Source organism: Tachypleus tridentatus, unplaced genomic scaffold (assembly GCF_004210375.1).
Source record: "Tachypleus tridentatus isolate NWPU-2018 unplaced genomic scaffold, ASM421037v1 Hic_cluster_2, whole genome shotgun sequence".
Taxonomy (NCBI): Eukaryota; Metazoa; Arthropoda; class Merostomata; order Xiphosura; family Limulidae; genus Tachypleus; species Tachypleus tridentatus.
The window spans coordinates 35,700,154-35,957,727 of NW_027467782.1; the positions used below are offsets into that span (position 1 = coordinate 35,700,154).

The following is a 257,574-nucleotide window of genomic DNA, read 5'->3' on the forward strand; positions in this document are numbered from 1 at the left end:
ACTGTATCATTGAAATTGTAAATGACACAATTGCTCTTCTTTTATTTAGCCACTGTGTGAAGCCAGATTTGGAAACTGTACAAGACAAATGTAGCATAAACTGTTTAGGTGGTTTTTGGACTTTACTTGAAGTGAAAGTGATTATATCACAGGTATGATGTGAGGAAGATGGACTTTGTTTTGAGTGCGGGCAGAGCCAGACAAAGTAACCAACTGAGTGAGTGAGTGAAAAGCAGTTGAGAGAGAGGTGTATCACTCTGCCCATTTTAAGCTCAGTTGAGGGACTCCTCAAATATTCCTGTGCAGAAAAGGTGAACATGGGAATGAAGCAAAATTGGTGCAAGTCATTATAATTTTATCAAGAACAAGTAGCACATATAAACAATATATATGGAGTTTTACACCAATACAATACAGTTACTGTTTGAAGTTATCAAAAATTTATTCCTTTTGTTCATTAAACTTCCTATGTAAACTTAATTTCACAGTATAAACCTATTGAACTGAGCTGATTGTATGGTATTCCACATATTGTTGATAAAGTAGTGAGATACTACAGTATCTTAAAATCTAGAGGTGATGGACAAATTTTGATTACGTATCTGAAACCAAAACTAGTTAACTACCAAGAATCACTTGAGTTTTCTCTAGTAGCAAATGATTTGTTATGCAGTGTTACCTAAAACATTGTTTTGGGCAAATTTGTGTGTGTGCAGACTTGTAAAAGAGTTGATTGATTGATGAATTTGTGTTATAAAGATAAAAAGTTTGTTTGTTTTTTTTACTTTACAATGGTGTGTTTACACTTTATATTTTATAATGCATGTTTTTGAACCAAAGTTTATTTATTTATGAAAAGTGTATAACTACCTTTCAAGTTGTTTTAGAAATAAAATTATTGATAAAAAATACAAGTTTCAAATAATGCAACATTTTTTAAAGGGTCTTATTTTTTTTTAGGTAGGTCTTGTTCAGTCTTGTGAATGAAAAGGATTTGTACAATTTTAATAATATAATTTACTAATTTTTTAAAATATTAATTTGACCTATCCATACTTTTAGTGTGAATTAATGTTCTTTACTCCCTTAAGGGTGAGAGAAGCAGACAAGAAGATGTTGGTAGAAACTGCTCTAAAACTGCTCGGACAGTTAACATCAAACAGTGATTAGTATAATTGTACTTAATTTGTTACATATTTTGGTTTCCTATAATTACTGGCTTGATGGAAAGTATCCATTCAGTTTTTTGTGTGTTTAATGAATTACTAAAATGTGACTGTTCAATGTCAATAACATTGATATCAATTATTCTGAGAAGTGACTGAACCAGGCTTTCAGTTAACATTAATAAAATATAAAGATTCTTATCATGACCACAGTTTTGTTAAAAATGGATAGTTCTAGCAGCAGAGCTTACCATATTAATATTTGCCTTACAAGGAAATTAGGCAGAGAAGTGCACTTTCTACTTATTTCTAACAAAATATATTGACCAGTTTTTAATTGTTTGGCTATATAGTTTTAAAATTTTGTGAGAGACAAAAACGTTTATAACACTAAATTATTAAAATTATTTGACCCATGTGTTGCTTTATTTCTCAGTTTTAAATCACTTTTTGTTTAGCCCATTTATTGTGTTATAGAATAGGGAAAGTGTGATTCTGAGGGAAGTTTGATATTATAATTAAATTGTAATCATAACACAAATAATAAAAAAAGACATTAAACACGGGTCAGTGTTGTCTGGCAGATTTTAGTGTATTAGTCTATTAATAATTATACCTTGAGTGAAATTATAAGTAAAATATTACAATATAAGACAAACACTGAAATATTTTCTAACATAAAAAAAATAAAATTCATAAGGTTTCTAACTGATTTAGAAATTTAGGGAAAAAAAACTTCATTATAGTATGAATGTAGACATTTCAAGAAATCACTAGGTAAATTAACATGTTGCTATTGTGGTACATGTAATAGTTCTGTTCTAATTTTCCATTTGATTTAATAGCTAGCTCATAACTGTTTGGTCTCAAGGTAATATATAGATAGTAGAAAATTAACTTGAATCATCTTATAAACTGTTGTTGTGACACAACTGAATTCCTCGTGTTTTCTGAACATAACTTAACAACTAATTGTAAAGTTACATACAGATATTAGAATATAAACAAACCTTGTAGTATAATAAATAGCAGCTATGATAGATCTAAACTGTCTTCTTTATGATTCAACACACTGATATAGTTGTGTTAAGAGAGTCATCTGTATAAACAATATCTGTAAAGATATGTCTTCAAAACAAACACCAAGGGCCTTTATGAGATTTTTAGAATGGTACTTAATACAGTTTCTCAAGTGTGGTCCCAGTTATTACTGGAAGAAACATTTTCATGTGGATGCAAAGTAAAATTGCCAACCTGGTATGTGGTGAAGTAAAATGGTAAGCAGACAATACAGGAAAGAACAGTTAGTATTATGTACAATAATTTAGGTATAGTTGACTGGTATGCTGTAACATCATGAAGGGTGCTAAGAATACATTGTGTTATAATAATCCATAAATGGTAAAATGATTGTTACTATACCACAACTGCTGCAACCTAATGGCAGACACTAGAAAATCACAGTATTATGACAAGGGAATAAAAAATGGTTATGTGCTAATATGGTAATACTCTAATGTAGTGGGAGATGCTAAAAACAAACAAACAGTACTACAACCATGAACAAGTGGCTAAATGATTGTCACTGTGCTGTACCTTGATGTTGCTATAAGGTGACTGTTTTGTGGTGCTAAATAATTTGACAAAGTTGTTTACCAAACTAATGCAGAAGAGCATATGATGTTACTACTATAGAATAATTCAGTTTATTTGTTACATATACAAAACAAATATGTCTGTAGTAATATTACACAGTAGTATAATTTGTTTGTCATTGTATAAACAGACTTTTCATCCTCTACTTACATCAGACACTTAGAGCTGGCAGCTGGTTTTTACTCAATATTAAACATATTTACGAGCTGCGTATCTGAAAGCCAGTGTTCAGTTTATTTTGAAATAAATCTCACATCTCATGCTTGTAAGAAATGTTTGGTAGGATAGTCTACAAATGGGAAAAGAACTTTTAAAGATTCTTAAAAAATGGGAATAATGTTTGACATGTTTCTCTAATAATTTGACACTGAAAGAAGTTAGTTGTGCTTAACTTTTATGAAACATTTAAAGTTGTGCATTTTACTTGTCATATAAGTATGCTACTGGTTGAATTGTAATTGACTAATTAGATAAAATAATTATTAGCTATGTTGTAAAGTGCATTTTCAGCTCATAATGAATGATACATCATCAGGTTATTATGGTGGTATAGTTTTCAACAGTTTTTGTACTTTACATTAAATAAACCCCACTATTTGGTAGATGGTGTAGTTAAATACTTTTCCTTTGCAAAGAGGTTTTAGTGGAATAGTCCATTACAGTTAATAATAAGGTAATATAATTTACATTGTTTGTATGAATAATACATACTTCATGAAAAATATGTTAAGATCCATTTTTTTTCATAATTACAATCATTAAGTGTTGCTTTTTTTTAATATCATTCATGCTTTTTCATTTATAAATTTGACTGCTCATGGGAGAGATGTAATTAAACATTAAGGGTTTTTTTTTGTCTCTAGCACTATACTGTTTCTGCTTCTGTTTGTTTAATTTGTTTGTTATATGAAATACCAATTTTGAAGATCCCAAACTTGTAGATGTTTACAGCATTGGAACTACTAGTAAACATTTGTTAATGAAGAAGAATTTTTGTAACATTACTCCTGTTACTGATTGTAAACAGAAGACTTAGTACTCCTGATTTACATATTAATTTATGTTAGTACAAGTATAGTACTATATCATGTTGTTGTTTTTTTAATTCATGGAATACCTATTGTGAATCATATTAGATACTCAAGAGATTCAGACAAATGAAAAAGGTACAGAGCAATATAAAATTCTCACAAAAGATAGCCATGTTTAGATAGTGAGTAAAAACTTTTCATGTTTTGTTTTTGTTATTTGTTGGGAAAAAAAGTCAGAGTGGCCTTTTTAACTAATATAAAACAATTTGTTAATGATAGTGCAAGTTCCCTTGCACAGGCCTTCAACAGTTACAGAGATTAGTGATAAGGGTTAACATTTTCTGTGACCATTAGTTGTCTTAAGGGTTCAAAATATTTGTAAGCTAATAACCATCATGAAGGGTGGAAACTTCTGTAAGGTATCAGCCTCTGTGTTTCTTAAATGTTTTCACAAAAACTCTCAGTTGTTTACAATCCATTTTGTCAGGTTGGACTTCAATGGTCACATCATGATTCAAACTGCTTACTCTTGAATGTTCAACATTTAGTTGTTTCTTGTCCCAGCCTTTTGTATTACTTTGTTTTGACCATAGGCAATTTTTTTTTCAGAATAGTATGTTACTGTGGACATGAATAATTAGTGTAAATATGTGTATATTGCTTTGATGTTTTGAACTATGAAGTGCTTCTTTATGCTTAGTTTTACACTTCTGGAAACAGCTAAAACCATTTAACTCAATTGGGATTTTAACACTAGTTAAAAGGTTATAAAATTTGATAATATTGTCATGCTTTTGCTTTTGTGTAAATGATAAAAAATTGATCAGAGAAACTAACTTTAAGACATAATATTTATAAGTAGACTTCAAATAAAACAAGTCAGAACTATTTTTGTGTGTGTGTGTGTTTGGAAAATATTTTATTAATCATTATAAACTTATAACTGCTACAAAGAAACTGTATAACATATTTATTTTTCTGGTTGTGTTAGATGTTGATATTTTTCAGTTTGAAGAAATCAAGTTTTGTGGAATGTTTTTTTGTTCAGTAACTGAGAAAGATATTTATCTGTGTTGTACATTGTATGTTTTTTTTGTTTGTGGGTTACATTTGTTTTCCACAAAATAGTTTATTGTAACTTATCTGTTTATACCTTTGTTGCTGAGTTTTTGGGAGATAGTTTTCAAGTGCCTTTTGTGTGCAAACCAAACAATTTCCATAAAATCAGTTTATAAGTTTTTGGTAAATTTATCCTATTTAATAACACCATTTTTTTGCTTGAGTTGTATATAGAGCAATATTTACATGTTTATGTACACAGTATATTTATTACTTGTTTTGGTTTCTGAAAATATTGGATGGATGAATGGATAGAATACATTAAAAGTTAATTGTATACTTAGTGTCGTTTTGTTAGCTGGTGTTAATTTTTAATGTTTTAAACAGTAATTTGTATGTATTTACGAGTAATATATTATATGAAACTATGTTGTTTTATCCAATAACAAACAAGCATACTTTAATGAGATGTTGGTTGTTTTTTTTTTGAAGTTAAGAAATAATAATACAGTTGTTAACAGAATGACTAGTACATAGTTTCCAAAAAATGTTTTGTAGATTGTTTTTTATTATAGGCTGTGTGTGACTTACAGATATTGCTGTATAGTCACAGTTCTTTGTAGTAACATTTACTCTGCAACTCTAGATACATATACTTCTCCCTCAAGTACTTTTGTCAGACATCATTTCATTTGTAGGTCATAAAAACGTGAATATAATCTACAGCCTTTATTACTGTTTGTTTTTAACAACTAAAATAAGAAGACAATTTTTATGATACACTATCAAGATGTTCCTCTCATTTGATACTTCTGCTTATAATGACGTAAAATTATTTTTATGGAAGTAAACATCACAACTTTATTCAACATACATTATTATTGTGGCATTATATTTTATTTCATAACATTCAGTTTGAGTTGTTTTAAGGATAGTTTGGTACAGCTGCAGCAATGTATCCTTGTCTGATAAATTTTTTAGTGTTCCTCTTTCTTTTGTTCATGCAATCATATGTCCTAATGTGATATTAAGTACAGTGATTGTGAAGGAAAAAGAAAATTTATTTATTTTGAGTAAAGCATAAGGAGATATTGCCTTAAGGGGACTTTGCCTTTCCCTTCTGATCATTGGATTGCATAAATTTGGGTCGGTTTACATTTAGGGAACTTGGTCACGAATTGCACTGTTCCTCAGGACTTCTCTTTATACCCCAGATTCTGTAAGTGGAGCCAGTGAGTTCTTACCACACCCAGTTTTTATCCAAGTCCCTGAATGTTTTTGTTAGATTTTAGTAGGTGTAGCACTAACCTACTTGAAATACTGGCTCATATTTGATGTACCTTTATCTGGTTGAGGTATGTATGGCTTTTCTGTTTGATCTATGTAAATTCGGTTTATTGTTCATGGAAGAGAGTCCACTGTCTCCTCATAATTTCAAATGCAGAGTTTTTCCATTCTGAGTTTTTGGTTGAGCACAGTTATTCCACTTCCTCCCCATAATTCCAGGTGCAAGTAGAATGTACCTTTCCCACACAGTTGGGGTAAGAAGATGAATGTTCATAATTACATTAGTAATGTCCAGGTGGGTTTGGGTGATCAATTTGGAGTTTGAAGGTTGTGTGATTGAATCACTGTCACACACCAAACTTGTCTATCCTTTCAACCATGGGGATGTTAGAATATTACAGTCAATCCCACTATTTGTTCACAAAAGAATAGTCTAAGGGTTAGCAGTGGATAATGCTGACTAGCTACCTTCCCTCTAGTCTTGTGCTGCTAAATTAGGATGGCTAGCACAGATAGCCTTCATGTAGCTTTGTGCAAAATTCAAAAACAAAAAATCGTTTTGGGTGTATTTGTCATATTCATACAAAGTAAAAGTTCAACATTGAATAAAAAAGGGTAATCAAGTTAGTTTATAATATTTAATTACATTAAATATTATTAAAATACTTTAATTGTGAAATGGGCTTTCTGTGGTATAGTGGTTTGTGTGCTAGGCTGAGGATCAGAAAGTTTAAGGTTTTAGTCATGATGATATCAAATATGCTTCAGACTTTCAGCTGTGGAGATGCTATAGCATTGATAATCAGCATGGTTACTTGTTCAGTAGGCTAGACAGTGGGTGTTGCTGACTGGTTGCACTCTGAAAATAGGTTAAAATTACATATACCTTAGGAATTTCTGGCTTTTAGGCATCATTGATTAAAATACCAATTCAGATATTCTACAATACTGTAATGACTTGTATTTCTGTTATTGTTTTTACAAACTTAACACTACAAATACAGCTGTGTGATATTTTATTACATTTAAACAAAATTTATTTTTATTCTGTTATTTGACAATGTGCATGTAGTTCTGATTGGCTATATTTAATGTTATAAAGCACATGTTTTTCATTTTTAATTACATTTAATATTGCCAAGTGGATGCATGTAGTTTTGATACAGTACCTAATTTGTTTTGCATTGTAGTTTTTTTTGTTTACTGTTATCCTTTATATGCAAACCTATGGGTCACCACAAGCATCGAAACTACCCTCCACCTCACGAATAATGTTGTTTGCTGCATATTTACATGTAATTTGTCATGAAACAGTCCTCCACCAATAGAAGTATGAAGTGCTCTCTTGCATGATGCAGTTTTCTCCCTCTATTTGATTTCACCTAGAAATAATTTCTCATGGGCAGTTTTCTAGCTCAAAAATTCTGTTTTTCTTGCAATACTTTCTTGTTTAAATTATTATTTTCATTTGCAATTATTGTTAACTGCAGTATATTATTAACTTGTTTCTTTTCTTTTGGTTTGACATTTTTTTTCAAACCTTTTTTTAAATTCCTAACTTATTCACAGTCAAATATGTATTCAGAAATCATAACATTGTATTCAGATACAGGAGTCTTAGCTGAGGCTGTCTTAGTTTTTGTTTGTTGGGAGGTTGAACTTCATGTGGATTGCCTCTCTTCTATCTATCCTTATCAGATGCTTCTGATGCCAATAGATTCCATTCAGATAATGAAGAGTTTTACAGCTTGTTTCTCTCACTTTATTTGCTGTGCAAGTGTGTGTCTTGTCTCTCCTGAGGAACTGGCCAAGCCCATCCTATCAGCTATCTTGGATATGATCACTGATTTCTCAGGTATGTTACCTTTTATCTATATCCTGAGTTTCATGTGAACCTACCCCTTCCCTGCTACATCCCACCCCATCATGTGAGTACCAAGTGTTTCTTTTCTTGAGATATCAAAGTCCATGATAATCACTTCCTATTTTAATTGAAGACAAATCAACCTGACTTGACACCCATAGGTTACCATCATGCTGGCTATTATTTTCCTGGACTCTTAACAGCTGAAGTCTCTTTGCCAATGTGAGTTTATTTCAGGCCCAGTTTTCCCACCTTTATCTTACGTTTACTTCTTTTCATCAGAATCTTTTATCTTTCCACATCCTTTCTGAGGCTATACACCTTTTTTCTGAAGGATATTTGGGGGGATACCCATACCCTAATTTCCTCCATGTTGATACAATTGGCCTCCTATCCCATATCCCCTCACATGTGACTTCTTTGTTGCTATGATTCATGGATAGCAACATTCTTTTGTTTCAAGTGCTTCTGTCATCCACTTATCTATAACACGTACTGATGGTTCCTTTACTATGTAGATCTATTTTTGAAGATATACCTGAATCTTTGGAGGCATCTGGGGTATCTGCAAGACAACATTCAGCCTTTTATTCTTTGTTGCATGTTTGTCTCAACTTGCTCCAATTTCAGCTTCTATTTAGATTTTCTTTCCTTTGCCCTCCCAACCCTTACATGTTTCCTCCTTCAGAGGTTCTTTCAGTGAGGCATTTTTCTCACCTTTGTACTATCACCATTAACAATTCTTGTGACTATCCTGTAGGTACTGGCCAAGTGGAATCTCATTTGTCCATATTTGTCCACCTGTAGATGGAATTTACTCCTGCTCTATGGTATACTGGATAATCTCAGATTTTTTTCTCCAGTTCCTATACCCCACTTTCTCTGTCTCCTCAACCTTTCCCTTCTCTGTTTCTCAGGATCATGTTATGTGACAACTTATTTCTGAGGTGATTCAGACTCTACTCTTGCAGTGTGCTGTAGTGCTTTTCAGTTTTTCTTTTCCAGGATTTTACTTCAGGCTTTATCTTGTTTCCATGAAAACTGAGGAATAGCACTGTATGAACTTTTGTCACTCTTAGGGTTTTTTTTCTCCAGGTATATAGACATATTTGTTTTTTACTTTCCTATTTCAATCTTCCAGTCCAGACACTATCTTTGATTTATGCACAAAGATGTTTATCATTTTTATGCATTACCTTTCATGCTTGTCCTGACACATTATACCTTTTGTTAGATAATCAGGGCTTTTGCATGACTTGTGAACTATCAGTGTGTGCACTTCCCTCGGTATAAATGGATAATAGGTTTCTTTTAGATCTTTACAGACCTTTAACTTCTCACTACACATGTCTGCTTTTAATAGAAGCAGATCATACAGGTTGGATGTTCTTTCCTTATACTTTCCCCAATTCAGAGCTTATACGTAGGGTCTTGCAAATCTTTGCACCTCTGCTGTTTGCAATTGTCTTTACTATATGCTATGAAACTTCATTCTTAACCACAGCATCCCACCTGGTGTTATTTTCCTTCCTAGTGGGCCATACTTTTTCAGAACAGATGATCTGCCATTGCTTCTTTTGGCCTTTCATATCCAGGCACAGTTGGATGAATTGGGTCTCAGCACAAGAAACAAAACAAAAACTCAACATACTAGAAACCAAATAAACACAGCTATAAAACTATGCTCACCACACGTTTTCGAACACTGCAAGTCAAATAAACACAATATAACCATAGAAAACACTCAAATACTAAATAAAGAAACAAACATAAACAAATGCAAAATTAAAGAAGCCTTACTTATACAACAACTTAAGCCCAAAATAAACCAATACAAAGGAACACCTTTATACCTATATTAATAAATATAATCCAACATCTAAGCATGCCCTCTACATTCTTACACTCAATTACACAACTTCTTTCAAACATGTAATCAGCTATTGGTCAGTTACCTCTTTCTTTGTTTGTGAACCTGACAATGACCGAAGAAGGTCGAAATGTTGTTCGCTCCTCTACATTGTGCATTCTCTACCCATACCAGCCATTTTTGCATATATAATTTTCTCTACAAGTGGGTTTTCTCATCACCATGGATTATCTGTCCTAACAATCTTGAAATTGTGAATGACGTGTTCAGTTCCTGATATGTACAGTGGTGAGCATTCACTCTTATCCCAGTCATGATAGATTTGGCCTTTAGTGTTTAAATTTATCTGTCCATTAATTTCTTTACTGCTTCATTTATTACTCTTATCATCAGTGCTGCCCAGTCTGTCTTAATTATATAATGTTTTTCATATTCCAGCTCATTGTTTTCTGTGTAGTCTTCTATTTTTTTTGTCTGTGATGGTGTCAGTATTTAGAATATTAACCTGCTCATATAGTTTACTGTTTCCAAATTCTTGATTGGTTATGCCCATAACAACATCAACATCTGCATCAACCTTAGGTTCAACATGATTGTTAGCATCTTTGTTATTATTTCCTTGATTTCCTAACTCATCACAATTTACAAACGCTTTGGATAAAGCATCCAATATTTTCAGGAATCTTACACAAGTATCACTGTCTTTTATGATGAATCTTGCAAGAATAACCATTTATTCAATAACAGATTAGTCAGTTGATTAACCATAAACATTAGCACAAAGTTGTCACTTAATTTTAGTTCATTTAATATTTTTGTTTCAGCAATTTCACTCAAACATTCTAGAAGTTTGTAATGGTGGTGTTTGACACATATGTTGCATTGTTTCCTTTGCAAGTGTCCTCTTTGATGCAAGCATTCAACACTTCTCCTAGATCAAGCAACATTTCAAAATTTATGGTGTGAGCAAGCTTATTATTGCATAAAATACAGACATTAGAAAATTTGAACCATTGCTTCTTTGCTTATTTCTTGTTGTTTCATAATTAAATAATCAATTTTCCAAAGTACTTCAGGTATGATAGCTTCGACTCAGTGAAATCCTGTGTTCTTTTGTTGTCTCATTACTTTCAATACCCTCCAATCAGATCCTCTAACATCATGTTTTATTCCAAACATCTTGGCCAAATGGAGTTTTGGCAAAAAGTACAAACATTCTTTCATTGTATACATACTTTAATCACAGTTTATTTTTCCTCCATCTTTGTTCAAAAGCTAATGCATATTTTTGGTTGTTAGTGTTTGTTTTAGGCTTATCTGAGGTTCTTCCCTGGTCTGATATCCAGCAGCTGCGCTTCATTTGTGTTCACAGTGGTGTACAAAGTTGATTCTACAAAGAATGGGTTGCATATGTTTCTTCCATTTCACTGGTGTCATGCTTTTTTTTTTCTTTCAAAGAATCAAATATGATTTGTTTACTTATTAGCCATTATTATGACATCCTCATATAAATTGTCTTGGAAAAGTTTCAAATTCCTTCAGAAAGCCAGATAAAACACTTCACATGGGCAGGCATTAAGCAAGCTTATTGTATAAAGGCAGAGACAAATTTTACTCCAGGCTAAGTTTTATTTTTCTGATTGATCTATCATTAACAGTAGGTAATAGATACAAATTAATCAAAATGACATTAAAGAAGATTTTATGCAAAAATTTCATTGGTATACTTTTATATTTTATATATCCCTAAAATTTTGATAATATTTGCATACATTATACAAACTTTTAGTGGAAAAAAATAGGCTCTGTATGGTATCCACTGTGAATGATGATGTCTGATGAACCATTTAAGTACAAGTGAATTAGCATGGGGTGAGCCATTTGTTCAGTTTCGTGTATAGGTTTTTCCTTTGTACTTTTCTTAAAAATAATTTTTGTGCAAAGGTATTTATTTCTAACAGGCTTATTGTAAAGTGTACTACAGAATTGACAAAGAATGTCTTCATGCTTATGGTGAACTTTATTTCAGTGATAATTAATGCCAGGCAACTGTAGTCACATTATATTGGAGTGCTAGGTGAAAATAGTAATTCCTGGGCATCTTTTCCCACTATAGCTACAACCCTTATTGACTTATGGACCCATGAGTAAAACAGAAAGAGATACCTGCTTTTTTCTGCTGTCCCTTTGATTTAATAAATTGGGCCCAGTCTTCATATCAAAATAGGGACTTTGTGGTTACTCAGTGTACTGTCTCCAGTATTCGCATTCCTCCTGATTTCCTAATCCATCCCCACCCTCGTTTTGTGGGAAAAGGGAGTCTTTTAACACTTGCCAGTTCGTAGTTGCTGGGGTAGTGGACCATGGAGGCTGCCTCCTGAATGTGCTCAATTCCATTCTGTTGAGTGTAGGGCAGTGGTTTCCTGAAGGTGTATAGGGCATATGTTCTTCACCAGTCATACACTATATCATGAGTAAATCCATTGCAATGCTGCTCACCTCCCTGGTTGAGATCTCTCATTTTACCATCAACTGGATGCCAATTCAAAGAGACTGATTTTGGATTAGAGATGGACCAACTAACATAAGTTTATATACATTTGTTGGTAAGGATTCATTGTTCTACAATTGTCAAGTGCTCCAACTCTGTGTGAGTGAGTCTTGTATGGGGTAGATGTAGTCTCTCCAGTGCTCCACTTCTGATAAATTCAAACTTGGAGGAGGATGGTGTGCAGACTGGAACCTATCTGATTGGTATTTGAGTGAACCTCCACACTGACGCATCTCTTCCTACTGTTATTCAGGTGTTAGGTTCCTGAGTGGCTGGTGTTGGTTCTGGATTTGCACATGCACAACATTTTGACTGATGGCATGAAATTTATTCTTTCTTTCTTCTGAAGTTGAGGTTTAGATGGTGTGGACTCTCTCTCTGCCATTGGTTGGATGATACATACCAGATGCTGCTTGGCTTTGGAATGAAGATGACCAGGCAGGTGTTGTCTGGTGGTGAATGAAAAGTTTTTCATATAAAAAGCAGCATTCAATGCTTAGATCTGTTAGTTAAGAGTGCATGCTTGTTGCAAAAATATTCTTTGTGCAGGAAAATAACAAATTCTGATATTTGCCTGCACATAATGTTATGTATATAGTTTGTATGTAAGTATATTTAATTTTAAGAAATGTATATAATTCTGATATTTTACTACATTTAATGTTATAAAGGCAGAAGAAAAACTAGTCTTCTCTGTGATTCCAATTGTTTTGAAAAGTGTTGAAGGATGTGAAAGTTTACAAGTTCAAGTAATGTAAGTATGAAAGTTTAGAACTGATACAAAATTTTATTATAACTGTAAAATGTACACAATACCTTCTCTATGTTCTTGATTTTTGTTGAAATGTTTGAATAAGACATATTACACAAAAAAAGCAAAAGGATAGTTAGAAATTGTAATATTTTAACTATAATAAGATATATCCACTTCTAAAATCATACATAGTTTATTTTAATCACTTTATGCACATGTAGATGGCACGTCACCACTAAAATTGAGTTACTGGAGTGGGACTATTTATTGTTTTTCTTGCATATGATATGTTTTACTTCTAAATTTTAACTGCTAGAGTAAGCCTTCCAATCTCTTTTGTGCTGGAAAGTTGAGTTTTAGTCTGTTTAAATTTCATAATTTTAGGTGCAAATACAGCTCAGTTACTAAGCTTAATGAATTATAGTGGAATTCAGTGGTTATCAGTATTGTAGTTTTTGAATATTTTGGTTATTCAATATATATTTAAAACCTTTACAAAAATTTTGTTTCATGTTTTCTATGTTTGAAATATCCTAAAGATTAATAAGCTATAACAAGCATCATCCAGGTGGAAAGGTTGTAGCTGGAAAAGACAATTGCTTTCTTTACTTCTTCATTTCCTGTTTTATGTTTTAAGAAAAATAAGTTTAATAACATGTTTGAAAATGTTAATAAACTATGTAGATATATAATGTACAATAATTGCAATGTGGCTGTATTTTACAAAATATTAGGCCGCTAAAACACACAAAAATAGGTCACTTTGTAAAGATTTAAAATCAGTTTTATATTATTGGTTTGGGAAACATGAGTGCATGTGCACCACATCATTGTAATTTGTGTTAGCTTGGCATGGCTGAAAGGCAGTATAGTAAAAATAATAAAACTGTATAATTGTATAATATAATGAGATTTAATCTATATAATCTGAACATTTATGTTGTGGTGTTATAATCTGTAGTCATTCTTGAGTGAAAAAAGGCATAATTTATGCTATATTTATTTCCTAATTTTATGTGGTGGTTATGAGATCATCAAACTGACTTGACCCATAGAGAGATTTGGTGAGGAAATAATATAAAATATAAAGTTTATTTTTCTTAAGAAATGTGTCATAAAACTATTTGGATGATATAAATATTTTGCATGTGAAATTTGAAAATTTTCTGATGCATAAAAATATATTTTTTATCTTAAAATGAAAATTACTTTGCACATTAAATAGGCAATGTGCTAAAATAACAAAGGGTATGATAAAACATTGCATAACAAACCTTAAAACTTAATAGAAATAAAACTAATATTTTGCGTATGATAGCATTGTAATATTTACAAATTTTGTGAACATGCACTTACTAATTTAGAATTAACAGCATGAAATCTATAGCAACCACAAAATGGTAACAAAGTTGGTCCAGGGACCTAGGCCCTTCCTGAAAGTGTTTGTACATCTGTCATTGCTCATATATACAGAGGTTGTATGCATTTCAGTGATGGGTTGTACTTGATAAGTTCATGCATGGTAATGGCTTGATCTGGTTTAAAATTATTATATGCCTGCTATTTAAGTACAGAGTGAACCATGATTCATCTTTAAAAAAGGATATGACTCCACATGCTGTGCATTCATTGGATATGTTCTTTACAGAATTGCAGAAAGGCTGCTTTGTACCTTGTTTTGCATTTTACATGGAATCTAACCTTGTGAAAATGTTACAAGGCTTAGCACTGGTTCACAAACACCTTAATCACTGTAGTTCACTTGAAAAAGTAAGAATTCAAACAGTTGTTTCATTAAATATTGTAACATAGACCATGTTCTTCAGTAAGATCTTATAGTAGTGATTTTGTCTTTTTCTGGTTATAATATTTCAACTTTTGTTTATTCTTAACTGTTCGGTACAGAGTAACTAATGTTTGTGAGATTCAAGCAAAAATTGAAACAGCTTTTCAGTCTAAGAGCTCCATATATTGCTTTCAATGTATGGACTAATTTTGAAATATATTAAAACTTAAAATGTGATTAGCAACTCAATAAGATAAGGTATTACAATGAAATGTTTCATTTTAAAAGCATCGTCCAACTGTATAATTTGTACGTGGTTATTCTTTCTTTGCATCTTTAGGTTTGTAATGGAGTTACTGGTATTTGACTTACTTCAGTTTACACCAGGAAGTAAAGAGAAATTGTGGAATATACTATGCAAGCAACTAGAATTAGGAGGAATTGATCTTAAATTGGTATGTATTTAGTTATAAATTGCTTTAATGTACTTAATTATAAGTTTATAATGAAATTAAGTACTGATATTTAAAAATTAGTTGTTGATTGTATGACCAGTCACTACACCACTGTGCCAGTAGATTGTGACAACCTTAACTGTGAATAATGAAAGTAATCAGGTACTTTGTTGCATTCTTATAATTAGTATGTGTATGTTTTTTTTATAAAAAAGCCACATTGGGCTATCTGTCGAGTTTACCCATGGGAATCGAACCTCTGATTTTAGCATTGTAAGTCTGTAGATTTATTACTGTACCAGAGTGGAACTATAATTAGTACTGATGAGACTAAAGGTATCCATAATTACTTAATTAACCTCTTTGAGTTTGTCACACAAGATGAGGTACCTGTTCTTTGTTTGGGTTTATAAGCTTAAAACAAAGTTTGTGGGTGGATACTGTAATAAATAATACAAAAATACTAACTTTTACACAATTTATTTATAATATAACACATTATTACAGCATTAATTATTACCTCAACGAAAGTTTTGTATAAACTTTAAAAACTCAATATGTGTATACTTTAGATATGGTATACACTGTGTGATGGTCAGGGTGACCTTGTAGGAAGAAGTAGTGGCATTAGAGATGCTTACTGTTACCTACTTTCAACACCCCCCTCTGAATGTCCTATTACAATGTTTCATATGATTAATTAATTGACAACCATTGGGCACAGAAGTGGCTTGGAGGTCAAAATTCAAAGATCATGGTTTGAAGTAGGAAATGGGTATAACTGAAGAAAGGACATTTCACACCAGCATTATGTTGGCTATTGGAGCAGAAGCTTCAGGCAAGTTTATGTTGTATTGCAATTTTGGCAACCATATTATTTCTTTGAATTCTTCCATAGATAAAGCTAGTGCACTCTCTGAGATATATACACACTGTGTATGTGTTGTTCTATTGAAAGTTTAAGTGTTTTTTTTTGTGTATGGATGTGGCACCATATGTGAATGTAGATAATGTTAATTTACATCAAAGATGATAAATACTCAGTAATAGTAATAATGAAGGGGAAGGAATTGTGAACATTCATTAAGTGTCCCTTATTCCAAATTATCATCCCACAAAGTTTGGTTGAGGTTAGCCCCCCTGCGAGCTAGGAGGTGTAAGATAAGACAAACATAGATTTTTGTCCTTATACAGAGAGAAAATTTTATATTAGATCTGAGTCAATTTTGAATTCAGTTAATAGCATCTGACTGGCATATCTAGAATATGTAAGTGGCTTATTTAATATTGAGCAAAATATATCCTGCACATGTTTTGAAGATGGGAATTAAAATGATCTTATTTTTAACCCTTTGGACTGGCTAGTTGATGTTGTGCTGTTGTTGTTTGTTGCCCTCTCCCACTAAAATGTGCAACCTAATTGGATAATATCTATGCTTGTACTTGAAAAATTATGTAAGTTTGTTTAGTATTTGTGTACTATTTTAGATTATGAATTTTTTTGAAATATAATTGTGAAATGATTTTTAATAGTTTTGTCACATCTGGTTTTCTTTTTCCCCTGTGTCTTAAATCATGTAAATGTATCCATTAGAGAGATTTTTTTTTGTTAAAGTTTTATTTTGTCTGCATTGTTCCATTTATGACATAATCATTTTCTCATCTTCTCATACAGTTTTTCACACATGATTAAATTAGCCATTAAAAATGTGAAAGAAAATAAGACAAATTAATTTGATATTATCATTGGTCATAATATTGTGTTTTATATATCAAATGAGCTATACCTAGTTTTAATTTTATCAGTTATTTGTACTTGTCCTTATTTATTGAAGCAGTTGTATAGTTTCTGAAATAGCATGAAATTGAAGAAAGTAAGAGCACTGACCACAAGATACACAACTTGTATTCTAAACCTGCACTGATACAAGCATTATATTACCAGCTTTACAGTACTGTGCAAAAAATGTTAGTCAAACATTAGGTGTCAGGTTACTTTCACAGAACAATAGAAAGTTGGTCACACGTGAAACATCAGAAGTGTATTAATCTTCATATTCAGTACAAAAGAAACTTGGTGGAAGTGCTAGTTGTCCCATCTTTCATGCATGGTTGTAAAATATTTAATTAAAGTTTCTTTTAGGATATTGTTCTAAGTGTCTCTAATACACTCCCATAAAGTTTCTTTATATGTAACTTTTGATTTATCTTATTTTGGATCTATCAAATCCCAGCTCTGCATAGCTGGATTGAGATCAGGGCTCTAGAGGGGGCCATTGCATCATTTGAATGATGCAGCTTCTTTCTTAGCTAAATAATTTTTGCACAGGTTGATGAGTGTTTTGGTAATAGAATACTTTACTACTAATACGAAAACTGCTAGGTATTGATAACCATGTATGTCCATCCTGAAGAACTGCCATTCTCCACCCAGAGGGTCAATGAATATATTATGTTTATGTTAATAATAAGTTTCATGTTATGTGCACCTCACATTGTAAAATGCTCTGTTGTTACTGATGGATTCCTCTATAATTTTCTAAGTAAGATAATGTAGTACGTTTGTGTGTTGTTAACAATTACTTGGATTACCTACATAGAACTAAATGTTACTGTGCTATTATTACACTGTTCATGACTTAGTACAGTCAAAAACATTTCTTTAGTACCAATGTTCTGGTACATTAGTCTTGTTTTTGTTCTTTAGCTACAGTGGTGTTTATTGATGTTCTGGTACATTAGTCTTGTTTCTGTTCCTTACATTAGTCTTGTACAGTGGCATTATTGATGTTCTGGTACATTAGTCTTGTTTCTGTTCCTTAGGTACAGTGGCATTATTGATGTTTTGGTACATTAGTCCTGTTTCTGTTCCTTAGGTACAGTGGCATTATTAATGTTCTGGTACATTAGTACTGTTTCTGTTTAGTTAGTATAGTGGTGTTATTGAGTTTCTGGTATAGTAGTCTTGTTTCTGTTCCTTTATTACAGTGGTGTTATTGATGTTCTGGTACGGTCATCTTGTTTCTGTTCACTTAGTGCAGTGGTGTTCTGGTATAGTAATCTTGTTTCTGTCCTTTAGGTACAGTGATGTTATTGATATTCTGATATACTATTGTTTCTGTTCCTCTAGAGCAGGGGTGTTATTAATGTTCTAGTACAATAGTCTTGTTTCTGTTCCTTTAGTATAGTGGTGTTACTGATGTTCTGGTACAGTAGTCATGTTTTTGTTCCATTATTACAGTAGTGTTATTGATATTCTGGTATAGTAGACTTGAATTTATTCCTTTATTATAGTGGTGTTTTTGTTTTGTTGGTGTAATGCTCTGGTTTGTATTCCTTTAGCACAGTAGTTTTGTTGATGTTATAGTACAATTGTCTTATCTTTTCCTTTAACCCCATCGCACTGGGTGCTGAACATGACACAATGTTTTAGTGTCTTACCTTGAATATTTTATTAAACAACTTCATGGTTATGGTATGCCAATTAGAATAGCATAAAACCTTTGTTAATAAACCATATTTTAATAACATATAAATAATCAGCTCTTAATTTTGCAACGCACTATCTTAAAAAATCCTGAATATTTCCTAGTGTGACACACATGACACATGCTCTCATGGCAGATTTTATCCACCACCCATGGAAGAAGTATGAAATTGAATGAAAACTACTTTCTCTAAAATCATCATTGCTCAGATAAACCACATTAAATATAGTCTTCAACATTTTTTTCTACTGAATAGAAAGTCAGACTCCTGCTGTCACATCCTCTCTTTCAAGTTGTGTTCATAGTTCTCTTTATGCTTAACTGTATGTTACCTATAACTAATAGACAGTTAAGGTTTTCATTCTATCAAATGATGTATTTCACAATATTTTGTTCTGTATAACCAACGTTCCATTGAGAAATGACTAGCTTGGATTAATTTGTAATGACTCTTGTCACAGATCTAGAAAGCTAGTAAATTTTTGAGTGATAAGGAAATTTGTGTAAATTTTGCATGTTATAGTCTATGTTGTTTGTAGCATTATTTAATAAAATAAAAATTATAAATTGCGATAATATAAGTAGCATTAAAAGTTATGGTTAACTCTCTTCAACAATCAAGAGAAACAGTGTAGATTGTTCAAGTGTTTCATTTATTTATTTGTTTATGTTTATTTTTTGTGTATAATTATAAAAGCAACTAAAATGTAAAAAATAAGTAAGGATATTTTTTAAGTTAAGATAAAGTAAAATCAACAATAAGTATAATTTTTTCACGAGACACTTGAGCTTGTTGTACTAGTTGTAGTAGCTCATGGGTAATGTAATTCGATAGCGTAATGTGAGCTGGATGTTTCTTGACTTGATTTTACATCTTATAATGGCTTGACAGTAGTTTGTTGCAGTTTAAATGGTGATAAACCTTAATTATAAATATCAAGTGTTACAAACTAAGAGCTACTTAGGATAAATGAATGTAGTTTCTTCTTGCAATATGAAGTCATTCTAGAAAGAAGAAAGTGTAATTCAGGGTTTTTTTAAATTTATTTTATTGTTTTTGGTGGTTTCAAGGTCAGTCAAGTTAATCAATCCTGTTTTGAGTTGGGTTAGAAAAATAACATATAAACTATCAAGATTTACTGAAAAAAATGTTTGAAATGTATTTATGGAGGTCTTAGGGTTATATACAAAGGAGGTATTTTTAATTTTAACATTAAAATAACTTTTCACACAGATTATTCAAAACAAATTATCATAGGGACAAATCTTTATTTTATTTAATTAAATATGATTTTTTGTATGTTAGAGACTTGTAATATTAACTGAAACATTGCCAGATTTTTGAAAATATACCACTTTGAAAGTTAGAAGTATTAAATCTAAACAGACTGTAAACAAGCACAAGGTGGTCACATGGTCAGTCATACAGTTCAAGGCTGTGTTGAGAGAGTTAATACAGTGTTGTTATATATGTTTTTGTACAATGGATTTTTATCTGTTCCTTTATTGCAGTGATCTTTTAGTTATTTTATGTTATCATAACGTTTTGTTATTCTGGTGTTGTGTTGGGCTTGATGGTTCCCTGAATATATATATATATATACAGTTGTGTTGTCAGTGTGGTAATATTTTTCTCTCTCTCTCTCTTTTTTTTTTTTGTCATTATCCTGTATACTATTGCATCATGAACAGACAGTATACTAGCTTTATGATGTGCTCTTATTATAATGACTTTGTAGGCATTCTGTTACCTTAGATATCTTTTGGCTGTTGTTTCAGCATATTGATCTTGTTAATGCATATTAGTACAGTGAACATATTAACCTGTACACTACAGTTATTCTAGTATATTGTTAATTATTGTATCCTTGTTTATGCATTGTCAGTACAATGATCTTTATGTTGCTATATTAGTACAGTGTTCATGTTGATGTTGTGTTACCACAGTTTTCTTCTGGGAATACTGATACTTCAGGGTACTTGTTGATGATTATTGAGGATGCTTGTTTTTTTACACTGAGGATGGTTTGGTATCTTCTTAACACTATGGTATGTCCTCTTAGTATGATGTCACATCTATTTAGTACAGTTAAAGTTTTAATAGTACAATAATCTTTTTTGACATTCAGTTATTACAGTGGTTTTGTTGATGTAGTAGTTTGTTTCATGGCTGACTGTATATGTAAAAATTAAAACTCCATATTTTTTACAAACACCAGTTTTAATAATCAAAGTATGCTATATTTTCTGCATAGGTTTTTTTTTTTCCATATAGGATCCACTTCTTGTCATAGGTAATGCTTTGCTTTAAGAATGACTCCCTCTTGTTCCTAACCAGTTTTCTGCTCTTCTATCAGTTCATGTGGTACCTCTTTGCCCAAATTTTTAACTTTCTGATTGCAGCCAGGTGATGAGAAACAGTTGCACTGGAAACTTCTCAGTCCACTGAAAGTGCCTGAACTGTCATGTGTGGGCTAGCTCATGCAGTAGCACTTAATATGAACTGTCATGTGTGGGCTAGCTTATGCAGTAGCACTTAATATGAACTGTCATGTGTGGGCTGGCTTATGCAGTAGCACTTAATATGAACTGTCATGTGTGGGCTAGCTTATGCAGTAGCACTTAATATGAACTGTCATGCGTGGGCTAGCTTATGCAGTAGCACTAAATATGTATGAACTGTCATGTGTGGGCTAGCTTATGCAGTAGCACTTAATATGAACTGTCATGTGTGGGCTAGCTTATGCAGTAGCATTTAATATGAACTGTCATGCATGGGCTAGCTTATGCAGTAGCACTTAATATGAACTGTCATGTGTGGGCAAGCTTATGCAGTAGCACTTAATATGAACTGTCGTGTGGGCAAGCTTATGCAGTAGCACTTAATATGAACTGTCATGTGTGGGCTAGCTTATGCAGTAGCACTTAATATGAACTGTCATGTGTGGGCTAGCTTATGCAGTAGCACTTAATATGAACTGTCATGTGTGGACTAGCTTATGCAGTAGCACTTAATATGAACTGTCATGAGTGGGCTAGCTTATGCAGTAGCATTTAATATGAACTGTCATGCGTGGGCTAGCTTATGCAGTAGCACTTAATATGAACTGTCATGTGTGGGCTAGCTTATGCAGTAGCACTTAATATGAACTGTCATGTGTGGGCTAGCTTATGCAGTAGCACTTACTGTTTCTTCATTCACAACAGATTGAAACCTTCCTCAGTGTTTATTCTCGAGGTTCCTATTACCAGAACGAATAGTAGTTTGAGAAGTATTCCCTTGTCCAGTGCCAAATTGATGTTTTTAGCAACCTTGCCTGCATTTTTTTGCCAATTTGAGCTCATATCAAAAAAGTAGTTTCAGTTCTTTTGAAGAAATCATCTTGTGTAGGGTTCCAAAGAAATACAAAAACAATTATAATACAACTTGACATGACAGGCAAATGTAAAACACAGCACTCTCATCAGTATCAAATAGCATACAGTCAAGTTACTGTATTCGGCTTATTCTAATCACAGTCGCTGTTCTACTAAGTGAAAATAAGCCATTTCATATAAAATGACCTAATAAATGCTCTTCTTAACAATACTTAAATTAGCCAGCTTTGAAAAAATAAAAAGCTTCATTTTCTCTAGTGTAAGTTATAGGAATATAGGTTTTTTCATGTGCATTCATTTGATGTTTGTGCTTCAAATTATTTCTACTTAAAACACAAACTTCATTGCCTGTAACTTTAATTGTATTCTTGATAAACAACTTTTCGGTAGTTTATATATTCCAGATCAAAAGGTTAATGAAAATATCATAGAAGTCTGTGTTATCAGTAACACATTCAAACAAGAAAAATTCATCTTTTTAGATAAATAATTAAAATGAATTAAAGAAATGTCTTAGTGTTTTAATTTTTTTTGTAAGTTTTTTTATGTGTATATCTATACTTCAGTTAGAAAAATATATCTTTAGCATGCTGAAGCTGGAGGCATATTTTTGTTTTATTTGAATTTGTTTAGAAAGTTTAGTTTCTGTAATGTTTTTTAGGTCTAAAGACTTGTTATTTTTGTGAGAATGATAACGTAATATGCATTTTGTTTTTTACCAGGCCACATTAAGTGTGATGCAAAATGTCCTTAGTGCAAGTGGCTAACCAGACATTCAAACTACTTTTTGTCAGTTCTTCAGTTGCTTACTTGGATAAGTAAAATTTTGCTGCTCAGAAAAACAATCTAAACACAGGTATAAACACATATCTTTATATTATAGTATCTAACGTTTTTATTTCATTTGTAATCCAGTTTTATCTGTTAGATAATTCACAATCTTAGTTCTAGGTATTTGTTGCATTTTAAGTTTATTTTATTAAAGGTTGGAGTTAGATATAAATCATTTTAAAGTTTATTTTATTGCTGATTTCCTTGTTCTTCTTTCTGTTAATTCAAGTAAAAATAATAAATGTTGTAAAAAATAAATAACTAAATATTATGTTATTAATTCCAACTGTAATCTGACTTATGAATGACTTACATAATTTAGTTCACATCATTGTAGTTTCTGCTCATGCAACTGCTGATATAAATAAAGCAAGACAACTACCATGTCAGCCACATCTCACCCAGAATGATGAGCCCTGTTATTGGTGAAAAGCCTCACCAGCACTGGATATGAGACATTTTGTGTGGTTGACATATTCTTCTTTACTTTCACTCATAACTTCTTAGAATTGTTTATATTAAATTTTTATAATCAAATTGGAATAACAATAAAATAACATTTACATATTTGATAATACATAAGTCTGACTGATCTCTTTACCAAATAAATTTCAGGTGTAACAAAAATATTTTAGGGTAGTTTTGGCTAAAGAGATTGTGACAGATTTAAATTTTTTTTATGGGCTGCATTTGGCTGCATTTAGAGTGGTTGCTACTTTGGTCTCTGTATTGGGGACTTACTAAAGAAACCAAAGTAGCCAATTCTTATGTTCTAGATGTATGCAACCCATAAAAGCTTATAAGAATAAGAACAAAAATATTCTGGGAACTTTAAAAAAAAAAAAAAGTTTCTAGTGTTAAAGCAATTTAATAGTCTTAAAATTTGGATAATAATTGTTTATTTTTTTTCCCTTATTTCTTGAAAGCAACATACAGGAATTAGAAACCCGTCTTAGTTCAGTGTTGGAGAAGACAGTCTGTGTTCTAGGTTATACACCATTGGTATATTCAGTGGATGGAACAATATTGTATTGTTCTACCATTCATCTGGTTGAGGTGAGAGCTTCTGGTTAATTTTATCATTGAGCTTTCAATTTATAAATTTTGTGGTGAAAATTGGATCAAGCTTATAGATTGGTATCATTTTATTTTTCTGTACATAATTATGATTATTTTAAAGCTTTTAACTAAGATATACAAAAATCTCCACATAGAATATGCTTCATCAAAATCTGGATATCTTGTAAATATTTTCATATATGATATCTAGTCACTCAGTATATAGTAAGTGCATAATGCTACATGGTTACTGTGTGACCACAGCTGCAATCACTGTGTTGCTCCCTTTTGCATAATGTAATGGTAATTCCTTAGAACTAACAACTCATAGTCTTGAGGAAAAGTACTCCTTTATCAAAATAAAAAAGGATAGGGAAATTATATTGGCTTCTTTGAGGTCATATGATGGAGGCTTGGCATCTAGATTAATTGGATCAATTTTTACACTTCTGATGAAGAAGGCAATGGCCACCACATAAGGAAAATAGCTGAAGAGAAATAAGTGTATAAGATAATTCAAATAAAGCTTCTTTATTTTGGCTAGCTTATCATGGTTTTTTTACTATTTTAGCTTTCTAGTATAAATTTGTCCAATTACTATGTCAGCACTACCTCATAACGACCTCAGAAGTAATATTTTCACATTAGACATAAACAGTTACATATTTGGCTGTACTTAATCCTTTCTCAAAGAAACCAAATTCTCTTTCACAGTGGATTGATTGACTAAGAAAGGAATGTTCAAGTAGTCACCTAAAGAACCCCAAGATTCAAGACAAACTTTTCCACTGCTCCAGAGTTTGTGCATTAGGCACTATTTTCCAAATTTTCAACAATTTTCTTTTTTTCGTGTTCTTGTTTCATAATTATGGCTTCTCAGCTTCCTTCATAACTGGTTACAGAGCTACCTTATCTGCCACAAACCTCCTTCCTTCCTTTGTTCAAGGACCTCTTCAGCTAATTTTGTCTTCAGTTGTAATATCTTTACCCTTGATGCTCCATATACTTTTTTCAGAAGGCCTTATACACATAGCAGGTTTGCTTTTTCCCATCTAATCTGGGGCTGTTCTAATTGCATTGGTAAATTGGCTTGTGCAGTTGGTCTGAATCTTTACTGTAATGTTCCTGAATAGCTTAACCATATCAGAATAATACTTGTTGTAAACTGCTTTCTGTGCACATTACTGAGTTACATTTCAATATTTAATTAAATTGTTTTACTCTCAGTGCATTATAATCACATTATTATTATAAGGTATGCTGCAATTCAAAGTTTTGTATTATTTGAGTTTGAATTTCTTTACTTCAAAATAAACCTCTAAAACAATAATTAACAATAGCTTTTGTTGTTATGTGATGCTTCTGTGGTTGTGAATCTCAACTTTAACAACTGGTATAGAATGTCTACATTAACATGTTGATTTTCAAAGTACACTTACACAGGTTGCTTATGAGTAATTTGATTACATTCCAAAAACTTGTCCTGGAGGAAAGTATTATAAAAATGTTCTTAGTTCAAGATAAGCCATGCTCACTTACAAATTAGAAGCTCTATTGCTAAGTGACAGTTTTAACTTGTATGGTATCCTTATAACCAATAGGAAGAGCAGGTTTGCAGAATCTTTAATGTAAATTATCTTCTATTTAGAACAATGTAAATATTGACTGTATATCAAACATGCTATTGGTGTCAACATTCTTTATATTCACTATGACAAAAACCTATACACAGATAGTATGGGACTTTTTCTTCATCTGTTCTGTGCATAGGTTTTTTTCACAGTGAATACAAAGCATGTTGGCACCAACAGTATGTTTGATACTTTCACAATCATATACAGTACTGTGCAAAACTTTAAGGACAAAGTAAAAAATTAGGCATCCAATTACTTTCACAGGACAATAGAAAATTAATCACACGTGAAACATCAGAAGTGTATTAATCTTCATATTCAGTACAACAGAAACTTGGTGGAAGTGCTAGTTGTCCCATCTTTCATGCATGGCTGTAAAATATTTAATTAAAGTTTCTTGTAGGATATTCTTCTAAGTGTCTCTAATACACTCCCATAAAATTTCTTTGGAAGAAACTTTTGTTCTGTGAAGTTTTGATTTATCAAATCCCAGATCTACTCAATTGAGTTGAGACTGGGACTCTGTAGGGACCATTGCATCATTTGAATGGTTCCAGCAGCTTCTTTCTTAGCTAACTAATTTCTGCATAAGTTGGATGAGTGTTTGAAGTCTTTATCTTCTTGTTAGTAGAATCCATTATCAATAATACATAAACCACTGGGTATACCATGATGGATCAGTATCTGATGATACTTGTACTTAAGTTGGATGAGTGTTTGAAGTCATTATTTTCTTGGTAGTAGAATCCATTACCAATAATACATAAACCACTGGGTATATCATGATGGATCAGTATCTGATGATACTTGTACTTAAGTTGGATGAGTGTTTGAAGTCATTATCTTCTTGGTAGTAGAATCCATTACCAATAATACATAAACCACTGGGTATACCATGATGGATCAGTATCTGATGATACTTGTACTGAAGTTGGATGAGTGTTTGAAGTCATTATCTTCTTGGTAGTAGAATCCATTACCAATAATACATAAACCACTGGGTATATCATGATGGATCAGTATCTTATGATACTTGTACTGGTCCATTATTTTCCATCTATTTTGTAAATATCTCTTGTCGCCTCAGCGAGCCACCCCAACCCTAACATATGTATATGATACATACCTTTGCATTTGCCCTCAAAGTAGTTCAATCTTCTATGCTGGAGCTCTTAGAGATAGTGATGCTTTCTTGAACTTGACAGAGGATGTTATTTGGTGGCTAATGGCACCTCTGCAGGTACCTTTCCTATCTTATGTAGCCTTCAAAACATTGAAGACAAAACACCGGTCTTATAATTCTATTCAAGATGGGGATCACCATATATCTGTCTTTTATTTATTTTCCTAACTTTTATTTACACTTCCCATATTACTGTGAAAGAATGGTCAAGCCTATACTTGGCTCTGTTTTATTTTTGTGATGTTCCTTGGGTGCCAACTAACTTGGCCATTCTTTTCAAATTAAAATAAAAGATCCTTTATTCCCAGGAACATTCCCAGTTTTAGCTACTACTGAGAAATTTCCATTACAAAATTAAGATAGTAGTTTGCACTCTGACCCCGTTCACATGTGATTGCCACTACTTTTGACCAGACCTGAAAATTTCTGTGGTTCTACAAGTTTTTTTTTCTTAACTCCCATTTATACATTTGTATTTATTGTTAATGAGTGCACATGAAGAGGAAGGCACCCTCCAGAAAAGAATATCTTCCAGGTTAGTCTGCTTCACTAAATTCTCTCATGATCTTTTACTGTAGTTCAGAATCGTACTTAAACTCTGTTTTATCACTTACTTCATTTGTTAATGCCCAGCTTCTTACCTTCCTAGGAGCTTAAGAGCTCTACTTCTCTGGAACCGGTGTTCTGTATGACACACACTGTTCCTCTTCAATGGGATATTTACTCTTAGTGTTTTGGAGGAAAGTTAATTGATTTGAGTTTTATATTGTTAGAATCAAAGTGAATTGCAGATAGTTACATACCTCTATAATATATTCTTATACACAACTGGGAGAAATTCATCATAAATAGCATCTCATTCACTGTTGTGTCTGTCATATCCCAGATGGACCTATAAGTCCTGGCATTAAACAAGGTCTTACTAGCATGGATGTAGCAGTTGTAATGTGGTTGACATTTGTTACATATTATTTTTACTTTCATTCTTAGAACCACAACAGCAAACAGTTAAGTCTTCTTTATGTTGGGAAAGCAGGGCTTTTTTATGTTTTCTTAGTGTCTGCACAATAAGTCATGGAAGGTAAGAACATTGGAGAACTTTTAATAAGTTGATGCATGCTTTTCATTAAGGATATTTGTAACTCAACTGTCACATGGTTGTTGACAGCTTGAGATCAACTCTTTGAAACTGATTTGAGTTTTAGAAATGTGCTTAGTGGGTAAGATGCCAAAGCCAAAGGGAATCTTGAATTAAGTTCATGACTAGCATATCTTCTACCACCAGTTCTAAAGTCATATATGACAAGGTTCAGAAGGTCAATGGGCAGTATAATTCCATCCCCCTCTCGATCTTGCTCCCTGATGGTCAGGAAGTAGCTGATACCTGGAGCATTGCTGATACTCTAGGTGAAAACTTTTGTTGGGAATCTAGCACTTCTGCTTCTTCCTCCACCTTTTAGCCATCAAGACTCAGGAAGAGCAAACACTTCTGTCCTTTTGAGCTGAATATCTCTATGATTCTAATCATCCCTTTACACTGGTGAAGCTCAAACTGGCCCTTCATCAGTTGGATCTGATGATGTACACTATGAAATGCTGCACCATCTATCTCCTGCTTCTCTTACTATTCTTCTGATTGTTTTTGACCAGGTCTGGCAGGAGAATGTTTTTCCTGATGCCTGGTACCAGGCAACTGTCCTACCTTTTTCTTAGCCTGGGAATGATCCCAAGATTCCTTCAAACTACTATCTAGTGAGCTGTCTCTATAAAACCTCAGAAAGGATGGTTAATGCTTGTCTTGTTTGGTTCTTGAATGACACAACCTCCTCTCTCCCACCCATTGTGGGTTTCGATGACAGCACTCCACCATGGACCACCTGATTCGACTTGAAACGTCAGTCAGAAAAGCCTTTCTCAAACATCTTGTATCAATATTCTTTGACATTGAGAAGGCTTATAATACAACATGGAGATATGGCATTTTGTGAGACAGCATAGATATGGGTTACGTGGCCATTTGCCAACATTTATTAAAAATTTGTTAATGGTCACGCAATTCCAAGTTCATGTGGGTTCAACACTTTACCATTTTTTTCTGTAGAAACTTGGAGTCTCTTGGGGCTGTGTTCTGAATGTCACACTTTTCAGTATAAAAATTAATGCCATCACTGAACAACACGCTCTATATCGACGACTTTCACATCTCATGCCAGTCATTGAACATGAGGTATGTTGAGCGGCAGCTACAAACTGCTCTCAATTATTTACTGAAGTGGATCACAGCAAAGGGCTTTACCTTCTCTCTCACTAAAACAGTTTGCATGCAATTCTGTCACCAATGGGGTATTCGTCCTGATCCTGAACTTCATAGCGGTGAAGTTGTGCTGCCTGAGGTCTTTGAGACTAAGTTCTTGGAGCTTATCTTTGACCGTAAGCTGACCTTTATACCACAAATCAAGCAGCTACAGGTCAAATGTACAAGAGCACTGAACATCCTCCTTGTCCTCTCTTCCATCACTTGTGGAGTGGATCGATGTTCTATGCTAAAGATATATCGTGCTCTTATTTGACCGACACTGGACTATGGTTTGCTTGTTTTTGAATTTCGTGCAAAGCTACTCGAGGGCTACCTGTGCTAGCTGTCCCTAATTTAGCAGTGTAAGACTAGAGGGAAGGCAGCTAGTCATCACCATCCACTGCCAACTCATGGGCTCCTCTTTTACCCACAAATAGTGTGATTGAATGTAACATTATAATGCCCCCATGGCTGAAAGGGTGAGCATGTTTGATGTGATGGGAATTCGAATCTTAACACACTTGGATTATGCTCGGCCACCTCGACTATGAATCACTGGTCTATGGCTCTGCCAGACCATTGGCCTTAAAGATGCTGGACACTATTCATCATTAAGGACTTCAGCTCTGCACTGGGGGTTTCTGTACTTCCCCAGTTCAGAGCTTATACATAGTCTCATGAACCTTTTTTGCACCTCTGCCATTTACAACTGTCTTTACTATATGCTTTGAAACTTTGTTCCTAACTAAAGCATCCCATCTAGGGTTGTGTTTTCTTTCCTCGTTGGCTCATGCTTTTCAGACCAGACGGAATGCCATTGCTCCTTTTAGCCTTCATATCCAGTCATAGTTGGATGAATTGGGTATGTCCTTGGATAACATTGCTGTATCCACTGGTCAGCCCATCCCACCATGGTTTATTACCATCCCCAATTGTGAATTATCTTAAAGCTATCTGAGAAAAGTAGACACTCCTGATTGGAAATACTGCTTGTTATTTGCTGATCATCTTTTGAACCATCTTTCCATTCCTGTTTATACAGATGGTTCAAAATCAGGTGACTGTGTGGACTCTACCATGGTTGCACGTAGAATCCCCTCTACAGCTTCTGTGTTTACTACTGAACTGTATGCCATCTCTCTTGCCCTGGATCACATAGAAGCTAAGCAGTACTCAAACTGCATGATTTATACTGACTCGCTTAGTTCTGTGCTGGCCCTAGAATCGCTTCACATTGGTTCACACCCTGTTGTCACCAATATTCACAACTGACTGGCCCATTTCTCTTTATCATCTACTTCTATTCAGTTTTCTGGATACTGGGCCATATTGGTATTCATGGAAGCTAGCTTGCCGACACTGCAGCTAAGTCTATCTGCTCTGGCACTATCACCGCTGTGCCTGTCTGATACATGGACTATGGTCCTGTATTCAAGGCTTGGCTCTGTGCCATCTCGCAGTCAATTTGGAGTGAGCAATGCAAAACATGCTTTTCAAATACAACCCTGTATTAGACTTTGGCTGTCCTTGTTACCGTAAGGATCGGAAGGAGGAAGTTGTTCTAACTAGACTATGCATTGGTCACAGTTTTTAACTCATTGTTTTCATTTATCTGGAACTGATACACCATTATGTTGTCTGTGTGATACTCAGGTCACTGTATACCACATTTTACTTTCTTGCCATCGTTATGACTATCAACGATGGTGCCATTTTCACCATATTCTGTCCTAAGGTTTGTCCATAATGACATTGTCCACCTTGGAAATGTTTTTAGTTTTTTTAAAGGCCATCAGTCTTTCTAATGCCATTTAAGTTTCTTTAGACCTTTTTTGATGAGAATCCTTTTGGAGAATCACAGTCTATCTAGTTTGATTTGAAATTAGAAAATGACTGTAAAGTCAAGTAACTCAAATAGGACTGGAAAGGTCTACTTAGGTGACTAACGCTGCTGTTTGAACTACCTGTTAGTCAACCTGGCAAGTTACTATTAAAATTTTGCTACACTTCCTTTAAAACTTTAATTACTTTACTTTTTGAAAATAGCTATAACATCAAATAACTTGGAACCAAGACTGGAAAGGCCAGCTACAGGTGACTGATGATGGTTTTCGTACTTATCTCTTTTAATCTTCCTAGCGAGTTATGATAGTTACAGTTATGCTGCAGAAAGTCCTCTACAACTTGTATTACTGTAGTTTTGTTTTAATGCTTTAGACTAGATGTAAACATTGGTTTATGGTTTTTTTACTTTGTTTTTTTTTTTACCTTAATTTTCTTTTATTTTACTTTAATTTTATCTTTTTACTGGATGTTTAGCACAGATAGCCCAGCTGCTTTGTGCCATAAAACACCAAATCAACCAACCAACCAACTAAGGAAGATAATTACTACCTTCAGTGTAACCTAGAAAAATAATTTTTTTTTCTTTACCTCCCACATTTGAGATTGTTTATAAGTAGAACTGGTTTATTTTTCTTTATTCAGAATAGTATGTAGTTATTCATTCAAACAAGTCAGAAACCTTCCAAGAACTTCTGTTATAATTTGTTTCCAATGTGTTCATGAAGAAAACATTTGTTTTTAAAGTAGCTATATGTCTTAAGCTAGTTGCATAATTGTTAAACTGATCAAACGTAGGAACAAAACAAAGTAAAATTAGTTCTAAGTATTCTAAAAGTGTTTGATACCAAACCATAAAGAAATTCAGAATTAAATTTGAATTTTGAAAGTGTGTTTCAGGGCTAACACACAGGTTTTATTTTGGTCTTTTTTCAGGCAATAAAATGTTTACATTTACAAAAAGTAAACTAAAATAATTTTTTATTTTATAACTTTTTTTTGCTTGTCTACTAGCTAGTTGTAGGTTTCAAATAAATTAACTATTGCAAACTTTAGATCTGAGAGTTTATATATAAAGGAAAAGAGTATGACAAAAAAGAAAAATAAACTTTACAGATTCTTTATTTTGAATTATTTTTATAAGATATTGGCACAATGGCTTATGAAAAGAAAATACTTTATCACTAGTACAGTTTTTAAAGTTAAGGTTTATCATTTACATTTCATTTCACTTAACCATTTCTGTGAGTCTTTAAATGTATGTGAACTAGTTGATTCTTTCAGATTTTAGATAGGTATGGTTTGTATCAACTTACAACTGAAAAACTTGGAGTTGCAATTGTTGACACATTTACTTACCTGATGAGCTACCTTAAAAGTAGAAACTTTTCTGTTTTCAAGAAGTTGATTGAATCTCTGAGTGAAGTTCTATTAAATCATTGTGGAAAAATGGTGAACTCACAGGTAAGATAAACTGTAGAGTTGAAAGGGTTTTTAAAATATGAAACTTGTATGTATGTATTGGATAAAGGTGTTTTGTAGAACTGTAGTGTATTTTTGCATTATAAATTAGACTAGCTAACAAAGTTTTATATGTCTATTACACTTTGAGAAAATGAACAGATAAGTTTGTGTATACTCATATCATGTTTTTGTTATTTACATTCATATTTTATACTGCTGCACATTATTCTTTTATCTGGAGCTTTTGTAAAATCTTTCATAATGGACCATTAGTTTGGTGCAGCCAAGTGAGTAATGTGCTCAAACTGTGAATCTAAGATTTTATTATCTGTGTTTCATTACTGCAAATGTGTGTTCTGTGGGGCTTGTGGGTGCAATAAGTGTAACTATCAAATCTCACTGGCTGTTCCTTAGCTACCTTCCTTTTAGTCTTATACTTCAGAATTGGAGACAGCTATGCATGTAAAGCCCTTGGATAGTTTTCCACAAAATTCATAAACAAATCAAAAATGAAAGACCAGCATTTTTAAAAGTCTTTGGTTAACTAATCTTCTCACCCAAGGTATCGTTTAGTGTCTTACATTTAAACTTTTATTAAACTATTTTTTCTTTTATGTTATATTATTTAGAAAAGCTTAAAATTTTAGCTAATGATTCGTATCTTTATAAGTTTTTTAATTCTACGAGGTCATATTTTAAAAAAACTTCCTGAATTTCTCTTAGTATAACACATGACATATTTACTTTAGGTATCTTGTCTTCCCTATTTAATTCACCACCCTTTCAAAAAAGTACAAAATTAAACTTAAATTACTCAGAATAAAATTGTCATTGCTTAGACAAACCATAATTTTTATAGCCTTCAATTTTGTTTGGCTACAAAGCTATAAATAAAAAATCAGACCCCATTCCTGCCACATCAAGCTGTCATATCCTTTCTTTCAGGTTTTGGTGATTATTCTCTCTTAGATTTATTTATATATTATTTATAACCAACAGAAAGTCAAGGTTTTGATCTATCAAATGATGTATTGTATAATGTTGTATTCTGAAAAAATAAACATTAGTTTTACTCAGAGAACAACCTTCTTTCTCATGGGAAATTTAATGGCTAGCTTGGACAGATTTGCAACAGCTTTTGTTGCATAGGTAGAAAGGTAGAAAAATTGAGTGTTAGGAAAAATTATCTGCTTTTTACATATTATCAGTATATGTTCTTTGGTCCGTTATTTAATTAAATGAAAATTATTTAATGCATTACTACCATTAGTGTAAAAACAGTAGTATATAGTGTTCTCAACAATCTACAAGTACAATATTTCATATTTGTCTTGTTTCTTCTTTATTTATTATTATTAAAACTAATCAAAATGTAAAATGTGGATCTCTTTTAGATTAGTTAAGAATAGATTATGTAAAGAAAATAATAATAATATAATAAAATGTTTCACAAGCCACACGTGCAAGTATCTTGTAGTTAATGTGATTCATTACTGTAACGTGAGCTGTATGTGCCTTGAGTGACACAGATAATAGTTAGACAGGATTCAAAGAGCATATAAAAAAATAAATTTTTGATTACAAATAGATGTACACTGTTAGGACCTTAAAACTACTTAGGGTAAATGAATGTAGTTTTGTGTTACAATTTAGAGTCATTCCGAAAATCAGAAAAGGGTAGTTTAGATTGATTTTGTTTTGGTGGTTATGAGGTTGGTTAATATAAACATGGACAAATCTTTATTTTATTTTACTAAAACTACTTCACAAAAAAATATTATTCATGATGTTAACTGAAAGTGTGCAAAATTTTGTAAATATGTACACTATTGAAAATTGGAAGTATTTAAAACTATAAAGACCTTGAATGGGTACAAAGAGGTCATGTGGTTGTTCCAATTGACTGAGCTTAATTGTGTGCATATGTACTGTGGTTTAAAGATAAGGTTACATTAATATCAAATTTTTTTTTGTTACTTGGGTTTCTTCATTTCAAATATTGCACAGTGTTCTTTCTAAAAAATATAATTTAAGTTTCTGTGATTTATTTTTCTTTCAATTTACATATTCTTAATTATTATTGTAATTAAATATGTGTGTGTTTATATATAGTGTGTCAAGACTGCATTATTATATATACAAAGAGAAGAGCTCAAGCAGTTGTCTGCCCATAATCCCACAATTCAAGAAAAACCTGTTCAACATCAAGCATGTACAAGTAGGTTATCCACCAAAAGAAAGAGAGCTAGCGATGACATTAAAGGAGAAGAACCTTTGAAGTGAGTTGTGATTTTCTATATTTGTTATACACACTACATGGCCAAAAGTATGCGGACATCCTTCTAATTAGTGGGTTTGGCTATTTCAGCCACACCCGTTGCTAACAGATGCATAAAGTCAAGCATGCAGCCATGCAATCTCCATAGACAAACATTGGCAGTAGAATGGGTTGTATTGAAGAGCTCAGTGTCTTTCAACATGGCACTGTCATAGGATATTACTTTTTGAACAAGTGAGTTTGTGCATATCCCGCCTATTCTCGAAATTTGTAGAAGGTGCCTGAGCATAAGAATCAACAATGTACTAGTTATGTATGTCATACTAGTAACTGACTCTATTGTTGCCAAGTGAACTTTGGTGAATATTCTAGGAGTCTTGAGTGAATGGTATATCAAAGTAGACATGCTGAGAGACAAATATTATTATTATTGGACAGCTACAGCCCATATGACATAGCACTCGAAAGATATAACTGTGATTAACACCTATTAATCAGAAAACTGCACAACCAGTAATGTTTATAGATTTCAACCATTATAAACCATTGAACTTCAGTGAATTAATTTCAGGTGTTAGTATTTTGTAATTCATATAAGACCAATCAAGCTAGCTAGCTTAAGTGATATGTGACACTATCAACTCAGAATTAATATGCTTGTCATGGACCTAGATTATCAATAAAATATTCAGTTCTAGACCAATTATAAGAATTAGTATTATCTGTAAGTTCTAAAACTTTTGTAGATAAACAATCCTTTGTAATAAACTATTAATAATACCCATTATTATAAACTGTACTTTTCTTGTTATTGGAAGAATAATCATGAAACAACTCTGGTACATCAAAACTAAGGCAATTTTCAGTTTGTTTTTATTCTTACCCAAATCCAAGTCTGAATACTAAGCAAACATTTGATAGTATCTGTGTTAAAAATTTCATAATTTTCATTTTTCTCCACTAATTTTAAAATGATAGAATGTGTAAAAAAGAATTTTTGGCATAAACACTGTTATCATAGGTAAAATCATGTTATAAATTTTAATAATTCACAATAAACATTCAATAAAACTTACAAAATTTGATATATTTCTGTATTTATATTAATATTCATTATTTCAATGCCAGAAATAAATAAAGAGCAAACATCACAACAGAAATTTCTTTCATATATTTTGTGTATTTTTTTCATTTTTATACTTAAAAGTAAGACAATAAAGCATTGTAATAGAAATGTTTAAATTTACATAGGGAAATACACTATCAAGATTTTAACAATCACAATTGAATAATAATGTCCATTATTGACACTCACCAATGAATTATCAGTAGGACAGTTATTTGGAAGATCCCTGTCAGGCCAAAAAAACATCTGAGATGAATCTATAAAATCGTCCTCTAAACATTAATTCACTGAAGTTGAATCATTTGTAATGGTCTAAATCTATAAACATTACTGGTTCAATGCTGTAGTTTTCCAATTAATAGGCAAGTATCACAGTTATAGCTCCTGAGGCCTATAGCACACTGACTGTAGTTGTCCAATAATAATAATATTTGTTTCTCTGCACATTGGGTTTTATACACCAATTACAGGAGACTCTAGAAAATACACCAAAGTTCATTTGGCAACAATGCTGTCAGTAGAGAAAATGAAAGGTGAAATATGAAGTTTTCTGGGAAAAACATTTGAAATGTATTTAAGTGGTTTTATAAATTGCACAAACGAATACTGAAACTTTTTTGGAGGAGAAAAAATATTTTTAATCTTTACACACTGCATCCTCAAAACAAATACATAATATATTTACAGACAAACCTTTATTGTAGTTTGTTAAAATACTTAAAAAAATATGATTTTGTTGTGTGTGAAAGACTTGTAATGTTAACTGAAAGACTGCCAAGTTTTGTTAAGACTTGAAATGAGTACAAAGAGGTCATGTGTTTGGTAATTTTAACTGAATTCATGATGAGAGGGTTAAATCCAAAAGCACTTTAATGAAATCATAACATTACAAGTCCCATTACAACTTTCTGAGCCAAGGAAAGTTCCATGAAGATATAATAATGAAGAGCCTGCTGCTTCTTTCAAGGGCAATGACCTTTTCATGACTATCTGATATTACAGGTCTTGTTACATCATTTTAGAACCAAAAATAATTTCATGACTATTTGACATTATAGGTCTTGTTACATCATTTAGAACCAAGAACACTTTCATGACTATTACAGGTCTTTTGCATCGTTTAGAACCAAAACACTTTTATGACTACCTAATATTACAGGTCTTGTAACATTTAGAGCTGAGAAAACTTTCATGGTGATGCAATGTTACAGGTCTACCAAAGGTGTTCAAAATCAAAATGATTTTCATAAAGATGTAACATTGTGTCCTTTTGAATTTACCACTTTCATAGTAATTTGATGTTGTAGGTTCTTTCATTTTAAGAACACTCTTGATATGTTGCACCTGTAAAGGCCTATTTACATCCTTCCAAGCCCAGAACACTTTCTGGTTGATCCTTTTGCATTTTTTGAAGTGAAGAATATTTATGCTTTTATTTATACAGTGAAGAACAGATACTACTAAAGTCGTATTCAATGAATAATATTTGTAAAAATTATTAATTTAAAAGAGTGGAATAGAGATCATCAAAATAGTACAGCCTTGATATTGATGAATCTTCTGTCCAGCTGAAGGAAGTGATAAAAGACACCAATAAGAACTACGTATAATCACATTCTTTTCTCATTTATAAAATCACACATTTCTCTTCACTAATTCACCAACTTGTGACAACTGCTGAAGCCCTTCCAGGTAGCACCTCTGAAGTGGAGTGTGTCTCCTCCAATGTGCACAGCACAGTCACAGACACAAAACACTACACCCACCTTAAATGAAGTTGATATGAGGAATAAGAATGACTAGGGCTATTTTTTATAACATTAATCCACAACTGTTTGCAGGACCATGAGCAGTGATTTCCTGGTTAATAAAAACATGATCAGAAACAAAAAGTTGGATGTGTTTATTGTTATTACTTAGTAAAATCTACATATACATCTATACTAATAATGAAATTAACTTTGACATGTGATTCAAAAGCATGCATGTAAAGTCAGATGCATGCCCTAAATCTAATAAGCTACATGTGTGTCACTCTGTCCTTTTTTTGACAGTTGGCTGGATTTTGTTCCTCTTGCACAAAATAGTAAAAGTGTTTTCTTTTTGCATCCCTCACATTGTTATCTTAAATCAACAAGTAAAGTATAGTGTCCCCTCCCTAGTGCAAAGAAAATGGCTTCACAGAACAGAAGAACCAAATCTTGTATTGTACTCTTAGACTTTGAGAGAAGGATGAACCCACCATAAATGTTTTCCTAACTCATGGATTGTGTATTAAATAATAGATATTATTGTATAAGAAAATTTAAAGGCTGAACACTATGTGCTTGGTGTGATTCTTTTGTGTGGTAAGGGGTCTTACCAGGAAAGGTTCCATATTTTTAGTTTACTTTCTGTAGATGGGTGGCCTTGTGGTGACCCCTTCCAGGATTAACCTGAGAACCAGTTTTGGACGTTTTCAACAGGTGTTGTGGACATTGTGTCAGATGTTGGTGTTCGGGTATGATGTTCATGAAACCCTGGTGTAGCTGCAATGCCCTTGTTTAGCATTGTAACGTGTAGCCTCATAGGACTCCATGGTAGGCAGGGTCAATGGGTAGTAAATCTTCCTCTCACTCTTATGAATTCCGTAATCCTTGAAAATCACCACAACCATCAGATCTTGTAACTCAATTTTTAATCCTTCATTCTTTATCTGATTAATCCTTGGGGCATATGTCTCCCTTTTCATTTAAAAGGGATTAGAGTGGAATATTGGCTTTCCCAAGTCCATCAAGAAGCTATGTTTTGGGGACATCTTTGTGGAAATATCAACCCCAAAACACACTGAACACCTCCTGAATTTTAAGGCAATTTGGGATATACCCACTGATGTTACTCCCCCTTGCTATTGTGAATTCTTTACAAGGAGTAATTGTTGAGAGTAATTTGAAGAACATTCCTGAGTTGGAGATTCTTGCTTGTTTCCCCAACCAAGGAGTTTCTGTTGTGCAGCCATTTCTTCACTTGCAAGGACAGAATTATGCTGCCAACCAGTGTCGTAATTTTGACATTTAAATTGTTACATCTGTCTGCCTTGACATCGACCTGAATTGTAAGGTGTGGGTATATTCCTAACCCTCTCTGATTTTTTCAGTGCCAGCAGTTTTGATTTCAAAGACATCACATCGTAGTTCTTTGACGTGCACTTTTTGTGGTGGCAAAGACCACAATGCATATGAGTACAAACTGGAACCACATTGCATTAAAAGTAGTGGAGGAGAAAGAAGTACAGTGTTTTAAAACAGTTGACAACATTTAGCTTGAAACTCAGAAATTATTTTTCCCCAACTCCATTTCAGACATATGCTTCTGCACTATGTACCACTGCTGCAGTGCGAGTGCAGAAAGATTTATTTTCCAACAATGTGAAGAGTATTTTGCCCTCTTTGGATAAGTGAATTGGCAAGTCAGTGTCTACTCCTCACTCTGTTCCCACCATTCTTTCCAGTGATTGCCCAGGTCCAGGTTTTTCAGCCCTGCTTCTGGCAATATGCTATTAAACTTTAATCCTTACCACAGCATTCCCTTGAGGTTCTATCTTCCTCAGTGAGCTGTGCTCTTTTAGAATAGACAGTCTGCCACTCTTCTTTTTAGCCTTCATATTCAGGTGCACTGGTAGAATTGGGTGTGCCATTGGATGTCATTGCTGTTTCCACTGATCAGCCCATACTGCAATAGCTTATCATTCCCACTTGTTTATCTTTCTTTGAGTCATCTGAGGAAGGCAGATATTTCCAATTGAATGTACTATCTCTTTACTAAATATCTTTCAAACCATTCTTCTATTCCTATTTATGCATATGGTTTAAAGTACGGTGTCTCTGTACAACCTGCCAAGGTTTTTCTCCAAATGATTGAGAGGGGGAAGTTGTCCTTACTAGGTTATGCATTGGTCACAGCTTTTTAACTCATTATTTTCTTTCATCTGCGACTGAGCCACCAATTTGTGGCCTTTGTAACACTCAAGTCACAATAAACCATGTTTTACTGTTATGCCATCATTACAATCATAAGTGATGGCACTAAAACTAACTAAACTAACGTGGCAGGGGTTCAGTTTAGAGAAAGAGAAATCAGAAGAGTTCTCTCTCCAACTGGGGTGTTCAGGAACTTTGTAGTTCCTCTTCATCCCCTTTCGTGGATTATTATTAGGATTAAGTGGTGTTTTGTTTTTTTTATTATTATTTTAATAAATTAATTATCGTTATAGTCATTTCGTGAACTATATTTAGAAAACAAGAAACACTCGTTAGAGTATATTGTATAGAACATTTTCGCGCTATCATGCTGGGTGATACAATAATAGTGCTGTGCCAAAATAAGTGATGGCACTATTTTCTATATGCCTTAAGTATGGGTTTACCCTTGACATTGGAAATGGTAACACTGTCCGACTTCCTCATGTCTTTAACTTTTTATGAGCCATTTGCCTTTTTAATTCTATTTAGATCTTTTATACAAATTTTGGACATTGTTTTGTTTTAATTTAATTTATTTTTTTGCATTTTATAAGACATTCCTTTTCCCTATTTTACTGCTTGTTTGGTGTAGATAGTCTAGTTGGTTTGTGTCAGTAAACACCAACCAACTGAACACAATGTAGAAATATCAAAGTTGTTTTGATTAACAAAGTTTCCATTTCTTTGTTAGGTGGAATTGCCATAATAAAATGAGAAAGTGCTTAACAGTTATGAAATACAATTATATAGAAACATCACAAAGTCTAAAATAGTGGTTATGTACATAATAATGTGAAGGAAGTTTTCATGACAATATGACTGAATCTACTTTACTGAATTATTTTGGATGGTGATGTATTTTATGTTTAAGCAGTCAGTCAGGTTTAAAAGCAATCCTTTGGCAAGTTGAAGTAATGTGTTCAATAAATACAAGTTGATTTTTGTTGCAAACTGCAGGTAAAGAACAGTATTTAGGGAAAAGATACAAGGCTCATATCACTTGTTATTGCACTGAAATTGAAAAAGTATAATTAAGGGAACATGAAGACTGAAGAATTCAGTAGTACTTATTCAGTAACCTGTTTCTATTGTGTTTTAGCTGTATTGGACTCACTGCAGTTTATTTATTGTATTCAGTGCAATTATTTTGTTACAAAATATAATAAGCTTAGTTTATTGGAGTTCGTGTATCTGTTAAAATCAGTAAAATAGATCCTAGTAAATGACAAGTTTTAGAAAAGATGTTGGAAAGCCCTTCATTTTTTTATTTTTTTTTTTACATTAACTTGCATGAATAATTTATGTGCATCTCTAAACAACAGTTCATAAGTTATTTGTAATATATAGGAATACATTTGTGAAGATGAGAAACACACTTCAAGTAAAAATGTATTCTGAAGACAGCTGGTATGGATATTAGAACTTTAACATAAAGCAGAGTCAGTTGCAAACTCTCTCTTGTTAACCTGAAGATTACATGAGAAGATCAAAATATTCTTCTGTGCTTTATGTTAATTAAAGTTCTAATATCCATATTAGCTGTCTCAAGAATACATATAGGAATAGAGATTATTTTGAAGTAGAGAAGTTTGAGTTGAAACTTAAATAAATGTTTATCTTCTTTTGTTTTGTTTTTAGATTAGAAATGAGGAGATTGAGTGAGAACCAAAAGTCTTCATTTTTTTATTTAAGTGTAGAAGATGAAAACTTTGCTTATGATTTGGTTCAAGAGCTAGTTAGGTCTTTCCTAGCAGCTGAAGACACCAGAATACAAGTGAGTGGTTATTTTATACTGAAGTGTGTCTTTTGACTCTGTGTTATTGGTTTTATTTCACATTGACATACTTATGAGAAATGGTTAGAATAATTAGACTACCTATACAAAAGTTGCACAGATTTGAAAAATACTTTATTTTCACTTTACTTAAATTTAAGTTTTTCATTTGTTAAAACTTAATCATTTATTTTTAAAAAAATTAGTTTAAAATATAATCTTAATTATCTATGAACCTTGCCATTTCTTTCTTTCACTATACATGAGATATTAAATTTTTCAGAAATCTCAAAACAAATTGTTGATCACAGTAATCACTAGATATTCAGTGAGATATAACATTTAATTTACATTACCCAGTTGCTTTCTTACCCAACAAATGGTTTGTAACATGATGTTCTGAAATATGGACAAACATGTTTTGAATCTCCTGTGGTCTTCAAAATATGGATACAAATGGGTGAAGAAGTTCAGTGCAACAAAACATAAGCCACATTTTAAGGTGTGTTACCAAATCCTGGACTTACGAATGACAGCAGAATGTGCTTTTATATATTTCAAATACTGCATACCATTTTGGATTGTATATATGCTTTGAACAAAATACAGATTGTGACAATCATAACTCGCCACTGAAACACACTGTAAATGGAGAAAGTTTTAAATCGTCATCAGGTAAATAGAATAAATAAACTATCAAAAGATCATTTGTACAGGGTGTTCAGAAAGTCACTGTGCACTTGTATATTTATTAACAGACATGTTTCAATATAGAATACAGGAGGTAAATATGAATAACAATTATAAACAATATTAAAAGTGACCCCTGTTGGCTTGGATCCTTCTTATTTCGTTTCTAAACACTGCTGTCAGTTGCTGGCTTGAAATAGACTGAATAGACATATAATTACAAAACTGCACAGTGACTTTCTGAACACCCTGTATAACATTTTGTAACTCCGTTAACAACATCACTACAGTTGATAAACTTCTGCCAACCTGCATGGAGCCTAAGACAAGACCTTCCAGCTATATGAAGTAGTAAAGGTGTGCCAGGCACCAACAGAAATATTTTTTTTTTTTTGTTAAAAAAGAGCATGAAGTGAAAACATAAACTAACCATCTTTAGTGGCATAAAATTGAGTGAAACCAGGGAGAAGATACCTCAGTGTTGTCTTTACAAATCCACTACTATCACTAGTCAGTAGGAACATTAAGATTGTTCAGGACATAGAATTTTGTGTGGAATCAGCAGATCAGTTTTCTGGAGGGCAAAAAATATAGAAATGTCACTTCTAAGTGAAATATATTTAGAGAAGAGAAAATACTTCTAAAAGTGAAGGAATTTCTTCACTGAAACAGTGTTAAGCTACATCTGCATAATTTTAGGACTAACAGGTTTCACTTTTATAAGCTCATTCATTACTTACAAATAGACTTAATGTGTTGAAATAAAATTATTTGTAGACTGAGAATGTTTGTATCCTGTGTTTTGAAGCACCCATTGATAAAGTTGCAATATTGCTTTGGACTTTTCATTATTGTGAGTGAAAGACCTGTTGAGCTTCATGTATTTGTAGATAGTGAAAAATATTAGACACACTCGAGATTATAGGGTTGTTAATAAAGTGCCAATATCTAAAGTTTGTAACAAGAAGTAATTATTCTTGAGGAGACCTTTTGGTGTACACATAATTCAAGAACTGTACTGTATAACGAATCTTATGTTGATTGTATATGTGACTTTTTTTTAACACAGGCTTAGTCTCTGGGACTGGCTTTATAATCATTTTGTGTTTGATACAATTTTCAAGCTATTACTTTTAAATTAATAAATATATCTTAATGGAACTTGGTATATTATCAATAAATATTACAAGATTTGTTATGCAAAATATTGTGTTTTTTTTTATGAAGTCGTAAGCTTTTCTTTTGCCTTTTTTTCTTTTTTGCATGTTTCTTATCCAACATTTTGAGATGAAAAATACTTTCATGCATCAGAAAATTTTCAAATTTCACATACCAAATATAACATTCAAAAACTTATCAAATGTTTATTAAGGAAAAACATTATGTTTTGCCCTTTATTTTTACTAATGAATCTCTGTGTAGGTTTGGTTGATTTTACTGATTTTGTAACCAAAAAACAAAATATGTGTGTGTGTGTGTGTATATGTATAAATTTTGCCCTTTTCATTCTGGGATGACAACAGAGTATAACATGAAAACACAAATGTTTAGACTAAATAGCTTAAATCTTATAACATTATACATTCATATATATTTATTATTTTTATTATAACAACCTTTCATCCATGCATGCCTAACAATACAGAAGCTACAGTGAAGCAGTGCACATGTGTCATATTACTGTATTAAGTTATATGGAACTAATTTTACTATCCACAGAGTGACCTGTTTTGACTGTGTTGTAGTGGAAAAGGATTGTGCAAAATACAGTCACATTTCAATTATTATACATTATATACGTATTTACAATACTGTTATTTACAGGTAACAAATATACAGTTTAAATAAACAAAATAGTCATAAGTTACAATATCAGTACTGTAGAATTCCACTATAATTTATCAAGCTTAGTAAGTAAGCTGTATTTAGGTCTAAAAAATATGAAATTCCAACATAATGATTATCTTTTCTCACATATGTGAACTTTACACATGCTACAAACCTTCTGCTCCCCACTTTTGGAATTGTAAGATTTCAATGCGTTTCTCATCCGAATCGTCATGTGACATACTCATTTGACATATGTGGTTCCTTCTACACTCCTCTACTGAACTATCACTTCTCATTTGACAGTGCTTAGGTTTGGAAGAGCTTTTTCTTTTTTAAGGTTGTATTTACTGCTCACAAGGTTCTATCACTTTTGGGGATATGGCATTATTGTTAGCAGCTCGAGATGGTGATTCCTCCTTTTCTTCCATTTTCCATCTTTCCCCTTGACTATCCGTGTAGGCTTCTGTGCTCAGTGAGAGCTCTTTGTTGACATACTGCTTCCTACCAGGATACGTTTTCTTTATCCTCTGGCAATCCTCCTCTGTTCATGATCTTTTACCTACTTTTTTTGCCAGTTAGGTCCATCTTTTGTTTCAGTTGGTCTATTTCTCTTGGAATTTGTTCTAGGTATACTCCTATCAGATCTGACAATTTCACTTTTCCCTTGCTTGCCTTTGTCATCCATTCTAAGTCTTCCATTATATTGCAGTTTCCTCTTTGTTTGGGGTTTTATCTTCCACCTGTAGCCATTCTTCATAATTCTGTGTGACTGACTGTTAAGTTTCTATTTATACTTTTTTTTTTCTTTTCACAGGTCTTCTTTTCATTCATCATTATTTTGATCCTGTTCTGTGGTCAGACACCAGGATTTTTTTAAACTTTAAATCCACACTGTACTTCCATGATGTGTTCAATTTATCTTCCATGGCTTCACACATTCACCATTGAGATGGGGTGTTCCACAAAATCACATATAGGTTCATGATTTTCATGATATTTTGTGTTTCATAACCAAGCCCATCCCAGACTGTATCACCCTTGGACTGAATGGGAAAACAGAAGGGGTTTGTTGTTCATCCCAATCATTCCTAGAATTAATAACTCAGTATGGTCTGATTTTTCAAAATAAGATTTTGTGGTTATGTGGTGATACTGCTTTGGATTTCACCACCACATTGTCACCTTCCTTGCTTCAAGTGGAGTATGGGCATCCTTACAACTCCAGTTCCAAATTGCTGAGGTGGTTGACCCTGAAGGCACCCAGCTGAATGAGTTACTCACAATAACCAATAAATTACAGAATAGGGTGGTGGTATTTTATGGGTGTAGATGATGTGATATTCTTCTCTTTATGATAACCATTGACAACAGAATGAGACATCAAGATGTAATTCATCCCTTTTATTGGAAACTGTCATCCTACTCTGAACTAAATGTTGTTACACTATAAGAAGGTTTTGAATTTAGAGTGAACTCATTTACTTAAGTTCTCACACATATTTCAAGTTAACTATCTTCCTAACTCAATTTCCTCCATCTTGGCTGTGGGTCACAGCAATGATTTGTGAAATTGTTCTGGTTCTGTCATTGGCTATCTCTTGTTTCTTGTTTTCTCATCTTAATATTAGGGGTATGATATTGTCTATGGATGGTCCTGGCCCATTTCACAGTTATGGGAGTTGATTACATGCAACAGACATTCTGTTGATACCAATTCAATAGCTCAGATCTAATCCTAGTGTCATACCCAGGAATTAGAGTGGGTTTCAATTCCCCATTTCATGGGATTGAGGTAAAGAGTGTATGCTCTTTATTCTACACTCACATGGATGTTGGTATCTCATGGGCATGTTTTGAAAGTAGTTGATTTACTATGTGTAGTCCATTGCATCCAAGCTGCTGTACACCTAGGGGTGTTTCTTTTGTTTACCTGCCTTTCCTATTTTGAGATTGAGTTACAGTATTGGTTATGACCACTTTCTTGCCACATTCTCTCTCACTCTGATGTACTCCTCTCATTTTTTTCCCTTATATTTCACACGTTTCATAATCGGATGAAGAGTATCCCTGGCTCAGAAATGGTCCACTTCCCCTTTCTATGATCTTCAGATCTGATTCTTTCATTTCCAAGATATCCTTCAGATAATTTTAAAATATTCTTTTGTCATATCCTCACACTGGTCCCTCCTTGTTATCAATGTAAGATTCTAGCTAATATTGTGAGAGTAGATAATTACCATATCAGAAGTCTTAATTTTCCCTATACTGAAAATGTATTTTCAATGTACTTGCCATCTCTCACAAGATTAACTGTTCTTATTTAGTGTTGCCCTTTGTATGTGAACTTTTTCTTTATGCATACTACAAGTCTTCCACTCCCCTTGAATTGGGATTTGTTTATCAAGGAAATCATCATCCGTTATCCTCTCATATTCCTGTTAATACTTTAGGTCTTTTACAGTAAACACAGTCACATGATACCTTATATCTTTCACATTAAACACAGTCACACATAATACCTTATATCTTTCACAGTGAACACAGTCACAACATACTTTATATCTTTCTTCTATATCTTTCACACTAAACACAGTCTTGCATAATACCTTATATCTTTCACAGTAAACACAGTCACACACGATACCTTATATCTTTCACAGTAAACACAGTCACACACGATACCTTATATCTTTCACAGTAAGCACAGTCACACGTGATACCTTATATCTTTCACATTAAACACAGTCACACATAATACCTTATATCTTTCACAGTAAACACAGTTGCACATGATACCTTATATCTTTCACAGTGAACACAGTCACAACATACTTTATATCTTTCTTCTATATCTTTCACACTAAACACAGTCTTGCATAATACCTTATATCTTTCACACTAAACACAGTCACACGTGATACCTTATATCTTTCACATTAAACACAGTCACACGTTATACCTTATATCTTTCACATTAAATACAGTCACACATGATACCTTATATCTTTCACATTAAACACAGTCACACATAATACCTTATATCTTTCACAGTAAACACAGTCACACACGATACCTTATATCTTTCACAGTAAGCACAGTCACACGTGATACCTTATATCTTTCACATTAAACACAGTCACACGTGATACCTTATATCTTTCACATTAAACACAGTCACACATAATACCTTATATCTTTCACAGTAAACACAGTTGCACATGATACCTTATATCTTTCACAGTGAACACAGTCACAACATGATACTTTATATCTGTCTTCTATATCTTTCACACTAAACACAGTCTTGCATAATACCTTATATCTTTCACACTAAACACAGTCACACGTGATACCTTATATCTTTCACATTAAACACAGTCACACATAATACCTTATATCTTTCACATTAAACACAGTCACACATAATACCTTATATCTTTCACATTAAACACAGTCACACATAATACCTTATATCTTTCACAGTAAGCACAGTCACATGTGATACCTTATATCTTTCACATTAAACACAGTCTTGCATAATACATTATATCTTTCACATTAAACACAGTCACACATAATACCTTGTATCTTTCACAGTAAACACAGTTGCACATGATACCTTATATCTTTCACAGTAAACACAGTGACACGTTATACCTTATATCTTTCACAGTAAACACAGTCACGTATGATACTGTAGGCCTTTCACAGTAAACATATGGTATTGTGTGTATTTATTGTTATTTTTATTTCTCCACTTCCTAACGTTTTTCTTTCTTTCTGGAACTGAAGTTTTTCATGCTGTGTTTATGACTGTTTTCTTATGTAAAGTACACATTTTTCTTTTTTGTAGGACTGTGCATCTTATGCACTGCAGGAAACCTTACAGATATATACTTGTCAAAGTGGAGAGTTGTCACAAATTGTGAGACCAAGTAATAGTCTTTGGAACAGGTTTTCAGAAGAGATTCAAGAAATTTTGGTACCTTTGCAGCACTCAGGTATGTATTTTATTTTTTATTATAATGAAATTTAGACAGTAATTTTCAGTTATTTTCTTTCTTATCAATTTTTTTTCTAACATTGTTCATTGTGTTATGTTTTTCTTTTATCTTTACTGTGTTATAAAACATTACAATTCAACAGTATTTTAGCCTAGTTTAAACATTAAAAACTCAATTTTTTTTAAATATTTCACATAAACTGAAAAGTTATTTGAATATTGAAGTTGTTCTGCTTTTTTTAATAAAAGTTAAAAAAAAAAGTTCATCAGGTTTTGTGTTATTATTTGATAGGTACATTATGTCTAGTAACAAGAGGACTTCCTTTCCATGCCCAATATATGGGAGCAAACTAGGAAGCACTTTTAAAGATTGGGCCTGTAATTGGGCATCTTGTCTTCTCCAGAAGGTAAGAAGCACTTTTCTGTGATAAAAAGAAATGAGATAATTAGGTTGCTAATCAATATTATTGTTATAGGTGATTATTATATTAATTAAAACCATGACAAAATTTGAACTAGAGATCAGACTGTGTAGATAAAAGTATTACTGAAACAGAGGCACCTCACAGTTCAGCTAAACATATCTGTTCACACAGTTCTTGTAAGTCTGAGTTTCATTTCCTTTTCTAATTCAGGAGAATGTTAATTTCAACTATTAAGTAACGTGCACACAGTTCTGTAACATTTGTCACAGTTTTAGCCCATTAGGAGCACATTATTGAAACTTACTCTACAAATATGTTTAGAACATAAAGGTGGTATACACTTTTAGAATTTCTTTTGGGGGGGTAGACTACTGTAGTATCAAAGACAAGTACTAGATTATAATCACCACATTACACTTAAAATTCTCTCATTTTGTCTTTGTATATGTTAATTTTCTGTTTTTAATGGAAAGAAAAGAAATAGTGCAGAATAGTTTTTATAAAACTGCTTTTGAGAACAGATTATGCCATAGAGAAAAACAACCAAAATCATTTCAATTTAAAACTAACTTTTCCATGCTCATTAGCATGTTTTTAAATGCCCTTAATTTTATAAAATTTATATGGTTTTGTGTATTTAATTTCTCAGATAAAGCGAGAGAATACAGCTAGAGTTTTTCAGTCATGCTTCATGATTGTCAAAAACGATGTGAAGACAGCAGTTTTTCTTCTTCCTCACATCATGGTTAATGTTTTACAAGATGCAAGCAATGAAGAAAAGGAAGATGTTTGTTTTAAGAAATAATATAAAGTATAGAAGTAAATGTACATAATTCTTTATATGACATTTTCTTTTTTCAGAAGTAAAGAATATAATACAACTGATAGGCTGTGAGATTTTAAAGACAGAGCTTAGCATTGATAGCCATTTGACAGACTTCTGCATCTTCTCTTATCAGATTGGCCAATCATTAATTTTGTTTAGATCTGGTAATAAAATGTTTTAAGGGGTAAGAAAGCAGGGAACAGAAAGAAAATACCAGTACCAGTACATCTGCTTTGATGTTTACAGTAAATAGAAAAGATTCTGAATTGGTTAATTATCTATCAGTCAGCCAAAGGTATTCTGACTTTTGGGACATTTTACTTAACTTTAGTCTTTCAGTCGTTTTTCAGGATGTGAATTCTATTGTGAGAAACTATTTTCAAAATAATATTAAAAGTACTTCCTTTTATCAAAAAATTTTCTTTCTTTCTTATTGTTGATTACAAATCCTAGTTCCATCTTACATATCTAGTCAATTTCAACTTGATTGAAAGTAACATTATTTCTTTTGACAGTTTATTTTGCCAGTTACAACTGTCACTGCCAGAAACAAAGATAAAACTGTCAAAAATGTATGAGTGACCTATGGTCAGATCTTTGAAATTGAGATCAACGTTACTTTTGTCAGTCTAATTAACAATATTTTTGCTAAGAGTATTCTTGGACAGCATGAATTTATATCTAATAATGTTTTTTTTTTAATAGATATTAAATTATTTATGTGTATCTTATGAGTGCTATAAACTTAACAGTAACATTCAAGAAGAAATAGTTTGAATTATTAGAATAATTTGTTTTATTTACCGTACATGTTTACTTAGCTTATGTGCACTGAAGTCTTGTCATAACTTTCAACAAATATAATGTAATATGAAAAACATGAATGTTAAAATAAACTATAATCCACTTTTGCATGTTACACCAAATGTTATAGCATTAAAAATACCAGTTGAACAGTGATTTTGATTTATATAATTATATAAGACAACATTGTTTGTTTTTTGAATGCTGTGCAGTGTAAGACTACAGTGTTACTGCAATAGTAAATGATGCACAGGCAGATAGGTTTAAAAAACTGCATCTAGGTTGAGTCAGGTGTCTAAAGCTCTGTTTGGTTGGTTAAACTTGCTCTTAGACTGTGTCAAATGTCTGTAGTTTTTACTTTGGCACTGTAAGTATACAGACTGCTAAAATAGAGACTATACGAGGATAGCTTGTATTTCACACACCTACTAAGGTGCATTATGCTCACATATAGCAGGAAATGACTTGCTTCTTATTGTGCCAAGAACATACCAAGTGGACCAACAATATAAGAATAGTAATTTTACAAGTGAGCTATGTCTCACCCTGCTACCACATAACAGCTATGTGCTTATTTGATGAGTATCTGAGAGTCAGGTTAAATACCATATTCATATGGAGACATTGTACATATGATGGTGATTCAAGTTGGTGTTGACAGCAATGAACATTGGAAGACTTTGTTTTACGATCTTCTGATTGGACTACTAATGCCTTAAATTCTATTATCCTGTGTTCTGTCACATAATGAATTATGATTTTCATTCTAACTGTGTAGAAGTAATCAGTACATCGTCTTCAAAAAAGAGGGGATTGAGTGAAGTGTGTCACCAGTCTTCATATCCATTGTTCATGCATGAGATACTCTTGTGAGCTTCATCACATCCTATGAAATAATTCAGAATACTGAAAATGCCCTGAAGGTATTTGTTTTTAATGGAGTGATTACTGATGCCTTAGAACTTAATGAACATTCTGATTTCGAGTATACAGCATCAGTGCTGTACTGCCTTTGTTGTTCATGGTGGTTGTCCTACATATTAAGATGAAATCCCCAGAATTGTGGAGGTGTAAAGATGACTGATTTATACCAAAATGAACTGAAAATGTGAGCTGAATAATGTGTTCACAGCAGTTTTTGCGTTATCATAGATGTTATAAATTACAAGAATCTATGAAATATTTTGCTGCATATTTTAGTAGTAGAATTTTAAAAGCAAAATGGAATGTGAAATAATTTTTTTAACGTTGATAATCAAGGTAGATTTTAATCTCACTAAAATTTAGAATTAATATGTGTTATTATAAAAAGAAAAGCAAAACTTTTTATGTATTTGGGTCTATAGATCTACAGAGAGATTATGGCTGTTCTAAGCCATGTTGACCAAGCTGAACAGAGCAAATTGAAGTTTCATGAGAAGACTGACCTTTGCCACTTGAGTGCCCAGACTGTGTTTTCAATATTGGATTGTTTAACGGTTTGGTGTCATCAGTATTTTGTGATGTTGAGATCTAGTAACCAGAATAACCCAAGCCTGCAAATAAAGGGAAAGGTAGTTGGAATACTCATTAATTAATCATGAGCTTAAGTTACTGGTATTTTATGTTCTTTTCTTTGAGAAATTAAAGACTGTAAATATTATAAAACAATTAAAATGCCTGTTCTAGTCATTGATTAACAGCCTTATTTATGTTTTACAACATAAAATGTCACTTTGCTAGGAAATAAGTAATGATTTATTAGGGTAATAATTTCAAAATTTGAAGCAGAGTTACCAGAATATTTTCTCATGTAAAATAATTGAATTTACTACAAGACTTTCATCTGTAGAAGCTAGTGGTGGTAATAACTTTTGGGTAACAAATTTTCTACAGTGTTCTTTAAGAAAAAATTAATTTCATTATTAGTCTAGCCTGTATTTCTAAAACTGTTGTGTTGCCTTTTAGATTCCTTTAGGTAGAGGAGAAGGTTTGTCCACTTAGTTGTTGTTACTTTCTCATTGTGTAAAGCATCATTCTTTGGCTACAGGTTGAGATCCAGTCATATATATTTATATACACACACAAAACATTGTGGTCCAATAACCCTAACCACTAACATGAGATACAGGTTTCATGACTGCCTAAATCCAACCTTGGCTACCTGGTTGAGGCTAACCTATACGAATGATTACTTGTATTCTGTTCCACCTTGGATATAAAAATTAAGTTTCAGGTGAAGAGCATATCTGTTCTGGAGGTAGTTCAGTTCTCCCACTCTTGTACTATTCTTTTCTTGGTATACCCTGTTCTATGAAGACACTTTCTGTATGGATCATGCCTGCACCAGCCCCTCCACCTTCTTAACATGGGATTCTAGTGTCAGTAGATGGTATATTTCTTAACTGAACATGTATTTTCGATAATACTTACCTTCACTGACACCTCCTGTTCTACCTTCCCACTAAAACCAAATGTATTTCTCAGAAAAAGTGACTGTGTTGTCAGGATGAGATGGTTATATACAGTACCTAGTTAGAAGGCACATTAAAGTTTGTGGAGCAGTTTGCTAGTTAGAACTTGTCTAAGGTATTTAAGTTGGGTATAAAAGACTGAAGTTAGTATTTTCAGTGCTTAGATGGGCAAAATATGGAATCCTTAGAAATCATGAAATAGCTGTAATGTCTGCATAGGTAAGTATTATTGGAAGTGCATTTTAGTTTAAGAAAGCATTAGTTTCCATTTTTGATACATTACCATCTAAACCCTGAGTTTGACTTATAGTTTAATGAAGAGCAATTGAATATTTTAAATGGTAGTGTGTACACAAACCTATGTATGTCACTTAGGTCTTTAACATTCAAGAGATGTACAAACAAGTCATCATGTTCTTTCAAGAGCTGTAGTTTGTGACAGGACCTTTTCATCCATGTAGCAAGTGTATAGTTATACTGTGACCTAATCTGGTGCATTATATTCAGTACTGTGTGGTCTAACTTTCATGCAGTATTAAGGACTTAACAATGTTTAATCCTTTTATAATGGGTCATGGATCAAAGGCCATCTTGTTGTGTTTGTTGACTTGCATTCAAGATTGTATTGAACAAATATTTTATGAATTTATGTCAGTAAGTTTGGAATCAAATTGTAGATTATAATTTTACTATTTAATGTTATGTATGAGTTAATTTCTTAGTTTAAAAATAAGTATTAAAAGAACATAAATATTGATTTTAGTGAGTCACATGTTATGTTTAATGCTGCACAGTTTAAAATTAGATGTTTGTGGTGTCAAAATACTAAGTTCACAGTTTCATACAAATTAGGAACTCAGATTACTAACTTTGACAAGCTAGAATATAAAATAAAAAGGTATGAGGTCTTTAACACAGTGGGCTCTATTCAACTCTTTCCAATTTTTTGAAACAGTCCATTATATACTCTTACTACAGTATATGACATGTGAATAACCAATCAGTAGCTTAAGATGTTCCTAAAGTGGTTTTTTAGCTATTTTAATCTTTGAAAAAGCTAGTGTTCTTTCAATCTAAGTTTTCAAGGAGTTTGGTTGTGTCTTTAGTCTGCTCATAGTTTCATATATTTTAAAATTGATATAAATCTAGTTACTAAGTGGAATTCTATGGTATCAGTGTAGTTACTTATGATTTTTTGGTTATTCAACTGTATGTATAAAACCTAAAAAAAAATTGTTTGATATCCTCCACTTGTGAAATTTCAAAAGGCTTAGCAACTTATGTCCAGCAACAACCAAGTACAGAGATCGTAGAGAGAAGAGATAATTGTTTGCTTTTCCCATTTTTTTTTCTATATTTTAAGAAAAGTTTAATAATTTATTTCTAAATAGTCATAATGTATATACATATATATAATGTATAATAATTTAAATGTGTCTGTATATTACAAAATACTAGTCCACTAAAACACAGCCAAGACAGAAAAGACTAAAGGTCAGTTTTATGTTACTGGATATGTAATATGAGAGCACCAGATCAATGCAAGTTGCACAATGCTAGCTAGGCATGACTGGAAGGTCAGTAACATAATAAATATATATGTAACATGTAGCATTATGAGACTTAGTCTACTTAAACTAAACATTTGTATTTTCATATTACAATATGTCATCATCATAGCACTAAAAAAAAAAATTATTTATTTCCTAATTTTTTAATGATAGTTACAAAGCTAGTTAAGTGACAGACCCCACAGCTGGAGTGTAGAAAATAACATAATGTATAAAGTTTTACTGAAATCAAACATCTGAAATATATTTGGGAAGTTTTAGAGATTATGCAAATAATATTTGAGATTTTTGGGATGAAGAACAGTTTTTAACTCGTAACATGAAATCACTTTGCACTCATACTAGTAATGAAACAGACTCAATTTTCACAAACAGATCTTTTATAAAAATAGTTCACGAAACATCTGATTTTTGTAAAAAAAAATACTTGTATCTGTACTAATGTCTACCAGATTTTGTGAAGGTACATGTGCTGTGTCAAAAGTTATAGTACAAATACTTAATGTGTGCAAATGTGTAGATGAACTTGTATATTATACTGAGTCTGTAGCAAAAGGGCAAATTACTGCTAGTTATCATAATTTTTTCCTGATCTGTCTCTAGCAAAAGCTATCCTTCATATATAAAATGAAGTAGCATGTATAAACTATCTGTTACACCTTATTCATTGATATTTGTATGTAACTTCTAAAAATATGTAACCTGTAAACTTTAGAACTACATTGATAATGAAGAGAAATTCATCTTTGTATGTGGCTTATGTACTTGTATTGTATATTGTGTCTTCAACTTGGTTCACTGATGAAAACTTTGACTGCATTTAACAGAAACAAGATATGTCAGCAGTCTCATTTGAAAAATCTGATAAGCTGACAATTTTACAGATTTTGGTTTAAAGTGGAGAAACTATAGAATGATGTGTTGGAGCTTTCATCCTGGAAGGAAGCAAATGTGATGATTGTTATGGTATAAATAAAACCAGAATTTACAAAATATTCGATTTCTCAAAACAAGCAAAGTAAGTTGCAGTTTAATAATAAAATGATCTTGTGGAAACCACCAAAATGTGTTGCCAACTTGCCCTTGAAAGTAGAAATTCAGCTAAGAAATGATGGCAGAGTTTCAATGTTGAATTCATTTGCAATTTTTCAGTTTCTGTGCCACATCTCCTTTAGCTCTATATATATATATCAACATACTCCATGAAATGCTTCAGTTCATTGTAGAGTCAAATTATTGCAACATCAGTATTTTGGGATTCATCTTTAGTGGTTTTTATTGTTTTTCTGATAAGCTTCAAAGATCTGAAGTTGTTTACATGTACAATCTGTACTATTATAGTTCATTCAAACTTTGCTGCTTTCAACATCTGTTTTGTAACTGATATCAACTTCTGTTTAGAACTTTATCGTTAAAATAATAGATAAAATTCCAAATTATTGTGCTGTGACCAATTTTCTTTTGACTTGATGGAGGTTGTTAAGATTTTGTTATTGACAAATAAAAAACCCATAATTACACATTTTTGCAAGGTGACCTGTTTTTCTTGGACCTGACAGAAATTTTTGTGATTCTATTCTTTACATAATAAGACATGGTTTGTAATTATTGGTGACCTAATGGAGGTCCTATGGGTTTTGTTCTTGACAGAATAAAAACGATTCTTAGTTGTTGAGATGTAATCTGCTACTAGGACCTCAAGATGGCTGTTTTGGTTCTGTTGTTAACAGAATAGAATTATTCTCAGTTATTGAGATGTGACCCATTACTAAGACCTCATGATGACTGTTGTGGTTCTGTATATTCATAAGCTCATGCATAGAATGAATACACCAACTTTCCTTAATCTATAATAAATGTTTTACATGTAAAGACAATGTATTTTTCGTTTTTTGTGATTTGCTTTTGCTAATGCATGAATTGACAAAGTTGTTATTTCTCTTGTGGACCCACATAATGATCCCAACTATAAGTCTGTTTATGACTTCCTGAAGAGTGTTCCAGAAGACCTTTTAGCTCCTTTGTTTGTCAAGCTTATGCTCGGGCTTTAATGTATTTAGAATTATCAATCAAGAATAACCAAGAATCATCACGGCTACAGTTGGCTTTCTTGCAGGTAAATAATTTTGAAATGATATCTCTTGTAATTTTGTATAATGAAATATTAATACTACTAAGATTACATCACATGCCAGAATATTCTGTTTGATTTCAAATGACAAAATAATAGTTTAAGGAAAACAATAGATATTGGTAATTTTGCATTGAAACAGATTTTAAGTGTGAATCTGCAGTGTGTGTTATGTGAAGTTGCAATATTCATGAGATGAATAGAAACCAAACTGTGTAAAGTTTAATACTTACAATCTTTCAATGAGCTAATTGTATAATAAAATTCTGGGCTTGTACCTCAAACTCAGATTTGTGCTATAACTTTTACTACTGTCAGACTTACATCTTCTGTAGTACAACTTTACATGCACATATACATAAAATTATAGCTCTCAAAGAATATTTTCAGAGTACTCATGTTAAAATGTTTTTATTTTTTTATTGTTTACACCTTTTCTCCTGATAATTTGGTTCATATCAACAAAATTTCCCATTATTTCAATGGTACTGTCACAGGGCAGACTCAGTGTACCTTATTTCTGATCCTGTGCCTCTCCTTACCTGTTAATGAACTTCAGAATCACTCTTTATAAGAATAAGGAATCTAAGAATATTCAGTATTCAAATGCAAAAATGTTTTTATATATATATAGGATGAATGCATTGTTTTTTATTACTACTTTTTTTCAGTTGTGATCAGTATGCATCTATTTTTTGTCTTAGAAACTGTACATCCTCCTTGATGAACCAGATGGAGTGGCAGGAGTAGCAGCATCTCGTCAAGAAGACCCCACACTTCATGATTTGATTCTAGGTCATGAAGCAACTGGTATGTAAAGTAAATATTTCTTTATGTATGTAACTGTTAACCCTTTCCAGATGGGTCATGGGTCAAAGGCCACATCATTGCACTTGTCAACTTACATTCAAAATTTTATTGAACTACTATTTTATAACTTCTTAAGTTTGGTATCAAACTGTATGTTAATATTTAAATTTTCATATTATATGTTATTTAAAAGACACCTAAACATCGATTTTTGTGTGTGATGTGTTCATGATGTGTTTTTATCTGATTTTGAGTTATCTGTGAACTTTTAAATTTGGTTGTTTGTTAGTAATTCAAATTAGCATATACTAAGGTAATTAGAGAACTGATTTTGTGGTCTTTATTTACTGAGTACTAACTTAAACATAATTAAATTTTATCCTGTGTATAGTATTATCTACTAATTGATTTGTTCCCAGTTGGTACAGCAGTAAGTTTATAGATTTACAATGCTAAAATCAGGGTTCAATTCCCCTCGGTAGACTCAGCAGATAGCCAGATGTTTGCTATAAGAAAACACACACACACATTGATTTTGTTGTTTTTTATAAACTGGTAAGTCTATAACCTAGTTATTTTTGGTGAATTTCTGTTTTCTCAATCACTATGATTTTCTTTTACACAGATATACTATCCATTTATTTTATTAATTCAAGCTATGCTATTTTTATTAATTATTCTATTACATTGTATCCAACATAAAATTTATACAATTATACACTTGTGCTTTTAATGTTTTAAAAAGTTGTCCAAAGATGATGATAAGTCTTCATGACAACACTGGTATTACTGATGATGATGTTTTTTGCTTCCAGCATCTCTCTCTTCATCCTCAGATAACTTAACTCTGGGTGTACAAGCTAAAGAGGCATATTGAAAACTTCTTAAACAGCTTACCTGTTTGCTGTGGATGGACATACTTTGTCAGCATTCAAAACTCTAGTAAAGTGTAAAAGCAAAATGGGGTACAGTTGATTTCAGATCTTGATAATGCCAATAGAAAGAAATAATTAATTAACATTATTGTTGAAGCCATTCAAGTTGCAGTACTTTTATGCAATGCTTAGTTGTGGTAGTTACACATGAAAACTGGCTCTAAAATAAACAAACTGATTTTTTGCTAAAGCAGTGAAGCAATGTTTACAGTTTATTTCTGTTGTTGCCTTACAGAACATTGGGAGCTTTGGCGATGTAGGTACAAGTAATCTAAAGAGGATTATTGGTGATGGACTTAAAGATGATGGAAATGTTTTAATTCCATCAAAGAAATATGCTTACATGCTAATTTTAGCTACAGCTTATGAAGTCTCTTCTGACAAATCCTGTTTTTTTTAAATATTGCCTTTAGAATTAAGAACTTAAAACTTGTATACTGTTATAATATGCATTATTAGCTGAGATGTTTATGCTATTCTAATTGTTATAACAAATTAATTAAATTTTGATTGTGAGACACTAAGATCTTGTGTCATGCCAAGTAAGTAATACTTTGGCGATCGGTTTATCTTTTTCAGAACAAGCATCATAGTGTGAGAATTGACATTTGCTCAGTAGGTAATACCCTCTTCTCTAACTCATTTTCCATTGCATCAAGAGCTATGAAAGTTAACATAATTTCTTATAATGTTGTAATCACTCACACAAAAGCATAACTTTTATAGTCTTCGATCTCATTTGGTTACACATCCAGAAATTGTAAATTTGTAAATCAGACCCAATGTGACATGCCCACATATCACATCCTCTTGTTTCAGAAATTGCCAGTAGTTATCTGTGATGTTTAATACCACATTATGTGTAAATAATAGAAAGCCAACATTCTAAGGCTGGTGTAGAATCTCTAGCATCAGGGAAACATTTGCTGAGGCTTTGTTATCTTAACATCTTTTATATTTTGGTATTTCTGATTTACTTGCTCCTGATTATGATATAGTGACCTAATTTTAATTCACTAACTTGACAGGTTCTCTTCTGCCAAAGAAAATCCACAGTCAATTTAATGGACTCCGACAAGGGGATCATTGTGATTATCAAATGGTACTTCTGTACGTGAAATCAGAAAACATCGTGTTTAAGTGTGTATCTTTATTAATAACTGTTTATACATACCCCTGTTATTCCATCCTTCATTGTGTGCACTAAAGAGGGAAAATTTTAACTTTATACAGTACTGCCTGGAAATTGTTATCAGATATTATGTCATGGAACTTTCTATTTGCAGTTCATTGTTTTCCATAAACTATAAAACAGCTTGTTGTGTGGCTTCCATCTCTGTTCTTGAACTTCTTGTATAAGACTTTAAGTTTCACAAGAAGAATGTGTTGTTTTGCAAGACAGTAAGTACCCAGTCGTCTCTCTGTTTAATATAGGGACCATTTGTGAGTGCGATGACAGATCACTGCTTACATTTTAAATAACTGCTGACAAAATTTTTCTGATTCCCTCTTTGTCTTCTCTCTCTATTTTCTGTTCAGGTTAATTACCACAGATTCCAGTGGTACCAGATGTTTATTTAACATGAGGAACTATGAAACAAGTTGGTGATCAGTTATCTTAATAGTGACTCTTTAACAAAGGTCCAACCATAACTGTATCTTTAGGTGCCATTTAGGTAGTCTCTTTCTTGATTGGTATCTGTAAATCATTGTGGAGCTGTAATTTCCCAACTAAAAAGGACAGTGGTTCAATGATGAACTTTCTAGAAAAGTTTATTTTTTATTATTTTACATTTAACTTTGAAAAAGTGAAAATTGCTTGATTCTGCAGAACACTTTAAGGCATTATAAACAAGGGAGAAAATACAAAAGATTAATAATTGGTGCAGCTATGTGTATTTTAATAGTCAATATAGTTTCAGTTAAAAGGTAATAAATGAAGTTCATTCTAAGAATGTGTATATTTTTGCCTGCTAATTGTTCCATGTTACCTGTACCTTAGTACAGTTTTGTAACTCCATTTTTTATTTATCAAATTTGTAGCAGATTTCTTCTGATAACTGGGAAGTTGCAGTTGGAAAAATTCTTCTTTCTGTTAAAGAAAAGGTATGAGAAACTTTTAATAACTAATATATAGTCATTTATATAACAAGTTTAATATGTAGTAACTTATGGATGACACTTTTTTGCCAAGTGCCCTTGTTTCTTAATTAGTAATTGTAAAAATTACTAATTAAGAAAGTAAATTTTAAAGTTAGCTTATTTACAACAAACAAACATACTTATCTCAAATAATAGGAACGTTTATGTTGATCTTTCCAGTGGTGGATTAAAGGTTGTATGTGCTTAGTGGCTAATAATCTTTGAGGGTCCTACAATGGGCCTCCATTAAGACCATAAGCCCTAGGGCTGAGCCCCTTCTAGCCCCAACCTAAATGACCCATTGGATCTTTCAATTTAAATTATATTGTAGACTTTAAGAAAATGTTTATTGTGTTGCACTCTTGGTTTCACTTAGTGTCAAGCCTCTGACATATTTGTACCACACACTGCAAAAGTAATTGTTGAGCATTTTAGTCATCCTAAGTGGTGCTCAGCAATAACATATGGTAAATGTACATTTTTATTCTTTAAGTTATGTTACATTTTGAAATTTGAATGACAGTATGATTACTTTCTAACATTTAATGTAGAATATCCTGTTTGTGAAATAAAATTTGGCATCAACATTATCCATGTCTGTTCTTCTGTAATTTCAAAAGTAAATGTTGAGTTTTGTTTCTTTGTGCAACTTTTCAAACTGGAGACAGGCAAATGATTGAACAGAGACCACTATTTGCAATATATGATGTATGGTCAAAAAGTTCTAAGACTTCACTTTTATTGCACAGAACAATGTACATACATCAGTATTATATTATATCCCGTTCAAAGTAATCCCCTCCAGCTAATACACACTTGTCCTGATGTTCCTGCCATTTTCGAAAGCCTTCAACTTTTGTGTGACTAAGTTCTGCTTTCACACAATTGTGGATGGTTGGAATGTCATCAAATCACCTTCCTTTCAACTTAATTTTGATTTTGGGAACAGAACAAAATCACATGTGGCAAGATTGGGAGATTACAGGGGGTGTGGTATCACAGGAATGTTTCTTTCTGCCAAACGTTCTTGAACAGATACAGCACTATGTGAAGGTGCATTGTCGTGACAGAGAAACCAATAATCATTTTCCACAGCTCGCAGCAGTTTCTTCTAATTTCTTCCTTCAAGCAAATTAGGACCTTTTTATAAAATGCTTGGTTAACTGTCTGGCCATTAGGCACGCATTCATGATGAACAATACCTTGAACATCAAAAAACACGATCAACATTGTCTTTACATTTGATCAAGACTGTCATGTTTTTTTGGAAGTGGTGATGATGGAGATTTCCACTGGGGTGACTGAAATTTCGTTTCAGGGTCATAACTGTGTACCCATGACTCAATCACCAGTAATAATGATGTTGATGAAATTTGGATCAATTTCTAGCCTTCTTTTCAGATCCTCACACACTTGTTGATGGTGAAACTTTTGGTCATCCATCAACAGCCTTGGAAAAAATTTTGCAGACACTTGACACATGCAGAGTTTTTCAGCTAAAATCACATGACATAATGCAAAGGAAATGTTCAGTTTGTCAGCAATTTCATGAATAGTTAATCTTTGATGACTTTGACTATTTTCTTTCATCTTAGCAACCATTTCATCAGTGGATGATGTCGGTGATTGCCCAGAATGGTCGTCATCTTTGACTGATTTCTGGACATCTTGGAAGTGTTTTATCCACTGATAAACAACAGTTTTACTTAAGCAATCATAATTAAAAGCAGTTCTTAACATTTCAATGATTTCTGTTCCTACTGTACCATTTTTCATAAAAAATTTGATGCAAACATGTTGCTTTTATTTTCTGTCCATTTATATTTCAACAGAAGCAAGAGATGCTTCTGTCTTTGAACACGGGTATAAGGTCTGGATAAGTGGTTTATCCGTGAGGTAGATCACTATTTGTACTTTGTACACACCTCAGTAAAGCTTACTGCCTCTGTACTGGCACCTGTAACAGAAGAAATCTTTTTGATCAGAACTCATATATAAGATATATCAAGTTGTTTATGAGTTATGTTTGGAATATTATTGTGTGAGTAAACATTCAAATAATAAATAATATATATTAAAACAAGAACACTTGAGTTCATGTCCTTTTTAAGTCACACAGTTTGAAAAATTATGAGTTCTCTTACATAGTAAAAGTTGAGCTAAGATTGTCCATTTCATTGATTCCATAAACTGTAGTGGAAAACTATTTTGTAATTTTAAAACAAATCGTCTTTTTTTTACTAGTACTTATTAGTCAAGAAAATATAATATCAACAAAAGTATCATATTTTGTAATTGTTATTGTATGTATGTATATATATTATCTACACTGTATGAATATTCAAACTAAATCTACATCATGGGAAAAGAAAATGGCTCCCTTTAAAGAACTATGTACATCTACTTATTGTAGTTGTTGTATATAGTTGAAATCTAGTCATTTATTTGAAAGGGATGAAAATAAGTATGTGTATCTGTATCATAGTAATAGTTCTTAGTTTAAATTTAGCTATTTATTTGAAACAGATTAAAATAAGTATGTGCATTTGTTTATCCTAGTTATGGCTTTTATTTTAAATCTAGCTATTTATTTGGAACAGGTGACATAGAGATTTGCATCTGTTTACCTTGTTTGTTGTCAGGGTGTTTTAGTTTATTGTATATATAAATATATATATGTATATATATATGGCTGGATTCTTTGTAGTTGGTGTCTGGGACTTGGCAACAAATTTCAATAACAAACAAACAGCATACAGTTCTCTTGTTTCAGGTAATAATGTATTAAAACAATTAAAATGTATAAACAAATGTTTTTTTCATTATTTGCTAGCACAGTTGTATCTAGAGCATTAAATACTTGTCTTCTTTTCATCAAAATCCACATAGCCTGGTCCAGTTACTTTAGAATCCAATTTACAAAACAAATTAATTCTTGTCTTCTATGTTGTTACAATATAGTTTGTGATAATTTCAAGTTAGAAATCACCAATATATGCTTTTTATGGCTAAACTCACAATCACACAGGCTAGATCTATCTGTTCAATCAAACTAACCCAAACTACATTTTTGACACACATTTATAACCTCACAGAGGTCTTAAACATTCTTCACATTATGAGTTATTGTGATAAAATAATATTCAATCAAAACAATGAGAAAAATTTAGAAGTTTCTAATAAAATAATGCAATAGTACAGCAAGTATAAATCACAGTCTGTGATTCATACACAGAAAAGTAATTATAAACTACTGCTACTAAAATAACTAAATTGAACACTCTCTCTTATACTACTTAAGTAATAACACTTACATTAAACTTAAACACTTGTGTGGATATAACAATAAGCTTCTCTTTAAGAAACGTGTTTACAATTATTTTTTGTACTATATACAAAGACTGTTTCCAGTTCATCCAAAAAATCTACTCATACAGTCTTGCACCAACATTTGCAGTCCTCTTGTTGGATTCAATGTGGGACCAGAAGTTCTTGGGGTACAATACCTAACTCATGATTATTGCACAGTCAGTTTTATACCTCTGGATCTTTGCAAGTGGTTGATGATTCATTTGGATGATGAACTCCTTCCATACAGACTGTTGAAGAAGTTCCAAATGTCAGTATGGTGGCCAAACACTTCTTGAGTCACAGATCTCACTGCTCAGTGTCTTTCTGAACAGATCCCTGAGTTTCTTCAGATGGTTACATCGTACACAATGTTGGTGGTTTTTTTTGCAACATTTTTCTCATCAAGAAGTTGAATGCTGCTGCTGAATTGATTAATCCAGATGGCATCTTTCTTGAATTGGTACCATTCATCAGGTGTCAAAAAGGCTGTCTTCTCTTTAAACTTTGCCAATACACTTTTCTGAGATTGACCTTAGTGAAGAACTTGGGCCCATTTATTTTCACTGCAATAGCATCTGGGTTGCCCATAGGTTTGGAGCCAAATTCTGTCATAAAGTTTATTTTCTGGAAATCTGTACAGATGGTTGTGAGACATTCATGGTCTTCATGATTACCACCAGTGAACAGTAAACTTAATTCAAAGGCCCAGTTATTCCAGCTTCTAACATTACTTTAACTTTTAGCTTAATCAGGCTTTTATTATGTAGAACATTTGGTAGGGCTTCACTTTGACTGAGTTCTTGGTCATGGTCACAGTCTGTCTGGCTTTATCTGTCTGTGGAGACAGATGCACACTGCTACTTCTTTCTTCAATTTGTCATTAATTTCTTCATTGATGTTGACACTTTTGTACATGTCATCTACACCCAGTGGTCTCAGATTTTCATTTTTTTTGTGTGTGTGAAAATTACTAACCTTCAGATGAGTTTGTTGTGTCTTTAAGGAACAGAAACCTTCTTTCTGAAATGTTAATCCTTGGACTTCTTATCATAGAAGCATTTCTGTCTGACATCGGCTGCATACAAACTTGTTTGAGTGAGTTGACAAGTCTTCTACAGTTGGTTTCTTAGGTCTAACACATATTGGTATATGTGCATCACTTCTGACTCTTCTTCTTCTGTGAACAGTTTTCACAGTATCTGCATTGGACCTCATACTGCTCTTCCATGCAGTAACATGAATACTGAAAATCTTATATTTACATACGAGAATTATTAATAAGCAAATACTACTGCCTTGAGGTACTTGTCCTGGTCACGTGGTCTTTTCTCGAACATTTTCATCATGCTCTTTAGGACGTCATCAACTGTCTTGCAAAGAACTGCTTAGTGCTGATGAGTCTGCACACCTCTTGAATCAATTTTGAGGTAAACTAGGTCCCTCTGTCACTTGAGACTTCTTTTTAAAACCCTTCTCTGCAGAACACTTATAAGGAAGGTTTCTGCGAGTTTCTCTGTCTTTGGTAGTGCTATGGCTTCTGGGTAACGTGTTACATAGCTACTATCATCACATACATATTGCTCATGTCAGGTGTTAGTTGTCCAATCAAGTCCATGGCAACTGTGTTGGATAGCACTCCTATAAGAGACATTTCATCTCATGGCTCTATGGCTACATTCATTCTAGGTAGAGTCCCTTTATTTTGTATGCCATCTTCTTTATTCCTTGGTGTCATTTCACAAGTTACTTGTTGGCCAACTTCTTCATTACTTGAGTCTAGTGCTTTGTTGGTACAATGATCTGTTTAACTTCTGGTAGAAGTGCTTTGATAGATCTGATACAGCACTTTCTTCTGATTCTCTGTTCTGTATATCCTTTTAATTCCTCATTTTTGTGCTCAATTGTCTCTTAGACATTGTTTCAAAGTTTCATCATTGAAGGGTCTTTCTTCTGTGCTTCCTTCAATTCCCATAGACATACATACACAATGTCACTTTTTTGAGATTTGCAGAGGGTTGATGTTTTGCTTGCTTTTATTTTTTTGAATTCTTGTGGTGACTGCAGATACTTCATCAGTCTCCTTTCTGTCTGGTTCCTTCAAATTTCTGTTGTCAGGTATATTGCTGATTACCATGTCATAGATGGGTGCTTTCTTATGTGTTGTCTCAAGGTCTCCCACATAGTATGGAGTTTCCCTTTATTGTTACTATAGGAAACTTTCTCACTGTCCCATCAGTCAGCACACATATATGTACTTTTGCCATTATCTGGTCATTTGATACTAGAGTAATTCTCACTTCTGCTCCCAGTGTTTCATTTCACTGTCATGTTCTTGTTGCCAAACATAGTGTTCACCTACTGATAAGTTGTGATTGATCCGTTTGTTAATTTGAACTGACTGTCATTCAAGTACTGTTTAATCATGAATTATTTTATGTGATTTCTGGCAACAGTGACAATCATTCTTCTCTAGTATCTTACTAGCACCATCTTTGTAGGTAACTCTAACTGCTTGATTTGAGATTCTTGTTGGTTGCAAACTTGCAATCATATCACAATATGTCTCATTTTCTAACAAGTGTAGTATCTCCCATTTGTCTGACGACTTCTTGTCACCTGTGGTGGCATCCTGCTTGTAATCCCTCTTCTTGGCTTTGAATGGTTATGATTGGATTTGCCTGTTATGTTCTCCCCATGGGCTTCCACATACTATTTTGCCAGCTTGATCATCTTTATCATGTCATTTGGTGCTCTTTCTGGTACAAAAAATGACATGTAAGTGGAGTACATGATAATGAATTATTCATCTGTTAGTAGGTTTACCAGTCCTTCAAAACTATCTTCACACTTGGCCATGTAAATTCACCTTGTGAAATATTGCTGTAGACATGCCACAAACTGAAATATAGTTTCTCTAGTGTCAACTTTGCCTTTTCTAAATTCTAACAAAAACCATCCTATGTAATTTCATTGCATTTCAGCAAGGCAATTTTTAACATATTCTAGTCCATGGCATCTTCTGATATTACACCTACATACACTTGTAGTCCTTTTACTGTGAAAAGGAAACTAAGCCAAAATGTCAAATTGTTTTGTCCCAGTTTTGACCTTGAGGGGTGAATCTTTCACTTCTCATTAGATCATTCATGTTGTCTTTCTATTCATCAAGTTTTGTCAGCCCATTGTTAATGATCCTTCAATTTGCTTGTTAAACTTAGTGACTTCAAGTTGTACTGTTATATTCTCTTTGTTTTTTAGTCTCTCCTCTCTCTCAGTTTCCAGTTTTTCATTTCTTTTTTCAGCCTTTCTTTTTTTCTTCTCTTTTTTGTTGTTTGTTTCTCTCTTTATGTCTTGTTGTTGTGTAACAAACTCTCATATATCACCATCTTTAAGGCTAAGTTATTTGCCCTTCACCATCCACTTATCAAAGCCAGTTAAAATGGTGTATATGTGGCCTCTACAATATTTATTCTATTGCTTCAGCTGTGAATTTATAGGCCTATGCTTTACAGTAAGTGTCTGACTTGTTGGCATTTCAACAGTGAAGAAACAGCATAGAGTTCACTTTTTTTTAAATAATAGTAAATTAAAGCAAGTCAAACATATATTCAAATGTTCATTACACTGTTGGCTATTACAGTTGTATCCAAATCTTTAAATTGTTGTCTCCTTTTCTTAAAGCTCACACAATCTTGTTCATATTATATAATTTTTACTTTGTTGTTACAATACAGTCTGTGATAATTTCACTTCAGAAATAGCCAGAATACACTCTTTATGGCTAAACTCCCACTCAGACTGTCTAGATATATCTAAGTGACCAACTCAAAGTGCATTTTGGATGCATATTTGTTGTCTGAAAGAGGCCTCAGTTGCTTTACACAATGGTCTTCATGGGATATTATGATGCAATAATTTGTGATAGTGTGAAAATCTTGGAAGGTTCTACTGACATGATTCAGCAATATACAACAAGTGCCAATTCACAACAATTTAATCAAAGTATGATACATGCACAGCTATGTAACAAACCTGTGGTAAACCATCTCCACAAAAAATAAGTGAATTTAACACCAAAGATGTATTCAAACTGTTTAAATCTACCTGTTCATTGAGAGCATATGAAAATAAGTTCATACCATGAATGTGATGTTATGTAGAAGATCTTGTAACATAAATTTTCAATTAATTTTGATTTTTGCCATTGGTTATAATCATACACAACATTATAGCAAAGTTCTTGAGAAAAACTTAGTTTCCTTCCTGAGTTTTAAAGTATAATCATAGTATAAATAAACTTTTGTATCTCAATAAGAAAATAAATGCTTTAATTAGCAAAGATGTATTTCCAACATTCAAGTGCAATATATATTTTTTTTATATGTTAGTAATGTAAATGTATTTGGAAGAAGTGAAGAGGCATGTCACTTAAAGATTATTCATGTCTCTAGGAAATATTCAAAATACTTTTTGGATTGATGTGGTAAATTTTGTTCCACCCTTGACTATCTCACATAGTGTAAAATTGTAAGAACTCAGCAGATGGGACCTTTATCAGCAGCCTCCATGGAAAATGGTGCATACCAGCGTGGATACAGTCACGTTCTCAGGTAATTATATTAAATCTCCATTTATATAAAAGTATAAATCACCATACATGTTATCATGTTCTTCAGTAATTTTTTATATCTACTTACAAGGGAATAGTTAATACCAGTGTGGATTCCACCATGGTCTCAAGTGATTGCAATTGATTTTATTTCTATTTACAAGATAAATTGTATGTACCAGGGTAGATATAATGTTCTCACGTAACTGTTTTTATCACATTATAAGAAAAGTGATGCATTTCATGCTTACAGAATTAAGAAATAAGAGTTTAAATGAAAGTAACTAACAAAGGATTAACAATCATATTGACAAAAGTCTTAAAGTAATGGGGACAAAATAAACTGAAGAAGCAAAAATATAAAAGTTCTGAGGTTACATGGAGAATGGTACATATCATTGTGGATATCTTTGAAGTAATTGTTTTAATGTCTAATTACATGGAGAATGGTACATATCATTGTGGATATCTTTGAAGTAATTGTTTTAATGTCTAATTACATGGAGAATGGTACATATCATTGTGGATATCTTTGAAGTAATTGTTTTAATGTCTAATTACATGGAGAATGGTACATATCATTGTGGATATCTTTGAAGTAATTGTTTTAATGTCTAATTACATGGAGAATGGTACATATCATTGTGGATATCTTTGAAGTAATTGTTTTAATGTCTAATTACATGGAGAATGGTACATATCATTGTGGATATCATTTGAAGTAATTTTTAATGTCTAATTACATGGAGAATGGTACATATCATTGTTTTTTTGAAGTGTCTACATGGAGAATGGTACATATCATTGTGGATATCTTTGAAGTAATTGTTTTAATGTCTAATTACATGGAGAATGGTACATATCATTGTGGATAATTACATGGAGAATGGTACATATCATTGTGGATATCTTTGAAGTAATTGTTTTAATGTCTAATTACATGGAGAATGGTACATATCATTGTGGATATCTTTGAAGTAATTGTTTTAATGTCTAATTACATGGAGAATGGTACATATCATTGTGGATATCTTTACATGAAGTAATTGTTTTAATGTCTAATTACATGGAGAATGGTACATATCATTGTGGATATCTTTGAAGTAATTGTTTTAATGTCTAATTACATGGAGAATGGTACATATCATTGTGGATATCTTTGAAGTAATTGTTTTAATGTCTAATTACATGGAGAATGGTACATATCATTGTGGATATCTTTGAAGTAATTGTTTTAATGTCTAATTACATGGAGAATGGTACATATCATTGTGGATATCTTTGAAGTAATTGTTTTAATGTCTAATTACATGGAGAATGGTACATATCATTGTGGATATCTTTGAAGTAATTGTTTTAATGTCTAATTACATGGAGAATGGTACATATCATTGTGGATATCTTTGAAGTAATTGTTTTAATGTCTAATTACATGGAGAATGGTACATATCATTGTGGATATCTTTGAAGTAATTGTTTTAATGTCTAATTACATGGAGAATGGTACATATCATTGTGGATATCTTTGAAGTAATTGTTTTAATGTCTAATTACATGGAGAATGGTACATATCATTGTGGATATCTTTGAAGTAATTGTTTTAATGTCTAATTACATGGAGAATGGTACATATCATTGTGGATATCTTTGAAGTAATTGTTTTAATGTCTAATTACATGGAGAATGGTACATATCATTGTGGATATCTTTGAAGTAATTGTTTTAATGTCTAATTACATGGAGAATGGTACATATCATTGTGGATATCTTTGAAGTAATTGTTTTAATGTCTAATTACAAGGAGAAAGGTACATATCATTGTGGATATCTTTGAAGTAATTGTTTTAATGTCTAATTACAAGGAGAAAGGCACATATCATTGTGGATATCTTGAAGTAATTGTTTTCATGTGTAGTTACATGATGAATAATATTTACCATTGTGGATTTCTTCAGGTAGTTGTTCCCCTCATTCTGGATTCCTGTGATTGGTGAGGGACCTCCCAGGGAGGTTCTGTTCTTTTAGTTTACCTCTTTTGGGATCTAAAGATCCACCAACATGTGTGTTGTGCATGGTGACCCATGAAGAGGAGGAGAAGATCCTGATGGTTGAGGGGTCCAACCCTAACATACCACTGTGGCCTTGAATTCCTGTAGATGGGCAGCCTTGGGGTGGCTCCCCTTGGGTCAGTTGGCTGGTTCACTTGGCCTAGGGTTAACCAAGTACCAGTGTTGGATGTTCTCAGCAGGTGTTGTGGACATTGTACCTGATGCTGGTGTTTGGGTATAGTGCTCATGAAACCCTGGTGTTGCTGCAGTGTTCTTGTTTGGCATTGTAATGCATCCACTCATAGGGCTTTATGGTGGGTGGGGACAGTGGACACCGAAAAATTCATTTTTATTATGGACCATCCAAATAAAAAGTTAACCAAAATAGTGAAAAACAGTTTATGAGTAAACAATCACATCTTGAAGATTCTGAGCAGCAATCTTTAACATTTGTAACTTCTGTACCTTATTTTATTATACTACATTTTCTTTCAGACAAACCTTTAGGGCAAATGTCTCCCTTTTTCATTCAGAAGGGACCAGAAGGTCTCACTGGCTCTCCAAAGTTGGTCAGAAGGATTCGCTCTTGTGACATATTGGTAGAAATATCCACATCTCGAGCACAGTGAATTCCTCTTACATTCCAAGGCAATATACCTATTGAGGTTATGCCTCATTCAACTTTGAATTCGTAACAAGAAGTTATTGTTGATAGGGATTTGAAGAACATCCTGAGTCAGAGATTCCCACTGGTTTCTCCCACCACAAGGAGTTTCTTCAGTAAGGTGTATCTCCACTCCCAAAGATGGAATTTTGATGCCGATCAATGTCCTCATTTTAACATTTACATCACAGCATCCACCTGCTACCAACAAGGCAGGTTATTTTAACTGCAAGGTACGGCCATACATTCCAAACCCTCTCGGATAGTTCCAGTGTCAGCCATTTGATCACTGGAGACATCATGTCTTGGTTCCTTGACATGTGCTCGTTGCAGTGGCAAGGATTATGGTGTCTATGAGTATGAAACAGACCCTTGTTGCATCACTTGCAATGGCTCTCACCCATCTTACTTTTATTCTTGCCCTAAATGGTTGGAAGGAATAAAAGGTACAGTGTTTAAAGACGATTCAAAACATTACTTGCCCTGAGGCTTGAAAATTGCTATCTACCACTTTATGTTGGACTTATGCTGATGCACTTCATTCCACTACTACAGTGGGAGTGCAGACAGATCTCTCTGTACCTCCAAAAGAATCATTCTCAAAACAAACAGAAAGTCTTCTGACATCCATGGTTAAAAAAGTTAATGAATCAATGTCAACACCCATCTTTGTCTCTAACATTAATTTCAGCAAACCCCAATATCTGCTTCCTTTGGTTTTGGTTACACTTTCTTCTCCTTTCCCAAGGTGCAAAATGATCATTTGTTTGCACCCTAAGTCACTGGAATCCTCTTCTAACAACAAAGACTTGCCCAATCAACCCAGGGTAGGATCCATTGAGGTTGGTAAACCTCCCTCGAATAAAGACAATAAAGAAATAAAACATGGTCTGCACCCAATTTGCCTACACATAAATAAAAGTAGCCACCTTGATACAATGGAACTGTTGAAGTTTACATTCTAATCTGGGTGACATCAAAACACTTATTTCTTCCTACCATCCTGTATGTCTTTCCTTGCAGGAAATCTTTCTGAAACTTGCTGATACAATCACCTTTCAGCAGTTTTCTTTGTACAGAAATGACAGGCTGTGTGATGGACAAGTGCATGGAGGGGTAGCACTGTTGGTTGATCAGCATGTGCTTACCCTGTCTTTGTTACTCAACACACCCTTGGAGGCTGTAGCCATTTGTGTTTCTTTGTGTCGTACCATCACTGTTTGTTCTCTCTACCTGTTGCCTAGAGAGACCTATGATCAATCAGACCTTGATGCTCTCATTAAACAGTTGCCATCTCCATTTTTAATGCTGGGGAGCTTTAATGGAAATCGTCCCCTCTGAGGAAGTGCTGATATTGATGGGAGGGTCACTCCATAGAGTGTATGCTCTCTGATCACAACTTTTCTCTCTTCAATAGTGGTTCTTATACTTATTTTCATGCATCTAGTCAGTTCTTTACTGCTTTTGATCTCTCCATTTACTCCCCTTCACTATTCTCCCACTTTTCGTGGAGGGTTGACAATAACCCATGCAGCAGTGATAATTTTTCTACAATTTTGAGAGAGACTGGCTGTGGTCAATGCCACCCAACCCATGTGCACCAATGGAAAAAGGATCAAGCAAACTTGCTCTCTTTTACTGTTCTTACAGAACTTGATCCTGCCATCATCTGTATGCCATCAATAGACGACTGTGTGACAGCAATAACTGACTGTATTGTACAGAAAGCTGCTCAAAGTATTCCTAAAGCCTTGACATGTTTTCCACAATATCATCATCTGTGGTGGAATCTTGCCTGCCACATGGCACAGAAGACTCAAAAATGGACGTGGGATACTTTTCATAGGTATCCCACATTCTCGAATCGCATCGCTTTCCAACAGGCCCGTGCACATGCTTGGTGGGTAATATGTCAAAGCCAGAAGGACTCTTGGATTAAGTTCACAACCAACATATCTTTTATCACCAGTTGGGCAGAGTAATCACTTCTTTCCTTTGAGCTGATTGTCTCTGTGACTATAATCGTCCCCTTACACTGGCTCTTCATCAGTCTGTCAGTACATTCGGTTGGATCTGATGATGTGCACAATGAAATGCTGTGCTATCTCTCTCCTGCTTCTCTTGCTGTTTTTCTGATTGTTTTCAACCAGATCTGGCAGGAGAATGTTTTCCTGATTCCTGGCACTGAGCTATATTCCTATCTTTCTCTAAGCCTGGGAAGGATCCGAAGATTCCTTCAAACTACCATCCAATTGCTTTGATGAAATGTCTCTGTAAGACCTTAGAGAGGATGGTTAAAGCTCGTCTTGTTTGGTTCCTTGAAGAAAATAACCTCCTCTCGCCCACCCAGTGTGTGTCCTAACGACAGTGCTCCACCATGGACCACTTGATTCGACCTGAAACATTAATCAGAGAAGCTTTTCTCAAATGACAAAATCTTGTATCAATATTCTTTGATATTGAGAAGGCTTGTGACACAACATGGAGGTATCGCATTTCGCGAGACCTCCATATATATGGGTTACTTGGCCATTTACCCATGTTTATTAAAAAATTTTTAATGGACAGGTGATTCCAAGTTCATGTGGGTTCAACACATTCCCGTCTTTATCTACAGGAACTTGGAGTTCTTCAGGGCTGTGTTTTGAGTGACACATTTTTCAGTATAAAGATTAATGCCATCACTGAACTACTCCCTCTTACTGTTGCATACGGTCTCTATGTCAATGACTTTCACATTTCATGTCAATCATCAAACATGCAGTATATTGAGCGACAGCTACAAACTGCCTTCAATTGTTTTCTGAAGTGGATCACTGCAAACAGTTTTAATTCTCTCTCTAAAACTGTTTGTATGCACTTTTGCCACCAATTGGGTATTCACCCTGATCCTGAACTCAATATTGGTGAAGTTGTGCTAACTGTGGTCCCTGAAACAAAGTTCTTTGGGCTTATCTTTGACTGTAAGCTGAGCTTCATAACACACATCAAGCAGCTACAGGTCAAATGTACAAGAGCACTGAACATCCTCCATGTCCACTCTTTCACATCTTGGGAAGTGGATCAATGTTCTTTGCTAAAGATATATCAGGCTATTACTTGATCAAAACTTGAGTATGGATCACTGGTCTATGGCTCTGCCAGCACCTTGGCCTTCAAGATCATCATCAGGGACTTCAGCTCTGCACCAGGGCTTTCAGCACTTCCCCTGTTCATAGCTTATACGTAGAATCTCATGAACCTTCTTTGCACCTCTGCCGTTTGCAACTGTCTTTACTGTATGCTTCAAAACTTCAGTCCTTACCATAACATTCCACCTGGGATTATGTTTTCCTTCCTCAGTGGGCCATGCTTTTGCAAAATAGACAATCAGCCATTGCTCCTTTTGGCCTTTGTATCCAAGTACAGTTGGATGAATTGGGTCTATCCTTGGATAACATTTGCTGTATCCACTGGTCAGCTCATCCTACCATGGCTTATTACAGTCCCAAGATGTAACCTTTCTTTAAGTCATCTGAGAAAAGCAGACACTCCTGATTGGAAATACTGTATGTTATTTGCAGAACATCTTTCAAACCACCCTTCCATTCCTATTTATACAGATGGTTCAAAATCAGGTGACTCTGTGGGCTCAGCCATGGTTTGGTGGTTGTGCAGAGAATCCTCTCTACAGTTTCTGTGTTCACTGCTGAACTGTATGTCATTTCTCTTGTCCTGTATCACACAGAAGCTAAGCAGTACTCAAATTGTACTATTTATACTGACTCGCTTAGTTCTCTACTGGTCCTTGAATTGTTTCATCTTAGTTCTTACTGATATTCAAAATCGACTGGCCCATTTCTCTTTAACATCTACTTCTGTCCAGTGTTTCTAGATACTGGGCCACATTGGTATTTGCAGGAACGAGCTTGGTGACACTGCAGATAAATCTGTCTGCTCTGGCTCTATCACTGCTGTTTCTGTTCCATACGTGGACTATGGTCCTGTATTCAAGGCTCAGCTTCATGCCAGTTAGCAGTCGACTTGGGTGAGCAACGTGAAAACAAGCTTTTCTAAATAAAACGTGCTATTGGACTTTGGCTATCTTGCTTTCTTAAGGACCAGAAATGGAAAGAGGAAATTGTCCTAACTAGACTACACATTGGTCACAGTTTTTAATTCATCGTTTTCTTTTATCTGGGACTGATGCACCAATGTATTGTCTGTTACATTAAGCCACATTTTACTGTTTTGGTGTCATTACGACTTAATTATGGCACCATTTTAAACATGTTTTGTCCCAAGGTTTATTTGTTAGATATTGTTATTGGCGATGGTGACATTGTCCACCTTTGAAATGTTTTTAGTTGTTTAAAGTCTATTAATCTTTTAATGCTATTTAAGTTTGTTTTTTTTTTTTTACTTTATATATTAGACATTTTTTTGATGTGATTCACTTTTAAGAATCAAAGTACATCTAGTTCGATCTAAAATTAGAAAATGGCCATAACATCCAATAACTTGAAACCAGGAATGGAAAGACCAACTTCAGGTGACTAATGCTACTTTTAACTACCTGTTGGTCATTCTGGCAAGTTATGATAATTATAATTATGCTATAAAAGTCCTTCACAACTTGTATTACTGTAGTTTTCTTCTTACTGCTGTAGACTAGATGTAAAAGTTGGATTTAATGCTATTTGTGTTTTTAATTCAAAATGTAACTTTGTTTTGTTTTATTTTAATTTCCTTTAATGAATTTTAATAATTTTACTTTACTTTTAACTTTTAACCAGATGTTTGGTGCACATAGCCTGGTTGCTAGAACACCAAATCAACCAGCCATCCATGTAATTGTTTCCATGTCTAGTTGCATGGAAATGTTACATTATATTTGGGGTATCATCATATCATCAGATATTATTCTTTTATCTTAGTAACAGTGAATTAGAAGTATGTTTTTTTATTATGCTGCTTTCAGCTGTGTTTTCTTTTCATGCTAAAAAATGTTTAAATGGTTTAGAAAGATATTTAACATGATTCTCTATCTCAGTTGTGTTTTTCTTTTGTTAGTTTACTTTTTTATATATATATATACTAGTTTTTCTGTATTCGTCAGACACTGAAATGTAGTTTGTTAAGATTTTAGGGAGTATGTGTTTGTTTTTCTTCCAGACTACACATGTTGACAGATATGGAGAAAGCAGTCTAAGTTTTACAGGTCTCTGCCCTTCATTTCAAGGAAGCTACTCCTCAGTCAGTAGATTGAACTCCACTCTTAGAAGAGTGGAGAGGAAGAAGAAAATTGGTTCAAGTATGTGTTTCAGGTTTTACTTTTATTGCAAATAGAATATATAAAACTGCAGTCTCAAAAGCTAGGAATGATTTTTTTATCTAATGATATTGATAATTTAACTTATAGTTTGTATACATTACTGATTATTTCTTTAAAGCTTTAAAGATACCAAATGAGATGTGAAGAGAAAAATAGAAAGCACTTATCATTCTTGTTTTAAAAAAAAGTGTCTCATTATATATCGGGAGCAACTACTCTAATGATAAGAACTTCAACATTTATATCTTTGATATTGTACATTTTTTAGGTACGAGAACACATTTCTGAGTTTAAAAACATAAATTGTTTAAAGCAGATTATACAATATAAATAATAAAGAATCATTTAATGATCATATACACAAACGTTTTAAAATAATTAGTATACTAATAATCAAAGTCTACATTAAAACAAAGATTAAAATTTTATTAATCTAACCTTGAACAGGCACTTATAGTTCTGTTTGTCTCTCTAGAAATAATTAAAAGTAATATAGAAATGAAATTTACTGAAATACCATGACCCAAACTTAAAGATATACCATTTTAATTATAACAACTGTTTCATTGGTTTTCATATAATATTTGTCTATTTTTACTTAATTCTTTATTTTAAAGGCTAAAATTTAGATGAATTATATTTTATGATTATAAATGTTTGTTAATTGTATTTAACTTCCCTTTAAACAGTACTTAGTAGAGGAGATCTTGAATTAGAAATAATATTTTGTATTCATGAGTGTTTTTTTTTTTTTCTTTTTGTTTTACAGTCCTCACTTCATTATCAGGAACCTCTTCTTAATCTGTACCGGGTTCTCCTTACAATAGCCAAGAACCACATTCCTGAGCAGACCAAAAAGATTGATTACGAAATCGTAACTTGCTGGTTACAAAGTGCAAAACTTGCCAGAAAGTAGGTTTTATTACACTGCAAATAAATTCTTGTAATCACCTCATCTGTACTGTTCCTTTAACTTTTCAGTCAATTATTAATCTGATCTATTCTTTCATTAATATCATATAGTAACATACATTTCTCTGAAATGTGTATGGAGTATTTCAGAGGCATCAGACCTGGAGGTGTTGTAACATCCCCACTTTTACATATTTTACATGCATAGCAACTGTAAATTATTATATCAATTTTCTGGTGAGGACATGCCCTAAATCTTTACAGACTTAGCTGACTTTGACAGCAGGGGGAAACACTTTTAGCAGCTTCTTATACTTTAAATTCCTCGTTGTACATTTTGCGTGTCTAGTCAAGCACTCCACCTATTTCTCTCCTTCCTGCACCACTAATACTGAAGATATCACATTGAAAAGTTCCTAAACCTGTCAGTGCATGCATGTAGAAGTTATTACTCATTTCTAATTCTTTGTAAGACATTATTGAGCTTTTATGTACATTCTCACAGAGAGAATATTATATAATGTGTTTATGGGGTATCATTTTCTTCTAACACTTTGTTCACATTAACAGAATCATTAATGTTTATTAAAATATTTTAATTTATAATCACAGTAAAGTTATATATTAGTCTCACAATTTATACAAGTAGCACACCTTGGTTGTAAGCTTCTGATGAAAATTTAAACTAAATGCAGTTTTAAAAAAAACAAATTCGTAATCCAGTTTACTGAGTTAAGTTGGGGGAGTATTTCTCATCAAAATCTGACTTTTTGATTCTGTTGTTAGTGTCACATAGTAAAATGTTAAAGAAATAATTTATGATCCATGATGGTGAGAAAACCTGCTACATAGAGTTTTTCTCTGCCCATACCAGCCGTTTTTACATATATATTTTAATTATGCATTGTCACTTTAGCCTAAAATTATGTCAAGTTAAAAGACATGTATTATTTGTAACCCAGTTATAAGTTTTGAAAGAAAACTTCATATTTAAAATGATTCTATCTTCATAGATAAGGTCCATAAGTTTTATACAGGAATGATCAAACAAAAGAGGACATTACAAACCAAATCATACTGTTTCAAAAATAATTTTGTTTACCATCTGGCATTGCTTTTATTTCTCTTTTTGTCAACAGTATGATAATGGAGATTTAAATGTGTGCCATTACTCAGAATATTGTAAGAACCATTGAACTTTGTCTAGAATAGATTATTTTTGAAGTAGCTTAATTTTTAGGGATTAGCTTGATACCAGAGTAGCAAAATGTCCAAAATCGTGAGGGTACAGACCTCAAACTTTACAGAAATATGGAGGCCTACTGATGGATGTAATGAAACTAAAGCTTGTTTCAGTTGATCTGATAGATATTTGATTATGTTCTTCTATCTCACATTTTCTGTACATAAGTGAATAAATACAACATACATGTTTCAGGGGACTGTAAGTCTGGCATAAGAGGTGATGAGGATAACATTTTGTGTGTGTGGATTGATATGGTTCTTGTGCAGAACTGGGTTTGAATATGAAAATGATATTGTATTGATAATTTGACAATTACCCCACTAGCAGTTTTCTGAACTTTAAGGTGGAATTATTCTGTGGCATGGTGGGCTTTTATAATAGATTACTTTTACCAGTTACTGTGTATCTCTTATATTTCTGAATTCTAGTGTTTTTTAGTCTTGATGTTTCTACAGCATATTGGAATCCACAGAAGATGCTGTATATGATCTCTCTCTGTTAGGTGATTTGATGCAAATTAATTACAGTTGTTTTGGCTTCTAAATGCTTTTCTGACTTAATATTGTGTACATATCCTGTATATGTGTTTTTAGAGAAATCTCTGACATATAGTTTTCTTCTTAGAGTAATGCTAAAATAATAGGACTTGAACCCCATATAACAAAAGGTAATACAAATAAATGTATACATCTGGTTACTACTGATATCATACATAATCTACCTAGGATATCAATCAATCTAAACTTGTATACCCCTATTGAAAATATTCAAACACAGAGAATGAGTCAATGATTTTGTTGGAGTGCTGCAGCTCATGTTGCCACATAGTTGTGCTCTGTCTAACGATTGTACATCTTGACAATATTCTGACAGCACAGTCTCCATTACAGAAGGCTCTTTCATGCAACTGTCATGTAGAAATTACATCTGAAACTTGATAATTAGGCTTTTCAGCTCGTAATCTACAGATTACAGGATTGAACCTCATTACTGAACATGTTTGCCCTCTCAGCTGTGGGAACATTATATATTGTGACAGTCTGTCCCACTATTCAGTCTGACAAAGGTTAGTGGTGGATGGTATTGGCTAATTGCTTTCTATATAATTCATCACTCAAAATTAGAGAAGGCTAGTGCAGATGGCTCTTGTGTAGCTTTGCATAAACATTCAACAACGAGTCTCAGGACACCATGCTTTCTATAATTGATTTAATTTATGGGGACATTAGTTTCTCAGTGCTTGTTTTGGAAGTTTGTTAGCACAGGAATCTGTAAGTGCTGTATCTAGGTTTGTTTTTTTTATGATAATAAATGCTCTTTGTTTTAACTCGTGTATTTTTATAGCCACTTCAAGTTCTTGACATGCTTGAAGCTTTCATGTGTTCATCAACTAATCTTGTGCATATTAATAGCTTGTATTCAAGTTCACTGCTAAAGTCCAGAACTGGTACTAGATTTGAATCATTAGAATAAATATTATATTTGATAGTAATTCATCTGATAACTGTAGAATTAGTACCATACACTAAGTGAAGAATTTATTTAAGAATGAGTTGTAATTAAATTATATCATTAGATTTAACTGTTATTAAAAACTAAGAAGTATCTGTGTAATAATTAATTGCATAATTATATTAATTATGTAATAATTAATTGCACTATTATATTGCATACATTATGATTAGAATCCATTAACTGTACAATGAATCATGTCCATTAATTTTCAGAATAGTATTTTCAACCTGTGTTTTTTAGAAGTGGTCATCAACAGAGGGCTTATAGTTGTCTGCTAGAAGCTTCAGTATTAAACATACCTGAGACATTTGTGGAAAAGTCTAAGTGGCACTGGAATAAAGTAAATATAAATCTCAGTGGTAATATTTTTTGTAATTATTAAAGCAGATACTGTTCTTAGTTTGTAAAACTTTTGATGAAATTATTTAAAGTACCTCTTTTAATATTTTGAAATGCCAAAATTGTGAAATTGGAAGCTCCAGGATTTTGCTGTGATTTAAAATTTTGAACTATTATGTTATAATGTAGTAAATTTGAAAATTATTAATTTATAAATGTCACTTTTTTTAAACTTTGAAACTGTTAAATTATGAACATTGTATGTTCTAAATGTATACATTTGGAAGTACAAGATTCTGGAACTTAAAAGCATTAAGAATTTAACCTTGGAAGTGAAAAATTTTTATATTTGAGGCAGTAAAAAATGTTTTCTCATCAAACACCATAACATTTGGTATTTCTAAACTGTAATATTTACTTTGAATCTGAGTTTTTGTGAAGATTATAATGATGAATTTGTAATTAACAAAAATGTTACAGCAGTCTATTTATTTTGGCACTTTACTGGCAAATTTTAGTGTTTAGTTATAACAGTTTTCTGTCAACTTGCATTTTTTGAACTAATAGTAAATAAATAAATTTTATTTATGCATATGATTGTTATCTCAAATTAGAACCACATCAGTGCAGTATTAGTATCTTATACCTCTTAAAAAAGAAACAATTAGTTCAAATGTGAGTTGCATTACATCAAAAATAAAATTTCCAAAATATATTTATATCTTCTTACCTTACAGTTATTATTCAGCTGCTATGGTTTCTTTTCCTTTGTCCATCTAAGTATAGGTCTGATTTTTTTCTCCCTTGCTCCAGTGTTTTATTTCACCTTTAAATCTATCTCATTACACTTTTCACCTACATCAATGTGACCTCTGTTTTAAAACTGTATATAAGCATTTCTTAACAGGTGCATGTAGTACAGTTGTTGAAGATATTTTATGCATTTTTTCAGGTTATATATTTGACTTTCGTGAAGTAAAAAAAAAAAATTGTTTGGTATGTACGTTTACAGCTTGAATTCATGAATTAATGTATCCAGCATGGAAACAAATTAGGCCTCTCCTATCTCACCTCTGATATATAACATTGCTCCCAAATTGGGAAAGGAGTCGCTCTTAGTTGAGGCTGTCCATGACCTTATCTGTAGTAAGGTGGAAACATAGGTTTGATGTGGTGGTCTCCAGGGGACTGTGATGCTGAACTTTTAGGTGATCCTGGACATTCTGGAGAGAATTTAGATTTGCTTTTTCTTGTGCCTTCCTTTCATCTGTTTGCTTCTAATGAGGCTAATTTTGATCACCTTTTACCAACTTCTTTTCTTTACTTAGTTCATTCAGTGTGTCATGTTTTTTGTCATTACTTGGTGGGTTTTCCTTGGGGGTGGAAAGGTCTGAAGGTGAGTACTTAGTCCTCCCTCCATTCCCTAATACTGAGGCTCATATAGAGATGTTTACTGCTCAGTTTGGTGAGTACTTAGTCCTCCCTCCATTCCCTGATACTGAGGCTCATATAAGAGATGTTTATTGCTCAGTTTTGTGAAGGGACAGCTATGTCTTGTCTGCCATGTTTGTCAGAACAGCATGTTTAACTCATTATCATGAGGTAGATACACGTTTAGACTCTCAGAGAATAGATCAGCTCCTGAAAATGTTAAGTTCCATAAAGAAGTTTATGCTTAATCTGAATATATCACAGTTTTGTAGGATTTGTTTGACCTTAACTAACACTGTAATATTTACTGTATGGACACTTTTTTTTCTCCTCATTTCAGTTGTCGACTTCAACACTTTCCTGAATTTCGTGGCTGGTATTTCATTGAAACATATTAGAGGGCATTTGTCTACTTACTGACAACCTCCATGTGTTATATGAGTCCTTTTCTCAAACTCTTGATTTTTGCAGGCATTCCAGACCCTTCATATTCAAGGGCTTATGTCACCCATCTGCATTCGTCTTAGTTGTTGGTTGCTTGACTTTCCTCAGCTCTTACAGGAGGTCTAGTTCCAATGTTGTCCTGACCCTAACAACAACCCCTTGTTTCATCATTACTTACAATATTTTATGCCCTTATCTACAGGGTTCCATGTTCAATTGATTGGAGTATTGCCAGCAGTGTAAATGACTACTGTATTCCTTTGTGTCCTGTGGGGACTCATCTACATTAATTTTTGTACATGTAGAAAACCTTTACCACAGATCCATGGGTACTACAGGCCCTTGCATCAGAATTGATCATTCATTTCTCATATCCACTACCATTTTTCATCATCTTATAGTATTTCACTTCCTGCAAGTCCTCAAATGTTTTAACTTCATTCCATCCATGGTTATCAGAGATGTGTTGGTCATTGGAGTGATTGAGAGAGTTGTTTCAGTTCTTACTAAGGTTTATTTCTGTATATTTGTTGTGCCCATATTGTCATCAGTCTTTTCATTTAAATCAATTCCTAAATCTTCCACAGTTCACGGTGGAGTCATTCCTCATTCTATATTGGTGTTTTTTTGTTGGGAATGTTGTTGACCATGTTTAATGTTGCTAATGCCTATCTACACATTTCCATGGTGAAGTCATCCTGCTACTATCTATGTTTTGTGCACAAGGGTTTGGTGCTGCAGGTCATCTCTCTGCCCTTTAAACTCACACTGGTTCCATATGTTTACAGTTTATAGTTCATGTTATTTTCTTTACCCTATCTCAAAATGGAATCAGTCAATATTAGCTATCTCGTAAGCACCAGAAAAAACAACCAAAAAAGCACCCATCTTTTCTTTCCAGAATGACTTCAAATTGTAACATAAACCTACATTCTTTTATCCCAAGAAGTTTTAAGCTCATAGCAGAATAAATCTACTTATAATTAAACCATTATCCCACCATTATAAGATGTTAATCACCTGGGAAACATGCAGCTCACGTTACATTAATAAATTAAATTTACTCGTGAGTTGCTTGCTCATGAAAAAATATTATTATTACTTATTTTGCCTAAACTAAACTAAAGGATACTTATTTTTACACTTTAGTTACTTTTATAAATATACATAAAAATAAAATGATTAACCATTTTCATTTATTTCTTGCTATTGACTATTAAAGTTTACAAATTAACAAATTATTTTAATTAACCCCATCCCCTGGGCCTGTGCACACACCATTACATGGACATCTTGCTACTAGTAGCAGCATCACAGCACAGTCAGATACTATTTCTCTAAAGCAAAAAAGATAGAATTTATTATCAGAGCTAAAACTTCTCATTTTCTTTGGAACACTCAACTACCAGCCTTTTGGTCTCTAGTAACCCACCCTTAGGCATTGACAATAGTTCTATTCAGTCAGAACTGGACTGGATTGTGCTTATACACCTACCCACTGATTAATCTGTTACCCAGCTTCCTAGCAATGATTTCTTCAATCTCTTGTCGTATTCTGTTGATTGCACGAGATTGGCCTAATCAACCCTTATCTCATATACCATGTACCACTTTTCCCTTAGGGTTTATTTTATGTTGCTTCTGGCCTGTGGACATCACCAGTCAGAGTTATTTGCATTACACTTACAGAGGACACTTTTTCATTCTACCCATGTTTTCTGTACCCAGATAGGTCCTTCTTACCTTACCACTGGCAGCCAGGGAAAGGGATAAATACTTTTCACTGATTCATCTGACCTCTTTATTTTCACACATATAAATGATGGGTCCCCATTGTTTCTTATGTCTAATGAAGGCCTTGAGGTGTTAGGTTGCCTAAACTAAAGGTTTTAGTGGTGCTGGACAATGGCTTTTTATTTATTGTGTCTCTTTAGTTTCCCAGGGCTTACCTCTGGTTACCTCAATGGGATGAGTGGTAGAATTGATCCATATTGATTTTTATGGGCTCTCTCTGAAGGCAAGGAAAATTCTACAAGTCTCAACTTATCAGATTCATCACATTTCTATGTTCATCGTGGCCCAGTTGAATTGCTCACTGGAGGACATTCTGAGCTTGTGTGTGAACCTTCCCCAATACTTTTATCTCACATTATTTACATAATCTGGCATTATCTTTCTTTGAGGGTTTTTTTACTACCCCTACATCTATGTTAACCTCATCTGCTAGGTTATACTGAAAGGTGAGTATTTGCATCACTAATCTTCTCTCTTTTTTTTTAATTTCAAAATTCTACTTTTTGGTGAGTGTTGCCCAATCAAGTGTGCTTTTATCAAACCAAATTCACTCTAGCAACTACTGACACAGTATACTTTATCTAGGTTGTTACAGGCTCTGTGGAAATATGGTGTCACATACAACCACACAGAGACAGACTGAGTGGTATTACTCTACTATGCTGGATTACCACTCAGAAAATATAATGAATAAAGCATAAGGGGTTCTTCCCCATCTCTGCTGATCAGTGGATTGAATAAATCAGGGTCAGTTTGCTTTTAGAAATTTAGGAAATTTGGTTCACTTACTTTGCTGATTCTAGAGCATTGTTTTTTAGGACTTCTCTAATGTGCACTACCCCTGCCCCCAGTTAGAAACCTTTCTACTCAGGATTTTGAGTGTTGTTTTTTTTTTTCCAGATTTTGGTAGGAGCAGCACCAGCTTAAACAGGAGCTTACTCGTAAGAGTAGTTCAGTTTCGACACTCAGCTATCCAGTTGGGTTTGGTGTGGTCTTTCTTCTTGATTAATGTTGGTTCAGTACATTGTTCATTGTCACTTCATAATTGTGGATGCAGAGTAGTCCCATTCTGTGTTTTTGGTTCATCACAGTTTGTTCCATATCTTTCCAGTAATTCCAGGGACAAATGGAATTTATGCTGCCCACTTGGCTAGGGAGAGAGGATGAGTGTCTGTAATTTCAGGTTGGATAAGTTCTGTTTCCTCAGGTTAAATATTGCATGCAGTGTCATGTTATTCCAAATCTGTGGTTTTGCTTTTGGACTTCTTCAGTTTGAGGAAAGGGCTTGTCCACATTGGTGTTATTTATTTACTTCTTATGATTCCAGATGCATCACTCTGTAGCTATGGGTTTGGATCCATCCTGTCTCACACACACATATATATATTATGATCCAAATGCCCTATCCACCAACATGGGATTTAGGAACCATGATCCTGTGATTCCAACCCTGAACAGTGATACCTTGGATATGTGGTTGGGGCTTGGCCAGTGATTATAACATATCATTTCAAGTTCCACATCCACTGCACAGTTTAGTTTCTGAGTGTGTAACATGCCTGTTGTGGCTGTGGTGCAGTTCCTCACTATGTTGTTAGTATTATATATTTCTTTTAGTATGTCCACAGTCTATGCAGACATTCATGTCTGAGGGAGGGACTGTGGATTGGGTCTGTCTCGAAAAATGTCAGTATTGTGCGGAGGTGTTTATGAACACTATCAATATAAGATAGAGGGCACATTGATGTAGGTATTAACTTCAACTTACTTTTTACTTGTGAACAAATTCAACACTGTAGGTTTTAGATTACATGAAAGTTAACAATTTCCAAATGAGTGTTGCTCTCTTGAATTGTAAGATTTATAGTTTAAAGTGAGTTTGATTTGTTTTGAGTATTTAATGTTATGTGGTTTGGGTTAAAATAATGAACAGTAAGTTTTCTGTGAAAAATCTTACATTTTAAAATATTATCATATATTTCTGATGTACTAGCTTTCTATATATTTTTTCCCCTACTGATTGAAAAGTTATATCTGACTTTTAAACTATAACACCTCAAATTGAATGATCATGTGTCACTTTTCTTAACCTAATATTAAATTGTACTTGTGATAATATAGTCTTAGATCACTGTATTAAATGATCCTGTTTCCATTCAACTGTGCCTAATGTTGAACTGTACTTGTGATAGTGTAAACTAAGATCTCTGTATAGAATAATCCTGTTATTCAACTAGGTCTTTTCTTGAACTGTACTTGGGATAATCTAGTCTTTGATCTATCTGTATAATATTTTGTTATTACTCATCTAGGCCTAATACTGTATTTTATTCGTGATAATGTAGATTTGTAACCACTGTACTGAATGACCCTGTTACATCTTACTGTGGTCTAGTATTAAAGAAAAATGGAGAATAAAAATTTATACCACAAAAAATGATAAATAGCCTGAACACCCTTCCTCTGGTGATATTAAAATTTAATGAAACAGAAGGGTTGATAACACAGTGTTATCAAGTAAAGAATCTTCAAAATGGATGTTGTACAAGATATTTGTAGAAACATACATGTGAATCAGTAGTAAATCAATATTATTTTAAAATTATGTCAAAATTGATATGTATATAAAAATTGAGGTTTTAAATGTTTTTAAGTTTTCAGTAGATATTGATATCAGTTATATGATATGCAAACTTGTCATGTTTCTAAAATTTTAATAGCCAGCTAGTACTCTGGTACCTGTATGCTTATTTTGTGACTTGTTATACAGAATGAACAGGAACAAGCTATCAATATTCTTCAGAAAGGAATTCAGGAACATTTTCCAGATGTTTCTCAGTTCAAGAATAACCCATCTCAAAAACAGAAAGAGGCTGCTGCTTGTGCCAAGGTAATAATGGATGCTACTTATACAGAAGTTTTAACACTTATGTTACATTACTTAGATACTTTTTGCTGATGATAATGTAGAAAATATTAAACATGTAGAACAGAGGTATACAACATGTGGCCTGCAGGTCAGATTTGGTTCACCAACTCACTATACAGCTCATGACATGAAATTATAGTGCTTAAATTTGATAGTTTTTGTTTTTTATCTGATGAATTATTTTTCATCTGTTATTAAATTTAAGAGTTTCTATATCACAATTTAATAGAAATTTGATTAGTTTTATAGTTGGTAGAAAATATAAAGGACTCTTTTTTGCTTATTTTATAGAAAGAAATGTTATGGCCTGCCAACTCTCACACTTTCAATTGGCCCCAACCAAATAGAGTCAACATTTTATAGGCTGTAGGTTGGCCTGAATTTAAAATGTGATTGATTGTTTATCTATTTTAATATTGTGTGTTATTCTTTAATGTATAAGATACAAAGTTTAAGTGTCTTACATTCAGAAGTTTATTAAACTACTTCGTGTTTGTGTTATACTAATTACAATAGCATAGCTAATAATCCATATTTTAATAGTGTATAAGTTTTAAATTCTACAATATTTAAAATCATGTATTTCTTCTGTTCTGACACCTTTTCTTCTAGCATGTCATCTTTCATATTTTATCAACCACTATTCAGAAAAGTAAAAAATTCAAAGTAAATTTCTCTCTATAAACTCATCATGACTCAGACAAACCAGATTTTTTTATAGCCTTCAATTCTGTTTGGTTACAGAGCTATCAAAGAGAAAATCAGACCCTTCCTGTCACATCATGCCTTTCATAATTCATCAGTTGTTCTCTCTATATTTAATGATATGTTACCTATGATCAATAGAAAGTCAAGGTTTTTATGTATCAAATGGCATATTGTACAATGTTCTGAAATGTTGATGTCATTTGGAGTACAAACGTCGTTCTTACAAGAAAGTTAACAACTACGTTGAATGAATTTGTAACGACTTTTGTCACATAGCCGGAAAGCCAGGGAAAATTTTGAGAAATCTATATTGTTTGGTGCATTATTTAATTAAATACAAATTATTAAATGCATTACTATTAGAGTCTAGCATAATTAGGATGAAGTCTCTTTAATAGTCAATAGCAAGAAAAAATGAAAATGATTAAGCATTTTATTTTTCATGTTTATTTTTATGTTTATTTATAAAAGTAACTAAAGTGTAAAAATAAGTATCCTTTTAGTGTAGTTTAGTTCAGACAAATTAAGTAATATTTTTTTCATGAGCAAGCAACTCACAAGTAATGTAATTCATTAATGTAATGTGAACTGCATGTTTCCCAGGTGATTAACATCTCATAATGGTGGGTTAGTGGTTTAGTTATAAGTAGGTTTATTCTGCTATGAGCTTAAAACTACTTGGGATAAAAGAATGTAGGTTTATGTTACAATTTAAGTCATTCTAGAAAGAAAAGATGGGTACTTTTTTGGTTGTTTTTTTCTGGTGCTTACAAGGTATCTAAAATTGACTGATTTCATTTTGAGATAGGGTAAAGAAAATAACATGAACTATAAACTTTTACTGGAACAAAAATTGTTTGAAATGTATTACTTAGGAGATTATAGGGACTACACAAAGGAAATTTGAGATTCTTGAGGTGACAAAAAGTATTTTTTTTATTTTAATATGAAAATTACTTTGCCTGTGGACTATTCAAAGTAAATGCTCAATAAATTCGTGAAAAAATCTCCATTGTATTTTTTTTTAATTCTTCACTAAAGATATGATTTTTGTATGTGAATGACTTGGAATGTTAACTGAAAGTATGCCAAATTTTGTGAGGACAGATACACTGTATTGAAAGTTAGAAGTATTAAATATAAAAAGAGTAGAAATGAGTGCAAAGAGGTCTTGTGGTCAGTCAAGTCAACCAAGCCCATGTTGAGAGAGTTAACAATGGTATTTCTTTTTTGGGTATTTTAACAAAAGCAAAAATACATAATAAGTGCTTCATTTTTAACTTTTCTAATGGTAAGTTATGATTTAAGAAAGCTGAAGTTTTCCATTCTCATTTCAAAATATCTAATATTTTTGTGAAATATATACTGCCTTTGTTACACTGTTAAATCCTCCAGAGTTTTAATAGTTTATTCAACTGTAAAATTTGAAGCTTCAGTCTGATCAAATAATGTAAAATATTATTCCATCACCCTAAACTATTGGTATCTTCTCCTTCCATCTGGGTTATTAGTGTGTAGATATAAAATCATAATGTAGATTGGGTGTTTTGAATAAATTCAAATCTGAATACTGTGGTAGTTTCATCTCTGTATAAATTTTGCTTAGGACCACATGAATAATATAGAGCATATGAAATAATTTAAGATAACTAAGTTCATTTATTGTAATACCACTTTCTGTTATCTTTATTAGGCAACATTAATGCTTGCCAAATATAGTGAAGAATCGGCTGTCTTGGAGAGTAATGCCCTTATTCTAATGTACCGAGATGTGGTTGCCATTCAGCCTGAATGGGAAGAAGGTCACTTCCATTTAGCCAAGTATTATGACCGAGTTATGACTACATTAGAGAAATCAGAAAAGAAAAGGTGTGTGTGCCTAGGTTGTTTATTTCACAAAATATTTTATTGCTAAATTTCTTACACAGTATAAGTATATGTTTTTCACACTCAGAATTTTTCTTCATCGAACAAATTCATCATTATATCATATACATCTATGCTGAATGACTTTGCTTGACAATTTCAGGGTTATGTTGCATTTTACAAACACTGTTGAATTAACATCTTCTGATAAATTTTACTATTTTTTCCTTTAAATCTAATTTGTCTTTATATTTTTTTATGTTTAACATTTTCTATACAAGCACCCTTTTCTGCACTTTGCAACCCTTTTACAGAATATCATGATAGTAGTATCAACATCTTCAAATAAAGATGGTCACAAATAAAGTTAATAAATCAAATGTTAAAAAACATGTAATATTATGTCAGTTTGAGTTCTTAATTTTATACAGTATGAAAATTGTGATGTCTACTCCCTAAGTCTCCTCTCTAATTAATTTACTATCCCTTCCAGGAATAAGGAACTGATGTAAATTACTTATTATAATATTGTTACTACTCAGGCAAAGCATAATTTTTGTAGTGATTAACCCCATCGAGGCAAATTTTCCTATGGATTGGAGGCAGAGGGCATGTTATCATGTTTGTAGAGTTATATTCAAAATATTATTGAACTACTATTTTATAAATTCATGTCAGTAAATTTGGCATAAAACTATACATTATTTGATTTCTTAATTTGAAAATAAATATCAAAATAAGATTGCTAAATATCAGTTTTTTTTGTCATGTGATGTGTTTGGTCATATTACATTTTATAAAGCTCACAATACATCTCTAGTTTCTTATGAGTTACAAACTCAAATTATTAATATTGCAAGCTGGAATATAAAATAAGAACCTCTTATATTTTCTGTGTCCTGAGATATCATTCTGTTCAATGAATCCACCATAATTGCTCTGTCTCCTTTTCCATTTTTGAAACCATATTTTTACACATAACCCACTGCACTTCATGAGGTATACATAGCAAATCAAAAGCTCAGACTTCTCCTTCACATTCTTTTCTCAGCCTTTGCAAGGCTTAAGTACTAAAGAACCACCTTTTTTAAATATAGACAAAATGGAGATTGGATGTATTTTTTAGACCCAAATGCTGCTTAGTTGGTAGCCTTGATACATTGCAGTGAAATTCTATGGCATTTACATGATAATTTATATATTTTTTTGTCATTTCAAAATGCATATATAAAATTTAAAAAGATTATTTTGTTTTATATTTTTCTCGTGCCAAATTTAACAATGTTTACAGTTTATGCCAAGCAAGTATAAACCTTAACATTTGTAGGTAGCAAAGATAATTATTTTCTATATTTGTTCACATAGTTTTCTGTTTTATGAATAATGACTGAAATTTAAAAATTAATTTGAAAATAGTAATAATATACATACATACATAATGTAACTGAAATGTGATTATATTTTACAAAACACTAGGTGCACTATTTGTAAAAAACTAAGACAGTTGTACTTTTTAAAGACCACTGTTGGATATGCTAACATTAGCTGCTCATGTGTCACGTGATTGCAACTTTTGTGGCATTACTGTTATTCAGACACAGCTGAAAGCTCAATAAAAGATAATAAATGTAAATAGATGAATAATGTTAAATTTAAATTATGCTTTGTTCATTCTAAAATTACTGTAATATGTTAATAGGAAACTTCAAATGTTTATTTTAAGTACAGGGTGTTCGGAAAGTCACTGCGCAGTTTTATAATCATGTACATGTTTTGACTGTTTTCTTTGGCTGTGATATGTAATTAAGCAATACAGGGTTTTATATATAAGTAGAAGACAAGGAAAATAAGGGATTAATGTCGAGAAAAATTACACCAGTGACAAGTTTATATAAACTATGTCAAGTGTGTGAGTGGTGAATAAACTTAGCTGAATATGTCTAATGTTACTGGGACCATTATCTCAGTTTAGTGAAAGTACATTTGCTTTGATGACTTCTGTTGTTTATTAACATGCCTTTCCTTTCCAGTTTTGGGTTTTGTTGGAAAACAGTTTTGTTTCCTAGTAAATAATAACAATTCTTCAGAAGGTATGCTCATGGGGTAGGTAATTTTATACACTAATGTCAGTTGCATGTTTGCCAAGTGACTTACTACTTATATGGCAAGATTATTCATTAGGCTTGTTTCAAAATAGCTTTAAGCTATTTACGATAAACAAATTGTATTGTTATGTAACAATATGCAATCATTCTATAAGGAAAAGTATGATGTAGATTTATTGTCTAGTTATTTATGGTGTCTTCAGGTTGGTAAGCATTTGATACTAATTTAAAAGGTTTTAGAATTGTACAGATGAAGATTTGCAATTTTCAGATAAATAAAAGTATTTTTCATCTTAAGATTGAAATTACTTTTCACTCTTGGAAGTCAGCATTTTGACTTCATGTGTTCATGATGAAGTTTTCAGTAGAAATACTTAATTAAAGAGTCATTCTGTTAGATACAAAATAGTGGTAATATTTACTGATACTCTGCAAAACAGCATGAAGATATTCTTACATTATCAGAAGTTATAGTATGACTAATATAGTGGTTACCATGGTGGTTGCAAATGAGATGTATATGGAAAGAGTTGAAAACTAACATGGTTTCCACAATTTTATCCTTTGTAAAACTTTTTATAAACTCAGTTTGTTTTTGTTTCAACTTTTAAGTTTGAGACTCATTACAAAAAATATTTTGGCGAATAAATACTATCTTTTATCTCTAGTAAACCCCCTCATCTTCTTTTTTGTGGAAAGTAAAGAGATAAGAATGTTATTACAATGGTATATTTATTTGATGTCAATATTTCAGTGAAGTTATTGTCCACATGGTTCAGTGCTATGGGCGCTCTCTACAGTATGGATGCAGACATCTTTTTCACTCCATGTCGAGGATGCTGTCACTTTGGTTCGACTTAGGCACACAAGTTGTAGAGCACCAGAAGAGTAAGAAACCTCCTCAGAATCTGGAACATTGGGAAAGGATGTTAAACGTTATGACAACCAAAGTAAATAAAATCTCTTCTGTTCTTACAATTCATTGTTGTTTTCTGTTTGGTAACAAAAAGTAGTATTATTTTATTATTATGTAGAATTACAGGTAAGACAGTAACCATACCTTAAGATTTAATTTCTAGTATACCAGTTTCTATGGATTGTATTTTATTCACAGTTTTAATAATTTTTCAGGTCATTACAAATTTTGTGGAAAAGCTTCCTCCATATCTATTTTATACAACATTTTCTCAGCTAATCTCTCGCATAGGCCACTCCCATCCTGGAATATCATTACAGCTTCAGGTATGTATAGAAATAGTAAGAAAGGAAGAAAATTGTATATATTTATTCCTAGAGTAGATTAATTTTTCATTCAGGCATATTTTAATCTTTATTATTTTGGCACAATTTATTAAGTAGATGATATGTTCATGGGTACTGAAGGTTAATCATACTTGATGAATTACATACGCTAATGGAGTGATGTGTTGCTACAGATATAAGTGTTAATGATATGTTTAACAGATTTATATATTGAAGTTCACAGTTCCACACTATTTAATAATACAGTGCTGTCGTATTATAAGACTTGTAGGTGGAGGAACATATCATAGGCCTTTCATTTCATGTAATGAAATTATTAAATGATATAGTGCCAAAAAAAACATTAACATAAGGAAGGCAGTTTTTCACTTTTCATCAGTGAAGTATAGAAATTTTTGTGACTAAACAATTAGGACAACAACAGACTCAGAAACTACACCCTAAACAAATTGGAACAATGCTATCATCTGCAGAACAGGGATTTTGATTATCAAAAGAACCCCTAACCCAGATGATCACTGAAACAAATTTTATTGTACCACTAGCTAGATAATAAAGAAAGTTTGAGGTTGAACAAATCTCATTAGCCAAAAGTTTGCAAATTACCAACTAAATTTCAGAATCATATAATTTTTTTGAAAAAAATGGGTAAATAAACTCGAGTCACACTAATTCCACCTGATCACATATGTATAAAGAGTTCATAAAAGTTTAGAAAGTTAATAAATTTCAAGCCAGAAGCCCTTATTCTGAAAAGTTCTTAAAAAGTAAGGGAAAAAAAATTGCCTTCCAGTATGGTACATTATACCCTCTCAAATGTTGCTCCCCATACAGAAATGTTTTTTTCATATGCAACACGTCTTGAGCATTTACATACCTTATAATCAACTGATTCAAATGCATCTCCCCTGTAAATCATCATGCAACATCCCTCTAGCAAACAAAAAGTAGTGTGACACACACTCTAGACACATGTGACACTCCTATTGAATTTTGCCAAATTATCACTTCTCATTTGGCAGTACTCATGTCAAGGTGTATTTTGTCATGCTTTTTAAATTTGTCCAATTTTATGATTTTTTTAATATTATTCTCAAGAGACTAGGTTGTGGTTGGTAGTTCACTTACCAGTGGTATGATCCTCATCTTAACCCTCCCCTTCCACCTGTGTTATCAAAAAAAAATAATAGATATGTAGTATCTAGCTACTTCCATTCTGTGTTTATTGGTATCTAATCTTACTAATGTGTTTACAAATTCAGAGGATATTTCTATGTTAATCAGCCATTGTATAAATAAACATCATTTCAGTTATAGTATAGTCAGTGAGGCACAGTATCACCAAAATGATATAAATCAAGAGGTGTGACCCAAATGTAAAGTGGGATTTTTTTCTTTGTCAAATTCAGAAAAGTACAAGGCTTTTGAATATTGGTTCTTATGGACTTAATATAGTCCAGAATGTTTACAAAATATGAGATAACTGAATAGAACTATAGCTTTGTCATGCTAGTACTAACTCATTAATAAATAGCCCAGCTATAAGAGAGAGGATGGTTTTACTTTTTTTATTAAAGTTTGTGGTACATAGAAGTCTTAATAATAATCCTGTCTTAAAAAAACCATACAAATTTGGAATAAAAGACTTTTGTATAATATTTAGGTGTTAAAACAAAAACTGAGAATTATCACAGGGAATATTAGGTAGGAAAGTAAATAACGTTTTTTGCAAAAAGTTGTCATTCGGTTTGAGGAAAAGAACTTGCAAATTTATGCTTTTTCCCAATGTCAATATTTTAATATTTGAAGCAATCCAAAGTTGACTATGTGAGAAATGGCTCAACAGCTCCATGTAACAATCATTACCTACATCTACGAAATTGGAAAAGTTTCAAAACTTGGACACTAGGTTTTGGATAATTAACATGTTGAGAGAGTCACTATTTGTTAATCTTTGACAACAAGAAATGCTCATGAACCAATTCTGGAAAGAATTGTTAGTGGCAACGAGAAGTGTTTTTTTTTTTTTTTTTGTTATGAGCATACTCAACGTAAGAGACAATTGTTGAATCTCTGTTACACACCTGTACCAACACCGAAGAATGGCTGATATCCAAAAAAAAAGTTTTGCCTTGTGTTTGGTGAGATCTGGGAAGTGCAGTTTATCACAAACTTTTTGATCCAAATCACAGCTGAAAGATATTGTCATCAGTTGGAGTGATAACACCAAGCACTGGTAAGGAAAAGAACTGCATTAATCAATATAGAAGACTAATGTTTTTTCACGACTTAAGATTGTGTTTTGAATCCTACACACTTCATAAATGACCCTAGAAAAACTTCAGGCCTTAAAATGGGAAGTTGTGCCTCATCGATCCTATTCACTAGATACTGCTCCATCTGATTATCATGTTTTAAGATCCTCACAGCATTACTAAGATGAAGAAAGGTTTGTAAAAACGAGGAACTCAAAACTGACTTAAGATTGTTTTTTGAATCCAAATTCAAGGAATTTTGTTCACGTGGAATCCATAACTTACTTAAAATATGGAATAATGGCATATAAAATGAAGTCAAATACAGTGGTATCTTCTTGAATGACTCCATTCCTGAACTATTTGGTTTTCAAACATATTGTTTGAGAAAAAATGTCTTGGTTGTCGAACATAAACTCGGTTCCCGAACAAAGTTGTTTAGCCTGAACCCCTGAAATAGCCCGACTGATGAGCTGAACGACCCTTCGACCATTTTCGGCCCATGCCAAGTTTGCCCAAAACATTTTGCTCACACATGTCGCTCAGTCCACACCCCCACTAAAATCTGTTGTGAACGTTTTCGTTTTTTTTCTAAATATTCTGATTAAATAAGTCATCATGAAGTCAAAGAAGGATAATGAAAGCGGCAAACCAAAAAGAAACGTTGTAAGAGCCACAATAAAGGAGAAAAAAGATCTTGTAACGAAGTACGAGAGTGGTGTTCGCTTGTCTGACCTTGCTGCACAGTTTGGAATGGCAAAGTCTGTGGTCTGCACCATGCTGAAAAATAAAGGAGGTGATGTTGCAAAAGGAGTGACAGTGCTTACGAAACAAAGATCACAAACAATGGAAGAGGTGTAAAAAGTGTTGTTGATTTGGGCAAACAAAAAACAGTTAACTGGTGATAGCATTTTTGAGACCATCATTTGTGAGAAAGCAAAGCAGTTTTATGCTGACCTCCTGAAAAATACTTCTGGAACGAGTGCTGATCCAAGTGATGTCTTTAAGGCTAGTAGGAGTGTTTTGAAAAATATTGGAAGAGAAGTGACATACATAGCTTCGTGAGACATGGGGAGGGTGCTCATTCTAACAAAGATGCTGCTGATAAATTTGTCAGGGAATTTATGTTGGTCTGTTCTTTTACATTCTTAACCCTGCATTAGAATTTCACCCTGTATAAAACAGCTGCTCAAATAGGTACAGTAATCTGAAATTACACAAAGTCCATTATTTCAATGGCATTTACTGTATATGTATACTAAGAACAATACATCTCTTTGGTAACCTGCTGCTGATATTACCAGCAAGTGGCAACAAGTTAATCCCAATGACATTATGTCAGGATTTACAGAATGTCATCAAGACTGCATAGATTTCTTTGAAAACCTGACTGATAATTTCCATGTTTTATATCCAAGAAGCTGCTGTGGTAGTGACATTTTCCAATATTAAGCTACAAGGTAGGTATCTGGAGGTTTTAAATAAAGCTGCTGATAAACCTAGCAATTTTTATTAGAACTCATAATCAAGTGTTCTTCATAAACACAATATAGGAGAACTAAAATTAATTTAGTACATCACTTCTTAGCTTGCAGCCTGAGCAAATATAATTATTGTCAGAAAACAACAAAATTATAAACCTTGTCATTTTGAAAATCCTTCAAAGGTAATGAGCACATTGTGTTTTTGTAACTTACAAGAGGGTAAAAATTGTAGATAATGGAAAAGTAATTAAAAGTTTTAATGACATTATAAAATCTAAAAAATTATCAAATGTTTATACCCTAGTATTTTAGTAGTATTAAAAAGGATAAACAAATTCTTGCTTTTATGACCTTGATGTAATGCACATAAAACACTTTTACAGGGGCATAAAAACTGGCAGTGTTGAGTTCCTTTAGATTTTTTCATGAGTAAAACTTTCTGAAGACAGTGATTGCATAGACTTATGAAAAGTTAACAAATGTTTGAAAATATCTAGATATTATTATTTTTGACTACAATTTTCATGATAACAAAACACTGCATTTACATCTCAAAAGGTCCAAAATCAAATTCTATGACTACATGATGCACTAAACTCATACCTCACTGAATAACAAAATATACAACATGATTACTCCAGTTATGTTTTACCAGATAAGGAAGATCATCAACATCTAAAGGCTATAATTACCTTTTTTCAGGAAATGAAATTCACAACATAATCACTAAATCAATGTAGTTAAACCCCACTATGTAATAAAGCATGTATCACAACTACTCAAAAAACATAGCTGATTATAACCAGAAAAAAAAATACATACCGGTACTGTTTGTACACTAAGTCCTGTCTAATGAGATAAAACATTGTACAGTGGCCAGCTGTGGTTTTGTGCAGAGAAAACCCATACAATGGATCTCTGTGGAGAGCATATGTCAGCTTCCACTTGATAAATCCACTACTGCTGCTACATAGCACATGAACACATTAGCAAATTTTTTATATGTATGGAATTTTTCCATTGTCTTGTGACTCCTAAAAATAACCCTCAAAACTGATAATGAAAACATAAGGATATGAGCTACCTCAGATATAATTTTTTTTCACCTTTAAGAGATTGTAGATTGACCAAATGTTATTATTTTACCTGAATAATAAATATAAAAAGGTTCAGTCATAAAAGTGACATATTCTGATAAAATATAATAACTTTTAAATAGTTGTGTGAAACAAAATGAAGAAAAATTGCAAATATACTTTGAGAATGTAATATAACAAGCTAGAAACATAAAATCCCTCTGAATGCATTAATTAATATAAAAACTACATGTACTTTGGACTTCAAAGGTTTATTATATGCATTAATGATCTAATGATTTCATTCATAAATAATTTCAACCAGACAATATGGTGAATGGATGGTGGATAATATTCTGTACACATTAGATGGAATGTGTTTGTTCTGTTATAGCAAAGCAGCATCAGGCCATCTACTGTGTCCACCAAGGAAAATCAAAGCCCTGATTTTAGCAATGTAAATTCAAACACTAACCTCTTTCCTACTAGGGAACAGACAATGAACACTTGTATAACAGTTGTTATGGAGTGAATACCTTTTCTAAGTTAGCATTCACAAACTTCATATTATAAAAACTGTTGTTATAACAAACTACTTGCATCAATTGTATTCCAACCACTACTGTAGTTGTTGTATGCCAGTGAGCCTTATAAGCTATTAAATGCAATGGTAGCCCACATCAAGATCTTTTGTCAAGGTTAAAATAGCCTTCTTGTTTTCAAATTATAAATTTCTCTAAAAAAAGATTCCTAATTCTTTTAGCTTGTTTCACCACAGTCAAATACATTAGACTACTGAAGGTTTTTCAATGTGTGTAAATAATCATACTTAAATAATTTTAAACCTTCACACTACCATTATTTTCTAATGGGATACAAAACATATTTATATATGGTGTCTTTGTTGTTAAAATTTGCAATAATTTTATCAAGATACAAATAATAGTTGATACTATGGAATAAGAACCAGAATCTCATTTGATTAAGTAAGTGGTTCAAAGGTTGTATGAAGTTCAAAGTTAGAAAATTGAAAACAGATGTTTAATTTCAAAGAAAATGGCTGATATTTACCTGTAAGTATTTTGCAGTAAAACAATATTTCATGGTTAAGAAGGCTCCAATACATACAAAGATACATTAACAAATCCACCATCATATCATATTATTTACAGTTGGTGGCCGGGATGGCCATGTGGGTTAAGGCATGCGACTTGTTATCTGAGGGTCTCGGAAGAGCAACGACTTAACACTACCTATTGCCAACCCTAGGTTAGTCTTTTACCAAACATGCTTGACCTTTCAGCTGTGGAGGCGTTATAATGGTTCAGTCTATCCAACTGTACGTTGGTAAAAGAGTAGTTCAAGAGTTGGCATTGGGTGGTGATGACTAGCAACCTTCCCTCTAGTCTTAAATTAGGGACAACTAGCGCAGGTAGCCCTCGAGTAGCTTTGCGCAAAATTCAAAAACAAAGCAACAATTTACAGTAGGAAAATAATTAAATGTATAAAAACTATTACCTTTTAAAATTATGCAAGAGTGTACACGTTATCTTATATACTTATAGATAACTCAAATTGTAAAATATTATGCTAAAAATATTTTTAAAATTGTTTTACAAACTGCGAAAGTTTATGACTGTATATATACATATATGGCTCGACATGGCCAAGCGTGTTAAGGTGTTCGACTCTGAATCCGAGGGTCACGGGTACGAATCCCGGTCACACCAAACACGCTCGCCCACCCAGCCATGGGGGCTTTATAATGTTACAGTCAATCCCACTATTCGTTGGTAAAGGAGTAGCAGTCTCCATATAAGGCAAACACCGAGGTGGATATTCAGGTCTCAGAGGAAATAACATAAATGTAGAACCTTCCAGGAGTACAAGAGAAGCAAAATAACAAAATAATGTACTTTTAAGTCTATCCACCTCACAAAACATATTTTGTTGTGTTACTTTTCGCGTAATGTTTCTGATACAAAGAAACGAAGACAACATGTAGTATTCAGTATTCATTTTCCTTTATTGAGTCATTTGTACTTCGTGGATTATTTCTGAATTTGAAGTTTCTCACTCCACCTTATCACCAGACAGAAGAAATATTTTCTAATACCTGTAATTACTTTGAGAGTCCCCGTCACATTAAACATGCTCGCCCTTTTAACCGTGGGAAGGTTATAATGTGACGGTCAATCCCATTATTCGTTGGTAAAATATTAGCCCAAAAGTTGGCGCTGGGTGGTGATGACTAGCTGCCTTCCCTCTAGTCTTAAACTGCTAAATTAGGAATGTCTAGCGCAGATAGCCCTCGAGCAGTTTTGCACGAAATTCAAAACAAACAAACAAATATATACATATATAAAGTATAATCAGTACATGTGTATTTTATCAAATCAACACTGAAATGGTGAAAATGTTTTATAATAAATTTGTATAAAATACGCAAATATTTGAGATTTAAGTAATAATCTTTTATTGTGAAAATTATATGTATTTTATCCAAAAACGTCACAAGCATAAGCAAAATAAGTAACTGAACAGTTTAAGAACTTTTTTCATCTTCATTATTATCAGACCCTTTGGCTTCCTATTAATGGCCAGTGATCCCAAAAGAATGTATGTATATATATGTGTGTGTGTGTGTGTGTGTGTGTGTTGAATGAATGCTTCGAATGAACATCCTTAATGAGTTGTGTTATATGCCACAACAGCAGTTTCTTTGGTACTACATTGTCAATCAAAGACTATAGCTTTAAGAACTAATATTTTATTCTTAATCTGCTAAATGTATTATTTCTATTGTTAATATTCTTAAGGTTACGTTTTAGGACTTAATTGACACCTAATGAAATACAATTTAGATTTTAGAAAGGTGCTCATACTGATGTCCAAGCCTCAAATGGTACAGCGGTTTGTTTGCAGGCTCACACCACTAAAACCAGGGTTTCGAAGCCCATGGTAGGCAGAGCACAGATAGCCCATTGTGCAGCTTTGTGCTTAATTCTGAACAAACAAACAAACTGATATCCAACGAATTTTCACTCGAATTTGAAAAGTTTATTACAAAACTATACTGCTTTGAAAATGTAAGTCTTTCTATTCGAAATTTTGAGTAACTTACAAGTTATTGTATCACAAAACAATATGAACTCAAATAATAAATGAGCCATTTATCCCAATCTCATATACACTTTGAAGTACTTTAATTTATAGTTTGTAATTGCAATAATAAACTCACAACTACCGCTACTACCAGCTTTGATCAACATCCGACGTAGAATTTTAGCTTTACACATTTCGTGGGCATTTGTTTGTTTGTTTGGGAATTTCGCACAAAGCTACTCGAGGGCTATCTGTGCTAGCCGTCCCTAATTTAGCAGTGTAAGACTAGAGGGAAGGCAGCTAGTCATCACCACCCACCGCCAACTCTTGGGCTACTCTTTACCAACGAATAGTGGGATTGACCGTAACATTATACACCCCCCACGGCTGGGAGGGCGAGCATGTTTAGCGCGACGCGGGCGCGAACCCGCGACCCTCGGATTACGAGTCACACGCCTTACGCGCTAGGCCATGCCGGGCCTTCGTGGGCATGAGCGCCAGTTTTAGTACTAATGCAATATTAAACATTACAGATTAAAATCACATTAATTACTTACCTTAGGATCTGGAGACAACTATTGTGATATCATCCAAGTCCTATTTGTCACCTTTTAACCTCATAATACTGCTAGAATTACAAAATATTCTATTCTACTAACAATGACAAGAATATAAGCATACGTAAGCTTTTTAATATTCTTAATATGACGAGAATTTTCTTGCAGATTCGCTTGGCACTTTTTTGGAATTGTAGAGGTCGCTCGATAACACATGTAGCTTACTACGCAGGTCACTGACAATTTGCAAGCAAAATATTGCATTCAATACGTTGGGGTTAAAAGATATGATGCAGTAAAATGTTTATAGATTTATTTATGTGAAGTGATCACCCCAAGGAAAAATCAAACGAATCAGAAAAGAAAATTTACAAGAAGAAAAAAGTGAAACATATTTAAATTTTATTGTCGTGTACAAGGACATTGTAAATATTAACCAGTGCAATATTTGTACTTGTAAAAAATGTACTGTAACTTGAATTTATCGTAGCTGCTAAGCCTAATGCTGGTCTGTGAGGGTTAATACGAAAACGAGTTAGTTAACCACATAATTAATAATTGTTCATTCTCATTACAAGTAGTGTCTGCCGAATTATGTAAGTAGATTTGGACAACATTTTAAAATGAAATTATTAGTATATAACTTATAAGTTGGGACTACATAAATTGTAAATTTACAATTTTTAGACTTTAAAGGCAATGGTGAAAAACGTGCTTTGAATTGTGGCTCTATTGTAATCAGAAAAAGGTATTTCTAGTGGTTGAGTGAGTCCTACAGGTTATTATGGTTTTATTCTTACTGTCACTTGTACACGTGAAGCAACTAGTAAAGCTTCAAGAGCACTTAACAGGGCAAGTACTTCTCTTTATAACTTAATTGTATTAATGACTCTTTATGTATTAATGCAATGTTTTAAACTATGAAAAACTAGTTTTTATAATATTAAATAGTTTTTCATTAAATCAAATTCAGATACAAGACCAAAAACAGCATGGGTAGATAATTGCACTTTGCAGTCACTTCGGATCTTTAGTTAATTGGTTGATACCTTTACCAAAACCTGATTGGCCAAAATACAGATAACTGTTGCACACTTTGTGAAAATTTGATCTACAGCTGGCCACAAAACAGATGTCAACATGCTACAACATTCAGTGATTAAGTGTGCTGATCCTGTATTGATAAAGTAACATTGATACAGGAAAAGAAGAAAGTGACTTGTAAGTTCAAAGTGACAGTGTAGATGTAATGGTTCAGACTTAGAGGTCAAAATTGCATAAAAAACAGGTGTGAAAGAACTGCAAGGTAATTTAAAAGTATGAAGAAAGAGAAAATAAAGGACTGATTCATCTATTCCACTGGAGAGTGATGAAGACGAAATGTCTAGCAGAACTTCTGAGGATCCCATGGAGTTTGTGACACTGAATGAATGATGCAGATAATCCAAAATTGAAGTGTAAAAGCAAGACGTTGTGGTATTTCAACATGGCACAGGAGCAATGCCGATTCAATTTGGTATTGAATGCACAACAACATTAAACTTTCCAAATCAAGAAGCTCGATGAAAAGCATCAAGTTTCAGTGCTCTTGAAAAGAACAGTTGATTGCTTGCATTCTGCATGGCAGGATTAAGGATTTTTAGTACTACATTACTTCCAGGAGATCCAGATGATCTTATGAACATGACTGGAAATACAATTAAATCTGATGATACAAAACTATTCTCATATGCCAATAATGTGCAACAAGTTTTGCCAGAAAAGTTATACTTGCACTGATATTCTAGTCAATGATGTTTAAAGAAATGAAAGATAGATTGAAGAACAAACTTTTGAAATAGCTAGATGAGAATTATCCCACTGATGTGAAGGTCATGGCCTTTGTACCTACTCTGAAAACAAAAAGCAAGAATGAGAACAAATAGTTAATAACATAACATACACATCTTCCAAGTTTACTACTGTGTACTATGGGAGTCAAAACTTTCAATAGCATTACTAAATCTGCATATTTTTTCATAAAACTTTGTAGGAGATTTTGTTCAACCAGAAAACTCTAAAAGTGAGTTTTAGCTCATTCTAGAATGATTTTATTTATTAAGGATAGCCATTCAGCACAAATCCTGGGTGTCTGGCCTGTGGAAGCAGTGTTAAAATTTGCAAACAGTCTAAAAAAAGTTGATTTATTTATATCAACCATTTGTAATTTTAATGTATATGAACAGAAACTAAAATAAATTGTTATCTGTGTTGATGGAGGCACTATTTTTCTCTCACTTTGACTATCTGAATTAGATTTACATTGCTTAGCTTTAGGCCAGACCATAAAATAACTTGTTGCAAAATTCATGGTTAAATTTCAAAATTTCTTAATCAGAATGAGAATTGATACATGAGTTAGTTTCATGCAAAGTAATCAATTAATTTTATGAAAATAATCAACTTGTGTGTCCAATTATTACCATCTTCAATATTCAGTAATCAAAAAATTAATCTTTTTAGAGGCAGTTCACATCTTGCACAGAAAGCTGTCTTTATGTCTGCCTTAGAAATTTCCATGCTACTTGTGAAGTTCTGCTGATTGTGTGAGTAACTAATTTCCTCACACAGGTTGTGTAGTAATGATGGATTACAGTCATGTTGACTAATTGTTTTTTTCAATTACATTGTGATGCTTCTTGTTTGGTGATATTGTTTTGTCTGGTGCACATGAGATGGTGTGTCAGGTAAAGATGAGACTGTTTCTTGTTTCTGTTTTTTTATAGTATTCTTTGGCTAGTGTATCAAATCTGATTTTGAAATAACCAAATACTTTGTTGAGGTCAGAAAATGACTGATTTGGGGTATATTCAGTGGTGATGCACACCAACACACACACATCCTAAATAGATCAGATGAATTTAAGTTGGGTCTGATAAAGGCAAATTCTGGGTGTTATTTACTTCATTTTACTGCTTTAATATCATGCTGAAAAGGTGTGGTCAGTTCTTATAAACTTATGAGAAGACAGTGCATTAGCATTCAAAATATTAGTCAAACAAGGTATCCAAGGCTACCTTAACTTTTACCAGTGTTTGAAACTGCAGAATTTTCTGTTGACCTTTTAACATGTCTTTAACACTTTGTAATTTCATAATTATCATCAACATTGTCTGTAGAAAAGTATGAAGAAAAACAGTATGAAAGGCTGTGTAAAATAATACTTCCATATAGTTATCTTATAAGTACCACATTAATGTCAAATTCATAAAGTGTAATTTTCATCTTAACAGCTGTCACATTTTCTTTATTTTTAATGAACATTTATTACATAATATGTTTTGAATATTTTAAAACTCTAATTATCTTTGTAATGCATAATTTGTTTACTTAATCAGTGAAATAGTATGCCATGTTTATTAAAGTTATTGATACAAAGGTTCAAACAAATTGTTGGTAATATAAGAGTAATCACCCTCTACTCACATTACCTTAGGTAGATCAACAAGTAGGAAGAAAAAGAAGGAAATTGAGGACCTGAACTTGACATTAAAATCTGTAACAACACAGAAAGATGAGAAAGGTAAAATACTACTCTTTATATTAAGAAATAGGTTTTTTCTGTCACCTTTCCTTGCTTGTGGAGAATGAAGTTAATGTTAGATAACACTGCACAACAAAGTTTTTGCTTCTTGAACACTGTTGGGTGTTCCTTATAGATGTTTGGCTGCTGATCATGAAAATCACGTCCACATTTGCCCATTACGTATAGTTTCATTGAAATCTTCAGTTTTGCTACAATGGGAAAACAATATCAGGGCAACTGGAATTTGTCAATGCTTGCTGACTACTCTTGAACACTGGAACGTGATGCACTGGACATTGAATACAAACAAAATCAGGAGCAAAACACTTTTAATTATGTTGAACTTAATAGTGTATTACAAACATAAACACAATTAAATAAGTTATTGCCAGTAAACAGTTAACTGACTATTTCTCAAAGTTTCTACTGATGAAGCAAAACCAAAACTATATTTGTGCATACCCACCAGATACCTGCCACAATCAGCAAAACCTTTTCAGGAAGCAAAAAATTTCAAAAAAATTGTTGTGCAGTATAATTTTGTATGGAGTGTAAAGGTTTATTATTTTAATTTTACCTAATACAAATGCTAGATTAGACAAGCTTTCCCATAAGTTATTTCTATGTAATTCAATAGAGAGTGTGAGCAGGAAATTCTGAAATTTGTATATTCCCATTGTTGTATCACTTTCCAGTAACATAACAAGTATGTGATATGTATCTTAGGACAACTGGTGATACCAAAACAAAATTGAGAACAATGTTTTGACCTTCTTAGGTCATCTCCAGATTAACAAAGAAGGAGTTTGCAACAGTTGTCCTGAAATACATTTTACTTCAAGTTGGTTTCTTGTCATCACGAAATACGTGATATATTGTTAATCACTTAACCTCCTCCTACATGTTGATATGGCATGTTTTTGTAAACATATAAATACAAAGATTTTTCTTTTTTTCCAGTGTTGCTTTTGCTTGTTTTGAAGTGGTGTAAAATGAGCAGGAGAATATGTCAATGTGAGGTTTAATAGTACTAAAAAACATAGGATTTTATAGTTAACTGAAGACTTTTAAGAATTACTACATAAAATGTTATTAATACAGATTATCTTTGGATACATCAATGATCTGGCTGTCTAAGTTGGTGATAAAGGATTTTAAGATATTATTTTTTAGAAATAGCAAATAACATAAGTTGAATCTTTCAAACTGAGTTATTCAAGAAAAGTTAAAATACTTTCCAGAATTATTATGGTTTTTATACCTTATGTATTATATAGAAACTGAAATACATCATGATGTATTCTACCATATTAATATTGCTCTTGACATGTAGTCTTAAATGTGTTTAAAGATGGAACCTCTTTGCTTTCTACTTTTAGAGATACATTTCCCTGACATAAGTGAGGATTTTTTTAGCATTAGTCATATATAAAAGAATTTCTAAAGTGTGGAACATCAGGTTTACAATTTCACCCATTTAAAGTTCTAAATATTTATTTTTCATTATTTTTTTAAGGTCTGGCACTAAAATTGTACTAATGTATAACTTGTAATTATAAATATTTATTCTTTATCAGTGAGAGTTAAATATTTTCTTTCGGAGTGGTTGGAAAGAAATACAGTTTTATTCCATATGAGTTCTGTAGTTATAACACTTAGCAGAGACATAAATCAGGTAGATAATTGTGACTAACCAACAATAATTGGCTTTATAAGTACAATGACATTATTTACGTAGCTAAAACTCATTCAAAACAAAAAGCATAAGCTATTATATTACTGTAATTTTATTGAATGTTATTTTTATACATTTTAAAAATGCATGTTGGTACATTTTATCTGTTTTTTATAACTTTAAAAATTAAAACAACTTATGTAACAAGTGTGTGGTACAAGTATTGTGTACATATTAACTAAAAGCATGAATTATTATACTGTACATAACTATCTTTAATATTAAATGAGTTTTCATAATTTTTGTGTGTTTTTCAATAGTTAGGTCACTGATATTCTTAGGGTGAATCAAAACAAGTGATAAAAGTCTGCTTAATGTAAATCACATACCACAGCATTGAAGTGTTTTATCTTGTTACTCTCAACAAGGCTACAGTTCAGTTATATTCATCTCTTGCAGAAAGGTGATATAACTATTTTAATTTCAGGAACTGATCCTAAATCTGTACTGTATGTTTTTTATAAGTAAGGACAGTGTAAGAAAGGTGACAAATGCAAGTTTTCCCACGATGATGTTGAAAATAAGAGTGAAAAGAAGAGTATTTATGTAGACTTGAGAGATGAAGGTAATGTAGTTTATTTTTTTATCTATGTATCTATTATCTACTAAAAATGTAAAGTATAAAGGTTTTTTAAATCAACTGTATGGTTTTCTGTGTTTGCATTATTAGTGTTAGACTACTGAAGCATTTTAAGAGTTTAAATGGCAATCTTCAGTTGTACCTTTTAGAAAATTAATGTAGATAAATCTAATTCTGTTAAGGGTTTATATCTTTCATTTCAAATATAAAAAGTTTAAATTCTATATTTTTTGGTCAAGATGAATTTTTATCTAATAAATAATTTGGATTTCAATCAATTATTGCATACTGCACTTGATAAACCAGAATAAACATATGATATCATAGAAGAATATTCCTGCAGCTTTCAAATAGTCAAAATATTTTCAGAAGTAAAACCACAACAACAAAAGAAACAAAATTCCTGTCTTTGGTATTTTCCTCTTTTTCCTGAGCCTTACATTGAGGTCACTTGTTCACATTTATGAGAGCTCTGGGTATCTAATATGTTGACAAACCAAATTACTGCTGCAGTAATATATGATCAGTGTATTGACTATAGAAATTCCCATTATAGCTAAACATGCTACTGGTAAGATTTTCCAGGAATTTAATTCAACGTTATATACAGACTAATTCTAAGGAAATTAGATTCATGGGTTTAGCCACTGATTTCTTCTTCTTTTCAGTAAAACAATGTTTCTGAGTAAGAATGTAATCAATAAGAAGACATTTGGAGTCTGTTTTTCTTTGTTTTAACACTTTTATTTTAGCCTGTCATATTCCACACCATTTCAAGAGTTTTAGTTTTCCACTACTTTTCATGCTTCCAAGTTGTTTGTTTTGGGAGAGAATTGCTCTTCTCATACTTTTGTTTCTGTTGATACCAGTTCTACCAGGGGACCGGTACATGTTGATAAACTTTACCACACTTCAAATCTGGTTGATATACCTATGGTAGTTGTGACTCAGATGTCATTTGTGTGGCTTTACTCTTATTTACACATGGGAGAATTGAGTATTTCATGTCATTAATGTATGGATTTTGGTAAGTTAGATATTTATATGTCTTTATTCACCTAAGTTATTTTAAATGAATTGTAAATGAGATGTTGATTATTAATTGTGTTATTACTAGATACATTTAATCACTTTGCAAGTACATTAATCTTACATACTTTGTGGTCTCAACAGATTTCATGGCTTTGTTAGTTCATTATTAGTAATTTAACTAGGTATGTTTAGCCTAGATTATTTGTAAGTTACAATTATTACTACTAGTAACATATAATTATTTTATTTTTCAAAATTGTTAATCATGTGCTAAACCATTTTCTCTTCATAATCCACAATTTAAAATTCTTCCCCACAGTGTCCACTTCATTGCCCTATATCATGTTTTCCATTTCAGGACTTTCCTGTTTGTTTGGACAAACCTCAATTCTTTTCACTCTATGATAATTTGTGCTCTTCTCTCTATGAATAACTAGATAATGTTTGCTTCTGCTCATTCACAGTCCATAGACCACACTCCACTGATTCTACAAGATACAATAGAGGGAGGATTCCTCATGACAGTGGGGGAAATCCATTCTTAACTCCTCTCAATAACCCATTCATTTGGGTAGTTTTCTTCTTTTCAACCTCATTTGGGCCTAGCCTTCTCCTTTTCAGGTTTGGAGCAAGCAGTTCACATGTTCTTCACCTCATATTTCTTGCAGTTAAATGTATTCTATCTTTGTGGGGATGTGAACTATGGATCAAACTTGTTTGTATTCACTTTAGTGGGAACTGAGAGATCAGTGAAACTTCTCACCCATACACACTGCCTGCATCCATATAATAGTAACAACATTTACTGGTTCATGTCTTGCATTATGTATTGTATGTTGTAAAATGTTTTTCATTTTAAGTTTAATTTTCTTCATTAGTAAAACTTGTGATTTCTTTACTAATGTGATGTTAACGTGCATCTGCTTACAGAAGAACTGAATCATTTAACCAATCAAAATAAGTGTTTGTAATAATTATTTTAGCAATTAATCAAAATTATGATTGAATCAGTTGTCATGTTAATAATAAACTAATTGAAATTAATGTTTCTAGTTATTCCAAATATCCAGATGATCAAAATATTTGTTAGGTACAAACTTACATAAGAGGCAGGTGTGGGGATGCTTTACGACTTCCATTTCCATTAAATTTACTATTCCTGTCATTGTTACTGCAAAGCTACAGAAGCTATCTATCACTGCACCAATTTTGAACCATTGACTGTCAGCTTTCTGGCTATTTTAATAATAAGGTGTAAATTTATTGTATTTTGATTTTTTTTCTCAACACTGTGTAATGTTTGTACATTACAATTGTATCACTATTATTTAAGGTTGTATAAGCATGAGCAGATCTAGGGCAGGAACCTAAGTGGTCCAGTCATTCATATTTTTAGTAGTTAATAACTTTATTCTTTAGTTTTGTATAAGAGAATGCAGGTGGGATGAATCGATCCATCGGGGTAAACTTATGCACATTTTTCAGAGATTAATAATAATATTGTTTAATATTATATTTAAATAGACATTAATTTAAGGTAGAGATCAAGGGAGTTGAAACCCCATCCCTTCTAGCTCTTCTTTTTTTAAAGTAATACCTGTATCATTTAATGTTTTTATCTGTGGGGTCTTAACTCCTCCCTCCATTTCCCCCCCCATTCATTTAATTAGGAAAACAGTCAATAGTATTGAAAATAAATATTAGGTTTCAATATCTGTTTGATTGGTCTATTAATTACCTTTATTATTATTTATTTGAATTTACTTTATTTTGAATCTGTAACAGTCAGGTGTAGATTCAGCCATTAACTTATGAATACAATAATATGAACATCAACTGAATGTTTCCCTGGTAAATTATCAGGCCTTGGCTTTTTCCAGAAATTAACAGTGTGCATGCATTCTAGACTTTATGGAGATTTGTTTTTAATAAAGTTAGCATTATTTTTCTGAATTTATAATGCACAGTGGAGGGATTTAGACATTTTCATTGTTGGTTGGTTAGCTTGGCATTTCATGGTGCAAAGCAACTAGGCTGTCTGCACCAGACATTTTGGTAATGAAGTTAGAAAAAAATTACCTTTTTTATCTAAATGGTAATAAAAAAACTTTATTTTAACCAAAATTTTGAAAAAAATTTATGGTTATTATTTCTTACATCATTTGTAGCCCTTATATTTATGACACTTGTAGCTCTTGTAACATATGCCTACTTTAAAATCTGTTTTCATTGTTTGAAAGTTATAATGTCACAAGTGTTTTAGTACTGTTGATATCCAAAATAAGTAAAAATGCAAGTGACAAAAAAGAATTGAAAACAAACTCATGTTTGCAAACACTAAAATGTGAATAGAGGTGTAGACATGGTTTTCCTTTCAAAATATAATAATTTATTTCAATTAAAGTTTAAAATGTTTGTTTTTATTTTCCAATTGATCACATTAGTAGAAATAAAGATATAGATTTTAAATTGTTCATTACAACCTATATGAACTAATAATAATAGACTTTCTAATTAATTTTATCACTAATGACTTGTAACACAGGTATAAATAATAAAAACAATGAATGTGATGTACACTTATTAATTAAACCACTAGAAGTCTAATTGGACCCCCTCTTCATAAAAGAAAGAAAGAGAAACTATTCTTGCTATGATAACAATTGTTGAGAAAGTTTAAATGTACTTGGATATAGCACATAGACTATCATGTGTTGATAAAGTTAAAATATAGGTTGTTTTTATAGCTTTGTAAAATTTCTTTTGTTGTGAATTCTGAATGTATTTGTGTATAAAATTATATTTTAAAGCTAAAGAAATTTTATTCAAAGAGAAAATGTATGATAACTTTGCATAAGGTAAGTAAGCTTATACAGTTTAAAGATGGGTTGAACTGATAACAAATCTTATTAAAAGTTTAACATGATAATGAATGTATAGTGTTTGGAAAAAGTTTTGTCATCATCAGGAAAGATAGGCCTTGTGCAACACAACAACATGGTATCCAGCTAAAGTGAAGCCCTTTCAGATACCTTATGCAATGAAATACAGTGGAGTGCCGTTAAGATGCAGTATTTGGGAGTCAACCTTGTTAACCACGGCTTAATAGGTCCATGGATTAAACCTTTGTGACTGAAAAGCCGAAGTCGCCAACAGCTCAGAAACTGAAGTGATGTCTATTGGGTGTGTGGCTAATATTTATACAATTCCATAAAAATATTGGATTATCGAATTTAAAATAATACTTTAATTATTGATCACTTTTTTCACGGATTTACCGCGGATTAAGTTTAATGTATGGAGAGGTGTGATTCGGTAACAATGGCAGCCTCCATAAAGCTGGCATACAGAGCGGATAAGGTAGATTAACGGTCAATTTCTACTGTAATATATTCTAGTTATTTCCCAAATTAAAGCAAATCCTTTTTAAATATCTCCTTGAAGTTATAAAGCCAGGATTAAATTTGTAAGCCACGTTTTTGCACTTTCTTAAATTAGTGGTGATGAGCGATAATCCTCGCTCATATTCGTCATGTCAGTGTCAACGACAAGGAGAGTGTGAGAAACTTTAGAAAGCCAGGTAGTAGATTTAATACATCAAAAATTCTGGGACAAGACTTGCTACAGCGGCTTAAGCAATTTCGCGGTTTAATGGCGCTCCACTGTACCTTACAAAGCAGGAAGCTGAGGCAATGTTGGAAGCTGGAATTGTTAAGCCTTCAAATTTAGCCTACCATTTACCAGTTTTAATCACAAAAATTAGAGATAGGTTAACTGTTTCTAAATAAATTTCCAAAAGCTGAATCTTGTGATGAAGTTCAACTCTGAAACTATGGACAACCTAGAAATTATAAGGTCAGGTTCTCTTCAAAGATCAACCTCAGTAAAGGTTATTGCCAAATCCTAATGAAGACAGGATTTACAGAGAAGACAGCATTTTTAATACTAGATGGATTTACCAATTTCAGCAGGTGCCAAGTCAACTCTGCAGAAACATTCAACTGTATGATAAGGATGATGCTGTGCAACACCACCAATATCAAGCACTATGCAGATGCCATCCTGACACTGTGAAATGGGATAACAACAAAATGTTTTGTTACCAACTGGAATATAGAAAGTTTAATAACTAAAATATCAGAAAGCTCACAAATAAGTCTGTTTTTAATATTTATACATTATGAGTGTCAGTATCAGTTTTTTTAAATAGATGAATGTGTTTCATGGTAACCACAAGTTTCATCACATGTTAAGTATACCATCACTGAGATGTTTTGAGAGAACAAACCAAATGCATCACCTTTACAGTTACAAATTTATATATGATCTGTACATGTCTGACTGTCAAGTTTTTAAATGACAAAAATGTATTTTCTGTGTGTTTAATGCTTAAAAACAACATTAAATAGAAATATTTTATAACTTATGTACTTTCCATCTAAGTGGTATTGTAAACAAGTTAGAAAATCTTGATTTTCTGTATTAGAACTTACTTTTTTTAGTGGGGGTTTCTTCTTAAAATGCTTAACAAGTTTACAATTTTGTAAATTAGTTCTGTTTAAGGATTTAAACATCTACAGTTTGTATTTATTACCACCAGTTAAGAGTACTTATGAAAGAAGCAAAATTATGCAAAGGACAACATTAAATAATGTTCCTCTTCTTTTTTTGTTACTAAATCCCTAATAATCTCATTAGATAAGAATTGTGTGCCCTACTTTGTGGAAAATAATTCCTTGAATTCCTTGAACTGATCAATTACACTCAACCCATTAGTACCACACCTTTTATAACCCATACAAGAAAAGCACATGCTTACTCCTTAATTTTTTCAACCACAACATTATTCTAACGTGATATCATTTTTAATTTTTCTTTCACTCTGTTTTTTTTCCACTAATTTTAAATTACCCTTAATTTCACATGACAGCTTTCATCTTTTAACAGTTGCCATTTTAGTTAAACAATTTATTTATCTTCATTATTTGAACAAAATAAACATTCTAGAACATTACTTAATAAATATTTACAATATCACAATATCTTGCAATTTCCTACCATATTCACTAAATAGTAAAATTGTACAATTTGATGACAGTATTTTATTTGGTGAACATATTAAAAAATATGTTTACAAACACTGCAACTTAATAAAATCATAATGTGTTTATTAAAAGTAAAACAGTAACTATAAACAGAGCATCAACCAAATAACTTTATTATGCTTTAAGCAATCTCAAGTTATGCAACCTCTTTGCTTCATACAATATACATTTCAGTGTATAGGTATATTATTAAACCTGATGATGACAAAACTTTTTCCAAACACTATACATTCATTATCATGTTAAACTTTTAATAAGATTTGTTATCAATTCAACCCATCTTTAAACTGTATAAGCTTACTTACCTTATGTAAAGTTATCATATATTTTCTCTTTGAATAAAACTAAAACTATAGCTTTAAAATATAATTTTATACACAAATACATTCAGAATTCACAACAAAGGGAACAGAAAAGATAAGTAATTAATATGATTTTAATCTGTAATTTTGATATTGCATTAGTTTTAGAACTAGCTCACACCCACGAAATGTGTAAAGCTAAAATTCAATGTCGGATGCTGATCAAACTCAAAACTAGTAGTAGAGGTAGTTGTAAGTTAATTATTGCAAATACAATTTAAAGTTCTTCAAAGTGTGTATGAGACTGGGATAAATGGCTCATTTATTATCTGAGTTCACAATATTTTGTGACACAATAACTTGTAAGTTATTCAAAATTTCGAATATTTGTTGGACATCAGTTTGTTTGTTTAGAATTAAGCACAAAGCTGCACAATGGGCTATCTGTGCTCTGTCCACCAGGGGCATCGAAACCCAGATTTTAGTGGTGTGAGTCTGCAGACATACCGCTGTGCCATTAGGGGCTTGGACATCAGTATGAGCAATTTTCTAACATCTAAATTGAATTTTATTAGGTGTCAGTTAAGTCCTCAAATGTTACCTAAGAGTATTAATAATAGACGTAATACACTTAGCAGATTAAGTGAAAAATGTTAATTCTTAAAGCTTTTGTCTTTGATTGATAATATAGTATCAAAGAAACTGCTGTTGTGGCATATAATACAACTCATTTAGGACATTCATTTGAAGCATTCTTGGAAATTTCATACACACACATATATATTCTTGTGGGATCACTGGCCATTAACAGGGAGCCAAAGGGTCTAATATTACTGAAGATGAAAACATTTTTAAATTGTTCAGTTACTTATTTTGCTTATGCTTGTGATTTTTTTGGATAAAATACAAATAATTTTCACAATAAAATGTTATTACGTAAATTTCAAATATTTGCACATTTTATAGAAATGTAATATAAAAACATTTTCACCATTTTAGTGCTAATTTGATAAAAAATACGTATATACTGACTATACTTCATATATGTATATATACAGTCATAAACTATAGCAGTTTATAAAATAATTTTTAAAAATATTTTAAGTGTAATATTTTTATCATTTGAGTTATCTATGATTACACAAGATAACATCTACACTCTCACATAATTTTGAAAGGTATTTTTTTGAACATTTAATTATTTTCCTATTGTAAATAATATGATATGATGATGGATTTCTGATGAATCTTTGTAGGTAATGGAGCCTTTTTAACAATAAAATATTGTTTTCACTGCATAATGCTCCTGTCTTACTGGTAAATATCAGTTATTCTCTTTGAAATGAAACATCTGTTTTCAATTGCCTAACTTTAAACTTCATACAACTTTTGAACCACTTACTTAATCAAATAAAATTCTGGTTCTTATTCCATAGTATCAACTATTATTTGTATCTTGATAAAATTATTGCAAATATTAACAACAAAGGCACCATATATAAATATACTCTTTAAAAAAAGAAAGGCAAAAGGGATATTTTGTTATTTTAAAGAGAAATATATGTAATAACGTTACAAGCTCAGAGTATGTGATGTTACACGTGTTAAGGCACTGATTGTCAGACCAAAATGACAATAAAAGTTGTGCACTTTGAAAACGGAGGAAAACATCGGATTTTCGCCAAAACGCATGCGTATCCAATAAATTTGTTTGAGAGATCTGCAAAAACGGCTCGTTTGGGTTGAGAAAATATTTTACATAGAAGAGCGAACAACGTTTCGACCTTCTTCGGTCATCGTCAGGTTCACAAAGAAAGAGGTAACTGACCGAAAGCTACCTGAGTGTCGGAATGTAGAGGGCGGTATTAGATGTTTGAATATATAATTTATTTATTTTATTATATTAATATAGCACCATCACAAGGCTATGGAATCGTCACCAACAACATGGATCAACTCGTGACCGTCCACGATCTGGCAGACCTCGTGTGACCACGCCCGCACAGGATCACTACATCCGGTTACGTCACCTTCGGGATAGGACCACCACTGCGACGTCTACTGCTTCAACAGTCCTTTTGCACATTCGAGGGAATCTTACGGACTTCGCCTTTGCAGACTTTGGATGTTCAGCAGTGACTGTGCAAAGTTTCACACATGTCACACAGAACTACCCGGGAATAAACTTGTTAACAATATGTCTTATATTCTGCCTTTTGCGTTTCTTTTTTGAAGACTATATGTTTTGAATCCCATTAGAAAATAATAGTGGTGTAAAGGTTTAAAATTATTTAAGTATGATTATTTACACACATTGAAAAACCTTCAGTAGTTTAATGTATTTGATTGAGGTGAAAAAAGCTAAAAGAATTAGGAATCGTGTTTTTAGAGAAATTTATAATTTGAAAACAAGAAGGCTATTTTAACCTTGATATAAGATTTTGATGTGGGCTACCATTGCATTTAATAGCTTATAAGGCTCACTGGCATACAACAACTACAGTAGTGGTTGGAATACTATTGATGTCAGTAGTTTGTTATTACAACAGTTTTTATAATATGGAGTTTGTAAATGTTAACTTAGAAAAGGTATTCACTCCATAACAACTGTTATACAAGTGTTCATTGTCTGTTCCCTAGTAGAACAGAGGTTAGTGTTTGAATTTATAATGTTAAAGTCAGGGTTTTGATTCCCCTTGGTAGACACAGCAGATAGCCCGTTGTTGCTTTGCTATAACAAAAACACATTCTGTCTGATATGTCTAGAATATTATCTACCATCCACTCACCGTATTGTCTGACTGAAATTATATATGAATGAAATCATTAGATCATTAATGCATGTAATAAACCTTTGAAGTCCAAAGTACATGTAGTTTTTAAATTAATTAATGCATTCAGAGGGAGATTTTAAGTTTCTAACTTGTTATATTATATTCTTAAAGTTTATTTGTAATTTTTCTCTATTTTTTCACACAACTATTTAAAAGTTATTATATTTTATTAGAATATCTCTCCTTTATGATTGAACCTTTTACATTTATTATTCATGTAAAATAATAACATTTGGTCAATCTAGAATCTCGTAAAGCTGAAAAATATATATCTGAGACAGCTCATATCATTATGTTTTCATCATCAACTTTGAGGGTTATTTTAGGAGTCACAAGACGATGAAAAAATTCTGTGCGTATAAAAAATTTGCTAATGTGTTCATGGGCTATGTAGCAGTGGTAGTGGATTTATCAAGTGGAAGCTGACGTATGCTCTCCATAGAGAGCCATTGTGTGGGTTTTCTGTACATTAAAACACAGCTGGCTACAGTACAATGTTTTATCACATTTTAACACTACTGGTATGTTTTTTTTTTTCTGGTCATAATCAGCTATGTTTTTTGAGTGGTTGTGATACATGCTTTATTAAATAGTGGGTTTAACTACATTGCTTTATTAGGTAATTATAGCCTTTAGGTGTTAATTATCATCCCTATCTGGTAAAACATAACAGAAGTGATCATGTTGTATATTTTGTTTTTAGTGAGGTATGAGTTTAGTGCATTATGTAATCATAGTATTTGATTTTGTCCTGTTGAGATGTTAATCCAGTGTTTTGGTATCATGAAAATTCTAGTCAAAAGTAATAATATCTAGATATTTTCAAACATTTGTTAACTTTTCATACAATCGTTGTCTTCAGTAATTTTTACTCGTGAAAAAATTTAAAGGAACTCAGCATTAACAGTTTTTATACCCCTATAAAAGTGTTTCTTGTGCATAACATCAGGGTCAGAAAAGCAAGAACTTGTTTATCCTTTTAATAATACTAAAATATTAGTGTATAAACATTTGATCATTTTTTAGGTTTTGTAATGTCATTAAAACTTTTAATTACTTTTCCATTATTTACAATTTGTTACCCTCTTGTAAGTTACAAAAAACAATGTGCTCATTACCTTTAAAGGAGTTTCAAAATGACAGGGTTTATAATTTTGTTGTTTTCTGACAATAATTTTATTTGCTCAGGCTGCAAGCTAAGAAGTGATGCATTAAATTAATCCTGATTCTCCTTTATTATGTTTATAAAGAATACTTGATTATGAGTTCTAATAAAAATTGCCAGGTTTATCAACAGCTTTACTTAAAACCTTTAGATACCTACCTTGTAGCTTAATATTGGAAAATGTCACTACTACAGCAGCTTCTTGATATAAAATATGGAAATTATCAGTCAGGTTTTCAAAGAAATCTATGCAGTCTTGATGACATTCTGTAAACCCTGACATAATGTGATTGGGATTAACTTGTTGCTGCTTGCTGGTAATATCAGCAGCAGGTTACCACAGATATATTTTGTTCTTACCATACATATACAGTAAATGCCATTGAAATAATGTGCTTTATGTAATTTCAGATTACTGTACCTATATAAGCAGCTGTTTTATGTGGGACGAAATTCTCCTGCAGGGTTAAGAACCGAAAAGAACAAACCAACATTTACTATTATAGAGTATATATAGCTGCAAATCTACAGTATGACTTAAATGAGTCTTACAAATCATAATGATCAAGTCTGATTGTAAGCACTTGTCTGTAATGGCAGATTCATTGCTCTTAACTTTAACCCTCTGTTCCTGGAAACATTTCTTGAGACGTCTCTGAACTAAGTAGTTTAGAAATAGTAGATATTTTATTTTTACCTAAAACATTGAATGAATTTTTATTTCTTAAAAGTTATAGAAGTTGCTGTTTAAGAGATGTTTTCTTGTAGGAAAGACAAATAGAAAGTTCACTAACATAAGTTTCAGTATTAAATGATAAAGAGAAAAACAAACAAACATGCAAATCAGGTACATATTGTAATGATGCTAGGAAAACACTAGGTAAAAAAAATCAATTAAAACAAACAAAATATAGGAGTTTAAGAGTGTTTACAAGAGAATAACTTATTGTTTAATTTTAAAAGTATAATAAAGAGAACAGACTACTAATATTCATCACTGGTACAACTCACTTACCATTTCAAACAATACAATGTTCCTCTTCTACAAGATGGTTCGTGTTTAACCTTCCAGTCCTCTTTACCTCAAAACTAATATCTGTAATGTTAAACATCTTTTTTCTTGATCATTTAATGGGAGTGTGTACAAAGAGAGCATACTCATATCAAGAATTTCAACTTACATTCTTAGTCCAGTGAATAATGTCACCCATGACCTTTGTTCACTGACAGCATTGGTCATGAAACATTGGTCAGACTTGCGGGGGTCAATTATCTGTTATAGCCGTTCGGTTACTCCCGAAGGACAAGGCGCTGAGGTCATGGTAGCATTGCAAAACTGGATCAAGTAATAGACAATTTACCGACTTTGTTCGGTGAAGTACTCGTGTAATGTGCGTTCTGATTACTGATTTACAGCATATAATGTTCATTTCACAACGTTCACACAATGTTACATGACAACGTTGATTATTCGCTATGAAGTGACTGCATTTTGACGATTTCATAACAGCGTTATGGTATAACGTGACCAAATCACAACCAAATTGTGGCAACACATGACGTTGCAACTCTCATATATGGGACACTGGACATTACTTGGATAAGAGGGGAAAACATTTCATTCTGAAATTCATTCCTAATTATGTAACATCAATTTGGCGCCCCACCCCGACGCTGCGCCCGGGGACAGATGTACACCCTTGACCCCCCCCCCCTTCCCTAGCTACGCCACTGGCGAACGTGTAATCTTTTTAAGCCAAAAATCATGAACGGTAGAACTTTCTATTTAAAACACCAATAAAAAGTATTTTAATTAGTAAAGAAAAATCCTACCAGGAATAATATATTTTGTGTGATAATCCTCCATATGAAACAAGCATCTCAACGTTACTTGTTTCAGATTACCCTTAGTAACTACAAGTACTTCTCATTACTTTCGCCCGGCATGGCCATGTGGTTCAAGCACTCGACTTGTAATCCAAGGGTCGCGGGTTAAAATCCTCGTCGCACCAAACATGCTCGCTCTTTAGAAGTGGGTGCGTTTTAACGTAACGGTCAATCCCACTATTCGTTGTTAAAAGAGTAACGCAAGAAATTAGCGGTAGGTACTGATGATCAGCTGTCTTCCACCTACTCTTACATTACTAAATTAGGGACGACAAGCGCAGATAGCCCTCAAATAGCCTCAAGCGAAACAAAAACAAATATTGATTTTCATACTTGGATTTTGTATAATTATAGTATATATGTCGATGTGTTTCTTAGTGAATGCCTGGATTTGGTATGATTATAGTAAATATGTGGATGGATTTGGTATGATTATAGTATATATGTCAATGTGTTTCTCAGTGAATACCTGGATATGGTATGATTATAGTAAATATGTGGATGTGATTTTTGGTATGATTATAGTATATATGTCGATGTGTTTCTTTGTGAATACCTGGTATGATTATAGTATATATGTCGATGTGTTTCTCAGTGAATATAGGATATATGTCGTGTGATTATAGTAAATATGTGGATGGATTTGGTATGATTATAGTATATATGTCGATGTGTTTCTTTATGATTATAGTAAATATGTGGATGGATTTGGTATGATTATAGTATATATGTCGATGTGTTTCTTTGTGAATACCTGGATTTGGTATGATTATAGTATATATGTCGATGTGTTTCTCAGTTAATACCTGGATATGGTATGATTATAGTAAATATGTGGATGGATTTGGTATGATTATAGTATAAATGTCGGTGTGTTTGGTATGATTATAGTATTTATGTCGATGTGTTTCTTAGTGAATACCTGGATTTGGTATGATTATAGTATATATGTCGATGTGTTTGGTATGATTATAGTATTTATGTCGATATTTTTCTAAGTGAATACCTGGATTTGGTATGATTATAGTATATATGTCGATGTGTTTGGTATGATTATAGTATTGATGTCGATGTGTTTCTTACAGAATACCTGGATATGGTATGATTATAATATAGAGGTCAATGTGTTTCTTAGTAAATACCTGGATTTGGTATAGTTACGGTGTTCACGTCAATGTGTTTCTTAATGAATACCTGGATTTGGTATAATTATGTTGATGTGTTTCTTAATGAATATCTGGATTTGGTGTGATTATGGTATATATGTCGATGTGTTTCTTAGTGAATCGTTTCGGTAATCCAATTAGGTATTTGCTTATGTATTTGACATAATAATTGCAGGATGACAAAAGTGAAGTTATTTATTTCTAAAATTTTAATGTATTTGTTTGTTTGACATTATGCCTTTTTTTATGAAGTGTCCATTATTACTATTTTTTGCATCGATGTTTTTTTTTTAATTTGAAAATTGGGGTTTCGTCTTATATCTTTATAGAATTGCTTTGTTTTTCTTTAGTAAATGTAAGACTCAATATCTTGGTATAATAATTTTTAGCCATCAAAATACTTTGATTTCACGAATTCATGTTCATTCCGACATACATCTATTTATTAAATATTATTTGTGTTACATTAACATGAATAGTACATAGTATTTCTGTAAATATTACAATCTCTTTGAAGTTTGATTTAGTTATTAATATTTTAACTTCAACTGCATCATAACACAATTTTATATAAACTCGTTTTATAGTATTTGTCTGTATTTGGAAAGATTATGGAAACTATATATATTTACATAAGTATAATATAAATGGTAAAACAACATGCGGAAACTAAAATGTCTTTGTAGTTTTTCTTATATGAATGAAAGCAGCGAGAAAAAGGTTAATGGCATTGGTTCACTTCAATATATTTACGTACAAAATTATACATACGTATTATAATGTACATCTGACGAGCCGATGATTTATTTTGCGTTGTTGTTTTTGATTAAGCACAAAGCTACTGTGCTTTGCCCACCACGAGTATCGAAACCCGGTTCTTAGCGTTTTAAGTCCGCAGACATACCGTTGAGTTACTGGGGGGACGTTTATTTTTATTTTTTGCGATGTAGTACAAGTTCAAATAGCCGGAACTTTTAATTTTAATTTAAAAGTTAATTTAATGTGAATGTGTATCAAATTTATAATAATTGCCAACAAGATTCATACACACAAAAACAATATCAAGTCCTCTATCTGGCATGATAATAACTTTCAAGTTGATATAGATGCAGTTCACTTAACGAGGAAACTAGCTAACTCTATTATTCGCTGGACTCACGCCGTTTATAAGCTGACTTTTAACCGCGGAAAATATCTAATGTCCTCGTAAAAATACTATCGTCTAAAGTTAAATGGTTTGCAGTGTTCGACATCAATGAACGTTCTTGGTCAAATATAGGTAGTTTTTTTTTTCGATTAATAAGCGTTTATAACAGTTATCAGTTCTGAGGTTTATAGTATACTAACTGTTACAAACTAACAATATATGCTATTTCTCAGCGAGTTTGATGACTATCTTTCATAATCATTAGACAAGGTTCAAATTTCAGTTGGCAACAATACTGGCAGTAACTAGAACTTAAACACACATATCTGCAATTGATGATTCTTTACTCTAGAATCTTCTACAAATTTATAAAATAGAGGAGAATTTCGCAATACATATTTAACACAAGAAGTGGCGTATATTTCTAAATATTAATATACATTTAACTAAAAGAATCGTTCATATTAAAATAAATATATGTTAATGAAATGCCGTTACAATCGAAACTACGTGAACTAAACCTAGGGTTTGTTTGTTTGTTTTTGAATTTCGCACAAAGCTACTCGAGCTAATCTGTGCTAGCTGTCCCTAATTTAGCAGTGTAAGACTGGAGAGATGATAGCTAGTCATCACCGCCAACTCTTGGGCTACTCTTTACCAACGAATAGTGGGATTGACCGTCACATTATAATCGGGATTCGAGCTCACGACTCCTCAGATTAAGAGTCGAGTGCCTTATCCACCTGGCCATGCCGGGCCCAGATTTTGGAGATGACAATGTTTAAGGTACTAGCAAATATTGTTTCCAATATTTATGGTCTTTTTTGAGTTCTTCATTATTCATCATCTAGTAACCTAAAGAAAATAAAAGAAATCTATACAGTAAATAGTTGGTCAAAATCATAAATTTGGCCAAGGAGAACAATATTATTCACACACTCAAATAATCTTGGTTACAAAATAATAAGTTTAAAATGACTTGAAGACTTTATAAATATTTCACCTCTGGAAATATGTACGTAGTGCTGTGGCGACATGTAACTGATAAGTAAATAAATATTTATATATACAATCCAGTTATGTTGCGTGTATAAAGCATTTTAATATACAATGTTTGGGATTAAAAAACCAACTGTGTGCCTTTGATAAGAAGAAAGCCACCCGGCAAAGAGCATGGTAAGTCAGTGGATGTGCAACGTGAAAACACGGGTTTCGACCTCGACGCAGATAGCCCTTGAGTAGCTTTGCGCGAAATTCAAAAAACAAACAAACAAACCGCCCCTTTAGGCATAGAACATGAGGTTTAGGTAATTCATTTTATTTTATCTTTTCAACATTATCAATGTCTCCCACTGGTACAGCGGTAAGTCTACGGATTTACAATTCTAAAATCATGGGTTTGATTCTCTTCGATGGACTCAGCAGATGGCCTGATGTGGCTTTACTGCAGGAAAACACATACGCATCACTGATAGCCTGTATTTTTAAGAAAACAAAAAAGCAGCAAATGTTTTGAATTTCGCACAAAGCTACCCGAGGGCTATCTGCGCTAGCCGTCCCTAATTTAGCACTGTAAGACTAGAGGGAAGGCAACTAGTCATCACCACCCACCGCCAATTCATGGGCTACTCTTTTACCAACAAATAGTGGGATTGAAAGTAACATTATAACGCCTCTACGGCTGAAAGGGCGAGCATGTTTGGCGCGATGGGGATGCGAACCCGCGATCCTTGATTACGAGTCGCACGCCTTAACGCATTTGGCCATGCCGGGCCTAAAAATAATTAAACATGCCATTATTGATTCATTTTTCTAATTACTTGTCATTTGCTACCCAGTGGCTCAGCGGAATGTTTGTGGACTTACAACGCTAAAATTCGGCTCTCAATAGCCGTGGTGGGCTGAGCCTAGATAACCTATTGTGTAGCTTTGTGCTTAATTCAAAACAACAACAACAACAAACTTGTCATTTAGGTTTTATTGCATATAACGTAACTAATTTTTTATTTGAATTAATTTTGGAAAAATTAATAAAAAATAAAGTGGTTGCAAGAATTATGAAAAATGTGTTAAAAAGTGGATTACTTAAACATTTGTTAATTTTAGAAAGTATATTCATTTTTCTTTTCGTTTTTGTAAAGTGTCGCTTGTTCCTAGCTGAATTTGATTGGTTATATCACATTGTTCTATTCTGAGATATTGAATTGCGATTGCTTAGCAAAATAGAACGTTTTTAACCGTTGTGGAAGAATCATTTAAACGTAAGTACTCTTAGTTATCTATAACAACATAAATTTGAGAAATTCAGAAAACTCTTGGTAATATCAAAAGCTTTACCATCCTTTTTACGTTTTTGAAAATCCAGAACTTTTATTTAGTTTTGTGTTTTTAATTTAGTGATTTATTGAGTTTTAAGTTTACGCTCTTCCAAACATTAGGCTTAAGATGGCTAATGTGATTAGAAAAAGCTTAAGAAATGGACTACAAAAGGTTTCATCAAAAATTGTAGTGTAAGTATGTATGATTCACATAATTATGTTTGATTTATATTAATTTGAAAAAAGTAGGCTACTATGTTTAACCAACACATTTTTCCTTTAACTATAATGGTATGAATTAACAGTGAATTTTTATTATGCATAAAAAGCGCTTCGTACGTCATAAATGATGCATCAAACAATCAAACTGCTTTCTGGAACACGTTCTCATTATGCGGTAAGTTACAGCTACTACTTTGTAGGTAGGAATTTTATACCAACTGCAGAACTTCGTGCTTATCGTGTATGAATTAGCTTATCATTTATCCATGAAAAAAAAATTAAGTTAGTCTGGTGCTGCAAAGGAGAATGTGTTGAATCAAAAGCAAGGAATCAAACGAAAGTACAAAAACAAATACATCGAATACGGTTTTATCGCTTTGGAATCGGAACATTCTCAATTACCATTCTGCCTACTCTCCAATGCAGCTTTATCGAACGAGGCGCTTGTTCCTAGCAAAGTGAAGAGACACTTGGAAACAAAACATTCAGCTGTGAAGGATAGACCAAAAGATTACTTCGAGAATCTCGCGGTTCAACAACATGAGCGATCAAGGAAGCTTGTGAAATAGATGAAGCTGTTCGAAAAGGATTGATTGCAAGTTATAAGGTTTTTCAGTTGTTTGCAAAGCGCATACGGAGGCCAAATCAGTCATTGTGCCAGCATTAGCAATCATTGTTGAAACTATGCTTGGAACGGATGCTGCCAAAAAGGTTAAGTAAGTTCCACTGTCCAGTGACACAATTTCACTCAGAATTGTAGACTTATCGTTGGATTTGAAGGATCAAGTTTGCGAACACTTGGAAGCGCCTGAAGATGAATTGTCTCTGCTCTGGTCTCTTGAAGTTGATGAATCTTCTGACGTTAGTGGAAAATCTCAAGTTCTGACTTTGTTCGATTCATAAAGATGGAAAATCGTAAACGAATACTAATTTTGCAAAGATTTAAAAAGTACAGGAAAGGCCAAGACATTTTCGAGTTGGTGAATGAAAACATTTTGCTCTTCAAATTACATTGAAATAACTGTGTCAGCGTTTGCACCGATGGCTGTTCTTCAATGTAAGGTAAAAAGAAGGGATTCGTCATTCTGGTGCGCCAACAAAATCCAAACATTACGATTGTTCACTGCATGATTCACAGAGAGGTGCTCCCCTCCAAATCTTTACTGAAAGATTTGCAGTCTGTTATGAATCAAGTTATTCAAGTAGTAAATTTCATCAAGTCTCGGCCACTTTAGTCTTGACTTTTCTCTCTTCTCTGTAAGGCGATGGATTCAGACTACAAAAAGCTTTGTTTTTTGTTTGTTTTTGGAATTTCGCACAAAGCTACTCGAGGGCTATCTGTGCTAGCCGTCCCTAATTTAGCAGTGTAAGACTAGAGGGAAGGCAGCTAGTCATCAACACCCACCGCTAACTCTTGGGCTACTCTTTTACCAACGAAAAGTGGGATTGACCGTCCCATTATAACGCCCCCACGGCTGAATAAGCGAGCATATTTAGCGGGACTCGATGCTAAACCCGCAACCCTCAGATTACGAGACCTAACTGATTCTGAAGTCTGGGGACCAAGCAGACCTAAGAGCCTTACACCTTATTGGACAGAGTGGCAGAATCCACTAATGATTAGCTAAGCACCACTTTTGTACCAGTGGTGCAGACATGGCAGTCAGCTTCCAAAACATTGTTATCAAGAAAGATGAATGGTAGGCCCTTCAGTATCAAGAACCCTCTCCCTAAGTGTCTTATCATAATGTGTCTATAAACAATGAGCCACAAGTAGTGTATGTGCATTGGTCTGTGCAAAATATCACTATATCTCTAAGCCAGAGAAGCCCTGTGAGAGTTGAGGTTGTCCTAAAGGACAGCTGAATGTTGGGTGGCAGAGAAACACGTCTTCCAGAACTCAGTACCACAAATAACAAATACAACACCTTTGGAATCATTGTTGCTAGTAGCCAACAAACTGTGAAGATCTTATTGTCAGTAGTGTCATCAATAACAACAGAGGGATAAACAAAGGGATCACTGGACTACTGGCAGTGTTAAATATGAGGCCAGTGACCAAGAGGTTCTGAAGATTGCATCAGTTGCAGATGATGGCTGACTTGTAAATGAAACCATCAACATTCATTGCCATAGTCCTGACAGTGATGCAAGTTCAATTTTTTAAAGTATGCACGTCAGGAAATATCCACAAAAACTTGGACCATGTATAACTGCAAATATCTACTGCAGTAACACCACCAGCTGCTGACAGAGCTGGCTTAAGCCAGCCAAACTTTAGACTGAGCTAGAGAAATAATAAGAGACACCATAGCAGCCAAGTGGTGATCCACTGCCACTATAGAGGGTGTGATGTTGGATATGAAGTGTGAGTGATGAAAGCTAGACCTCATTTCTGCTGCTTAGGTTAGTATAAATTTTCCCCATGTGCAGGAGGTGGACAAAAAAAGTTGCCTTTTTAATTTGTTATATCTTTTGTTAGATAACAGAAAAATATCTAAAACATACGTTTTTAGAACACACTTGATGAGATCTGTTCAAATATGATCTTAAATCCTAATTTTAACAATTGTAGGCAACTAGGAATAAGAATATCTAAGAAACTGTAGCAGGGTGCACATCACTTCTTATGATAAAATGTCACAAAAATCATAAAACGTTCAGGTATTTACAAAAGCCATGTAAAAATTAGGATTTGATATCATATTTGATAAAATAGCACATTCTAAAAACATAGTTTTTACAAATTTTTCTATTATTTATTAAAAGACATAACAAATTAACATTTTAAAAGGGGCAACTTCTTTTGTTCACTCCCTGTATGTGTATATATATATATATATATATTAATTGAGTGATATATAAGCATCGTGGTATTTTCTCTTTTTATTATTTGCTTTTTCTCTTCTGATATATTGTTTTTGGTATTTAAGAATGAGTAATTGATTAAAGTATAAATAATTTGCAGTGGCTGGCTAGTGGGTTTGATTTATTTGGTTTTATAATGTAAACATACCAATTTCAGTACATATGTCCCTACATTTTTTTTATTATAATCATTATGTTAGTACTGAATTTCTTCAAAAGATTAATTTGTTTAGTATGTATTATTAAGTGTTATTTTATATATACTTTTAAATTTTTTTAGAAGTAATTTTATTTAATGTATAAAGGCTTAATTTTGATCTAATGCTGATTTGTTCTTCATTTGTCATAGAGCAAAAGAAGTTATTAATTTATCTATCTTTAGTTCATCTAAAGAATAGCTTCCTCTTATGTCATGAGTTGTTATTCAAGGGTTATTTTGCATTTCATTGTTTGCAGTTTTATGTATTATTCTTAAACATTATTTTCATTGTAACTATACATTAAATGTATATTATTTAAATCATTTTTGTATTGAGATTGAAATTTGTATTTTCTGCTATGTTAAAATTTATTTTGTATAATCATTATGGAAGGGTTTTTCTTTATTGCATTTCTTTGTTAAAAGTTTCTGAAGTGTTCATTATAGGGTTTATATAGTTGTTCTGTACTTTGGTGGTAAATTTCTGTGTTGTAAGGCGTGTTAATAAAATTATGATATTGAATTCTTTTATGGAGAATTTTAAAATTAGGATGCTGTATCGAGTTCTTTGTCTAAGGGTTGTGCTGTCTTTGTCATAAGTGTTCACAAGAATGGTAAAAACTTAACACACTGTGTAACCATGGTTCAACTTTGAATTTTATATTTTTGAAAGTTAAAATTATCTACTAGTTTGAAGAAAAGCCTGAATTAGGGGAGAGAGAAAAATATTGTGTGTACAAATAAATGCATGTAATTTAAAAACAACAAGGAATATGCCAGTATGTTGAGACTGTCCTATCCACTGTACTAAACCCTAAAATAATAACAAAACACTAAAAGCCATCCCTTATTATTCAGATATGTAATGTGTCTTCCCCTTAACTTCCTCAGATTAACTGCATGTACTACATCTGAAAGCAATCCTTTGAGGGGTCAGCTACCCTGTTAGAAAAATAAAGTTGTCTTAGTTAAAGACAACTGTTACGTTTATAATTTCCCTTAACAGTCTTAAACACCTCAATCAGTATTTGACATAGTATGTTTTTGAATTTATAATTTGTTCTGTGTGTGTGTGTGTATGTAATTTGATGTTGTTTAAGTTATCTTTCTCCTTACCATTGTATTGAGCTTACACCTATTCTGCTCATGGTGTAATGGGCCTCTTGATGAATCAAGACTCATGTTAATGTAACACTTGTTACAAAGAACAAGAGAACTCGTATTAATATAACACTTGTTACAAAGAACTAGACATTCATGTTAATGTAACAATTGTTACAAAGAACAAGACAATCATATCAATCTAACACTTGTTACAAAGAACAAGAGACACTCATGTTGATATAACACGTGTTACAAAGAACTAGAGACACTCATGTTAATATAACATTTGTTACAAAGAACAAGAAAACTCATTAATATAAAACTTGGAACAATAAGCAGGAGACACTCGTGTTAATGTGACACTTGTTACAAAGAACAAGACACACTCGTTATAATTTAACACTTTTACACAGAAAGAGACACTCATGTTAATGTTACACTTGTTACAAAGAACAAGAGACACTAATATTAGGTTAATACTTATTGCAAAGAACAAGAAAAATCGTTTTAATATAACACTTGTTACAAAGAACAAGAGACATTCATCTTAATCTAACACTTGTTTCAAAGAACAAGAGAAATCTTGTTATTATAACACTTGTTAGAAAGAACAAGAGACATTCATGTTAATGTAACACTTGTTACAAAGAACAAGAAACAATCATGTTAATCTAACACATGTTTCAAAGAACAAGAGACACTGATGTCAATACAACAAGTGTTATATTAACATGATTGTTTCTTGTTCTTTTTAACAAGTGTTTCATTAACACGAGTTCTATTGTTCTTTATAAAAGTGTTTCATTAACAAGAGTTCTCTTGTTCTTTGTAAAAGTGTTACATTAACACGAATGTCTCTTGTTCTTCGTAACAAGTGTTATATTAACATGTCTCTTGTTCTTTGTCACATGTGTTACATAAACATGGGTGTCTCTTGTTTTTTGTAACTAGTGTTACATAAACGCGAGTTCTCTTGTTCTTTATAACAAGTGTTATAATAACGTGAGTGTTTCTTGTTTTTTGTAACAAGTGTTACATTAACATAATTGTATCTTGTTCTTTGTATCAAGTGATATATTAACATGATTGTTTCTTGTTCTTTGTAACAAGTGTAACATAAAGATGATTGTCTCTTCTTTTTCTAACAAGTGTTACATTAACAGGAATGTCTTGTTCTTTATTACAAGTGCTCTATTAACACGACTTCTCTTGTTCTTTGTAGCAAGTGTTACATTAACATGAGTGTCATGTTCTTTGTAACAAGTGTTGTATTAACATGTTACTTGTTACAAAGTACAAGAGACGCTCATGTTAATGTAACACTTGTTACAAAGATCTAGAGACACTCATGTTAATGTAACACTTGTTGGAAAGAACAAGAAACAATCATATCAATCTAACACTTGTTACAAAGAACAAGAGACACTCATGTTTATCTAACACTTGTTACAATGAACAAGAGACTCTCATGTTAACGTAACACTTGTTACAAAGAACAAGAGAACTCATGTTAATATAAAACTTGTTACAAAGAACTAGAGACACTCATGTTAATGTAACACTTGTTACAAAGAACAAGAAACAATCATATTAATGTAACACTTGTTACAAAAAACAAGAGACAATCATGTTAATATAACACTTTGTTACAAAGAACAAGAGACACTCATGTTAATGTAACACTTGTTACAAAGAACAAGAGAATCATGTTAATATAACACTTGTTACAAAGAACAAGAGAACTCATGTTAATGTAATACTTGTTATAAAGAACAAGAAAACTCATTAATAGAAAACTTGGAACAATAAGTAGGAGACACTCGTGTTAATGTGACTTGTTACAAAGAACAAGACACACTCGTTATAATTTTACACTTGTTACAAAGAACAAGAGAACTCATGTTAATGTTACACTTGTTACAAAGAACAAGAGACACTAATATTAGGTTAATACTTGTTACAAAGAACAAGAGAAATCGTTTTAATATAACACTTGTTACAAAGAACAAGAGACATTCATCTTAATCATTGTTAAATCTAACAACACTTGTTTCAAAGAACAAGAGAAATCTTGTTATTATAACACTTGTTAGAAAGAACAAGAGACATTCATGTTAATGTAACACTTGTTACAAAGAACAAGAAACAATCATGTTAATCTAACACATGTTTCAAAGAACAAGAGACACTGATGTCAATACAACAAGTGTTATATTAACATGATTGTTTCTTGTTCTTTTAACAAGTGTTTCATTAACACGAGTTTTATAGTTCTTTATAAAAGTGTTTCATTAACATGAGTTCTCTTGTTCTTTGTAAAAGTGTTACATTAACACGAGTGTCTCTTGTTCTTCGTAACAAGTGTTATATTAACATGTCTCTTGTTCTTTGTCACATGTGTTACATAAACATGGGTGTCTCTTGTTTTTTTTGTAACTAGTGTTACATAAACGCGAGTTCTCTTGTTCTTTATAACAAGTGTTATAATAACGTGAGTGTTTCTTGTTTTTTGTAACAAGTGTTACATTAACATAATTGTATCTTGTTCTTTGTATCAAGTGATATATTAACATGATTGTTTCTTGTTCTTTTTGTAACAAGTGTTACATTAACATGAGTCTCTTGTTCTTTGTAACAAGTGTAACATAAAGATGATTGTCTCTTCTTTTTTGTAACAAGTTTTATATTAGCATGAGTTCTCTTATTCTTTGAAACAAGTGTTATATTAACATCATTGTTTCTTGTTTTTCTAACAAGTGTTACAATAACACGAGTTTCTCTTGTTCTTTTAACAAGTGTTAGATTAACACGAGTATCTTTGTTTTTTTGTAACAAGTGTTACATTAACAGGAATGTCTTGTTCTTTATTACAAGTGCTCTATTAACACGACTTCTCTTGTTCTTTGTAGCAAGTGTTACATTAACATGAGTGTCGTGTTCTTTGTAACAAGTGTTGTATTAACATGTTACTTGTTACAAAGTACAAGAGACTCATGTTAATGTAACACTTGTTACAAAGATCTAGAGACACTCATGTTAATGCAACACTTCTTGGAAAGAACAAGAAACAATCATATAAATCTAACACTTGTTACAAAGAACAAGAGACACTCATGTTTATCTAACACTTGTTACAATGAACAAGAGACTCTCATGTTAATATAACACTTGTTACAAAGAACAAGAGAACTCGTATTAATATAAAACTTGTTACAAAGAACAAGAGACACTCATGTTAATGTAACACTTGTTACAAAGAACAAGAAACAATCATATCAATGTAACACTTGTTACAAAGAACAAGAAGTCGTGTTAATATAACATTTGTTACAAAGAACAAGAGACATTCATGTTTATGTAACACTTTTACAAAGAACAAGAGACATGTTAATATAACACTTGTTACAAAGAACAAGAGACACTCATGTTAATGTAACACTTGTTACAAAGAACAAGAGAACTCATGTTTATATAACACTTGTTACAAAGAACAAGAAACAAATATAACACTTATGTTAATGAACAAGAGAAATCTCATTAATATAACACTGTTACAAAGAACAAGAGACACTCGTGTTAATGTAACACTTGTTACAAAGAACATGAAACACTCATGTTAATGAAACACTTGTTACAAAGAACAAGATTCTTTGTAACATGTTATAATGTAACACTTGTTAATGTAACAAGTGTTAAAGAACATGAGACACTTCATATTAATGTAACACTTGTTATATTAACATCAGTGTCTCTTGTTCTTTGTAACAAGTGTTATAATAACAAGATTTCTCTTGTTCTTTGAAACAAGTGTTAGATTAACATGACTGTTTTTTGTTCTTTTCTAACAAGTGTTACATTAACATGAGTTTCTCTTGTTCTTTGTAACAAGTGTTAGATTAACATGAGTATCTTTTTTTTGTAACAAGTGTTACATTAACATGAATGTCTTGTTCTTTATTACAAGTGTTATATTAACACGACTTCTCTTGTTCTTTTGTAGTTAGTGTTACATTAACATGAGTGTCGTGTTCTTTTGTAACAAGTGTTGTTTTAACATGTTGTATTAACATGTTACTTTACAAGTACAAGACATCATGTTAATGTAACACTTGTTACAAAGAACAAGAGACACTCATGTTAATGTAACACTTGTTACAAAGAACAAGAGACACTCATGTTAATATAACACTTGTTACAAAGAACAAGACAATCATGTTAATATAACACTTGTTACAAAGAACAAGAGAACTCGTGTTAATGTAACACTTGTTACAAAGAACAAGAGAACTCATTTAATAGAAAACTTGTTACAATAAGCAGGAGACACTCATGTTAATGTAACACTTGTTACAAAGAACAAGACACACTCGTTATAATTTAACACTTTTTACACAAGAAAGAGAGACACTCATGTTAATGTTACACTTGTTACAAAGAACAAGAGACACTAATATTAGGTTAATACTTGTTGCAAAGAACAAGAGAAATCGTTTTAATATAACACTTGTTACAAAGAACAAGAGACATTCATCTTAATGTAACACTTGTTGCAAAAGAACAAAAAACAGTCATGTTAATCTAACACTTGTTTCAAAGAACAAGAGACATGTGTCAATATAACACTTGTTAGAAAGAACAAGAGACATTTATGTTAATGTAACACTTGTTACAAAGAACAAGAACAATCATGTTCTTTTGTAACACATGTTTCAAAGAACAAGAGACACTGATGTTCAACAAGTGTTATATTAACATGATTGTTTCTTGTTCTTTTAACAAGTGTTTCATTAACACGAGTTTCTTGTTCTTTATAACAAGTGTTATATTAACATGAGTTCTCTTGTTCTTTGTAACAAGTGTTACATTAACATGATTGTCTCTTGTTCTTTAACAAGTGTTATATTAACATGAGTGTTTTTGTTCTTTGTAACAAGTGTTACATTAACATGTTCTTTGTCTTTTTTGTAACAAGTGTTACATTAACATGAGTTCTCTTGTTCTTTATAACAAGTGTTATATTAACATGACTTCTCTTGTTCTTTGTAACAAGTGTTACATTAACATGAGTGTGTGTTCTTGTAACAAGTGTTATATTAACATGTTACTTGTTTGTAAAAGTGTTACAAGAGACTCATGTTAATGTAACACTTGTTACAAAGATCTAGAGACACTCATGTTAATGTAACACTTGTTACAAAGAACAAGAAACAATCATATCAATCTAACACTTGTTACAAAGAACAAGAGACACTCATGTTTATCTAACACTTGTTACAAAGAACAAGAGACTCTCATGTTAATGTAACACTTGTTACAAAGAACAAGAGAGACTCTCTTGTTAAAACACTTTTACAAAGAACAAGAGAACTCGTATTAACATAAAACTTGTTACAAAGAACTAGACACTCATGTTAATGTAACACTTGTTACAAAGAACAAGAAACAATCATATCAATGTAACACTTGTTACAAAGAACAAGAACACTCGTGTTAATATAACAGTTGTTACAAAGTGCTCAAGAGACAATCATGTTAAATAACATTTGTTACAAAGAACAAGAGACACTCATGTTTATGTAACACTTGTTACAAAGAACAAGAGACATGTGTTAATATAACACTTGTTACAAAGAACAAGAGACACTCATGTTAATGTAACACTTGTTACAAAGAACAAGACAATCATGTTAATATAACATTTGTTACAAAGAACAAGAGAACTCGTGTTAATGTAATACTTGTTATAAAGAACAAGAAAACTCATTAATAGAAAACTTGGAACAATAAGTAGGAGACACTCGTGTTAATGTGACTTGTTACAAAGAACAAGACACACTCGTTATAATTTAACACTTTTACACAGAAAGAGACACTCATGTTAATGTTACACTTGTTACAAAGAACAAGAGACACTAATATTAGACACTTATTGCAAAGAACAAGAGAAATTAATATAACACTTGTTACAAAGAACAAGAGACATTCAAATGTAACACTTGTTAATAGAAACACTTAATTAACACTTGTTTCAAAGAACAAGAGAAATTCATATTATAACACTTGTAACACTTGTTAATGTAACAAAAGAACAAGAAACAATCATGTTAATCTAACACATGTTTCAAAGAACAAGAGACACTGATGTCAATACAACAAGTGTTATATTAACATGATTGTTTCTTGTTCTTTTAACAAGTGTTTCATTAACACGAGTTTTATAGTTCTTTATAAAAGTGTTTCATTAACATGAGTTCTCTTGTTCTTTAAAAAGTGTTTCTTTGTACATTAACACGAGTGTCTCTTGTTCTTCGTAACAAGTGTTATATTAACATGTCTCTTGTTCTTTGTCACATGTGTTTACATAAACATGGGTGTCTCTTGTTTTTTTGTAACTAGTGTTACATAAACGCGAGTTCTCTTGTTCTTTATAACAAGTGTTATAATAACGTGAGTGTTTCTTGTTTTTTTGTAACAAGTGTTACATTAACATAATTGTATCTTGTTCTTTGTATCAAGTGATATATTAACATGATTGTTTCTTGTTCTTTGTAACAAGTGTTACATTAACATGAGTCTCTTGTTCTTTGTAACAAGTGTAACATAAAGATGATTGTCTCTTCTTTTGTAACAAGTTTTATATTAGCATGAGTTCTCTTATTCTTTGAAACAAGTGTTATATTAACATCATTGTTTTCTGTTTTTTCTAACAAGTGTTACAATAACACGAGTTTCTCTTGTTCTTTGTAACAAGTGTTAGATTAACACGAGTATCTTTGTTTTTTTGTAACAAGTGTTACATTAACAGGAATGTCTTGTTCTTTATTACAAGTGCTCTATTAACACGACTTCTCTTGTTCTTTGTAGCAAGTGTTACATTAACATGAGTGTCGTGTTCTTTAACAACAAGTGTTGTATTAACATGTTACTTGTTACAAAGTACAAGAGACTCATGTTAATGTAACACTTGTTACAAAGAACTAGAGACACTCATGTTAATGTAACACTTGTTACAAAGAACAAGAAACAATCATATTAATCTAACACTTGTTACAAAGAACAAGAGACACTCATGTTAATCTAACACTTGTTACAAAGAACAAGAGAACTCGTATTGATATAAAACTTGTTACAAAGAACAAGAGACACTCATGTTAATGTAACACTTGTTACAAAGAACAAGAAACAATCATATCAATGTAACACTTGTTACAAAGAACAAGAAGTCGTGTTAATATAACACTTGTTACAAAAAACAAGAGACAATCATGTTAAATAACATTTGTTACAAAGAACAAGAGACACTCATGTTTATGTAACACTTTTACAAAGAACAAGAGACATGTTAATATAACACTTGTTACAAAGAGCAAGAGACACTCATGTTAATGTTACTTGTAATACTTGTTACAAAGAACAAGAGAACTCGTGTTTATATTACACTTGTTACAAAGAACAAGAGACACTTGTTACAAAGAACATGAAAACACGTTAATGAACACAAGAGTTACAAAGAACAAGAGAACTCGTGTTTATGTAACACTTGTTACAAAGAACATGAGACACTCATATTAATGTAACCCTTGTTACAAAGAACATGAGACACTCATATTTAATGTAACACTTGTTATATTGACATCAGTGTCTCTTGTTCTTTGTAACAAGTGTTATAATAACAAGATTTCTCTTGTTCTTTGAAACAAGTATTATATTAACATGACTGTTTTTTGTTCTTTGCAACAAGTGTTACATTAAGATGAGTTTCTCTTGTTCTTTGTAACAAGTGTTAGATTAACATGAGTATCTTTGTTTTTTGTAACAAGTGTTACATTAACAGGAATGTCTTGTTCTTTATTACAAGTGCTCTATTAACACGACTTCTCTTGTTCTTTGTAACAAGTGTTAAATTAACATGAGTGTCGTGTTCTTTTTGTAACAAGTGTTGTTTTAACATGTTACTTGTTACAAAGTACAAGACTCATGTTAATGTAACACTTGTTACAAAGAACAAGAGAACTCATGTTAATATAACACTTGTTACAAAGAACTAAGACACTCATGTTAATGTAACACTTGTTACAAAGAACAAGAGAAATCATATTAATCTAACACTTGTTACAAAGAACAAGAGACACTCATGTTGATATAACACTTGTTACAAAGAACAAGAGACACTCATGTTGATGTAACACTTGTTACAAAGAACAAGACAATCATGTTAATATAACATTTGTTACAAAGAACAAGAGAACTCGTGTTAATGTAATACTTGTTATAAAGAACAAGAAAACTCATTAATAGAAAACTTGGAACAATAAGTAGGAGACACTCGTGTTAATGTGACACTTGTTACAAAGAACAAGACACACTCGTTATAATTTAACACTTTTTTACAAAGAACAAGAGACACTCATGTTAATGTAACACTTGTTACAAAGAACAAGAGACACTCATTAGGTTAACACTTGTTGCAAAGAACAAGAGAAATCATTTTAATGTAACACTTGTTACAAAGAACAAGAGACATTCATCTTAATGTAACACTTGTTTCAAAGAACAAGAGAAATCTTGTTAAGAACAAACAAATCTTGTTAACACTTGTTACAAAGAACAAGAGACATTCATGTTAATGTAACACTTGTTACAAAGAACAAGAAACAATCATGTTAATCTAACACATGTTTCAAAGAACAAGAGACACTGATGTCAATACAACAAGTGTTATATTAACATGATTGTTTCTTGTTCTTTTAACAAGTGTTTCATTAACACGAGTTTTATAGTTCTTTATAAAAGTGTTTCATTAACATGAGTTCTCTTGTTCTTTGTAAAAGTGTTACATTAACACGAGTGTCTCTTCTTTGTTCTTCTAACAAGTGTTATATTAACATGATGTCTCTTGTTCTTTGTCACAAGTGTTACATAAACATGAGTGTCTCTTGTTTTTTTGTAACTAGTGTTACATAAACGCGAGTTCTCTTGTTCTTTATAACAAGTGTTATAATAACATGAGTGTTTCTTGTTTTTTTTTGTAACAAGTGTTACATTAACATAATTGTATCTTGTTCTTTGTATCAAGTGATATATTAACATGATTGTTTCTTGTTCTTTGTAACAAGTGTTACATTAACATGAGTCTCTTTGTTCTTTGTAACAAGTGTAACATAAAGATGATTGTCTCTTCTTTTTTGTAACAAGTTTTATATTAGCATGAGTTCTCTTATTCTTTGAAACAAGTGTTATATTAACATCATTGTTTCTTGTTGTTTTTCTAACAAGTGTTACAATAACACGAGTTTCTCTTGTTCTTTGTAACAAGTGTTAGATTAACACGAGTGTCTTTGTTTTTTTGTAACAAGTGTTACATTAACAGGAATGTCTTGTTCTTTATTACAAGTGCTCTATTAACACGACTTCTCTTGTTCTTTGTAACAAGTGTTACATTAACATGAGTGTCGTGTTCTTTGTAACAAGTGTTGTATTAACATGTTACTTGTTACAAAGTACAAGAGACTCATGTTAATGTAACACTTGTTACAAAGAACAAGAGACATGTTAATGTAACACTGTTAATGTAACACTTGTTGTAACAAGAACAAGAAACAATCATATCAATCTAACACTTGTTCAAAGAACAAGAGACACTCATGTTTATCTAACACTTGTTACAATGTACAAGAGACTCATGTTAATGTAACACTTGTTACAAAGAACAAGAGAACTCGTATTGATATAAACACTTCTTACAAAGAACTAGACACTCATGTTAATGTAACACTTATTACAAAGAACAAGAAACAATCATATCAATTTAACACTTGTTACAAAGAACAAGAAGTCGTGTTAATATAACAGTTGTTACAAAAAGAACAAGAGACAATCATGTTAAATAACATTTGTTACAAAGAACAAGAGACACTCATGTTTATGTAACACTTTTACAAAGAACAAGAGACATGTTAATATAACACTTGTTACAAAGAACAAGAGACACTCATGTTAATGTAATACTTGTTACAAAGAACAAGAGAACTCGTGTTTATATTACACTTGTTACAAAGAACATGAAACACTTACGTTAATGAAGCACTTGTTACAAAACAACAAGAGAACTCATGTTTATGTAACACTTGTTACAAAGAACATGAGACACTCATATTAATGTAACACTTGTTATATTAACATCAGTGTCTCTTGTTCTTTGTAACAAGTGTTATATTAACAAGTTCTCTTGTTCTTTGTAAACAAGTGTTACTTAACATGATTGTTTTTGTTCTTTGTAACAAGTGTTACATTAACATGAGTTTCTCTTGTTCTTTGTAACAAGTGTTACATTAACATGAGTATCTCTTGTTCTTTTTGTAACAAGTGTTACATTAACAGGAATGTCTTTGTTCTTTATTACAAGTGCTCTATTAACACGACTTAACATGAGTCTTTGTTCTTTGTAACAAGTGTTAAATTAACATGAGTGTCTTGTTCTTTGTAACAAGTGTTGTTTTAACATGTTCTTGTTCTTTGTAACAAAAGTTTATATTAACACTTGTTAGTTCTCTTGTGTTAATGTAACACTTGTTACAAAGAACAAGAGAACTCATTCTTTGTAACATAATATAACACTTGTTACAAAGAACAAGAGACACTCATGTTAATGTAACACTTGTTACAAAAGAACAAGAAACATGTTGTATAACACTTGTTACATATTAATTAATGTAACACTTGTTACAAAGAACAAGAACACTCATGTTGATATAACACTTGTTACAAAGAACAAGAGACAATCATGTTAATATAACACTTGTTACAAAGAACAAGAGACAATCATGTTAATATAACAAGTGTTACAAAGAACAAGAGACTCTCTTTCTTTGTAACAAGTGTTACATTAACATTTGTTATAACAAGTGTTACATTAACATGAGTGTCTCTTGTTCTTTTGTTACAAGTAACAAGTGTTACATTAACATGAGTTTCTTGTTCTTTGTAACAAGTGTTATATTAACACATTAGTTTTCTTTGTTCTTTGTAACAAGTGTTACATTAACACGAGTGTCTCTTGTTCTTTGTAACAAGTGTTATATTAACATGATTGTCTCTTGTTCTTTGTAACAAGTGTTACATTAACATGAGTTCTCTTGTTCTTTGTAACAAGTGTTATATTAACATGAGTGTCTCTTGTTCAAGTGTTAAACAAGTGTTTGTTCTTAAACAAGATTCTTACATTAACATGTTCTTTTTAACAAGTGTTACATTAACACGAGTTCTCTTGTTCTTTGTAACAAGTGTTATAATAACATGAGTGTTTCTTGTTCTTTGTAACAAGTGTTATATTAACATGATTGTTTCTTGTTCTTTGTAAACAAGTGTTACATTAACATGAGTGTCTCTTGTTCTTTGTAACAAGTGTTACATAAAACATGAGTGTCTCTTGTTCTTTGTAACAAGTGTTATATTAACATGAGTTCTTTTGTTCTTTGTAACAAGTGTTACATTAACATGAGTGTCTCTTGTTCTTTGTAACAAGTGTTATATTAACACGAGTTCTCTTGTTCTTTGTAACAAGTGTTACATTAACATGAGTGTCTCTTGTTCTTTTGTAACAAGTGTTATATTAACATGAGTTCTCTTTGTTCTTTGTAACAAGTGTTACATTAACATGAGTGTCTTTGTTCTTTGTAACAAGTGTTACATTAACATGAGTTCTCTCTTGTTCTTTGTAACAAGTGTTACATTAACACGAGTGTCTCTTGTTCTTTGTAACAAGTGTTACATTAACATGAGTGTCTCTTGTTCTTTGTAACAAGTGTTATATTAACACGAGTTCTTTTTTGTTTTCTAACAAGTGTTACATTAACATGAGTGTCTTCTTGTTCTTTGTAACAAGTGTTATATTAACATGAGTGTCTCTTTTCTTTGTAACAAGTGTTATATTAACATGAGTGTCTCTTGTTCTTTGTAACAAGTGTTATATTAACATGAGTGTCTCTTGTTCTTTGTAACAAGTGTTACATTAACACGAGTTCTTTTGTTCTTTGTAACAAGTGTTACATTAACATGAATGTCTCTTGTTCTTTGTAACAAGTGTTATATTAACATGAGTTGTTTCTTTTTTTTGTAACAAGTGTTATATTAACATGATTGTTTCTTGTTCTTTGTAACAAGTGTTATATTAACATGAGTGTCTCTTGTTCTTTGTTAACAAGTGTTATATTAACATGAGTGTCTCTTGTTCTTTGTAACAAGTGTTATATTAACATGAGTTCTCTTGTTCTTTTAACAAGTGTTACATTAACATGAGTGTCTCATGTTCTTTGTAACAAGTGTTATATTAACATGAGTGTCTCTTGTTCTTTGAAACAAGTGTTATATTAACATGATTGTTTCTTGTTGTTTCTAGCAAGTGTAATATAAGCACGAGTTCTCTTGTTCTTTGGAACAAGTATTATATTAACATGAGGGTCTCTTGCTCTTTGTAAAAGTGTCATATTAACACGAGTTCTCTTTATTGTAATAAGGGTTACATTAACATGAGTGTCTTTTGTCCTTGATAAGAAGTATTACATTAACACGAATTCTCTTGTTCTTTGTAACAAGTATTATATTAACACAAGTGTTCTTTGTAAGTGTTATGTTAATACCTCTTATTTTTTGTAAAAAGTGTTACATTAACACGAGTTTTCTTGTACTTTGTAACAAGTGTTATATTGACACGAATTCTCGTGTTATTTGTAACACGTTACATTAACAAGTTTCTCTTGTTCTTTCTGACAAGTGTCATATAAATACGAGTCCTTTTGTTCTTTTAACAAATGTTACCTTTACATGAGTGTTTCTTGTTCTTTGTAACAAGTGTTATAATAACGTGTTTGTTTTTTTTCTTGAAACAAGTGTTTTTTAACACGAGTGTCTTTTTTTTTTTAGCATGTGTAATATAAACACGAGTTTTCTTGTTCTTTGTAAAAAGTGTTACATTGACATGAGTGTTTTGTTTTTTGAAACAAGTGTTATATTAACACGAATTCTCATGTTTTTGTAATAAGTGTTACATTAACACGAGTGTGTCTTGTTCTTTGTAACAAGTGTTACATTAACATGAGTGTCTGTTGTTCTTTGTAACAAGTGTTATATTGACATGAGTTCTCTTGTTCTTTTTAACAAGTGTTACATTAACATGAGTGTCTTGTTCTTTATTACAAGTCCTATATTAACACAAGTGCTCTTGTTCTTAGTAGTAAGTTTTACGTAAACATGTGTGTCTCTTGTTCTTTTAACAAGTGTTACATTAATATTAGTGTTTCTTGTTCTTTGTAACGAGTGTTACATTAACATGTGTGTCTCTGTTCTTTGTAACAAGTTTTATATAGACGAGTTGTTCTTTTTTAACAAGTGTTACATTGACACGAGTGTCTTTTGTTCTTTGCAAGAAATGTTATTTAACCATGAGTGACTCTTGTTCTTTTAACAAGTGTCATATTAACATCTTTCTTTCTTGTTCTTTGTAACAATTGTTATATTAACATGAGTGTTTCTTGTTCTTTGAAACAAGTGTTAGATTAATATGATTGTTTCTTGCTCTTTGTAAAAAGTGTTATATTAACATGAGTGGGGGAAATTTCCCTAAAAACGAGGGTAAGCAGTGTCAGAAATGTCCCTAGCAATGGTGGTAAGCAATGGGGAAAATGTTTTTAGCAACGGTGGTAAGGAGTGGGGGAAATTTCCCGATGAACGGCGGTACGCACTGTCCGAAATGTCCCTAGCAACGGAGGTAAGCAGTAGGGGAAATCTTCCTGGCAACGGGGTAGGAAGTGTGGGAAATGTTCCTAGTAATGGGGGTAAGCAGAATCGGAAATGTCCCTAGCAGGGGGTAAGGAGTGTAGGAAATGTCTCTAGTAACCGGGGTAAGCAGTGCAAGAAATGCCCCCAGCAACAGGAGTAAGCTATTGGGAAATGTCCCTAGCAACGGGGGTGTATTGAGTCGAGGAATGTGCCTCTCAGCGGGGGAAAGAGTGAAGGAAATGTCCCTAACAACGGGGTGAAAGTAGTAGGGAAAATGTCCCTAGCAATGGGGTAAGCAGAGGGGGAGAAATCCCTAAGAACTGGTGTAAGCAGTGTCCAAAGTGTCCCTAGCAACAAGGGTAAGCAGTGGAGGAATTGTCCCTAGCAATGGTTGTAAACAGTGTAGGAAATGTCCCTAGCAACGGGTGGTAAGAAGTGGGGGATATGTCCCTAGCAACGGGTGGTAAGAACTGGGGGAAATGTACCTAGTAACGGGGCAAAGAAGTGGGGTAAATGTCCTTAGCAACTGGGGTAAACAGTGGGGGAAATGTCCCTACAATGGGGTAAGAAATGTCGGATATATCCCTAGCAACGGGGTAAGAAGTGTGGGAAATGTTCCTAGGAATGTGGGGTACGCAGTGTAGGAAATGCCTCTAAAAACTGAGGTAAGCAGTGGGGGAAATTTCTTTAGCAACGGTGGTAAGAACTAGAGGAAATGTACCTAGTAACGTGGAAAGAACTGGGGGAATGTCCCTAGCAACGAGGGTAAGCAGTGTCGGTACCCAGCAACGGGGTAAGCAGTGGGGTTAATTTTCTAGCAATGGTGTAAACAGGTTGGGAAATGTCTCTAGAAACAGGGGTGGTAAGAAGTGGGGTAAATGTCCCTAGCAACAGTGGTAACTACTGAGGGAATAGTCCCTAGCAATGGTGGTAAACAGTATAGGAAATGTCCCTAGCAACGGTGGAAAGAACTGGGGGAATGTCCCTAGCAACGAGGGTAAGCAGTGTCGGACATGTCCCTAGCAACGGGGGTAAACAGTGGAGGAAATATACCTAGCAACGCGGAATAATCACAGGGGAAATGTCCTTAGCAACAAGGGTAAGCAGTGGGGGAAATTTCCCTAGCAATGGGGTAAGAAGTGTGGGAAATATTCCTAGGAAAGTGGGTAATCAGAATCGGAAATGTCCCTAGTAACTGGGGTAAGCACTTGGGAAATGTCCCTAGCAACGGGGGTAAGCAGTGGGGAAAATGTCCCTAGTAACCGAGTGTATTGAGTCGGGGAATGTGCCTTTCAACGGGTGTAAACAGTGAAGGAAGTGTCCCTAGCAATGGGGGGAAATTAGGATGGTAAATGTCCCTATCAATGGGGTAAGTAGTAGGGGAAAAATCCCTATGAACTGGTGTAAGCTGTGTCCAAAATGTCCCTAGCAACGGGGGTAAGCAGTAGGAGAAATGTCCCTAAACAGTGTAGGAATTGTCCCTTGCATCGGGTGGTAAGAAGTGAGGGAAATGTCCCTAGCAACAGTGGTAAGAACTGGGGGAAATGTACCTAGAAACGGGGGAAAGAAGTGAGGGAAATGTTCCTAGCAACGGTGGTAAGAACTGGGGGAAATGTACCTAGAAACGGGGGAAAGAAGTGGGGTAAAGGTCCCTAGCAATGGGTGGTAAGCAGTGTGGGAAAGTCCATAGTAACGGGGGTAAGCATTGGGGTAACTTTCCATCGCAACTGTGGTAAACAGTGGAGGAAATGTCCCTTGCAACTGGTGGTAAGAAGTGTAGTAAATGTCCCTAGCTACGGTGGTAAGCACTGGGGAAAATGTCCCTAGCAATGGGGTAAGCACTAGGGGAAATGTCCCTAGCAACCGGGGTAAGCAGTGCCCGAAATGTCCCTAGCAAATGGGGTAAGCAGTGGGGGAAATGTCCAATGGTTATCTAAAAAAATACAACAAATTAACATTTTCAAAGGGAGTCACTTTTTTCTGTCCATCCCCTTATATGTAATATTTATGTATGTATATGAATACATTGTTTGGAATAACATGGGAAAAGTAGTTTAAAGTCGACATTTGGTGGCCAGAGTAACATTGGCTGCATTTTAGTAGATTAGTATTTGGTAAAATAGTCACATTAAATTTAGAGAAAAAGAGAGGACGCCATTACATTTGAAAACTGTTGAGAAAATCACTAAAATATTTTTAGTGTTTAATTGATTATTCAATTCACATATAGAAGTAAGTGTATTTTAGGGACTATTTCCAAATATGGAAAGAGGGGAGTGGGGCCACCGTGTTTGATTCACTAGATAGAGTTTTCTCAGCAAAGAGAAAAGATAAAAGGTCTTTATTTTATATTGTAGCTTTTAATATTGGTAATTTGAATTCCTAATTCATACAAGACTACAGACTTTGTATTTTGATATCACAAACATCTAACTTGAACCAGTGCTGTTTTCAACATACCACATAAAACACAAAAATTGAACTTTACTGTTTAATTTAGAAATTAAATAATATTTAATATGAAAATCTGAATTATAATGTACAGTTTGATACTAAACTTAAGGAGATAAATTCATAAAATAGTAGTTCAATAAAATTTTGAATGTTGGTCAACAAAAACAATGACATGGCCTTTGAGCCATGACCCATTTCAAAACAGTTAACATGAAATTCAGTTTGCACACAAGACTAGTTAATGCCTGAATCACTCTGAATTGGTAGCATTACAGACAAATTTTTAGAAAAATATTCTATAACTAAGTTTGGATTTTCTGTGTACACCATATTTGTAATGTTTACTAATAACTTACATAATTTTATGAAGATGCCCAAAGTATATTTGCAATTATTACATGCATAAAATTACACATTAACAGTTCAATCTAACTGCCCAACTCCACAAGCACAAGATTAAAAGAATTTCTTTTAACAAGGCATTTTCATTTTTTGCAAATCAGGATTTGAAAAAACAAAATCATTAACTCGTTATACAACATTTATATTTTCTAATTTACTACATAACTTACTTCTCAGGAATTCTTTTTCTTCCTGTAAAAGAGGATATTTTACCACTTGAGCAAGATCTTTAAGAAGTATAATTATAACTTCACTCTCTGCAGGTGGTAAGTCAGGAGAGATATTACTCTCCAACAGATTCACTAAGTAACTGTACAGTCTCCGAAAGTCTGGTTCACTGTCTTTTTTTGGTGTTTCATGATGTTCCTCAGTTTTTGCAGCTTTAAGCACCTACAGAATATAAAAGAAATACACAATATAATCGTAAGCTGTTTATCTTTAAAACACACATGGATTACATGAACTTTTAACTGAAACTGTTGTAAAAGTTTTGATAAATTGAAAGAGAAATGTAATGATAATAAGATCAAAGCACCAGCCATTTTGCATTATGGCTGGTGGGAAAAAGTTATATCAAAACTATGAAAGATGAATATAGTTGAATTACACATTAGTTATAAAAATCATTTAAAGATATTCATTTTAATGTAAGTGTGGAAAAAATTAATTTTCGCAAAACTCAAGTTATTACAATGCAATATTTGTTGCTGTTGCTGTAACTTAACTAAAGATGAGTAAGGATTTTCTTTATGAAAACTGATTCATAATACATAAATACTTGTGGTGGGACATTACAATTTAACTAACTCTCTTGATATAGGTTTGGTAATTCTGACTAACCATATAACCAATATGAAAGTATCCATACTCTAACTTTTAATGTGATATGTGTATCTTTATGAAATTTGGCAAGCTTTTAGAAAGCACTGCATGCTTAGTACACACACACACACACATAAACAGAATATTTACTTAAGCTTGTAGTTATGATGACAATTCATTTGTGGGGATGTTCAACAGAAGGGTTTTGAGAGTAGTATCTACTTGAAAGTTGTTTGAATTATAAAGATGTAAAATTTGAATTAAATAGACCCAACATTTGAAGTTTTTAGATTTAGAATACTCACAATGTTAAAGTAGATGGGAACAAATAAACATAAAAAGAAACTGAAAAGTATAAAACCAAAAGCTACAACACAGGAACATAATAAATTAGACTACAAGAAATATATCACCAAATGAAGCTGAAGTACAATTCAGAACAAGAAAATTTGTAGATTTGAGGAACAAAAATTAGTGCAAATAAAAAGACAGGCTCTAAAGAACACACATTCATGAAATCATTTAATTTAATCAAAGGAGTGATTTTGTTAGGAGTAATGTTATGTTAAACCTGTGAAGCCAACAATGGTAGTGACATAAAATAGGTTAGAGGAAGATATATCAATAATGCTGTTGTATATTCTTGGGGGAACAACTCAGACATATGTTATAAAAGGACATACTTCAATCTTGTTATCTCATTATATATATAATTAAATAATTTCAAAACTGTACACACCTCTTGATTTGTAAACTGGGTGATTTTTAAAGTGCTACAGAAATAACTGGGGGTTGCGTACGAAAAAAACATACACTAGAGAAAATAAGAGACTTTCGACTGGATGAATGAATATAAATAAAGGTTCTTAATGGATAAAAAGAGACTGTACTTAATTATTCTACCTTTCTTGTTCTGTGCTGTATATGTAGTCAAAATTATTCAGAATTTCAGAAACCCTGTAAAAAGTTAATAAAGGATACTAGGTAGGAAATACAAAACTCCCAAGAGAGATTCCATCTGAAGAACAATAAAAATACTAAATGATGTAAAGAACAAGATGCAGAGTCCATGAGACCTTACACAGATAGCCAAATGTTAAATATGTTATATAACCTGAAATCCAATTAAGGTGGTCAGAAACACCTTGATAAACAAGACATATGAGGTGCACAAACAAATTCAATGGAATGAATAAAGCAAGACCTGTGGAACATGAGCCATTGCAAAATATAAAAACTAATGTTGATCTCCTTGGAAATATTACATTTTTCACACCAGAAACAGACAGCCTTATTGGTGAGTTAAAAAAACTACAAAAAGAAAAAGGCATAAAACAAAAAAAGAATTGAGGTCAGTCAGGCTAGGTAACATAATATAAGAAAAACAGCTGTGACTATCTCAGCCCAAATCTCTGGTAGAAAGACTATTAAGGTGTCAGTACAGAACCTTTCTAAAAGAAAAAATAAGAGTATGAAAAAAATTTGAAAAATGTCAAATCATCTTAATCTTGAAGTTAGTAACAAAATACAACATATCTTCAGAGGAAGAATGGAAACAAGATGCACAAGGTTCAAACAAAGACAGGCAAATTAATACCAGGCTTACATCCGATGATGACATCTTGGTACCAAAGAAAGATGTATGAAAAACACAAAACAGCAAGAAAAAACAGTGAACACAAAGACATGAAGACTGCAACTGAAACAAAACAAACCATAATCATGAAAATGGTATATGAAACATGAAAAAATAAAGATGCAGACAAGTTTGAAAAAAATAAGACTTCAAATTCTGTATATAACAGCTAGCCATTACAGAAGATTTATCAAAAGTAATGGAACAGGATTTCTTTGGGACAGGCAAGAAGAATGAAAATCATTAAGGAGCAAGTCAGCATGAGGCAATAAGATTTGGACAGTGGAATTAACTGATTTTATCTTACCCATTACTTGAGAATGAAGATAAAATAGGCAGGTTCAGAGAAACAAGTTTTTTTCCAAGAAAGACTCCCAGTACCCACTGCTACAGAAGATGGACTTAGAACTTTAAACCAGTAAAGTATCAAAAATGTGCAATGTTGACCCTAAGGCACGGAACATGGGATGACCTAAATACCTGTTTAGACTAGCATGATGTGATAACAGCCAAAACAATAGAAAAACTGCAGCAAATAAAGGCAATGAGATCAAGTTCAACTATACTTTTTGAAATATATCACAACAAAGTTTTTGTGAATACTATAACATCTCACTCAGTTCAATTGAAAAAAAAACATGAAATCCTGATATTCAATTGAAACAGAATAAATCTTTGGAAGAGTGATTTTAAAATGAGATATCAAAAAGATTGCTGATCCTAAAGCTAACAGTTTTTTTTACTACAAAGAGCTATTACCTCATGTGTACTATCATGCATGTTCCTGCAAATGCCAGAAGCCTTGAACAAAGTTCCCATCCCCTTACGTGCATCAACATATACTGCACCAGTCTTTAATGTAATCATCATAAGACCATAGCTCTCCATGCAAGTAATCATGGGAGGCAGCACTCAGTGAGAAACCACATCCATTTCAAGCAGAGAATGTTCTTTGTGCAGCTGAAGTTATAGGGGAAAAGATTGTGAATAAGAATCTTTTGGTGAGTGCTAATATGTCACAAGCTGATCAGATGGCAGATTATTCAAGCATGTATAATCTCACAGGAAGATAGCTGGACATAAGTGTTTAGAGTTGCTAGACCTATATGTCAGGTCATTCCATATTAGAGGAATACCTACATGAGATATTACAAAAAATTAAACAAAAAAAGCATACAGACCCACGTTCTAAAGTAAACCCATGACTCATCCATCTTGTTATAATCAACTTACTTCATAAAACAGCAGATACCTGAAGTACAATATCAGGTAACACCCCAATCCTACTTTCCAAGCAAAGGATGTGTCCACTTAGTATTGGAATATTGGTATTCCATTTAATGAGGAACTCTATGTCGAGTTCCCCAACTCCACTAGAAGAATTTGAGGGAAATGGAACTTGCATGGGGGAAAACACAGGAGGGATACATGAATCATTGTTAACAGGCACATACATCTGCAATTAGATGTCACACTGAGAGACAGTACCACGGATTACCATGACTAAAGACAGCAGACACACACCTAGTGCTGTCCTTCATATTTTTGTCAAATGTTGAATAGCCTGGAATATATATTTATAATATATATGTGCGTGCGTGTGTGCACCCATAGAAATCAATGAATAATTATGCACAAAGCCTCAACAGAAGAGCTTAATACTTTTAGTACTTCTCTCCACTTTCTGTGAATTTTCAGCAAATATTTCTTTTGAGCAAACACTGGGCACTTAGTGTGTTCTATGATCTTAATAATACATAATGTTTGAATGAGGTCATTATGAAAAAAAACAATGCAGAAACGTAAACAATTCAAATTAGAGCCACGATGATGAGTGAATATAGGCAATTGGAATGAGACAATGAATAAAGGAGAGGATGGAACCAACACAGAAGGGAGGAACTGAAAACTAAATATTTCACCCACAGAAGATAAACCAAATGAAGCAAAATCATGATGTGGAGGAAATGTCTGAAAACCAGGACTGGTCATCCATCACAAGGAAGAGTATCTGTAGAGTGAGAAACTGCCCATCAGAAACAGGAAAAACCAAAGCTGAATCAAATAAGATAGGATGATGTTTGGCCAACAATTTTCCAACTTTGTGGGAATAATAAAAGGATGAAAGTACAACCTCATGGTGGGGATGAGGAATTGTCTCAAGGACTTTTACACAGGTGAGAGGGAAAGTAAAAGTTTAGCAAAACCTCTGAGAAAGTCCTGAGGAACTGAACAGGCATAGAAAAGGCGATTCATCAGAAAAAAGAGTTGGAGAACAAAGCTCCTACAAAACTGGAGCCAAGGGGTTGCTTCAGAAACAACTCATCTCAAGGACCTGAAATGGCTAACCCTCAAAGAAGACAAACCATACAGTAACAAAAGAACAAAGAACAGTAGATGAAGGGACCAACAAGGCCATATGTAATGAAAAAAACCTGTTGTGGTCCTCTGGTCCAAAAGGTAATTTACTAAAGGTAGAACAGATGAAGAGCAGCATCAATACAAACTGCATCATTTAAAAATACCCCAAAAAAGCACTAAAAAGGAAAGAAAAGTAATATAATGCTTTACGAGTGTAAAAAAGGCAATAGTACAGCAGAAACTACAAGAAACATGCAAGATGCTTATGGTGGAGTCTCAATGAAATAAAATGTTGAAGATGGTTTCAAAAGTTCAGTTTGTCCTGTTGAGTTTAATGATAACTCGCTGCAGGCTGCACTTGATAAAGACTGTGCTGTAACAGTTGAAGAACTAGCACGGAAGTTTAATTCAACCCATTCAACAGTTTACTATCATCTGCAACAGCTTGGAAAGATGTCAAAGCTTAAAAAATGGGTCCCCCATGATTTGACAAAAGCCAACCTTAGAACAAGAGTGGACATTTGCACTTATCTGCAATCTCATGAATGTAACTCACCTTTTTTGGAAAGGTTAGTGCCTGGAGATGAAAAATGATTATTTTATAAGAATGTTAAGCACTGCAGAAAATGGCTCAGTACAGGTAAATTGGTTAAAGTGCAGCCCAAAATGGGCCTACACCATAGGAAAGTCTTGTTAAGCATTTGGTGGGATATTGTTGGTGGGATCCATCCACTTTGAGTTGCTGCCACTCAATGTAATGATTACATCAGACTTCTGTTGTCAACAGTTAGAGCACTTGAATGTTACACTGAATCAGTCATAAAGGTGTTGTGTTATACCAGGATAATACATGGCCCCATACAACAAGGATCACATCTGCAAAGATTGAAGAGCTAGACTGAAAAAAAACTTCCACATCCTACTTATTCTCCAGACCTTGTCCCATCCGATTATCATGTATTCCAAAGTTTGCAGAACTATCTTGATGGAAAAGAGCTTGAAACACACAATGCTCTGTACAGTAAACAATATAATACATCACTTTTTTGGCTTTCCATTGATTATAATAATTCGGTATAAAATATCAGCAGGAGAGAGCTACTGGAAATTTGTAAAAGAGAGAATGCAGTAGGTGTGCATGGGAACTATGTCTGGTTTTGTATCTTGTGGCTCCATATGCAAATAAGATTAAAGGCTATAAAAAATAGACTTTACCTTAGTAATATCTGGATTATAATGAGAAATATATGTGCAACTTTGTACTTCTCAAGAGTTGTAGCAAATAATTAAAAAAGAGGGAATACTTGGAGAATAATGTCACAATTTTCATACCAGGGAAAATTAAGGCTTTTGTAAATATTTTGTTATATAAACAAGAACTTAATATTTACAAGATATTAAAATTTGATTCACTGACTATGTTTTCATGCCAAGATTATTTGTATATAATGTTAATAAAGTAGTTTAATTAAATTGTGAATGTAAGTCTAAAAGGTCGTGTACTTTTACCTACCTGAAGGAAGAGGGTTAAAAGAAAAATTTAAGATAATTTAAATAAAAGTTCTAACCGATCAATTAAACATTTTTTGTTGTTTCTGAAAATCAAAAATATCATGTAAAACACGAATCATAAAAAACGAGTTAGTGTTCAAGAGTCAGAGCTCATGAGGATTACTGTGCATCTTGCCTTCCTATTAGTGGACGGCTATAGTCTAATGGTAATTAAATCACATACCAGCATAATACTCACTGACACACAGTGAAGTGAGAGCTTTATTCTAGACTTATAGCATGTGTAGGAATTTACACAACAGTGTGAAAAAGGGTAAGAGTTCTTTGTTATGCAGAAAGACAAATTTATGAAGATAACACCAACTCCATAAGTATATAAACACTTTTCTGGACACTGGTATTGTTGAAAAGATTCAGAACCCAAAGGAGATAGAGGAAAAGAGGTTATCTACAAAGTTATAGAATGTCTATACAAAAGACACAGATTAACAAAAGACTGAAAACATAAAAGATGAAACTTAGAATCATAAACAAACTCTTCCAGCTAAGTGTTGGTGAAATTCAGTGTAAACCACATACTGAGCAAAAACCTGCTAATCAACCCCATAATTAAGGCAATCAATGCTATGTGGAAGATTAGTTAACAGTTTGTGTGTGTGAAGACAGAGAGGTAAAGACAGACCATAAAGAGAGAGCTAAAAGCTATAAATCATTCCAAAACAACAAAATGAAAGATGAATGAATCAAGGACAGGTAAATTTTAAAACTCCCATCATGGAACCAAAACTTTGACAAAGGAACTATCATGAGATTCTTACAAGTTCTATCATTGAAAGAAAAAATTCAGATAACAAGTGAGATAAGAAAGATATAAAACAGTCTTCAATCTCCAGAAATTTCTCCCGCCAAAGATGTTCAGAAATTTTTTGTCACATTTGTTAAGAATTTGAATTGAAACTCATAAAGGCTTTCAGGTCTATGTGATTGAACTTACAACTTTTAACTTGCTTCTGGTGAAACATGATTTCTAAAATATAATCACTTTAAATGCAAGATTTTCTTTGTAACCATACTGTATTGCTTCAATACTCAAGGAACTTACTTCTGCTATGATCTTGGAGTAATCATCGTTACGGAAGAAAATATGAACATTCTTTTTCACAATATCTCCCCAGGATTCTATTGGAGCTTGTTTTCCTTCAATTTGTGATTGATCATTCATTTTATTTTTTCCCTCACAGCTCGCATTTTCCATTTCTGAACATAGGATCTAATTTCCATCAATTCTGGAGTTTTGTGAAAAATAAAACTGATGAAAAGTTACACTTCCCTAACCTAATAAAGTTCACACTGTAACAGTTCTTGTAAAGTAGTTTGTTAATAAAACAGTATTTAAAACACTAGTGTGTTAGCCAGCTTGAAGAATCATATTACTTGGAAAAGGACCTCACCAGCAATGGTTATAGTAGACGTAGTCTGGTCGAGATATTACTATACGATTTTTTTATTTTACTCAGATGTTTTTCCTTTTGTACAATGATGAAGCCACTGACCTTCTAAGTCAAACACTTTTGAAACAGACAGCTATGTTGGTTAAAATGCTGATAATATTACAAGCCTGAAAACATAAGACACTAAGTCAATAAATCTGAGAAAATGATCAAGAAAAATTTACAAAACATAATCATAGCAAGCAAATACAAACTGACTCTTTTTAAACTACTCAAAGCTAACACGCCAACTTTGTACAGGCCTCCCAGTTTTGTTATTTACTAGACAGTTAATTTACTATATCAAGGTTCTATTAATTTCAGATATTGTTATGCACTGGTTACAATTAATTTACATTTCTAGAATTCAAACTGAAATACAACTACATAAGAAATGAAATATCACAGTTTTAATAAATGATAATGTGATGCAATAATAGACTATACACATAACATTTTTAAACATTTGGGAAAAATTTATATAATCAAATAGCAACATTTGTACTTTTATTTAGCAAGTTATTTCCTAGTATAGAATATTCTCTTGAAAAGAAATTTTTCTTACATGTATGTGCTGGGTTTTAAAATATTCTTACATTTGAAATCAGACATAAAATGATAACTTGAAAATAAACATTTCTATAAAATTATTTACAGTACGAGTGAAATTGGCATGTTCCAACACCAAAAATACATTTCTGATAGGTACTTACCTCTACTGAGATAATATCTTTTCCTTCTCTATGCACTGAGACTAGGCAATTAGAGGTGCACAGAAAGAAGGGAGGATGGAAGCACAGAGAATATCTATTAGAAATATATTTACAGTGTTGGAAAATGTTAACTGATTATATAATATCTTATCCTTACTCATATAATAACAATAAACAATGAAAAGGTGGAAGGAGAGGTGTAAAGTTATCTAAACAAGCATCCTCTTTGGAATGTACCCAAAGGGAACTCATGAACTGTGACACCCTCTACAATGGAAACATGTAGGGGCACACCCATGACAGACTGTATCCCTTATGTACAAGGATATTCTCTACTCAAAATAAAGATATGCTTCTCTAAGTTCAGGGAAAATTATGCACAGTCCAAAACCCAAGTAATGGAAATGGACGTGCAAGATGGTGCAGTATGACTGAAGTGATAAAAACCATACATGGTGGGTTATCTACAGTCCAAAACCAGACAGTATCAGGTATTTCTCATCCACTCTGCATTAGACGGATCTACACCATTCACACCAACAGAACACCACTGCTCTACTTTCCACTGAGTAAAACTGGTTACACTCAGGAGGAAGTCTCTGATCCATGACCCCAGCAACTAAAAACTAGCAAATGACAAGAACTCCCATACCCTACTAAATAAAAGGGGAGTAAAAACGCACTGGGGAGGTTGGAGGAACAAAACACCTTAAGACAATGCAATAATTTAGCATGCAACCTTACTTTTAAAAGGCTTCCAGTCCTGGTTTATTAAACTAAAACCAGAAAAATGGGCAGTTATTCCAACACTAGTTTGCTCATGACAGTCCATGAGCAGGTATGGTTTGAATTGGGTTTTGTTTAACAAATAAGATACCATGAGAACAACCTCTAGTGGTCTTTTGGAACATCCCATCTCAACAGTGAGCATTACAGACTTGATTGGCTGCAGGATGCAAATTTATATTTTAGTATACCTTGTTGGGCATCCACATGCCACTGAGTAGGTTACTGAGGTGTAGAATAGAGCACCTATAAAGGTAAGAGAAAAAAGATAAATGATTTGAGGGTTACTTGCCCTGTCCCATCAGGATATATCAATTTAAACAGATTTATCACACACTCCACTTTAAACTCTGAAATTCAAGGAGTAGATGTATTATTTGAGAGTTGGAAAATACTTACACCTGGCAGGGGGTAGGTTAAATCATGAAGTTGTGACATGTCAGGTAAAGCATAACTGCTCCTTGGCATAACTGAGAAGTAAACTTTCCAGCATGAGTTACAAAATCTGTGAATGGAGTGAATTAAATATTTGCTCCCATATCTTTCAGCCATCAAGTAAAATACAGCAAAAGCAACCAGGAAAATACCCAAAACATTTGTCTGATATATGTTTCCATTTCACTACAAGTAAGATATCTAACAGCCTCAACTGAGAATGACTCCTCCCACTCTGATTATTGTACAACACCAGATATGGGATGGAAGAGACCTGATTTGGCTCTATGCCAAATATAATAATCCTAGAATTCACAAGTTAGCTTGTCAATAGGAAAAAAAATTATGAAAATAAACTAGAAAACACATAACATTCAAAGTATCTCTGAATGATCATAATACTAGGAAACCCAACAGCAGCTCTTTGTAGAGAAAAGTTATAACATTATCTTAACAAGACACTTAGATACAGTACAAAGACAGAAGACACACTGACAAAGTTGGAAAGTGTCACAAGAGCGATATTGCTAAGAGCAATTGAGTGGAATACAAAGGACTAGAGCAAGTGATAAAAAATCAGACCAATGTTTAGACAAGCAAAGAAACCCTAGCAGTCATGGAACCGTTGCAAGTCGCAGAGGAGGTAAGTTTTGTAATATTTTTTGAACATTCTTCCATGTTTCAATAGAAAGATAGTCATTAAAACAGCACATACTATTATTTCAATTTAAATGTTTAAAGCATTACACAAGTATAAACACAATGTTATAATATGTATTATTTCATTGACATCAGTACTACTCTCATGAAAAAGGTGTGTTCATTTGTATAAGGTCTAATTTGAACCATTTGCATTTGGCATGTTTATGAGGATACATGCGTAAATTACAGAGAAACCTACATTTTCATAAAAGCAATTTTTTAATATTTTGAGACAAACATTTTAAATACAGCTTTGCTTTACAACATAATGCACACAAACTTACTTAATCTCTGTTTAATTCCCAGTTTTTACAACTTTCTCAAACATCACCAAATTTCCAAGACCATACCTTCTTAATCCCTTAAGGAAGACTTTCTTTTCACTATAAGAAAATTAAAATTTCAAAATTATTTTGAGAAAAATCTAACTGTCAATTTAGATGAAACCACTAATATCTGTGCTTTTCTAAAAAAATATTAAAACAGAAACTCATTCTTAACATTCTTCTCCAATAAACTGAACTAAAAGAATAAACTTGGAAAATATTAAAACATATATTAACAGCAAAAGTATGAAATGTATATATATACAAAATGTAAAAACTTCAACATTAAAAGTAATAAAGTTTTATTTTAAGCTTATTATATGCAAACAGTCCTTGAAAATATTGCTTTTTACAGATTTTACCTTTTGGAATAATTTGGTCTGATACCGTTGCAAGTACTATTAACTTGTTGCAAAATCTGGTTATATAAATACAAAAGAGAAAAGTGATGCTTTAGATTTTAATTTAATGCTTTATATGCTTGAGTGGACTTTATTACCATGTTTGTTTGTCTTCTTATGTTCTTGTAAAATAATATAATGAATACTGCAAATATTTTATATGTAAAATATAAATAATAACTAAGCTCATTACAAATATACTGAAAATTAAAAGTTTCCTACACTGAAAATGCATTTTTAATGGATACTTATCTCTTTCACATAATAGCTTTTCTCAACTTGCATTGAGCTCTATGTGCACAGTTTTTGTTCTCCACTAGCCTTGATGTTTCCACCTATCTTTACATGTGATAGAGCTTTACCGTAACATGCAAAAACCCACCACCAACAGGATTATCACAAACCCTCTTTGTACAGATGACTCTCTATTCATTAGTCGCTCTGATCTGGCTATCCAAGGAGTGTTAAAGTAAAATTTTAGGCTCATCTCATTTGTCAACCGGACACGTATTTTTGGTATTTGATTCACTTGTCATGTGCGTATGAACTACTGAGAAAGACATAGCTCGTTTCCAATGTTGAGTAAAAATCATTTGCAAAAATGACTGATTTGACAACATTCACAATGACCAAGTTCAGCTTATGGGCAAGTCAATGTACATATAAAGCCTATAGCATGATCTCTTTTATTCTTTACTAAACACAACTACACTTGTCACTCATTGCACTGACATCAACATGCACCGAGTTGTCAAATTTCGTATATCAATTACACTTTATACTAGCTCCGCCTGGACATGTGCATTTGAACTTTCTGCTGTCATGAAACCAGTAAATCCTTAATGGATTACTCATTCGAAGAAATATCTTATAACAACTAACAATTGCTCCCTTCTAGACAAATCTTTGAATTCATCTACCAAAATGGAGAATAGGTTTGCATTTGCTACTTTTCCTTGTTTCATCTAAAATGATATCTGATATAATTTCAAGTAACGCATTTTGTAATGTGTGATGATTATACTTCGCATTAGCTTGTTCTTCTGCCAGCTTGGATCGCAGCATTTCTGAATATTTTTTTTGCAATAGATCCGATACTGTTATGAGATTGACTTCATTAACCTCATAATTTGTCTCTCAATGTCTCCTTTGTGCAGTGTTTCGGACCACTGTTAGTCTGACCGTATCCGCTACAGTTTTGATGTATTAACGATTTGTACTCATCGTTTCTTTATGCTGTTTATGTATTAGATGTGATACTGTATTTTTCGCCGTTTTACTTTTTGTATGCAGCATATCTGCCTTTACAGTCAACGTGTCACTCTGATTTATTGTGGTTAAGTTTTAAGTTATTCTTATATGAATCACCTGTACACTTTTTCCAGCTCTTAAAGCTGTCTTATACGAAGGCACTCTCTTCACTTGTTTGTCGAAAATGTGTCGTTATCGGATCTCTAAAATTGAGATGGAAAAACAGCTGACAGTCTAACACTGCATTTTGGTTGGATGTGTACTTCATCTGATCTAAGTGGCTGTTCATAGTTCAAATATATTAAAGGAGCATCATTGAAGCATATGAGAAAATTAACTAGATTTTAATGTTTGCAGACCATTAAATTTTTAATAATATTTATTACGACATACACATCAAGAGAAATATAACTAAAGTAGTTTGACAAAACAGAACACCTGTTTTGCGTGTGAATAAAGGTCGGTCAGACTCTGCACATACATATTTCCATATACATTAATTTCTCATGTAAAGTCCTGTCAAAATATTTCAATATCAAATCCTTGTCGTCTCGCACATCAGACAAGTATACTCTACAAATTGAGCTGAAGGTTTAATCAGCTAACATTTACTTATAAGGTTTTTTTTTATATATCTTGAACTACCTTTTCTTTTCTACCAAAATCACTGGTCGTCATTAACAGTTGAATCCAACATTAACTTTCTCTAGAACTTTAATAACTTCAGTTTGACCAAGCTGTGTATTGAGAATTTCGACTGGTTTGCTGAGATTCATCACTCGCTGGGACAGCAGTAAGTCTACAGATTTACAACGTTAAAAAGAAGGGTTCGATTCCCCTCGATGGACAGAGCAGATAGCTTTGCTATACGAAAAACACAAACACACACTGCCAAGATTTTATTACAAGACAAAGAGATCGAACGATTAACGTGAGACATCAGACAAACATATCACTACTAAATTTGGCTTTATAGCTGAGAAAGATTTGTAATAAATTTTCAACTAACAAAATATACCGACGATGTAATAATCGGTTGGTTTCAACATAGCATTCTGGAGACATTTTACTGTATACCATCTCTTGTAAGCCCAGAATGCCACCAACTTTCACTTATGATTTTTTAATTAAATGATTATTTGAACTGCTGATCAGCAAGATTGTTTATTTTTTGAATTTTGCCCAAAGCTACTTGGACTACTATTTTGCCATAGAATAGTAGGATTAACCGTCATATTATAACGTCCCCACGGCTAAAAAAAACGAACATGTTTGGCGTGACGCGGTTTCGAACCCGCGACCCTCAGATTAACTTTTAAAAAGGACTGTGAATATTGTTGTAAGCGTTGTGCCGTTGGATTCTTAGAAGAACAAGGACCACAAAAACGACGCCAGGTACAACTCTGTAACCTACACCTAGATCCTCGTCATGTATGGGTGGGTGGTGATGACAAGCTGCCTTTTCTGTAGTCTTACACTGCTAAATTAGGGACGACTAGTGCAGATAGTTCTAGTGTAGTTTTGCGCGAAATTCAAAACAAAACCTCTAGGCTCGGCATGGCCAGCTGATTAAGCCAGTCGACTCGTAATCTGAGGGTTGTGGGTTCAAATTCCCGTCACACAAAACATGCTCACCTTTTCAGTCATGGGGCGTTCTAAAGTGACGGTCAATCCCACTATTCGTTGGTAAAATAGTAGCCCAAGCGTTGGCGGTGGATGAGGTTAACTAGCTGCCTTCCCTTTTGTCTTACATTGCTAAATTAGGGACAGCTAGCGCAGATAGCCCTCTTGTAGCTTTGCGCGAAATTCAAAAAACAAAAAAAAACCTCTTTAAAGTATGCGAGACCAAACGTGGCACACGTGCTCAGGTACATCGCGAGAAACATTGTTGAATCTCCATACTTTCTTCTGCCCCCCCTTTTTTTTTTGACAAATCCAGAGTCTAATACAAATGTTAAAAATTCACAATTTTCTTTAATATGAACGTAATCTTATCCGACTAACTGTGTTGTCTGGAAGACGTATAAGCACTTCTATTGCTCACTCTTCTACAGAACGGTACATTCGACACTCCGACTCACCCACGCGACAACCGTATAGACCTGATAGCATTGCTACCGCCCGTGGATTGGAGGACTTTCGGAAAGGGCTTCTTGCCCTTCGAACTTTATTGTAAACATCATGAACGTGGTAAATGCCAGAATGGCAACATTCTGAATTAATCTGGATAATTCTCGTATTTTAAAAATATTTCTTTATTGTTTTATTTTCAGCAATCACAGTTTTTGATCAGCGTATCTTTAACCATGTCGAACAACGTGACACCATTTAACTTTATCGGGAAACTTTGATTATACAAGCATGTACTCACATTCGTGCGTTCGCCATTGAGAAAATGAAAACTATAGCCTTGCCAGATATCTCGTGCGTCCAAGCACACGAATTTCTTCGCCTTTTGCTGAAAAATGGTTGAAGAATTTGTAAACGTGGTGACAAATTACGTGTTTCAATTGCTAAGATATTGAAAAGCAAATGAGCGAAATTCCTCAAATAATAGCGACTGTCGACAATACCAGAAATATTTTCCGTAGCAATTACTCAGTTCTCAGTGTAGATGATAATTTACGTATTGCCGAAACTTAATCGTTGATGCACGAAATTTTAAAACTGCAGAATTAGAAAGTTCAAAATGAATTCATGAAATGTCCATTAAGATTTAGTAAAGAAATGAACATAGCTATAAACATTTTTCGAAATCAAGTTTAGTGGCGGGGTACATGGAAGTAGGCACCTCCGAGGTTCAATCTTTCCTTGCAAAAATGTATTAAGATTAGGAAGGCAGGAGAATGCATAATATTTAATAAATAACTCCCAAGGCTCTAAGGCGAGCTCTGGATCCAAGCAGTAACAGGTGCGCTTCAGGCGCACATTTCGTCGCTTCGTTAGGTTAAATAAATCTTGCCCCTCCCCATTATTAAATTGCCTCTTATTTCACTGAAGTCTAAAGTTTTAAAACTAGAAACTGGATTGTGCATTATTTATTTGTGATCGATTTCTTCTCCCAAAACGTTTCAAAAAATAAAATAAAAATATGTAGTACTTCTACATCTAAAGTGCTTTGGAATTTTATTTTTGGTTTGTTTTTATTTTAAATAAACAGACGAACTATCATTTAAACATCAAGGTGATGTAAAACAATAAACAGAACTATTTTCAATCCTGTAAAATATCCAAAAGGGTATTCACCAATAAAATTAGTCACTGTAAATATATTATTCTGACTCTGGCCTAGAGTGGCCTAATAGTTAGCATATGAGGCTGTAAATACGAAGATTTATGGCTCCCATCGGTTGCGGACAGCGAAGAATATACCAAAAGTGGACGGTTATTGTTGTTGACTATCAGGTTAAAATTAACCCTTAGTGTAGATTTGCGAAAAAAAAACTATAAACTATCTCAATTCGTATGTTTGATAAGTTTACAGTTACGAACGTACTTGAAAAGGGGCCAGGTGGTTATGCACTCAACTTGAAATCTGAGGGTCGCGAGTTTGAATCCCCACCACACCAAACATTCTCGCCCTTTCAGCTGTGAGGACGTTATAACGTGATGATCAATCTAGCGTAGATAGCCCTCATTCACAAATTCATAACAAAAGAACTCTATGAAGATGTTATTTGAAAAATCGTTTTTTTTTACAATAAAACTAGAAATACCCTCCCTCCCACACAGATAGCTCTCGTGTAGCTTTGCGCGAAATTCAAAACAAACCCTCTCTCCTCATCCCTAGTGGTACAGCAGAAAGCCTGTCGTCTTGCGATCCTGAAAGAAATAAGTTTTCCGTACCTATGATGGACGGAGCACAGATAGTCCACTGCACAGTTTTACGCTTGGCAACAAACAAACAGTTTTTTTTTTTTTTTTTTTGAAGGAGGCGTATTTTTCTCACTAAATTTTAGTGCATATCTTTATGTATTAAAATCTGAAATATTATCGAAGAAAATACAACGCTAGAAACTGGGTTTCGATACCAGGGGTGATCAGAGCACAGAAAGCCCTTTGTATAGCTTTGTGTTTATCTTCAAACTTCATACAAACAAATAAGTTTGTTACTCAGAAAATGGAAAAAAAAATTAAACAAAAATAGAGTTAAACGTACTACTCTTATGAGTTTGATACAAAACGTTATACGTTGGAGACAAAAGTGTCTAATGGTGTGGTTTCGCTGACAGTTTGTAAAGTCTTTATTTAAAAAAAAAACATCTTTAACGACAACTAAGTATTTCAGATAGTCACTTTTCTTTTTCAATTTACCTTATTCCCACTCAGATTTGGAAAAGGCTACTCGGGTATTTTGTATTAGACAGGGATTTTTTATACTTGAGTAGTTCACCCTGATGTGTGGTATAGGACTGCATGGTACCGTTTCGTTCACGCTATAATTATTTGTTCCTGAATTTCGCGCAAAGCTACACCAGGGCTATTTGCGTTAGCCATTCCTAATTTAGCAGTATAAGATTAGAGGGAAGGCAGCTAGTCTTCACCACCTTACGCATACTCTTGGGCTACTCTTTTACCAGTGGAATTGATCATCACATTATAACGCTCTCATGACTGAAGGGTCGAGCGTGTTTGGTGTAACGGAGATTCGAGCCCATGACCCTGAGAGTAAACCTAAAGGGACGAACATGTTTGGGGATAGGGATTCTAACCCGTGACCTGTGGATTGCTAGCAGAAGCATAGTCGGAAGAGAGGCAGTCCTCTGAAAAGTGTAGGAATATTGATGACATATTATTTTTCAACTTTTATGTATAATAAACTCGTTTTGTATAATTTAATAAAAATAAATTCATTCGATTTATTTTAATGACCATTTTATTAAACATTTAGATCAGTCTCAACTTTTCAATTTATTGACCTCCTTTACCTTTTCTTATCCCCTTTCAAATGTTAAACATGGCTGCTCTACTGATTGCAAGTAAAGAGCCCTAACCATCAAACCCCAATTTCAGATGGATACTCTCTTTGTTTCAAAAAACGAGTAGGTTTCTTAAAGTGAAGACAATCTTCGTGTCTCTGGATCAAAATACGTCACCGAATATGTTCCACCTTTCAGCGGTGAGGGCGATATAATGTTACAGTCAATCCTACTATTCGTTTGTAAAAAGTGGGTCAAGAACTGGCTGTGTTTGGTATTGACTGGCCGCCTTCACTTTTGTCCATCACCTCTAAATTAGGAACAGCTAGCCAGAGAGTGTCTTTAGTTTATTTGGCCGTTTGAACTTGTTTTAAATTATGATCTTCCAATCCTTGTTATTAGTTTGATCATCGAAGTAAACTTCAACTTTAAACGAATTCGAGTTGTAAAAATATTTTTAAATGTGAAATGATGTAGGGAAAACAGTGCCAAGAAGAATCCAAACAGCAATACAAAGTTGATAGAGCTACACACAGGCATCCCTACATAGCTTTCAATATTAGTTTAATATTACCCTGTAAAAGTGCACGAGTACAAAATCGCTACTAGGTCGGTCGAATTGATCGGACGTGATCAAGATATTATGATAAACAAACTGTATATCAACAATTAGGAATATATAACTGCAGTAATATTAAAGTATGCATTGTATAGTGTCATCTAAGTACAATCTTTATGTGTTTGTTTAAAGTTAAGCACAAAGATGTCTGTACTCTGCTCTCCATAGATATCAAAACCCGGTTTTTCGTGTTGAAAGTCCGCAGACATAGCGTTCTGATACGGCAGAGCAGAGATAAATTATGTATAGCTGTATCATTTCTACATTATTTTTTGTGTTACTTTTGTTACTGCCATCCCTACGTTATTTTACATTTGTTTTTATCACTTGTTTTGAGACATTTTCCCACTGACTGAAAGTCAGTGTAGTCTTTAAAAACGTGGAATAAAATTTAATATCATGCCTACTGATTTTGTTACTCCTTCACTTAATACATAGTATAGGGATTAGCTCCCTGAAAACGCCATGGCCAAGCGCGTAAGGCGTGCGACTCGTAATTCGCGGGTTCGCGCCCGCGTCGCGCTAAATATGCTCGCCCTCTCAGCCGTGGGGTGTATAATGTGACGGTCAATCCCACTATTCGTTGGTAAAAGAGTAGCCCAAGAGTTGGCGGTGGGTGGTGATGACTAGCTGCCTTCCCTCTAGTCTTACACTGCTAAATTAGGGACGGCTAGCACAGATAGCCCTCCAGTAGCTTTGTGCGAAATTCCAAAACAAACAAACAAACCCTAAAAACGCAACAATTGCATAGTGTTCGAAGCATTGAGCATGTTGCAGTCATCTGATGTTCATTTGTTATTGACTGATAATTCCTGTTTCACCCTGCACTTAAGTTTTTGAAGTAACACCAGATTTCCGTAAGAAAACTAATTTCAAGGCGTAATGAAAATATTTTTATACTAGAATTAGCCCGGGATGGCCAAGCGTGTTTAGGCCTTCGACTCGTAATCCGAGGGTCGCGGGTTCGGATCCCGGTCGCACCAAACATGCTCGCCCTTTCAGCCGTGGGGACGATATAATGTCTCGGTCAATCCCACTATTCTTTGGTAAAGGAGTAGCCGCTGGGTGGTGATGACTAGCCGCCTTCTACGTGTGTGTAGAGAGAGTGGGAGATAATCTTGATTTGGTGCCGACTGACTCACCCACCATGGAGTCTTACAAGCTGACATGCTACACTGTCATATTTAAAAAAATGCAGCAACATTGGGATATAATGATCTCTATACGCAAACTCAAATTCTAGACATAACGTCCTCAACATCCATCAAAGAGAATTGACATTGACAGTCAGTAGACCAACCAGCTGATTTTTAGGAAGTCACTTCATAACTTTCCGTCTGAACGAATTAAAGTTTTAAGTGGTGTGTTGCAGTGACCCAGTTATCATTCTACTATCAGGACCCTTTTAAGCTATATGTAACTAATAATTAACTCTAAATAATTTGCTTACTACGCTATTTGAGCTGTACAGGTAATAATTATGTGAAGAATGAATAAAATTAAAATATTAGATATTTTTTCTAATGACACTGATATAAGTGTGGGTGTTACCTCTAGAATAGTACAATACGTATGGCCTCAGTCGATGTTTTGTTGTCCCAAACCCACTGCTTAGATGGAATAACCAAACGAAAACGCTAGAAGGCTTGAGGAGATTGTCCTTACAAATGCACCCAAATTCAAATCATTTAACAAAAATTTGTGACAGCTTCTTTAGTCGTGAATAGGGAAGTGGTATCAATATATAGCATGTTCAGTGAAGTAAGTACTACACATTTCAGCCAGTGATGTTACATAGTATCCTGACAAGTACAACATAATCTTGTTCATCGTGTCAGCTTTCAAAGACAAGACCTGTTGGACAGAGTTTCATAATCCAGACAAACTGAGATCCCAGACATGCAGAAAATGTGAGGGAATAAGAAATAGGAGGAAAATCACTCTCAATCATGTCTCGACCAGCTAGATGTCCAGACACAAACATTTTAAGAGGCTGTATATACCAATATGAAACTGGAAAGTTCAAGCAGCAACCTGGGAATTTAGCTGATTTATGTGGTATAACAGTTTGAAGTAACAATTAACAAAGATACATTAATGGACTTATGTTATCGTAAGAACAAAATGTACTGATAGGTTTAAAACAAATATAAAATTAGTACATTATAGAACGTATCTACTTTTTATTTGTATTTATTGTAAGAGTGACAAGCTGGACATTTAAATGCAACTATTCATTCTTTTTACTCATCAGTGTGAATCACCTGCACATTTCCAAATTATTTCCACTGTTGTATGTCCCACAAGCAGTATAACAGTATGCATAGTTATAAAATTTATTATTATCACTTCATGGATAGGTTTTTAGCACATTTTTTCTCAACCTCGTTAATATGGAATCTGCAATTCAAATGCAAAAAAGGAAAAAACGTTCTCACTACACAAAACTACTTTAAAACATGAATTGCAATATATTTCTTAATATCTCTCTTTTTTTCTTTGTTACAATCCAGAGCCAAGAATTGACAAATCGTTAGATATATTTCAAATATGTATGATGTCTTTTTGGCTTCTGCTGGCTTTCATTGAGTCTCAGTTGCTAGCTTGTTAGCATAACGAAGGAAATTGTAAAGAAGTTTATGCCAAAGTCCAGGGCTAGTTAGATAAGCCGGATGGTTTACTCTGGGGATCTCAACTCCTTGACTTACGGCTAACAAGCATAACAGAGCGGAATTTTTCCCACGATCATACTCTTCAAACACCACCAACGAAGGAGTCTAAAATATGATAAAAACTATTGGTAATTTTCTAGAACACTAACATTGAACACCAGACGTGTTTGTAGAGGTCGGGGGAGATAATCTTGATTTCCAGAAGACAAACAATAAACACTAGACGTGTGTGTAAAGAGAGGGGGAGATAATCTTGATTTCCAGAAGACTAATAATAAACACTAGACGTGTGTGTAAAGAGAGGAGGAGATAATCTTGATTTCCAGAAGACTAATAATAAACACTAGACGTGTGTGTAAAGAGAGGGGGAGATAATCTTGATTTCCAGAAGACTAACAATAAACACTAGACGTGTTTGTAGAGAGAGGGGGAGATAATCTTGATTTCCAGAAGACTAACAATAAACACTAGACGTGTGTGTCTTTATTTCCAGAAGACTAACAATAAAAACTAGACGTGTGTGTAGAGAGAGGGGGAGATGATCTTGATTTCCAAAAGACTAACAATAAACACTAGACAAGTGTGTAGAGAGAGGGGGAGATAATCTTGATTTCCATATCTTCTTTTACGTGTTTATTAGATGCTACATTCTACTTTCAGATAGACATGGTTTACATGAAGAAGAAATAGTAACATTTTGATGACAGATCTAAAAGTTTATTATTTTTATTTATTACTCGCTACAAAATATATTAAATAATTAGATACCCTCCTCTCATGGCTAAGCTGGAAGTCTCACAACTTGAAAAAATAAAATTCGGGTTTTGATACTTGCGATGAATGATACTTTGAACACAATAACATACAAAAAATATTAAAATATATAGGAGAATAGCTTTACTTTATCACAACTGACAAAAACTGAAATATTCAATGTTTTACCAGGTACGGAACAGCAAAAGCTCCACTCATACTAGAACTGACCACCACAGGACGTATCAAGTTCAAGGCTTTAACTACATCGTTAATGAACTCGCCGGGGTCAGAGATGCGTGCCCTCTCGCTGTTACCGAAACCTCTTATAAAAATATTCAAACATAAATGTGAGGTGAATAATATACATACAAACAAAGATCGCGCTGTGTAGACTGCAGGTTAAAGGTTACCAGGATTAAACTTTTGCATAACAAATTTATGTCAAAAATAAGAAATACAATTGTAGATTTACACAATTGATAGATTGAAAAACGTTCAATTCCTAATAAAGAACATGCTAATTAATTACATACTTAACATGATAGCATATTTCACTACACAAGAGATACACGACTGTGTTTGAAACTCTATTCACAACTGGTCAGGGTCCAAAATGGCCAGGTGGTTGTGGCGCTTGACTCGCATCTGAAGGTCGCCAGTTTAAATCCCCGTCACACCTATCATGCTCGCCCATTCAGCCGTAAATCCAATATTTATTGGTAAAGGAGTAGACCAAGAGATGGCGGTGGGTGATGTTAACTATCTACATTTCCTCTAGTCTTACACTGCTAAATTAGGGACGGCTAGCGTAGATAGCCCTCGTGTAGCATTGTGTGAAATTTAAAAAACAAACAAATAATTTAATTTATGATAAAGGTCTTGCCTACCTATCTCTTCATTCAGTGACGAACTGACACCTATATCAAAATACTGTAATCTTAAGCTAGCAATGAACTGGAGTCTATATCAAAATATTGTAATGTTAAGTTAGCAATAAACTGGAGTATATATCAAAATATTGTAATGTTAAGTTGGTAATGAACTGACGCCTACCTCTAAATGTTGTAATGTCAAGTTAGTAATGAACTGAAAGCCCACCAGGTACATCCATTGCCACAGTCTAGTAGCCCATTGCAGCCAGCACTTGTATTGTGCCCAGGTCCAGCCAGGTTTTCGAAGAAAACGCTGCTCCGTTCAGTAGAAGGATGGAGATGTGGAAATTGGAAGTGTCCTTAGGTAAAGCTTCACGGTAGAAAACTTTGACATTCTGGTTACAGTTATGAAAAAAAAACATGATTACAAAAAATAAAACAATAACGGAATATAAATCACAAACACGTTTCGTTTTTTCTTTTTCAGAAAATCGTAACAAAACGTCAAATTGATATGATTACCAACTACTGTTTCCTTTTAAATATAACCCATCTATCTATATAAATTACACACTATGTATATATTATATAGGTGGTTTATAATTTCTAACAATATTTTAGTGGTTCTAACAAATGTGAAACTTGAGGCAAAATGTTACTTCTAAAACATTTTCAGGTTCATTTTCAAGTAAAGTTGAAATTTTTTAAGCAACAAAAGAAATTCATATTTCACGAAATGTATTACACGTACCTATCCACGCAGTAATGAATGATGAGTCGTCATAATATATTCATACACAAAATACAATAATCACTTAGACGATCAGGTTTAATTCAGTTTTCAATTCACACAATAAAAATAAATGAATGTTATATTTCAAATTATTTTATTAAAGAGTTTATTGGCTGGAAGTGAAGACCAAAGGTTTGTGACGTTGTGAGTCCGCAGAGGTACCGCTGTGTCACCGAGTCATAAAACAGAACAAAATGTAAAGATCTATAATTTATTTTGACTTGACAATGAGCGTATGTTACCGAGCACAAGCTATAACATCATATAGTATCAGGATCTACATCCACTTACCACAGATATTGCATTTGCGGAAACATCATCTACATTCCATCTACCAGAAAAATTCCATTTGGGGCAACAGCATCTACATTCCATTTACTGGAAACATTTCATTAGGACCAACAGGCTATACAACCACTTACTTCAAATATTTAATATGGAACAACAGAATCTACATATACTTACTACTTGGTGGATTTGGAATATGAATATAATATAATTCTTCCTAATAATTCAGACATGTTGTAAAGTTTTAAATAAATATAGAAGTTGATGGTTATTCAATTTTAAGATAAAACCATTATAATATATTGTGTGTGTATTGGTACTCTTGTTTTTAAAACAAGTCCAAATGGTTACCTCTCGATGTGGATTCCTTTACATGACGAGAGGAACTTGTAGGACCTTGAAGGGAAGAAGAGGATTCTATTGGTTGAGAGGCGTCGGAGGCACTGAAACACACCACTTTGGTTGTAAAGTCCTGTAGCTGGGTGAACTTGTGATGCTTTCCCCCTAAAGTCAGTCATGTGATCCTGTTGGGCAGAGGTAAACTGAGTACTGGTGTTGAACGTTCTCAACGGGTATTATGGGCAGTAAGTCTGATGCTAATGTTTGGGTATAACACTCACAAAACTATGGCATAGCGACACTGTCCTAGTTGGGTAGTGTCCATGGAGGGTGGGGTCAATGGGTAATGAATCATTCTGTATTCCTTATGGATAATTAAAATAATGAACATCAAAATAAAATAAAATTCATGAGTAAACGATCAATTATAAGGACAAATGGCTCCCCTTTTCATTCAGAAGTAACCAAAGAGGCTGATTAGCTCTTCTGAGTTTGTCAAAAAAGCTACAATATGATGAGACCTCAGTTGAAATATCTTAAACACAAGATAGCACAGTCCTCATGAAATCAAAGTCCATTGGTGAGCGCTCTAATCACCAGGTCGTGATAAGTCTTAGTTGTAGATGAGTCTTAATCCAGTAACTAATATATCATTGGAAGTTGCAAGTGGATAATAATCCAGTAACTCATGAAATATAGACTATAGCTTATGAATTATTACTTTATAACAAGAATCAACAATATATTCAAATGAATAACATCCCAGTAACAGGTTACTAATAAGCCAGTAATAGATGATTGGTTTGAATTTTGCTCAAAGCTACACAACGGCTATGTACGTTTCCATACCTAACTTAGCAGTGTGAGACAAGAGAGAAGGCAGCTAGCCATCACCACCCACCGCCAATTCTTGGGTTACTCTTTTACGTGGAATTTTAAGTGGGATTGACCGTAACATTATAACGCCCCTACGGCTGAAAATGCGAACACGTTTGGTGCGACGGCGATTCAAACCCGCGACCTTTAGAGTACCTTAACCACCTAACCATGCCAGTAACAGCTTAAACATGTATAGAGTAACTGATGAATCATCACTCAGGGACAACTGAAACATATAGGGTAACGGATGAATCATCACTTAGTGACAGCTGAAATATACAGTGTAACGGATGAATCACCACTCAATGACAACTGAAACATACAGGGTAACGAATGAATCATCACTTTGTAACAGCTGAAACATACAGAGTACCAGATGAATCATCAGTCAGTAACGGTTGAAACATATAGAGTATCAGATGAATGATAAAATAATAAATCACAAATCGTTTTGAAAATAAGGAGCCAATATTTGTCTCGAGAATACTAAAATTTTATAAAATGCAAGCTTATTTGCATTATAGATAACGAATAATTGTTTTGTTTATATTTAATACAAGTTTATTTCTATCGTTTTAAAAATATATTGTTTATCTTTAGTTTGACTGATCAAGAAATGACGAGAAACAACACATACCTAGAGGAATGTGAATATAGGTTAACAGTAATGTGAAATAAAGTAAGTCTGAAGTGATGTGTGGCTATTGATGTGGGGGGCTTGATTGTAACTGAGGGCGAAAATAAATTTTGCCCGAAAATATCAAATAAACTTTTAAATTATATACATAAGATTTATAGTCGTTTGGAAAAATTGATGCCGGTAACTTTCACGCGGAATCTACTGCACTAATAGGTTAAAAAGGTGCAACTGAAAATGTCATGTGTGGGTAATATATTGTTTTGAAAAGGCATAATAAATTTGCAAATATAAGAGCTATAGATATGTACGGAGCTTTTGCAGAATATTGAGTGATTTTTGCTTGAAAAAACTGTTGGGGCGAGAATTTTGGGGCAATTTTCTCCATACCCCTCGCCTCCTACGTTTATGTGTGTAACAAATAAGCTTTGCATCGAAAATATATATGCGACTCAAAACAGTGTATGCGTTTTCTTATAGCAAAGCCACATCAGGCTATCTGCTGTGTTCCCCGAGAGGAACCAAACCCCTGATTCTAACGTTGTAAATCTGAAGAATTACCGCTGTCCCAGAGAGGAACGACTCAAAACTAGCTACTCTAGGACACCATACAAAAAACAATCGAGAACTTGTCTAATGAGGATGTGGAACACTTCTCGAAATACTTTATGGAGATAAATGTTTGGAATGGCTTGTCTCATAAATAGGTAGTGCAATCACATCTCTAGGCTGGACTTCAGCCTTTGATTCTATGAGACACATGAGTGAGATGCAACTCTGAGGTAATGATACGGTCATAACAATTTGTATCAATTGTTCAACTTAGTAGAAAAAGGAGCTATCCATCAGAGTTGATAGAGGATAATTTAAATGGGTAGTGTGTACCATTTGTACACTAAAATATACCATCACATGGCTCTGGCAGATCTTCATTGACAAGTTCATTTAAGGACTATCTGGAGAACCAATGAAGGATTACTTGAGTGTTAGAGATTTACTTACTCTAATAAAGTTAGTTTCTGCTTTGATAAGGTTTAAAGTAACAACTATGAACAGAAATCAAGAGATCAAACTTACAACAGCAGCTAGTGTGGTGGTACCTTTGACAAAATGTCCTACTGATTGAGTGTGAGCTAGGCCAAAGGTTAACTAACTACCCAAACACCTGGTGTTGCAACACAACTCCATCAGTTTCTAGTGAGTAGGTGTAACTTTCATCGTTCTATTATGTTATGGTCTGTGTGGAATGAATGCTGGGTCACTTTAAAGTGAACTGTATGTGCCTTATCCTACAGAAAGGTAGACAAGACTATCAGTTTTGATCAACAACACAGCAAATACATTAGAATCAACATGAAGCAGTAGTTACTACTTTTTCAAATTCAGAAAGCTAGTTAAATCTAAGACCACTACATACTTGGGCGAAATTCATAAGACGGCTTGCACCTAAAGTCATATCTTGTTAAAAGTTATTAGCAGGGTTGCCTGTTGGGAAATCTGAATTGAAAAATACCATAGTATTTTCTTGTTATTAATAAAAAGGAGGGTTAATACTCTCTGAACAACTCTAATGACAGTGGGTTCTTGAATGTTAGGTGCATTTCTATATGGTCCAGAATACTAGAGTCTGGACAATTTTTATAAAAACCCTTACCATTGTCACTATGTAATTGTTTTTGAAAGTTTACTAGTAATGAAGGATTTTTTTTGTTTTTTTTTAAATCAAACAGGTTTATTTATGCTCATCTGATGGGTTGTATAGAACGATACTGTATTTTCAACCTTACATTGCATTAAATAATTTTAATTGGTGTTAGTGAAAATATGAAAATTCATAGTCTACATTTTATGAATGGAACAGCTTAAAAGAGAAAGTTACCTCTATGAATTGTTTGTACAAAACTGTAGATAACTATAGGAGAGAATACCTAGATTTAGACTATAGCTTCATTGGACTGTTTACAGTAGTAGTGTATTAGTTTTAATTCATTATGTTCCTTTGCTTCAAATGAATGAAAATTTTTCCTATTGATGTTGGTTACACTTCAAATTGTACTTAAAAGTAATAACAACAAAGTGGGATGTGATTGTGAAACTAGTACATTTCAAATTTTTCAAGTTTGGGATACAGTGTTGTAGAACTTGTATTTTTGATACAGTAGTAAGAGTACTAGTCTTACTGCTGCTAATAAATTGTTTAGAAGTTTGTTAAATGATCTTTGTTCTTTACTTATAGAAGAATACCACTTTTGTGAAAACTTTCCTAGAAAAATTTGACTGCCAAAATTTGTGATTATGCTTCTCCAAAATCTTACATTTTATAAGCTGTACTCATATATGTAGAATATTGTATTAGTGTAGTGGTGTTTATCCTTATGGAAGTTCAATCTAATACAGTTTTAACTGACATACCAAACTTGTACGTTTCTGAAAATATTTTGCAGGATTATTTAAAATCACAATTAAATGATTATGTAACAATAACATTTGTAATTTATTTGTGTATTCCCCTTACTCTCTGGCTTTGCATGTAAAGTTAAGTCCTACATCCTGAGAAAGTAAGTTGTAAACTGACATTTGTTGAAAAAGTGGTTAGTAAACCAACTACTACTGTTATTAATACTATACAAAAGAAAGTTCAGAGGTATTCAAAGTAATTATAGAAACATTTTAGGTAGAAAATAAGATTTAAATGTGTTAATTAAAATTTACTCTTACCTGTGGTTAAGAAGCTTGTAAAACACACTTTAGTGACTTATCATTAAAAGTATTTATAACTGACAAAAGAATAACAGAAAGTGACTGGTATCTGCAGTTAACTCAAGCATTAGTTACATCATATAATACAGATTTTCTACCTAGAGTAATTTGCCAAAGCAGTCAGTGCTATTTTTTAACTCTTAGTGTATTATTTCACACGTAAAAATGTCAGATTTTTAAAACTACCTGCAAGTGTTAGTGTGTGAAAACAAACATCTAAATACAACTATGGGTGATGTTATATGACTAGCTTCAGTAAGAAAATTACAATGCAAATTCATCTGTTCAACATGTTAGATGCTCACACACATTTGCAACACAAACTTGTATGTATTTTATTAGATATTGTTCCAGTCATTCCTAATAGTTTATTTCAGTGTTCTTGACTAGTCTGAAAGTGAATAGTTACTTTAATCAAGTTAAAATGGCTTTTGGAATCACTATCAAAGTGGAATAAAACAGTTTACCAACAGGACAACCTGCATTTGTTTTCTATCTCTATGTTTGAAACAATGCCCCCAGTGAAGTATAAAGTGCTGTTTATTATTTCAAAAAAAAAAAAAAAGAATAATTTTTTTCATACTCCAAGACAGATTCAAGTTACATTACTTGCCTAGCAGATAACTTCAATGATTTGTAGAATAAATACTTAACAAAATTTAGTTAAAACTTATAAATGGATGAAATTTAAGATTGAGCAATGTATCTAAAGTTAAGGCAAAACAAAATTAAAATCAGCATTGCATCATTATTTCAATGAGTTACAAGAATATGAGATTAAAAAGTTAACATTTCTTTTAGCCAGTCACTGGCATAATTCACCAAACAGCAAAAGTATACACCAACTAATCTAAAACTAATATTTCTTAATATTGAAAAAAAGGTAAACATGTAGAGTAAATAGTAAACAAATAATGCTACCTGTAAAAAACAAACTTAAAATGTCACAAGCTACTCAAAAATAAGTAAATTATTAAATAAGAGACCAAAGTTATTACTATTAACAATTCAGTGCATGTATTATATAAATAGTTGCATGTGTAAGAGGAGCCTTATCAATTTTCACTACAGACATTTTATGTGCAAGTATTGTTCTTCAACACAGAAATGACTATTTCATCATGCATTTCCTTTAGTTGCTGATTAAATATTTCATATTTATCTAGACTACCAATAAGGGCTTGTGAATAAATAATACAGGGTGTTCAGAAAGTCACTGTGCACTTATATATTTATTAACAGACATGCTTCAATATAGAATACAGGAGGTAAATATGAATGACAATTATAAACAATGTTGAAAGTGACCACCGTTGTCATCAATACAGACTTGGATCCTTCTTATTTTGTTTCTAAACACCACTATCAGTTGCTGGCTTGAAATAGACTGAATCAAATATGATTATAAAACTGCACAGTGACTTTCCACACACTCTGTATATCAGTGGCAGAAAACTAATTCCATTTTGACAAAGGATGCTATCCTTGTGTTAAAACATTGAATTCTGGATCTATTCTTCATTTTATAGGTTTAGTAGCACCATTAATGTATATTAAGATTTATGCATACATTTTTCTTGATCACTTATAGATACACTATTAGTTTAGATAATATTTGAAACCTAAATTATAAAACTCCCAAGTATTTCCAGTATTTGTACAAATACTGGAAACAACTAGTGGTGCTATCAGAGTATATCTACTAACAAGATTGAGATGCATGTTATCTAGTTTAATTTAGAATTTATTCATAGCTAAAAGCATCTAGGTTTTGGAAAACATCTATATTTTGACAATTCAGTTTATTTTAATTCTAATCAGGTAACAATTTAGTGTATTGGAGGTTCTCCTATAACCACTTCTCATAACATTAAACTTGCAAGTCCAAAAATTAAGTGCTATGTACTTTTAAGTCTAGCATCCATTTAATTATTGTATGTTTGTATTTTTGTTGTTTGGGAAAAACGTGTTAAGTCTTCTCTCCTTTCAAAAAGGGAAATTATTTTTTAAGGAAGCTTTGGTGATAGAACTGGGAGATGCTCATTGTGTCAAACAACAAACAGGTTAATCAAAAGACATTTTACCACAAAATATTTATGCAATACAATAAATACATTAAATAATTAGAAAATGATATGTATTTCAAGAGATTATGTATCACAACCACTATGTTGTTTGTTTAATAACTAAACAAAAACAATGATTAACAGTCTACCAAAAACTCAAAAAGTTAGTACTTCTATTAAATATCACTCATTTTATAGAAAATACATTTTTTATCCTACACAACTAAATCCATTATTTGAAGTACAATTTACTAGATTTTAATTAACAAGACTGAATAGAGTACTTCAGCAAATACACATTTTGCACAATCACAGTAGAAAGGAAATTCTTCTATAAACAAATCTTGACATTCATTGAGGATGTTGCTGCAAGAGTTGATTAATAAGATACTGTAGGTTTGATTTATCTTGAATTTCAAAAAAGCATTTGCTAAGGTCACTCACAAAACAACTTAAATTAAGGGTGGGTGTGGGGAAAATGTTATTAAATTAGATAGAAATTTAGCTGGAGAGTAGAAAGCAAAGAATAGTAATAAGTGGTGTTAGATCTGACTGGATCACAGTGACAAGTAGTGTACCTCAGTGATCTGTGCTGTTTGCAATTTATATTTGATGTTGACTCTGGAATGACTAATAAAATAATGAAGTTTACATATGAAATTAAGATTTTTAGGGTGGCTAACTGTATCAAAATATCCTGCACTGGGCCAAATGTTGCAAATGATGTTTAAGTATCAAAATGTAAGGTGATGTATGTAGGTTTTCACAATTCAAATTACTGTTACAAGTTAAACTAGAATACATTAGATACTGCAGTTGGAAAAGAAAAAGGAGAGTGTTGTGATTGAAAAATCACGTACCTCATCTAAGTAGTGTATTGTAGCTAGCAATAGAGCTAACAGAATTTTCAGTTGCATCTACAGAAATACTGAATAGAAGACAAGGGATTTTACGGTTGTTTCACTGTACAGATCACTTATCAGACTTCATTTAAAGTGCTTTAGTTTTTGTTTCCCTTCCTCAAAGACATTGCATTGTTGAAAGAAGTTTAGAGAAGAGGCAGTAGGATGATGCCAGAGGTTGTGGAACTGTTCTATGACTCCTCAGTCTCTAAAGTTGTTTTCTTGGGAGAGAGATGGGTCAGAGGTGAAAATTTGATACGTTTAAGATTAAGGATGCAGATCCAAACTGTTTAGCAGTGAAAACAAGACAAGGGGGGCATAGGTTGAAATTGTGGCAGAGTAGGAGTCATCTGCAATTTTGACAGTTACTTTTCAAACAGGGTGGTTGATTTTTGAAATGAGTTGCCTTCAAACAGTGGAAGAGGTAGAAACCTTCAGAGTTCAAGAAAAGGTTGGATGAATACACAAGCAGTAAGGGGTGGTGATAATTTGTAGGTGCAAGGGACATCCTTGGAAGGCTATGCTAACAAGTTTCTTTTTGTCCCTTTAAGATTTTACTTTAAAGTAAAAGACTTTTGCTTGAATACATCCAATATTTTGAAAGGAAGCTTGCCAAATTTGTTTTTCAAAAGAACTGATAAAAGAAATGAAACTTTATCAGTATTCATGTGATAACAAACTTTAACTGTTTACTATTATGATGTACATGCTAATTTTACAGCTTCTAATGGTGGATTGCAACAGACAAAAGAGAAACCTAGATTTTTTAGAAGGCTACAAATAAAATCAACTAGGAGTTATGTAAAGAAAGTGCCTTCTCTGTCTGAAAGAATTGCAAAAAAACAACTGATTTTACAATTCATTTAAAATGTTTTAAAAAAGATATATCTACTTAAAGGATGGGGAAAAAAGATGTACTTGATTTAACAAGCATGCATTACTAGTTTTCTGTGTACGTGTTTCTCATTGGAAGTCTAGTTGGATTAATAATTAAGAGAGCCTTGAACATTTACTTTATGATGGTGGCAATTACTGGCCAGTTCTACTCTAGTAAATATTCAAGGAATATTCTGGAAGTTTAAATGCAAGTGTAACAAAACTTGGAGCTAAAACTAGCTATTCTTTTCTCTTCTATACAGGTATCACAGCATAAAGAGAGAGATGCACATAGCTAAACCCTTTCTTCCACAGACTCCAACTGAATCCCAGGAACATCTTCAATCTCCTCTACCCATTTATGTGGAATCCTACCATACTGATTGGCAAATAAAAGAATAGTGTTTGTTATCCAAATTTATATTACACAACTTTATAAAATACTATTACTACATTAAATCTAATATGTAACTGCTACATTAAAAGATTTCTTCATTAAGAGTAAGCAATATAAACATTGATATGAATTTGGAATTTATATTTCAAGAGACAAGCAGTTTTGTCAAAGTAAGCTAACTAATGAAACTAAATATATTGTACTCTTAAACATTAGAAAGACAACAGCAGAAAAATAAGATGTGAACAGACATAACAATTTGAAATTACAACTGGGAAGCTATTGGAGGTTGCAGTAACCATTTAATAAAATACTAACATGTAAAACAGTATGCTTACCTGGCTAACTACAACTAATTAAATTACAAACCTAGATGCCAAACCTTGACTAAGTTCAACTGCTATAAATACCTGAATATCACTTAGTGTTTTGAGAAACCTCAGGTTCAATGGTTGAACATGTTCCATGGTAGGGATGTTATAATCATGTCCCATGTAATGGATACGGCTCACTGGGCACACTACACATGCTGTACCACTTCCAAAATCTCCAGTAGCTATACAAAGACATTAATTCACATACATCAGATTCCCTTATAAACTGAACTTTCTCACTGTGTGAGTGTTTTGTAAGACAGGAGTAATATGTTCAAGCAACAAAGTTTTACTTATATTAAATGTTACACATTGCATGGTACAGTATATTAAAATAATTTAAAAAGGTTTAATGAATAGTAAGTTGCAAAAATAATTGAATCCTAATCCCTTTACAACCATTGGACATCTTGCTTACCAAAGACACTTTTGGTAGATAAATTAGAGACATATCCACTCACCAGAACTGTATATATTACCAACACATCAAAAAGCTCCTGAATGAATTCAAACTATATTCAGAACATTAAACTACTGGAAGACAGTTACAGGATGAGTCACACTATTCATGTATATCTCCCAAAGAGCCAAATATAAAACTTTCCACATAGCATATACAAATAAAATGACCATGTAAAATAACATATATAAAAATTTCAGACAACAGTAATAGCAAGTACAATTTGAAAAAACACAGTTCATGTTATATTAGTATATTACAATACTTCATGAAGACACTTAAAGATCATACCAGAATTTGTTTTCATTTGATGTATCACAGATAAATGCACTCTTTTATTGTATACTACAGATTATTTGTACCAAGATTTACTTTATCTAGCTAAAAACCAAAATGAGAATATTTAATTATTAAGAGTTAGGAATTAAAACTTTATAGTGGTCCCAAAATTTTTGCTTGGAAGGAATCTAACAGACACCAATTTGATATTGGAACTGCAGATAGCCTGATGTTGCTTTACTATAAGAAAAACAAAGAAATGTAGTAAAATTAAAAAATAGTGTGCATTTGTTTTTACCCGGTTTTCCTTTAGAGCATGTAGTACTTCTTTCATAGTTATCAGTCTTTCAGATACCTTGAACTCATTCTGTAAAGGAGAAACAAGTTTTTAGTATGTGAAACAGGCATTTTGGAAAAAAGGAATAAAACTAACTTTTGTTCAAAACATACATTTTAAAAAACAAAAAATTCTAGCATCTTTAGATTATTCTGTTTGTTGAGTAATTTTTGTAAGTAAATAACTGAAAGATTTTCCTACTTAATAGGTCTGATTTCTTCGGATGTTGCTAAACGATCATTTCTAAATTAGGTAAATATGTTTAAAAGAAAAAGGTCTCACCCATGTTTTGGCTAAATCTAACAAACTCTGTCTTGTCACACCAGGAAGAATTAATCGATTCAGAGGGGGTGTTATTAACTCTTTCTCTATGAGGGTCAACAAAAAAATATAATTGTATGTCTATGGCTTTATAGCTACAAGTTTTTTGTTTTTTTTTAATGAACTTATTCTTAACCAAGATTTAATTGTAATACTTTTCTAAATCATGGTTTTATACTGAACTAATAGTTTATTGTTACTGTGTTTAATACTCATATTTAACTGATAAATACATCAAATCATGATATAAATACAGATAACTGGATATATTGACAATCCTGTACAAGGTTCAGACTAACCTCCTTTCTCATTTATTAACAGTACAAATATGTTCATCGTTCCCACTTCTGTTAACTGATGATCTTCTCCAAATATCCACAACACTTGCTGTAAATTCATTTTTCAGCATGTCTTTGGATGTAAATTGTTGGGCTATAATTTCTAACAAAAATAATGAAAGGAATTTATTACAGTAAATTAGATTTTCATAAACTACAAAATACAAAAATTGCATTAAGCCTTAATTATTAAAGTAGAATAGGATTAAAATAAGATTTAAATATACATATTGAATTCAGCCACATTTACCTATATACAAAATGTTACATATAAAACTTCTTAAATATAGATGTGAAACAAATTTTAGGATACTGTTAAAAGTAGAAAATATGTTTGAGGTATAAACTGTGGTTGCTAAAATAAGACAAACATATGTTTTGTCTCCCTTTTAAGCTACTGTTGTTAGAATAGAGTAAATTACAAACCTTTTAGGTATAAACTGATAATAGTATGAATTTAGTAAAGTTTTAGTTTTTCAAACACAATACAATATTCAATCTCAATTAAAAAACAAATTTATAATAGTTGATTTTTAGAGATACAAGACTTCAGACAATAATGATTTGCAGTACTACATGAAGAACAAATGCTATGAAAAAAAAGAAATGGTAATATAGAAAAAAACATTTATCACAATTGAAAGTTAATATACTGCTTACGATCCCATCTTCTTGTCTCCAACCCCTCCAGGCCATGCTCGTACATATTTAGGGTCTGCCAGCAAGGAAACAGGTTTCACTCCTGTGCTGAAATATGGACCAACTGGGCCTGTTATAACAAACAGAAGAGCTCTGTTTGCTGCAGCTACACCAAGAGAAGGCTAAAATAAGCAAAACAAGTGTGCAAGGTTAAAATGTACATTATAATCAGTAAAGGAAATTTGAAATGTCTCAGATTTGAAAAAGCACCATTTTACTCAAGTTCATCAGATATCTTTAATTCTCATAATTTTTCAAATATAAATTTTACCAGAAGAGTAATGTTTGAATTCCTTATTGAAAACCAATTAAATAATTAAAAACACTTAAGTCTTGTGTATATAATATAATGTAATGTAAAACAAACATTAAAGAAAAACATCTTACATCTATACCAATAAATGTAGGACGTATATAGAGTGAAGAAGAAGAACTATAAAGGTACCCATTCCTGGTCCAAACTAATCAATTTTTTTATACATTTAATAAGTTCTTTACCATCAAAATCCTAGAGAAAAATAATATATGTAATTTACAAGTATATACATACACTGAATACAGTACAAAATTTGGATTTTTAATTACATTCCAACAACTTAATGGTAGGGTAGCAAGTTTGTAAAAATACATCATTGGATCATCATGTTATCCAATACTAATAAATGCAATGTTTCAAGTATTGGAAATAACCATTTATTCTTGATGCATCTATGAGTAATTCTTTAAAAAAACACTTATAAAAACAGTCACATCTTTAAACTAAAAAAACGTTTAATGAATGTTATCTTACACCAGGGGTTCCCAACCTTTTGGCACTCGCGACCCCTTACCTAAAAGTTTGAAACCCATGTGACCCCCTACTTAGGGCTTACTATCAGCAGCTTAATTTTTTTTATTTTCTGTGAAGGAGAGGGAAAGAAACATCTGAAAAAATATTTAAAAATTCTGTAATTATTTATTAGCAAATTAAATCACATTGGTCCAACCTGAATTCACAAAAGAACATATATTTCTTAAAATAATATTAACATAGGTTTGAACAGCTATCCAACCCAGCTAGTGAGATGCCTGATGTTGCATTTCAGCAGCAAGCTTTGAAATTCGTGGCCGAGCATTTGTTAGAGCCAGTCTCATGTCATCTCCAACATCCAATCTGTTCCTATTCTTTGTTTTTTATATTGACAAGAGTGGAAAATCCTGCCTCACACAAGTAGGTAGAAGCAAATGGAACAAGGACACATAAAGCTATCATGCTGACTTTGGAGTATGACTGATACATAGCACACCAGAACTGAGTCACTGATTTCACCTTGAAGAGATCACGAGCTGAAGAGTCATTCCTTAGATCCAGAAATTCATCTTGGATATCATCTGGGATGCTGGATACATCAAGTTCAGCACAAAATGGGTTCCTTACCAGGGCCTCCTGTTCCTGTGATAGCTCAGGGAAGTAATGCTCGACTTCCTTTTCTAGAGACTGAAGATGTTTGGTAATCTCATCCTTGAGGAACTGATCCAGTTGGATCTGAGACTCATCCGTCACTCCACAAAGTTTTTCAAACATAGCGATGTTTCCAAAATTGGTTTTCCGACGCCAGTTCTGCAGTTTGGAAACAAAGGCCCGAAGACTATCTTGAAAAAGGAGAACATGTGTTTCCCTTCCTTGAAGCTTCAAATTGAGCTTGTTCAGCTGGTCAAAAATGTCAGCTAGGTACGCAACCCTTTTATTCCATGCTTCATCTTCGAAGTGAGCTACAAGATCTTTCCTTTCTTGAGTCTTCAGGAATAGCTTTATTTCATCTTTCATTTCATAGACACGATTAATAACGTTTCCTTTCGACAACCAACGTACTGTTGTGTAGAAAATAAGGACTTCGTGGTCAGCATTCATGTCTTTGCATAGTTCTTTGAATAGGCGAGTGTTGAGTGCTTGAGTCTTCACATAATTTACAATTTTGATTACAGATTCGAGCACTTCCTGCAGAGAGGCAGGGAGACTCTTACTGGCGAGAGCATATCAGTGAATCATGCAGTGGATGCCCTTTGCTTGAGGTGCTAGCTTCTTCACTCTCGACTGGAATCCTGATTTCGATCCCAGCATAGCCGGTGCCCCATCCGTACAAACCCCACACACGTTTTCCCATTGAAGATCTTCGTCTTGAAAAAAAGTTGAAACTTTTTCCATGACATCATCAGCTTTTTGTTGTGGTTTCAAGTGCACTGCAGAATAAGAATTCGTCTTTGATGTCACCTGAATTAATGTATCTCACGAAGACAAGCAACTGAGAACATGAACTTACATCTGTTAACTCGTCAAGCTGAAAGGAGAACAAAGGGGAACCCTTGATTTCAGTCAAAGCCTGTTCCTTCACATCCATAGACATTTTAGAAATGAGCCTCTGTATAGTATTATTTGACAGGAATACTTGCTGCATCTTCTTTGCACTGGCTTCTCCAAGAATAAGATTTACTGCTTTCATCATGCAGGGTTTAAGAAGTGTTTCTCCAATCGTGTGAGGCTTTTTTTGTTTAGCAATTTCGAATGCAATCTCATATGAAGCTTCCACTACGGCTGCACTCTGCTGCTGAAACGACCCACTTCTATCGATTCTTTGGCTTTTAAGACACCGTTCATGCCGTTTGAAGAAATCCAAACCCTTCTTTGCGTGTTCTGGATGTTTCAAAACACACTGTGGTTTCTCGATGCCGTGGTTGGCGAGCACAGTGGTGAAGCCAATGTTGAGGTAGCATTCTGAGTATCTGCGCCGTTTAGCCATGGGCATAACTCACCTCTACTGCTTACTTATCTCCTTGTTAAAATAAAATAAAAATGTTGAATAATGAATGCTTTGGCAACTGTAGATCTTACACTGACTACTTGTGGGGGGTGCAGGTAGAGTAATGATGGGATAACTATTGAGAGGGAAGGGAGCGTGGCCAGTCGTGCGATTCGTCATCCACCAATCAGCAACGGACATGTGACTCACGTGTCGACAGCGAGCACACATACACTTAATCACAGCTAAACAGACACACAAGCATGCGTACATGCGCGTGCACTCACATACTCGCTACTCACTAGTACACACATACATACAGTTGCAGACACATTCACATTCACTCACAGGCACGCATACATACACCCATAATATCACCTAATGACATTGAACTAACGTAGCACACGTTTTGCTTTGCACCGAAACAAAAAAAATGTAAGAGCATGAAAATGTAATTGATGAAATAAAATTAATGTTATCCCAAGCTACTTCTAACAAGGCTACGCGACTCCCCTACCAAGGCTTCGCGATCCCCTGGGGGGTCGCGACCCGCCGGTTGGGAACCCCTGTCTTACACTAAGAACTTAAACCGTAATACGAGAGTTCTTTAAAATCAGAAGAAAAAAGCATTTATTAAAATATTCAAAACTTAGTATGTCTTTGAAAATGCTGGGCCTTAACAAGTTATATAAATGATGCAGGGTGATTACTGAATATTAACAAAATGCCTAAAACATACTTCCATACTAATACTGATTTACAATGGATCATAGATACTGTGACAGTCATTTCTGTTATTATGTGGATAATGTTATAATTCTCTAATGGGGTGAAAACAGGCATCATGAGTAAACAAACTCAAGAGATGGTACAATTAAAAAGAGAAAAAGGTATATAAATATACAAAAATAATTAACTACAAATAAAGGAACATTACAACCTCTTTTAAGGAATTAATGTATCTGTAGTTAAGATGTACATTCTTATAGTCCAACTTAAAATACAATTCTTGTAATGTAACCTAATTTCAAACCTTACACATCCATGTTCTTTCCCCATAATCACCTTAACCCCAATTAGTTTAGGATTAACTAGTATTTTTAAAACTTGTGACTGACCCAGTCAACCACATAGGATGAGCATGTTCTGTGATGGGAATTCAAAACTTAATATCCTAACCATCTCATTAGGCTCAAACTTTACACATCCACATTTCATATAAATATATGGACTGCATTAGCAAAAGATTTTTATAGGACTAACAAATGTGTATAAAAGATTGACTGAGTATTTCACTTTAAGAGTAGAATAAGGAAACCAGACTACTTTATTCATAAAACCAAAGACCTATTATACAAACAGCAGGAAATCACTGAAACAACTTCTGTGCCCTTGTTACAGTTAATTTTCCTTTCAGCTTTTTGTACATGTTTCAGTACATCCAACAGCCATTTCCTAATAATGATACATTGATTGGACCTGCTGTAATATGACTAAATTCTTAATAACCTTATAGGAAGGTCGATACTTTATCATTAGAGTAGTCTCCTGCGACCTTCATGATGATAGGGGTAGAAGTCCTACTAGTCCTCATTGCTTTTAGTCCTGGAAAGATGAGGTTCTTACACTCACACCCTGTTTTCTCTCTCCTGCTATAGTATGAGCTCTTGCTTTCATTGTGCTTTTCATGTTAACTTCATAAAATTGTCAAAAGGTCTGCATTTAAATGGACACATTTCAGCAATAATTAAAATTACAGGCATACTATTTATACAGGAATACCTTCCAGGTTATTCTATCACAATTAGCTTTATTTACTTATTCGTAATAAAGTTATTTGTTTCCAAACTCTTTCCAACTTCTTTCTTTTTCCTCTTATTTATACAGTTCTATGTGGTTGCTTCAGTTTTGTTTAGGACACTTAAGATTCAGTGTAATGTTTCCAAAGTGTGTTACCATGTGCATTTGTTTACACTGCATTAAGTATTCTAGTAGTTTAATCCTGCTACCACATGACCAGCTTTGGCAATGTCCAAGTTATCTAAGCTTAGCTTCACCAGCCAGGAAGTTGTACAATACAAAAGCAGCTGATTAACTAGTTTTTAAATCCCTATTTTACAAAATAATTCAACAAGAACCAGCTATGTTGACAGACTCCTTGTCACTCCCCACGATCTTAAAAGTTCACACTATGAGGCTAACAAAGTGAGAGGTTCTATGCTTTTTCAGTTAGTAATAATACAACTATTTGATAATCACAATTTGTTCAAGTCAAGTAGTATTTGTCACACAAAGTATACATTCTATCAGCTCTTTCACCCCAATAACTCAGACAGCAAAGAAAGTCACTTTCACTCACATATCCAACCAAAATATCAACCAGCCAATCCAACAACTACTAACTGGGGTGGGAGTAAAAAGTTTGATGCCTGTCCTGTGAAAGTGAGTTTTCTTGGGGCACTCCCCTCAACATCCAAATCTCTGGCACTGGATCTTTAGATCCCAGCCAAGGCAATTTTCTTGCCTAGCCCCGAATCGTGCCATTTGAGTTGATGTCTTGGCTTTTTGGACTACGGGCTCCAGCCTGGGCTACTTCCCTTCTGCCACCTTTGTCTCACTCCCCTTTCTCAGCAGTCATTTTCATAATGCTTCACCTCACTTCATCACCTTAAACAAGTCAAATCACAGAAAAGGTTATAGAAGCCAAGTCAAAATGGGTTCATATTACTAGTGGAGTATTTCCAGGGTAAGTGCATAGGTCTTTGCTTTTTGTCATTTATATTAGGAATTTCCAACAGTAAAAGATGTTGAGGTACTATAGAATGAATGATTAACTCAAACTGAATGAATATTTGACAACTGATCTTTAATTATAGCACATGCAAGAGAATACATATTCATAATTATTTGAATCAGACACTTAATATGGATGGGAAACAACTCACTAAAATGCGACTGAAAAACAATCCTGGCATAGTAGTGCAAACTTAATGTAAACCTCATGATTATGGCATTTGGACTTCAAAATGAGGGATTACTAATGCAAATAGATCGATTGAAACAAATAGTGGTGCTAGTTGCTAAGCCAGAAACAGAATTTTGTATTATTGATTACAGATTAAAATAGGTTATTACCTCTTTACATACCACATATTATTCCTGAATATAACAAAATTCATGGATAAGGGATCTGTTGGTCTATCTTGACTATCATATCTACTAACCTAATCATTAAAACTTAATGCAACCTTTATATCATGAATATAGGTCCTTCCCTTATATCCTCTCCTTCCTCATGTTTGAACACAACTCATTCCAAAAGGACAAGTCACCTGTTGGTAAAAACTTTAGCTGAAGAAAAATCCTACTCAGCTAAAACTTGTGTTCACTAGTTTTACCACATTCACCATGATGGACACAAAAAGACAGGCTTCACACATCAATTCTCTCAATTAACAATTGAACTTTTCTTAGAGTTTCAAAAAGAAATTTCTCATTACAACTTCACTTCAGGTATCACCCCTAATAACCCTCCTTTGAAACATTTCAAACAGTTCAATATCTTTAATAAGGTAAGAAGCACAATACTTTATATTATATCAAGTTAGACTTAACCAGTGATCTATACATTGAAAAATAAAACCTCTTCATACTTCAGAATTTCTATAAATTAATATATTTGCCCTACCTCTAGCAACATGGCATTACTTGGATGGCTTACAAGACTAATCAACTAGGGCATCAAGACATTTTCTTCTAAAACAATATGGAGGTTGTTTAAATAGAAGTTATATTTATAAATAAATTTGGTATCTTGCACAAATTATCTTGCATTTATTATAATTAAAAGCCACTTTGCATTTATTTGCCCCTACATGCAAATTACTCAATTCTTTTATGAAGCACAAGCATCCATTCACTACTTATAACATGTGTAATCTTAATATCAACAAACTTAAGTCATTCCCAATTCACCTATGCCATTGATATAAATAAAAAGAGCAAAGGTACCAAAATTATGCTCTAGTCTCTCCCAATTGTGACTACCTTTCCCATCTACACACATCATTCTGTACACCACTAGAGATAAATTTTTGTAATAAAATTTGGAAACTATCTTAAAAGCAAACTTCTCCACAACTAATGCAAAAGTAATGACCTTATGGACAAATTTATTACCTCTTCTGCAATGAGAAGCATCATTAGTGCAATTCCAATCTTATAGAACCACCAGCCCATTATGAAGAAACAAGAAATATTGGATAGTGGCTCACAGGACCATACCTTAACTATCTTCAAAATCCACACGCAAGTATTATCTGATGCAATATCCTTGCAAGGTTTTACACTTAATTTCTTTAACCAGCTTAAAAGTAATACAGCTGCCTTATTCGGTGTTATGTCCAACTAACAACAGTTCAGGATGAGGAATATTGCTCGAATCCTTTAGTAAAAATTGACAAAAGTAGAATTTACTAAATCAATTTCAAAAAACCAACTTTTCTTTATTATTCCTCAAAAGGCCCTAAGCCTAGCATTCAGCACTAGTGACAAACTAGTCATTCCAAAAACTGGTCTTGACAGTTGTCCTGAAAGAATGAAGTTACAAACATTTTAAATGCCTTTATAAATTCTGTAGTTATGTTTTATTTTGGAATAGTACCTCCAATGTTCACCTTATTTCAAAGAGGTTAACTTATTTGATCAGAAAATAATAAGGATGATCCCAATGATGCCCCGAATCGTGCCATTTGAGTTGATGTCTTGGCTTTTTGGACTACGGGCTCCAGCCTGGGCTACTTCCCTTCTGCCACCTTTGTCTCACTCCCCTTTCTCAGCAGTCATTTTCATAATGCTTCACCTCACTTCATCACCTTAAACAAGTCAAATCACAGAAAAGGTTATAGAAGCCAAGTCAAAATGGGTTCATATTACTAGTGGAGTATTTCCAGGGTAAGTGCATAGGTCTTTGCTTTTTGTCATTTATATTAGGAATTTCCAACAGTAAAAGATGTTGAGGTACTATAGAATGAATGATTAACTCAAACTGAATGAATATTTGACAACTGATCTTTAATTATAGCACATGCAAGAGAATACATATTCATAATTATTTGAATCAGACACTTAATATGGATGGGAAACAACTCACTAAAATGCAACTGAAAAACAATCCTGGCATAGTAGTGCAAACTTAATGTAAACCTCATGATTATGGCATTTGGACTTCAAAATGAGGGATTACTAATGCAAATAGATCGATTGAAACAAATAGTGGTGCTAGTTGCTAAGCCAGAAACAGAATTTTGTATTATTGATTACAGATTAAAATAGGTTATTACCTCTTTACATACCACATATTATTCCTGAATATAACAAAATTCATGGATAAGGGATCTGTTGGTCTATCTTGACTATCATATCTACTAACCTAATCATTAAAACTTAATGCAACCTTTATATCATGAATATAGGTCCTTCCCTTATATCCTCTCCTTCCTCATGTTTGAACACAACTCATTCCAAAAGGACAAGTCACCTGTTGGTAAAAACTTTAGCTGAAGAAAAATCCTACTCAGCTAAAACTTGTGTTCACTAGTTTTACCACATTCACCATGATGGACACAAAAAGACAGGCTTCACACATCAATTCTCTCATTAACAATTGAACTTTTCTTAGAGTTTCAAAAAGAAATTTCTCATTACAACTTCACTTCAGGTATCACCCCTAATAACCCTCCTTTGAAACATTTCAAACAGTTCAATATCTTTAATAAGGTAAGAAGCACAATACTTTATATTATATCAAGTTAGACTTAACCAGTGATCTATACATTGAAAAATAAAACCTCTTCATACTTCAGAATTTCTATAAATTAATATATTTGCCCTACCTCTAGCAACATGGCATTACTTGGATGGCTTACAAGACTAATCAACTAGGGCATCAAGACATTTTCTTCTAAAACAATATGGAGGTTGTTTAAATAGAAGTTATATTTATAAATAAATTTGGTATCTTGCACAAATTATCTTGCATTTATTATAATTAAAAGCCACTTTGCATTTATTTGCCCCTACATGCAAATTACTCAATTCTTTTATGAAGCACAAGCATCCATTCACTACTTATAACATGTGTAATCTTAATATCAACAAACTTAAGTCATTCCCAATTCACCTATGCCATTGATATAAATAAAAAAGAGCAAAGGTACCAAAATTATGCTCTAGTCTCTCCCAATTGTGACTACCTTTCCCATCTACACACATCATTCTGTACACCACTAGAGATAAATTTTTGTAATAAAATTTGGAAACTATCTTAAAAGCAAACTTCTCCACAACTAATGCAAAAGTAATGACCTTATGGACAAATTTATTACCTCTTCTGCAATGAGAAGCATCATTAGTGCAATTCCAATCTTATAGAACCACCAGCCCATTATGAAGAAACAAGAAATATTGGATAGTGGCTCACAGGACCATACCTTAACTATCTTCAAAATCCACACGCAAGTATTATCTGATGCAATATCCTTGCAAGGTTTTACACTTAATTTCTTTAACCAGCTTAAAAGTAATACAGCTGCCTTATTCGGTGTTATGTCCAACTAACAACAGTTCAGGATGAGGGATATTGCTCGAATCCTTTAGTAAAAATTGACAAAAGTAGAATTTACTAAATCAATTTCAAAAACCAACTTTTCTTTATTATTCCTCAAAAGGCCCTAAGCCTAGCATTCAGCACTAGTGACAAACTAGTCATTCCAAAAACTGGTCTTGACAGTTGTCCTGAAAGAATGAAGTTACAAACATTTTATATGCCTTTATAAATTCTGTAGTTATGTTTTATTTTGGAATAGTACCTCCAATGTTCACCTTATTTCAAAGAGGTTAACTTATTTGATCAGAAAATAATAAGGATGATCCCAATGATGGAAAGACTCTTTTGAGGATGGGTTGAAGTTTTAATTTACATTCTATTAAGAAAAGGATAAGAACTTTTGTTGCAACTTACAAAAATTAAGGGAATTGAGAAGGTTTTTACCCTTTCTCTCTCTCTCATGTGCATGTGACCCTATAGTACAAGTGGATAAATAATTCAGTGCATTGGTACTTACTGGAAAACAGCATCTCCCTGCTAAGGTTCTCATTCTTTTCATGTTAAGATCTTTTCTGAATAATCTTATCTTGTTGTCCTCACCCCTGAAAGCTTTCATACCTTCAAAAAGCTGAAGAGAATTAAAAAAAAAAGAAAGCTAGCAGCAACTCCCACAACCATTACTGTTCAAGATAACAGCAAGATGGATAAAGTTTTACAAATGTGATATGAAACACGAAAAAATTAAGAAATATGCTACAGTTACATATAATTAGCTGCTTTGTAAACTAAAGTGATCTTTTAAAGTTCTATTCAGTGCTGTGATTAATTTGTAGCACACAGAAACTATGGTTCTACTAATTTCTATCTTTTTTCCCTACAACTAATGTCTGCCCTTTTCATCCATTCTCCATACACAAACACATGCAATATTTTACAATTAAATATTTGCTCTAAATGTTTATTTTCAAATTACTTCTATTACATGAACATACCTCTTGAGCATAGTGCAAGACCTTTGCACCAGGATGTAGAGACAGGTTATGAATGGGACAGATTCGAGGAACTCCCCAACCTTCTGCAGTTGTCCATTCCACCTCTAGCATGTGGTCACTAAAATGCCTTCCAAAGATTAGATTATTACCATCAGGCTTTGTACTTGTTTCTGAAGGTTTGGCCCTAATAATTTCAAGGTCTGCAAACTACAAAATTCATTCATTAAACTAATCATTTAGTGTAATGTATAGAAGGAAGAAAACCTTTTAGAACCAAAGTTTATTCAGCTTAAATTTCAACAAAAGGATTTACTAATTAAAGAAAGAGAGAGAGAGAGACAAAGTACATGTATTAGGCCATTAATTTCTTAGCTTCTTGATATATACAATAATACATGTTGGGACAAGATAGGACCTACTGATCTACCTGTTGTTCCATCCTCTAAACTGACTTAGACAAAAAAACCTTAAAGCCAGCCTTTGACTCTTACTTTGTGAACCTGACAATGACCAAAGAAGGTCAAAATGTTGTTCACTCCTCCATTAGTGCTTTCTCTACCCATACCAGTCGTTTTTAAGAGTATAATTTTCTCTACATATGAGTTTGCTTGTCATCACAGATTACAGTTATGCTTTGTTTACAAGCCTTTTATATGGCATCTTGTCAAATATTTTCAGAAAATCCAGATACAAATCTACACCTTTAACCCCTCCTCTAGTAAAGTCATGTCAACTATCACATAAGATTCTAAGTTGTTAAATAACTTAGAAGTTTCAAGACTTTCCAAAATTTCTCCACAACTGATGTAAGACAAGTAATTACTGGAACAATTGTCAACTCTTTCTTACTGTGAAGATGATCTAGGAAGGTCAAAACACTGTTCTCTCCTTATCAAGGAAACTGTTAATACCTGTACCAGCCGTTCAGAGATACATTTATTTCTAGTGGATTTCTCGTCATCAAGAACTGTCACTTCCCTTGAAAAGGAGTTACATTAGCTAATGTCCCATCCTCTGGTGTCTGCCACACTATTCAAAAAATAGATTGAATATGCGAGCTGCTTAGTACTAACATCCTTCAAGACCCACTGGGGAAAAATTTGGACCAGAAGTCTTATTGTTGAAGACTTCCAATGTTTCTTAACCAGCTCAGAATTAATGAAGTTATCTTCATCTCCATTTATCAACAAGATGTTGAATTCTGCTTGAAACTGTAGCAGAAAACAAGAGTAATATTTAATAACTCAGCCATCTCAATTATATAATAGCCTTCCTTTAGGACCTCAAGGGTCCTACTCTCATTCTAATATTGTTTACCTTTAATGCATTTAAAAGAAAATTTTGTTTAGAAATTTTTGGCCATTCTCTCCTCAATCTTTCTTGATGTCCTAATTTGTTGTTTTCACCAATTTTTTATATTCTATAATACAAGTCTTATCTCACCAGTTAACTTATAAATTAAATTCAAATGTTTTAATCTTACACATTAGCCAACCTGTTTTTAACTAGCAGCAACTCATTTCTTCCCATAAGGAAGAAGTTTATTGTTAATATTTAATTATTTTTACAATGATCATAGTCTCCAAATAACTCAGCTACTTTATTCAAAACAGAATTCTTGACACATCCCTTCAAAACACACTTTAAAATTTGTAACCAAAATATTCCTTATCTTCATAAGCAGCAAAACAAATCTAAAGGGAAATTTTTATTTACACCCAGATGTTCTCCACCTACTCTCAGTGGTTTCTATATCTGAAGTTAAAAATAAATCTAAAGTTGCAACATTTCTAAATGTGTTCTGTTGAGAAGACTGATGACAAACCTTGGGATCCTGAAGAGAGTCATTTGTTTGTTAAAATGAATTATCATGTTTGGGAACAGTCCACCTAAACCTGCCATTGTAGCTCATGCTCAATCATGTTGAAACCACAAATTCCACCCATAAAATTTTCAAAAGGAACTACCTTAACATCACATTTTACAGTATGCTCTTTGAGCAGCAATGAGCTAGTATTCATTTCTGAAATTATAGCACACAATAGCAGTGCTGTTAAAATGTTAAACAGCAGGTGCATAAAATGCCTACACTTATTTAGCAGATACTAATAGAACAATTGTATACAAGTATGTAAAGTGACTTAAGGTTAAGATCAATTTGAGAACAAGTTATAAGTGGGTGAGGAAAAGTGTAGTAAAAACAGGCATGTGTTTACTGCCTTGTTTTAAGTTTACATTGCATGTGTATAAGCACAAATGGTTACTGTCAATAGCCTAGTTAAATAATGTAAAATAATTAATTTAAAACATCTAAATCAAGTAGGTAGAAGAGAAATGCACTTGAAAAGTCCAGTAATATAAACTATCTAATAGGTCAAGTAAATACACATACTGTGAACTCGTTTATTGTGCTTGCATATTTGTGTACAGTACTTCTTGCAAGCTCACTTACAGAGTACAGAGTAACTGATCATATAACCTATCTTTGCTCTTGGAAGAATTCACAAGAAATAAAAAATATGAATAATATGAAGTGACTTCACTGCACATTTGCCAACCTTGAAAGAGTCTAATGGGGAAGAAAAACATCTGCTGTGGAGCTTTAACACTTTGAAATCCTGCAAAAAAGAAGGGAGAAATTATTTTTGACTGCTTATCAACTTCACTTAATATATACTTCTTATATGCAAAAACAGAGATACTATATACAGTGTAGAATTATTTTAAACACTACTTTTTACTCTTATCTAATAGGAATATGAAGTATGATATTCAAATAACTTGTATAACAATCTACAATTTTAATTTCTGATAGCCTGTACCCATTTACAAAAGTTATTTGAAATATGCATAGTACATGTGTGTATGTATGTATATTAACAGTGCAAGTAAAAGACATTAACACAGCAAGAGTAAAAAAATATATCATTGTGAAATAAACTGGTAGTTGGTTTAAAAACTAATCCAAGTACCACATTATGCTTTTAACCACAAGAAAAAGAAATTTCTAAACAATATTGAAGTTATCCAATAAATGATTGGTAGAATGTTAGGAGTTCTTCTACCTCCACTGCCCAAGTCAGTTTATAGCTGACAAATTTAAATATTAAAAAACCTCCATTAATCTATTATTTTTCAATATATCTCAGTAACAGCAATATTTATATTTAACCCACATTTACACACGATGTCAAGTTGAAAATAAAATCTGATCTAAAAATAGTTAAATGCTTGTTGCCAAAATAGCATTATGTTACAGTTTATAGCAGGCATTGACGTCTTACCAATGTTTAAATATTTAAACTTTCATAATTAACTGTTTACAAAAGGGGGTTTTAAGGTGCAAGTGTGTTTATAATTCAGTTCCATTACTTAGAATGGTAATCGTAAATTTAAGTTAATATTCTAAAACGGATATTGAAAATGTATCACCACCATCAAAAAGTGAAATTGGCTAAGTGGTTTATTCCTGAAGATTTATATTGATTTTTCCACAGTTTGTTTGATAAAGTGATTTGTTAGTTGATTTTGAAAATTTTGAACTGTAATAAATTTATTTTTTTCTTAAAATACTATATAAAAGTAGTAGATAGCCATTAACTATTGGTTAGTCAAGAAATTAGGAAATTAATATCGCATTTTTGACGACCTAATAAGCCTAGTGTCGGGAATCATGCAGACTTTTTGAAGGCAGCAGCATAGCATATTTAAAGCATCTTAATTGAAAATGGAGAAACAAAGAACCGATACATTTTTCACTTTTTAAAAGGAGAGCAAGGTAGTAAGGAAATGACTGACTTTAAGATGAAAGCAGTAATAAGCTGGGGTTAGCAGCAGCAGATGAAGAAGACAGCCAAATAAAGAAATCTTAAGATGAAGCTCAGTCACTATTGGTCGTTCAAAACCTGACCTAAGAATAAAGATCAATTTCTACATTTTCAGTAACAAAATTGGGGGAAAGGGCAGCATATTTTTTATAGCAACTGGTATAGTCAGTTTCCATACGTAGAGTCCACAATAAAGTGGATACTGTATTATGTTTGCTACCACCATTTTGCTTCACAAAGTCGTTCCGTAGAACCATGTTTTGTAGTTATTGTTTCCAAAAAGAGTGGAAATATGCTAGGTATAAATTGAAAGTCAAGGTAAATACCAAATAAACTTGTAAAGCTTTGCTTCACTTTGGCACCACTTTAAATGTAGTTCAAAATACGGGTTTGATGCCGCAAAACTGCTGCACAGCAGTCTATATGGGAAAATAAGTACTTTGTTAGACTTACGGATATTAATCTGTCCAGGCAAGGTTTAGCATGGAAATCTGATAGAGCATGAGGCAAATGATTCTTTAAATAAATGCAGTGGTATTGAACTTAAATGAGAATAGGATTTAGTTAACTTCAAAAGCATCAAACGGAAAATGCAAAATATAGAAGCAAAGAAATACACAATTTTACTAAAGCTACTGAAACTCATTTACAGTTACACATTTATTATAGTGCTTGCATACGTTTCCGTTTGATACGTGTGACGTATATTGCTGGACGCGTATCGAAATTTTGCCCGTTCTCCAAGTTTGTAGAAGAGTCAGGAATAAAATCAAGAATCTCACCTAAAAGTATATTAACCGACGCGCAGAGAGAGAGAAAGAGAGAGTGAGAATGGATTAGTGGTCAGGTACAGGTCACTAAACTATGTCTTGTAAGCTATAGTTGTGATAAACGCTTATTAGTAGGAAAACAGACGTTCCACTTGGAACGTTTATAGATTTAACTCTACGATCCGTTCAACTTGGGAGTTAACTTCGGACGTTAGTATTTCTTTCTACAATATTTCTAGATATTTTTCTCTGGGAAATAAACTTGTAAACCGCGATGGGCCACAAAGTATAGCTAGTATTCCCGTCAAGTGAAGTAAGGGTATGTTTACGAACATGAATGGTTTGTGCTTTGTGGACCTGTCGTAGATAAAACAGTTATAGACCAGGTAGAAGACTATGGTGTTTGCGAGATTGTAAAATTCTGTATATAATCGTGTATTAACTATCTGCAACAAGGTAATAAATTGTACTTTGTATATTGAAATGTGTTAAAAAAGAAAAAAAAAATGTATGCATGGATCTTGTTGGCGAATACAAATTTGTTACATTATGAAATTCAATTAACTTCTAATTTAAAATTCCCAGCTATTTGAAATCATACTTCCAAACATACGTGGTGTAATAAATCTGATACAAGTCCGAAATAAATACGTAACACTACGGTATGTGTAACAACTGAGCCCGGCATGGCCAGGTGGTTAGGGTAATTGACTCGTAATCCGAGGGTCGTGGATTCGAATCCCCGCGACAAACATGCTCGTCTTTTCAGCCGTGGGGGATTTATGTGATAGTCAATCCCACTTGGTAAAAGAGTATCCCAAGAGTTGGCGATGATCACTAGTTGCCTTCCCTCGAGTCTTACACTGCAAAATTAGGAACGGCTAGCGCAGATAGCCCTCGTGTAGCTTTGTGCGAAATTTAAAAAACAATCGACTGAAGAAGTTGCCAATAATGTAAGTAAGGCAAAGTTCAAGGTATTAATATACTACTCGGCGATTTATTGTAAAATCTCCAAACTGGATCTTGCTAATGCCATAGTAAACTACGTGAAGCAAGCATTTCGTTAGAAAAATCAAAAATTGAGATGAAATTGTCACAAATTATATTTGTGTAATTTTTGAAATTTTCTCCCAACAGAAAATTTAAATAAATAAATAAAAGAAGAAAGAAAGAAAGTCCCAGAGCAACAGAATGAACCAAGCAGAGAACGAAAGTTAATGACTGAGAAAGCTCCTCTTTTGAAGCAGAAGAACAAAAGATTCTATTTAATGATAGTCTTTGTTGCAACATTATAGTCGAGTCTTAATTTGACTTGTATATTAAAACAACAGGTCAATGATAAACAAAAAATCTTATTTTGTAAATTTTTAGTTTAAAGGGGACCAAGCCAAGCTGGCTAAGTATTTAAACATTAGCCTTGTACAGTACTGTATATTAGGTGCAAGTTACAAAATGTTTTGGAAAAAAAAACACTATTGGAATGACAAACAATAAATTTTATGAAGTACAAAGTCTTAAATTTTAAGACCAAGAAGTCTGTTAAGTGGTTCGTTTAAATGTTGGTTTAGTAATATAGTAAATCGTTTGTCTGTATTAAGTTCTCACCAGTACAATACACAGAATCAGATACAGTAGTTATGCGGCTAACTCTAACTCAATCACTATAGTGATTTGAGAAACTGCTACAAAAACAAACCCAAAATCTTTAACTTAGTTCCACACTTTACTTGATAAGCCCCCTTCTAACAAGTTACGTCTTTAATTTCGTTCCGCTCTGCGATTTTACGAAACCTACATGATCATTTAAGGAAAATCTTTGCAGATGAGAAAACATCTTAAAATCAATACGAATATTCCTAATGTTTACAGTATACAGTGTCAAGGACCAATCAGATATTAGTAATAGGGTTTTAAAACTACTGATGCATGAAACAAAATTTCTATAAAGCGAAGTTCCATTTGTTGGTTTATCTAAAATTAGGCAGAGGTGCACATGGTTAGATTATGTTTTTTACAGTATACAGTGTCAAACATGACCAATCAGATTATTAGTAATCAATTTGATCACATAGTTTGATCAGACACTCATTCCAAATTTGATCACATAGTTTGATCAGACACTTTCCATCAATTTGATCACATAGTTTGATCAGACACATTCCATCAATTTGATCACATAGTTTGATCAGACACTTATTCCATCAATTTGATCACATAGTTTGATCAGACACTCATTCCATCAATTTGATCACATAGTTTGATCAGACACTCATTCCATCAATTTGATCACATAGTTTGATCAGACACTATTCCATCAATTTGATCACATAGTTTGATCAGACACTCATTCCATCAATTTGATCACATAGTTTGATCAGACACTCATTCCATCAATTTGATCACATAGTTTGATCAGACACTCATTCCATCAATTTGATCACATAGTTTGATCAGACACTTATTCCATCAATTTGATCACATAGTTTGATCAGACACTCATTCCATCAATTTGATCACATAGTTTGATCAGACACTCATTCCATCAATTTGATCACATAGTTTGATCAGACACACATTCCATCAATTTGATCACATAGTTTGATCAGACACTCATTCCATCAATTTGATCACATAGTTTGATCAGACACTCATTCCATCAATTTGATCACATAGTTTGATCAGACACTCATTCCATCAATTTGATCACATAGTTTGATCAGACACTCATTCCATCAATTTGATCACATAGTTTGATCAGACACTCATTCCATCAATTTGATCACATAGTTTGATCAGACACACATTCCATCAATTTGATCACATAGTTTGATCAGACACTCATTCCATCAATTTGATCACATAGTTTGATCAGACACTCATTCCATCAATTTGATCACATAGTTTGATCAGACACTCATTCCATCAATTTGATCACATAGTTTGATCAGACACTCATTCCATCAATTTGATCACATAGTTTGATCAGACACTCATTCCATCAATTTGATCACATAGTTTGATCAGACACTCATTCCATCAATTTGATCACATAGTTTGATCAGACACTCATTCCATCAATTTGATCACATAGTTTGATCAGACACTCATTCCATCAATTTGATCACATAGTTTGATCAGACACTCATTCCATCAATTCGATCACATAGTTTGATCAGACACTCATTCCATCAATTTGATCACATAGTTTGATCAGACACTCATTCCATCAATTTGATCACATAGTTTGATCAGACACTCATTCCATCAATTTGATCACATAGTTTGATCAGACACTCATTCCATCAATTTGATCACATAGTTTGATCAGACACTCATTCCATCAATTTGATCACATAGTTTGACACTCATTCCATCACTCATTTTGATCAACACTCATTTTTGATCACATAGTTTGATCAGACACTCATTCCATCAATTTGATCACATAGTTTGATCAGACACTCATTCCATCAATTTGATCACATAGTTTGATCAGACACTCATTCCATCAATTTGATCACATAGTTTGATCAGACACTCATTCCATCAATTTGATCACATAGTTTGATCAGACACATTCCATCAATTTGATCACATAGTTTGATCAGACACTCATTCCATCAATTTGATCACATAGTTTGATCAGACACTCATTCCATCAATTTGATCACATAGTTTGATCAGACACACATTCCATCAATTTGATCACATAGTTTGATCAGACACTCATTCCATCAATTTGATCACATAGTTTGATCAGACACTCATTCCATCAATTTGATCACATAGTTTGATCAGACACTCATTCCATCAATTTGATCACATAGTTTGATCAGACACTCATTCCATCAATTTGATCACATAGTTTGATCAGACACTCATTCCATCAATTTGATCACATAGTTTGATCAGACACATTCATTCCATCAATTTGATCACATAGTTTGATCAGACACTCATTCCATCAATTTGATCACATAGTTTGATCAGACACTCATTCCATCAATTTGATCACATAGTTTGATCAGACACTCATTCCATCAATTTGATCACATAGTTTGATCAGACACTCATTCCATCAATTTGATCACATAGTTTGATCAGACACTCATTCCATCAATTTGATCACATAGTTTGATCACACACATTTCCATCAATTTGATCACATAGTTTGATCAGACACACATTCCATCAATTTGATCACATAGTTTGATCAGACACTCATTCCATCAATTTGATCACATAGTTTGATCAGACACTCATTCCATCAATTTGATCACATAGTTTGATCAGACACTCATTCCATCAATTTGATCACATAGTTTGATCAGACACTCATTCCATCAATTTGATCACATAGTTTGATCAGACACTCATTCCATCAATTTGATCACATAGTTTGATCAGACACTCATTCCATCAATTTGATCACATAGTTTGATCAGACACTCATTCCATCAATTTGATCACATAGTTTGATCAGACACTCATTCCATCAATTTGATCACATAGTTTGATCAGACACTCATTCCATTCCATCAATTTTGATCACATAGTTTGATCAGACACACTCATTCCATCAATTTGATCACATAGTTTGATCAGACACTCATTCCATCAATTTGATCACATAGTTTGATCAGACACTCATTCCATCAATTTGATCACATAGTTTGATCAGACACTCATTCCATCAATTTGATCACATAGTTTGATCAGACACTCATTCCATCAATTTGATCACATAGTTTGATCAGACACTCATTCCATCAATTTGATCACATAGTTTGATCAGACACTCATTCCATCAATTTGATCACATAGTTTGATCAGACACTCATTCCATCAATTTGATCACATAGTTTGATCAGACACTCATTCCATCAATTTGATCACATAGTTTGATCAGACACTCATTCCATCAATTTGATCACATAGTTTGATCAGACACTCATTCCATCAATTTGATCACATAGTTTGATCAGACACTCATTCCATCAATTTGATCACATAGTTTGATCAGACACTCATTCCATCAATTTGATCACATAGTTTGATCAGACACTCATTCCATCAATTTGATCACATAGTTTGATCAGACACACATTCCATCAATTTGATCACATAGTTTGATCAGACACTCATTCCATCAATTTGATCACATAGTTTGATCAGACACTCATTCCATCAATTTGATCACATAGTTTGATCAGACACTCATTCCATCAATTTGATCACATAGTTTGATCAGACACTCATTCCATCAATTTGATCACATAGTTTGATCAGACACTCATTCCATCAATTTGATCACATAGTTTGATCAGACACTCATTCCATCAATTTGATCACATAGTTTGATCAGACACTCATTCCATCAATTTGATCACATAGTTTGATCAGACACTCATTCCATCAATTTGATCACATAGTTTGATCAGACACTCATTCCATCAATTTGTTTGATCACACTCATTCCATCAATTTGATTGATCACTCATTCCATCAATTTGATCACATAGTTTGATCAGACACTCATTCCATCAATTTGATCACATAGTTTGATCAGACACTCATTCCATCAATTTGATCACATAGTTTGATCAGACACTCATTCCATCAATTTGATCACATAGTTTGATCAGACACTCATTCCATCAATTTGATCACATAGTTTGATCAGACACTCATTCCATCAATTTGATCACATAGTTTGATCAGACACTCATTCCATCAATTTGATCACATAGTTTGATCAGACACTCATTCCATCAATTTGATCACATAGTTTGATCAGACACTCATTCCATCAATTTGATCACATAGTTTGATCAGACACTCATTCCATCAATTTGATCACATAGTTTGATCAGACACTCATTCCATCAATTTGATCACATAGTTTGATCAGACACTCATTCCATCAATTTGATCACATAGTTTGATCAGACACTCATTCCATCAATTTGATCACATAGTTTGATCAGACACATCAATCCATTCATCATTTGATCACATAGTTTGATCAGACACTCATTCCATCAATTTGATCACATAGTTTGATCAGACACTCATTCCATCAATTTGATCACATAGTTTGATCAGACACTCATTCCATCAATTTGATCACATAGTTTGATCAGACACTCATTCCATCAATTTGATCACATAGTTTGATCAGACACTCATTCCATCAATTTGATCACATAGTTTGATCAGACACTCATTCCATCAATTTGATCACATAGTTTGATCAGACACTCATTCCATCAATTTGATCACATAGTTTGATCAGACACTCATTCCATCAATTTGATCACATAGTTTGATCAGACACTCATTCCATCAATTTGATCACATAGTTTGATCAGACACTCATTCCATCAATTTGATCACATAGTTTGATCAGACACTCATTCCATCAATTTGATCACATAGTTTGATCAGACACTCATTCCATCAATTTGATCACATAGTTTGATCAGACACTCATTCCATCAATTTGATCACATAGTTTGATCAGACACACATTACCTCAATTTGATCAGACACACATTACCTCAATTTGATCACATAGTTTGATCAGACACTCATTCCATCAATTTGATCACATAGTTTGATCAGACACTCATTCCATCAATTTGATCACATAGTTTGATCAGACACTCATTCCATCAATTTGATCACATAGTTTGATCAGACACATCATTCCATCAATTTGATCACATAGTTTGATCAGACACTCATTCCATCAATTTGATCACATAGTTTGATCAGACACTCATTCCATCAATTTGATCACATAGTTTGATCAGACACTCATTCCATCAATTTGATCACATAGTTTGATCAGACACTCATTCCATCAATTTGATCACATAGTTTGATCAGACACTCATTCCATCAATTTGATCACATAGTTTGATCAGACACTCATTCCATCAATTTGATCACATAGTTTGATCAGACACTCATTCCATCAATTTGATCACATAGTTTGATCAGACACTCATTCCATCAATTTGATCACATAGTTTGATCAGACACTCATTCCATCAATTTGATCACATAGTTTGATCAGACACTCATTCCATCAATTTGATCACATAGTTTGATCAGACACTCATTCCATCAATTTGATCACATAGTTTGATCAGACACTCATTCCATCAATTTGATCACATAGTTTGATCAGACACTCATTCCATCAATTTGATCACATAGTTTGATCAGACACTCATTCCATCAATTTGATCACATAGTTTGATCAGACACTCATTTCATCAATTTGATCACATAGTTTGATCAGACACATCATTCCATCAATTTGATCACATAGTTTGATCAGACACTCATTCCATCAATTTGATCACATAGTTTGATCAGACACTCATTCCATCAATTTGATCACATAGTTTGATCAGACACTCATTCCATCAATTTGATCACATAGTTTGATCAGACACTCATTCCATCAATTTGATCACATAGTTTGATCAGACACTCATTCCATCAATTTGATCACATAGTTTGATCAGACACTCATTCCATCAATTTGATCACATAGTTTGATCAGACACTCATTCCATCAATTTGATCACATAGTTTGATCAGACACTCATTCCATCAATTTGATCACATAGTTTGATCAGACACTCATTCCATCAATTTGATCACATAGTTTGATCAGACACTCATTCCATCAATTTGATCACATAGTTTGATCAGACACTCATTCCATCAATTTGATCACATAGTTTGATCAGACACTCATTCCATCAATTTGATCACATAGTTTGATCAGACACTCATTCCATCAATTTGATCACATAGTTTGATCAGACACTCATTCCATCAATTTGATCACATAGTTTGATCAGACACTCATTCCATCAATTTGATCACATAGTTTGATCAGACACTCATTCCATCAATTTGATCACATAGTTTGATCAGACACTCATTCCATCAATTTGATCACATAGTTTGATCACACACTCATCAATTTGATCACATCAATTTTGATCACATAGTTTGATCAGACACTCATTCCATCAATTTGATCACATAGTTTGATCAGACACTCATTCCATCAATTTGATCACATAGTTTGATCAGACACTCATTCCATCAATTTGATCACATAGTTTGATCAGACACTCATTCCATCAATTTGATCACATAGTTTGATCAGACACTCATTCCATCAATTTGATCACATAGTTTGATCAGACACTCATTCCATCAATTTGATCACATAGTTTGATCAGACACTCATTCCATCAATTTGATCACATAGTTTGATCAGACACTCATTCCATCAATTTGATCACATAGTTTGATCAGACACTCATTCCATCAATTTGATCACATAGTTTGATCAGACACTCATTCCATCAATTTGATCACATAGTTTGATCAGACACTCATTCCATCAATTTGATCACATAGTTTGATCAGACACTCATTCCATCAATTTGATCACATAGTTTGATCAGACACTCATTCCATCAATTTGATCACATAGTTTGATCAGACACTCATTCCATCAATTTGATCACATAGTTTGATCAGACACTCATTCCATCAATTTGATCACATAGTTTGATCAGACACTCATTCCATCAATTTGATCACATAGTTTGATCAGACACTCATTCCATCAATTTGATCACATAGTTTGATCAGACACTCATTCCATCAATTTGATCACATAGTTTGATCAGACACTCATTCCATCAATTTGATCACATAGTTTGATCAGACACTCATTCCATCAATTTGATCACATAGTTTGATCAGACACTCATTCCATCAATTTGATCACATAGTTTGATCAGACACTCATTCCATCAATTTGATCACATAGTTTGATCAGACACTCATTCCATCAATTTGATCACATAGTTTGATCAGACACTCATTCCATCAATTTGATCACATAGTTTGATCAGACACTCATTCCATCAATTTGATCACATAGTTTGATCAGACACTCATTCCATCAATTTGATCACATAGTTTGATCAGACACTCATTCCATCAATTTGATCACATAGTTTGATCAGACACTCATTCCATCAATTTGATCACATAGTTTGATCAGACACTCATTCCATCAATTTGATCACATAGTTTGATCAGACACTCATTCCATCAATTTGATCACATAGTTTGATCAGACACTCATTCCATTCCATCAATTTGATCACATAGTTTGATCAGACACTCATTCCATCAATTTGATCACATAGTTTGATCAGACACTCATTCCATCAATTTGATCACATAGTTTGATCAGACACTCATTCCATCAATTTGATCACATAGTTTGATCAGACACTCATTCCATCAATTTGATCACATAGTTTGATCAGACACTCATTCCATCAATTTGATCACATAGTTTGATCAGACACTCATTCCATCAATTTGATCACATAGTTTGATCAGACACTCATTCCATCAATTTGATCACATAGTTTGATCAGACACTCATTCCATCAATTTGATCACATAGTTTGATCAGACACTCATTCCATCAATTTGATCACATAGTTTGATCAGACACACACATTCCATCAATTTGATCACATAGTTTGATCAGACACTCATTCCATCAATTTGATCACATAGTTTGATCAGACACTCATTCCATCAATTTGATCACATAGTTTGATCAGACACTCATTCCATCAATTTGATCACATAGTTTGATCAGACACTCATTCCATCAATTTGATCACATAGTTTGATCAGACACTCATTCCATCAATTTGATCACATAGTTTGATCAGACACTCATTCCATCAATTTGATCACATAGTTTGATCAGACACTCATTCCATCAATTTGATCACATAGTTTGATCAGACACTCATTCCATCAATTTGATCACATAGTTTGATCAGACACTCATTCCATCAATTTGATCACATAGTTTGATCAGACACTCATTCCATCAATTTGATCACATAGTTTGATCAGACACTCATTCCATCAATTTGATCACATAGTTTGATCAGACACTCATTCCATCAATTTGATCACATAGTTTGATCAGACACTCATTCCATCAATTTGATCACATAGTTTGATCAGACACTCATTCCATCAATTTGATCACATAGTTTGATCAGACACTCATTCCATCAATTTGATCACATAGTTTGATCAGACACTCATTCCATCAATTTGATCACATAGTTTGATCAGACACTCATTCCATCAATTTGATCACATAGTTTGATCAGACACATTCCATTTTGATCAATTTGATCACATATCAATTTGATCACATAGACACACTCATTCCATCAATTTGATCACATAGTTTGATCAGACACTCATTCCATCAATTTGATCACATAGTTTGATCAGACACTCATTCCATCAATTTGATCACATAGTTTGATCAGACACTCATTCCATCAATTTGATCACATAGTTTGATCAGACACTCATTCCATCAATTTGATCACATAGTTTGATCAGACACTCATTCCATCAATTTGATCACATAGTTTGATCAGACACTCATTCCATCAATTTGATCACATAGTTTGATCAGACACTCATTCCATCAATTTGATCACATAGTTTGATCAGACACTCATTCCATCAATTTGATCACATAGTTTGATCAGACACTCATTCCATCAATTTGATCACATAGTTTGATCAGACACTCATTCCATCAATTTGATCACATAGTTTGATCAGACACTCATTCCATCAATTTGATCACATAGTTTGATCAGACACTCATTCCATCAATTTGATCACATAGTTTGATCAGACACTCATTCCATCAATTTGATCACATAGTTTGATCAGACACTCATTCCATCAATTTGATCACATAGTTTGATCAGACACTCATTCCATCAATTTGATCACATAGTTTGATCAGACACTCATTCCATCAATTTGATCACATAGTTTGATCAGACACTCATTCCATCAATTTGATCACATAGTTTGATCAGACACTCATTCCATCAATTTGATCACATAGTTTGATCAGACACTCATTCCATCAATTTGATCACATAGTTTGATCAGACACTCATTCCATCAATTTGATCACATAGTTTGATCAGACACTCATTCCATCAATTTGATCACATAGTTTGATCAGACACTCATTCCATCAATTTGATCACATAGTTTGATCAGACACTCATTCCATCAATTTGATCACATAGTTTGATCAGACACTCATTCCATCAATTTGATCACATAGTTTGATCAGACACTCATTCCATCAATTTGATCACATAGTTTGATCAGACACTCATTCCATCAATTTGATCACATAGTTTGATCAGACACTCATTCCATCAATTTGATCACATAGTTTGATCAGACACTCATTCCATCAATTTGATCACATAGTTTGATCAGACACTCATTCCATCAATTTGATCACATAGTTTGATCAGACACTCATTCCATCAATTTGATCACATAGTTTGATCAGACACTCATTCCATCAATTTGATCACATAGTTTGATCAGACACTCATTCCATCAATTTGATCACATAGTTTGATCAGACACTCATTCCATCAATTTGATCACATAGTTTGATCAGACACTCATTCCATCAATTTGATCACATAGTTTGATCAGACACTCATTCCATCAATTTGATCACATAGTTTGATCAGACACTCATTCCATCAATTTGATCACATAGTTTGATCAGACACTCATTCCATCAATTTGATCACATAGTTTGATCAGACACTCATTCCATCAATTTGATCACATAGTTTGATCAGACACTCATTCCATCAATTTGATCACATAGTTTGATCAGACACTCATTCCATCAATTTGATCACATAGTTTGATCAGACACTCATTCCATCAATTTGATCACATAGTTTGATCAGACACTCATTCCATCAATTTGATCACATAGTTTGATCAGACACTCATTCCATCAATTTGATCACATAGTTTGATCAGACACTCATTCCATCAATTTGATCACATAGTTTGATCAGACACTCATTCCATCAATTTGATCACATAGTTTGATCAGACACTCATTCCATCAATTTGATCACATAGTTTGATCAGACACTCATTCCATCAATTTGATCATCACATAGTTTGATCAGACACTCATTCCATCAATTTGATCACATAGTTTGATCAGACACTCATTCCATCAATTTGATCACATAGTTTGATCAGACACTCATTCCATCAATTTGATCACATAGTTTGATCAGACACTCATTCCATCAATTTGATCACATAGTTTGATCAGACACTCATTCCATCAATTTGATCACATAGTTTGATCAGACACTCATTCCATCAATTTGATCACATAGTTTGATCAGACACTCATTCCATCAATTTGATCACATAGTTTGATCAGACACTCATTCCATCAATTTGATCACATAGTTTGATCAGACACTCATTCCATCAATTTGATCACATAGTTTGATCAGACACTCATTCCATCAATTTGATCACATAGTTTGATCAGACACTCATTCCATCAATTTGATCACATAGTTTGATCAGACACTCATTCCATCAATTTGATCACATAGTTTGATCAGACACTCATTCCATCAATTTGATCACATAGTTTGATCAGACACTCATTCCATCAATTTGATCACATAGTTTGATCAGACACTCATTCCATCAATTTGATCACATAGTTTGATCAGACACTCATTCCATCAATTTGATCACATAGTTTGATCAGACACTCATTCCATCAATTTGATCACATAGTTTGATCAGACACTCATTCCATCAATTTGATCACATAGTTTGATCAGACACTCATTCCATCAATTTGATCACATAGTTTGATCAGACACTCATTCCATCAATTTGATCACATAGTTTGATCAGACACTCATTCCATCAATTTGATCACATAGTTTGATCAGACACTCATTCCATCAATTTGATCACATAGTTTGATCAGACACTCATTCCATCAATTTGATCACATAGTTTGATCAGACACTCATTCCATCAATTTGATCACATAGTTTGATCAGACACTCATTCCATCAATTTGATCACATAGTTTGATCAGACACTCATTCCATCAATTTGATCACATAGTTTGATCAGACACTCATTCCATCAATTTGATCACATAGTTTGATCAGACACTCATTCCATCAATTTGATCACATAGTTTGATCAGACACTCATTCCATCAATTTGATCACATAGTTTGATCAGACACTCATTCCATCAATTTGATCACATAGTTTGATCAGACACTCATTCCATCAATTTGATCACATAGTTTGATCAGACACTCATTCCATCAATTTGATCACATAGTTTGATCAGACACTCATTCCATCAATTTGATCACATAGTTTGATCAGACACTCATTCCATCAATTTGATCACATAGTTTGATCAGACACTCATTCCATCAATTTGATCACATAGTTTGATCAGACACTCATTCCATCAATTTGATCACATAGTTTGATCAGACACTCATTCCATCAATTTGATCACATAGTTTGATCAGACACTCATTCCATCAATTTGATCACATAGTTTGATCAGACACTCATTCCATCAATTTGATCACATAGTTTGATCAGACACTCATTCCATCAATTTGATCACATAGTTTGATCAGACACTCATTCCATCAATTTGATCACATAGTTTGATCAGACACTCATTCCATCAATTTGATCACATAGTTTGATCAGACACTCATTCCATCAATTTGATCACATAGTTTGATCAGACACTCATTCCATCAATTTGATCACATAGTTTGATCAGACACACATTCCATCAATTTGATCACATAGTTTGATCAGACACTCATTCCATCAATTTGATCACATAGTTTGATCAGACACTCATTCCATCAATTTGATCACATAGTTTGATCAGACACTCATTCCATCAATTTGATCACATAGTTTGATCAGACATTCCATCAATTTGATCACATCCATCAATTTGATCACATAGTTTGATCAGACACTCATTCCATCAATTTGATCACATAGTTTGATCAGACACTCATTCCATCAATTTGATCACATAGTTTGATCAGACACTCATTCCATCAATTTGATCACATAGTTTGATCAGACACTCATTCCATCAATTTGATCACATAGTTTGATCAGACACTCATTCCATCAATTTGATCACATAGTTTGATCAGACACTCATTCCATCAATTTGATCACATAGTTTGATCAGACACTCATTCCATCAATTTGATCACATAGTTTGATCAGACACTCATTCCATCAATTTGATCACATAGTTTGATCAGACACTCATTCCATCAATTTGATCACATAGTTTGATCAGACACTCATTCCATCAATTTGATCACATAGTTTGATCAGACACTCATTTCATCAATTTGATCACATAGTTTGATCAGACACTCATTCCATCAATTTGATCACATAGTTTGATCAGACACTCATTCCATCAATTTGATCACATAGTTTGATCAGACACTCATTCCATCAATTTGATCACATAGTTTGATCAGACACTCATTCCATCAATTTGATCACATAGTTTGATCAGACACTCATTCCATCAATTTGATCACATATTCCATTTTGATCACACACAGATTCCATCAATTTGATCACATAGTTTGATCAGACACTCATTCCATCAATTTGATCACATAGTTTGATCAGACACTCATTCCATCAATTTGATCACATAGTTTGATCAGACACTCATTCCATCAATTTGATCACATAGTTTGATCAGACACTCATTCCATCAATTTGATCACATAGTTTGATCAGACACTCATTCCATCAATTTGATCACATAGTTTGATCAGACACTCATTCCATCAATTTGATCACATAGTTTGATCAGACACTCATTCCTCAATCAATTTGATCACATAGTTTGATCAGACACTCATTCCATCAATTTGATCACATAGTTTGATCAGACACTCATTCCATCAATTTGATCACATAGTTTGATCAGACACTCATTCCATCAATTTGATCACATAGTTTGATCAGACACTCATTCCATCAATTTGATCACATAGTTTGATCAGACACTCATTCCATCAATTTGATCACATAGTTTGATCAGACACTCATTCCATCAATTTGATCACATAGTTTGATCAGACACTCATTCCATCAATTTGATCACATAGTTTGATCAGACACTCATTCCATCAATTTGATCACATAGTTTGATCAGACACAATTTGATCATTCCATCAATTTGATCACATAGTTTGATCAGACACTCATTCCATCAATTTGATCACATAGTTTGATCAGACACTCATTCCATCAATTTGATCACATAGTTTGATCAGACACTCATTCCATCAATTTGATCACATAGTTTGATCAGACACTCATTCCATCAATTTGATCACATAGTTTGATCAGACACTCATTCCATCAATTTGATCACATAGTTTGATCAGACACTCATTCCATCAATTTGATCACATAGTTTGATCAGACACTCATTCCATCAATTTGATCACATAGTTTGATCAGACACTCATTCCATCAATTTGATCACATAGTTTGATCAGACACTCATTCCATCAATTTGATCACATAGTTTGATCAGACACTCATTCCATCAATTTGATCACATAGTTTGATCAGACACTCATTCCATCAATTTGATCACATAGTTTGATCAGACACTCATTCCATCAATTTGATCCATCAATTTGATCACATAGTTTGATCAGACACACATTCCATCAATTTGATCACATAGTTTGATCAGACACTCATTCCATCAATTTGATCACATAGTTTGATCAGACACTCATTCCATCAATTTGATCACATAGTTTGATCAGACACTCATTCCATCAATTTGATCACATAGTTTGATCAGACACTCATTCCATCAATTTGATCACATAGTTTGATCAGACACTCATTCCATCAATTTGATCACATAGTTTGATCAGACACTCATTCCATCAATTTGATCACATAGTTTGATCAGACACTCATTCCATCAATTTGATCACATAGTTTGATCAGACACTCATTCCATCAATTTGATCACATAGTTTGATCAGACACTCATTCCATCAATTTGATCACATAGTTTGATCAGACACTCATTCCATCAATTTGATCACATAGTTTGATCAGACACTCATTCCATCAATTTGATCACATAGTTTGATCAGACACTCATTTCCATCAATTTGATCACATAGTTTGATCAGACACTCATTCCATCAATTTGATCACATAGTTTGATCAGACACTCATTCCATCAATTTGATCACATAGTTTGATCAGACACTCATTCCATCAATTTGATCACATTTTTGATCAGACACTGATCAGACATTTCCATCAATTTGATCACATAGTTTGATCAGACACTCATTCCATCAATTTGATCACATAGTTTGATCAGACACTCATTCCATCAATTTGATCACATAGTTTGATCAGACACTCATTCCATCAATTTGATCACATAGTTTGATCAGACACTCATTCCATCAATTTGATCACATAGTTTGATCAGACACTCATTCCATCAATTTGATCACATAGTTTGATCAGACACTCATTCCATCAATTTGATCACATAGTTTGATCAGACACTCATTCCATCAATTTGATCACATAGTTTGATCAGACACTCATTCCATCAATTTGATCACATAGTTTGATCAGACACTCATTCCATCAATTTGATCACATAGTTTGATCAGACACTCATTCCATCAATTTGATCACATAGTTTGATCAGACACTCATTCCATCAATCAATTTGATCACATAGTTTGATCAGACACTCATTCCATCAATTTGATCACATAGTTTGATCAGACACTCATTCCATCAATTTGATCACATAGTTTGATCAGACACTCATTCCATCAATTTGATCACATAGTTTGATCAGACACTCCATCATTCCATCAATTTGATCACATAGTTTGATCAGACACTCATTCCATCAATTTGATCACATAGTTTGATCAGACACTCATTCCATCAATTTGATCACATAGTTTGATCAGACACTCATTTCCATCAATTTGATCACATAGTTTGATCAGACACTCATTCCATCAATTTGATCACATAGTTTGATCAGACACTCATTCCATCAATTTGATCACATAGTTTGATCAGACACTCATTCCATCAATTTGATCACATAGTTTGATCAGACACTCATTCCATCAATTTGATCACATAGTTTGATCAGACACTCATTCCATCAATTTGATCACATAGTTTGATCAGACACTCATTCCATCAATTTGATCACATAGTTTGATCAGACACTCATTCCATCAATTTGATCACATAGTTTGATCAGACACTCATTCCATCAATTTGATCACATAGTTTGATCAGACACACATTCCATCAATTTGATCACATAGTTTGATCAGACACTCATTCCATCAATTTGATCACATAGTTTGATCAGACACTCATTCCATCAATTTGATCACATAGTTTGATCAGACACTCATTCCATCAATTTGATCATAGTTTGATCAGACACTTTGATCACATGATCACATAGTTTGATCAGACACATTTCCATCAATTTGATCACATAGTTTGATCAGACACTCATTCCATCAATTTGATCACATAGTTTGATCAGACACTCATTCCATCAATTTGATCACATAGTTTGATCAGACACTCATTCCATCAATTTGATCACATAGTTTGATCAGACACTCATTCCATCAATTTGATCACATAGTTTGATCAGACACACATTCCATCAATTTGATCACATAGTTTGATCAGACACTCATTCCATCAATTTGATCACATAGTTTGATCAGACACTCATTCCATCAATTTGATCACATAGTTTGATCAGACACTCATTCCATCAATTTGATCACATAGTTTGATCAGACACTCATTCCATCAATTTGATCACATAGTTTGATCAGACACATTCCATCAATTTGATCACATAGTTTGATCAGACACTCATTCCATCAATTTGATCACATAGTTTGATCACACACATTTTTCAATTTGATCACATTTTTGATCATCACATAATTTGATCAGACACACTCATTCCATCAATTTGATCACATAGTTTGATCAGACACTCATTCCATCAATTTGATCACATAGTTTGATCAGACACTCATTCCATCAATTTGATCACATAGTTTGATCAGACACACTCACATTCCATCAATTTGATCACATAGTTTGATCAGACACTCATTCCATCAATTTGATCACATAGTTTGATCAGACACTCATTCACATAGTTTGATCATTCCATCAATTTGATCACATAGTTTGATCAGACACTCATTCCATCAATTTGATCACATAGTTTGATCACACACACATTCCATCAATTTGATCACATAGTTTGATCAGACACACATACCATCAATTTGATCACATAGTTTGATCAGACACACACATTCCATCAATTTGATCACATAGTTTGATCAGACACTCATTCCATCAATCAATTTGATCACATAATTTGTTTTGATCAGACACTCATTTATCAATTTGATCACATAGTTTGATCAGACACTCATTCCATCAATTTGATCACATAGTTTGATCAGACACTCATTCCATCAATTTGATCACATAGTTTGATCAGACACTCATTCCATCAATTTGATCACATAGTTTGATCAGACACTCATTCCATCAATTTGATCACATAGTTTGATCAGACACTCATTCCATCAATTTGATCACATAGTTTGATCAGACACTCATTCCATCAATTCGATCACATAGTTTGATCAGACACTCATTCCATCAATTCGATCATATAGTTTGATCACACACTCATTTTACCAATTTGATCACATTGTTTGATCAGACACGTATTCCATCAATTCGATCACTTAGTTTGATCACACACTCATTCCATTAATTTGATCACATGGTTTGATCACACACAGATACCATCAATTTTGTCAGACAGTTTGATCACACACACATTCCATCAATTTTATCACATAGTTTAATCAGAAACTCATTTCATCAAATCGATCACATAGTTTCATCAGACACTCATTTCATCAATTTGATCACATAGTTTGATCAGACACTTACTCCATCAATTTGATCACATAGTTTGATCAGACACTCACTCCATCAATTTGATCACATACTTTGATCAGACATTCATTTTATCAATTTGATCACATTGTTTGATCAGTAATACATTCCATCAATTTGATAACATAGTTTGATCAGACATTTTTTTATCAATTTGATCACATTCTTTGACCAGACACTCATTCCATCAATTTGATCACATAGTTTGATCAGCCACACACACCATCAATTTGATCACATATTTTCATCAGACACTCATTTTAACAATTTGATCACATTGTTTTATCAAACACGTATTCCATCAACACGATCACTTAGTTTGATCAGACACTCATTCCATTAATTTGATCTCATAATTTGATCAGACACTCATTCCATCAATTTGGTCACATGGTTTGATCACACACACATTCCATCAATTTGATCACATAGTTTGATCACACACTCAGTCAATCAATTTGATCACATAGTTTGATCACACACTCATTCCATCAATTTTATCACATAGTTTGATCAGACGCTCATTCCATCGATTTCATCACATAGTTTCATCAGACACTCATTTCATCAATTTGATCGCATCGTTTGATCTGACACTCATTCCATCAATTCGATCACACAGTTTGATCAGGCACTCATTTTACCAATTTGATCACAGTGTTTGATCAGACACGTATTCCATCAATTCGATCACATAGTTTGATCAGACACTCATTCCATTAATTTGATCACATGGTTTCATGATACACACATTCCATGAATTTGATCAGATAGTTTTATCACACACACATTCCATCAATTTGATCACACAGTTTGATCAGACACTCACTCCATCAATTCGATCACATAGTTTGATCAATCATTCATTTCATCATTTCGATCACATAGATTGATCAGGCACTCATTTTACCAATTTGATCACAGTGTTTGATCAGACACGTATTCCATCAATTCGATCACATAGTTTGATCAGACACTCATTCCATTAATTTGATCACATCGTTTCATGATACATAGTTTGATCACACACTTTCCATCAATTTGATCAGATCAGTTTCAATTTCACACACACATCAATTTGATCCATGAATTTGATCACATCACATAGTTTGATCAGACACTCATTCCATCAATTTGATCACATAGTTTGATCAGACACTCATCATTCAATTCACATAGTTTGATCAGACACGATCACATAGATTGATCAGACACTGATTCCATCAATTCGATCACATAGTTTCATCAGACACTCATTCCATCAATTTGATCACATAGTTTGATCACACACATATTTTATGAATTTGATCACATAGTTTGATAAGACACACACACACCATCAATTTGATCACATACTTTGATCAGACACTAATTCCATCAATTTGATCACATAATTTGATCAGACACTCATACCATTAATTTGATAACATAGTTTGATCAGACACTCATTTCATCAAATCGATCACACATTTTGATCAGACACTAATTCAATCAATTCGATCACATAGTTTGATGAGATATACATTCCATCAGTTTGATCATATAATTTTTTCAGACACTCATTCCATCAACTCGATCACATAGTTTGATGAAACACTCATTTCTTTCAATTTGATCACATGGTTTGTTTAGACATACATTTCATCAACTCTATCACATAATTTGATCAGACACTCATTCCATTAATTTGATCACACAGTTTGATCAGACACTCATTCCATCAATTTGATCACATGGTTTGATGACACACACATTATATGAATTTGATCAGATAGTTTTATCACACACACATTCCATCAATTTGTTCAGATAGTTTTATCACACACACGATTTATCAATTTGATCACATACTTTGATCAGACACACACACCATCAATTTGATCACATACTTTGATCAGACACTCATTTTATCAATTTTATCACATTGTTTGATCAGACACACATTCCATCAATTTGAAAACATAGCTTGATCAGACACTTATTTTATCAATTTGATCACATTGTTTGACCAGACACTCATTCCATCAATTTGATCACATAGTTTTATAAGACACACATTCCATCAACTCGATCACATTGTTTTATCAGTCTCGCATTCCATCAATTTGATCACCCAGTTTGATCACACACACATTCCATCAATTTCATCATATAGTTTGATCACACACACATTCCATCAATTTCATCACATAGTTTGATCACACACATATTTTATGAATTTGATCAGATAGTTTTATCACACACACATTCCATCAATTTGATCACATACTTTGATCAGACACACTCACTATCAATTTGATCACATACTTTGATCAGCCACACACACCATCAATTTGATCACATATTTTCATCAGACACTCATTTTACCAATTTGATCACATTGTTTGATCAGACACGTATTCCATCAATTCGATCACATAGTTTGATCAGACACTCATTCCATTAATTTGATCACATAGATTGATCAGACACTTATTCCATCAATTTGATCACATGGTTTGATCCTACACACCTTTCATCAATTTTGTCAGATAGTTTGATCACACACATATTCCATCAATTTAATCACATTATTTGATCAGACATTCGTTTCATCAATTCGATCACTTAGTTTGATCTGACACTCATTCCATCAATTTGATCACATAGCTTGATGAGACACTCTTTCCATCAATTTGATCACATAGTTTGATCAGACACTCATTCCTTCAATTTGATCACATAGTTTGATTTTTCCATCAATTTCATCATAGTTATTGCCATAATCATAAAATATAACTTTGTTGCAGTCAACTATATAAGATTTAAATGACACATTTAGGTTAGCCATTTACAATAATAGAAACAAGTATTGAACTTAGTAAATAAATCGAAAGTTTTTTTCATTATTAAGAAATTATTATTGTGCTGTAAAAGTTGTGGACGGAATAATTCTTAAGAAAATTATATTATATGTAAATCAACCTTGAAATAAACTGTTAAAGTTAAGAAAGTTTCAAAACTTCTTTTTAATATAGTAGTTTTATTTGAATAATCAATTTCTTAGTAAGTTTTAATAAGGATTATATATCTTGTCTTTAACCAAAAGTTGGAGCGACATATTTAATTTTAAGAAAATTTAAATGTCCATATCTCATAAAACTACGTGAAACATAATACAATTTATAGTTTATTTCAATTCATAAACAGGTTTGTCATATGGTATCAATAGTTTCACTTCATAAAAGCCATCAGTTATAAGGTGATAACACAGTCAAGTAATGTCTGAAATTATCATTTTAGGTTGTAGAAATTAGCATTAAAAATATTATTAAATTATTCAAAGGACAGTGTGTTTACAGGCTTGAAATACTAGATTGTCAGTATCAATACCAGTAGTGGACAAACTGCAAATATCCGCTTTTATAGCTCTGTGCTTACCTAAAAACAAGCCACCAAAATTATCTAATTTCTCAAGTTTATGCAATCGATTTCATCTCCGGAACCTTTAGAAAGTTACAAGTCACAATTATCTATTTTTCTTTAATTTGTTTGTTTGAAGCTGAGCACAAAGCTTCACAATGTTATTCTCAGCATGGGTATCGAAACCCGATTTTAACGTTATAAGCCCATAGACTTACTGCTGTGTTTTCTTCTTTTACGTTCACCTTCCAACAATGCAAGATAAACTAAGATTACAACCTCTACCTGGACCAACATGTGTAACAGGTGTCACGATATTTCTGTATCATAATAAATGACTGCCGGTGCAAATAATTATGTTCTGAAAACAAAACACTTTCTTGTACAACGAACAAGTTTATATAATTGAACAAATAAAGTAACTGAGTAATACTGTTGGTAAAACAAGTGTATCGACCTATAACAAGTAAGTACACTATTATTATTTACGTACACCATTGTTATTTGCATACACTATTATTATTTACGTGAACTATTATTATTTACGTACACTATTATTATTTACGTACACCATTATTATTTACGTACACTGTTGTTTTTCACGTACACTTATTATTTACGTATACTATTATTATTTACGTACACTATTATTATTTACGTACACTATTATTATTTACGTACACTATTATTATTTACGTACACTATTATTATTTACGTATATTATTATTATTTACGTACACTATTATTATTTACGTACACTATTATTATTTACGTATACTATTATTATTTGCATACACTATTATTATTTACGTATACTATTATTATTTACGTACACTATTATTATTTACGTACACTCTTCTTATTTACGTACACCATTATTATTTACGTACACTTATCACTAACGTACACTATTATTATTTACGTATACCATTGCTATTTACGTACCCCATTGTTATTTACGTACACTATTATTATTTACGTGAACTATTATTACTTACGTACAGTATAATTATTTACGTACCTTATTATTATTTACGTAAACTATTGTTCTTTATGCACACTATTATTATTTATGTAAACTATTGTTATTTACGTACACTATTATTACTTACGTGCACTATTATTCTTTACGTACACTATTATTATTTACGTTTGTAAGGGTATCAATTTCATGATGTAATTTTCTTGTTCAAGGTTTTTGACAAGATAATAGTTGCTTTCATAATATTCCGATAATATCATATCAATATTCACCACAACCCTTAAAATGGAATGATTATTATGGTAAGTCTTTGTTGGTAGTAAAAATGCACTGGCAGTCTTCTATCAACAGTCAAATGAACGACAGTAGAATTTAGTAGAACTTTAAGCAGGCATTGACTGCGATAAAAATGACCTAACGGTTAGCGTATTACACTACAAGCATTTTGCCCATTACTTCATTAGAGTAACCCAAGCGTTGGCGGCGAGTTCTGCTCATTGTATGTTTTCTCTAATTTTGAAATGATCGACCAGAATTAAAGCACATAACTTTACGTAGTGTTGAGAGAATTTTCGAAATTTCCGCTTTACGAAGTTGAAACGGAGTGTATGAGTGTACAGATTAGGTTGATGAATAGTACGCTACGGGTGTCCTTATGACAGTTACTTTTCTGAGGTCATTTGTTTTTTAGAACACGTTAAGTAAAAGTCTGTGGATACTCCTGGATACTCACGCCTAAACCCTACGTATTCTGCTTAAATAAGTAAACTATGCCCCCTTTTTACTTTCTGTAAGTATCGCTGTAATTTTAAGAAATGTTACATCACTCTAAATAACGTCTTGTTTTCTCTACGTGTGTGATTTTGTAACCCGTTATTTTGTCAGGGTTTTGTTACTCAAGTTTTCGACACTTGTTTCCATTTTACTGAGCTTTGAAAACACGTGCAATGGGTGAGGAATACTAAACTGGGTCAAGGTTATTTTGCTTGTTTGAATCATGATATCACAAAAGACACGTCTGCTTCTAAATGTTTCTAACAATAGCAGTAAGACATCATATCTTAATTGTCTAGGTATGTTAACTTTCACTTAAAGTTCTTTATATCTCCATGTCCTTGTTGTTTACGGGTCCACATAGCATCTGGATAACATACACAAGAAAATAAACATCAAATTGTCAGTTTATGTCACTGATATCCCTAGTTCACCTAGAACAATAATGACTCAGCTCCTTACTCAGTTCGTGAACCACCGCCCACAATGATAGGTTTAAAAAAAAATGGATAATTTGAGAGTTAGAGATGAAAACTATAATAATACATTAAGGTTCTCAATGTAAATCATTACGATCAATAATGTGTTAGTGTGAACTTTAACCAATGACCTATGTTTGAGTAAAATTTATTATGGATTCGGTTTTTATGGAAGCTATTTCTTGTGGAAAGCTGAACTGAATGGAACGTGCACTTTGTGCTAGAAAGTGTATTTTCAGGATAATTAGAGAAAAAGTGTAATATATTGGAGTTGCTGGACCAGATTCAAAAACCATCTTAAAAGGTTCTATTAGTGTTTCAGAATGAGCCTTAGTTTGTAACCCGGGCCTAAACAGTGGTTCTTCCGCTTCGATTCAGCCGAGAGGGTCGACAGTCGCTTGAAGGTGTCAATGTTTGAATACTGTCTGCTATATTTTGACCTGTAGGATAGTGTAATACGAATAAAGCTAAGCAGAATTTCTATATAGAGAAGTTTTATTTAAATTTTATGTAAACTGTCCTACTGGCCTGAGGCAAGTGTTTATTTTATTATATGCAGAGGTTTACATATTATGTCCTCTTTATTTAATAAAGTTAAACCTAATTGGATAATAAATGAGGATATTCCATTAAAATCTGCCTCATTATTAGTTTAAAATATCTATGGTAATCAATAAGATATTAAGCCTAAATTAGGCTATTTAAGTGTTGATTCCATTCACTGTAACGTTATATGTAGTTTTCATAATGCTTTCTTATTAACATTCAATGTTTCGTATATATTTTCGAACATCAACTTCGCTGCAGTATATATATATGTATATATTTTAGATGTTTACTGCTGATTAATAAAATTCACTTGTTTAATTAATTAACAGAATCAACAAAAGCACAACTTGATACTATCGTTATAAACAAATCCTGGAATATAAATTAACTATCCTTTATCTTATCGGCTATGAGTTTGGATATAGTGAGAAGTGTATTTCGAACTCATAGCCATAAGTTTTCCTTACCGTTTAGATATAATCTTATATCTTTTCAGCTGGATATGGAGCAACAATGTTACAGACACTTACCGATAATGTAACACTAAATAACTCGTTTATTATAACAAATGTATTTCATTCGTGCAATACTCACCGTTTTTTTGCTTGAAATCTTTTTATACCGATTGTGAAATATTATTTTGTTGTTTTTTTTTATTTCGCGCAAAGCTACACAAGGGCTATCTGCGCTAGCCGTCTCTAATTGAGCAGTGTAAGACTAGAGGGAAGGCAGCTATTCAAAGCCACTCACCGCCAACTTTTGGGCTACTCTTTTACCAACGAATAGTGGGATTGATCGTCACATTATAACGCCCCCACGGTTGAAAGGGCGAGCATGTTTAATGCGACCGGGATTCGAACCCGCGACCCTCGGATTACGAGTCGAACGCCTTAACACACTTGTGAAATATTTACTAGTAGCGATTACATTTTTCATTTTATATTTGTTACTTGTATACTTCCCAAAGCTGCATAGAAACTGGTAAAAAATTTAAGTAAAATCGCGAACACTTGTTTCTATAACAAGCTCTATACAATGAATGTGATTTCTCTACTTTACGTTTTTCAACGTAAATCATCCATATATAATTTTGTCCGGTAAATTAGAACTCAGACGGTCGTGCTTTTAGAATACAGCACAAAGCTATGCCCACCACAGATATCGAAACCCGATTTTTTAGAGGTGTGAATCTGCAAGGTGGCAGCTCAAAAGGAAGACAGCTAGTCAACACCACCTACCGCCAGCTCTTGAAGCTATTTTTCTTTCTTTGGCGATTTTGGAGCCACAAGTCTCAGGCACGTTAACAGTGCACAGAATCCTAGTATATTTGGATACTACTATGTGGATAAATTTATAGTTACAATTACCAGTTTGAACCACACACATTAACTACTTTAAAATATCGTTATTATGAAAGAATAAAACTATAAACTCGTTTAGAAAAAAAGACACAGAAGAGAGAAAAATCGGCTACCACTCAAAAAAATAATAGATAAAACAATAAAATAATAAAAATGTTAATTATTAGGCGAATATTTCTATAACCCGAGTAAAGCAGTCACCATTCAAATAGTGTTAAAGAAATGTCTTGATATTTATATAATTTTCTATACATTCTATGTAGTGTAAAATTATTTTTAGCAAAGAGCATAAAATAGACAAGTTTAATCCTGAACTTCAGAAATTTAACTCAACCATAAACTTTCATGGTAACTAAAGCTATACGACACAGAATACGATCTTCTTATAGAATGAGTTAACAATCTGCAGGTTATTTCAAGTACTAAGCTTACCTTAGCCCCACTAGGGGGCACAAAGTGGTGAGTAAATGATGAGAATTATATCTACTGAAACTATCGATTAAATTGTATGAAAGTTTATTAGATGTGAAACCATTACAACAAGCTATTTAACCATACTTTGTACAGAAATTAATATTGATTCCATAGTAGTAAAAAATGTGACCCGATTTTACACATCAGACTTAGACAACAGATCACTGAATTTTATAATGGTATATTCACAATTTCTTTTTCCATAAATACACATTGTAGTTACAAACACATTTGATTAGCACCATTACTATCTATTGTTTAGTTTCACAGGTACGGTAATATTATAATGACTGTAGCTACGTTTCCACATTACATATATATAAGGGGCTATCGAGCAAAGAGTTATTGGTTCGTGTCCCGTTATCAAAGCATCGTATTTTGAAGCTATGGATGTGTTATAAGAGTAACATTTAAATTTCATTATTCGATTAGATAAATCCAAGAGTTTCCAGCGGTTGCTGGTTTTTGTTGTTGTTGTGTTTTTGAATCTAACAACTCAAAATTGTAAGCACAGATATCTCTCGTGTAGTTTTCACATATATCCAAAAGAGACAAATAAAATGTATGTTTGTGTATTATTAGTAGTGCTAGTTGCCACCTGGCTATAGTTGGTAAGCCAATACTTAAACAATGATAATTTGTAGTACACGCTCTGCCAGATCGAGGTCAAAGTAAAGATGATAATAGCAAATTAAGTAATAGACGTATGAGACGTAACAGTGATAAGAAATAAATATCAAAATGTAAATAATAAAGTTATTACGGTTCGAATTTGTTTTACTGTCATACAAATTTGACGTAAAACAGAACTGAAACGACAAATGCATTATTGGAGAAACACCTCATAAAGAAACATAAGTCTTTTAAGAATGAAAGTTTGAAATTGTGTTACAAAAGGTTGTGATATAGTTTATATCGTTCTACAAAGAATGATCAGATAGTGGAATACTTGGAAGTATTGAAAAAAAGAAACGTGTGGCAACATTCAGTTTGTTACAATTGATGCGTTAGACCGTAAGTCAACAAGTTCAAATCAAGTGTCATGAAAGTCTCTGAGATAAAGAGAACGTTAATCTAAAATCATTTAGAAAAGCTTAAAGATAACCTGAACATTGTGTGGCCTTTCTTTATCAGAGGTGACGATACATTTCAAACATCAATAAAGATCTTTTTCCTATTCATCTGTACACGTGCCGCTTCACTTATGGTTGAATAGCTCAACCATAGTTTCTTCACTAGCAAGAGAGAAACGAGAAATAAAATATTCGGGAGTTGCTCCAGAGAAACAAATAAGTAGTTTCTTTATTACATTGTTAGTCCTTAAAAAAAAAACTCTAAACAAATACATCTACTGGCATAGTTTCACCGTCGCCACAGAAACTTAACACTATAAGCACAATTGGTAAGTTATACTGGCAACGGTATGTTAATATTTTTCATCATCTACCTGCGATATAGTGACGAAAAAATATTGGACAGTCAATGACAATGTAACACCTTACGTGATTGCTAAGAAAATCATCTTATTCTAATGCGCATGTGCAAAAAATCATTAACTGGTAAAACCGATTGTCTTGTTTCTTCATCTGCAGATATGCCAGCTATGCTGTCCAGTCCTGTCCAACACAAAACAATATCAACGGACAGATATGGCTCATTACGGAGATATTGCAGTGTTTATTAATTAAGGTTTTGTTATTGGTTAGACGTGGTTACTGTTGTGTCATGCTCCACACTCTTACTGCCTGCGAATGTCAATGTATGTTCTTCTCAGAATGAGTATTTTATGAATAGGTTTTGATATAATGAATGATGACAATATGTTTACATTGTAACAACTATAACACATTTTGGTGACAATGCAGTCGGGCCTGGCATGGCCTAAATGTTAAGGCGTGCACATCGTAATCTGAGGGTCGCCGGTTCGCGCCCGAGTCCCGCCAAAACATGCTCGACCTCCCAGCCGTGGGGGCGTTATAATGTTACCGTCAATCCCACTTTTCGTTAGTAAAAGAGTAGCCCGAGAGTTGGCGGTGGGTGATGATGACTAGCTGCCTTCCCTCTAGTCTGACACAGCTAAATTCGGGACGGCTAGCACAGATAACCCTCGAGTAACTTTGTGCGAAATTCCAAGACAAAACAAGACTCGTTCTTGCTAATCTAAGTTCATTTGTATCGCGAACTAAAACTTCCCATTAACTAAGAATATAAGTTTAGATGATTTCGCAAGGTTGAATTCCATGGTGAAAGTCATATAATGGTTGCAGGTTAAGATATATTACATGGATGTGAACTGATGAATCTCTTATTTATTGTTGCATGTTGGCTTCTGAGAAACAATACCATGACAGGGTGTTCTTAAAGAAGCCCTTACCACCAACAGTAGGATATGATGAAGACACTAAAAGCTGTTGTAATTCTGCTAGAAAACTGCCAGTTGCAAAAAGTGTCAGCTGCGCACATGGGATTTGGAAATCGTCAAAAAAACAAGGGTAATAAATGAATGAGACTTTCTGTTGTCTCATCAAACCGTAACTTTCCTGAATCAATACAAATAGGCTATGGAGGAATTATGGAGTTTATTGGTTAATGATAATAAGAAATATGACACTCACAGTCTGCCTGAAGATGGCGCTGATTTATTCAAAAATGGCTCTTGTTTAGTAGACTTGATCGATTATGATCAACGCATGCGTGATCAATAATAACTACCTGAGAAAATGAATTAATCGCCTATTTAGCTAATGTTTCACTTAGATAAAAAGTATATACTGAACATTTCTAGCGGATAACAACGAAAAATGTTTAGAAGTTAGTGTTAACCATTGTGAGCTGTAAAGTGCAATGGTAGAGTCATTGTGGATCATTATGAAGTGTAAATACCAGCAATGTACTTTTCAGAGATGAAGTTATTATTGACTGAGTTGAGGTGTGAATGTCAGTTGATGAAACTGTTACATATTGTTTGTTTCTTTTTCTTATTCTTACCTTATATTTATTTTTCAATTCATTATTTTCTTCTTTACTTTGGAAATCAGTCACCTTCCCATAACTCTCTGCAGGCAGTGAATGGTGATATGGATGTGGGACGTTGTGGGCTTCAGCACCCACATCTTGCTCTCCCAATTTCTATTTTCTATTTCTATATCTATTGCTATTCCTTTATTTTCTTTCTTTATGTGAGACTGGCTAATGGAGGTTAAGACGGTGTATCTCCACCCAAGTGTGGGCCCTACCTCTTCAGTCACCTCCAAAACCTAGGGTACATTTTATATCCCACATCATAGCTTGTATCCTGGGATCTTTTCATTTAGTTCATTTTTATTTGACTAATATAATTAGTCAAAGATTTGGGATTTGCTGTTTTCAACGCAATCATTCCTTGTAATTTTGTTTACTTAACTTTATCAATATTAATTTTCTCTACATTGCACCAAACTAGGGTTACTAGCAAATGATGGGAATCATGCAAAATAAATTGTTAGGCATTCACAATGCTTTTCATGAAGAAGATATGACTACTAAAAATGTTCACAGAATTAGGATAAAATATAGTTAACTTCACAAACATAAACATATATTAATAAATTAAAGTGTTTTAACTCATAAATGTATTGCCTTTTTTTTGGTTTTTTCGAGGTGATAAAACTGTCCATAATTCTTTGCTATATTTTCTTTTATTATTTTGTCCCTCTGGTGGGACGGCTTCAATCTTACTGACTTTCAACGCTAAAATCCATGGTTCGATTCCCGGTGGTAGATACAACAGATAGCCTAAATTGGCTTTGCTCTAAGCATTACCAAGCAAACAAAACTTCCACACAAAGGTAAAAGGTTATTTCTGTCAGAATACCGTAAATAAATTGATGATTTAATGTACAACGTCAAACTGTCAGTCAAGATAATATGATTATATAATGTTGAATATCATATCATTCTATTACATTACTGCCACCATGGGCATATTATTCTGAAATAAAGTTATATCTTCTTTTATCTTAGCAATCACATGAGACAGGTTAGGTCTCATAATGCTTTCGATTACATTTCTCTAATATAATTTAGAAATACGAGTAAAACCTTCTTATATTATTTCTTTCATTCGCACCTTGGGAATCTATTACCAGAATTAATTTGTTCTAAGACGATTCTTAATGTAATACACCTATTTCATTGCAATGATAACTTGTGAAACTGCACGGTGAATTTCGAATTGGACAGAAATTCTTTAACATTATGGATTCGTGCCTACTGGTTGTGTGGAAATCCTAAAGGATAACATCTTAAGCCTCATAAATCTGTTCATAATCCAGTGTTGTAACCACATTCTACACTCCATCACCTAACACTATGTATTAACTTTATTCTACGCTCTCTTACCTAGTATTGTGTATTAACTTCATTCTGCACCCTCTTATCTAGTATTGTGTACTAAGTTCATTCTACACTCTCTTATCTAGTATTGTGTACTAAGTTCATTCTACACCCCCTTATCAAACTTCGTTCTGTACATCCCTTTACCTAGTATTGTGCATTTGCTTGCTTAAAACAAGACGTTGTAGATATTGGCCAAGAATAATGAAGTCATGATGTGCACATGGTTTTTCAAACAATACGTTTTTTAAAGGTCCTGTCACTTAGGACTTTCATGCTATGTTTTGCACAATATCACAAAGAATCGTGTATTTGTACTACTGAACAGTTCCCGGATGATAACACGTGAATATGTATAGGTAACATAGCTTAATCACAACATAACTCCCTGTAGTGTAACTACATTTAACAGAATATTTACAATTCACATTAGATTTCACAACACTTGAACTATAGATATATAGCTATAATTTAGAATAAAATGAAATATATTTTGTGATTGGAATTCTTAAACCAATTGATGAATCGTCTCTACAAACAAACATCAATGATTTACTGTAACCAATGTAAATATTCAGTTAAGGTCTGCGAACATTTTATCATTTTGTTTCTCTTGCGTGTTACGAGAGGATATAAACTCAAGGAATATTGTACACTATGTTTAAACAGTTTCTGTCTACTTATTAGAGATCAATCGATCGATTTGGAGGTTACACGTGGAAGAGCGAAATGTCTAAACTGATATACGAGGTTCGATTCTCCGCATATAGCCCAACGTAGTTTTCTCTGAAAAAACAACATGAGTTACGGTTGAATGGTTTTTACAACTCTAATTATAATGAAACATTTTAAATTGAATATTCCACAACTGAAATAAAACGTATATAAAATATATATTCACTAAATCTTGTTTATTGTTATATTTTATCTGTTTCAGCGACATCTCAGAAAGTGTCTTTAACAAATAGTGTTAAATTTCAGAACTAAATCGATTGAGAATGTTAACAAATTAAACTTTACTGGATGTTCAAGATTTGTGCACTCGTACTGCTGACTTTTATACCAGTTTTATTATTATGTATTTCATTTCTTCATCATGTGTCACTATACCTGTCTCAAACTTTAAACAATATATCTTATACCAGTTTTATCATTATGTATTTCATTTCTTCATCATGTGTCACTATACCTGTCTCAAACTTTAAACAATATATTTTATACCAGTTTTATCATCATGTATTTCATTTCTTCATCATGTGTCACTATACCTGTCTCAAACTTTAAACAATATATTTTATACCAGTTTTATCATCATGTATTTCATTTCTTCATCATGTGTCACTATACCTGTCTCAAACTTTAAACAATATATTTTATACCAGTTTTATCATCATGTATTTCATTTCTTCATCATGTGTCACTATATCTGTCTCAAACTTTAAACAATATATTTTATACCAGTTTTATCATCATGTATTTCATTTCTTCATCATGTGTCACTATACCTGTCTCAAACTTTAAACAATATATTTTATACCAGTTTTATCATCATGTATTTCTTTCAAAACTTTAAACAATATATTTTATACCAGTTTTATCATCATGTATATTTCTTCATTTCTTCATCATGTGTCACTATACCTGTCTCAAACTTTAAACAATATATTTTATACCAGTTTTATCATCATGTATTTCATTTCTTCATCATGTGTCACTATACCTGTCTCAAACTTTAAACAATATATTTTATACCAGTTTTATCATCATGTATTTCATTTCTTCATCATGTGTCACTATACCTGTCTTTAAACAATATATTTTATACCAGTTTTATCATCATGTATTTCATTTCTTCATCATGTGTCACTATACCTGTCTCAAACTTTAAACAACATATTTTATTCCAGTTTTATCGTCATGTATTTCATTTCTTCATCATATGTCACTCTACCTGTCTCAAACTTTAAACGATATATTTTATACCAGTTTTATCATCATGTATTTCATTTCTTCATCATGTGTCACTATATCTGTCTCAAACTTTAAACGATATATTTTATACCAGTTTTATCATCATGTATTTCATTTCTTCATAATGTGTCACGATATCTTAATGATTATCTTTACATCCAAACATCTTATATCTGTCAAGGTTTACTGTATCTGCTCTTTTTCTGTGTATCGTCTTCAATACTTTTCCGTTAATTTCCATGTTCTGTATTTTGAAAAACAGTTTGTTTTTCTGCCGGTAATATCAAATGGTGGCTTACAGTAACAACTTGTTTTTCTGGGCATGAGAAACAAACATATTATTCCTTGTTTCATATATAATCTACATGATTGTCTGTAATGTTATATGATTGTTTGTAATGTTATATAATTGTCTGTAATGTTATATAATTGTTTGTAATGTTATATGATGGTTTGTAATGCTATATGATTGTTTGTAATGTTCTCTTATTTTTAAAGCTATATTCGTATAATTTCACCCCTCAGTAAAACTGCAGAATGTCTACGGACTTATAGCGCTAGAAACCGAATTTCGATACCCGTAGTGAACAGGTTGCAGAAAGCTTTATCTCAAACAAAGAAAGAAAGAAAGCTTAATTTTTCACCCATTATACGTCTTTCACTTCCATCCAATATGTTCACTACATTATTTATATATGTGATTTTAAATTTACATCCAATGTATTCACTACGTTATTTATTTATAATATTTTAAACATACATTCAATGTATTCACTACGTTATTTATTTATAATATTTTAAACATACATTCAATGTATTCACCACGTTATTTATTTATAATATTTTAAACTAACATCCAATGTATTCACTACGTTATTTATATACAATATTTTAAACTTACATCCAATGTATTCACTACGTTATTTATATATAATATTTTAAACATACATTCAATGTATTCACTACGTTATTTATTTATAATATTTTAAACATACATTCAATGTATTCACCACGTTATTTATTTATAATATTTTAAACTAGCATCCAATGTATTCACTACGTTATTTATATACAATATTTTAAACTTACATCCAATGTATTCACTACGTTATTTATTTATAATATTTTAAACATACATTCAATGTATTCACCACGTTATTTATTTATAATATTTTAAACTAACATCCAATGTATTCACTACGTTATTTATATATAATATTTTGGACTTACATCCAACGAGTTCACTGAGGCTATTTATATATAATATTTTAGCCTTACGTCCAATGGGTTCACTAAGGCTGTTTATTTATATTATTTTGGACTTACATCCAATGAGTTCACTAATGCTATTTATATATAATATTTTACACTAATATCCAATATGTTCACTAGGGCTATTTATTTATATTATTTTAGACTTACATCCAATGTGTTCACTAAGGCTATTTATTTATATTATTTTAGACTTACATCCAATGTGTTCACTAAGGCTATTTATTTATATTATTTTAGACTTACATCCAATGTGTTCACTAAGGCTATTTATTTATATTATTTTAGACTTACATCCAATGTGTTCACTAAGGCTATTTATTTATGTTATTTTAAACTTACATCCAATGTATTCACTACGTTATTTATGTATAATATTTTGGACTTACATCCAACGAGTTCACTAAGGCTATTTATATATAATATTTTACACTAATATCCAATATGTTCACTAGGGCTATTTATTTATATTATTTTAGACTTACATCCAATGTGTTCACTAAGGCTATTTATTTATATTATTTTAGACTTACATCCAATGTGTTCACTAAGGCTATTTATTTATGTTATTTTAAACTTACATCCAATGTATTCACTAAGGCTATTTATTTATATTATTTTAGACTTACATCCAATGTGTTCACTAAGGCTATTTATTTATGTTATTTTAAACTTACATCCAATGTATTCACTACGTTATTTATGTATAATATTTTGGACTTACATCCAACGAGTTCACTAAGGCTATTTATATATAATATTTTACACTAACATCCAATATGTTCACTAGGGCTATTTATTTATATTATTTTAGACTTACATCCATACCAGCATCGTGTAGCATTGCGCGAAATTCCAAACAAACCAAAAATTCTCAGATGGCCATTTTTTGATAAATGTTATAACATATCGTAACATTTCAAAACAAAATTCTGCTTTTCATCAGCGACCATGTAGGACATTTTCTCTTAAATACATTAAACTTTCTATCCTTTCGTAGTAGTATAACAAGAGGTGAACATTGCTTAAAATTCTTGTTGGTTTTCTACAGATAGAAATAACAGTTCTTGTTTTGCTTTAGCTGTAAACATGTCTAAATATAGCGACAAGGTACTGGTTCACTTTTAAAGTTAATATAATACTATGCTTTACTAATCTTTTGAAAAGACATAAAAATTATTTCTGAATTCCAGTTGAATAAAATACATGAACGTGTCCAAACTTATTTCATATAAACATCTGGTTACATAGTAGAGACTTTAACTTCAGCCCCTCACTCGCTGGTACAGCGGTAAGTCTACGGATTTACAACGCTTAAATCAGGAGTTCAATTCCTCTCAGATGGCTTAATAGATATCTCGATGTGACTTTGTTAAAAGAAAACAGATATCCCGATGTGGCTTTGTTAAAACAAAACAGGTATCCTGATGTGACTCTGTTAAAAGAAAACAGATATCCCGATGTGACTTTGTTAAAAGAAAACAGTGACTTTGTTAAAATAAAACAGGTATCCTGATGTGGCTTTGTTAAAACAAAACAGGTATCCTGATGTGACTCTGTAAAAATAAAACAGGTATCCTGATGTGACTCTGTTAATAGAAAACAGATATCCCGATGTGACTTTGTTAAAAGAAAACAGATATCCCAATGTGGCTTTGTTAAAAGAAAACAGATATCCCGATGTGACTTTGTTGATATCCCAATGTGGCTTTGTTAAAAGAAAACAGGTATCCTGATGTGACTCTGTTAAAAGAAAACAGATATCCGCTTTGTTAAAACAAAACAGATATCCTGATGTGACTTTGTTAAAATAAAAACAGATATCCTGATGTGACTTTGTTAAAACAAAACAGATATCCTGATGTGACTTTGTTAAAACAAAACAGATATCCTGATGTGACTTTGTTAAAAGAAACAGATATCCCGATGTGACTGTTAAAAGAAAACAGATTTGTGGCTTTGTTAAAATAAAACAGATATCCCAATGTGACTTTGTTATATCCTGATGTGACTTTGTTAAAACAAAACAGATATCCTGATGTGGCTTTGTTAAAATATCCTGATGTGGCTTTGTTAAAACAAAACAGATATCCTGATGTGGCTTTGTTAAAACAAAACAGATATCCTGATGTGACTTTGTTAAAACAAAACAGATATCCTGATGTGATTTGTTAAAACCAGATATCCTGATGTGACTTTGTTAAAACAAAACAGATATCCCGATGTGTTAAAACAAAACAGATATCTTTGTTAAAACAAAACAGATATCCCAATGTGACTTTGTTAAAACAAAACAGATATCCCGATGTGACTTTGTTAAAACAAAACAGATATCCCGATGTGGCTTTGTTAAAACAAAACAGATATCCTGATGTGGCTTTGTTAAAAAAACAGAAAACAGATATCCTGATGTGGCTTTGTTAAAAGAAAACAGATATCCTGATGTGGCTTTGTTAAAACAAAACAGATATCCTGATGTGACTTTGTTAAAAGAAAACAGATATCCTGATGTGGCTTTGTTAAAACAAAACAGATATCCTGATGTGGCTTTGTTAAAAGAAAAAAACAGATATCCTGATGTGGCTTTGTTAAAAGAAAACAGATATCCTGATGTGACTCTGTTAAAAGAAAACAGATATCCCGATGTGGCTTTGTTAAAAGAAAACAGATATCCTGATGTGACTTTGTTAAAAGAAAATAGATAGCCCGATGTGGCTTTGTTAAAACAAAACAGATATCCCGATGTGAAAAACAAAACAGATATCCCGATGTGGCTTTGTTAAAACAAAACAGATATCCCGATGTGGGTTTGTTAAAACAAAACACACACACTTTAACTTCACATTATTACTTAGTCTTGACTTTATTGTAATTTGTTCTTTTTGTATTCTGCCTCCATTTTATCAGTTTCAAAAACTAATTATTTTTATATGTTACTTTTTAAAAAAATATGTTCATAACTTCTTCTTGTAGCCGTGGCTACACTAAGTGTGACAGTCATATACATCAACAGATCACTCAAGAGTAGCCAAAGAGTTGACGACGAGTTCTGTTAGCTTACTGCCTTTTTAATGTTCTTTAATGTTCTGAGCGAAATGAACTTTCTGAAAAGACAAGGGTTGTAATAAACAATGATTTTGTTTTTCATTGAGGTTCAACTTTATTTATAATTTATCAATAGTATATATGTATGTAAAACATTTAATAGATTCTGATATGTTTCCCACCGTCAGCCTTAGTTGTTATGTTATTACACTTGTTTACTTCACGTATTGTTCATGTTTTGTGTTGTTTCTTGATGTACTTCCTCAAATTATTATAAATGAATTATTCTAAAAATAACACATATTTTGTATAGACACATGTACTTACCACATTTAACCATCAATGTTAGTTAATCCATCATATATCAGTATAATAGAGTTTGAGTAAAAGGGTTGAGATACTTTTTAACTTACGGACGATCACAACATGTACGGTGTGAAGGTCTGTTAACTGTGTTAATATTTGGTGACATAACGGAAAGACAAATACTCTAAATTAATTTACTGAATTCATGCTATCGTAACTTAAAAATTCTTGCTTTTATCGGTCCGTGTTATTGGAGAAGATGTGTGTGAACTTGCACAATTCTGGATACGGAAAACACCAGCTTACGATATTATAAGTGGCAGACACTGTTAGGGTGTCAGAAGCACAAAAACTATTATTGTCACAAATGAGGCCGGACTTCCCTTTTATGTTGTCGTTCTTTCGTGTTTCATCCCTCTGGAAAATGACCAAAATGGACATCAAAAACGAGATCTATATGCAATAGCCTGCGATTTTATCGTCTGGCGATCCTAGATCACAAACCCGGAAAGCAGCTAGTTGGCTCGGAACACGAACTGAAGCTACTCACAATCCAAATGTACCAGCAGAAGCTAATACCATCAACCGACAAACCGAATTCACCCTACTATGAAACCATGAATCCCGTGTCACAATATTTCTCTGTTATGTGTGTTTAAATAATTCTTGTTTATATTGTTCAGTTAGTGATGAAATTACTCGGCGAATTTTTGCTTTGCAAGTCGAACAAAATGTGTAATTAAACAACGTAACATATGAAATGTTCCTGTCAGCTCTCGTCATTCTATTTTAGTTTACAATTTTAGATAAAACAAAATGTGTAATTAAACAAAGTAACATATGAAATGTTCCTGTCAGCTCTAGTCATTCTATTTTAGTTTACAATTTTAGATAAAACAAAATGTGTAATTAAACAACGTAACATATGAAATGTTCCTGTCAGCTCTCGTCATTCTATTTTAGTTTACAATTTTAGATAAAACAAAATGTGTAATTAAACAACGTAACATATGAAATGTTCCTGTCAGCTCTCATTCTATTTTAGTCATTCTATTTTAGTTTACAATTTTAGATAAAACAAAATGTGTAATTAAACAACGTAACATATGAAATGTTCCTGTCAGCTCTAGTCATTCTATTTTAGTTTACAATTTTAGATAAAACAAAATGTGTAATTAAACAACGTAACATATGAAATGTTCCTGTCAGCTCTCGTCATTCTATTTTAGTTTACAATTTTAGATAAAACAAAATGTGTAATTAAACAACGTAACATATGAAATGTTCCTGTCAGCTCTTCTATTTTAGTCATTCTATTTTAGTTTACAATTTTAGATAAAAAAAAATGTGTAATTAAACAAAATGTGTAATTAAACAACGTAACATATGAAATGTTCCTGTCAGCTCTCGTCATTCTATTTTAGTTTACAATTTTAGATAAAACAAAATGTGTAATTAAACAACGTAACATATGAAATGTTCCTGTCAGCTCTAGTCATTCTATTTTAGTTTACAATTTTAGATAAAACAAAATGTGTAATTAAACAACGTAACATATGAAATGTTCCTGTCAGCTCTAGTCATTCTATTTTAGTTTACAATTTTAGATAAAACAAAATGTGTAATTAAACAACGTAACATATGAAATGTTCCTGTCAGCTCTAGTCATTCTATTTTAGTTTACAATTTTAGATAAAACAAAATGTGTAATTAAACAACGTAACATATGAAATGTTCCTGTCAGCTCTCGTCATTCTATTTTAGTTTACAATTTTAGATAAAACAAAATGTGTAATTAAACAACGTAACATATGAAATGTTCCTGTCAGCTCTCGTCATTCTATTTTAGTTTACAATTTTAGATAAAACAAAATGTGTAATTAAACAACGTAACATATGAAATGTTCCTGTCAGCTCTCGTCATTCTATTTTAGTTTACAATTTTAGATAAAACAAAATGTGTAATTAAACAACGTAACATATGAAATGTTCCTGTCAGCTCTAGTCATTCTATTTTAGTTTACAATTTTAGATAAAACAAAATGTGTAATTAAACAACGTAACATATGAAATGTTCCTGTCAGCTCTAGTCATTCTATTTTAGTTTACAATTTTAGATAAAACAAAATGTGTAATTAAACAACGTAACATATGAAATGTTCCTGTCAGCTCTAGTCATTCTATTTTAGTTTACAATTTTAGATAAAACAAAATGTGTAATTAAACAACGTAACATATGTGTTCCTGTCAGCTCTCGTCATTCTATTTTAGTTTACAATTTTAGATAAAACAAAATGTGTAATTAAACAACGTAACATATGAAATGTTCCTGTCAGCTCTCGTCATTCTATTTTAGTTTACAATTTTAGATAAAACAAAATGTGTAATTAAACAACGTAACATATGAAATGTTCCTGTCAGCTCTCGTCATTCTATTTTAGTTTACAATTTTAGATAAAACAAAATGTGTAATTAAACAACGTAACATATGAAATGTTCCTGTCAGCTCTCAGTCATTCTACAATTTTAGTTTACAATTTTAGATAAAACAAAATGTGTAATTAAACAACGTAACATATGAAATGTTCCTGTCAGCTCTAGTCATTCTATTTTAGTTTACAATTTTAGATAAAACAAAATGTGTAATTAAACAACGTAACATATGAAATGTTCCTGTCAGCTCTAGTCATTCTATTTTAGTTTACAATTTTAGATAAAACAAAATGTGTAATTAAACAACGTAACATATGAAATGTTCCTGTCAGCTCTCGTCATTCTATTTTAGTTTACAATTTTAGATAAAACAAAATGTGTAATTAAACAACGTAACATATGAAATGTTCCTGTCAGCTCTCGTCATTCTATTTTAGTTTACAATTTTAGATAAAACAAAATGTGTAATTAAACAACGTAACATATGAAATGTTCCTGTCAGCTCTCGTCATTCTATTTTAGTTTACAATTTTAGATAAAATCTATGTATATATTGTATTTCTACTGTAAAAACACAAATAAAAAATAAAATGTTTACAGTGTTTTACGTCTATTTTTATCGGAAATGTTGAGTTCTTTATATAGCTGAACTTAGTTTAACTGACACATAAGGTCAGTCGAACTAAATCTAAGAATACGTAATACGTATATAAAAATAACACAAAAAAGTTATTTTTCTTTGTCCCTAAAATTAGGTTTTTTTTCAACATCAAACATACAATTCTGGAACATCTTTGTTTTTAAGTTTTCAGAAAAAAACTTAGTGAGTAACACAGAATAACATATTTTTAATATCTGTTTTATCAGATATTATGTTAACGTAAATAAAATTCTTCAAACAACCGTGATTTATTGAACCTAACGGCCCGGCATGGCCAAACGTGTTAAAGCGTTCGACTCGTAATCCGAGTGTCGCGGGCTCGAATCCCGGTCGCACCAAACGTGCTCGTCTTTCAGCCGTGGGGTCGTTATAATGTTATGGTCAATACCACTATTCGTTGGTAAAAGAGTAGCCTAAAAGTTGGAGGTGGGTGGTGATTACTAGCTGCCTTCCCTCTAGTCTTACACTGGCAAATTAGGAACGGCTGGCGCAGATAGCCCTCGAGTAGCTTTTTGCGAAATTCAAAAACAACAAAAAAACAATTGAACCTAACATTACCTTCACCAGTCTTTAGAAGAATTCTATAACTTCTGAGTCATTACACTTGAAAGCAAGTCGAAAAACTGTTGATCAAATAACAACTTGAAACATTGTTTACTTTAGAATTAAATCTGGTCTCATAACATTTTGAAAAGTCGATAATGTTGTATAGTTACTGTGAGATAGCAGATTGTAGTTTTATTTTGTGACGTTTCGGTTACCATTAAGTTTGTAGATTTTCGATCGTTTAGTTAAACTATGAATTTTTAAATATGTTAAAGTGCTATCTCACTTTCTCGATACAGCACGTTAATTTTGAGTTTTCATGTATTATGAAACCGAGAGAAGTTCCTCCTAGCGGTGACGTACAGATATTAATGTTGTGAAATATTATGTAGATTTATGGTAATAACTAATCACATGAGATGTAATCTCGTGGTCTAATCAGTAGATAAAGATGGCTAAACGAGTTAGTTAAAAAGAATTATTGCTAAATATTGTTACTGACATAAGAAATGGTTCATTTTTGAAGCATTATGTTATTCTCTGGTTCTTTCTTCTTTTGTTTGATATTTGTTGATATTCATCTAAGTGACATTCATTTTGTATTATTTGTTAATATATATATACCTAGTCCTAACCAGATACTGGCTTACTAACTGTTGTTTTGTACACAATAAAACTCGGATGCTAGTTGTTTTGGTTATCTGTTGTTATTTTACACTTCTTGAGCGGCGTTTTGATTAATTACACTTTGAATTGATTCTATGGCTAAATTGTTACGAGAAAGATGGGTTTCAACAGAAGATGGTAAATAATTAAACTCACACACCCAATGAATAGATAAGAACTAGAGCACGTGACTGAGTCTACCAATGATAGGTAAGAACTAGAGCACGTGAGTGAGTCTACCAATGATAGATTGGAATCGCACAACAAAATGAAAGTGCTTAAAGCTAGCTCTTTACTATCACACATGGACAACATAGACTTCACCTGACATATCGATGAATGAACCAACATTTATAAAAGTAATCAATTTTTTTTAAAAACAACAACAACATTTTACTGTTTAAACTTGTGTTGAATCTGTCGTTGTTTCACGTGGCTTGACGTCATTGACGCGTGAACTGCTCTACAACCTTCAATAACGAGGAAATAGACGGTGAAACTTCCACATTCCAAATCTTATTATGTCGTGACTGACTTTAACATCTTGTATGTATGACTGGATATTTCTGTCCTTCTTGGTAACCCTGCAGGTTCCACGTAAGTAAACTTTTTTTACTCTTTTTACGAATTACTTAAATCTTAAGTAATTACATGCTTATTAACACTATTAATTTTTTCATTTCATGCTTTCGGAATAACACTTGGCGGTAATTTAAATATCAACACTTAACAATAAGTTTTTAATTAGGTTAAAGCAAATTAAGCGATGACGTCATTCGCTAAAATAAAGATGCATATTAAAACGTAAATATTTTTAATAAATATAAAGTTATTTTGTACTTCTGGTACAAAAGGTAACTTCGGTCATTAGGTTCATAAAACCAACATTACATGTAAACAATCAGGCATGTGTCTAAGCTTCTGAGAAATGTACAGTCAAAGGAAATCTTTGTGGTTAACGTTTGTACTTGTGAAACAGAAAAGCATGGAAGCTGTAAGTTTTTATGTTTGTGCATAGCACGTGTAATTGTTTAAATGTCTGTTAAAATTAACTTACTTTCCTTCCAACACTGATAGCATTAAAATATTAATATTCTTAGGTTTTCATATTTAGATAAAAATACATATCTAACTGAACTTTTGTATTATGCATTTAATCGGATTTTTTTCACTTTATGATATTCTGTATCCTGACACGATAAAAAAGATTATTTTTTTTCAAACTAGATAGGTTGGAAACTTTTAATGTAATTATGAATGATGTAACATTTGTAACAACAAATAAAAACTAGTTTATCATTTATTGTAAGAAAAAGAGCGATTTTTAGTGTTAATTATTAACAGTAACAAACGAAAGGATGAGAAACCCGTTCCCTTTGAGTCCTTCATATTTTGTTCCTGTAATCTGCCTTCAATAACCTTATCGTATAAAAGGGATAAGGCTTTTATCTATTTCCTTTTTGTGTCTCACTCTTTGCTTTTCCAGTCTGTCTTCAGTAGTCCTATATGTCTGTGGACTCAAACCGATAATAAAACGGTTTCGTAATGACAAGAAACCCACTTGTAGTTATTATTTTGTTTGTTTTTGGAATTTCGCACAAAGCTACTCGAGGGCTATCTGTGCTAGCCATCCCTAATTTAGCAGTGTAAGACTAGAGGGAAGGCAGCTAGTCATCACTACCCACCGCCAACTCTTGGGCTACTCTTTTACCAACGAATAATGGCATTGACCGTCACATTATAACGCCTCCACGGCTGAAAGGCCGAGCGTGTTTGGCGCGATGGGGATGCGAACCCGCGACCCTCAGATTACGAGTCGCACGCCTTGGCCATGCCGGGCCAACACTTGTAGTTAAAATGTAAGAAAGTCGAAACGTTGTTCACCGCCTTATTTTGGTAAAAGTGTTAATACCATACAAGCCGTTCTGAATCCGGTTTTCGATACCCGTGATGGGCAGATCATAAGCAAACAGTAATCTTATCGTGTAAAAGTAATATGTTCTGAAACATTTTCAGTACACATCCTAAAGAAAATGACGTTAGATAGGTAAATATTTGTTTTTTCTTGCTGAATACATTCAAAGTAAACTTTTGGATTTTCTTTTATCCTTCCTTGGGGTTAATTAAGCAGAAATCACAAACTCAGAGTTAAAAGTTTTTAGAATCTAAATATAAATAATAATACATGATATTGTTTATTCTCTAAGTGTTAGGATGTAAGTGTCTTTTCTAATCTAGCAATGTGTGAATTCAATTAAACACACTCTTCATAAAAGATGTAATATTAAAAGTACGTTAGGCCTAACACAACCGTCTTACGACCAATATATTTAATTAAACTCATGTTTTGCTGGATTAGAAAAAGCGTTCAAAATTAAACTGTCCTGTATAGATAATATAATAAATATAAAAGTAGATAATTATGCTGTCCTTATAACTGACTTAGATATAATAATTAAAATCTCCAAAGTTGTAGAGATTCAACGAGGTTAGTTAATCATATTTCTTGATTAAATTATCTACAACGTTGTTTTAAAACATTTATATTAATGAGTCCACGAATAAATAATCTTTTCAAAGTGTATCTTTATTCAAAGGTATTAAGTAATTCGTGTTTACTTTAAAATCTAATAAAAACACCTTAAGTGGGAAAAAAAGGTGTGGCTAAAAATGGATTGAGCGTGCGAATTGGAATGGTTACTGCAGATAGCCATCGTGTAGTTTTGTTCGAAATTCAAACAAACTAACTGTCAAATCAACAATGGTAATGTTGTGATGGACTTGATCTTGTGTATTCAATGGAATCTCACTCTTCTTATGGAATAAAACACTTTAATTGTTTTCACAACTACTTTCACCACCCACACTATTACATCACCTCCAGAAACTTTCGCCATTAAAGTAACTCAACACATAGAGGCCAATCGTCTCAAGTGATTTTTACTCTCACTTGAATTCGAATTTTTGTCAATAGAGAAAAGAGTGGAATACCACCCATCAAACCATAATTTAGAGTGGGGTTCTTTCTGTCCAATAAGGAAAATGATAAAACACATCCCACTAAATGGCAACTTCCAATCATTCATTGTACAATAATGAAAGGGGTGTAACACTACACATCAAAGCGCAATAATCAGTTATTGAGTGTCTAATATTGAAATGGGTGTAACACCACACATCAAACCACAGCATCCAGTTATTTACCAGTAGTGAAAATTGTGTAACACTATACATTAAACTACAACCTCCAATCATTTATTGTCCAAGTGTAAAAAATATAGAAAACTAAACATATAAACTACAACTACCAATCATTCACAGTACAATAGTGAAAAAGGTGCAATACTAAACATCCAACCACAACATCCAATCACTTATTGTACAATAAATAAAGCCCCCGCTAGAACAGCGGTAAGTCTACAGATTTACAACGCTAAAATCAGGGGTTCGATACCCCTCGATGGGCTCAGCAGATAGCCCAATGGGGCTTTGCTATAAGAAAAAAACACACACACAAACACATCCAATAAATCAAAGGATGAAACCCCACACATCAAACTACAATCTACAATCTATCACTGTACAATAAACAAAATGGTGTAACACTAAAACCCCCAACCACAACTTCCAATCATTTATTGTCCAATAAATAAAAGGATGAACTGCTGTATATCAAACCACAACCTCCTGTCACTTACTGTCCAACGAATAAAAAGGTGAACTACTATACATCAAACCAGACCAAGTTATTCATTGCCCTCAATTTGAGTTGCTCTCTACTATGCTAACGAACATTTTCTTATTTGGATCTACTATAAATGCATTTCAAGCTGCCTTGATGTTGTCAACTGCTATTTTGTTTTCATTGTTTAAAACATTTGACTTACTGAAGTTGGACTTAAGCTGACGTCTCATACACTGCAGAGATCTCTTTAGTAGTTTTCCATTGTCCAACCACAGGTAAACATATTTTTTACTGGAGTCATTCATATGTCCTTTTTAGTCATCTTGTAAGTCAGTGGTACGTATAAGGATTCACAATTCTAAAATTCTCCACAGCGGACAGGGTTGCAGGTATCAAGAAAGAACAAACAAACCAAATTTTCCTTTTTTATGACCGCACTAGACATTTTCATGACGAACGTCTATGAGCAACCTTTCATAGTCATTCCTGTTAAAAAGGATGACCTTTCATATGACCCTCTGTATTTCGGAAACAATTTATCATTACAGACTAAACAATACATGACTACACCTCTATATTTTCATCGCTCAAAAGATTCCCTGCCATATTGCGTAATCAATCTATTTTATATATTATAAAAAAGGTTTCTCAGTGTATCACATGACCTAGAGTCCTAAGTTGGTTATTTCTGGGTTATATTCTGGATGTAACTGACGGTTAAGTCTTCAAGACCTCGTGTATTATTAGAAATTATAAACCACTTAATGAAACATGGTTGTACTGCACCTGAAGTTAACTCTAAATTAGTCCATAATCTTCGAAACCACAACGTTCAGCCACATAACGTCGTGTGTACGGTCATTATGTCTTTCTATAGATAATGAACTCCACATTAAATTTTAAAATTTACAAAAATAATTAATGTTAATACATTTCTGAGTTACTATCATCTCCTCTTTCTATATATAACAATCTCTTTATCTTATTGTGTAATTTTTATTAGTTCAAAAAGGTTGAGGTGCAAGTTTTTTCCTGTTACATTGACTTTTAAAAAACAATGAATCCACAATAACTGTTTGGTAGATCACAATGTCTGCCGTAATGATCATTATAATTACTGCTGTGTCGTTCTTGTTGTTTTTGAATTAAACACAAAGCTACACAAATGAGCATTCTGTGCTCTGCCCACCACAGGTATCGAAACCCGGTTTTTTAGCGTTGTAAGTTCGCAGACATACCGCTGAGTCACTACAGACATACCGTCGAGCCACTGTTGGGCACTGTGTCCTTTATTGGTGTTGTTAATAATTTACCACTGGGTAAGGAACACTATGAACATTAAATTTCAGAATATTTGAAGATTATTTGTGTTAAATGTACGAAATATTTCAATACTATATACACTACTGCTGGTTAGAAATGATCACAGAGAACGTACGGCAGTTTTATAAAACATTCCTGTCATAAAAAGTTTGAAATAGCTGTAAAATACACGAACGTTGTGCTGGAGAAATAGTTTAAAAAGTGTCATTAAAATAAATAAGAATAATCGAGCAGCAAGAACATTTCTTTCTTTCAAGTGTTAGTTTTGGTTTTGTATTAAAGAAAGGTATAAATGGACCAAATATGTTTTCAAACTTCACACGTTAATCATATTCGCCTTTGAAGCCATTTGGAAGCCACGGGGAGAAAGCTATTTTGTTTTGATGCAGATTTAACAATGAAATACGGATTTCGATGAAGTAACCTTTTCTTACTCCTAAAAATTACCAAAATACCCTTTATTTAGATTATTTAATGACTGATTTTCTTCCATCACCACACTTCACTCAACCCCACCCCATCCCAAATCTCTACCACCACCACACTTCACTCAATCCACCCCATCCCAAATCTCTTCCACCACCACACTTCACTCAACCCCACCCCACCCCATCCCGAAAAAAAAAAAGAAACCAGGAGAATCATTGAAAGGAAATAATAAATATTTTACAACGACAGCAACGCTGAAATCAAGGGTTCGATTCCCCTCGGTGGGGTCAGCAGATAGCCTGATGTGGCTTTGCTATAAGAAAACACACACACACACATACAAAGATTTATTTTTATTATTCAGAAGGCCTTGTGAAAACAATAATACTTAAGTTTACGATGTTTAAATGGATAATATTAAACCAAGTAGCCCAATAATTCCGTAAGCTAAACAAAAACGTTTAAATGTATGAAGATTTTAAACGAAATATGAAAAATCATTTTTCATTAAAGGGGATAAATTGTACTCATTATTAGGTTTAATTCTTTCACTGAAATTTTAAATTTATTATTATCATATTTAAGTTATTTCTTCGAATAAACGGTACTGTTAGGCTTAGAGTTCCATAGCTAGAGTTTACATGATGCATCAGTCCCTGAAAGGCCTGGAATGGCCAAGCGCGTTAAGTCGTGCGCTTCGTAATCTGAGGGTCCCGGGTTCGCGCCCGAGTCGCGCCAAACATGCTCGCCCTCCCAGCCGCGGGGCCTTATAATGTGACGGTCAATCCCACTATTCGTTGGTACAAGAGTAGCCCAAGAGTTGGCGGTGGGTAGTGATGACTAGCTGCCTTCCCTCTAGTCTTACACTGTTAAATTAGGGACGGCTAGCGCAGATAGCCCTCGAGCAGCTTTGTGCGAAATTCCAAAAACAAACAAACCTTCACTTCACACGATTTTGATATTTACATAATACGACAGTAATTATTGTCTCTCGAGATATTGACTCTTGTGATTATATTTATTTTGAACATAATGTAGAGAAATATATTTTAACAACGACTTTTTATTATTATTCTGCAACATAAATTTATACAATGAGATATTTTGCCAATTTTAATACCCGCAGGGAAGGTTAGGACTAAAGTTTTGTTCAAAGGCTGTTCAGGATAAACTTAATATTACCAGTTTTCGTTGATTAAAATTAGAAAGTGAACTTCTGCTGTTCGTTATGTCTGTATAAAATATATCGTTTAAGAAAGAGTTTGTTTCCAACTGTTAAAAACATTCACTGAACGATGCAAAGAGATTTCTAACAAACACATACATTCGGCACATTTTTATTTGAAATACAAATACATAAAACAGATATTTAAATAATTATGGTTCTTCCTATACAAGTAGTTAATGTCGTGTAATTCGAAACAAGTACGTGTGTTACAAAAGTCCTATGATCAAGGTTAAATCCCCAGTTTTTAAGTAAACTCTGGTTTGTTTGAGCACAAGGTAATAAGTTAAATTTGTACCCATCAACCAAATGAATGAATCAAATAATTTGAATAAATTATCGTGCTCAGGAACACAACAAAAAATATCAAACTCGCACTATCCGACAACAAATCCAAAGGACAAAAATAAATAAGTCATAATGCTACCATATTTATTTTATTTAAAATCAGGTATATAACATACAGTCATAAAGTATTCATTATCTTTAATAGACAGTACTATCATGTGAACGTTATTTTGAGGGAGTTTCTTTTAGCATTAGCTTCTCCGTTGGTGTATTAGCACTATATGACGACCAATTGCAGTGGTTGTGTCATCTAACTAAATCTTTTATTTAAGTCTACATGTTTACCTGAGGCTGAATACGTTATTTTAAAGCGATTTGAGAGCCTTAATATATATAATTATTGTCCACGTCGCCACGTTCAGTCACACTTTGTATGACGACTGTGAATGCTAGCGATAGTCCTACTGTTTAATTTCATTGCAAATGTTCAAAGCACAATACTCCTTACTGAATGCTTTCTACAATCTAGTAGTGTACGAAGGCTACGGTCTCCTTTTTTGTATTCGATAGCATGGATATTCGTGTCATTATCCAGCAACTTGAGACATGCGATGTCCACATTTTCTTGATTTCGATTCTATTTTAGTATTTATTATTTATCTTCTGTGATAAAAAAAATGTCTGCTTTATCAGAAAAAGAATACAGATTTTTTTTCCTAATCCCTTTGTAACTGGCACACTGTATACGAAGTAGAAAGGTTTAGGATACTTTATTTTTCTATCATGCTTCGACACACATGATAAAATTCATGTTCAAAAGAAATAAAATATTCCTGCTCATCTAACTCTGTATTATATATCTAACTCTGTATTGTATAATCAGTGATATTGCTACGTCTACGTTTCTTTACAATGAATGTGTTTGGTTGTTTGACTATTTGTTTTAGAGCAAGGTTACACTGAGCTAGCTATCTGCTCTGACCACCGCGACTCACCGAATCTCGGATTATAGCGTTCTAATAAATCGAGATGAAAACGTTTAGCTTTAAACTGGTTGCATTACAAAGATAAAAACAGTGTTAAAATTTGAAAGTGCCATAGCATATGTAACTTATAACATCGCAATTACAACATGAATACAGTGATATATTTTCACAAGAATAACTTGCAGTAAGAGCTGATACATGTATATAAGTTATAAAAATATATGTTATTATATAAAGATACTAAAGTTTCTATGCTTTATACAGTTCACTGTTGTTGTCTTTGGATAGCTAAAATTTCAAAGTTTAAAAACTCGTGACAAATAACTTCCAATTCTGTAGGTCAAAGCCCGAAAGAAAACAATTTTCCATATACGTACATGTATAACGTTCTAAAGTGACTGTTAGCAACCTTTTCGGGATTAGGCTCATGTTATTCTTGTTTATATAATACTTAAAAAGTAATAGCTTACTAAACTTAAGAGTGTACTAGTTTTATCTCTAAGCTCGTTTTTCTTGTCCAACAAGAACAGTGTAAATACACCCATTATAACAATGCAGCTCATATTAGACAGTGCATGAATATTGTTTGTACACTAGGCTTAAGAATACATGTAGAAAACCTAAGAGTGAACGTACTGTGTTCATTACTTAAGGGCCCCATTCTAACTAGTGACTCTATACAAGTTCAGAACTCGTATTAACTGATAATAATAGGTTTGACGTTTTCTGTAAGTCAGTACAAGTGTGGGCTACAAATGTAACGTTTCATCTAACAAAACCTCCAGTCATTCTCTCTCATGTCATCGTTAATATTTTATAAAACAGACACCTAATCGCTAACGTTGCGAAAGCATAGTGCATAGTAAACAGGCGTTAATGTGCTTATATTATTAATGTTGTTTACAAAGAAAGAAGGCATTAAAGGTTTGACATTATCAAGCGTAAACGAGAGGAAATTAAAGGTATTCGCATTATAAAATATATGATGAAAGAACTACCAAGCACTAACACGTTGATATATCAAGAGCAGACACGTGAGAAAAAAATGTTAACTTCACTTAACGTCTGATATTTAAGAAACTGACCTTTAGTGTATTAATATTATCAAAGTTATTCACAGGAGAGTTTGTTTGTTTCTAACGTACTAATGATTTAAAACAAACATTAATGTGAATATATTAACCAAATAATGTGGCCCGGCATGGCTGCAATTTGTATTGTCCAGGCCCGACATGGCCAGGTGGGTTAAGGCGTGCGACTCGTAATCTGAGGGTCGCGGGTTCGAATCCCCGTCGCGCCAAACATGCTCGCCCTTTCAGCCGTGGGGGCGTTATAATGTGACGGTCAATCCCACTATTCGTTGGTAAAAGAGTAGCCCAAGAGTTGGCGGTGGGTGGTGATGACTAGCTGCCTTCCCTGTAGTCTTACACTGCTAAATTAGGGACGGCTAGCACTGATAGCCCTCGTGTAGCTTTGTGCGAAGTTCAAAAAACAAACAAACAAACAATAACCAAATAATTGACGTAAATGATTATAAAATAAAACTACATTTAATCTGATCGAATTTGTAACACTGGCACTTCGTGTATATAGTTTATTTAACTGGAATTAGAATTCATATCAAATCAGTTGGTACTAGCATCAATGTGGTTTAACTACAATCTTAAGTTTATATAGTGCTAAGTATTTGATTAATCAAGGGAAATCATGAACAAACCTGACTTGTGAAAAATTACTATACCTGATTATGCAGTAGTTGAAAACATTGGTTCTGTAGCAAATGTGAAAAATAATAATTCCTTAGTTAGCAAGGCCGCGTTTTTTGGTACAGCCAAATCAACCATCGTAGTTTACACTTAATGCTTGTATAACCAAATCAACCATCGTAATTTACACTTAATGCTTGTACAACCAAATCAACCATCGTAATTTACACTTAATGCTTGTACAGCCAAATCAACCATCAGCCAAATCAACCATCGTTATTTACACTTATTACTTGTACAGCTAAATCAACCATCGTAATTTACACTTATTACTTGTACAGCCAAATCAACCATCGTAATTTACACTTATTACTTGTACAGCCAAATCAACCATCGTAATTTACACTTATTACTTGTACAGCCAAATCAACCATCGTTATTTACACTTATTACTTGTACAGCCAAATCAACCATCGTTATTTACACTTATTACTTGTACATTGAATTTCGGCAAAACTGCTCGAGGGCTATCTGCGCTAGACATTCCTAATTTAGCAGTGTAAGATTAGAGGAAGTCAGCTAGTCTAGTTATCACTACCCACCGCCAACTCTTTGGCTACTCTTTTACCAACGAATAGTGGGATTAACCGTATCATTATAACGTTCCCATGGCTGAAAGAGCGAGCATGTTTGTGGCGACGAGGTTCGAACCCGCGACCCTTGGATTACAGGTCGCACGCCTTAACCCACCTGGCCATGCCGGGCCTCGTCAGTGATATCTTAATACATTTAATCAGCGGGATTGCAGAACGTCATCTCTTCTGAACCTCTTGTTTGGTATAACAGCTTCTATTACTCGCAATGAAGAAATTTTCCTTTTATCATTCTATTTTGAAGCTTCAGAATACTCCATCATTATAGGTTGACGGTTTAAAAATAACAAATTATTTTAAACCTTTGTTTACATACATGTCAGCAGGTTTGAATTACATTTAAGTGTGTGTGTGTTTTCTCTTACAGCAAAGCCACATTGGACTATCTGTTGAGTCCACCGAGGAGAATCGAACTCTGATATTAGCGTTGTAAATCCGAAGACTTACCGCTGTAACAGCTGATGGACTACATTTAAGTTAACTTTCGCATAATTAAAACAAACTCAAATGAAACAGCATTAAATTATTTATATTTTTACATTTCATCCAAAGTGGCACATACACACATTTTAAGATACAGTTTTACTATTGTACTTATTGTTCTTGTTATATTCTGCTGTTATCACTAAATATATTTCTAAGTGTTTTAATGTACAGTCAGCGGTGCACCAGTTGAGCTTTATTTAATCAGTTACATTTATTACAATATACTTTGTCGGTTACGTGTGTTTGTTTGTTTACTAAATGTCATTTAGATTATTTAGTGCAAATAAAGCTTTATCTTATCGTTCCATCGCTTTTGTGCTTTTAGCTAAAATACGACATGATACACAGGTTTTGTAGGACACTAACACATTTAAAATATTAATATGTAAACAATATTAGTATGTGTTTGTGGTCTGCCTTCCACAGGTATTGAAATCCGGTTTGTAGTAGTACTAGTCCGTAGACGTACCACTGTGCTACTAGAGGGTTAGTAGCTGGGTTCTCTCGTACCAACCTCTTTGTACAAATAATTTCGTTTCCTAATACGCTATTTGTACATATCAAGCATTGTTTTAAGCATTACGTTCCATTATCCTATCGACTTAATCCATCGGATTCTGCTGTTAAATCTCGAACTAATGTCATTAACTGTACTACCACTTTAACTGTGTAAAGGATAACAGAAACGTAAAATCAGTACTTATGTGTTGACTGTTTCTGTTGAAGTCCTTTGCTTAAATTGAGATGTATACGATTATATATGTCATTGAACGTTTGAAAGGTTAAAGTGTTTTTAGCCAAATGTACGTCTTGGACAATAAATTTAAAAACATTTCGTGTGGTGATAAACAATAGTAGATTTTGAGAAAAAACCAAATACATAAGGATATATGTGACTGCGTAGGCAACAAAATATATGATTAGAGCGAATTATAAACATATACGTATATACTATACAAGCTATATAACAGGACGTTCTAAGAAGAAATTTTAATGAAAGGTCATGTGAATTTTGTTTAATAAAAACTTAACAAGAAATATGAGGAAATAAAACTTTGCTTACAAAGGCTTTAAGAACACTTAGAGAAGAACCGAACCGTGTTGCCCGACAAGTGGGTTAAGGCATGCGACTCGTAATCTGAGGGTCGCGGGTTCGAATCCCCGTCACACCAAATATGCTCACCCTTTCAGCCGTGGGGGCGTTATAATGAGACGGTTAATCCCACTATTAGTTGGCAAAAGAGTAGCCCAAGAGTTGGCGGTGGGAGGTGATGACTAGCTGCCTTCCCTCTAGTCTTATACTGTTAAATTAGGGATGGCTAGCGCAGATAGCCCTCGTGTAGCTCTGCGTGAAATTAAAAAAAAAGGAGAAGAACCGTATAATTTCTCGATGTTTCTTCCGATACAGAACTACGAGCTTCATATTATTATTCTTTATTATCTAAATATAATTGTAGAACATCAGCTACAAGCTCTGATGATGTACAATACATAAATATATATGTATATACATATACAATAATCATTCAATGCAAGTTACTGAAAGTCACCAATAAAGGCTTGAATGGATAATATATAATAACTCTTTTTGCACGTTTAACATAGTAACAATAACATAAAGGTTTTACGTTATATAAATTAAGCATGAAAAGTTATGTAATCTGAACTACAAAGGACTATAAAGAGGAAGAGTTTTCAAACTGTCTTATCATAGTTGTAACACTGTAGTAAATCACACAGTTTATATAGTACTTTAAAATATTCAATAATCTTAGTAAAGTCCAAAAGAAGACAGCTGGATATTTCACTAAATGTCTGTAAGACCAATGAAAGTTGGCTGACTATAAAAACAAACACTGATGCAAAATGTCTCCAAAGTGTTATTAACAAGATATGGTGGAATCACGTGTAACAAAATGGTACAAATACACTGGTACTGGACTAAAAAGAATAAAGTCCACATTTAAGTAAGTTACCGTTATCTAACGATTCGCTGCAATTATGTGATAACTGTTAAAAACAGAATCTGATGTTCGTAGCTGCAACCGAACGTCATTTCAGTGTATGTACGGTTAAAAAACAAGAGGTTTGGTAATACTACTGAGACAAGGTATATTTTAGTTATAGTAAGACACAAAATAACTCACTTTTATATCAGTGGTGGAAATATGTGTGATAATGAAAAATCACGAATGGACACTCTGACCTTTATGTTTTCCAGATGTCATTAAGACGATACATAACATGCTGTCATATATGTTTACGTTTGGTTCTGACTTCAGCTGAATGGATGATAATTGTCTTCCCACGTGTAATGATATTGAAGAAGAGATGATTGACCGGTTTAACTTGGTACAGACTTATCAGACCTCGATAGTATCGAACATGTATCGGTCTCTTTTGGAAGAATTACATGTATTCAAATGACTCTGAACATTAAGGATTCTCTGAATGCATCTTTTTCAGTAGTTGTGGATGCCTCAGGATCTTAACAACACTGATTGTAAGCATGCAACATCGATATGATATTGGTCACACAGTTTGACACAGTATACATTACATTAAAGTGAAATGTTTTAACTCTAAAAATGTGAACTCACTTCTCCTAAATATTAATCGTAAACGTAAAATAAATGAGAAATTAATTGAATTTTGAACCGGATACAGATAATAAGATGTCAGATATTCACAGAAATTAAATATGAGAACGGTTCTAATTATTTTTATAACAGTAATTTTGCATTAGCATTAATAATGTACTATTAATTCCATTATATTTCAGTTGCTCAGTGCAATATATATATATGTGTAGGTATAAATAAACTTGTAGGAAGTGAAAGTTTAATATAAAGAGCAGATTCTTGTTTTTAATGGTTATATACTTATGGTGTATAATACTGAGTACTATAAAGTAAAAGAACTTTAAAAATACGAACCGTTGTCAGTAAATGAGAGTTTAATGTCTCTTTAGGTTTGTCATCATTCACGATTGTCTTAACGCGTTTCTTTGATTTAGTTTTATCAAAACCTGAAGCAGGCTTGCTCTCGTTTTCCGCTCTTTCTGTTTTCCTTTCTATTGTGTACTTTCCATTTATTGTATGGGTGTTTTGTGTTTTTCTTATAGCAAAGCCACATCAGGCTATCTGCTGAGCCCACCGAGGGGGAATCGAACCCTAATTTTACCTTTGTAAATCCGTAGAATTACCACTGTACTAGCGGGGTCATTTTTTGTCTGCAAGATGGTTGGTTGTGTCAGTTTTGCTTTAACATCATATTATTTTCTCTTTATTAAACTTATTTGTCGGGGCCTTCTCACATTCATGGATCATTGAAACAGCTTCTAAAATATCTAATTCAGTAGGGGTGAACTTTTCAGTTACAAGCGCCTGGTCTTCTAGCATTGTATAGGCAAAACTCCACAAGACCCGAGGACGCGGTTTTCAGGGCTTTCCATTCGCCCCGGGCTTTTTCATTCACGTTGCAGAAACAGCAAATAACGCGAAACAATAACAAAAAATAAATGAGAAATAAAACGCGATTTTGTCTTTCAGTTTTCTATATAAACAATACTATAAAGATCAACTCTAAATAGTTGTCTTTTTTTGTTTTTGTTTTTTCGTAAACAAACAAATTTACAAAAAACACTTGATAAATCACCATATAGAAGTTTGGTGAGAAGTGTTAACTATAACTGAAAAGTTTTTTGACCTCATAAATAAGGTTAATTAAACATATTCAGCTTTACTAGGTTCATATTAGATTTTCACAAATTAACTACCAAAGGGGCACTGACATTTTCAAATATCCAACCCTACTATTCAATTAAAAGATAATTGGGTATTGAGGTCAGATGCTCTCTCACCCTGTTCCACATACTTTAATTATCAAGAACTGGAAGATAACATGTAGCTTACCACAAAGCAATAAGACAAATCGAAATTAGTGCTAGCTCTTCCATCCACCAAGGATATCTTACAACTGCTGGTTTGGAGGCCCAGGGAACGTAACCTTGAGAGAGAGAGTTGTTTTAAAACCGTTTTACACATTGTATCGATTACATAAAACAGAAAGAAAACTTCAAATGTAACTTAATAATAATAGTAACGTGTATAATTCTTTAAACTAAAAAATTATCTTTATTTAACATATTAAAAAATAACAATTAAATAAATATGATATTTCTTACATTTATAATATATTTTCATATTAAACATTGATAACAACCTTTACAATTTGTCAACTGTATATATATTTTCTTTACACTTTAAACAGATAATTAGCGAAGAAAAATAATGGTCATTATATTATTTGAGCTCCTTACTAGTAGACAAGTAATAGAGTTATGTAATAACTCCAACTATATAGTTATATAACATAAAATCAGTTAGGTTTTCCAACATATTTACATTGTTAGACAATATAGCAAGAAAACTACTGGCTTTTCATTCCGAACATACGTTATTGAACTATATAAGAAAAAATCTCAACGTTTTCTTTACGATAATTTACATATTATACAACTCAGTAAAACACAGTTAGTTAAATCAACTTCGATTCACTTAACTTGTAAGGATATGTAACACAAACACAGTCTTTCCATTGACTACTTAATAAAGCTAATTTGTTATTTCGCTATTCAGTTACCTTATTAAGTTTCATAATTAACTTCTTCACTTGTTATGTTATGGTACATAATTCCTTTTTACTATCGAATCGTATCCACTGAATGGTAGTTTTTTGCGTCATTACAACACTATTAAAAACAGTAATTTTTACAAATTTTTCTTCACTGTAAATTTTCCAGGTAAAGAACCATGGTATTTTGACCACAAACACTGAATGAACGTACGTCACTGCTCGCGAAGTTTTTCGCTTACTTGGTAACAATTCTTTCTAATAGTTGTATTTAGAACTTATGAAACGGTGCTAACGTTTTGATAATCCAATGTTATTATAATCGTATTTTAAAACATTTGTTTTGTATTTGGACAAATTACTTTACTTTATTACACTGGCCCGGCATGGCCAAGCGTGTTAAGGCGTGCGACTTGTAATCTGAGAGTCACGGGTTCGCATCCCCGTCGCGCGTAAACATGCTCGCCCTTTTCAGCCGTGGGGCGTTATAATGTACAGTCAATCCCACTATTCGTTGGTAAAAGAGTAGCCCAATAGTTGGTGGTGGGTGCTGTTCACTAGCTGCCTTCCTCCAGTCTCTCAATTCATATTTCAGGACATCTAGCCCTCGTGTAGCTTTTACATAAATGTTCCAAACAAATTTTCTTGACATCGACAAAATTACTCAATTTCCGTTTGTGCTAAATGTTTTCGACGTAATTATAGACTAATCATCAGAGAATATTTACGATTATTATCGTCAAGTGAAGTTTGTTTTCTGTGGAATGAAATATCAACTGTGAGTAAAATGTATGTCCGATTTTGTAAATACTGGTGTGATTATGGAAGTTTATTTTGGGCATAAGCCGTTACATTTGAATGGTTTAAAACAGGTTTTCACGTCTTTTAAATTTGTGTCCATTTTAGTACGAAGTGATGGTACATATCTGCAGAGTAGGTTAGTCCTACGGTAGAGCTCTGCATTTCAGATCTGTACAATAAACAAAACATTTTCTTACTGCAAGATGTAGGCCCATTATAAGAGTGACAGTTTATTCCTTATGATGGACGACAAGCGCAGCCGATCGACTGTGTTTCCTCTTGTCAGTAATTTAGCGTAAGGGCCAACGACAAATAAAATTATCAAACTAAATAATAAGCATACGATGTCACCAAATTAAAGACTACATTATAGTGAACCTAAGAAGGCCGAAACGTTGTTCTCAGTCTTATTAGTAAAGTTGTATGAAACAAATATTTTAGAATATTTTAATATCTAACAAACAGCCTCTGTTGGTAGGGTCCTCCGCTAGTACAGCGGTAAGTTTACGGATTTACAACGCTAGAATCAGCTGTTCGATTCCCGTCGTCAGCAGATAGACCGATGCGACTCTCAAAAAGAAAAATACACAAACATAAACATACGCTTGATTGGAAATATCAGTTTCAAGAATTTCAGGCCGTGTTAACATTAAAACTCAGAATCAACTGCGAGAATTCTCGCAGCGAATCCAACAGAGATTTCCTGTTCTGTAACTTTGTGCTAAAACGTACAAACGAGTCGTTCGATTTTTAAAACAAAGCTAAACACCGGGCATTACATAGCTTATCTCCTGTGAGGAATAAAAACCCGATCCTTCTGTTGTAAATCCAGAAACTGATTCATTGACAAGAGGCAGGGGAACAAATAAAAGACTCTATAATCGAAACATTTTTTATTATCTTTCTCTTTTAAATTAAAAGTTTTTCTTTTATATATAAAGCAGTTAGTATTTGTGCTAGTAAATCATATTTTCTTAATTTTCCACGTGAACTATTTGTTTCTGAAATATCCTTTCGTCGACGAGGACTATTTTCTTTTTCTTATCAAGAAAGGTATACCTTTAAGAAATATTAGACAAAGACTTCATAAAAACTTCTAGATGCTGCTGCCCTCTAGTGGGTAAAAGCTATGGTTACAATTTACAACGCTATAATCTGAGGTTCAATTTCCCTCGATGTAAAAGCCCAAATGGCCTATTGTATAGCTTTGGGCTGAAAATAAACACACAAACAAATCGTGGTCGTAGTTACTGCGAGTATTACAAGCCGATTATTATCATAATTATTTTATTTTTCACATACATTTTCAAAACCTTAACATAACACTCACTAACACCCAGGTTTATTGTTCTTGTATCATTTGTGGGGCCCCATTCTCTGTGACTACGGAGTAAATTATGACCCAGATTTCGAACATTTAGAATTGATGTGTTTTTTTTTCGTGCTCACTCGTGCGAGGCGCCTTCTATTGATGAGAAATTACTTTTACATCGAGGAAGTATTTGGAGTTGGTTGGTTTTTCACATTTTAATACAAGTGTTTCTTCAAAGTTTAGCTCAAAGAAAATGTCAAATCAAGTCTAATGTTGAAAGATGTTTATTTACAGTACAAGTAATTTATAGTGTAGTGGAGACGCAATGTAGTCAGATGACTTGTTACACAGTTCAGACAGTATAATAGTCAAAAATATGAAGTGACACAATGTGTTACAAACCTGTACTTGTAAATACTCAACCCAAGGAACTAACATAGTACGTTTAAAAAGTTACAGTTGTAGTAATCAACTATCAGATGCAACACAGTGTGTGTGCTTCAATTTTGCAATTGAATAATCATCCGATAAAATCTGTTTAAACTTTCAAACTGCTGCCATACTGAGACAGATCATAAACTAAAAATACTCAACAACGATTTGTTGTTTTACAGCCGGATAATGGAAAGTGTCTACGTTACTTTTCCTCTACCCACAGCTTCTAAGTCACTTTCATTACTTGACAGAGGGTCTGGTTACATTCTTCACGAAAGAACTTTATATGCACGTGTCAGTAAAGGAAAATATTTACCTAACTTTATGCCCTTTTGTTAATGTACACATACGCTTTGTTCGACCCGTAAGACTCGCTGATTGTTATTAGATTTTCCAGGCTTCAGATACTCAGATGTCATTTTAATATTACGTCACTGTAAACCTTCTCTTTCCCCATATCATAATAGTTTACTTTACAACTCTTTCTATTAGATTTTGAGTCCGGGCTAGTAGATCTCTGGATTTTGGAGCTATCGAATCTACTTCGATTCCGCGCGATACTGTAAAATATTCCCTACACTATAATATATTGGTGCGTTATAAGAGTGACAGTGTGTATCCCTTAGCTGGCTTTGCATCGCCTGGTGGTTAGTGCCCTAGTTTTGTCCAATGTACTGATGTAAAATATTGCTAAACAAACAAAACCACACCACACGCCAGCTTTCATTGATAATTGCTGAACAAACATGTCGCATCCAATTAGTAGATTAGTAGACCAAATCATACCAAAATGATCAGTTCGGCTAAGGTATAAATAGGAGGCATATATTTATTAAAATCAGTTTCAATTTGATTCTTTTGCTCTACACATATTCAAAACGTCTTTATCTTCATTCTGAAGTCATGGCTGATTGTCGAAAACGCAAAGTGCTTTCACTAGAAGATCGTGTGAAAGTTGTAAAGTTGTTTGAAGGCGGCAAAAGCTGCAGAAAAGTTGCAGAATCCATGATCGTTGGAAACACACAAATACAGAGCATAGTAAATGACAAAGAAAAATAATGTCACTGTGGCAAAATGGTGCTAACACTGGCCAAAAATATCAGAAAGCACGGAAAACAGTCTACACGGAGCTGAACGAAAGGTGTGGGACTGGTTTTGTGCCGCACGTGCCAAACCACCTTGTTACTGGCGTAGCCTTGAAGGAATATGCACTGATGAAAGCCACAGAAATTAATCTGGATGACTTCACTGCCTCCAATGGTAATTATTTAGGCCTATAAATTCCAGCTTGATAACCCAAAATGTTTTAATATGCATTCACTTTTGTTTTACTTGACTTGAATAAGTTTAAGTTACTTTTGCAAATTTTAACGCGTGTTTGTTTTCTATATTACAGGCTGGCTAGAGGCTTTCCAAAACGCAACAATCTGTCCATGAAAGACCCATGGAACATAGTACTTCACATGAAGCCACATGTAACAAAATAATACGTCATATAAAGGCGGAGATCTCAAATTAATACCTTGCTTGAAATCAGATTTATCAACATGGTATCTCGTAAGAAGGCTGATACATGAATATAGTACCTCACATGAAAGCAGATGTTTCTAACAGCAGTGTGAATACAGAAACCAATATCTTCAAATGATTATTCCCTGTGTTCCACATACTTTAATTATAAAGAAATTGAAAATAACATGTAACTTACCACAAAGCAATAAGACATATCGAAATGAGTGCTGTCCACCAAGAGTATATTACAGCTGTCAACATCAACATCTTCAAATAATATGCCGACCCACTTAGCATCTTGGAGTTGGACAATATCACCCATTACTGGAGTCCTGATTAGATGTATTAGTATATGGACGAACAAA

General features: G+C 32.9%; 4 protein-coding genes, 2 long non-coding RNA genes and 1 pseudogene across 22 annotated transcripts in view; 5 read left to right on the forward strand and 2 right to left on the reverse strand.

Annotated features, from left to right (window-relative positions):
- LOC143243409 (uncharacterized) overlaps nt 1–454 on the forward strand; it is a 14,672-nt gene extending 14,218 nt beyond the window's left edge. For all 3 annotated transcript variants that reach the window (XR_013024482.1, XR_013024481.1, XR_013024483.1), the window contains exon 3: nt 1–454. This exon is cut by the window's left edge and continues 176 nt beyond it. This is a non-coding gene — a long non-coding RNA (uncharacterized LOC143243409).
- A 12,676-nt stretch (nt 455–13,130) lies between these two features.
- Nucleotides 13,131–52,394, forward strand: LOC143243248 (serine/threonine-protein kinase ATR-like). Its single transcript, XM_076487096.1, has 10 exons — nt 13,131–13,238; nt 15,365–15,479; nt 32,475–32,654; nt 34,767–34,933; nt 41,698–41,833; nt 48,207–48,354; nt 48,606–48,763; nt 49,431–49,568; nt 51,758–51,964; nt 52,359–52,394. Coding segments are annotated over exons 1-10 (1,287 nt in total). The 5' UTR covers nt 13,131–13,236.
- Nucleotides 52,395–55,944: 3,550 nt separating this feature from the next.
- Nucleotides 55,945–59,518, forward strand: LOC143243249 (serine/threonine-protein kinase ATR-like). Its single transcript, XM_076487097.1, has 3 exons — nt 55,945–56,551; nt 57,271–57,376; nt 59,340–59,518. The coding sequence occupies exons 1-3, from the start codon at nt 56,486–56,488 to the stop codon at nt 59,516–59,518; spliced, it is 351 nt and encodes a 116-aa protein (XP_076343212.1). The 5' UTR covers nt 55,945–56,485.
- Nucleotides 59,519–60,312: 794 nt separating this feature from the next.
- On the forward strand, nt 60,313–116,653 carry LOC143242172 (serine/threonine-protein kinase ATR-like). 3 transcript variants are annotated; one of them, XM_076485505.1, is made up of 10 exons: nt 60,313–60,417; nt 68,256–68,414; nt 76,280–76,418; nt 77,209–77,351; nt 80,353–80,452; nt 86,891–87,010; nt 89,451–89,626; nt 104,944–105,030; nt 107,196–107,333; nt 115,700–116,653. In XM_076485505.1, exons 7-8 carry the CDS (start codon nt 89,460–89,462, stop codon nt 104,945–104,947), a joined length of 171 nt encoding a protein of 56 aa, XP_076341620.1. In that variant the 5' UTR covers nt 60,313–60,417; nt 68,256–68,414; nt 76,280–76,418; nt 77,209–77,351; nt 80,353–80,452; nt 86,891–87,010; nt 89,451–89,459; the 3' UTR covers nt 104,948–105,030; nt 107,196–107,333; nt 115,700–116,653. The 3 variants fall into 3 exon arrangements, with proteins under 3 accessions (XP_076341620.1, XP_076341619.1, XP_076341621.1); XM_076485504.1 differs by having other exon boundaries at nt 107,234–107,333; XM_076485506.1 differs by lacking the exon at nt 107,196–107,333.
- On the reverse strand, nt 89,642–169,179 carry LOC143242169 (uncharacterized). Of its 6 annotated transcripts, XM_076485498.1 has the most exons (7): nt 169,035–169,179; nt 167,784–167,997; nt 156,071–156,169; nt 152,763–152,946; nt 145,500–145,719; nt 118,802–118,882; nt 105,043–105,322 (listed from the first exon to the last, which is right to left on the reverse strand). In XM_076485498.1, the coding sequence occupies exons 4-6, from the start codon at nt 152,913–152,915 to the stop codon at nt 118,806–118,808; spliced, it is 450 nt and encodes a 149-aa protein (XP_076341613.1). In that variant the 5' UTR covers nt 152,916–152,946; nt 156,071–156,169; nt 167,784–167,997; nt 169,035–169,179; the 3' UTR covers nt 105,043–105,322; nt 118,802–118,805. The 6 variants fall into 6 exon arrangements, 4 of the variants coding, with proteins under 4 accessions (XP_076341610.1, XP_076341611.1, XP_076341613.1 ...); XM_076485495.1 differs by lacking the exons at nt 105,043–105,322; nt 118,802–118,882 and adding an exon at nt 89,642–92,636; XM_076485497.1 differs by lacking the exon at nt 105,043–105,322 and having other exon boundaries at nt 118,574–118,882.
- LOC143242171 (uncharacterized) lies at nt 122,650–177,619 on the forward strand. Of its 7 annotated transcripts, XR_013022510.1 has the most exons (4): nt 122,650–124,247; nt 124,425–124,496; nt 170,502–170,580; nt 177,406–177,619. It is a non-coding gene; the product is annotated as an uncharacterized LOC143242171 (long non-coding RNA). The 7 variants fall into 7 exon arrangements; XR_013022504.1 differs by lacking the exon at nt 170,502–170,580; XR_013022505.1 differs by lacking the exon at nt 122,650–124,247 and having other exon boundaries at nt 124,254–124,496.
- Nucleotides 175,377–194,549, reverse strand: LOC143242173 (branched-chain-amino-acid aminotransferase-like; annotated as a pseudogene). Its single transcript, XR_013022511.1, has 10 exons — nt 194,522–194,549; nt 193,282–193,341; nt 190,724–190,930; nt 190,249–190,359; nt 180,735–180,855; nt 180,309–180,469; nt 179,610–179,751; nt 179,272–179,357; nt 177,950–179,019; nt 175,377–177,521 (listed from the first exon to the last, which is right to left on the reverse strand). The product of XR_013022511.1 is annotated as a branched-chain-amino-acid aminotransferase-like (transcript).
- Nucleotides 194,550–257,574: the final 63,025 nt, after the last annotated feature.

Excerpts from the sequence above, each read along its gene's own strand:
- LOC143243249 (XM_076487097.1), top strand. The coding sequence starts at position 56,486 with ATGTATTTAGAATTATCAATCAAGAATAACCAAGAATCATCACGGCTA. Across the intron at positions 56,552-57,270 it reads TACAGTTGGCTTTCTTGCAG|AAACTGTACATCCTCCTTGA; the intron begins GTAAATAATTTT and ends TTTTTGTCTTAG. Across the intron at positions 57,377-59,339 it reads TCTAGGTCATGAAGCAACTG|GTTCTCTTCTGCCAAAGAAA; the intron begins GTATGTAAAGTA and ends CTAACTTGACAG.
- LOC143242169 (XM_076485495.1), bottom strand. The coding sequence starts at position 152,915 with ATGGAAAATGCGAGCTGTGAGGGAAAAAATAAAATGAATGATCAATCA. Across the intron at positions 145,720-152,762 it reads ACTCCAAGATCATAGCAGAA|GTGCTTAAAGCTGCAAAAAC; the intron begins GTAAGTTCCTTG and ends TATATTCTGTAG. Across the intron at positions 92,637-145,499 it reads AGAAAAAGAATTCCTGAGAA|ATTCTGAGGAGGTTTCTTAC; the intron begins GTAAGTTATGTA and ends CCAATGTTCCAG.
- LOC143242172 (XM_076485505.1), top strand. The coding sequence starts at position 89,460 with ATGCTTGCCAAATATAGTGAAGAATCGGCTGTCTTGGAGAGTAATGCC.
- LOC143243248 (XM_076487096.1), top strand. Across the intron at positions 32,655-34,766 it reads GAAAAATGGTGAACTCACAG|TGTGTCAAGACTGCATTATT; the intron begins GTAAGATAAACT and ends GTTTATATATAG. Across the intron at positions 49,569-51,757 it reads GCAATGAAGAAAAGGAAGAT|ATCTACAGAGAGATTATGGC; the intron begins GTTTGTTTTAAG and ends TTGGGTCTATAG.